The 274,056-nt window shown below is 47.8% G+C and overlaps 7 protein-coding genes across 21 annotated transcripts; all 7 read right to left on the minus strand.

Annotated features, from left to right (window-relative positions):
• Positions 1–564: 564 nt before the first annotated feature.
• KCNQ2 (potassium voltage-gated channel subfamily Q member 2) lies at positions 565–59,679 on the minus strand. 9 transcript variants are annotated; one of them, XM_090151948.1, is made up of 17 exons: positions 59,384–59,679; positions 40,073–40,163; positions 39,474–39,600; positions 38,251–38,426; positions 37,479–37,604; positions 35,051–35,161; positions 34,374–34,469; positions 33,468–33,562; positions 30,862–30,891; positions 27,054–27,122; positions 25,124–25,153; positions 13,335–13,558; positions 12,522–12,630; positions 11,905–12,036; positions 9,478–9,585; positions 3,931–4,054; positions 565–3,234 (listed from the first exon to the last, which is right to left on the minus strand). In XM_090151948.1, the coding sequence occupies exons 1-17, from the start codon at positions 59,677–59,679 to the stop codon at positions 2,515–2,517; spliced, it is 2,664 nt and encodes an 887-aa protein (XP_090008074.1). In that variant the 3' UTR covers positions 565–2,514. The 9 variants fall into 9 exon arrangements, with proteins under 9 accessions (XP_090008074.1, XP_090008075.1, XP_090008068.1 ...); XM_090151949.1 differs by lacking the exon at positions 9,478–9,585 and adding an exon at positions 20,220–20,273; XM_090151942.1 differs by lacking the exons at positions 9,478–9,585; positions 25,124–25,153 and adding an exon at positions 20,220–20,273.
• A 10,196-nt stretch (positions 59,680–69,875) lies between these two features.
• On the minus strand, positions 69,876–82,233 carry EEF1A2 (eukaryotic translation elongation factor 1 alpha 2). Its single transcript, XM_031591365.2, has 8 exons — positions 82,077–82,233; positions 80,549–80,762; positions 76,809–76,988; positions 75,589–75,885; positions 72,817–72,967; positions 71,324–71,580; positions 70,573–70,807; positions 69,876–70,223 (listed from the first exon to the last, which is right to left on the minus strand). Exons 2-8 carry the CDS (start codon positions 80,690–80,692, stop codon positions 70,096–70,098), a joined length of 1,392 nt encoding a protein of 463 aa, XP_031447225.1. The 5' UTR covers positions 80,693–80,762; positions 82,077–82,233; the 3' UTR covers positions 69,876–70,095.
• A 6,824-nt stretch (positions 82,234–89,057) lies between these two features.
• PPDPF (pancreatic progenitor cell differentiation and proliferation factor) lies at positions 89,058–91,371 on the minus strand. Its single transcript, XM_031591347.2, has 5 exons — positions 91,231–91,371; positions 90,504–90,592; positions 89,906–89,983; positions 89,633–89,729; positions 89,058–89,381 (listed from the first exon to the last, which is right to left on the minus strand). Exons 2-5 carry the CDS (start codon positions 90,556–90,558, stop codon positions 89,270–89,272), a joined length of 342 nt encoding a protein of 113 aa, XP_031447207.2. The 5' UTR covers positions 90,559–90,592; positions 91,231–91,371; the 3' UTR covers positions 89,058–89,269.
• Positions 91,372–95,296: 3,925 nt separating this feature from the next.
• SRMS (src-related kinase lacking C-terminal regulatory tyrosine and N-terminal myristylation sites) lies at positions 95,297–101,839 on the minus strand. Its single transcript, XM_090151941.1, has 8 exons — positions 101,358–101,839; positions 99,435–99,556; positions 98,517–98,683; positions 97,453–97,591; positions 96,901–97,059; positions 96,233–96,414; positions 95,934–96,090; positions 95,297–95,619 (listed from the first exon to the last, which is right to left on the minus strand). Exons 1-8 carry the CDS (start codon positions 101,711–101,713, stop codon positions 95,426–95,428), a joined length of 1,476 nt encoding a protein of 491 aa, XP_090008067.1. The 5' UTR covers positions 101,714–101,839; the 3' UTR covers positions 95,297–95,425.
• A 1,398-nt stretch (positions 101,840–103,237) lies between these two features.
• Positions 103,238–148,321, minus strand: LOC116226775 (peroxidasin homolog). The gene is made up of 24 exons (XM_090151907.1): positions 147,619–148,321; positions 145,062–146,931; positions 136,918–136,989; positions 130,057–130,128; positions 129,743–129,814; positions 126,947–127,018; positions 125,507–125,578; positions 123,801–123,970; positions 122,331–122,448; positions 120,613–120,782; positions 119,889–120,161; positions 119,603–119,719; positions 117,916–118,074; positions 116,130–116,242; positions 114,969–115,125; positions 113,555–113,663; positions 112,646–112,803; positions 109,452–110,955; positions 108,798–108,932; positions 108,113–108,321; positions 107,356–107,470; positions 106,900–106,993; positions 106,357–106,476; positions 103,238–105,097 (listed from the first exon to the last, which is right to left on the minus strand). Exons 2-23 carry the CDS (start codon positions 145,223–145,225, stop codon positions 106,381–106,383), a joined length of 4,221 nt encoding a protein of 1,406 aa, XP_090008033.1. The 5' UTR covers positions 145,226–146,931; positions 147,619–148,321; the 3' UTR covers positions 103,238–105,097; positions 106,357–106,380.
• Positions 148,322–148,419: 98 nt separating this feature from the next.
• PCMTD2 (protein-L-isoaspartate (D-aspartate) O-methyltransferase domain containing 2) lies at positions 148,420–160,286 on the minus strand. Of its 2 annotated transcripts, XM_031589724.2 has the most exons (7): positions 160,164–160,279; positions 159,412–159,483; positions 157,509–157,841; positions 156,028–156,130; positions 154,162–154,333; positions 153,097–153,220; positions 148,420–151,734 (listed from the first exon to the last, which is right to left on the minus strand). In XM_031589724.2, exons 3-7 carry the CDS (start codon positions 157,813–157,815, stop codon positions 151,352–151,354), a joined length of 1,089 nt encoding a protein of 362 aa, XP_031445584.1. In that variant the 5' UTR covers positions 157,816–157,841; positions 159,412–159,483; positions 160,164–160,279; the 3' UTR covers positions 148,420–151,351. The 2 variants fall into 2 exon arrangements, with proteins under 2 accessions (XP_031445584.1, XP_031445577.1); XM_031589717.2 differs by lacking the exon at positions 159,412–159,483 and having other exon boundaries at positions 160,164–160,286.
• Positions 160,287–171,146: 10,860 nt separating this feature from the next.
• MYT1 (myelin transcription factor 1) lies at positions 171,147–226,197 on the minus strand. 6 transcript variants are annotated; one of them, XM_090152101.1, is made up of 24 exons: positions 226,110–226,197; positions 207,159–207,259; positions 200,709–200,763; positions 198,887–198,917; positions 195,996–196,058; positions 195,190–195,437; positions 194,377–194,424; positions 193,555–194,304; positions 192,830–192,964; positions 191,304–191,394; positions 190,322–190,435; positions 188,713–188,927; positions 185,991–186,196; positions 185,104–185,373; positions 184,557–184,711; positions 182,879–182,941; positions 182,596–182,664; positions 179,445–179,507; positions 178,773–178,856; positions 175,434–175,655; positions 174,582–174,673; positions 173,688–173,791; positions 173,464–173,607; positions 171,147–171,841 (listed from the first exon to the last, which is right to left on the minus strand). In XM_090152101.1, the coding sequence occupies exons 1-24, from the start codon at positions 226,132–226,134 to the stop codon at positions 171,701–171,703; spliced, it is 3,489 nt and encodes a 1,162-aa protein (XP_090008227.1). In that variant the 5' UTR covers positions 226,135–226,197; the 3' UTR covers positions 171,147–171,700. The 6 variants fall into 6 exon arrangements, with proteins under 6 accessions (XP_090008227.1, XP_090008228.1, XP_090008225.1 ...); XM_090152102.1 differs by having other exon boundaries at positions 185,991–186,115; positions 193,555–194,424; XM_090152099.1 differs by having other exon boundaries at positions 193,555–194,424.
• Between the last annotated feature and the right edge of the window lie 47,859 nt (positions 226,198–274,056).

Raw genomic sequence — 274,056 nt, forward strand, 5'->3', positions numbered from 1 at the left:
AAAATTTGTAGCAGTAAGATACGATCTATGCTGTACAGACATAAAACTTGTTTTCTGTGACTGGGGGACAGAAGTAAAACATTTTAAAGCTACAAGTCAGGAAATCTTTATAGACTTTGGTCTAAGGAGGGGAACACAATTCTTCCTATTGCAGTCCCTAAGGAGGTAAAGGACTAAAATGTGGCAAACTTACAGTGGACACAGTGGAACTATTTCTGCTCAGGACACACTGGCATTACCTGTGTTAGAGGGTATAACATCAGCTGAGCAAGAGAAAGGGGTTTGGCACTGAGAACTGGGAAATGCACATTCAAATCAGAGCCAACAGAGCTTCAAATTTAGGACATGACGAAAATTACATTCCACTTAAATTGTGCCTTGAAGTACTACTGGCTTTGTCACCTACGTCAGGCAAGTATCTCTGCTGCAATAGGACCACACATCATCACCCTCATCCTTATCTGGAACATTCTGTGCCAAATTTCCAGCAGGCCTCAAAAAGTAGTTGCCAAAAAAAAAAAAAATTAATAATAATAATAATAATAAAGATTGCAAATGCTTATTACCTCTGATTTGGTGAAAATCTTGCTCTACCTGAAGGAATCTAACCATGCAACACAGCAGGGCCAAATCTGCACAATCTACAGCCATTTTACACTCATATTACTCCCCCACTCCATGTGGAGCCCTGCATGTTAGTCCGACCACTACCAAAGGGTGGCTTTTCCTCCTGTCTGTAAGCTCACAGATGCACCCACATCTTCCCAAAGGCCAAAACAGTTTGGGTCTCACCTGGCTGATGCCAAGAAAACGGGGAGAGGAAGCCATGACTCTCCCTTCAACCCCAAACAAGCCAATGTTCAACCTCTCAAAGGCCACGCAGAAATTAAGCTGTCACCTAAATATCCTCAGAAGCTGTTGGTACAACATGGGGAGACAGTGGAGAGATGGGATTTAAAATCAGATACAGCCCTGCCTATTGCAAAAAACACAAAGAGGATTTGGGCTGTAGGTACACAGGAGGCATCAGAGGCACAACACTGTTTGTCCTAGGCTTGGAGACGGATCCCAAAACACACTTTGATCCATTCTCTTGCAAAAAAATCTCTCTATCCATGTAAAAGATCACTTTGTGGCTTATTTTTTTTTGGTCCCAAAAGAAACACTGAGCATCACTTTTACCCTCACCTTCCCCCAGCTGAATACACTGCTGGAGTTCCTGATAGCAACACGATGATCCTTCCAAGACAAACAGGAACAACAAAATGGGACAGACTTGGATTGGCACAGCTTGTGAGCACACACAGTCAAGAGGCTTCTGAAAGTTAATGAAGAAACAAAGAAGTACCTCTTAATTCAGCTCAAGAGATCCAAACAAGCCAATGGATGTCCAGAGAGCAGGGGTGTGAGATTCTTGCCAGGGCAGAAGAAGAAAGGGAGGAATTTCATGGGGCATAGTGTGTGCAAAAGTGTTCAGGCACAATGCAAACTGTAAGAAAAGGGCCTGCTCTGACCAACGGGAATCCAAAAGGATGGAGCTCAGCACTTAGCTTGCAGCAGTGCAGGAACTGCAGCGTCTTGCATATCTCCCTTTGGACTGCTGTTGCTGTGACTCCACAACAGCCCTGCTGGCCGTAAGAACAGTTTTACACCATGGCAGCCCTACAGAGGGGTTGCCTTTGGTTTGCCTTTGCTTTCAAAGCACCTCCAGGCCATGTCAATGGAAGGAGAGAGATAAATTAAAGGTAATACATGGTTTAAAATATAAAATTCCAGCCACACAGTCACTTGTGTTTCTCATTTCCTAAGCTGTTGGACAAGGAGAATTTCTAAACCATGCTGGCTCAGAGCATTCCCCTAACCTGTCACACTTGAAAGCCACAACTTCTGTTCATGCAAATATTCTATCCAGTGTCCCACGCCTCCAGGGACATGTACAAAATTTCCATGTATTATTTTGGAACTCTCCCATCTTCCTGATTGTTAATGACGAACCACAGAGTAATATCGCTCCAGCAATTTTCACGCGACCTGAAATCTAAGCTAGAAACTGACACGTGTTCATTCTGTGACTCCAAAATACTGAAAGGTGTAATCACCAGTGCCACGGTACGGCAACTGCCACGCGACACTGCTCACTACCACTTGATGTGACCTCCAAAAGCCCTGGCTGGGTGATTTATTCCTGCCCCACATCTCTGAACATTCCCAAGAAATGCAAATTGCCTATCCTGCACCATGAAAGAATTTCACCTAAGGATCTTAGAAAGAGAGTATGAAAGAAATCCGGACTTCACGGCTCCAGTTCGCTCACCACCGTGACCTCTTCCACTCCCGCAGGCTTGTGCCTGCTCATTGCCCCCCAGAGTAAGCTGCAAGAAAGCATCCGGCAGCTAAGGATGTCCTAGATGGAGGAAACCCTTAGCTGTCCATCTCCTTGAGAAGTTCGACACGAGGACAGCTGGAGCGGGCAGCTGCCGGGACTCGGCCATGGCTTGAGGCTGCTCGGGGCCCTCACTGCCGGGGGGCTGACCAGCCCATGTCACTGAAGGGTCCCTCACCCGTGGCCGACCTGGGAGGAGGGCCACAGGGCGTGCAGAGGTCAGAATCGGTGTCCGATTCCCCTTCCGCAATGTAGGGTCTGATTTTGGCCACGGCTGCATAGCAACCGTTGTTAAGGATGTCCAAATTCTCTTTGGACTGGGAAATACTAAAGCCGCTGAAAGAGCGCTCCAGTTCCTCGTGGTCTACCGAGGGGATGGAGATGGACGTGTCGCTGTCTCTCAGGGCACTCTCATGGTGTTTGGTGGTAATGTCTTCATTCCGCAGGTACTCCGCGCTCGCCCTGTGCCCGCTGCTGTAGGCTGACAGGGAGCGCTCGTGGGAGGGCGGAGGTGGGATGCGGACGAGCGAGCCGGGGTCTCCGACAGGTGAGGAGCTGTGGCTCTGCCGCTGGTAGGGCTGCTGCTGGCACGATGTTGAGGGTGGGCAAGAGTTGGTCGGGGCCGGCGGAGCTGAGAAGTTCTTCTGACCCATGGAGCTGGTGGACCGGATGATCTTGATGATGCAGCCGTTCTTGTCGATGTGCTCCCTGCTGTCCTCGGGGCTGTGGTAGGGAGGGGCTGGGTCTGGTTCTTTAGACCCGAAGTAGGCCTCCGTCTCCGTCGGTGGGATGCCCATTCTCTGCATGTAAATGTTCACCAGGAAGTCCAGCTTCTTCTCCATCGACTGAACCTGCAAAACACCACAGTTCCAGCACTACATCCTGAGGATGAGCAGCTTTCAGTCCACCAAGACACAAACGTGCGCCTGGACTTTACTGCCTACACCAACCTACGCCAAAGTGGAACTTTCAGTACATATTTGTTATATTCTGAAACAACCTTTAATTCTTCTCCTCATTAGCAGGTCTCCATAATCTCCCGATCAACCTGTCATGCATCAAATTCCAGGAAAACTGGAGGACACTTGAATCCTTTCAACATCTTTCAGTTCCTTGCTGCTTCTGGCCCTTCCCTGGGCTCAGGTGCTCAGTGGGATTTCTGGGTCCCACTCTCTGGGAGGATTTCCATGTTCAGCAAGGCTGGCAGCTGCAGCAGCCAGGCTCATGGGCTCGTCTGAAACACGTCTAACAGAGTGGCACCGTGCCATCTTCAAAAATAGACTTCTGGTAGACTCATCAGAAAAGAAACAGAAAGCCTGTAAGAAACAGACTTCCAAGTGCCTGAACCTGTTCTGAGGCTCTGAAGACATTTCATGCCCTTTCATAAAATCCATCGTTTCCTTTGCAAAATATTATTTGCTCTTAATTTTGCTTCCAAATGATTATATCCAACTGGAATCAAACAAACAAACAAACAAACCCAACCCCAAGCAACACCACAATGCAGGTAATACCCACGGACAGGAATCCCTCACACCCCAACATACCTGTTTTTCAACTTTCCCAAGCCTGCCCATCATGCTGGGGTCTTCAGGCAGCTCCCCCTCGGCTGGGCCTTTGGTCCGATCCTTGTCGGTCATGGAGGATCCTCTCCCAACGATCTGGTCAACTCTACCAGGATCAGAAAATCCCCCCATCCCCGGAAAAGGACTGGAGTCAGTCAGGTGAGGGGGCTTTGCTCATCGCGCCTCTGGGGGATAAAGCAGCCTCTCTCCCCACTAGCACTCCAAATTACTCACAGACACGCAGTGGCACTGAAGTGTTAATTCAGATGCAAAATTCAGAGCAGTATTAGCAGAGTTTGAAATTATCCGTTTCTGTTTATACAGATAAAATCTGGCACATTATGCACAGTAAATTTACCCGCTGCAAAGGATCGCTGTAACTGGCTTTCTTCCAAATCAATTAGCTTTTTTATTTGCACTGAGGCTGTATTATTTTGGGGGAAGATCAAGTTTTCTGTCTAGCATATGTTGGTGGGATTTTTTTTTCAGTCTTTGCAGAAGTCTTTTCTCCTCGATGCAAATGTAGGCGTGTAAATCTCACGTCCGTGAAAACGAGCCCCTTGCCCTCAGATCCAAACAAATAGCTGTGGTGCTGTTTTAGTGGAATTATGCTGAATTTGGTCATAACTCACCAAGCAATACCAAATTGCCTCCATCTCAGTGCTCTCTGCAGCTCTCACCTGTATCATTAGATGTTTTCTATTAGCAGGGCTCCATGCTGTTAACATCAGAGGACGTTCTGGCCGTATGTGCAGCTAAAGCTACTGGGCACACTGGTGACAAGTTATTTACACACGTTACATTTGCACTTCCTCCTTCCCAGTCCAAAAATAACTGGGTTCATAAACACATCAGGAAAGAGGAGGGCAGAACCAATTTGGAAGCTGGAAGTCAATTATTTGATCCCTCCAAAGCCAGGGGAGCAATGCAGTTTTGGAATAGGTTCTTAATGGCAGACCGGTTCATAACCCAATTCTACGCCAGGCAAACTTTACTTTTGCATAATGCACCAAAAGTAAGGGTGGCAAAGGAAAAGAAGGGTTAATTAATCTGACTGAAATCAAGTTGAGGTATCTTGAGTGGAAAACTCAAAATGCTTCTTACGCAGTTCTGCTGTGTGGGCCATGGGTCCATGCACCAGGAGGAGGAAAAGGAAGGAGCTGAACACAGACAGACAGGGGAAAATGAACAAACAAAAAACAAGGAAAGGAATGAGATGTGAGGCTATTTCCAACACAAGAGCCATCTGTTTTCTTCACACGTGACAGGGACTTAGTATGTATGTTAGCTGTTGACATAAAGGGACAGATATCAGTGGGTATAGACCAACGCAGCTCCCTTGGGTTATATCAAAGCGACAGCAGTTTGCAGCACCAGAAGATCTGGCTCAAAGGGATGAAGTGGGTGAGCACATCACACCAAAGACAGAAAATACAAGCCAACCATTGTTTTGGAGTTTATCTTTGATCCCAGAACATACTTCATTTGGGCAAGGATGCGACAAAATACCATTCAATTTAAAAAGTCATGTTTGATCCTTTGCTTAGAAACAGGAGTGCAAGGAGCACCAAGTGCTGTAATTACAAGTGTGAGGAATATGCATGCCTTATTTCTCTCTTGTAATGGGAGAAGCAAATTATTGACATGTACAGGAACTCCCCACAAGGGATGCAATTACTGACATGACATACAGCACAAGAAATCCTACAACAATGTTGCTACCATGTAAGCAAAGAGGTATTAAATCAGATACCTCAGGCTACCTTGGTTTGGAATCACAAGTCAAGGCGTAGTACAGCCACTGTACGAACTCCTCTCCTGTATGCACAAGCAAGTAAACTAGTAAAGCAATGAACATGCATTTCAAGAGGCTCAAAGCCTAATTGCTACCGAATACTGGGGAAGGCCAAGAAAAAACAGGGTTCTCTACCACATCTAGCACAATGCTAACACCAAAATGTGTGTACTAGTGAAAATGAGATGTCCTTCAACAGTTGTGGAGTAGAGCAGGGAGGCAGGACAGTAACAGAGAGAAAAACCAAACACTGCCATGTTACTGTACATTGTAATAGCAGAGAGAGTCTCTTGCAACCTTATTTCTAATTTTGCAGAATTTGAGGAAGGACTTCTGCTTTCTTCCACATCTTTAAAAGAAAAGCTATCCAGTAAGTGAGCCTCACAGGACCCATGGGAAGCACAGGTTGGGTGTACTTCACAGATGGAGTGATCAACCACCCCACACAGAGAAGCTGACTTCTTCCACCATCGTCAGGCGAGATACAACTTCCTATAGACCTGCTGTGATTTATAAGCAGAGCTTCACAGAGCTCATCCATAAGGCATTCAGAAGCCCTTGCCCATATATCCTTGATAGCAGAGCCTGACAGAACCCCTGTCAGGATCATTCCCTTCCCAGCTATGCCAGGATCCAGCCTTGACATCTTCTGCAGCCCTGATAAACCAGAGCCTGATGTCACCTTGGTCTCACGGACTTTGGGATGCTGGCAGCTGTGGGACACTGGCTTCAGTGCAGAAGAAGGTGAAGCAAGCCCTTCTCTTGGTGCCTGGGTAGGAGAAACCAGGCTCAAGATCTCTCATTCCTTTGCCCTCATGGCAGAAGCTAGAAACCTGTGGAGAGTGCTCCTACTCTCAGCAAAACATGGAGCTTTCCTTCTGCCTTGTCTGATAAAAGAGGAATTTCCTCTTGAGAACCCAACAGTGCCAAGGCAGTCTCACCTGAGCCATCAGCAAAGGGCCCTTTTAGCCACTCTGAAAGAGTTTGTCTTATCCAAACCGGGCAACAAAGCTCAAAAGATGAAGAATGGATACATTTCACCTTTGCAAGCAGTGAGGAATAGTGTATATTCTTATGGCGTGACAATAAGAGATACCAAATCCCCCTTCTGCACTACGTCTCATGGGCAGCCTTGTGCATTCCCAACGTTAACTTGGCTGTGCTGAAGACACGTGTGCAGAGGGAAGCCCTCAGCTGGGGCTTCAGAAGAGGCAGACCCACACTGTTCCCTTCACAGCAGAAGACAATTCCAAGATTTCTAGCGATGCACGACAAGCTGTGCCATCTGCTGCCTGCAACACACTCTGCTGGGTCTTAGTTCGGGAGGGGGAGAGAAGGGCAGTTGCTCTTTGAAGTGAACTTTGATATCTTTCCTTCTTTCTCATGATATAAAAAAAATGTAAATTCTTGCATCAGCCACAGTGCAGGTTTTCTCATGCTTCATTACGCTTCCATGCTGACAGTACATGCAAAGAGGTGTAATATGTCACCCTCGGGCCAGAAGCAGACATCAAAAGGTCAAACGGCTCAAATGAGATAAAAATGAAGTGTTTGGGAATATATATTCAATTACTTTCTGTTTTCTTTATCTGTTTTAATTAATTTTTTTTTAACACAATCCAGGCATTGAAGCCAAACCCCCTTCATCCATGTCACGTGACTGCTCCTTACCTCCCCATTTTTCAATCAAGTTTGCTCTAGACGTATTTTGACCAATATTCTGTTGCCCTATGAATTCCAACTGAACTGCAACTATTTCAGAACAGGTCTACGTTAAATCAGCCACTGGGAGGAATTAAACCCAATTCTCTGCATGGGCAACATTTGGCTAAAACAGGGATGTGCTGAAAAGGAAGAGCAACAGCTAAGCCTGACCCAGAGTTTGGACCTCCCCCACTTGTGCCCATCTATGTGCAGGGCATCTGTTTCCATGTGGAAATCTTGCCCGGCCCTTCAAGGCTGGCAGCATCTAAAAGGTAAATGGAGCAAAATCCAGTTGAATCCCTATTTTTTAATTTCATATCAAAACGTTGGTCCAGATAAAAGATTTATTTTGTTTTGAAAGATTAGTTTGGGCCTCATCATTTGAGGGAGGGAGAATTGGGGAAAAAATGCTTTTCTGAAAGCATCATTTTTATTTTTATTTTTTTCCCAAGCATGAATTTTGGGGCTTCTGAAAAATTCTCAACTTATTTTATTTAATATTTGAACCTGCTGAGCGGGAAAGGTAAGCTTTCAGTATTCTCTTTACTCACATCCTGCTCGTGAAGATTACTCAGAGCAGCTTAAATAAAATTCAAGAGATTTGTCATGTATTAGCACTTCAGGAGGGCAAGTATATTTAGAAAAAAATACTTGAGGCTTAGCTCGCTGTGCTTGAAAATCACCTACTGTTTGCACATGGAAAATGGCTTTCTAGCAAACATTTCTACCTGCCTTGGGCTCTAGAGGTCTCAATACATGGTGAAAACGCAGATATCTGCTGCCCTGACATGAGAATGCCCCAAAATGAGAGGCTTGGTGGAAAGATGGTCCTCACAGCATCAGCTATGAGCATAGCTCTAACTAATGTGAGAACTTAATAAGGGCAACAAGAAAGTATTTCACTGAGTGGCTATAGTGACTCTTTTTGCAGGCCAGAGCAGGACCTTTTTCTGAATGAGAGTCTTATGGTGGTAACATTGCAACAGAACTTTCACCTCCATGGTCAGTAGAGCTGCATCAGCAAAAAGAGATCGCTCAGCATGAAACGCTTCATTCTTAATTTGCCCACCAAGATCAACTCATTTCACAGTCCAAAGGGCCGCAAACAGAGGCTCCTCCGCTTGTGTGGGGTGTTTGATCTTTCTGAAAGTAGATGGTTTGGGTTGCACTGGCTTTGTGGGTAAATATTCCACCTGTTACATTTGAAAATAGTCTGATAAAATATGAGATTTAAAAAAGCTAAATTTCAGCACCACCTTGGAGAATCATCATAGAATCACAGAATGGCCAGGGTTGGAAGGGACCTCAAGGATGATGAATCTCCAACCCCCTGCCACACGCAGGGCCACCAACCTCCTCATTTCACACCAGCCCAGGCTGCCCAGGGCCCCATCCAACCTGGCCTTGAACACCTCCAGGCACGGGGCATCCACAGCCTCTCTGGGCAGCTGTTCCAGCACCTCACCACTCTCATGGTAAAGAATTTTCCCCAGACATCCAACCTAAATCTTCCCTCCCTCAACTTAAAGCCATTTCCCCCTTGTCCTCCCATTATCTACTTGTAAAGAGTTGACTCCCTGCCTGTTTATAGGCTCCCTCTAGGTACTGGAAGGCTGCAATGAGGTCACCCTGCAGCCTTCTTTTCTCCAGGCTGAACAAGCCCAGCTCCCTCAGCCTGTCTTCATAGGGGAGGTTCTCCAGCCCTCTGATCATCTTTGTGGCCCTCCTCTGGACCCTCTCCAACAGCTCCCTGTCTTTTTTGTGCTGGGAGAAGACTGACAATAGACTAGCTGAAGAAACTGATGGTTATCAATGATGGTAGGAATGTCCTTTTTTTTTTCCTTTGGCTTGCCAAGTGTGAAAGCTCATTACTGCAAGTAAATCAGATCATACCCAGAGTAGCAAGCCATTCTGAGTCACGATTTAGCAAGCTGCTAAGTGATAAATGCCGTCATATAACTGGCATGAAAGGGGTTTGACATTAAGCAAATGAAAAATCCAGAGAAAGCGGCATTTTGGTGAATCCTAACCTAGGCGAGTATTGGGGAGATTCTTTGGAAGAATACATGGGTCCTTTGGTTGGATACTTCTTATGCCGGGGAGTTGAAGGGGGCGGGGGACCCACAATCATATCTATCCTGGCAAAGTAAATAAGAAAAAAGACACCAGCAAAATGCATAATGAAGCAACACGTAGAGAAAAGTTGGTCAGAAAGTTGCAGAAAGAAACAACTGAAAAACAGAACAATAGAAAGAGAGAGAAATTGAAAATATATTCCGCTAGAAACAGAAGTTTCTCTCCTACCGCCTGGTTGTCGGTGAAACCTTACCCACCCTGGGGTAAGATTTGGAGATTTTGGCACCACTGCTGTTTAGGAGAATAACCCCCACCCCCCAGCCACCCCAGATTTAACAGATAACATGCTTTACCCTCTGGAATATATTTGCAGCACTATTCCATCGAGACGGTTGGACATGAAACAACATACATTCATTCTCCTTTCAGTTACACTGCCAGATGATGCACCCTCAGCTAGCTCAGAAATACACGAGCTGTTGGAGTCAGTGAGATACACTGTGGGACTGTGGAACTCAATGAATGGGGGACATCCGTGGTTGGCAAGGGATGAGACACGAGACAGCATGAACACAACATTGAAAAGAGCACGTTACAGACACTACACAGTGACAGAGACATTTGTGATTAAAGAGGAAAGTGCAGGTAAACCCCCCAGAGAAGTGCCTGAATGTGCTTTAATCCCCAGCCCTGGCTGTGGGACAACACAGACAGACCCATGGAGCTGAGCAGGCAGGACAGCACAGCATTTTGCAGGACAGGAGAACAAAAATATAAGTTCTCCAAGCCAACCCAGGACAGCCTCACTGGGCTCCACCTACATTGCATTCCTAGCTCCAGCTTACGTCCCAGCATTGGCCATGGCAACCAAGGCACATGCCCTGGCTACGGGGCGTCCCTTCCAGTTGGACTGGGCAGGTCATAGATAGGGCATCTCTTGGTGTCCTAAGGGGCTCTGCTGCCATCTCTATCACTGATCTAGTTGGTGGGGACAGGGAAACCAGTGAAGCTACTCATCAGAAGTAGATCCCAAATCCAGGTTCTTCACACGTGGCTTTAAAGAAGATTCTGGTCCTCCTGACTTCCCTGCAGTGGGGTGGATGGCAGTCCTAGGGACTGCAGCCTCACTGTCCCACTAGTGCAGTTAAGGGGACAATTCAGTTTCATCTTTAAAAGCTTCAGTTCCTTATCTCATACTCCCTAAAAAACAACCAACCAACAACTTTATCTTGGCAGCACATCGGGGAATGCCAACAGGACTGGTAGGGACAGATGGCACTGTTCTGGGGGCTGAGCACTCAGGTGTCCCACCTGGAGCCAGTAGAGATGCCAACCCAATGGCTCACCCCCCACTGCAGAGGCAGCCCGGAGGTTTCATGTTCCAGCTTATGCAGATTGGGAAATATCAATCCCTTCCTCCTCCTCTTCCCCCTCCAGATTCAGCTGTGCATCTCAGATTCATAATCACTGAATTTGTACTGAGTGGGGGTGAGAGGCTCAGAGAGAGGAAATTCTCTGGGATATTTTAGTTTTAACTGCAAGGGAGAATTTACCTTCTGACAGTAGAGCTGGAAATAGGAAATGCACAGCATGCAGCAACACTGAGAAAGTTAACTCCACTGCGTGAGCATCAGAAATAGCAGAGTTAAAGGGTCTTTGAGAGATTAGGATGAGAAAGATTCCTGTTTTACATAAGACAGATTTCCTATTTCATTCCTGCATACATTATCTAAAAACTTTTTTTTTTTTTTTTGCAGATTTTCATTACCAAAATGGGCTGGAAATTAAAGGAAAATTTCCCCAAGTGGCTTCCAGCAGAAGCTGGGCTGCTACAGTCAACAAGGGAAACACTTTCATTATCCAACTGTTAAAATAAATGGTAAATGACTCTGACCACAGACAGCCCAAGGCCAAACCCAGCCTCCTGCTCTGGGTGTCCTTGTGTTCAGCAGAGCTGTGACCACTTCTGCTGAGCCAACAGAGCTGCCTGGGATAGGGGTCTGATCATTGGCCTGGGGCACAGGGGCCATGGAAGGCTCAAATGGATGAAACTCCTAAAGAAATACCTGCAGGGAGGTGAGCTGTAGATGACATGGATTTTGTGTGTGGGGAAAGAGAGAAATCTAATTCAGAGCTGTCAAAGCTGTCCTGAGGTGGACAAGAGGCAGATTTAATGGCACAACCCCAGTGCTTGCTCTGCATGTGCTCCATCCTGATCATCCCCATGGGTCCCAGCCATATGCAACGATGCTTCCTCTGAACTTTCTCTTAAGGAGGAAAAAGATTAAGGTGTAGCTGCAAGGGAAAGTGTCTCACGTGGCAACATCTGTGTGATGAACAAAAAGCAGGGGCAAAGTGAAGCAAGCAGAGGAGTCTCTTGCCTGGATTGGAGGTTTTTAATCCGGGAGAGCATGTCCAGGTGGCCAGCTGAGTACTGCTCAATGACGTCCATCACGTCGTAGGGCCGAAGGCTCTCCTTAAACTTGCGTTTGGAGACGAGAAATCGCATAATGCTGCAAGAGAGGGAAGGAAAAATAAAGTCCTTGACTTGCCTGGTGGCATCTAAAACCCATAGGGAGCTGGAAGGGAACCGCAGCAAATCCAAACTCTGTGCCCAACATGGCAATAGGAGAAGGAAAGGGGCTGGTGGGGGCTTGCAGCTGAAGTCCTGTAAGCACCAGGGGATACTGATGACCTCTGGACTATCAGCTGGGCACGTCTCCGCTCCACGCTGCTTTTATAAATGTCAGCATTAAATCTCAGAGCGAGTGAGAGCAACTGTTTGGATGCATCCCTGCAGGGGATTTTCCTGTTTCTGCATTTTTAACTTCCCTCAGCAAAAATTCCCTTCCTGACAGAATTTTCTGTGAAGGAGGGCAGGCCACCCATGGGAAAAGCAGCCTGCAACACAGGCATTCCAGCATTTGCTTGGATTTTGTATTTCATTTTATTCTATCACTTATGTTTCCAAACCTCTTTCCCCTTCTCCCTCTCTTACCACACTGCCCTGATGCTGACTTTCAGTCCTGGTGTTAAATCTTCCGTCACAAACTCACAGTTGCAGCTTTTATTCTCATCGGGAATGTCTTCTCCAGGCAGGCTTGCTTCTGCGTTGGGAAAAGCAGGAATTGAAAGCAGTGTGTTAGCATTCTCCAGCCAGGCCAGGCAGGGAAAAGACCACTAAAATCAAGTCCAACTGTTGACCCATTTCCACCAAGTGCCACATCTCCATGTTTCCTGAACACTTCCAGGAATGGTGACCCCACCACCTCCTTGTGCAGCTGTGCCACTGCATCACCACACTTTTGGAGAAGAAATTTTTCCAAATACCCAACCTGGCCCTCCCCTGGTGCAACTTAAGTCCATCACCTCTAGTTCTGTTGCTGTTACCTGGGAGCAGAGGCCAAACCCCAACCTCCTTTCAGTCACTGTAGGGAGCTATGAGGTCTCCCTAAGCCTCCTCTTCTCCAGACTGAACCATCCCAGTTCTCTCAGCCCATTGATCCAGTGTGTCCAGATCCCTCTGTAGGGCCTTCCTACCCTCATACAGTTCAACATTCCCTCCCAACTCAATGTCATCTGCAAGCCTACTGAGGGTGCATTCAATCCCCTCATTCAAATCATCAATGAAGATTAATTAAACCATAGCTGGGCCCAATACCAACCCCTGGGAACACCACTAGCGTCAGGTCACCAGCTGGACTTAACTCTGTTCGCCACCAAATAGGTCTGCTTAACAGGATTGCTTAACCTGGGGTGGAAAAGGAGAGGGATGGGGTTTAGGGGTCCCACAAGCACCCCAAAGCCACACCTTCGGAGTTCTGCCGCGATGCAGCTCCCTTGATGCGGAAAGCCTGCCGGGCTCTGCTGCGGTCTCCAAAACTCCAGCTCTTGGGCACCTTGCTGGGGCTGTCCTCGATGCTCTGGTCAGCACTGGGGGACCTCCGGATGCCCTGAGCCTGTGGAGAGCCTTTCCCTTTGGTGCCAGCACCGCGGGGACTGGAGAAGACACGATCTTTCAAACTGACCTTCTGACTGTTCAGAGAAACACGTTGAAACAAAGACAAAAAGGAGACAGCAGGAGGAGTCATTCTGGAAACCACGCAGTCCTTCCCCACCAGCCATTAGAAACCAAGAGCACTTCCAAGCAGCAGTGAGATGTAGTTTTGCTGTTGGCTTTTTAAAAAATATATATCTTTATTTCGTTATTGCTTTTTTTTTTTTTTTTGGTTAATAAAGCATTGTAGAAATGTTTCCGCTGTAATGAGTGAAATGGGAATGATTTTTAAGAGAGAAAAAATAATGTGGACTTAAACAGAAGCCCCTCGTGGGATGCCAGGGCTGGCGGGACAGAATGACGTTAATGATGAGGTCATGAGTCCTTAAATCACTGATCGGCTCCGATCATGAGCGAGGAAGCTTTTCTTTCACGACTGCCTTTCAAAGCCCTACATCCAGTAAGAGAATACCAAGAAAAAAGCCTTGGCCTTCAGTTGTTTAACTTCACTTAGAAACACTTCATTCCTGGTGCTCAGACCTGCCCCTCCTCCTTCACTAGACTCTGTCTTTCCCCCTTCCAAAAACAGAAGGTGGCCCTTCTATATCTTACAAAGAGTTCATCTTTGCCCAGTCACATATGTAAATACTGAAACATGCAAGTCCTTTATATCCTATGAAGATTCAATCTGCAAGCTAACTATGACCTAGCTACAGGTCTGCTACAGTCACCATCACCAGGAAAACACAACCTCAAAATATGGCACTTAACTGCTGTTCTTCTATCAGAGTCCCATTCTGTTAACAAAGCAAAAAGATCACTCTGGAAGAAGAGATGATCTCACCCAGAAGCAGTCTGCTGAGCCAGCTTTCATTATTTTACACATTCTGAGATCGGTAATTAAAAGCTTCCATCCAAATGAAGAGGAAAAAAATTCTCACACCAAGACTTCAAACCAAAAAGTGAGGATGAATCCTTATGAAAAGGCTTAGAGACAGCCTTGGGGGAGCCAAACTGCAAACAGTTTGGGATGATTTGATATTCTCTGAATAGCAATTGCTTATTCAAGTATACAAATAGAGGTCAGACAACCAGTGCAAGGCATTTGTGCACGGAGCTCATATTTCATAAAGAAGCAGTGCAAAACTGAATAAAACCAAGGACAGCTTTTCCAATACTCTGTACCATTGCAGCAGCCACTTATTGTGCTGCAAACGCTCAGCCTCCGTTTGCAGGCAGAACACTGCTGGAATTTTGATTTTCACACTGGTTTCTAGGGCACCAACCAAAGGTCTGTTTTTCTCCTGTCTCTCCACAGCACCACCTTGAAATTCAGAAGCAAACAGCCCTACTTTGCCTTCACACCTAGCATGAGGCCCTTTAACCAGAGGTTCTATAACCAGAACTTGGCTACTGATGTTTGAAGCAAAGCAAACCCCAGCTCCCTCCCCAGCTGCAGCACAAGACACGTGGCTTTGTCAGAAGAGGAAGATGTGATTTCAAGACACGCAGGGAGCAGATTTGTTGAATAAGAAGGTGCTATTTTTACAAAATCACTTCACATTGTGAGACATGGAACACAGACCTGAGCAGAAAGGTGCTCGGGCAGCAGTGCCCTGTGCAGGATGTGGCTGCAATCTCAGGTTGAGAGATGCAAACAAAACACATTCGTGTCAAGCTTCAAGTAGAAAAGGCAGGATTAACCCAATTAACGATTCATTTTTAATTCAGTGAAACTGCATAGACAGGTACAGGGGAATTCATATCCAGCGTGAGACCCACCAGCAAAGTGCACCTGAAAGCCAGGGGCCCACAGATGCTCAGTGCAGCTGAAAATCAGAGCTACGATCCCTCTGGGAGCAGACATGTGCCCCAACACCTTTCTGTTTGTAAGCCCAGATCCCTGATGCTACCGATATCATCGCACACAGCCAGATGTCAAAAGGCAATTCTGTGTTTTGTGCATGAGAAGCCAGATTGAAACGCTATTTGCCATTCGATCCTAAAAAGGCCAATTGGATTTTTGTTTCTGTATCGTGGTTGATTTTACAGACAAACGTCCCTGGGATCTACTGTGTTCCAGTAGTACCAATGCTTCAAACTACGTGGTCCTTTTTAAAAGAAGTTTTACACACATGAGTCAGAAAAGCACCAGCATTCAGCACTCAAAGCGCCTCACTGAGCCGAGCAGGGCCTCTGCTTTAGGGATCCTCTTCTATACCCATGAAACAACATGAATGATTCACTGAAGTCCTCCTTCTGCCATGCAGTTCCGTGACTGGAACAACCCCTGCCATCTGCATGCAGTCACAGTCTCTGCAGAGCAATAAGAGCCCAGGAGAAACACACCCACACAGAGAGCTGCGAGCTGCCAGCCGGCCCAACATCATCATCTTCAAGCAGAAAGTCATGCACAGTGACACAGTGTCCCAGAGAAGTGCTATTCAGGTGGAACTCAGGCAGATGGTAAATAGCTTCAGTTCAGTGGCCAACGTGACATGAACACGGGGAAGCAGGAATCCAGCCCTACACAACATGAATCAGAGCTTGCAGGGATATGTGAGCACACGGCACTGCTTGTTCCAGGGGGAAGGGAGAGAAAATTGTGGCTTTCTGATCAGGGATTGTGGAAAGCCACAACAGCAGCACAAGCTGTGCTTTAATTCCGGGATCTTCACAGTAACTTTAGGTTGGCATTCATTAAAAGCGTATTCAATGACCAAAAAAAACCAAAACATAAAAAGGTTCCTTTCTATCTTCAGGGAAGGTTTGCAAGACTTTCAGCTTTTGGCTTGAATTAAACAAAATATACAAACGGAATTGACTTTTTCTCTGCTGCCAGATAGAAAAATGAGAGTCCATGCTGGATGAACATGTAAGGACCTACCCCAGAGCCAGGACCCACCGCAGCCCCAGCAGACAACAGGAGGATGCTCACTGCTTTGACAGGCTTTGCATTTAGGCTCAGTTGTGTCCAACATCCTCAGCAAGAAAATGCGTGAGAAGTGACCTTCAGATGAGTTGCCATCCATCCTCCATAGGACGCTGGGGGCAGGAGCTCCTGCCCAAAACCCTCTGCTAGGGGGTTCAATCCACAGTCTTCTATGGTATTAAATCAGTAGCTTTCAAAATGTGGGTTATAACAATAGCAGTAATTTTGGATCAATGTAAATAATCACCTGTAACTTCTTGCCATTGACTTTAAGCTATCCCTGAGCAATTGTTTCATTCTCTTATTCCATTCTGTAGGCAGCAAACACTAGCCAAGCTGAGTTAGGATGCCGTGGGCTCAAATCCATCACTGCATACAAGCTCAACCAGTAACGGGTCTCATTCTCCTGAAGAAGCTATGGCCAGAAGAAAGAGGCCATCTCTTGCTGGGAAATGAGGCTGTTTGTCAACCCACAGCTGAGCTTGTGGTATCTGAAAAGAGTTTGTTAAAAGTAGGCAGCAGAGCCCAGAGTGAATGATAGCCTTTGTGGATCACGGGGGGCTCCAGCAAAGAACACATCTGTGTGTGCAATGCTTGAGCAGAAATACCACAGCAGCAGGCTCAAGCCTGATTCACACCCAGTGATTTCAGAAAAGCCTGGCAAAGGTGAATTCAGCTCCAAGAATGGAATTTCTAGAAGCAGAGCACAAAGAAAATTAAAAAATCAGCCCGTGACCAATGTCATGATGAGTAATAGAATAGAACAGAATCATTAAGGTTGGAAAAGACCTCTAAGGTCACCAACCATCCTCTTACCATCAATATTGCCCACTAAACCATGTTGCTAAGTACAACATCTGCCCTTTCCTAAGGGGCCTCCAAGGACAGTGACTCCGCCACTTCCTGCCACTCTTTCCGAGAAGAAATTCTTCCTAATAGCCAATTTAAACATCCTCTGGCACAACTTGAGGCCATTCCCTCTTGTCCTATCAAAAATAGGACTTAATCCCTCTTCTCTTCCTCATACAAAACCACAGTGTTAGACTCGGGTTGCAGGAGGTCACTGAAATGACAGCTGGAAAGGCTGGAACCACCACAAAGGGACATCAGCTCCAGCCACATGCCATTAACCTTGGTCTTTGGTATTCTGCAGCATCTGCTGTACTGTCACCCCTCTCTTTCTAAAACAAGAAGGATTTTTTCCCAAACTGATGCTGAGCACTGGCAAAAGTCAAACTGCTCATGTCCTGTGCCTTCCAACAATTTGCCAGCTCAGCTGCTTTGCATTTCAGGAGCAGCGCAAAACAGCTAGATTGCATCTTTGAACCTGGCTGATTACTTCTTATATAAGACTTTAAAAAAACACTGCACCAGACCCGCAGTCCAGTCAAGGGCTCTGCAGATTCCTTCCCTTTCCATCACTGCATTTATTGACTAAAGTCATTGGTTCAGCACATTACAATGCCCCTGCTCCTGAGGAGTTTTCTATTAATTTACCTACATTGAATTTCCCATGACTGCATCACCGTTGGCTGTTATTTTGTTATATGTATCTCAGGTTATGTCTCCTTAGCACTCAGCCTTAGATGCACTGAAGTGCTGTGCTGGTGCCTGCCCCTAGCAGTGTGCAGCCCCAGGGCTGAGCAATCCAGACATGAGAATCATTTTTACATCCCTTCAGGGTTAACACATAGTCTTACTAAAGCACAGAGCGCACAATGCTATACTCAGGATGGATGCAGGCAGTGAAGATGCCCTCGTGGCTACTCCAAAATTCAAGAGTCCTTTGGGACTGGAAGAAGCACAGTCTGTAATCCCTCTCTGCAGGGTGTCCAATGGATTGAGAAGATCCTGAGGTAATAATTTGTTTCATCCTCCCTTTCCCTCGCAGAACTCAAGATGGGGGAGATGAAATGAGGACCACAGCAGGAAAGAATTCAGTAGAAAATGGAGAAAAAAACATATATTGGCTTTACCAATTCAAAATTCATGCCTCGAGAGACATGCAAGGAAGACATGAAGATCAGAGTGGCTGATTTTCCAGAAAACAGATTTGGACACAGACAGGTGAGAGGACAGCATTACGAACATCACTGCTTGTTTTAACCATTGCCAAAACCAACCTGAGCACTGAGCAATGGAAGGAGCCTTTCTCTGAGGGCAGTCCCTGCATTATGGTTTGTCCTTCAAGGATAAAGCAACCTTACCTGGCAAATGCAAGCAGCATGGAAGGTAGGGTACATTTTCCAGCTGGACTATTAAGCAAATCTTTGCCTGTTTGTGCATCTGATCATCACCCAGTGATTGAAACCAGTCTTTTCAAGGATAAGCTTCAAGGAGTGCTGAAGTACCAACCAAACACATAGTGAGGCTAACTCAAAGATGCAGGCTATTTACCCAGGAACTGCTACCACGAAACTAAACCATGCCCCCTGACTCTTCATTACCCATTCAGAGATGGGATTTACCATGCTACTTTTGAGCTTCTGGTACACGCAAGGCTCGGGCACGTGCCTCACTTAGCTCTAGTCTGACACACAAGAACAGCCAGCAAGGAAAAAAAAAAAAACCAACAAAAAAAAACCAAAAACAGCAAGGGAAGGAAAAGATACAAGTTGGAACAATTAATGGAGAAAATCAGAGAGACATGTATTTTGGTTTTGTTTCTTTTAACTGTAGTTTGTCGGCTTTCTGAAGGAGACAGAGACTGGTGATTTTGAGAATTAAAACGGACTCCAGAAAAAAGCATGCAAAAATCCAGTTTCACAAACATGCTGCATCACTCAGTGCCACTCCTGGGCTTCCATCTGCCTGGCCTGGGGGGGAAGAGCTGAGGGGGTTCCCCTGCCAGCATTCAAAGCATGCAAACTCTGGGCAATGGTAACTCAAGAAGGTGCACGCTTGTTGCCAAAAGCAGTGTCTGGGGCAGGGAGAGAGACTCCTCCAGTGCAGGTGTGAAAGTAGATCTATTTATACATAAGGAATATAATACAGATATCTGCGTGCCCTCACGGCCGTCAGATGGGTGCACTAAGGGATGCTCACTGGGAATTCTCTGAAGCCGCCTAGAAATTGTCAACTGGATGGAAACGATGAAATCACTGCTTGTATCAAACGCTCTGCTCTAGCTGTCTGTTCCCCACTGGATCGAGAAACCATTCACAAGGTCAACGTCAACACTAAGGAGAACCCGTATCCCTACATCTGGTGGGACAGGCTGAGATTAGTCCTCTAGCTGCGTAGTAGAGGTGCTAGATAGGCAAGCCATGGCTTCCAAAGGCCACATGACTAGGCAGGGTCAATTTGCAGTGTTCAGAAATCCAAAGGAACGGTGATCAGCTGAAGGTGGGAAGCTGGTATTTCTCATGCTACTAACTTCATATTGCCGTTCAGTGCAATGTAATTTGCAAGGATTCTCTGGACCCTGAGGAGGGATGAAGTAGAGGGAGGAAGGGGTCTCAGCACTTTTAAAAATTATTTTTGTTGTTGTTGTTGTTAAACTTCAGTTCCTGGCTTCCTTCATTGCTGAGCAGCCGCTGGCTTGCTAGCCCCGACCAAATTCCCCATCCTCATCTCTTTTTGCTCTGCACAGTAAGCAGACAAGGAAGCCTCTGATTTCTGAGCAATGGGGAGGTTCCTCCACCTTATTTTACTCATCTAGTACCTCTATTAAGCAGAGAAGTGATCAGAACGGGTGGTAGCAGGGTAGAGGGAGAATGAGCCGTGCAGCTTTTGATTAGTTCCGTGCGACGCATTTCCCGTGGTACCTAGAGTTTCCTGAGCAGCATCCGCATAGTGACTCTCTGCACGGTTTGCTTTTACTGGAAATGAGGGGAGAGTAAAAATTAGACCTAGAAGCAAATGCCAGACAGGAAACTTTTGATTACTGACTCTGGGTTTAAAGACAGGTGATCTGAGGGCCAGGTCCATGACAGGATTGTTATGCTTGAGCATTACATTAAAAAAAGACATCAAGGGCATTTCTGAAATTTGTCTTGCTGAGGTCAATAAATGTCATTACCAGACGTGACACATTCTGCATTGAATTGGTGGCATCAGTTCATCTGCGACTGAACGAATCCTGCAGGAAGATCTTTTTCAACTGCATTGGAAACAAAAAGCACTTTCTTCTTCCTCTAAATAGATTTTTAAAAAATACCGTATTTTGATTATCTAAAGTAAGGAGAGCCAAAAATTTAAATGATTTCCCCCAGCAACATCTGAAAGGTTTGAATATATTAGTTTCTTTCTTTTTTTTTTTTTTTTTTTGAAATATACATATATGTATCACCAAGAGCACTAATTAATCTGTGAATTATTTGCACTTCTCATACAGCTAATAGTATAAGCTTAAGCCTGGCATAAAAAAAAAATACACAGATTAAAACAGGGGGCAGTGCAGTCCCTTTTGGGAAAGCATCAGAACATCAGCGCTCAGCACTGAGTTTTGCCCACACCTTGGACATCCCCTATCACTTCTGGGGAGCTCCTGGCTCTGTGGACCCATCCCAGTGCCCACTGATCCCCCCCCTACTACCATAGGGGTATTCATGCCATGGAGCAGCCCTCTGCCTGCGGCAGGTTGACCAGGTGGCCCTGCCAAAGCTGATGTCCCAGCTGAGCTCATGGGCAGGCTGAGGGAGGGAAGGGCACAAAGCCCCACTCTCACATCAGCCTTGAGCTCAGCAGTGGGCACAGAAGGGACATGCAGGAATTCCTCCCGCATCCCGCGCGAGCTCAGCCCTCTCCTTGCTGAGGGCTCACAATAGGACCCCACGTCCCCAGGAGCTCACAATGGGTCAGCATGTCCCCATGGAGTGGTGGTGCCACCGGGGGCTGAGCATCGCGGCACGGCTGTGGGGCGCTGAGCATGCAGAGCCTCAGGGTCCCTATGGAAAGATGCGGTTCCTTCTGTGCAAATAATCCGCTCCCTGAAAGGCAACTGATTATTTTCAGATTACTGTCGATCCCAGCATGAGTCTCTGCCACCTGTTTAACAGGTTAAAGTCAGCAACCCTGGGCTGGCAAGAGCAGGGGTCCCCTGAGTCAACCAAAGGCATCCTCTAGTGCGTCCTAAAGCCTGAATCATAGCCCTGAGCAGAGCTATGGAAGTAGTGTGCATCTCAGACAGACACGTACATACACTGAGAAAGAGAGAGATACACACAGATATACATACACATTACAGAGTGGCCCAGTCCAGCGTTCACTCAATATGATGGCCAAGATCTTGCTGAGTTCATTGTGGCTGGGGATAAACCACCACTGAGGACAACCTTTGAAAGAGGTTCCTCTCATTGCCTACAGAACTTAACTCATGCTGGACAAAGTAATCTGACTTTAAGCTTCCCAGCTCCCAGGAATTTTTCTGTTTCTTTTTCTCTAATATTAACGGGTTATTATGATCATCCAGTTCGTTCATCTTGAGTTTCCTGCCCAACAAATCTGGTCATAGATGCTTTCAGATCCAAATCATTTGGAGCACACCTCTTCCACAAAAGCCTCTGCAGCCTTGGCTAACCACCCGTCTTCCTTTTGAACATTACAGTCAGATGAGAAAATCAACACTGAATTTTCAACCCGACCACTCATGGCAGAGGAGCCATCAAATTCCTCCTTGCACGGCACTGGAGAGCTTGGATTTGTGACCCAGACCCTGTGGACTCAGAGATGCCGTTGGTGCAGAGCCCAGTGGAGGAGGCTCTGTCAGCAGTTTCTTTTATTTTTTTAAATGGAAGGAAAATAAAAATGGCAAAGAAGCCCATGGCATGTAGCAAAAGGCCAGAGCCTGTTCTGTTTCTGGCAGCCCAGCTCTGTGCCAAGGGAGCTGAGCTCCTGTCCCCTGCAGCAGGTCAGCATGCGGCTGCCCTGTGCTCATAGACAGATGCAGAAAAGCTCACAGTGGAGAACAAAACAGATGACAGAGAGAGATCATAACCTGTCTCCCTGATGGCTGTCCCACTGTACGCCAAGACCCAACCAAAGGCCACCAGAATGATTCCAGGCGACCCCAAGTCCCCCCCTCACTAACCTGCTCACATCCCCGCATCCCTCCAGCTCAGGCTGCCGCTCTCCCAGTGCCATCTCAACAGAAATCAGCAAAGCCACAGCAGTACTGGGGGCAGAGGGCAGAACTGTGAGACCCCAGGGACAGGCCAGTCCTGCACAGCACGTTCCCACAAGCTGGGCCAGCATCTCCACTCCAATTTCAAATGCTGGAAGATGCAACACAGCAGAAAAGCCATTTCTGTGCTACTTGCCGTAAGGATGTCCTGATATTCTATTGGTTATGGATATAGGAAATCAGCCACTCCTACAAAGAGCTGCAATAGGAAGAAGATCCAGCTGTGCCCAGATGGGAGACTGGACATTTTGTTACTTCGATGGAAATGGAAAGGGGAAAATGCTTCACTTGCCAAAGCAGTAACAGAGCAGTGCTGGGGTCTGCTAGGAGAAGTGACTCAGCCAGGGAGTTCTCAGTCATGATCACCAATGACAAAGCAGAGCTAGAGATACACCATTGGGTGGAATGGCAGAGGAGATGAGATTATTCCTGTAAGGACAGGATGACACACTAAGAATCAATGGGGCTGCTGGAAATCAAAGCAGGTGGGAGATTTGGGATGTTACTGTGAAAGCCCCAGAGACTTTTACTTGAGAAACAGCTGATTTGGGGTCCCCTGAATATAGGGACTTCTGTGCACCATGCCTTCCTGAGGTCTGAGACGTTTTTTGAAGGAAAAGCAGGAGCAGGGAGAAGTGATATTGTCCTAATAAAACTGAGATGGAAAGAACTTTGACTCCGCCCTGGCAGCTGAACTGAGCAATCTGCAAAGTCCTCTACTGTCACACATATGGCAACCACAGACCCTCAGCTTTAGCATGCCTGGGTTCAAGGTTTAGCATCTTCCATGGAAGAGCAGCATTGTTGCACAAAATGGACACTGGAGCAGGAAAACAGCATTTGGAAATGAGCCTGATGAAGGAGCCATATATAGTAAGAAATACTTTCAATAAGGACAATGAAAGGCTGTTTTTACTTCTTTCTGTGGCATAAGGTTAAGAAAGCATCGTAGAAATTGAACTGGAAAAAAACCTGCAACCTCTACGAAGAAAATATGCTATCATTTAACTTACTGTGCTAAGTGGTGAAAATGAGGGCTGCAAGAGGACAGATGCCTGCAGAAGGAAGACCAATACCCAGGACCACATGAAGGACAGTGGTCCTCACAGTCCTCCAGCTATGGAGCTGCTGGGGTTGAGCAGGGATTTCCTGTGACAATGCAGTCCCTGATCCCAAGGGCAGGTGACCAAGATTTCAGCCTTGCTCTGCTCCCAGAGAGCATTTCCCTGCTTGAATCAAGTTGAATGGAGGCTGCCTTTGTTCTCACTACACCAACTGGGACCCTGAGTGGGAAAAGAGAAATTCTGGCTCGTTGAAACACGATCTTGGTGATTTGATTTATTTGGCAGGGAGTGGATGGAGTGCTATGGAGGTTCTGCTTGCAAAGAAAAAGCTCAAATGAAATACAGAAAAGAAAAAAAAAAGAGGAGCGGGGGGAATAAAGGAAGGATGAAATTTCTTTCCTTTAGTTGGCACTGTATCTGCACAGACATCTTTGGTTGGATTTTGTGCTAGGAGAAAATTAGTTTCTGGCCTCTGATAAGCTAAAAGGCACAGCAGAAAGTTTCATCTGCAAAATGCCAGGCTCTTGTCATACTACTAAAACGCATTTTCCAATATTTGCAATATTTAAGCTAAGTTTTGAGATATGGGATGGAAGACCTGAAAGCCAAGCAGATGATCTCCACAGATCATCAGTTTTGCATCTTGCTCCTTAAGAAAAAAATAAATAAATACGGAGATTCAGTCCCAAAATTACTTCTGTAAGAACCAGGGAAGAAAAAAAAAAAAAAAGAGGAAAAAATCCCAGAATTCAGTAGTTTGAGAAGGACGAAAAGTCTCCCCGAAGCATCCCAAACACCAGCCCTGCTGCTTTCCCTGGGACATATGAAGTGATAGAAACTTTCCTTCAGGTCAGATTTTTGGCTGGCCTTGGAAGGTGCTCACCACGTGCAGAGGGCACCCAGCGGAGCACGCTCTGCACGTGAAGGGAAGCAGGGCAGGGACTGGGCATCACTCAGAGAGCGAGGCAGGGCTGGGCTGTTTCTGCCATGCAGCTCAGTGCTGTGCCAGAGAGCCCCTCCATGCCTGGGAGATGCCACCTTGATGACGTGGCAATGGCTCTGTGCTCCAAGTCACCTCCACGTTGGATGGTGATGGCACAGACAAAGCAACACCACCATTGGCACACCTCAAGCCCCTCTTACACCATTCCAGCTGCAACTCCAGCAACGAAAGGGGGAAAAAAAAAAAAGCAGCATCAACCAAAGCCCTGCTGTCACCCCAAATTAAGTCTGCAGCCCTACCGACTGCTGTCCCTCTGCCCTACAGCCTCACTATCCTCATAGCCACCCAGGCAGACTGCAAGGAGAGATGATTTAAGGTCCAGCATTACACGTAGATACATTGGACTGCCACAGCACAGAAAAAGCACGTTAATACCTAGGATGCTTCCCTCGATGGTGCCACGACATGGTACACATACATACACACACACACAGATCTACAGGTAATGCATGGGGATGGCGTGTTGGCAGTGATACAGACCTTGGCGATGGTTCGGGCTGCTGCTCTTTCCTTTAAACAGAAGCAATAGTACATTAGCATGGTGTCAGGTGGCAACAGATGTTGCTGCTTCACTGTTAAAACATAACGAAAAGACAATACCAAACAGTACAACTAAGTGGAAGTTGTGGACAGAAAAGAGGGAAAGGAGTACTTAATTCCTGGAGTTTCTGTCCTGGACAGGAGATCACTGGAGACTCACACAACCTCAGAGAAGACACATACAATGCACAGGGCTGTAAAACTGCTCCCAACCCATCCTCGTGCCTATGCATGACTCAGACACCCCAGGGCCGTGTGATGTGGGTGAGCAAAGGAGGACATCTGTGTGCTCAGAGAGCAGCTCCTTCCTTTGGAAAAGCATCTCCTCGAGTGATTTCTGCACATACGGATGGACTGGAGTGTCTCCTGTGAGCCTGGGGTACCTGCTTCTCCCTCCTGGCCAATGGGAAAAAACTGGGACTGAGGTACAGACTCCTGGCCCCAGGTCCTCCACCTCAGCCATCCTTTCTGTCATTGGCAAAGGCTCTGTGGAGGGAGTGGGGATCACAGTTCTTGCATGCAGTTTCCCACTGAGATCCCAAACCACTTGGCTGCACTGAAAAAACCATGGACCTTGAGGACAAAGTGAGGTGAACACCTGCAAAAGGATAGGGCACAACATCACAAGCCAATCTATGGCCACACTAAAAAAGTCTCCCTTTTACTGACCAACAGCTTGGTAGCATTTCCCTGCAGTACGAGGAAAACTTGTCCTGCATTCAGCTATTCACACCTTCTTTACACCAGGCTGAAAGAATGCAGCTCCAGAAGAGAGTGAGCAGGCAGTGAATGTCAGCAGTGTAAAGGTCTGCATCCCCTGGTTCCTTCCAAGCACCAGCTGGCTGCTGGGGGTGGGGGGCAAATTGGATTGAAGAGACTAAAAAAATGCCTTCATCCCCCTGCTCTGTGCTCAGCCCAGCCCCAGCCTCACACATTCACACTCAATCTGCAGTCTGACCCATCCATGGGTCTCCAGATCCCTGCACTCTGCAGGGTCACAGCCCAGGCAGGTGCTGTCCCACCCACCACTCACCAGCTCAGCATCTCTTCTCTATCCCCAAGGCTCTGCATTGCCCCTGTCACCAAATGGGGTGGCCTACCTTGCTTAAAATACATGAAACGATCCCTCCTGAGTGCAGACTGAAGCTGCAGGATGCCTGGCCTTCTGGGGCAATCGTTGCTATCTCACCAGAGCAAATTTAGCAGGCATGAAGTCGTGATTCTGACTAACTGATAGCCTCACCCAGAGGATAAGCAGAGCTGTGCTGAGCAGGATGGTTTCCAAACAGCAGGATGCTCACAGCAATGCTGCAAGTCTGACCCACCACTGCCACGTGCTGTGCTCCAGCTCAGCAGGATCTTTGATTTTTGTAACCTGTTTATGGAGCTACGGGAATCTGGGACACGGTGCTTCAGTCAGGGGAGAGAGACCAAGGGAATATCCTCTTGCTTTTTCTCACCACTAAATCCTGCCTGCTCTCAGGGAAAGATGGAGGGTAGGGAATGAATTAGCACATCGTGGGCATGAGAAATCTCCAAGGGCAGTGAGGAACAGGAAGGTCAGAGGCAAACTGAGAACACCACCTTGAGCTGACCCTCTAAAGTACCACTTTGCATTTCCAGCCAAGCGCTGTAACATTACTCCAGAGACAAATTAGGCTGAAGAAATGCATGGGCAAGCGTGGAAGAGGGGTGGGAAGGAGATCGCTGAGCAACCCGTGGGGATCAGCTGCCAACACCTCTCACATCTTCAAGGTTGTCGACACGCAAAAGGCAGGAATGGGGGGGAAAAAAAAAACAAAACAAGAAAAAAAAAAATGCAGTGAAGAAGTGTGAGCTTTCCAAGCTCTCCTAACTCTCTGTTGCTAACCTGAATGTTAGTCCCGACTTGCTCTTCAGGTTCCTCAGGAGTTCCAGCTGGTTCAAAGGTGGGATGAGTCTACAGGGAGAGAAAAAAAGAGTATTAACATTTGGGCAGAGCTGACTCCAGAGCCTCCTCTCCTGGAAGCTTTGCCTGCTGTCCCCTCCTTTCACCACAGCTCAGTGCCACTGACCCATAATGACCCATAGCAGGGTGGTAGGAAGAGACTGGGACAGCAAGAGAGAGAGAAATTGTCTGCTTCACCACACTCCTGACCATCAGAGCCTGGCAGCATTTCTGGGCAGCATGGGAGTGTTGCAGCAGGTTTGCTGGGTGTCAGGTGCAGAGATGCTCCTGTGCTGGAGGCAAATGGGGAAACTCAACCCTGCTGCTCTCAGGATGTGTGAGGTGTATGCAGAGAGCAGCCTGTGGGGAAATTGAGGCAGTGATCCAGGAAAGGCAGAGCGCTACTGGGTGGAGATGCCCAGGTTCCCCACTGCCTGCAGATGATTTTGCCCCTAGAAGAGCCGTAGCCCTGTATGATGGCTTTCTGGATCAGGAAGGAACCAGGGCTTTCTTTCTCAGGCTCACCCTATGGCTTGCTGCAAGCTCTGTTCTGGGCCACCAGCACATGCTGCTGGATGGCTACATATCATGGCTGTGCTATAGGGTGCAAAGCAAACTCAGCAGCTGTCTCCAGTGCTTTCGACAAGGATGGGGCTACAGCCCGAAGAGGCACAGCTCCCAGGAGGAGCCTATTCATTCATACTGGGAAAGGAGCCACAGGGGCTTTGATGGAAGCAGAATCTGCTCAAACTGCCCCAACCTACAGCTGAAGACTGGAAGGAAAGGGGAAGGAATAGGGCTGTTGACAGATTTTAAGCCGTTAAGAGACCAATAGGTTCACAGTTTTCCTCTAACTGAAATAAAAAACAACAAGTGGAAAAGCCTTTCCTCCACATGCTCAAATCCCACACTCAAAAACATGGCTGATCAGCAGAAGAGATTCAGCGCTCACAGAGCTGAGGCAATCAAAAAAAGTTCCAACCTTAAAGATGGAGGAAAGAGTAAAAACAGGGCTGAAAAATTTGGCTCTCCTCCGCAGTGCAGCTCTGCACACTTCCACCCAGAGGAGAGCATGTCCTGAGTAGGTGAATTAATGATCCTCCTCATTTCAGGTGTCAGGAGGAGGCTGGTCTTGGTGCATTGGAGCGGTGTGTAAGTGCTGTCACCTCCGTGCAAACCCACCACAACATTTGCAGATTGATGCCAAGACGGGAGAAGGAGGTGCATAAAAATCAAGCACAAAGCGTATTGCTAAATAAAAAATGTATTCAGCACTTAATGCTGAGTGCACAACTATTCTTCTTTAGAATCGTGGAATATCCCAAGTTGGAAGGGACCTATGAGGACCATCGAGTCCAACTCCTCCTCCTTTATGGAGTTCTCTGCTTCAAAGAGCTCCACAGGGCAACAACCCCAACTTCTCAAGCCAGGATCACAAATGCACGGCTCTGATGCAAGTCACAGAGCTGAAGACTTCATGAGCTCATCGAATGGAAGGATTTGAGGTCCCAGTTCACTGAACAGAAAGATTCAGGATCCCCCTTAACTAAATGGAGGGATTCAGGGTCTCAGGAGGACCCTTCCCCCTTGCATTAGCCCACAACCTGAGGTCTGCACTGTGCAGAATGTGACAACCTTGTGGGTCAGCAGAGATGCTTCCATGCAGAGGTGATGACATAAGCAACCACAGAGACTCACTGCTGCTGCAGTAGGTGTGGGCACGGTGCACACGTGGTGAAGAAAAGAATGCTGAGCTGAAAAGATGATTAACAAAAATGGGCACCAACTCAGTCCCATACAGACCCCAAATATGATCCAAACTGACTGCTCAGCCTAACCTGCCCTTACAAAAGCAGCCTGGGAAACTGCTCTGCATTGCATCACTTCACCAGAACGTCCAAGGGAAGCCTGCTGCCTCAGGGCTCTGTCTGCTTTTCTCTCTCTCCTCCAGGTCCTCCGTGTCACTTGGTTAACAAGGGAAGCGTGTTTTGGTGAAGGGGAGCTGGGTGAGGTCTGCACACCCCAGGAGCACACACAGCCCATACCACCACTGGAACACCCAGCTGCAAACCCATCACCTCCCAGGACCACACATAGAAACACCACACTGACTCCACTCCCCAAGCCAAAGGGAAGGTACAATTGTTTTTCCTGATAGCACAGACAACGTTCAAGCATTTGGGGACAGTGGGGACATCATGCCTCCAGCCAGAACCTCACTGAGACCCCACAACATGAGGAGGGAGGGCAGCAGCACACAGCAGAGCACAGGAGCACACACACAACACACACACAGATGGTGATGATTTGTTTGAACAGCTCCAGGATGAGCAATGAGGGAGGGGGTGATGAGGAGATGGATACCATGATGAGGACTAAAACGAGTCTCCATGCTGTGCTGCAGTTCTACAAGGAGCTTATCACACTCACCATGACTCTGTCTCCAGTTTAAGTCATTCTTCTATAACAGGGAATACTTATGAAATATGTTGTGATAAGAGCTGGAGTGGAAGCATTCTTATTTCACTTCCAGCAGTAGAAAAATACCCAGTTCTTAAAGCAGGCTGCTGTCCCACACAGCACTCAATGAGCACTCAATCACACAATTCCAATCACGGATGCAATTTGCTGTAAATTAACCACACAAAGTGGTAAGTGTGATTTAGTAAGGCAGCAAAACTCGCATCCATGAAAACTGGAACCAGGTTTGCAAATCGGGCACTAAATCACATCTGTGTTAATGCACCTAGTGAGGATTTAAACTGCTCTAAGAACAGAGCTTGGCCCACAGTCTCCAAACGTAAGCCATTAATTCCCCATCTTCAAATATTGACTTTAGTGCACCTTCAGGTACCCACCTCATATAAAATATGCCTATCATCTGAAAACCTGCTCTCTTCTGCAGAACCTGAGATAATATTGTTTGCAATAAATCTCACCCCAGCCACATACACGTCTGTTTGATTGGATTGAAAGGTCAGCTCTCAGAAGGAACAACTGGGACTAATAACTGCTTGGCTCCTGGTCAGTTACAGAAGGCAAAATAACCAAAACGTAATTATCCTGCTGAGATGGGACACTCCTTTTCCAAGCATCACACTGAATTACTGAGGGAAATCGTGAGCGATCACTTTGGCTTAGCACACTGCATTTGATATCCCATTCCCCTTTGAAAAACAGGCACAGCCACTGCTGCAATTTTATTCTGCACCACCACTGATGTGTCCCGTGGTGCCACTAACACCATTCACACCAGCAAGGGCAGCAGACTCAGAGATACCCGGGATGCACAGCTCCCACAGCACTGAGATAATACTGATGGATGGGAAAAGAGGGCTGGGGAAAGGGCAACAAACATGAGTGATGGGAGAGGAGAAATGGAAGCATGAGTGGGGAGTTGTATGATTTGGAGGAGGTTGATAAGACCATCAAGAAATTATCGTTAATAAAGCAAGCTTATCAAGCATTCTCCCATTCTCCTTCCTTAAATCATCATTTTGACACAGTTTCCCAACACTTGTACAAACCAATAGCTAAAACACATATGGAGGCACATGGAGTTAGTCAGCAGGCAGCGGGATGGGCGGTCTGGTTTGGGCTTTCACTCATTCTTTTGGAAAAAAAAAAACTGACCTTCAGAGCTTTCTGGGTTTGTTTTTTTTTTTTTAGTTAAAGGCTTTGTATATTACAGTCCCAAACGAAGAACAAGGAGTGACATGACACACGGTTCAGAGTCACATGCATGTCATACCTGGAGGCACCGTACGTTTGCGTTTGCGTGCTTTTCAAGAGTTTTCACCAAAGAAAACCAAAGGGATAAGAGAAAGGAAAAAAAAAAAAAAAAAAATGGAGGGAGGGAGAAAAGAAACAGAACAAAGAAAATTAGCACATGAACCAAGTGCACTCTGGGAGCAGGCGCGCTGGGACCAGGCTGTGGGTGAGCATCAGTGCAGGCTGAGCTCGCTCCCTGCTCCTCACATCACTGCCACCCATGAGACAGGCTGCTGGCACCTCGTTCCCAAAGCAAACGGGCACCACGGGGCAGGGAAAATGCAGGGAGATTCTGAGAGATCTTCAGTGAGGAATCCACAGCCCTCAGTGCTACCAGCCAGGGGCTCCTTGGACCAGGAGGATGGCTCCAAGGAGCTCCACTATCTACTGAAATGTGACATTTTTAGTGCAAATATATGAACATAGCTGAAAACAATATCCTGTTCTCTTGAGTGATAATAGAGTAATCTGGGGGGTTTTGTTGTTGTTTGGTTTTGGTTGTTGGGTTTTTTGTTGTTGTTGTTTTTTAATATTGGTTTCGTTTTTTATATAGGAGCCAAATGTACATTGCGGATTTGCTTTACCACATCTTGAATTTCAAAATCCAAGCTGAGATGCTCTCAGAGCCCACCCTATTTTCCCCAGCAGAGAGAAACCAGCTCTCCTGCAGTGCTCTGAGTGATGCTCTGGGCACAGGCATGCTCCTCCAAGTCATGGCTACCAATTTTCCCCATCAAACAGCCCCTCTTTTCAAAGGTGCCTTGGGAAGAGACACAAGCTCAAGTCATGGGGCTCCTGCTAGGAGGAACAAGCAGCCCAATGTTGAACAGAAAAGGTGCTAAGGCAGCAGTGACTGCAGCTCACCTCTGGCAGAGGGGATGCTGTGTCCCCCTACCCAGTTCCCAACCACAGCCTGCAGCGAAGCTGCACGCAGCAACCAACACCATGGTGCTGGGCTCAGGGTGCAGCTGTTGGTGCACACCAGCTGGTTTGGAGAAGTGGGTAGGAAGGGTAGATGGGCAGAGTGAGAGATGGAAGCGGCAGCCAGAACATACAGTTATCCCCTTTTTAAATTAGGCGACAAGTATTTTGAGTGATTTCAGTTCAACACATCCAAACCAAACTCAAAAAGAAGTTCACCACTTGCTTGGTAAAAAACAAAGAGCTGAAGCCATCAGGGGTCACCTCTCAGGTGATGGTCAGGTTACCTGTGCACAGACAGCAATTGGAGTTTTAGGGTGAAGCTGAGAGAGAAGAGAGCCCCATGCCCAAGGAAGTGCTGGATGCTCTCATCCTCGTGCCAAAGGGTGCCCCTGTATGTCTGGCTGCATGCTAAGTTTGGGATTTTCAAGAGCAGTACAACCACGGCCAAGCCCACTGAAGCCAATGTTGGCATTGTGTGCTTTGCAGAGGGCTTTGGGCCAGGTCCTGCTCCCCTCAGCAGCTGCTCCCAACCAACGCAGAGGTGGGACAGAGAGTTGGATGAGTGGGTTTTAATGCTATTGGGAAACAGTTTGGTTCTGTTTCACTGAGTTGTTGTTTTGTTTCTTTTTCTTAAAGCACGATCTTGATGTCAGTTCATAGATACCTTTAGGGAACAAACAACCAATCAGGCACACACTGGGAATGAATCCAACGACAACTTACTGACCATGACAACGTGAATTCCAACAGGCTTCTAAGATGGATTAACAGGCTGGCTAACACTTCAAACACGGACTAATGCCCGTCCTGGGAAATGCATTCGAATGGCTAAGAGGGACCAGTAACACAGAAAACACAGAGGGATTTTGCATCAGCATGGCACAACCCAGAGCTGGACAACAGCTCTGCACCACAAGGACTGGGAGCACAAGGAGCCCACCCCATCGTGCCCCAAAAAAACCTCACAAAGCTGCAGGAATATCCAACCAACACCATCCAGAGAGAGCTGGGCAGTCTCAAAACACACCAGAGAGAAATACACAGCACTGCCCAGGCAGGAAAAGGGAAGGGGAAGGAGAAAAGGAGAAAAGGGAAGAGGAAAAGGAAATTGGAACCAAGGCCAAATGCACCTGAGGACAGCGCCAGGGCAGCCCAGAGGGACAGAAGAGTGCTGAAAGGCAGAAGGACCATTAGAGCCTGGTGGAGCAGCATGAATTGCTGCACGCAGGGCAAGGCAGCATTTACCTAGGTCCGGGGCAGCTTGGAGTCTTCACACCTGGGCACGGCACTGTCACAACACAACGCAACTACCCCGGGCGTGGAGAAATAAAGGTGAAAAGAAGAGCACGTACATACACACAGAGATGAAAAGAAAAAAAAAAAATAACAGGGAAATTAAAATTGAGGCCAAAAGAAACACAAAATGAAACATAGCAAAAAAAAAAACCAAAAAAAAAACAACAAATAAACCTTGAAAGAAAAGACATATTCTGGCTTTTAAGAGATGTGGAAATCACTTTTTTGTTTTTTTTTTCTTTTTTAAATTTAAACAAATAAAAAGTTTAAATGAATAACAACTTAAATGAACAATAAAACTCTACATCCAGGTAACAAACATGGAAACATTGGCACCACGAGGCAGGCAGCACAAGGAGGAAGTACCTGTACATGGGGACGGTGACGGTGCGCTCGTAGTACTGCCACGTGGAGTGCAGGTCTGTGCGGGACAGGTTGGTGGCATAGAACCTCCATGCAGCCTGGGAGGAGAAAGGGTGGGTTGAAGATACAGGCTGAGCTTCATAAACTTCTACCAACACCAATGCTCTGCTATCTGTGGGTCTGACTTTTTGCCTTCGCCTTGATATGTGACAGATTTGGGGCGCCACCATGATGCCACCGACCCATTTGGCGTGTGACACATTTGGGGTGCGACCATAGTGCCAACGATTTACTTGACATGTGACACATTTGGGGTGCTACCATCATGCCACCAATCCATCTAGCATGTGATACGTTTGGGGTGTGACCATAGTGCCAATGAGCCATTTGACACATGACACATTTGGGGTGCTACCACGATGCCACTGATCTAAAGATGCTGCAGGTACCAGGCACTCGCTGTCAGGAGCACTACTGCTGTGCATTGGGGAGCCACAAAATTTGGAGAGAAGGGAACAGAGGAGTGTAAAACCACTCTTCAAGCTATCCGCCAAGGCCAGCCTTCTGTGCAGACATCTGTTAGCATGAAGAAAACGCTCCCAATTGTAACTTGGTATCAGTATCAATATTCTCTTCGAAAAAAATATATAATTGGTGAAACAGACTGTCCTAGTGTATTTGTCTCACTGTGCTGGGCTCAGTTTCGTTCCTTTTCTCCCCCAAACTGCCTTTCACATATGCTGCATCCCTATGGCTGCCTTCCTGGCATTTGTTCCCAGAGAAGCCCAGCCACCAGCTGCTGTCTCACACTTCAAACATGCAGCTCTGTTTTTCTCCTCCCCTGCTCCTGGAAGTCCATTTAGACCTCAACATCAGGAGGATGCAGCCCTGAGGCTCCCAGATCCTAACCTGAATCAGGCCTGCTGCTGGGTTGCGTCTCTTCTCAAAGTGCTTTTGCCGATGCTGCTCCTGAACCTTCAGAGCAAAACCCGAACCTAAAATGCCCTGGGGAAAAGAATGAAATTGTGCAGTTAGCGGGTGTTAGACAAGCTTTAAGAGGCTGCAGCCAGCTTTCCTTCCAAAGCTTTGTTCTATCTCATTTTTGCTTCAAATGCATCAGGAAAGGAGCAAGGAGCCCTCAACCAAGGCAGTCCCAGATGTGGGCTTTGCTGGTGCTTGCTGCTTTGGTAAAAGCAGCTGATAAAATACAAAACATCCACATCACACAAGCATGCAGCAAATCATTCCTATGGGGGAAAAAATCAGACCCGTACAACAGTGCAATAGGGAGCAGGGTGATGTACTGAAATGGCACAGCCACCCCTAGGAACAGCAACAGGAATATGATTTCACTCCAATAAACATTTTCCATCTCATTTGTGAATAACTACACCCACATTTGCCATCCTGTTTGCTCATATGCACCATGGCTGTCCACACAGGGTGGATTTTTTTATTTTTTTTTTTTTATTCAGAAGCAGCCACGCAGTTGAAGCCAGGAGTTCTTCAGGCACAAGAAGCCACAGGTTGGCCCTAAGGTAATTACTCAGCTCCCCCACTGCCCACCCAGCCCAGCCCACACTCACGGCAGGGAGAGCAAAGAAGGAAACACCAATGAGTGTGAAGGTTGCAGCCAGCAGTCGCCCATTCCAGGTTTGTGGGTACTTGTCCCCATAGCCGATGGTGGTCAGGGTGATCTGCAAGAGAACCCCAACCCTCAGTCACATAGCTTTCTACTGGAAATCACATGGCTTGAGTTGGAAGAGACCTTAAAGTCCACCCAGCTCCAACCACTACCTTGAACAGGAACACCTCCCATAGACCAGGCTGTACAGGGTCCATTCATGGCTGTGGGCACCTCCAGGGATGGGGCACCCAAAGCTCTCTGGGCAGCAGTGCCAGAGCCACACCACACTCTGTGTAAAGAATCTTCTTCTGCCATTTGATCCAAACCTCCTCTATTCTAGTTTAAAACCATCCCCCCACACCTTGTCCTAACAGTATCTCCCCATGTAAAAACTGCTCTCCATCATTTTTTAATAAGTCCTGAAATAAAATAATAAAACAATAAGTACTAAAATAAAATACTAAAATAATAATAAAATAAAGTAAAGCAATGTCACCAAAATTCCCTTAGCAGATGGTGGGGAGCAGACAAGCTTGGGGGCCATCCTGCTTTCAGCACATCTCAAAAGAAACCAGGGTTATTTGCACACATCAGGAGCTGATGCTGTTTACTGCCCATTTTCCCAGCAGTGCTTATTAGCCAGTCTCCCCTCCTTCTTAAAAACTGCACATTAGCCTGACAGGCTGCTTTGTACAAGCTAATTTAGAGGTATTTTTCCCCTCCTCAGTGTTAATGTAATGCACCAAGAGAGGCTGGCAAGCTGTTCCGTGTGTTTTGGGGAAGGAGCTGAGAGATCCGCTGGAAACAAATAACCACTGAGCTTCAAACTGCAGCAAAAGGTGATTTTTCCTGCTTCTGTCCATGAACCTCACAAATGGAGAACGCTGGGCACTGCATCGAGAATTGAGGAAAAGTTTGGAGAGCCTGGGACACACAGGACAGGGAGGACTGGCACGATGGGGACATCCTCATGGAGCCTTCTGCCCAAAGGACACAAGGTCCCTGACCCACAGCCCCAAGGACAGAGCTGTCTCCAGGGGTGATGGAGCCCTGATATAACTGACATGCTGTTGGAAACCTAACGCCTTCAGCCTGGAGCAAAACTGTTTTAATCAAATGGAAGCCCAATCCCAAAGCACCGTTTAATAGCACCCACTAAAAGCCCTATCAATTAGCTGCCATTTTGACAAAGCATTTAGTAAAATGCGTCTACATGGCTATTCTGTGCTGAAGCAACATTCGCTCCTTAATCACTGCAAGGTTGGGTTATAATTTCTTTACAATTCATGGAGACAACTGCAAGGATTTGGAGCCACTGGGATGAAATCAGGATACAAGCTCCTAAAACCGACAGCTGATTTGTTCTGCTCATTTCTTAGCATGTCTGTACTGGATGTGTGAGCCAGTCAACGACAAGATCTGCTCGTTTTAATGAGGCTGAAATGTCACTGTCAGATGGACAGGAGCAACACCACGTGGTGCAACAACACATCCTGAAATGGGGAATGAGGTGGGAAGCTCTGCATGTGGCTCTCCAGCCTGGGAAGGGATGGCTCTGCCCATGGCTTTCCTCATGCTGAGCTCTGATCTGGGCCGTCAGCTTTCCCCCATTGTTTATTTCCTAGTTATGTCAAATGGGGCTTTGTTTTTATTTTCTGTCATAACCAAGGGGCTTGAAAAGCAATTCACTGCCTTAGCAGCGTTTCATTCCCTTTATTGAAGAAGAGGAGCTGCTTGATCAGCCGATTCCTCCCCAAGCCTGTTATTGGGATTTGATCAGACCTGGGATTTTCATTACATGCTTTGTAATCAAGGCCAAACCAGCGCTGCAGTGCCAGAGCAGAAGAACAATAATGCAAGGAGATTAGAATGTCATTAATTCTCCCTTTGTTAATCAAGTAATCCAATAATTCCCACGCACACACGGAGCAAACTGAAAGTATTGCTCTTTCCTCTTTTGTCAGCAAAGATTTGCAGAGGGAGTGCTTTCAGCACTGAAGTTTTCCTGGTACTTAGAATGCATTAATTATATGAAATATAGTCCGGTGCTTTTAACAGCTCGAGTATGATGATAAATGATGGAAAGGTGGCAATACTTGTCACAGTGATGACCACGGGGCTGTTATTAGGTATGCCACAATGGAGCCAAGTCCCACTGCTGAGCTCCCTCTTGCTGTGCTGCCCCAGATAGCTCAACAAATGCAATCCCATAGCATCTCCTACAAGCCTTATTTAAGAAATCCAGCTAAATGGAATAGCCTGAAGCCATTTAATAAAAATGTTAACTAAGCAGTCTGTAAGCTGATTCCTCAATAAGTGATAGAAGATGGGGGGTTAATGGACATTTTATTTTAATAACCAGCAGCTGCTCTACAAAAATTACTTACCAGACCCCACCAGAGTGCATCTGCGTATGTATCAAAGTGCTCATTTTCTCCTTTCTCGGCCAAGTATACCAGGAAAGAGGCCAGGATGAGGCAGAGGAAGCCAATATACCAGGCAGTAATCAGCTCCTGCAAGATCATTAAGGGACAGAATAGAATAATTGCAATCCTGGTGTGCATCTCCGAAAGCTGAGCCGCTTGCTTGCGGTTGGCCTCAGAGCTGAACTTGCTCTGCATTTGTGCATGTTTAGGCTTTGGGTTTCGGCTGGAGATCAGAAGTGCTGATTTTCAATGCAGTGCAGAGAGGGGACATCTGAGATGGGCCCACGTGTTAGTGATGCCCTGCAGCACTCACAGGATGACCCTCACCCTGCAGAGCACATCACCTTAAACACCTCAGCAAGTGGAAAGGGAGCAGTCATAGCTCCAGTATTTAAAGATGTGGAACAGAAATGAAAACATAATTACTTCTCCAGCCCACACATAAGCTAAAACTGAAACACGAGCCCCCAAATCCGCTGGCTAATTGCAAACTCTATGAAACAAGCTCAGTGTGCAGGTGGTCACTGTGTTCAAGGTATTCCCTGCAAACATCCCAACATCCCTCCCATTTCTGTTCTGCTGGCTGGAGGGCTCCACGGCACCTTGCATTCTACATGTCACCACCCAGCGAGTGCCCCCTCCATCCTCCCAAGCCTGGGAGATGTTTTCGGTGGCGAACCAAACCTAGGCAATGAAAAGAGTGGCTCCACATCCTCTCTTGGGGCTCACTCACCTTGCTGTGCGCGTAAACCACGGAGCCCAACAGCTTCCAGGTGCCACCCCGCCGGTCCATGCGGATCATGCGCAGGATCTGCAGGAAGCGCAAGCTCCTGAGCGCCGAGGTGGCAAAGACGTTGCCCTGGGAGCCCGCTGCCAGCACGGCAATGGACGCGATCAGCACCATGATGTCTGCATGAACAAAGGGCATTGAAAGCTGGAGACGTGCTGCCGGAGCACCACCAAAGGGGTTGGCACTCCCACCGCCACTGGCAGCAGAAGGATGCGTGTGGAAGTGGTATCGTAATACCTGGTGCCAACGGGATACAGCAGAAGACTTAACTGGACAAAAGGAGCAACTACAAACCCGATAGGAATATTTTAGTTTTCTTCTCCACACTCATCGTTCCCAAGAAAATGTGTTTGATATCACCTGACTGCATTCTGATCCAAGGCTAAGTCCTTGCCAGGCCCTTTTTTAGCTGCTGTGACACCGTGCTGCCCAGAGGCGCGAGCTCCCCTGTCTAAACACCAGAGGTTCACCATAACAACTCCAGGGTGCTTGAGGAAAGAGCAAGAGTCTAAGAAAAGAAGTCATATGCTATAAATCCCAAACCCGAGGATCACAGAAGCACAGGTTGGCTTGGGTTGAAAGAGAACTCAAGGACCATCTAGTTCCAGCCCCCTGCCATGGACAGGGTTGCCAAATCAGGCACTAGGTCAGGTTGCCCAGGGCTTCATCCGATCTGGCCTTGAGCACCTTCAGGGATGGGGCAGGAATCCTGAAACCCTCCCTCTTTCTTGTTTTTCTATGCAATTTTTATGAATGATTTTCTGTGCAATAAGCTAAAATCCCATGCGTGACCCTTGCTAGTTTCTGGACACCTGAAATCAGGCTCCATGGGGCACAGCATGGCTCACCTGCCACTCCTGACCCCAAACAAAGCACCCACTGCGCTCGGATGGCCCTCTGCACAACAGGAGCACCGAGTGCTTTACAAGCAGGAATTAAGTCTCACAATCCCCTTGTGATGCAGCTCCTCAGCACCCAGGAAGGCAAAATGAGGCACGGAGTGAGCAAATTGATGGAGAGGTTGGGCAGGGACCTCAGCTCCTCCCTTCCCTTCTCTAGGTGAGTAACAATCCCCAAACTGCAAGCAAGAAATTGCAGCACTGTGCAAGCAGGCTCTTCAATAGCCATCTTAGGTTGGGAAACCCCATGCAGGAGGCAGGTCTTACCGATGACACAGAAAGGCTTGCGGGCAAATTTCAACCTTCCTCTCCAGCCCCGGTACCGACAGCAGCAGCCGGCTGCCCAGATCCGCACAAAATACTCCACCCCAAACACCACGATGGTGACAATTTCCTGGGGGAGACAACATGCCATCAGCCTAGAAGGAAACATGGTGAGCATGCTCCAGAATGAGAGATCAAGTCCAACAGCCTAAACCCTGCTCTCCTACGCAATGCAGAGTTGCGCCACGGGTCCATACGGTGGAAAGCCCTATTCTGAGTGATGCTCAGACCTTTGCTGCTGGGTTTTCCCTTTCCTGGGCAGGGGATGAGAAAGAACAAAGCAAAAACAACGGAAAAAGTTCAGGAAGAAGGTTTAGAATATTACGTCAGAGGAAATATTGTGCTCAGATTACTCCTGAGTGCCCTGATACAGATTTCTCCTTTCCTTATTGTGGGTCACAACAGACACTGACTCACAAGTGATGGTTCATGTTCTTGCCTGAGTTAAATACCCCCAAACTGAGGGGTAGGTGCTTTTCTTGTGTATTTTTAACTTTATTTTGATGTGATATTGCTCACTTCATTTGCAAATCCCAACTCACCAGAATATAAAGGGCCCCTTCAGAGCTGTTCTGATACTCATCGATGGTTGAGAAGACAGACAGCACCAGGCAGGAGAAAACAAGTAGAAAACTACAGGATACAAAAAAATAAAAACAAAAAAAATACAGAGGGACAGAACATCAGTCTTCAGAGCAAGAACTTTTCACACTCGGTCACACGTTCTGACATTTACACACAGGAGCATTCACCACGCTGCTGCTCTAACACTGTCCCTTTACAAGGATACCTCTAACTGGTGATGAGGAGATAAGAAGTGACAGCAACGAGGCCACCAGACCCATGCAATCACACTTGGGATCACTCTGCCGATCAGTCGCAGGGCTCACATTTAACACTGGAGGAGAACCAGCCAGCAAAAGGGAACCTGGATCCCCGATTCTATGAACAGGAAGGGTTGGGTGCAGAAGAACCCACTGGACCGGTCCCAGTTTGGCCAGTGCCAAGACACCTCCATTCCCAGCATGTGGCTGCGACAGCCTCTGAGATCACTTCCATGTTATGTCAGCTCCAACAAACATGGAAACACTCCTTTGCTACATCCTCACTGCCAGAGAAGCTTGGTAACTCTTCAGATTCCATTCCACCAGCTGCTTTCCCAGCATCCCTCGTCCACAGATTACCAAGATTGGGATTTAACAGAGATGGGATTTGGGTTTTGCGTGGTGCTGTGTGAAGCCAAGAGGTGAACACAATGATCCCTATGGGTCCCTTCCAACTTGGGATATTCTACAGTTCTATGATAAAACGCACGCAGAGGCTGTCCCCACCAAGCGTCCCCTCCACATGAGCACTGGGTGCACTAATGCCAATCCAAAGGCACTGATGGGTGGCAGCAGCTCCACTCTCTTCTGATGTTTGATGCCAGCTCTGCAACCGTGGAGGTGTCCTGGCACCTGCTTGTGGCCGGAGAAACCCCCACCAACCTGCCATGCCTGCTGCTTACTCAAACAAAAGAAGGGAAATTAATTTGCTGCAGATCAATTTACTGAAACAATGAAGTAGGCCAGCACGGGGAGGAACTAAAAGCTGCATTCTTTCAAAGCATTAAATAATTCATCTGTCTGGCTTTGTCTCACATTCCTACAAACTGACTTTCAAATATTTATAAGGCACAGTCGGGCTGTAAGGTACAGCTGCTTGGTGCTGTGTAAAGAGAGGCACTGCAGGGCTGTGCCTGCGGCTTCTCAAGGGCCATTAACATCACAGTGCTCAGGTATAGAGGGGGGATTGGCAGTATTTATTCTGACCACAGGCAGTGCTGAGTCTGCTGGAGGGAAGGGACCTTCAGAGCCACTCCACAAGGCCAGCAGCGAGTCCCATTCAGCACAGAACAGCTCAGGACAATCCCCTCATTTCTCCCTTTCTGGTACTCGGGGACCTGGAACAATCCCAAAAAGCAAGGAGTTGCCCCCTGTAATCCCACTCACCATCACTCTCACCTGACGTGGTTTTTGCAGGCTGTGCAGTGAGAGGGAGCTGCAAATGGGTCAGGCAGCCCCGCTCCTGGGGTGGCCCAGATTTTGGTGCACACTCCCACGCCAGAGTGAGAAACAAATGAATAATCGATGAAAGAAGAAAGAGAAGAGGGGGAAAAAATAGATCATGGGAAAGGATGGGGGAAAAAGAAAATCCTACATGTTCTGATTGAAGAAATAGGGCGTGGGTTGTGTTTCTGGGACTGAATATCACAATAAAATGCTCAGACAGGTGCTGAAAGCCAAGTGCTGGCATCAGAGCAGACATGCACACCTTGTTTACTAAGGTGGATGCTTCAGATGGATCCGGAATGAAGCCACGCTGAAACAATGAGTCCTGCTGGGGATGAATGCCAGGAGAAAGAGGAGTCCTGCATGTTACCTCTGTCATTAGAAATGTATTGATAGGGCAAAAAAAAAAAAAAAAAAAAGAAAGGAAGGAAAAGACATTGCTCTATCATTTCAACATGAGCTGAAAGCATTACCCAATAGATAAGGCTCTTTGTACAGATGTGGTCCAACATGCCTTCTGGTGAACATCTTCCTCGTGCCCTTTGCAAGCTGTGGCTGTGCAGGGTGAGCCAGAGCTGCTCCATGGGCAAAACCCCATAGGGCAGCAGCTCCCATCCCTCTGCTCTGTTGCCCCACAGGGATGCTCAGCCAGCAGTTGAGGAATGGTCCTGCCACCGTAGGATGTGGGCACTTCACTAGCATACCAAAATAGTTCCATGGTGATGCACGGCTGCTCTGCTCAAATCCAAGGTTCCCAAACCTCCAGGAGGCTGAAAAGTAGACTCTGAGAATGAAACATTTTTTCCACTGGATTCATGCAGTTCAGCGCAGCTGCTGAAAGGCTCTGAAGGCTCTGCTGCTTCCCTGTTTCCATGGGATGGAAGGTGAAAGCTGAGCCATATCTGTGCCAAGGTGGAGAGCACCCTCTGAGCTCCCATGGAGGGCAGGCAGTGGGAAATTGACTCTGCTTTCATTACATCTAATCCACCCGGACAGTGCAGGACAGGGCTCCAGCTCATAATGGACAGCAAGGGAAAGGGAAACAGGCCAATAAACGGCACAGAGGTTGGGATGAATCTAATTTTTAAAGCTACATATCTAATCAAAGCAAATTATGTCTGCAGCCTGACTCTGGGTAATGTTAATGTGCAATAAGGAACGTTAATTATGTCCCATCTAATGATTTTTACATTAAAGATGCCAATTCTGCTTACAGCTGGGCAGAAGACAATATCCTCCCCCCAGGCAGACAGGAGCTGGGCCCCACGCAGCAGAGCTGGCAACAACCTCCCCAAACTGGGCCAGGATGCAAATGACAGCGAGTGCTGCTGCACCTCCATCCCTTCCACGGGTGACAGCAGGGACAGAGCTGGCAGCAGCCTGCGAGCTGCTGGGGACAGACACTTCTTGAGTTGCTCCCACCTCTGTGCTCAGCCAAGACTCAGCTGTGCAAATCTGATGGCTGCAAACAGCTGAAAAACCCAAAGTCCTCCAAAGTTTGCCTTCCTGTCCAAAGGTTCATAGAATGGCTTGGGTTGGAAGGGATCTCGAGGATTATGAAGCTCCAACCCCCCCACTTCAGGCACGGACTCCAACCTCTGTATCTAATAGCAGACCAGGCTGCCCAGGACCCCATCCAACCTGGCCTCTAACACCTCCAGGGGCATCCACAGCCCCTCTGGGCAGCTGTTCCAGCACCTCACCACTCTCTCAGTTAAGACAAGTTATGTCAACATAAAACACCCATGGCAAGCTTCTTATTCTGGATTATCAATCTTGGCACGAAACCTCCATATCCAGATTTCATCTCCACTGCATTTCATATTAGCAGTAGAAGAAGAAATGAGTGAGCTCCCGCTCCGTTAAACAAATAAGGAAGCAAATAATGAAATAAAACGACTTGAAACGTGAAAGGCATATTTTTTCCCCCTCTGTCTCCTTTTGGTAAAAGTAAATAACAGAATCCTTATAAACCTTTTCAGATTATTAATCTCATTTGCCTTCTAAAAGACACTCCCTTGGAACCTGCACACCCATTTACATGGAGCTCCAATGGGAACAGCAGCAGTGGGATGCCAGGATGTGTCAGGGATGGATGTAATGCAAGGAGGTGGCACGAGGCAATGGGCTCATTCCATGCTTTACTGCCTTCCCATGGAAGTGGGGAAGGAATTAATGATTTGCTTAATTAGAACAAAGCTGAAAAGGAGGGAGCATTTTACTCCAGGCATTTGAGAGCCACACAATAGAAAATAACTCAAAACACTTGCAAATGACTTTGGGGACATAAATAAGGCATTGATAATTGTGCTAAAATAAAACCAAAATGCTTATGGTCAATCCAGCTGTAATCCCAGCAATATCCATTTGCAGTGGTCTCTGTAAGATGTTGGCTTTCAAGTTTCTGAGACTCCGGTGTAAATCAGAGGCCTCGAAATGCAGCAATGACAATAAACCAGGGTGAAAAAAACAACAAACGAGGATAAACAGACTGTAAAAAGCCTTTCAGCACTCAGAACAGGAGTACTTACAGCTAAATTTGAATCTCCACTGAATCAGAAGCAGAACTCTGACCACGCTGTCCAAGGGCTTATGATGATGCACGTTATCCCTGCCCTACCAAGAGCTTCCATCATTGTTTTTCACATAAGGAATCCCACGGCCCAGCTACACATTTACAAGGCTCAACACAAATCTCAATACCCCACTCCAAGTTTCCACATCTCTTACCCTCAGCCAAAACCATCACCCAAGGTGACTTCTATCGCTAGCAAAGCTGTGTGACAGCAATATGGCAAAATAAGAGATGGGTGTTTTCCAGTAGATTGAGGTTTTTTTTACGATCTTCTCCAATATGCCTGCACAGCTACAGCCTGGGGAAATGAGGGCAAATAAGGTTTCCTTTGCAATGGAGATCATTTTCTGTTTTTATAGGCAGATGAAGAACACTGCAAATGTTCTTGTTTGTAATGCAAAGAGCAGGAACGGCCTCATCTGCCTCAACCCCCCAAATCCTTGACTTATGCACAGCAGGAATTTGAGCAGAAAGGGATTTTGCACAGCAACAAGGTTGTATGTATGGATGTATTACAACCAAGATTGACCATAGAATCATACCATCATTAAGGCAGGAAAAGACCACTAAGATCACAGAGTCCAACCATCAACCCATCACACCATGTCCACTAACCACATCTCCACAGTTCTTGTGCACTGAAGAGTTTGAACACATAAGAGCTTTCCCAGATGGAATCCTTAAAGAACAAATGCCAGCTGGAAAAGACCAGCAATAGAGACCAGGAACTGAACGTTTACAGCAGGAGAAAGGGTTACATTCCAGCAATCAGCAGCCTGTTTTATAGACTTGCCTGCCCCTAATTACTTAACTTACTCAAGGCGTCTAAAACTCATCATAAAGCCGCGTTGCTAATAACGAACGCACACCAAGATCGAGCTAAAACGTTCTTTTCTGTCCTCCTCCAGCATGAATCACTGGGAGATGTTTGTCTGTACGTCCTCCCCACGCCGTGCTGCAGCCTCAGAGAGGTCAGAGGCCTGGAGGAGAACCCAAAGCATTCATCCATCAGTGCCCCTGCCCACGGGCTCTGCGCTGCAGGGCTGAGATCTGCTGCAAAAACCAGGTGGGGAGAAATACAGCTCACAGGACAGACCCTAAAGGCCATGGTGCAATTATGGTCCGTTCAGAGGTAAATTAAGAGGATAAGATTTCGGACACTGGAGTAATTCTTAAAATGCTTGTGCAGGCATTTACTCAGGGCACGTTCATTGATCTTAACGCGAGGGAAAGTTGCTGTCTCATGCAATAGCAGTATTATTCAGATTGAAATCTGAGCACTGCCTGTGCTTCATCCCACAGGGTATTCCCCGAAAAGAATCTCTGCTTCCTCTCCACCTCTGAGAAATTATTAGTAGTAAGTACAGGCACACAAGCCTTCCAAATTTAACCTTTATCGGTATACAAAGATCAAGTTCTCTCTCCATCTTAAGAGCAAAGCCCTGCTTTTCAGCAATACCTCCAAGGAAAAAAGAAAAAAAAAGAAATAAATTTAAAAACCTAAGGGCTATGCTGCATGATCTGAGCACGAAGGCATTAAAAAAATCCTCTTGCTGACTTGGGCAAGTCACTTGACCTGACTTAACTGTGCTCTCAAATTGGGTTAAAAGCAAGATGTCCCTGCAAAATGTAATGCTGCATCTCATCTAAACATTCCTCGAGGGAATGGGATATACAGAAATAGGCTCTGGTCTAATTGCAGATAGGAAGATTGTCTTCAAAATGTGCAGGGCTGGTTCCTGCTGCAGACAGGAATAGTAGCCAGCTTTCCAAAGGTCTGTCCCAGAATCAGCTATTCAGCTCGAGCCTGAGGTTCCCTGCACACCAAGGACAAGCCACACTTCTCTGAGCATCCTTAGCTTTGTTTCCCTGTTTCTGCCTTTGCACTGCTTTCATGGCCACAAGAATTAAAGCACCTCAATGCTGAGCATCCTCACAGCCCCACAGGGAGCTGCAGGCACAGCTGCAGGACCAGCTCCACAGCAACATCCCTGTGCAGCCTTTACCATCTCACTTTCACCATGCCCCAAACCCATGGTTTATGCTTTCCCAGAGATGGGACCACAGAGCTGTGCTCTTGGGCTCCCTTTCCAACGTGATCACCAACAACGAAGGACAGGCTAAGATTTCAATGCCTGCTGAGGGCAGGTGGCCCAGGTCTGGCCCCCATTTTGTACACTGATAACGAAGACAAGAGAGCAGGGTCTTGGAGCAAGAGACTCATGGGTAGAGCCAAAGCAGGAAACATGTGCGTTACCAGAGCACTGCTAATTTCACTTGCTCATCAGTTTTAATTAACAGACTTGCACAGTATGTGCAATATGGCTTAGAGCTGGTGATCTCCCCACCTGCTCAATTTGCCTGCCCTCAGCCGGCAGATAGAGGCAGAGGGATCAGAACACCCCTTTTTCCTTAGCATGAAGCCTCCTGTAAAATTTAACCACGCCACACTCTGGCACTTTTACAACCTTCTATGCTCCTGGTTAAGTGTTACAAGGCCAGGTGATATGCATTGCTACCCATGTTCAGCACGAGGGATTCACCAAAACATGCAGCATCAGTGCAATAACAACAGGGCAGCACACCCCCTCCCCATCCCTGCAGTGCAGATGCTTGCAGGCCAGCAATCTGCTTTCATCCCATTTAGGGTCACTCTTCCTGAGCCCTGAGCTCAGCACTCTCTGCTACTCGCATCCCTCCACCAGCCCCAGCACCACCCAGTCGTATGAAAAGAGTTCTCTATTTTTATCCCAGTTCCTAAGGCAATGAGGCTCATGTGATTGCCCTGTCTGGCTGCTCCCCTAATATCTGGCCATGTTGGCCAATTTTCATCCAATTTGCCAAAGCACAGAGAGCCTTCCTCTCTGATGGGCAGCAGCAAGGAGGAGGATGCATGGGCTCAGCAAACCTGCAGAGCCCAGTCCAGCAAATAAGGGGTTTGTTCCCTCTTCTTATTTCCCAGCACCAGTAACACAACAATAAATAGCAAGCTGCAAGAGGCAGATGATCGTGTGGTGAAAGGTAGAAAACATCTAAAAATGATTTAAAGCAGGGAGGAGAACAGGAAGAGAGGACTGCAGATGATGTTCCCCGAGGAGGAGGAGCTCAGCTGGTGGAAGGCAGCAGGAACAGGAGATGTTTTCCTGCCTGCCCTGCAGCTCACTGCTTGGGGTGATGCTCGGGTGCTGCTCCCTGCCTGCACAAGTCTCCAGGATGTGGGGATCCTGCCAGCTCCATTTCAGGATGCTGGAAACAAGTCCAGCACTGCAAGGACCTGACCCAGGGTCTTTAAAGCTCCCAAATAACAGGGATACAGGGCATAGACACATTAAAGCCGAAGAGGATTATCTAGCTGCCATTTCAACACACTGGTAAATCAAAGTCGATGGAAGCCATATGCTCTGCTGGGAAGCATCCATCTCGTTGCCAAGGAAACATCCTTCCCATTTAAAATGGCAGGCAAAGGCTTGTGAAAACCTGCTTTCACCCGTTTCTCTAGGCACGAGCAGATCCCCAGGCAGCTCCTGCAGCACTGTGTGGATGGCTGCTCCTGGGAGCTCAGCAGCTCAGGGATGGTGCAGAGGGAATCAGCCCTGGCCTGACAGCAGTGGGGCCCCATTTCCAACTCATTCCCATCATGTATTCCTTGGGAATAACAGGGAATTGCCTGCCTGGGTCCAATCAAACAGTGCTGCTCAGGGATGCTGCACAGGCAGAGGGGCAAAGCACTGCTCAAACAAGAGAAAAACAAATAAGAGAGAGAGACACGGGCTGGGCTGCTGCAGCTCCAAGCCAACCTCTTCCAAAGCAGTAGGTACCATCCAACTTCCCACAAGCAGCAGGCAAAAATCTGACCCTGGAAAAGATAGAACTCCACAGGCAGTGCTCTCAGAGACAGTGAGAAACCCATACAAGTTGGCTTTGATTGAGACAGAAGATACAGATTAGTTACCAAAGGGACTTTGTGACAGAGAACTGTACATTGTTTTGGAAAGATGGTGCTTCTACACAGCTACTTCCAACCTCAGCCTCTCCAGATGTCTTTTCTGTAAAATGCTCTTCCATTTATTGCAAGTCTCACAAGTAGATGAAGTCAACTCCTAAAGTAGGGAAACAACTATTTTCTCTTCTGATAAATAGCTGCGTTCTAACAAACTTGGAGATGCATAACAGAGACATTATTTAATAATTCAAAGCCAAGGCCTGGCAGAACAAGGATGCACGCTGAAGTCTCCTTGTCTGTGTAGGAAGTGATCGCTGCTGCTGGAGGAGGGAGAGGCCATGGTGACAGCACGGGGTGCTGAGCTCTGCTGCAGGGATCTTGTCTGTGGTGTGGAATTCCTCCACACTTGGGCTCCCAAATGTGGATGATTCTCCCTAGCACACAGCTAAGATTAAGCCCACATGTAAATCCAAACATGCCCGCAGCCTCATAAATCCTCCTGGAGGAGCACAAGGCCAGCACAAAGCACACCAGCATGCAAAGTCCGCACGGATCAGAGCCAACAACAGCATCACACAACAGCTCAAAAGCAGAACAACATCCTGCAGCACGACACCAGGGCACGGCCAACACCATGCAGAGGTGCAAGTCACCCCGTACAATGCCTCCAGGCGTTTGCTACAACGCTCCATCCCCTAAACCCAACAGCTTGTGAGCAGCACACTGCTCCACCATCAGGGCATGCTGCTCCTGCCCGAGCTGGGGATGATTCACCTTCACTTGGTGGCATTGCTGCATGACCATCAGCCAGCCCCAAAACACACTGGGGCCATCTGAGAACTGTGTCACCATCAGTATCAAATGGCCTTTTTGTGGTCCTGGATGCTCCTCCCCTGCTGCCTTGGCTCAGAGCCTCACGAGCGGTCTGTGCTGTGTGTAGAGGACACCAGCAACGATGAAAAGCAATGAATGGATAACAGCCAGGTAGTATTTTGAGTCACAGCCTCATCAGCCTGCTGCAAACAGAGCAGGAGCAGCTCTCCGTCCTGGTTGTGTAACCCAGCCTCGCAGGACGCTCCCCATAATTACAGGGCCTTTCCCTGCAGTCCCACAGGGGCCATATTCAGCATTCATCAGAGGATGCTCAGAGTTTCGCTTCCTCTCTAGTACATTTTTTTCAGTCTTCCCTAGAAACAGGGAAAGGAAGCAGGCAGAAAAAAAAAAAAAAAAAAGATTTAATTAACTTTTATTTAATTTCTGCTGCGCTTTCAGAAATGAAAAATAACGGAGCTGCCCCAGCAGGTCTGAGCTGGGCCAGCACCACGATGGCTGCACCAACCCCCTGGTTTTGTCCCCACCCAAAAGGGCTGAGAGCACAGTGTGGGCTCAGGCTCAACTCCAGCTCTTTCTGACCCACATCACACCAAGATACGGCTGTGGGAAAGATGGGCACTCCTGGCCACGGGTGGAGCTGCCAACCCATTGACTCAATGAGTTTCCCTTGGATGCTTTTAATAATATCCATTCTTGCAGCAAGAGCCAAAAAAGCAAGGTTGGGTAGGAATGCAGCCTGTTTGGGGGGTTCAGCATATTTCAGCTTCTCTGCAGAGAGCTGGGGCTCAGCTTATTTCCACTCTGCAGAGGGTTCACAAAGGAAGGTGGCAAAAATGGCCAACTGGATGAAATGCTTCCCATGTAGCCAAGGTCCTGAGTGAGGATGGATGGAGCCAAGGTAGTGCCAGCTTCCCAGGTTTGGCCATTGCAAAGCACAGAGCAAGAATTTGAGCCTGGGACATGTTTCACCCACTTGTATGTGCCTATGTCCCCATCAATGATCTTAAAGGTCATTTCCAGCCTTAATGATTCTACGAAGCCACTGCTGGCCTACAACCACATCCCAAGCCCTGCATGCTGTTATCTTTCCTGGCTCAGATGCTGCAACTACTGATGTGCAGTGAGCCCAGGGCCACCCAGCATCACTCATGATGCTCCCAGCATCCACCAGTGATCAGAGCTCAGCTCATGGAGGCTTCACATTAGATCTGATTTCTATTGCAGAAGGGAAAAACAGCAGCAACAAAAGCTCAGTGCAGGAATCCTTCTTTCCCCTTATTAGCTGGCATGTTAAGAAAGGAGCAGCCAAATAAGAATTACATTAAAAACATCTAGATTCTAAAGTGAAAAATGTGAAAAGGGAAAAAAAAAAAAAGAGTGCCAAATTCTAAATGGCTGCATATCATGTCTGAGACATGACAGAAAATTTCCCAATCTCTTTCTCTCTACAAAATTTTTCCTTTTTAATAGAAAATGCCACAACTGAAAAAACACCACCAACCAAACAAAAACAGACCAGGAGCCCCCAGGACCAAACCACGATGTCACAATTAACAAAGTTTCTTTAGCAGTAATACAGATTAAATGCATCAGTCCCTCCGGCTACAGAGACAGAGCCCTCCTGAAGTGCCAGCAATTCAGTCAGACAACACAAGGACTGGTCCCTGTGGCTCAGCATGATGCTTAATGGGGTGTGAAGCCAGCCCTGGTCCAATGCTGCCATCAGCTCTCGCTCAGATGGATGCTGCTCCCTGCAGAGCTGCTGGGGAAGGGCTGGTCTGGCATCCAGACAGCCCTCTGCAAGGCCACCAGGACACAGGGGAGGCCTTTCTCCACCCCAGGAAAACAACACAGCGAAGCCCCTCTTGATCTGGCTGTCAGTGTCTTAGAGGAACCCATCCACATTTGCCCGTGGCACTTCCAAGTCTTTGCTCTGATACCAACAGAGAATTACAGCTGCTAGGAAATACCTCACCTCTCTTAAATGGAAAAATAAACCACCCGTTAAAAAGCCAAAAGCATCAACAAATCGACCTGAGGGGTAAGAAGGAATTACAAATCATGCTTCCTGCTTGGTTGTGAGCCGCTGCAGAGCAAGAAGTGCTCCTGGACATCATCATGCAGTGCCCCACGTCCCTACAAGCCATTCTAGCAGCTGAGAGATGTCGAGGAGGACAAATATCCCATGCAAACTCCTATCGGTGTTCAGGACCACCACGCTCCTCCAGTCAAGGACACAGGTCAGCAGCACCCGTCTTCCAAACAGCAGAGCCAGAGTTTTGCTGCTCATTCAAGCCTGGAGCCTTTATATAGAGTCAGGGCAGGATCCAAAAGCGGAAGAGAGACACCCACTCCCATGGAGTGTAACACACACACTGCAATAAATAGCTCCCTGCCTGAGGAGATGACTCAGGAGTCTCACTAGTCCCCCAAGCACAAATCAGTGCTAATAAACCCAGGAAACTTGGAGGAAGGCCCAGCAAGGGGTTTGCTTGGACAACATCCTCATGCTTGCCATGCACAGGACAAGGAGAAGGATGAGCAAACCCAGGTAGAAGCAGCAATCACAGCACAAGGAGTCTGCTCCAGGAGCCACACACAGCCCTGAGCACTGGGAGAGTTTTGTTCTTCACTGTCCCTTCTGGATGGATGTGTTTTGGTTTCATTCCCATATGGATCAGCATGGCAGAAGGCAGCGTGGCCTCACTCTCTATTTGCCCAGCTGTAATACAGAGAGATTTATATTCAACTCTTTTGCTCTCCTCTAAAGTGAAAGATGGAGTGCTCTTACATCTCCTTCTACATTCCTCAGACCTAGTAACGAAGCTCCAAGCAAACATAAACTCAATTAATGGCCACTCTGAGACTCCATGTCGCACAAAATCCCATAAACATGCAGGAGAAAAACTTTCCCAGTGCTGCCATTTCACTGCCACTCACAGCACTCCAACAGAGAAGCTGCTGCAAGCACACAGAAGCCATCCCTACCTCAGCACAGGGAACGTTTCCTGGGGAGATGCTTTCCTCCTCCCAGCACAGATGAACTCTGCTGGGCTCCTGAGTCTGGTGGATTGCCCTGGACAGCCCGTCCTCACCAACACCAACCTGTTTCCTGCCCAAGGAGCAGGAATAGCAACCAACCCATCAACTCAAAAACAAAAAAGCAGCCAGGTAAACACTCTTAAAAAGAAGACTGGAACAAAGCAGTTACCAGCAGTTCCCCAGCACTTACTTTAGGACTAACACCTGCCTTCTGTCCAACACAGAAAGTCACAGAATCACTCAAGCTTTGAGATCCCCAAATCCAACCCCAGCCCACCCCACTGTGCCCACTGCCCAGACCCCTCAGTGCCACCTCTCCACAGCTCTGGAACAACTTCAGAGACAGTGACCCCACCACCCCCTGGGCAGCTGTGTCACTGCATCACTGCTCTTTTGGAAAAAAACTTTTCCTACTATCCAACCTGAAGTCTTTACAGCAGGCATTGAACGTTGGGCTTCACGTATAGAACAGAAGCTCACAGACTTGACTTTCATTAGGGTTGCTTACACGCTGCTACAATATTAACATTGTTTTCCCCTTGGTGTTCACTATAACTACTATTTGAGTGAAGTTTCTCTTTTCTCTTTTGCACAGCTCATTAATTTCCAACCACACCAAACACAAGTTGCAAGAAATGCACGCAGCAGGTGCCCAGACGTGAGCTCCCACACTCACACAGGCGATGGAGAAGAGGTGTGTGTGAGTCACCTTTGAGCCAGGATCTCTGCTAGGTTTAATTCCTGGGCACCACAAGAGCTTTACAGGGAGTGACAGCGTGTCTGCAGGAGCTGTGCGAGGAAAACCCATCCTGCTGCACTCATCCATTGCAACATGTGACAGCAGCTCTGCAATTGCCTCGGACAGATTTTGCTCCCTGGGTTGGTGGAGCTGTAAAGCAGAAGGTGGGACTTGAGGCACATTAGGGTCTGTTTGCAAATGCAGCACCCAGGAACCCCTGAGAAAGTCCATCCTGAAGGCATAACCTTTGCCTCGTGCAATCTCATCCTAGGGAAGCTGAGTGACTGCTGCAATGAATAGACACACACAGACACCATCCTCAGCTCCCACCCAGTGAGGGCAGCTGCTCCCCAACACTCCTCATTCTCTTGTTCCCTTGCCCTGTGCCCCTGCCTGGGATGCAGTCAGTGTCAGAAGGAAGGTTGGCCATCCTGCCAGGCGCTCTGCTCCCAGAGCCCAGACACAACCAGAGCTGCTCTGAACAATAATCAGTGTTAATAAGACTTGATTATACTCTAATTCCCTCTGGGACTTGGGTTGCAGGTCCACGAGATGATTGGGGTTTGCTGTAAAGGTTCCTTTCTCAAAATTGCTTCTTAACAGTTGTTGGCTAAGTGTGGAGCTCAGACTGTGGTCATTCTGCTTTGGATCAGACCCATCTCCCAACTTCACCTGTTGGGACATCCACAGTGCACTTCTGGCTCTGAACACCACAGTTCCTAATGGCTGGGGTGGGAGATGCTTAGCATTGCCTCAGCTCACTCCAGTTTTCAGTTTGCAAATAGATGCCAAGCCCTGTCTTCTCACCTCGTTGTTGGGACTCATCTCATCCAGCTTCCACCCAAGGTTTACAAGGGAACTCAGGTTTCCTTTGTCATAAAAAGAGAAAAGGGCATCTCCAGAAGGCAGACATGCTCTGAGGATCCTATGGACTTTCTGAGAGGAACACAGGACACAGTGCTCCATCCAGCAGGCATCTGAGCATCACCAAGCTCAGTGTCGGAGCACGGTCCACACTAACACAAAGCAGGAAGCTCCTGCTGCACCCAGCACTCCTGGTGCCCCCATCATAGTATAAAGCACACCACTACAGCAGCAAGAGATGTGAGAAGATATCACAGATCTCCCATTCCCTGTGCACTGGGAAAAGCTGCTCTTTGCCCAACACCCAGTCATAGAATCATTCAGGTTGGAAAAGACCACCAAGATCCTCAAGTCCATCCCACCCCACCATGCCCACATCCCTCAGTGCCACATCTCCACAGCTCTGGACCACCTCCAGGGATGGTGATCCCACTGCTCCCTGGGCAGCTGTGCCCCTGCATCCCTGCTCTTTCAGAGAAAAAAAAAAGTGTTCCTAACATCCAACCTGAATCTTCTTGGTGAAGCTTAAGGCCCAGTCCACCCAAAAGAAGTCACCAGATGGACGTTAACCAACACCAGAGCTTTTCACATATTTAAAAAGCACGTTAGAGGTTGGAGTGATATTGCAGACAGATGAGAGATAGGCAGAGGAATGCTCCGGTTTCCCTCATCTATTGGCAGTCAGGAAGCCCAGAGGCTGCAATAAAGCAGCTCTCATCATCCCAGCCAGTGACTTCTGCTCAAGATACTCCCCAGCAGACAGCTCTGCACATAATTAATTCAGTGCTTTAGAACAGATGCACATGACCTCCCCAAACACCTTCAGTCTGTGTCTCAGGGGCTGCTGCATTCACAGCTTGCCCAGAGCAGGGCTGGGAGAAGCGCGTGGGAAGCCGAGGTCACCAGGAGCTCCACCTTGTTCTTTCCATCTGTATGGATGGGCACATCCACCAAAAGCCCAATTTAAATACCTGCAGCATCAGCAGGGCCATCCTCTGCTCTAGATGATGTCAGAGGAGCCCAAGTGCTCTTGGCTTGCAGCCCAGCTAGGAACAGTTTGAACACATGGCAGTGATGGACCAGGTGTCCTCCTGCACGACCTGGTCCTGCTGGCACACACTCACTGCTCAAACCACCTCACAATACATGCATTCATCAAACTCAGCCCAGACCACCTCGATCAGCCAGTTTTTAAATGTAATTAATACCGTTCTGATCACCTGGTGGCTAAAAGCCATTGCATTATCCCATAGCAACGCAAACCACCATGGAAAGAAGGGGCTTATCCAGCTCAATGCTGAAGATCTTGTCTCTGTAGGGGACATCTCACACAAACAGGCTCACACTTCCACAGAAGCATGCTGTAGTTTAATCCTTTGTAGGAACCACCCTCCATCCTATTTTGCTCCCCTGTTTCTCCTTTGCAGGTGAGTACATGGCAGGAACTGCCACTGCAATTTTAAAGAGGAATCAGTCCCTCAAGAGCCCACAGAGAAACCAGCTGTCTGTTTGGGCTACCTTAAACAGGATTATGCAGGGTTGAGCGTTTGCTGCTTAAATCCCAAATGCCACATACAAAACTTCTGTGCTTTTTTATCCCGGTAAGCCTTGCAAAAGCCTGACAAAAGCCTGCCATTCTGCTCTACCGACAGACCACAGATTCTCATCCCACCACGTCCCCCAGATCTGCCGTCAAGCAAAAAAATATCCATTAAAATAAATAATACTGTGGTTTTCACAAATTGCATTTCTTTGTTGATGCGACACCCATCTTCCCTTTAGAAGAGGATCTGGGACTTGCTTTGGGGGTCATTCCTTCTTAAGAAAGATGGAGGCTCGGCTGGTTGAGGTACATTGCATTGCAGAAAGGAAATCACCCAGGGGACCGACTTGTTTTTCCTTTCCTGAATGTCAGTGTGGGGTGAATACAACTGGAACGTGACACATTAAATCAGGTTGCTCCCACCCAGCTCTGACTAAGCAGGAGCTGGTGAGGCATCGCTGCATGGAAGTCCCCAGGGAGGACAAACTGCACGGTGAGGGCATCGGTCTCCAGAGCCCAACAGCTCCATTATGCTCAGCACATGGGATTTGTGTTGGACCTTCACAATAGGATGTGGGGAGGACCCACACTGCCCATCACTGGTGGGTTGGATGAGTCTGGGGTTGTTAAAGGCTCACCTGAGCATGGGGAGGAACACACGAGGGTCAATTTAAATTTTCTCCTAATTAATCAACGCCGTGAAATAGGTACACAAAATTAACTGGGGAGAAAACCAAAGCAAAACACACAAGCTTTCTGACAGCAGAAAAATACCTAAGGGTTCCCGAAGGCATTATATCAAAAGTAAAAGATGATCTGAGAAAGATGATCTGCATGCAATAACCACATTTTTCCCGGTCCCTGAGGGCTGGGAGGAATCACAAAAGAGGCCTCTTCTGCACCAAGAAACCCCACATCTCTAAGGAAGAAATTGCATCAACTCTTCATCTTCCCAATGCTCCATAGCTGCTGCCACAGAGAACAATAAACAGAATCGAAAATTACATTTGCTGTAGATGCACAGCTTCAAAAGTGGCTGAATATAGGTCCCAAACAAGAGCAGCTCACCCAGAGGTCAGGAAATGCACCTGCAGACACAGAAGGCTGTGGGGTGCCCAGTTAGCACAGAGCACAGCATCCCTTCTGGAATAAGATGCATCACAGTACTTCAGGCTCAGCACCACCAAGCATGGGACAAGTGATAATAAGCAAGGTAAGAGGATTAGGAGGGAAAAGATCATCTACACCATTTAAAAAAAAAAGAAAAAAAAAGGAAAACCGAACAATTTTGCAAGCAAAATGCTTCTCTGTGCAGAGAGCTGCCGTGAGATCTAAGAGCTGCCATGTCCCTCAAAAGGCATGGCTTGCTGCTTAGACAGGGCACAACTTTTCAAGTTTCAGCTCAACCTTGAACAGAATGAGGCCATGTGCTGCAGTGCTATGGCTCTGCCAAAAAAGACAAGAAAAAAAAAAAAAAGAAAAAAGAGAGGGAGATGAGAGAAAGAAGAGGAATACCAGGAAAATATGGGAGATAAGATTCAGCTAGAGTCCATCTCCAGCCACACTCCAAGATGGGATCCATGAGACTCAGCCATCCATAGGACTGTGCAGAACATACATACCTATGTGATGTACACACACACACCATGAGTGGGTCACCCACTTGTGTCAGTGTGGGAAGAGCTGTTATGCATAGAAATGAATCACAACACAGCAGTATGAAATAGGGAGCACTGTTTTCACGGAGGGCACAGTGCTGTTACAGAGGCAGTAGCTGGGGTGAGGCTGGAGGGATGGAAGCTGCACTGAATTTCTCCGATTTGTACTGCGTGAAATGGTGCAAAAGGGAAAGAACAACGACAGAAAGAGAAGGAAAACAGATCAATGGATTGGAGCTAGGATGCAGCATGGGAAATACTGCGACTTGCATGGGGATCTCCAGGCAGCTAGTCCACACAAACTTCATGACCTTGAGGCAGTCCCTTCACCCTCACGTCTGTGTAGAAGCAGCCAGCAGGCTTTGTGCTGTCCTTGTTGGACTTTTAGCTACAAAAACCCAGAAAAGCCCCCACCTGCCCCATTCTGATATACACAGAGCTGGACCTGGTGGGGCCAGGTCGACGGGCAGCAAAGGGAGTAGCTGGTGCTGGGCTTTTCCCCAGTGACTTTGTGAGATGTTCATTGTACCCTCCAGCTCTCTAAATAACATATTACTGACCTGCCACAGCCAACCTTATTATATGCATGGTTCAGAAGACTGGCATTCACAAAACATCCCAACGCGCTGCAAAAAATTAATCGCATTACTAATGCTTCACAGACCTCAGTGCAGCTCCCACCTCAGCCCTGAGCACTGCCTCCATTTCCCAGCAGTGTGGGTCAGGGGTGGTTTTGCAGTGTTTCCTATTCAGGCGCAGCTCCTGGCACAACCAGGTGACACGCAGGAAGCACAGCCATGGGCCCAAAGCAAGATGCAGCTGCGGGGCTCTAGAGGGATGCGCTGGAAATGGGGGCTTCAGGAGAAGGTGAACCCCAGGAGGAGGCAGCTTGGGATGCCCTGCTCGTGCCCTGTGATGATTACTGCTCGCCCAAGCCAATGCCAGTGCAGAGAGCAACGTGAATCAGAAGTTAGGACAGCAGCTGAAGAAGCAAAAGAAGCTTATAAAGCCCACCCAGGCAGGGATACCCTTTGCTGGCCATTTGGCTTTCAGCTCCTTTCGCTGCTGCCATTGCCAGCCCAAACTGGGTTTTCACCTGTGTACAGCATGCACTGTGTGCTCTTAAATACAACCACCTCATCCTCACTGTAAAGCCAGATGAGCCCCTCCATGAGATTTTGCAGTACCAAGCACATAGAATTCCTGGCCATGGAGAATGCTCAGGACCTCATTCCAATTACAGCCGCCACTGAGCTCCAAGGATGCTCCCAGGGACACCCAGCTCTCTGCAAGCCCCCAGCCCTCTGCAGTGCAGGGTAAAGCTTTCCCTTCCTCCCAAACAGCATCTCCTCCCAAACAGCATCTCATCACCCGGACGCAACACACCTCCCTGGGAGGCCTCAAGGCACAAAATGGCTGAGGACCATAAAGCACATCCCAACATCTGATCTGAGAATGGCGTTAGCAGCAAAAAGAATGGGGGAAAAAATAACAAAAGGCCCCCAAAATCTTCTTGATTGAGTTGATGAAGGCCCTGGCCATGATGAAGAGCACGCAAACAAAAAAAATCCATCGGCTTTAAGGGAGCAGGAATCCAAACAGGGCTGCGCTGGAGCCCAGGACCGCAGAACAGCCCCGTGGGACTGTGGAAAGTCCCAGAGGGAAGGGAGTAGCAGTAACACAGCGACTTATCCTGACCCTCCCCTTGCAATCCTCCTCCCAACAACGAGCAGCCAGCTGCCCTTCTCCTGCAGCACAACCTGCAGTCAGGAGCATTTTTTCCCCACCCAACGTGGCCATTCCAGCCTAAAATCGAGGCTGCCGAGGGGAAATGCGCACCCCGGGACCGCTCCTTTGTTCCCTCTCCATCCCCCCCCAGGAAGCCCCAGACACGGCTCAGCATTTCTTCGCAGACATTCCCACCCCGCTGCCTCCCAAGGGGGCACAGAAGAACCTCTCGGCCCCACTGCGGATCCGCAACTCCCCAGCCCCACATCCTCCGCAGCAGCCCGCAAAAGATGGGGCCGGAGGAGACGTGGAGGGGAGGGGGATGGGGGGGGGGGAAAGGGGGAAGGGAAAGAAGCCAGTTCCTGAGCAGCGCTTTGTGTTCCTCAGCTCGCAGCATTGCTATGGTGATTTCAAGCAAGACGGAGGAGCGCTCCCTCCCCATCGCTTCCCTGCATGCACCCACCGCAGCCCCTTCCCCCGCAAGCGGGGAGGTAAACGGGGGTGCATAGGGCCGGTGCGTTGCACCTCCCCACCGGAGCCACCCCCAGCTCTGCAGGGACAGCTTCAGTTTCCCCCCCCCCACCACACACACACACCGCACACCCCTTCCCCAGGTGCACCGTGCCCGGACACCGTGGGGCTGCGGCATCTCCGGGGGGAGCTCGCAGCACTCTTAGGTTCCCCAGCGAGCATTTCCAACCCCCCCCCCACCCTCCCCCACTCCCTTCCTTCCCCGCAGCCGTTCTGCAGCTGGAGCATCCCCCACCCACCCCGCACTCCGCGATTGGCGATGGGTGGCAAAGAGAAATTTGGGACTGGGGGTGAAGGGAGGGGGCTGCGCTGTCCCCCCTCTCCCACCACCTTTTTATTACTCACACGTATGCGTGGTAAATGAAAGCCCAGCCCCGCGGTCTCTCCAGCACATTGTAGAGAAAATTCTGCAGCTTGCGGTAAAAAGCATTCCTTTTGGGGGGCTTCCCGCTGCCCGACACCCCCGAACGGGGTTTGCTGAGGATGCTACCCCGCTTGCTGCTCTCGGAGCCGGCGATGAGCAGAGCCCCGTCCCGGCTGGAGTCCGGAGCTCCCGGGTCCAGCCCCACGAAGCCCACCTTCAGCTTCTTCTCGGCGGCGGGCCCCGGGTAAACGCCTCCGTTGCGGGATTTCTGCACCATGGTGGTGGCCGGGGGCGGCGGGGCCGCGGGAGGGGGGGTGGGGGGGGGGAGCTCCACCCGCGCTCCCCTCCGCTGCTCCGCGCCCGGCGCTTGAGACGCCGCAAGAACGGAACGGAACGGAACGGAACCGGCCGCAATGGGCTCCGCCGGGCCGCGCCCCGCCCGCTCCGCCCGCCCCGTTAACCCTCAGCTGTGCGGGGAGCGGCTGCCGAAGTCCCGCAGAGAGCATCCTCCAGAATAGGGGTCTGAGAGATCCCCGTCCTCATAGAAAGGAAAAGGGAAAAAAAAAGAAGAAAAAAAAAAAAAAAAAGAGAGAAAAAATCACACTAAAAAACATACACACATACTAATAGAAACAAGTGCAAAGAAAGCAAGTTCTGGTGGCCCCTCACAAAGCAGGCTTCAGCATCCTCTCAAAAATTCAGGATCGGATATTCTCCCCCCAGAAGCAAGCTCCAGCATCCTCTAAAACCAAGCTCTGGCACCTTCCCCTGGTCTCAAGTCACCTCCAGTGTCTCCCTGCTTTGGCTTCCCCCCCATAAAGTCACTGCAGGTTTTCTCCTGCTGGGAAGGAAGGCCCCACGGTGTGAGCTGTTCTGCTGGGGGTGCCCTGTGGTGGGGTGTCCATCCCTACAGCTCTGCCACAGAATGGGCACAGGCAGTGCTGCGTGGGTCACAGGAGGGAACCAGCTCCATACCCATTCAGCTTCTGGAACCTCACAACAAATCCACTTATGCAAAGCCATTCCCTTTGTCCATGCTTCCTTGAGGTCAAACCTATCCTCTTCAGGCTCACAAACACCTTACATGGTACTGAATCTTCACCGTGATGTGGCTACGAAGCTCCCACTGTAGGAAGCCCTTTTCTAAGCATGCTGACCCAAACCACCTCTTTGTCACAGCCTGTAATTATGACCCAGCATTACCATTTCCCCCCATACATCACATCAGGCTTCTGCCCCAAAGAATATTTCCTCCTGATGGACAATCACAGGACTCAGAAGAACACGCAAAAGCCCGACATAAGATGTACCTTCCTTCACCATTATCCTCCATGGAAAACAGCTCTGCATGTTTTTCATAAGTAGGCAGTACTTTAGGACAAGGCCTGTTGTGTGAAAATAGAACTGGGAGCTTTGTTGAGCTGTTTCTTTCAGCACAGAGCACCTTGCCACAGTGTGGGTATTTGGGAAGCAGCAAAAGATCTGCCCAAAGCTCCATGGTGTGCAGGAACCCGGCAGAGCTGCATTCCATTTCCCTCTCCTGTGCGGGGCAGTAGCTGGAAAACCAACCCCACCACTCTATTTTATGGCTTCCATATTTAAAAGAGAAAATCAGCATAGCCTTCTGGATTGCATTTCCCAAGTTCTGTTTGTTTGTCCTTCTTTTATGCTTCAGGAGAATCCCAGCAGCAACGAACGCACCAGAGACTGACATCACTGCTGCTTGCTCTGCACATCCTATCACATATGTGCTCCAGTATGGAGCAGCCCTATGTCCCAATGAACAGTGAGTTTCCTGTGACCTATACTATCTCTAACACATGACCGAAAGAGGAGATGTCTCTGCAAGGCAGGCAGAGAGCTAAAGCTGGGTTAAATAATGGAAAAACAGATCTGCAAGTATGTCAGTGAATAAATTACTCAATTCAGCGAGGGGCCATTCTATTCATTATTTGTGAACACTTGTAAGATCATTAGTGTTCTTTAATAGGGTAGCCAATTACAAATGTGCCTGGCACTAATGTACAAAGTGCATTATTATAGATCCAGCGACGCAGTCCAAAGGCAGGAAATATCCCCCTCCACCAAAAGGCCAACAACAAACAGAGGAAGCAATTTTCAATTAACAAATTCCAGATTACTAATAGTCTGTGAGCCCTAAAGAAGAATCTAAATTCGTTGCACTCCTCTTTGCCTAATTAGCTGGTCATTTGTGGTGTCACACTGCAGCTCAGCTTTGGGTGCCACGCATCTCTCTGATATCATCAGAAAACAGCAGTGGGCTCAGGGAGGGGATGGGATTTCACCATTCCCAAGCCCAGGGTGTGAGCGAGATGCTGGGGAAGGTGTGGGGTGGAGCTGATGGCTGTCAGGGATTGTGGCTTCATTTGGGAGGGAGATGAAACCTCAAAGGAAGACCAGCAGAGCCCCATAAGCAAGGACAGGTCATCCCAGAATGGCTTAGGTTGCCATTCACTCAATCAGGCTGCCGATGTGATGTCAAAGATCACAGAATCACAGAATGGGCCGGGTTGGAATGGACCTCAAGGATCACGAATCTCCAACCCCCCTGCCACATGCAGGGCCACCAACCTCCACATTTAATACCAGACCCAAGATGAAGGCAGTTGTTGTGGAACAGGAGGACAGACAGCCACTAACACTACGTGAATTAATGAAGTATGTAAAAGCAGTACTGGGAAGGTGCTGTTATCTGATCCAAGGACATTATGTCTCCACAAACAGAATTACTGAGTCAGTTTTTTGCTTTCAACACTACTGATGGCTTTAAACACAAACACCGTGGCAGAGAGCTCAGACCCTGAAGGTAAGAGGAAATCTATTGAGCTCTGTGATGATACAGAAAGTTCATGTTCTGTCCCTTGGCAGTTGGAGTAATAAGAGAAAAAGAAGACTGGTGTGAAATATGTGGAATGACTCCAGATATATGCTTCCATTTGAAACACTGAACCAGAGCCCTTTCTCCTCACCCACCCAACAACCGGTGGTTTGTGTGCCCTGTGCTGCCCATAGCCTGGGTTTTGGCACCCTCAGTTTGCTCCCTGAGCTATTTTCAAATTCCAAAGCAGATGGCTCTATCTCTTCTTGTACAGGGCTTGGCTAACTGATGCTGCACCATCCAAGCAAAGCTAATCCAAGAGCAGAGTGGTGACTGATCTTTCAGCACCCTGAATCCACTCATCTCCCTCTTCTGCTGAACGCCTTTCCTCTTCCAACCCCATCCTCTCCTCCAGGCAGCAACCAGCATCCTAGAGCCCACGTTTATTGATTAGACATGTCTCTTTCTGCTCGGCCAACAGGGGCTCTTCCTAACACCATTTTGGCAAACCTTTTTGAGATTTAAACCACGAGACATGACTTGAGAGTAAGGTTGGTTCGTGCAGATGCAGCCAGCACTACAGCTCGAGCCCATAGGGGAAGACTGCAAGAAAAATTCCTGAAAAGTGGAAAATTCAACAGATTTCCAAAGCAGAAAAAAAATCTGAGTGTGACAAGGGAGAATGTGTACTTCTGGCTCAAACACAAGCCAACATTCAGCAAAGGTTTCATCATTTGGGATAGGAAGATTTGGGCACAAATGCATGATGGAGAAGGAAGCACTAGACAAGGTAATTGGAGGGAGCCTGCTTTTTGCTGTTCTTAATTGAACCATAATGAAATGGGCCTTAAATGAGGGACAAAATGGCTGAATAAGCTTAAATTAGGTTGAAGATTCATGCCCTGTTGATTGGATTGAGGAAGGGATTAATACACTCAATAAACGTGGAGCTGCTACAGACGCAGGATGAGCAGCAGGTGGGGAGGTTTTTTGTTACCAACCTGGAAATCCCATTCAACAGGGTCTGCAAAACCTCCTGCTGCCATGGGAGGGGATGGGGACATCAGCCCTTGGGTCACCAAATGGTGGAGACAATCCAAGTGCTGAGGGACCACCCTGAGAGCAAAGGGGCTTCAATGTGGACATGGGGCAGAGAGCAAAAGCCTTTCCGGGTGCTTGCATCCAACCACAGCACCACCACAGATATTCTTTAACAACCTAAAATGAAGAGACACCAGATGACTGCCCAGTTTCAATCAAATTTGACAGTCATCAGCCTTGAGGCTAATTAAGTTTGTGTCAATTTTCATGAAAGTGAGAAGCCTAGAAAGAGAGAGAGTATCTCTGATGCTTCCTCCTTTCCCATTCAAAGGGAATTCTGGAGTGTGATCTCATCTCTGTTGGACACCAGGAAAGGTACCCATGTGGACATCGCTCCCAACCCCCAAGCCACTGAAATGCTCCAGTCCAAATTTGCAGGCAGTGCATTGATAAAAAGCCAGGCTGCCTTCCATCTGGTGCTGACAGAGCTTCTTGTTTTGTATTACATATTTAGCAGATGCAAAAATTCTGTGCCATCATCCATCTTTCTGTCCTGTTCTTAGACAGCACCTACCTCGTCAGTGCACCTACAGCAGAACCCAGGGAAAGTCGTGTTGAATGAGATGGGCCTGAGCTGCAGCAAGGAGCGCTCGCACGGAGAGAAACCTCTGAGTCGCAATGAAGTGTGTGTGCATTCTTTGCTCAGACAGAATTTCCTTGTTTCTCCTTTCTAAGAGAGATTAAAATTGGTGAAGTTTCAGTATTAGTTTAAGCTGTGCAGGCCTGACTGGAAAGAAAACCAGATTCCAAAGGAACAGCAAGTGGACCAAGTATGTGAGAGGAGAAGCAATGGTGAAAAACAAAATTGGGGTGGATTCTATTGAATTAAATGGGGTTACCTTCAGGACAAGGTAGAAAGCTGAAAGGAAGCAAGTTGGTCACACAGGGATCTGATCACCTCGTTTCCTCCAGCATCTCATGGCCCTACTTGCCCCCCAGCCCTCTCCCCTGGCAAATCCCCCCAGCCCAGTCTCCCTCCCGTCTGCTCTATGCATCTCCTTCATCAGCCTCCAGCTCTGGCTCTTGCCCTACCCTCCTTTGAGACGACACTCAATTCCCTTTCTTCATTTATATTGTTACCTTGAAGGTATTTATAGCCTGTGACCACGTTGCCCCTGAGTCTTCCTTTTCCCAGACTCTGTAAATTTAGCTCTCTGTCATTCCTCATGTCTACCTTGTTCACATCATCCCTCCAAACCTCCTTGGCTTTCTGCCTCCTCTTGCATCCATGAGGCCACACAAACCAAATTGCTGCCACCTCTGTGCTCCAGCACTTATCCCTTGGGATGAGACAGTGCCAGGACCTCATCTCCCCTCCACGGAGCCACCAGCAGCTCCATATGGGGCAGCCCCTTACAGACACGTCTTGGAAGGCATCCCATGGACAACACCTTCCAGTTTCTCCAAACCAACACACCACTCTTTGCAACTTGCAGCTTTATCACAAACAACAGAACTAACCAGCCCTACCAGATCCTGTAAACTTGGGGTCCAGCTCAGGATTGATTGAAGCATCCCCAGGACTGTAACTGAACCTGGGACCACTCCCCCAGGGCCCATGAAGTGCTTTGTTCCCATCCCAGCACCTGCCTCCCACCAACTTCAAAGCTGAATTGAAACCTGCATGAATATTTAGGACCTGGAGGTTGTCATCAGAAAGAAAAATCCCATACTGAAATAGCTGACAACGCTGACACATCTGTCTCATCTCAGATGAGTGGTACAGGAGCATACTAGATTCCTCTTGTGGATTGTTCTGCAGTGATGAAAGAAGGAAAACAACACATCCAGCAAATATAAATAGGCTCCAAACGGTACTGAGTTAAGAGAGGAGGGGCCTTTCTGGTCTCTGCCCCAGCTTGGTGGGCTGCTGAGGGAATGGAAGGGGGCATGGGGGCTGGGAGAGGAGTACTTGCCAGAGCCAAGTGCCATTACTGCAAAGGGGAAAGTTATATAGCTTTTAAAAAAAATATATATATTTTCATTATTGAGAGATAAGAGAACCTCTGAATGCAAAAACCTGCTCTCCAATTTTCTCATCTAACCTTTCCTTTTAAGGGAAAAAAGCATATTGAAAAGCAGAATCTAGCTTTTCTCTTTAATTAAGAGGGTCTCTCTTGATCCAAGTTCCAGGTAGGACATCTGTCCTATAACAGCTTAAAGCCATGAAGCTGCTGAGAAACTCCCGGGCAGAGCTGGCTGTCACAGCACACAGCTGCCTGATGCAGGGACAAACTTACAGGAGCTGAATTCAGGGTCTCTCTGCATTGTGCTGCACTGTGAGCTTCTGCTTCCAGTCTGCATGCTGGGGGAAGCAAGGGAACACGAAGGGATGAGGGCCTGTGATTTATTTAGTTTTAACCCAAGGTCCCAAGGAAAACTGGAATATATGGTTCAGCTCTGGATCTGTCTCTTTAATAACTGTGGGCAATTTTAATCTTAATTTGTTAAAGATGAGTGAGATACTTCAGGTTGCTGCAAGTAAAAATATGTGATAAGAGAGGATACAAATCCTGAAATAACTCTGGTGATGGAGATGGCAACCCAGCCACAGCCCCATTAGGCATCAGAAAATCCAGCCACTCTTTTTCATAACAAACCCAGAGGATATTGGACTCCTTTGGTTCTGCTGCTTGAGAGCTTTTTCTCTGTGGGGCTTTCCTCTGGATGAAGCTGATGCTGCATTTGCAGGATGGCTCCTCCTCGCTCCCAGCCTTATTTACATGCAGTCCCTGTTGTGTTCTTGCAACTTCATCCTGTGCTCTTCGGTCCAAAGGATGTTCCTGTCCTCTGGGCACCAGGCTGTGCATACAAAATGTCTCACTCAGCATCTCCCTGTGCTTGCTGACAGCATGCAGAGCTGGGAGGACTCAGCAACCTGCAGCACTGCTGCTAGTTGGGGCTCATCCTCCTCTCTGTCCTTCTTGCAGATGACCCCAGCATGTCCTGTCCTGCAGGCTGGCTGCTTCCAGGTTCATCAAACCTAAGTGCTCTGCTGGCCAGCACTGCAAAGAGCATTCAGCAGATAGAATGCATGAAAATAGTGCCAGACAAGGGGAGACTGGATATAATATAGACTAAGCAAAAACAGGACAGCCTAAATTTGCAGGCAGGCTGGTACGCGGAAGGACTGCTTGTGAATGAAGCTGAAATAAATTATCTGAAAGTGCTGCAGCTTCTCTGTGTGAAGCAATGAGTTTTGGCTGAATGGTTTCGGAGATCTTGAGGGAGATCACCAAAGGCAGGGGGTGCATGGAAGAAGCTCAGCCACGGGCTGCTCTGCAGCTTGGGTTTCTGCTTCAGGTCAGCAACATCTGTACATGCAGAGAGAGCAGAAGCCAAGAGAAGGACGGGGCATGGTGCAAAGCTCTGTGCCACCCCATCTGCAAAAGCAGCCCAGTCTCACTCTAAAAGCGCAGCTCCAAATGCAGTGGGAGGAGGATGCAGAGGGAGCTGGTTAAAGGAAACGAGTAGAAAATTCTGGAGACATGGGCCCAGAAACGGAGCAGCTGCAGAATTCCAGCTGTACCTGCATCATTCCCATATCTATCAGGGATGGGTCGGCACCGGCAGGCAATGGCAAGACCACTGATGGCTGCTGGAAGCGTAACTTGGCCTCCAAAGGAGGAGGAATGGGATGGAAGATCCACTTGGAGGCCAGCAGCTCCCTGGTATCATCCTGAACCTGCTGGGAAGCTGTGGCTGCTGCTTGAACCCACTGCCAAGTATGGAAGGGCAGCAGGCAGCTTAAATTCACCCAGCTCAGCATCTGCAGCACGGGTTCCACTTGCAGTCTTGCAGCTGCCTCATCAATATTTTAGAACAGCCCAAATGCCTGCTGAGTCAGCCAATCAGCTCCGGCAGCTTAACGAAACTGACTTAAATAATTAACAGCACGCAGCCAGCCTGGTGGTTTCTCAAACATCTGATGGGCTGCACCATGGAAGAGCCAGCCCTGGTGTTCTCTGACTTACTTGCAACCTCCAGTTGTCATTTCCCTCCTGAGCTTGAAGTTTTGGGTAACACAATTGTGTTTGCAAACTCCAGTCCCCAGAGAAACAGCAATAAGCACTTCACAGCTCCCTGCTCTTGCTGCAGATTTGCTGTCAGGCAGGGCTTTGAAGCAGAAGAGCCATTGGTTTGCATCTCCCGTCCCTAATTATCTCTGCAGAAGGATTTCATGTCTGTTTCCACGAGGTGGCATTGCTGAGGCTGGTACGGAGGGAAAGCAAAGAGGACAGTGATAGGAAACACCACCATTTGAAAATAAAATAAAAATAAATAGCTAGGAAAAAAAATCTGAGCTCTCAGTCAGGTCCCAGCACACCTGAGCATGGCAGGGAGGGAAAGCTGGTGTTTTAAAATGCATTTCCCCAGCACAGCTCTGTAACTTCATCATCATCACCACCTGACACAGGCAGCACCACACCTGCCTGCTTTATGCACAGTGCTGATGGCTCACCAATCAACTTCTGTTTGCTGCAGGGCTTGCTGAAAACCATCTGTGGCCCCGTTCAGAGTCGTGTTAGGTTGCTTATTGTTTTGGTAGAAGCCCAAAATGGGTCAGTCCCAGCCCAGAATAAGTGCACCATCCCCCTTGCCTCCTGGGGTTGGGCAGTAATTGACCAGGTCCATGATGAGTCTTTGCACCTGAGGTTTGGGTGGACACAGACTATGGTTTCATTTTGCTCTGAGTCAAGACCCCCCAGAAGTTCAGCATGCCTGATTTTTTCAATCTTCTGCTTTGAAATGGGCCTACATCAGAATATTTCTGTTTATTTTGGCTCTGCAGAGCCCAGCTCAATCCTCCCGAATCAGGCATCTCTCTTCAGGCCCCATATCTTCTTTCAAACCTTACAGATTATCCAGGGTCCCAACTGCACAGAAGTGGAGCTGAAATCTCGAACCTACTGTGAGCCATGAGCAAATCTGAGTTAAACCCTCAAGGTTTTCAAATTTCCCTTTATGCAGCCACACCATTAATTACTGCACTGCTTGTGCATCACTCCCAGAGCATCTTCACAGCTCCCCTGCTGTATTTCTATAGAAACGTACCCGTGGCTTTGTCAAGCTTGTTTTTGCTTTTAAAATAGCTATAGAGGACCAGGTTTGGACCTTGTGTCTGATCATGTCTCTCGTCTGACCCCAAGGTTCCTGCTGCTCCAAGACTGGCTCCTGTTGGATACAGGAGAGCAGGAGGCACTGCACAGCGCAGCAGCGATGTCTCCATGGGAGCTCCTGTCCCCATTACTAAAAGATGGGAGAAAGCTGTGCATGGAGTGAGGTTCTGCCATCCTACTTGGAAACAGCAGCGAGTACAAAGAGGAGCCTTGGTGTATTGTGAGTGCAGTTTTGGGGAAGGCAGCACCGTGAGCTGGCACAAACTGTGGTGGCTTGGGGCTCTGCCTGGGGCACGCAGCACTGCAGAGCATCTGTTATTAACAAGGTGCTCCTGCAACATGAACAGTAATGATCCTTGTGCCTTTGGGGCCCTCCTGGGAAGGAGCTGGCACACTGCCATCCTTCACCTTGCATCCTCTGCCTCTACTCCTAAACACTGCTTTATGAGCACAGGATGATGCCCTGGTGTGCTGCCAGCACCACCTTCAAGGAACAAACCTTGGAGACGTCCTCAGAGCACTATGGCACAGTGTGAGCAGCCCCTCGCATCTCCTCTACCTTTGCACTCAGCATCATAGAATCATAAAGGTTGAAAAGACCTCTAAGACCATTTAGTCCAACCACCAACCCATCCCCACCATGCCCACTAATCCACATCCCACCCTTTGGTCAGTCCTAAGCACCTCCCAGGTGCAGCCTTTGGGTTCAGGCATTCTGTGCTGGGTGAGTACACCTTCTCCTGCTCTACAAGTTTGCAGTGAAGCCAGGACACAATCCTGGGTGGACACCCTGAATTCTGGGGCTCTGGGCAGCCGTTGGGCACCTTTGCTCTCTGCTTATGGCTTTGTTTGGGTGAGAAAGGCTTCTGGGGGATCTGCTGCAGATGAGGAAAGGAAATATATGGAGTAGAGGCAGCTTTGGACACTTCTCCCCAAATTATTAAATAGTATAAAAGTGATATTGCTAGCTTTTCAAGGAGGCATGGGTGTGCTATTTTCTCCCTCTCAGTGGAATTACATTAGGGGGTTAACTCAAGCTTATTCAGCATGGAAAAAATAATAATTAAGGGTCTCGATAAATGATATTAGAGAGTTGAGCAGGTTAAGGAGAATATCAAAACTCCACTGCAAGAGCAGCCCCCACCTTATGCCAGGGAAATGAGCCCATAAACCTGGTCCAGGGGGTGAGAGAGGTGTTGGGTGCCCATGGGTGCTCCCATCCCTGCCTGTGGCCATCCCAACATCTGCCCCAAACAGACCCAGAAAACCAGCCCTTCTCAGTGACACACACACACACGCACACACAGAGCTCCACACCTTTGGGGCTGATTGGTTTTTTTGTTTTGTTTTGTTGGTGGTGGTGATGGTGGTTGGTTTTTTTTTTTGTTTTGTTTGTTATTTTTTTCCACTGTGGATGTTGTACCAGTTTTATTGGTAAAATTAACATGAAGCCTCACAAACGCTGGAACATGCTTTTCCTTTTAAAGAATTTCCACTGGACCTTAATGGTGAGCATCCAGTCGTTGACATATAAACTCTTACAAGCTGATGTGCACACATGCGCCGGGGGGAGACGGTGGCAGCGTCCTGGTGTCAGGGATGGTTTCTGCGCTACACACTGGGTGCCCACGATTCATTTGCCAGCCTTCTGGGCCTTCTGGGCAGACTTGGTGACTTTGCCGGCCCCGCCGCTCTTCTTCTCCACGTTCTTGATGACGCCCACAGCCACGGTCTGCCGCATGTCACGGACAGCAAAGCGGCCTGGGGAATGGAGGGGGATGTGAGTGATGTGGCTTTGCCACCCTGTGAAAGGCTCTGATTCTTCCCCTGAACAGTTTTGTGTCAGGGCAGAGATAGGGAAGCTGAGAAACACTCTTGCACAGTGTTGTGTTGCAGCAATTCCCAGAGAGGAAAACCCAGCCCAGGAGAGAGCCTGTCCCACCCCACTAACCCAGCTCATGTGTGAGATTTCGCAGATGGAACAGCAATGGAACACTTCCCTCTGCCCCCCGTCTGACCAGTGGCAGGTTCAGCATCACCAGCGTGAAGTCTGCGCCCAAGCAGCCTCCATGCTCCCCCCCAGGACACCACATAGGAGCCATTCCCTTACCAAGAGGTGGGTACTGGGAGAAGCTCTCCACACACATCGGCTTGCCAGGAATCATCTCCACGATGGCTGCATCGCCTGATTTCAGGGATTTGGGGTTGTCCTCCAGCTTCTTGCCGGAGCGCCGGTCGATCTTCTCCTTCAGCTCAGCGAACTTGCAGGCGATGTGTGCGGTGTGGCAGTCGATGACAGGTGAGTATCCAGCACTGATCTGCCCGGGGTGGTTCAGGATGATCACCTGTGGGACACAACAAGGTCCAAATGGACTTGGCTATGGGGTCTTGCACAGCTCGGTGCCAGCAAGGACCAGCAAGATTGGGAAATCAACTCCATCTCATGCCGCGCACAGAGAAGAGCTAATTGGCTTTCATGGCAGAATCCTTCCTTTGTTTAAAGCGTTATTTAAGCTATTATTTATTTATTCAGAACACAGAAGGATATGGGTGCAGGTACCTCACTGTGAGAGATTATCTAGTCCTGCTCCTCTCCAGCTGCCAGCTGCATTTGGGAGAGGGAGCGACCACTTTCATGTGCACCAGCATGCAAATTGCAAACCCAAGGCTGAAGCCCCAGGAAACCTCTAAAATGTTCAGCTTTCCCTGGTGGGTACGTTGCTCCCCAGGGTGTTATCTCCTTGATATCAGCTGTGCGAGACTGTGAGCTGTTGGATGTTGGGGACAGAATGGAATGGAATGGAGTGGAATGGAGTAGAGTAGAATAAAAGTGGAATGGAACAGAATTCTAATCTGCTAACCTGAGATGTGAACTGTGCTGCCTCCTGCGGCGGGTCTGACTTGCTGTCCCCACAGACATTCCCACGGCGGATGTCCTTGACGGAGACGTTCTTCACATTGAAGCCAACATTGTCTCCAGGCAGAGCCTCGCTCAGAGCCTCATGGTGCATCTCCACCGACTTCACCTCAGTGGTGATGTTCACAGGTGCAAAGGTGACCACCATGCCAGGTCGCAGGATGCCAGTCTCCACTCGGCCCACAGGAACTGTGCCAATTCCTGCAGGGGCAAGGAGAGATCAGACCAGAATGTCACCCATGAAGCACATGATGGGCAGCAGGGCATCTCCAATGGCTTTTGTTTGTTTCTTGCCAAACCAAAAATCAGTTATTACCTGCAAGATCAACTTTAGGGTCTTCAAAAATATCATTAATCAGCCCTTTCTACTCAATGTTTTGTAAATATATATATATATATGGGGTTGCATCATAGTTTAAAGGCCATGAGCCATTTCCATATTCCTTTGCAGCAGCCATTCCTTGTGCAGAGGACCAGGAACATTGCAGCATGTGTGCAAAACACGCCCTGATGGACTCATCATCCACACTGCATCAGGGGACAGGATGGCTAAATTAGATGAATGGGACATTCTACACCTTGTGTCAACAGGAGATTTGAGGAAAACTCACCTTTAGACTGAGGCGAAGAAACATTAAGAGAAAAAAACCTGCAGAAGGGGCTGGTGGGATCCATCCACTTTTCCACACCAACTCTACTGCCTTCAGTTCCACCCTTCCCACAGTGTCTCTGCTCCCTAAGGACCTGCCTAATCCCATGGCAAAATCCTGTCTTTTCCGCAGCTGAGACAGAGGAGGATGCAGAGCTGCCCACCATCCCTCATCTCTGTTGCAAACAAAAGCTTGCATTAAAATGCTTACTAAAAGTGAGGGAGTATCATTCTACATGGCTGGCTTCTGCAATGCACGTGCTCTTTGGAAAGTATGGAAAAGGCTGGAAATGGCTCTGTGAGGCTGCCCAGTGCTGCCAGCAGGACAGAGAGCAAAGGGATATTTAAAGCCCTGAGAAGTGCCCACGTCACTGTCCATGTTCCCTAAAAGGCTGGTCCCGTGGTGCAGCTGGATACGTGGAGGTGCTGCTGATGGACACCAGCATTTGGGAGCATCAATGACCACAGCCAAGCAGAATCTCATTCTTGGCCGGTCTCCACCTGGTTCTGCCAGCCGTGACCTCTGGGACACCCAGATCTGCAGCCATTTTGGCGTCATGTTCACTGAGGAGAGCTCACTGCTTTCCTCTCATGTCTCTAGGCATCTCTGGCCACGTCTGCCTCCAACCCAAAGTCTCACATGGGATCTCTGCCCTGGAGCAAATACCCTTCTCCCCAGTATTATTTGAAATTCAAGAAGTCCAATCCCTCCAGCTTCCCAACATCATCCCCAAATCCCTGCGGAAGGAAGTCTACAATTAAAAAGAGTCACGCTGATGGTAGCTCACCTCCAATTTTGTAGACATCCTGGAGGGGCAGGCGCAGGGGTTTGTCTGTGGGGCGGGTTGGGGGCAGGATGGTGTCCAGGGCCTCCAGGAGGGACACCCCGCTCGCGTTGCCTTCCTTGCGTTCCACCTTCCAGCCTTTGAACCAAGGCATCTGCAAATAGAATAGCAACAGTATGCGCTGAGCGTGCCTATCCTCAGCACCCTGAGATGGTCCCACTGACGTGTCCCATGAGGACAACTTGTGTGGAGCTGGTTTAGCTGCAGCCTGGATTTATTTGGGTTTGTTAAGGTCTTTGCATTCCACCATCTCTTCATGTTCACCTGCACCCCTTCATCCAGCTCCATCCCCATTCTCTCCTCTCTCCTAGAAACATGTGAAACATCCATGAGCAGAAGAAAAAGGATGAAAGTGGTTAAACCCAGCAAACCTGCAGCCTCCATTCCTAACCCAAAGGTGTTGCCTTCCCATGCCAGCCACATGTATCAAGCCCTCAGCACAGGGACTGTAGAGCCACCGAGTTTCCTCAAAGCTGCTGAGAGGTAGGATTGTTTGTCACAGAGAATTCTGCCCACCATTGGATCCTTGTCACCCAAAGCACACCACTGCATAACAAAACCTTGCTCATGTATGACTCCAAATCCATTTCCCAAGAGCCATAACTATTCCACAGCTCCATGGCAGAAACAAGCTCTGATGTAACACAGTCTGACAGGTTGTGTTGTCAGCCATGGGTGCTGCAAGCTTAAGCTCCCCTCATTAACAGCTGAGCTTTAACTTCTATTGCACTCCAACTTCATTTTATAAAGCAGTCTCATTTCTCCAGTTTTGCCCACTCTGTACCCCATACATCCCAATCTTGCATCACAGATGAGGTGTATTTGGGCTGCTGTACCCCTCAGAGCAAAAGACTCCAAAACCCACCAGTGGCCTCATTCTGTCAGTGCAGCAACAAAAAGCCAGCTGAATGCAAAACTCCACTTGCCAAAAAGCTAGAAAATGTCAAACTGTCATTTTTTCGGTTAGCCTAGCAATTCTGTGCATCAGGGCCATGGGCTACATTCCCCCATGTAGGGCTGGACCACTGCACAAGCATAGAATCATAGAATGCCTTAGGTTGGAGGGGACCTTAAAGATCAATTAGTTCCAACCCCAACCCTGGATGTCCGTCCCCTGATGGATGGACAAGTCACCTGGCTGCCTCTTGCTCTAGTGAAACTCAGCTGGAAATATGCAAGTGAGAACAATCAGAGCTTTTTTGGGGGGTGAGGAGTAGGAAGATGGAGAGATCTGCACTGGATTCCCACCCAAGCTTTCCTAGAAGTAGTGCAATGTGGGGAGGTGGACTCTGTCCCCACAGAAGTGGGAGGGGACCCCGAGGACCACATCATGGGATACAGAATATCCATGCATCCTTTCAGCAGAGCTTCCCTAGACTCCCAGCCCTGCAGCCAGTTCTTCCCCCCTGACACTCCCAGCCTCCCATCTGGGGGACGAAGTCAGTGAGGCCCATCCTGCCCTGTGCCTCCCCTCTGCAGCCTATTAATAGCGAATTGTTCAGGATCATCTTCCCTGCCCAGCAGCTGCTGACATTTGGGGCCCGATTTGGAGGCACCCAGGAACTATGCAGCTGGGCTTGGCATGACCGCAGCTGACCTTATCCCAGCTCCACTCTACAGGGGAAAGGAATCTCCCAAAAACCCACTTGTTGCAAGCTAGCCCCAAGCTTCTCATGAGTTGTCTTTCCTGTGCAAGGCTACATGCCAGGTTGGTGTGAGGTTGCATTGCAGCACTCCTCTAGCTCAGGCTCTCAGTCCCAATCTCCCCTGGCTGTACTTGGACACGTTACCTCCCTCCTTCTGGAGTGCTGACCCCAAATCCACAAGCGAAGTCCTAAATCTCCCTGATGTGTTGAGTTTCCAGTTGGTTTCCCAAGGTACCGCTGTTTCAGCACTGAGCAACTTGCTCGAGGTCACAAGACCTTCTTTAGTCTTTAGAAGACTGAAGCTGAGGGAGCTTTTTCTCCAAAAAGAGATGTGAGTAACAACTGCTATTGGCATCTGGTCTGACAAAGAACCCCCATGCCTCTTCAATCTCTTCTTTCTCCCTTGCCATCACATGAAGAAATAGTGCCCTATCACTTTATCATCAGCACTGATAAAAGGAGAGGCCAATTTGGAATCAGCTGGCCAAGGAGAAACCCCAAATGGATGCTCAAAGAAATCATGGTACCTTCCTATGCAAAAATTGCCCTAAAAATTGGAGTCCCAGCAGCCGAACATGGACGCAGCTGATATGGCACTGGTGCAAAGAAGTGCCCAATATGCAGCATGTGTTAGCCTGGCTGTGCAGTGGGAACTGCTCCAACTCTGCAACCAGATCGTGTTGTTTGCCTGGAAAAACAATGCCCTAAAACCACTCATGTTGTTCCTGCTGAGCATGACAATTGCTGTGGCTGGTTCTAACGTCACCACGGATCTGACGAAGCGAAATTTTTAAATTAGATCCCAGAAGCACGGCCTTACAGATCATGTGAGGATGCTCACGGAGAGCCACTGGGATGTCTGGCCACGGTACAATAAGAAGCATGCACACTGTGCCCATTCATCCCAGTACAATCACAGCGACGTGACAAACATCTACACAGCAACGTGGGCCGTTGCACATGACATGTGCACGAAGCATGCCTGCGGCTTTCGCGGCAGCAAAACCAAGCTCAGCCTGGATGCGGACATTTAGAGTGGGGAAACAGCACAACACAACAACACACTTACATTGGGGGATGGCTCCAGCATGTTGTCCCCGTGCCAGCCCGAGATGGGCACGAAGGGAACCGTGGCTGGGTTGTAGCCAATCTTCTTGATGTAGGCGCTGACCTCCTTGACGATCTCATCATAGCGCTTCTCGCTGTATGCAGGCTCCGTGGAATCCATCTTGTTGATGCCCACGATGAGCTGCTTCACTCCCAAGGTGTAAGCCAGCAGGGCATGCTCACGGGTCTGCCCGTTCTTGGAGATGCCAGCTTCAAACTCACCGACGCCGGCAGCAACAATCAGCACGGCGCAGTCAGCCTGGGAGGAGAGAGATGATGAGCTGCTGCTGTCCCTGAGAATGCTGCTCCTGGGACCTCTGAGTATGTCCCAAAGGGAACATTACTCAGAATGAACATGCCTTAGGCAGATGCCTCGCCAGCTGCTACCCAAAATCCTGCTGATCTACCTCAACCCTGACCCATGTTATTTTATTCTTGCCAACTGTGCATGCTTTCACAATATGTTAGACAACAGGATGGATCTTTCCAAGTTATGTGGATCCAACCAGGACCTCATCTTGACATCCCATGGTTGCAGGGCCAAAGCCTCACCTAAAACCTCACTCAAGTCTTTCCAACAATCTCCATGGTTGATGGAGGAGCTCCCACAGCTTACTCCTGTCCTCAGTGTCAATGACAGAAGCTGTCTGCCTCTGGCAAAAGGCGTGCACTACCCAGCTGGCCTCAAAAGGCATGCAACTCACCCAGTGCCCATGAAGGGCCCTGGGATGCAGAAATACCCTGCAGTGCAGTGCAGGACAGCAGGGAGAAGCTACCTTACCCTGGAGACACAGACCACAGTTTGGCATAGTGGTGTGGTTTATGGAACAAAGATGGCTGTTTTGAGAAAAAGTAAAGAGAAAAGGCCCACTTAGTTTCATCTGGCCAATAAAACCTAACAGTCTGTGGGAAGCTTCTTGTTGTCTGAGGCTAAAATAACATGGGAGACATTCTCACAAAAAGACCTATAGCTCACAACATCCTGTTGCTTCTCAGAGTCCTTATTCCCCAGCTCATACAAGTAAGGGAAGTGCTGCAGCACTCCTTTTTGCCCAAGGAAACCCTTTCCTCAACATCCAGAGAGAGACCTGGTGCCACCTCCTGCATGGACCCTGCTCACCACCACCCACTGGTGCCACCTCAGCCTCCCACATCCAGCAGCTCCTGGCCTCCCGTTCTCACCTGGGATGTGCCTGTGATCATGTTCTTGATGAAGTCCCTGTGGCCAGGCGCATCGATGATGGTGATGTAGTACTTGGTGGTCTCGAATTTCCACAGTGAGATGTCAATGGTGATGCCACGCTCACGCTCAGCCTTCAGCTTGTCCAGCACCCAGGCGTATTTGAAGGACCCTTTCCCCATCTGCTCAAGACAAAGACAAGAGCTGATCAGAACCCCAGACCCAGGACACCCCCACTAATTAATGGAGCACATCCCATTTCCCATAGCCACGAAGGCAAAAGGTCACGTTGCAAACCCCCTAAAGTCAATGCAGCCACAATTTATACGTTAATACACAGAGAGGAAAGGAGATATGGTTCTGAACACATTCCCCAGTAGGATGGAGAAGAGGTTGGAAGCAGAGCTATGAAGAGGATTCATGGTGGGACTAGATAAGAAGCTGGAGCCGGAGACTGGCAACGTCTTCTCCTTGAGATGCCACAACCCTGCAGGGCTGCTGTGAAATCACACTGATACAGAATTACACAGCAGTGCTGGTAAGCTTCTTGCTGCTGTATTTTAATCTTTTAAGTGAATATGAGACAGTTGGATAGAGGGAAAAGCCATTGCTAAGTGAGGGAGCCCCAAACTAACAGGACATAGCGGGGGAATGGGTTAAAAGAAAACGAAATGCGAGAGGGTTGCTAGGAGCTGAACAGAAACATGATTGATTTTTGCCACAGACTGTGCGAATTTGCACGAAAAGCGACTGCGAGCTGCAGTCAGACCAACTGTCACTGCCAAATGGCCAAAATCCCAGCCAACATTATCATGTAGAAAATCACGCTGGGTGAGACGAGCCACTGAAAATCTCTCTGCCCTGCAATAAAGCACACACCCTGCTAAAATCAGGATGCTGCTTCCTTTGGATCAGTGTCCATTGATGCCACCAAGCAGAGCCAGACCTTCCCCAGGCTCTGAACAGGGATCCTGCATAGATGGGGGAGGACAAGCTCAGCCCTGCCCCACTGTGCCCCAGGGCAGCCCAGGTGGACCAGAGGATTAACATGTGTCAATCACCGGATCTTGGTTGGAGAGGCAAGTTTTCTAAGGTGGAAAAGAGAATTCAGCTAGAGAAATAGGTCATTTGCTGATGACGTAATGTGCTGTAACTGCCTCGCAAGGACGGAGGTGCTGTACCATGGTCCCATGTCTGCAGCAGCGATTTCTACTGGAGCATCAGTGCATAAAATTCATAATGGGCCATTATAGATCACCGATCCGGAGGGAAATGCCTCCTGCTGGCAGGCAGCGAGCGCTTCAGTGCTTCTCACCGGGGAGGATGCTGCAGCACCGCGCCCAACGCACCCTGCCTGCACCGGGATGGGATCGCTGTGCCCCACATCCCTCCCGCATCACAGCCCCGTGCCAGAGCAGCACGAGGAATTAACGATGCCAGCCCCTTTATGTAACAGCTGAGCGCTGCGATGACTTTGCAGCTCGCTCGGGGTGGGGGTGGGGGGGGGATTACAGCCAAAATCCTAAAGCCAGAGCAAACCTCCCCTACCTCAGAGAGAGTGCTGGGTGATGCCGCAGCCCCAGTGGGCAGCCCTGAGCTCTGTGCCTGCAGGAGCAGGGGGTGGAAAAATCCAGAATCACATCTTTGCTTCAATATGGCAAAAGATGCAGAGTGGGAGCTGGGAGGTTGACCCTTTCCAGCGTGCATACTCACTCTCTCCCTTGCTGGGGGATATTCAGGGCATCATTAGAGCGTGCTAATTTACTGCCCAAGCCAAGAGGAGGGTTAAGGAAAAAGATTTATTTTGTGCAGTGCATTAATAATGAGGCTCGCTCAGGCAGGAGCTCAACCAGCAGACCTCACAGCCTTTTAACCATCAGCACTATGCTTAGGGCTGGGGAACCCGAGGCACAGAGCAGGCCCCAGGGTGCAGCTGGTTGTGGGAGCACCCAGCTTATCCTAAAACCCTCATAGGAAGCACAGGGATCCATACCCAACCAAAAGCTGTCCATTCTGCGTCCCCCCTCGGAACATGCAGGACATAACCTGAAGACAAGTGAGATCCTTTATTTAGCAAACAGCTCCCCTCCTTCCATAGGGTATATTCAGTTACCCAGAGCTGTTGTTGAAAAAAACAAAAACCATTGCATTATCTAGCATTGCACAATACCTTCACTGTTTGGTGCTAGGACTGCCTGAATTTCCTCCATCAGACCCCAGCAAAGGGACAGCTTTCTATTATCAAATACTGTTGGTTTTCGGTTTGGTTTTTTTTCTTTTTTTTTTGTTTAAGAGGAATTAAAAAATTCCTCTCTTGGAGATACTGTTCCTTTTGCCCTCGAAGTCAAAAAGAAAAATAAAATCTTTTCTCTTAGGAAAAAGAAAATAATAATAAGAAGAAATCAGACTGTGTCCTCTGATAGATTTTTTTGGGTGCACGCAGGCCTCCATTTCCTGAGAATGCCACCTAATGGAAGAAAACCCTTTCCCAGCCCTGCATCAGAAAATGGAGTCGGTAAGCTCAGTCAATAGGCTATTAATAGCAGCTCCAGTCCCGCGTATTCTGGCAAGTCAGGGGAAATGTCTGCTCAATTAACACAGCTGCAATCATGTCCGTGATTACCTCATCGTGCCATACCTGATCTGGAGGTAAGGGGCTGGAAATATACCAAGGGATAGCAGCTGTCATTTTAAAATGAAGGAAAGAGAGATGATTTTATTCTAAGGAAGAGGCTCTGCTCTTAAGGGTGGCAGGAGAAGACTGACAATGAGGCAGGAAAAGGGGTGGTGTAGCTCAGATGCTATTGGCACATTCAAAGGGTTCAAACAGACAGACAGCAAGGTGTACTGTCAGGAATGGCAGCTCTGAAGGCTTCTTTTTTTTATTTCTCCTCTCTCTCTTTTCTTTTAAGAGGTTTTGTCCAGAAAAATGAAGGGATGTCTGCATTAAATATTTATGGAAGGTTCATGACACGATGATGATGAGACATCTTCTGACCAGAGCTGCCCCATGGGTAACACAGCCAGCCTGCTCCTGGCTCACCCACCTCTCTAGAATTTACCATCACTTATTTCCCAGCTCTTCCCATTCACAACGTTCTCTGTCCCCCAGAATATATTTTTCTCTTTGATCTATGCTACATTATAGGCATTGGGTGGTGCTTTGCAGCACGGCAGCCTGAGAAATGCCTGCACTATGACATTGCTACAAATGGCACTATTAGAGAGGCTAAACAAAAGAATTCAGCTTAAATGCCTATACTCCATGCCTGCTTTCCTATCCAGAAGGCTACCAATCAACCCCCATTACAGGGATGGATCTTAAGCCAAGTGGACCAAATTCACATTCCAGCTGATGCTGGCTGCCCCATGATACCGGAAGGACATGTTATAGGGTGAAATTCATGGCCATGCACAGGGCAGGAAGGGATTTATCAGGTTTTCCTCCTCACGCACAACATTTAGGAGGAATTTCACGCCCTGTAGCACTGTGGCTCTCCCAGAATCCTCACTATTACCGCTGGCACCACAATCCATCTTCCAAATCCCCAGGTGGTGGGATCAGCATTGGGGGCAAGCACCCAATGGGCCGCAGGAGCTGGGAAGACTTGGGATGCAGAGGGAAAAAAGTGATGGGAACAAAGGGAGGAAGGTACGAGAATGGCATCACCAGGAGAAGGGTCGTACTGCCTATGGGACATCAGCATGGAGCGGGGGACATGGCGGGGGTCACTCTCCTCACCTCAGCAGCCTCCTTCTCGAATTTCTCAATGGTCCTTTTGTCAATGCCCCCGCATTTGTAGATGAGGTGCCCGGTGGTGGTGGATTTCCCAGAGTCCACATGCCCGATGACGACAATGTTGATGTGCGTCTTCTCCTTCCCCATGCTGGTGGGCTACGTGCGGAGGGCGGGCAGTGGGGGGAGCACTGGGGATGCAGCTGCGTTTATGGAGAGGCTGTAAAGGGGAAAAAAAAAGGCAGCGTCAGCACAGCCCCCACGACAGCACTGCCAGCCCAGACGGGTGCATGGCCGTGGCTCGGTGGCTCTGCTCATGCTGGGTCAGATCCAGCCCGCCCCCAAAGGAGACTGGCCAGGCTATTTCTGGCCAACATGTCCAGCCTCCATCTCTCAGCAAGATACCATGATTTTATCATCTGCCTTCCTGGAGACCCCCAGCTCCCAAGGCTACGTCATCGGTACCTCGAAGGTGCCCTTCCTCCGTGAAAAAAAAAACCACCAACCAACCTTCCGATGGCTCTGCACTGCTTCCTTCTAGGTCTTTCCAAACCCTATTCCATTTCCAAACCCTCCATTTCGGTGGCACCCTGGGAGGAGCCATGGGTGCCCATCCCCACTGGGTGTCTTCACCTCTTGGGTGACAACATGGTGCCCAAAAAACGGGACAGACAAAAATAGCCCTCTCACTCTGCCCTGAGCAGGGCTGCAAAGAGCAGGGCAGGGCAGCACAGCTGAGCCTGCTGTGGGAGATTTTGTGGTATTCTGCTGCCCTGAATTTGGATGAAACAGAGGGAGGAGGCTTAAAACGAAAATCAATAGATCTGTTCTGGCATCTCCCACGGTTACCATGGTGCCGCAGCTGCTACAGAAGCTCTGCACAATTAGGAGCTTTAATTTGACGTCTAATAAAATCCAATTTTATGAAGCTGCCCATAGAAGCAAAGCAGGTCGGGGGCAGTTTTCCGTTAGCACAGCGATTCGGGCGGCCGGTGACAGCCCTGCTGCCCCCGGCCCTCCTCCCTGCCCTTGAACGAGCGCAGGATCCGGCCATGGCGCAGCCCCGCTCAGGTGCCCGGCGTCGGCTGCGCTGCCTTCTGTGCGCCCAGGGCGCAGGGCTGCCGGGGAAGTGGGGGATTCCTTTATTTTCATTTACTGTTTCTTTTCTCTCTCTCTCTTTTTTTTTTTTTTTTTTTTTTTAATTTTCCCCCCCTTTTTCTTCGGGTTTTTTTTTTTTTTTTTTTTTTTTTTCCCTTTCTAATTTATCTTCATTTATTTTCTCTTAATTTCAACGTTAATTTTTTTCCTTTCCTCAAGCTTTCAGGATGCAGGCTGTTTCCCACCTGCGGGCTGAAGAAGCGGCCCAACCCCATCTCCTCCCTCCATCCCAGGGGTCTCCCCCACTCTCGATGCCAGCAGCACCCCATGCACATGCATCGTACCCCCGCCCCAGCAATCCCCCCCCCCCGTTCAGCCAGGTTCCCCCCCCCGTTCCGAGCAGCCTGATCCCGGGGGGGGGGGCTGGAGCTCTTACCGGAGCGGCGGTCGGGGCGGCAGAGGCTGCCAGCTTGGGCTCCGGCGGCTTTATCTCCCCGGGAGGGGCCCACCTATTGACGGCGGCAGCGCAATGCAGCGGCCCCCCCGCACTACGGCAATGCGGTACCGGGCGGGGGAGGAGGAGGCGAGCCAGGGGGAGGGGGGGAGGAGGAGGAGGAGGAGGAGGAGGAGGAGGAAGAGAAGGAGGAGGAGAGAGCAGAGAGAGGCGAAGGGGGAGAACTGGGGATGGAAGGTAGATGGAAGAGGTGGAAGAGTGGGAGATGGAGGGATGGGGAGGAGATGGGGGATAAAGGGATGGGAGGAAGATGGAGGGATGGGAGAAACGGAGGAAAGCTGGAGTAGTGGAAGATGTAGAGATCGGAGGTAAAAGGATGGGAGGAATAGGGGGATAGGGGAAATAGAAGGATGGGAGGAGAGATGGAGGAGCAGTAGACAAATGGGTGGGAGAGGTGGAAATGTGGGAGATGGAGGGATGGGAGGAATAGGGGGATAAGGGATGGGAGAAATGGAGGGAGAGAAAAATGGAGGGTTAGGAAGAGTGGAAGGATAGGAGAAATGGAAGAGAGATGGAGAGGAGGACGCAGACAGAAGGATGAGAGGTAAAGTGAAGGGAAGAAGATGGAGGGAGGGAGGGAGAAATTGAACAGTAAGAGGAAAAGAGGAAAGAGAAACTGAAGAGATGGAGGGATGGGAGGAAGATGGAGGGATGAGAGAAATGGAGGGGTGGCAGAAATGGAGGGATAAGAGGAATAGAGGGATGGGAGGAACAGGAGGGGTGGAAGATGGAGGGATGGGAGGTGAAAGGATGGAGAACAGGTAGGAAGGAGACAGTGGAATGGAAGACAGAGGAACGGGAGGAAGGTGGAGGGATGACAGGTGGAAAGCCAGGAGAGCTGTAGGGATGAAAGATGAAGGTGGGAGAGGGAGGGATGGAGCAGATGGAGAGATCAGGGAGGTGGAGGGCAAGGAGGAAGATGGAGGGGTAGAGGGAAATAGAAGAACATATTTTTTGTAAGTGAGTGGAAATGATGGAGCTCCTCATCCAGGGGGATCAGGGCAGGTGGAGACCAAGAGGGGCTTGGGACCCTCATGGCAGCCTAGGAGTGAAGGGATGAAGTGGGCATGGAGCCCAGGGCTCCCAGCAAGTGAGATGGGGGACAGGTCATTGCAGGGACACACATGTCCCTGGGCACAGTCCTGTGGGCACTGACCCACATTTCTGCCTCAGTGGAAATGCATTAGCCCAGGAGCAAACGGTGAAGGAGCAAATCAAGCACAATATGTTTCTGCACTTGCAATATGTAGGGCTGTTGCTCAAGAATCTGTGGTTTGTGAACATCATTGAATTTAATAGGAGATGTGGTTCAAGTCCTAGAGCAAGGAAACCATGAATAATAACCCGCCCTACCATGATACTTCCTTTGCATTAACAAATATCAGGTAAATATCATATAATATTATATATAAATATCATATTTATACCCATGTCAGCTGTAGTTAGAAGGCAATGCAACATTTTTTGTGTCCCAACACCAAAAACAGGTCAAAGAGAGCGAATTTTGAGTTAATCTATGTCATAATCCAAACCAATTTTGTGGGCTAGACATCTTCCAGTGAGTTTAGGAGCTAAGTCACAAGCTCTCACTTCACAGTCTCAGGGTTAAACACACATCGTGTAGATTAAAATGGTACTAAGCTCTCATTAATGTTTAAAGGGAGACTTTTTTTTTTTTCTGAACGTTATAGTTTGGTGGTATTTTCTTAGAGATGTGATAGGAAGATATCTTTTATGCAGCATTCTCTGTGCAATGCTGAGTACTAGGGGAAAAAAAAAGTAAAACTAGACTTTTAGAAGGAAGGGTTTAAATGGTATTTAAAGGCACTGAGCTCATTTTGGGATGGGAGCAGTGGCAAAACCCCAGGCCTGGATGTGCTGAGGATGGACATCAAGTGTGGCAATGCGTAGAAGAGATGAGTGTACAAGTCCCTTGTTCTTTCTGCCCATTTATCAGTGCTTTGCCAAAAAATAATCTTCCCTTTTAATGCAAGGACAGGCAGGAGGCACAGAAACGGGGCTGCCTGTAGCTGCAGCAGAGCCCGACAGCCCATCACACTATAAATAGTGCAGGACAGGAATAGGAGAGAGCTGCCAGACCTGGCTAATCGGGATGAGGGGCAGCCACCTGACACCCAGCCTCCCAGGGACTTAAAGCCACAGCCATGTGCTGCAGAGCAGGGCTTCCCCAGCGCCTGCATCCTGAGCAGAAGTGCTGCGCTACAATGTTGGACCAAACACCTGGAAATTAGTTCTCATCCACCTTCAATTCTCAGCTCTGGGAAGGAGAAGAGACCCAAGCAGACAAAACGTGCAGTGACTGGGAGTTCAGAGCTTTGTTTTCATCTTTCCAGCTTCAGATTTGGGTTCAGCTGAAACAGCTCCCCTATATCCCATCCTATTTAGGCTTTCCCCAGAAAAGGCATCCACAAACAATTTGGGATCACTCAAGGAAATGGAGACCTCCCCCAGAGGCCATTCAAAGGTGCTGTGATGCAACTGGCAGGATCCTGTACCCCTTTTGTTATCACCTCCATTCCTTCCAGCCCCTCAGTCCCCACGTTAGAATCTGATGCCTTAAACTGTATAAAAATCCCCATTTGCCCAGATGTAATAAGTGAGATTTTTTTCCCAAGAGGCCCTGCATAGTGTGAGAGTGAATAATCTGCAGTGCTGGTAATTTGTATGTATCTGGGATGCTGACACCCCAGGCTGCCTGCCTGGATTTGCCTTGGTACTGAGGAGGGTTCCTTCCCCTGCGTAACACGTTCAGCTCACTGAGCTCCCACAGTTCTCCCTGTGTAATGCATCAGGTCCTCTCTGAAGGAGGGGGTCTGGGTGGTGTCGACAGCAGCCACCAGGGATGCTCACCCCCACGTCACTCCAGACGCCCTCCTCTCACAAGGGCTGGCCACAGGATCAGCAGAGGGGTCACTGTTTTCCTTCTTCACCCCATGCAGAGCAATACTTGCCTTGAAAAGAAGAAATCATGAGCATTGGAGGGGCAGCTGAGAGCATAGGGGAAGCAGCTGAGATCCAATGGACACTTCATGGCAGGGGAGGATGCTGTTAGGGTTCCCTCCTCCTATGGTCAGAGTTCCTTGCATCACAGCAATATACACATAGAGTCAAATCCTCACTTTAGTCAAACCCCAGCTGTGATGGATGGGATTCCCTCCCACATCTCCTGGTGGTTCTGCTCATGCTGCAGATCCAGAGAGGAGCAATGAAGACAGCAGTGTGGGACAGAAAGACAGGGGAAGAAGGAGGAGGGGATCTGAGGTCCTGCAGTCAGCACATGATGCTGATAACTTTAAATTGGAACCAGTGGTATAAAAATAACTTCTGGCAGAAAAAGCAAGATGCCCAAGCCCTCTCACCACCAGCCAGCTGGGGCTGGTGTCTGGTGTCACCCTGATGGGACAGCAGTGCTGGGCTCACACAGGCACTCAACAGTACTGGGATGAGCAATCCGGAGCTTCCTTCAGGTCATCATAACCACCAACTCCTGGGTACTGCAGAGATCTGAGGCAACAATATTGAAGGGTCACAGCTTAAAAGCCTTTTAAAGTGTCCTCAGGGCCATCTGGGGTATGAGTGATGCTCCTCAAGAAACCTCTTCTGCACAAAACGGATAAGTTATGGGGTTGAAACAGGGAAATCAGCATCCCATCCCACAGCTGGCTGCTTGTGGGTATTCATGTCCAAAATTCAGAGGAAGAGGGACTGGAAGCATCCTGGACACCCCCAGTTGAATTAGATTACCTGACCAACAGCACCTTCAGCTGCACATCCTTTGCACCAGTTGCAAAGGCAAAAGAGCTTGTGGGCTCTCAGCCAAAATTCAGCCTTGGAGGGAAAACCATCATAAAATGCCTGATTTTTGCTCACTGAGCTGAGCAGCACCCATGGGTTACAGTGCACATCCCCAGGTCCACTGCAGCAGCTCCTCCCCTAAACTTGAGTTTCTTCTGAAGATTTTAACTCCTTCACTGCTCTTCACCTTCCCCACAACCATCTCAGCATTGCTGCTAAAATACAGCTCCTTCCTTCTCTCTGAGATGCTGACGCATTTTGGCACAACTCCGAGTTTGGAAAAGCCTGCATTCATCCTGAGGACAGCTCTTATTGAACCACAGAGCAAAACCAGCCCCCATCTCCTGCCCACCTCCTACAAAGGGCTGCTGGTGGTACCTGGCTGACAGCAGGAACACTGGCTGCATCCAGAGGGAGAAACGAGGACCGCAATGAGCACATTCAGTGCTGACCCAGCCTCTCTCGAAGCCCCTCTTATATTTAGCAAAGGATTTGTTTCACATTCACTGAATGACAGCAAAATTTTCCCTCGATCCCATGAAGGAGATGCTGTTCCAGCAGTTGCCTGCATCCTGCTGAGCACTGGGATGGTTTCTGCCAAAAAATTACCCCATTTTCCCAGCTTTGGGATCAGTTTGCTGATCATACACCAGCTTGGGGTAATTTCCTTCATGCGTTATCCTCCATACCGACGACTGAGAACGCAACAGGCAGAACAAAAGCAGGGAGTAGCCCGGCCATTCCCAGCACATCCCCACGTTATCACTGCGACCCAAACCCTCGTGGGCAGAGGATGGATCCGTTCCGGTAGGTGGCAGCAGCTGCCCACGCCGGCACGGAGCAACACGATGCTGAAGATGGGAAAAACGGGAGGAGGAGGAGGAGAGGTTCCCCAACTGGTGCCTGGTCCCCATAGAGGCTCCGCTGGAACACAGAGCCCTGAAAGCCAGGTGAATAAATAAGGAGAAAGACAAGCAGAGAATTTGCTCCAAAGCAAAACGCATGGAGAGACTTGGTTACTTGGAGACTGTAATTAGAGGGAAAATTGAAGGAAAAAAGAAAAGGCAATCTATCCAAATTCTGTTGTCCGTTCGCTTTTAAAGTGATTGATTCTTGATCGATACAAACGAAATTTGGCTTACTCTCTTCCATACACATAGCACAGGCTTTGTGCTGGGAAATCAGCCCGATTCTCACCCCACCCCCCTCAATCCCCCACTGCTGCTCTGCCCATCTGTCCGCCTGCCCAGTATCATCCCAGAGCTCCCCCATCACCGCCTGCAGAGCCCACTGTGGTCCCATTGCCCTCCTGTGAACCCACTCCACACCCATCCCATCCCTCCTCACCCAACATGAGGCTCCCCAAGCCCAGCTGCAGGTCCTGCAACCATTTCTCAGATACGTTTTGCTGGAGGCCAAAACCCATCCACACAGAGACCAACTTCTCCTACATTGCTCCATTGTGACCCTGCTGCCACTGTGCTTTATAAAGCAGGCTGAGACACGGGTGTAAGCAGTGCTGTTGCACAAAGGGAAGAGGAAGTGTTTGTGCATCTCTGCTCTATCATTAATTAAAGCTATTATCCCACTCGGGCACGGTGGAATACAAAGCCATTCTGTTCCCACCAGAAAGAATGTAGCCCATTATAGATTGTACTCTGTGTATCAAATACATTTTTATTACTCTATACATTAGAGGGGCATAGGATACAGGAATGCATCTGTCAGGAAGCATTTGAGGAGGATCAGAAATGCCATCAACTTCACTAAAACAGAAGTGACTTCTCAGCCCTGGAGCACCCAGTTTCAGCCTTTCCATCCTCTCTTTTTAAGCCATGTTAACCTCCAGAGCCCATTTCCCAGAGCTCCCTTTGCTTTGCAGCCAATGGGATCAGGAACATTTGCACACAGCAGGGCCAGCCTGGAGGTTCCAGGGACCCCCAGGTCAGCCCCCCTAACAGAGCATGAGGCAGAAAAACAAATCCTGGTGCTGGGCACAAAACCACCACAGGGCTGTTCAAACAGTTGGGATTTGCACAGTCAAAGTCCATCACAGCCTTCAGCAAACTTATTTCCTGGAAAGCACCAAGCCAGCACCATCAGTGGGGGAACTGAGGCAAAGTGGGAGGGACTTAGTCCTGAGCTGCACAACACACATCTCTGCTCTTGGTCCCCAAAACTCTGGGTAGGTTTTCCTCCCCCAGGAACTAGATCTGACCCTCAGTGGTCATGGGGTGGACAAGCAAACAGCAATATTGATTTTGCCTGTGCCTGCAGCACACAGACCCACTGCTCCCAGCCTCACCCTGCTCAGGGGACAAGCAGCAATGCTGGGATTGCACCCAGAGCCGTGCTCGCCCTATTCCCACCTCTACTTGCTTTTAAACAAAAAGGACTTTTTTCCCCCTTTTTTCACCCAGTACACACGTGGTTTCCCACAGACCTTTTGCTAAAAGCAAACTGGAGCAGGACTCCACTTCTTTAAGTTTGCTCCTGCCCTGAAGTTTGTTGGGCTCCTGTCCTGCACACAGGGGCCTGCAGGCTCCTGTTTTTGTAGTGCTCCAGTGAGCAGCACGCCCCAGTAATCAGCTGGTCAGCAGAAGGGTCACAGACTAATTGATGGCAAAACCAGCCAGAGCTCAGCACAAACAGCCAGCTACACAACAACACTGCCCATCTTCATTAACCCCCCCCACTCTCCCTCCTCCCACACTCCTACCCCAAGCACAGCAGCCCTGCACAGCAGCACACCCTGCACGTAACTGCAGCAAATGTGTGCAGCACCAGCAGGGATGTGCTGTGCAGCCACGCAGGGAGAACAGGGTGCAGCAGGCGCCTGCAGAATTGCAGTGGTAAAGCCAGATCCTGCTCACATGCAAAACACCCCTGCACCAGTGAGTCATGCTGGCATGACCACGCTGTCTGGCTCAGAGCTACTCACCTCCTGCAGAAGTCCCTCCCAGCATTATAGCCATGCTGGAAACACTGGACAGAGACTGCATGGCCTCCAGGATCGACCCCATCCACACCCATTGCTTGACCCCAGACTGGCAGACCCCTCACCACAGTGAAGAACAACCCACAGCATTCTAAAAGGCTGCTTGAGTTTATTAGTAGCCATCGTACAAGTACAAAGTCAATAAACGTGCGTTACCGAATCTGCACAGAAAAAGCATAGTTGCATCAAGAAATAGTAAAAGGCTGGTGTACAAATTGCTGGGGGATTGCTGCCTTGTCTTACCCCAAAGCAGCACATACATCTGCAAGCAGCTCTGTGGGGAAGGGAAGGGCCATGCAGCTCAGGATGAGGGCCCGATGCCCGGCTCGCTGGCATGCCGCCTGCGTCCTGCTCCTGCTGCCGGCACCAGCCCACATGCCAGGGGCCCCACGGACACTGGCAGTGCTCCCAAGCTGCAAGAGAAGAAAATGTTGAGTCAGGAAAGCAGCATGGTGCTTTGTGCTCAACCTGCCTTTTTTTCCCCCCACAGTCTAACAGCAGGTGGTGAAGACCCACGAGATGTCACCTATGGGTCAGGATGCGCCATGGGGACGTGGTTCCCAAACACCCAGGTTAGGAGGTACCCTGAGGATGTGGCATGGGCATCCCTGGGTGCTGCACAGCGGTTCTGCCCCCATATCTTTATCCAGGGCAAAGTACTCACCTCTCTGGGGACTCTGACACAGTTGTCATGGCAGGGTGATTTGTCTTCCCGAAGAAGAAGCTGGCCCACCACTGTTCAGGGTCAGATTTGGGCAGACCTGGAGGACAGCAGAGGTCAGTGCATACTGGGCAGCCCCAATGCCATCCCAGAGGAGAGGCTGGGACAGCTCTGGTAAGTGCACAGCTACATGCTGTCCTCAGTGCTTCCATATAGATTTCTAAAGGCAGAATGTTCTCGCTGGGACACGTAGGCGATGTATTCCCATGCACTCACCCGGGTGGTGGGGGATGACCTCCCCAGCATACTCAGAGCTACTGCAAGAGCTGTTGCTGGATGTGGAGCTCAGACGCCCTGCAGAGAAATTGGAGCCATCAGGAAGGAAACACGGAGAGATGGCAAGTTGGCCAACAACATAAAGGTGTTTTGTGTTGGCCAACTTGCCATTTTCTGCAGGAAAACAGTTCCACCCCCAACGACATTATTTAATGGCTTGGCCTTGCAAGGAGCACTTCAGAAGCTTTTACAGATGTCTCAAGGTCAAGAGGATGCTGATTCCTGCACTTAATCTGCACAGCTTTAACCCAACTGCTGTAAGCCTGTTCCTAGTTTGAGCTCAAAAGAAATATTTCAGTTCCCTTGGAGCACAAAGCCACCCCCCAGAGAGGCACCAGTGGCTGCCACGGCCCAGAGAGGCTTTGCAGCTCATTTCCACAGCAGTGCATAATGCCTACAACTCATAACCTTATAACAGGCAGAGGAGCTGGCACAACTGCTCCCCAGCTGGTCGGAGCTGCTAGACACCCTTCTTCCTTGCCAAGGAGCTCCTGTGGGCTCCCAGCAACTCTCCACACCCCACGTGCTCTGCTCTTACTTCGGTGATAGTTGTGTGTGGCCATAAGCGAGCCGCTCGATGGGATGGAGGCCATGGCTCTGGGTCCTGGGTTTGTGCTGATGGAAAACCTGCAAGTAAAGGAACAGCCATGATTGCAGGGGGACCAGACTGCTTATTTTGTAAAAGATTTGACCACACCAGGTACGACACCCAGCAGAGTCCTCCAGTGTGTCAATCTGCAGCTGTAGAGCTCTGGCTCAGAGCTTTGTGCAAAGCCAAAATAATTCCCTTGAAAACAACTGCTTGCACAGCCTCAGTGCAACAACTTCCCGGGGCCCAGCACAGTTGTTTTGCTTCTCTGCAGCAATCCTGCTACCTCCCTTGAGTCAACGCTTCAGAGTTGTGAAATCTCAGTGTGAAGTTGCGTAAGGAACTTGGTGGGGATGCAAGATGAGGCTCTGTGCAGTGGGTGCAGCCCAGCACCCACCGGGGCAACGCACCCATATTGAGCTGCAGTGCTGGGGAAACTGAGGCACGGCACTACCCGGGCTGACCCCCACGCGTCACCCACACGGGATTACAGCAGCCACGGTCAGAGGGCTCAACTCCATCCCCTAAGCCCTCAGGGTGAATCAGACCCATCCAGCCCCTCCCAAAGCAGCCCCCTCCCCACTTCCCCCCCAACACACCGCTGTAACGATGCTCAAAGCTGAGCTAACCCGCCATCCAGCACCCCCAACCCATCCCTGAAGGCTCTGCAGCGCACCTGGCCGGCACTAGGGCCCAGCGGGGTCCGGAGGAGGAAGGGGAGGGTAAAGGGGCCCGGCGGGGCCGCTCGGAGCCCCCGCCGGAGGGAGCGCAACAACCGCTACCGCTCCGCACGGCCTGAGCCGCGGCGCTGCCAGGCCCAACCCCCCCCTACCCCGTTTATATAGCACATGTAGCCACGCCCCTAATCGCACAGCCAATCAGATTGCGGAGAGTTCATGGACACGCCCACTCCGTCCCGAAGGGGGCGGGGCTTGCAGGCGGTGCGCGCTGTTCTGGCGGGGTGGGTCACGGCGGGTTCCGAAGATTTCGGCTGATTTGTGAAGTTTGGTGCGAAGACATTTAAAAAAGGCCAAGCAAAAATACGTTTCCCCCAAGGGAAAAGCTGTCGTTGCTTCTTCACTCTTTAAAACTGTAGCACAAATGCATAAATATCTATTCGAGGGGGTTCTGAACCACTGCACCTGCATCGATTTTGCAGAAGAGTGTTTTAATTTAGGAGAAAAAGCCTTGTACAACCCATACTGAAGCATAACGAACCAGTCGGCGGGGTTCCTCCCCCTTTCACCTGTGATTCTAGTCATTAATCAGTTACTCATTAAGCACAGGGCAAGCAGCCAGCCTGAACCCAGCTCCCCCCACCTGCCCCATGGCAGTGCTCCTGCAGACCCAACAGCCCCAGCAGCTCTAAGAACAGCCTTGGCACCACCTGGCTCGAGGCTCTGCTGTCCCACTATAGGATGCTGCTGCAGGTCCGGGCTGTGCTCCAAGGAGCAGCTTCATCTCCGTGTAGATTTTTTCCATAGAGAGGAATATCACTGCTTTAGCTCACATTTGTTGTGTTTTAATAGCAGTGCTTTAGGGCAGGGCTCCTTGCTTCACTTGGCAGCTGCACGGCCAGGCCACGAGCACGTCCCCATATAACCCTGCAGCAAAGCTTTGCCTGAGTGAGCTGGAGCCTGGCCAACAGCCCCAGCCCTCCCTAAAACAACCTCACACAGGCTGAGCTGTGCCTGACGGTGTTCAGCAGGCATTTGGATAATGCCCTCAATAATTTGCGTTGACTTTTGCTTAGCGCTGAAGTGATTGAGCTGTTGGACTTGATCTTTGAAGGCCCCTTCCAGCTGTTCTAGTCCATTTCATTCCCACCACTAATGATAAGAGGAAACCCAAAACTTTCAGAAGACTTTAGAGCTGCCTCAAGGCTGCACTCAGGTTTTTGGTTTTGCACCCAGGGAGGTGAGAGTGACCCAAGGAGAGGCCAGGTGTCATGGCAGGGTCATGCCAGAGAGCACAGCGCCAGCAGCTTGGTGAACTGGGAATTGCAACTCAGCCCATACCTCCCTTTACTGATGCATTGTGCACCAGACTGGGACAGTGAGAGATTCACTGGGTGACACAGGAGAGAAAAGCAGGGTACCCCATAGCCCTACCTAAAGACCTTCCCCCCTATTTCCACAGGGCTTTCTGTTGGAGGAGCAAATTGGTTTGCTATCAAGTGCCAGCATCCCACCAGGGACCAGCGTCCCCTTCCTCACCTGCTGCCCCATGCTGCTTTCCAAGACTCAGCCTTTTGGCTGTTGATTAACTCACATATTTGGGCAAAAATAACTTGTGCTTTCACCTTGCCCTTGGCCCTCACTACTGCCTTTGTGCCATCCCTTTGCTGTCAGAGGAGCTCCTACAACAGCCCAGTATGAGAAATATTTGCTTTCATTTCCTACATTTTGCCACTTTGGGATTTTTTTTATTTTTTTTTCCTTGCAGAAACTTTGCTTCTCCCTGACCCTTCACAAAGGCTAAAGTGGGATGTTAAAAATAGGAACAAACGACACATGCATTGCCTTAGTCTGGCACTGTTTCCAAATGCCACTTGGACAACTTGGATCCATGAAGAGAACACGTGCCAGGCTGAGACAGAGCAGTGGATGTCTCTAATACGTGTCTGCAGTGCCTACCCTATGGCAATTTGGAAAGGAACAGGGCCCCTGCAGGTAGGGCACAGCCTGGTTCCCCATTGCATCTCCAGCTCTGGTGGGAGATGAGGCTGAGATGCTGTGATAAAAGAAAATGTAAGTGCTGCTCCAGCTATGCATTCATTCCAAAAGCAAATATAGACTCAGAGAAATGCCAGAACCCAGCAGACAAAGCTGGAGACAAACCCAAGCAATGCAGCAGCTGCAGAGGAGGAAGGAGAAGCTGCTGTGAGCACTGCCAGCTTGGCTATGTTCTCATATCCCCGCACCCCCTCTCTGCATTGTGACATTGCTGCTGCATGGTGAGCTGTTGCAGGACAGCTGCATGCAGGATGAGCGCACGCAGGCTCCAACCTGCAACCCTAAACATTCCCAGCACCTTCTGCTTCACTTTTAGCACCACCTCGTGGCAACAAGGCCATCATATCCCAGGACCTTCCTGGCATGCAATAAATCCATCACCTATCGGATGCAGCTTCAGACTCTGGTTTCACATTAGACTGCGCTGTATGAAGTGCTCGATCAGACTGCAAAATGCTTTCAGGATGAAAGTTTCCTCTTGTGCCAAACACCAGTCAGCCCAATGGGTTGCTTTTTCCAGATGGGAACAGTCAAGTCCAGAGCTGCACTTTTCCCTGGACACGGACACAACTTAGGAGCATCACAGCTCCCGAGGTCTCAGGAATTTTCTGGGGGTTCAGAGGAAACGTGCCCCAATCCTGGAGTATTGAACGCCTAAGCTGCATTCCCACCTCCCCTTTTTGCAGGCCCCTGATCACAGAGCCTTGCTCAATTAACACTGGATTCTTTTCCACTATTTTGCACAGCGTGGTTGCTTCTCAGACAAGGAGAGCAGTGCTTAAACTTTTTAATTTCATATACTCCACCCCCGCTGTCCCTGCACCTTGGCACTGCTTCCACTGCTGCTTTTCATTGGGTCTTTTCAGTGCTGCCAGGGACAGTCCAGCCCCAGGGAGTGTGTATGCAATGGGCAAAAGGAACAAACGGTGTCCCTGGGTCCATAAGGAGGAAGTTCAGGAGGCTCCCATGATGCTGCACACCAAGGGACTTTGTGAGCTGATGGGAGCATCTCTTGGCTTTGCCCCAAGAAGAGATCTGTGCATCCTCAGAGCTGCTCCTAAGCAGAAGAGCCACAGCTGTGACCCTAAATCCCAAACTTGACCTGGCTATTTTCCAGCATCTCCACTCCCTTTGCTCACTGAAACATCCCTCATCTCACCATGGTTGTTCTCCCTGCAGCAGTAACACCATGGCCTTGTATTTGCAGGAGCCAGAGGGCCTTAGGAAACCATAGCAATAAGTTAAATGCCTCTACGCTGCAGCAAAACAGGGTGAAGCTGTTCTTACCTGCAGCGCTGCCTCTATTCCAACTGTCAACCCATCCCCACCATGCCCAGGGAGGTGGTGGGATCCCCATACCTGCAGGAGTTCAAGAAACACGGAGATATGGCACTGAGGGACATGGTTATTGGGTATGGTGGGGTGGGTTGGCTTTGGATTGGATGGTCTTGAAGGTCTTTTCCAACCTTCATGATTCTACGGCTCTGTGAGAAGGCAGGAAGGTGACCAAAGCAATGAGTTGGAGAGGAGCAGCCAGGACAGGAGCTGCCTATTTCCACCTGGAGAAACAGAGACCAGAGACACATTTCTGTTTGCACACAAAACGGTTCCATCTGGGTTTGCAAGATTGGGACTGGTTGCAACCCACTGCCTTTTGGCAGGGCAGCATGCAGAAGGCAGCAGGGATGGAGCCACACGCATTTATTGACAAGGACACCAGACACACAGTACAAGAAAACCAAGCAGAGCCACAACTGAAAACAAACTGCAAACCTTCATGTTGGTGTGGGGATGGCAGGAAACTCCCACCCTACTGGCTGAATGGAGCTGTGAACTGGGTGATGTCTTCACAACCACGGGGCTTTCTAAGACTGCTGCACAGCCAAGCTCCAGTAATGAATTCACACTTTCATTGCCTTTTCCCTTGGCCACCTCCCTGCATCCTCACCAAGAGGGTCCAGGGGCTGTTTGTTGGGGTTTTTTTTTTCTGGGGGGGGGGGGGGGGGGAGCACAGGGGGCACAGGGGGATGGGACATGTGCTTTCCTTCAAGTCCTATGGGAGGGCAACCATAAGGAAGGAGACGTTTGGCAAGAGCTGGCCCAAAGGGAGTTTTGCAGGAAGGGTGGGAAGGTCCCTCAGGACACGGTGTTGAGCAGCCGCCTGTAGATGATGCCCAACTTTTCCCGCAGTGCCAGGAAGGTGGGCCGCTCCTCCGTGTTGCCACTCCAGCACTCCAACATGATGCTGTAAATCTCAGGAGGGCAGGAGCTGGGCCGGGGAAGGCGGTAGCCCCTGGTGATTTGTCGTATGGTTTCTTGGTTTGTCATTCCTGCAAGGGAATAGAAGATGCCCTTCACTTTAATGTTTCCAAAGGACGTACTGAGGGTAGACCTGTAATGGGCCAAGAGATCAACCAGTGTTGCTTGGAAACGGCTTCTGCCACAGGTTTGGTTTGAGAGAGATCATTCAGCCCATACCACCTTCCAGATCCCTCCGCAAACACCAAAATTCCCCTGAACAATAACCATATCATGTGCCAGGAGATGCTTCCACTTCCATTGCAGAAGGGATAATACGACAATTCCTGACACATTGACTTTTGAAGAGCATGGGTGAGATACTGGAAGGGACCATCGGCCCTACCTTCATATGGAATCTGCCCATATGTGAAAACTTCATAGAGCAGAATGCCATAGGACCAGACATCGGATTTGAGGGAGTAGGTGCGGTAGTTGGCTGCCTCAGGGGCTGTCCATTTCACTGGGATTTTGGTGCTGCTGCTGGTGGAATAAATGTCATCCTGAAAAACAAAGGGAGACGGTGTTTGAGGGCTTGCAAGATGAGTGCAGCTGCTGCTTTTAGGGCTTTGCCTTGGAGGCCATGGGAAGGGGTCAACAGGTGATGGCTGCAGTGTGGGGCAGCTCAGTGACCCACTGACTGACCTTGAGGAGCCGGGCCAGTCCAAAGTCAGCAATTTTGCAGGTGAGCTCCTCTCCCACCAGGATGTTTCTGGCCGCCAAGTCCCGGTGGACGATGTGCTTCTCCTCCAGGTACCTCATCCCATCTGCAACCTGGCAGGCGATGTTGAGCAGGTGGGAGGTGCTCAGGGACTTCCCTTCAGGACCTGTCAACCCAAATGATCCAGGCATTTGAGGCAAACTAGTAACATTTATTTTAGGGTGTTCAGGGTTGAAAGGAGACCCTGTGCCGGAAGCGTGGGAGAAGATGTTGTGGGAAACATGAAAAACTCAAATCTGAGGTCAGGGCTGTGCTGTGTGGTACATTCATTATGGCCATGTGCTCATCAGGAATGGGACTGCGGTGAGCCTGAGGAGCACCTTGTGCTGCAAGAGCATGCAGATGTCTGCAGCTTGGTCAAAGCTGAAGGTGACCTGCTGCCATGCAAGTCTGCTCCCCATCCATCCTACCTGCAAGCTCCTTCTCCTCCGGCACCAACTGCTGCCAGAGCCCCAGCCCAGAGGTCTGGAGGAGGAGGGATGCACCTGGCAGAAAAACAGGTCTTGGTGGGAGCTGTCGGTCTTGTTTCCCTCAAAGTCTGATTACCAGGTTTGGAAAGGAAATAAAAGCCAAGAAAAATAAACTGACTTACTGTTGAGGTAGCTGTGCAGGTTGCCTTTCCGCATGAGCTCAGTGATGATGTACACAGGCTCATCCAGTGAGCAGACAGCGTGCAGTTGGATCAGCTTCTCATGCCTCAAGCGCTTCAGGTTTTGAATCTCCTTGGTGAAGTCTTCTGCCTTCATGTCAGCTGAGGGAGAAAGCTGCTGTGAGCCCTTTCTCACTCAGACCTTCAGAGCTCTGCACCTCCCATCTGATATAAGGACCTTTATCCTCCCTCATCTCTCAAGCCCCGTATCTGCACACCCTGCATCTCAGGTCCAAATACCCATAAGATGTTTTCCACTGGGCTTTGGATCCCATTTTCATTGTCATTGTTCCATTGAGACTTGACTTATCACAAACCCACTGAGTTGAGCCATGAAGACACAAGCTTGTACAGATCCATACATAGCTACATGCTGGGTCCTACCACTGAGACAGACACGGTGACCAAGAAGACCAGGAAACAAAAGGGCATGAACACTGTGGCAGCAAACAAGACACTCAGTAGGTCACCATTAGCATCTGCCCTTCCACACACCTTTGATGATCTTGATGGCCACGGGCACTGTGTTCCTCCACAGTCCTTCCCACACTTCTCCAAAGTAGCCCTCGCCCAGCTTCCTCCGCAGGGTGAACTCCCAGCGCGGGCGCTCCCAGCCGTCCCTCTCCGGGGGGGTCTGCAGAAGGGGCATGGCATGCTCAGACCCACTGGGACAGCCTGTGCCAGCTGCTGGTCCCGAGCAGGGCAGGGTGCATCAGCCGTGCATCCGGTGTCATGCATCCCTGGAGGTGCCCAAGGCCATGGATGGGACCCTGGGCAACCAGAGCTGGTGGGGGGCAGCCAGTCCTTGGCATAGGGGTTGGGGAGCTGTAAGGTCCCTTCCAACCCAACCGTTCTGTGGTTCTATGATAATGCATAAGTAACTCCTCCTTAGCCCACAAAAATGGCTTTTCTCTATTTCCACCAATAAATAAAAAATGAATAAATTAATATCATTACATATTATGGCTGGTTTAGGCTTCAACTCGTTAAGCATTTATCTCTTAGCCCATTTCACTCTCCAATTATTCACATATTTAATTGTTATTTCTAAGCCATAACTAGCAAATGCAATTCTAATCAGGCAGTGAGCTAGTAATTTGGGATCTGTGCCGTAGCTGGATTTATGAGTGCCACCCTAATTGGCATGAGAACCATAGAAAAAACAAGTGGTCTTATTATTCTCTAGGAAAAATCTGGAAGAGCAGCTATTTCCAGACTCAGTATTGAAGGAATTTGTAACAACGTGGTTTTGAGTCTTTGTCCCAGAGCAAACATTTCAGAAAAGGCTGTGCCTTTTGGCCAGGCCACAAGCTGGGCAAGGCAGCTCTCCATGCACACAAACAACAAGCCCAGCCTTAATACGGCCAATGAATGTGATCTGGAAGTTATACTAACATTATGTTGTAGCTTTTCGTTCAACAAAGCTCAAATCCCAAGTGGATATGTGTTATTTCTGATCTTCCCTATTTAGCTTTTTTCCTTTCTTCCACATCTTTTAGGCTCCAACCCACCCAACCAAGCCCAAAGTGAAAGCATCTGGGGGGCAGCTTCATACGTACCGTGGGGCTGCAGGGCTGCAGCAAGGGGCTCTGGATGACCTTCCAGTTCTCGGTGTAGAAGGCAAGCAGCTCCTCCATGTCGGGGAAGGGGTGACCCCTCTGTATGTACAGGCTGCCTGCGGGGCTCTTGCAGATGCGGAAATGGCTGACTTTGGTGTGGTTGCGCACTGCAGGGGAAGCCCAGGGGGAAAATCTCAGCTCCTTCCCATATCCCCAGTGCCCCCTCCATTGCCTCTCCTGGGATATTTAATTCCGCCTAAAGGAGCCCCGGGGTTCACGCCTCCTTCTGGCATTGCCTGGCTCAGCAGACTGCCAGCTACGGGCGGTGCTGGAGCAGAGAGGCGATGCTTTATGAGAGGAAACCATTCCCATGCAAACGAGCTGCTCAGAGAGCGTCTGAGTTCATCACCGCGTGGGGTCGGTGAATCAGGAGCAGCTGTACCTGCAGAAAGCACGCTGCAGCACAGAGCTATGGCTTGCCAGGAGCTGGAGATGTTTGACTTGGATCAGACCACGCTGCAATGACGCTGCCTGGCCTGAAACTCCCCACGCTCAGCTTGCTGTGCACAGGAGCACACCAGGCCCTGACACCTTACAGACAAACGTCAGACTACAAAAGCCACCAGCATGAAATCCCAGGAGTTAGTGCTGCAAAACCGTCATTAAACTGCTGTAATGTGCTCACAGCTCTCATAGTTCAGATGGAAACGATGCACTTTCCTTTGCCACGGTAACGCAGTGATCCGTACCTACACCTGTTAGCTTTTAGGAAGCAGTTAGCTCCTTTTAACAAGGTGCTGTAGAGCACTCAAAGCATATTTCTACTTTTCTCTCCACATGTTGATTGAGCTGCTCCTGGGGACCAGCCTGACTTCTTTCTCTGTGCTCATTTTCTCAGGATAATTACTCCAAAATTACCTGAGAGAGAGTACTCGCCCCTGCTGCTCTCACTGTCCCGGACAAGGAAGGAGCCATGCTGGTTAGGAGGCGAGAGGAGCAGCTGCTCGGCCTCACTGCGGCTGATCTTGCTGAAATACCACCTGGGGGAGAGCAGAGGGCAGTCAGAGCTGGGGCAGATTCCCAGTAGGGATGGGGCAGTGATTAGGATGGGGCAGAGTGCAGTGGTGCTGTACATGCTGTGCATGGGGCAAGGATGAGCATCATAGCGACTGCACCGGGGCTGCTTTGTTTCACTGCTCTCACAGGCACTCGATGCATTTTATCACAGCTTTCTAACTGCAGATGCTTTCCTTGTGTTTCGTTGGAATGCTCGGCAGAAGGTGCCTTTCATCCCTCTCCAAATAATCTGCTCATAACCACGTGCCCCAAGACCCAAATAATGGGTATTTCCAGTTCATCCTCTGCGTGCACCAGAGCAAGGCTACAGGCTGTTTTATCTTCACACCATGCTCAGAATTAGGAAGTTCTTTCTCTTTTCCCCTCTCGTAGATACAGCTCCAAAGGTGGCTCAGGTGCACCCAATTCCATTTCCAGGGAAAGGATGCACATTGCCCCACCTGGGAAGGAGGGTATGAGACCCCAAATGGATCCCCAATTTGGGAGGTTTCCTCCCACAGCTCTGTGCACTGCAGCTGCCCTTTGCTGCACCGGATGCACTGCTATCAGCAATGCTGAGCCACAAGGGAGTACCCAACCAAACCCTTCTTTCATGCACGAAATCTCCAGCAAGAAAAAGCAGGTTGGTGGCTGGGGCCTGACGCCTGTGTGACGCACAGGAGCCTGGGGAAGAAGCTGCTTCCTTCCAGCTGGGATGCACAAAGCTGGAGGTTTCATCATTAGCCGGGATTGCCAGCATCTGCTGTGTGGGAAATTAACCATGATGGGCTTACTGCAGCAAGGCAAATTAGCACCCAGCTGAGACCTGTGGCTCCGCACAGTCTGTGTGCTCCCAACTCGCTTCGGCTGCCTCTTGGCATCACCCTCACCTCTGCTCTCAGAACACATGTAGATACATAGACACAAACACCCATCCCACTTCAGCGGATGCAATGGGAACACAGCAGGGAGCCAAACCCACCAGGTATGTGCAGGTGTGGTCCCAAATCGAGCCAATTTGCCTCATAGTGTAGGCAGGGTGGGGAGCGAGGGAGGGGCTCTGGTTGCAATCTGTGCCCCTTTATCTCAGCATGGAGGGGCTGCAGGAGCCCTGAGGGAGCACAGGGATCCCACACCCACCCACATCCTGCTCACTGACTCAGTGCTGGGGAGCACCGATGTCTCAGGGCGCTTTACCCAGCATGTCACGACTGGGCTACCTTATGTAAGGATGAGTCCAGGCTTTTCCTGGATGAGAATGGTAACCCAGCTCCACACAGATGGGAGAGGCAACAGCAGGGAGGGGAACCCCATCCTGGATGCACCAGAACAGTGTAGGCATGGCTTGGTCCTAATGAATCCTGACAGCTCTCAACTCAAACACTTCTCTCTATTCTCACAGGCTCTTTGGAGCTGACACAAGCTGGACCTGGTGGTTTCCCCAGCTCCATTCCTCTCCACTTAAAGGGAAAAGGAACCAGAGCAAGCAGGGACCTGTTTTGGTACATTACTGCACTGTGTCCCAGCTGAGCACACCTAGTCCTGTGCTGGAATAATACATACAGGAGGGGCACCAGCATCATTGTTCCCAGCCTGTCCCCAGGCTTTGCTCACCATCCTGAACCCCTCCATCCCACTGCTGTCAGCTCCCTCACAGGGATGCCCAGGGGAAGACAAAACCGCAGCACAGCCCTATGAAGGAAGGCTCCCGTTGCCACTCCTGGGCAGGGTTGTGCTGTTCTAGGGCCACCCCCCACCCTACACACAGACAGGTTGGATACTTACGGTCGGTGAGCAGAGGTGCCCTGGCTGAGGTTGGCCACATACGCAGCAGGGACGTATCCCGTGGCTGGTTCCCCCAGCAGCCTCCTGGCTAAGACATAGTCCCCTTCTTCTCTGAGGACACGCAGTTTGTCCCCTGCGTTTACACTCAGTTCATCTGCACTGCGGGCTGTGAAAGCGTATAAAGCGATAAAGAGAGAGGACTTTGGGATGAAGGAAACGCAGCTGGGCTCCGAGTGCAGTGAAACAGAATCAGAACCAAAGTACCCCAGCGAGCAGCTATCCGGGCCGGAGCGGGGCCACAGCTTGTTCCAGAAAGATGTCAAGAAGGTCAAACGCTTGCGGACAAACTGCTCCATCCCTGGAGGAAGCAGCGCCTGGATGTCACCACTCTCCTATTCTCCGGCGCTTCCCAAAGGCACAACGAGGGGCGGGCGGGGAGCTCATGCCGTCGGCCCCGCACCGCAGCGCCCGGCAGCTCTCCACCTCCGTCCCGACCCGCACGCGTCTGGGCGCTCACTGCCACCAACTTCCTATTTCTGAAAGTGAAACCCGTTGGGCTGGTGGGGTGAGTGTGCGGGCGGGACGCGTCTCTGTGTGGGAGACCTGCGGGCACATCTGGCACAGCTGGAGCCGCCACGCCGGGCAGCGCTCGCAGGAGGAGAAAGGCTTCGCCTTTAATTAGGATTTTAACGTGCGCTCTCACGCTCGTTTCCAGAGTGCTGGTAAACACGGCTCGCTGCTCTTTAAGCAGCTCTTGTGATGAGAGGTGGGCTCTCGTTAATGGTCTCGGTCCCCCGTGTGTTGGAGGGCTTTATTTCTCCTTTTTTTTTGAGAGAGAGGAAAGTAGCACTGGAACAGGCTGCCTGGGGAGGTTGTGGAGTTTCCTTCTATGGAGATATTCAAGACCCACCTGAACACCTACTTGTGCAACCTGGTGTGGGGAACCTGCTTTGGCAGGGGGGTTGGACTCAATGATCTCTGGAGGTCCCTTCCAACCCCTACGATTCTCTGATTAAATTAATCTGGAGGAAGTTTGAAGTTCGGGCATTTGCTGGATAGATATTGCAGGGTTTGTAATGCCAGAACCCTGTTCCATTGGGTGCCATGGCCTCCTGTTATCACCCTGCTGAAGCATTTGCCTCTTCCCATTCATTTCTCTTTCTCAGAGCATCTCTAAGGAATTCACTTCCTGATGCCTCAGGATGGGTCCCCCTGGATCAGCCCCAGGTGCCGCCATGCCCCCCACATTAAGCCCTCATCCCCAGCAAAGGATGAAGACACACACAGTGCACGTGGGATGCATTCCTTCAGTTGTCTGAAAATCCACTCTGCTACAAATCCCACCACCAGCCCCCTCAGCAACCCCTGTGTGGGTTTTGTCACTTAACTGTTCCATCTAATTAGTGGGAGTTCTGTGCCTGGCAGTGCTCGGCGATGGCAGCTCCCCCAGGAACTCAGCTCCCGGCCCTGAGCTTGTTATTTTGATCCTCCCCTGCTGTCATGGCTGGGGGGGGGAGTTCATTCTGGGTGTGGAGATGGGCTTTCAAAGAGGTTCTCTAAAATAAATAAATAAAACAGATTAATTCACTGTAGTGGTCTCACCTGGCTGTACAGAGGGGATGGAGAAAAAAGCAAGCCTTCAGCAAAACATTCTTTGCAAAATAGCACCTGGATATATGGGCAATTCTGCCAGATCTTCCCCGCCCACAGCACACAGCCTTGCTGGTGGGGGCACGCACTGATGTTTAATTTTTGCACGTTTTTCCCACCTCAGCCTGGGGAGAGGAACAGAGGATGGAGCTCAGGGTTTGCAACACGTGGGGAGCAAAGTGGCAGCTGTCCCTGTGACAAGGCTGCACCGCATGTTGTGCTCTGTGGGGAAGGAGATGCCTTGCTCACTTAAGCATTTAGAGAGATTATCTGATTAGATCAAGCACCAACCATTTATGTCTTGCTGCTTTGAATGGGGACTTGGTAAACTTGTGGTTTGCAGAAGGAGACTGGAGACTGATTTACCTTTATTGACCTCTGCCAGATTAGATTCTCTGGTGGTACAAGCAAGAGACTGAGTGCAGCTGATAGAGAACATGCAAGGCTTTGGACCTTGATTTGCACCTAAATGAAAGAGTACTTCAACGTGACAAACATCCCCGAGGACTAAATGCTGCCTCTGAGCTTACCAGACATGCGTAACACACACTCATCACTGCAGCCTCTGTCTGCACAGGACATGCACACATGGCTTGGAGTCCCACGCCAGGAAATTGCTGAGAAATCACCACCTTTTTCTCCTATCTTTTTTATTTTCCTATTAAGTTCCAGGAGCATCTCTGTTGCTTTGAATCCCCTTGGTACTATCACACACCTAAAAAAAAAGGAGGAGAAGACGAGGGAAAGCGCGTTCATAAAAGATGTGGGTCCTTGCACTGGGGAAGGCAGGTGGGAGGACACAGGAAAAGCGAGAAAGATAAGGCACAGCTATCAAACAGATCAAGTATCTTCTCTCAGCCCCTGTGCTTGGCTTACACAGATGGATTAAGAACCAATCTGCCCACAGATATGCGGCTGTGGTGGATGCACAGGGACCTCAGTTCTAGCACCACTAAAAAGCACCTCCAAAGAGCAAGGAAACCAGAAGACCGGCTCAGGAGAGCTGGTAGCACAGTCCTGGTTTCGTTGCAGAGCACCTAGGAGCAATAAACACAAGCAGCACTTCGCATTCATCAGTGTGTCAAATACTGCACATCGTGTTCTCCAGTACTAATTGACAGAAACCAGCAGCTCCCCCTCATTAATGAGAGCGCCCATTACATCTAATTATCAGAGGTTCTGTTCCAGGTCCTGTTACATTTACACTCAAAACACATCTTCCAGTGAAGAGCCATTGGGAGTTTTTTTTTTTTTTAAAAAAAAAGAAAGAGAAACATAAATCCAATTAAACCTCAGAAGGGCAGAACCCTGGAGAATGCAGTTCGTGTCAAGGAAAATGTTTTTGAGCACCAGGCAAGCAACAGGAGGTCACTCATAGGGTCACAGCACTGAGGACGTGCCACCCATTATCAATTAGGTGGCAAAGCACAGCAGCAGGCCTCAGCATGGTGGTCTGCCACAGCCTGACTTGAAGCACCCAAGCAGCTGCAAGACTTCCCCAGGCTCTGAATCCAGTTCGCTGCTGCTGGCATGGACCCAGCCCAGCCCACACAGTGCTTTCCAGGGCCCTCAGGTTCCTTTTGGTCTTTCTGTTAGCATTAGAATATCTCATGCTTGTTCAATTTTCCTTTTTTCAAACCACATACAGATTTTTCCAGATGTTTCCTGGCTTGAACATAGTGCATCTGAGAGAGGCTTTGTCTCATAATGAATTCTTTCAGTTGACATTTCAGACCAGGGTTGAAGATGATGTCAAGGATGGATGGGAAGAGAAGGGCACAATGGTGAATCTAAGGCAGCTTCAATTATCCTCTATTTCTTGAGGACTGTGGAAGAAAGTGGCATCTTGGCACCATCTAGCAGGACAGTGTGGTGGCAGAGCCCATCCCCAGAGGCTGACAAGGGCTGGAACGGTGCAGGGGCTGAGGGGCTGCAGTGCAGGGCTCAATACAGGCAGAAGGACAGCTGTTCTGGGACAAGAGGTGGCACAGGAGGTGGCAGAGCATCGTGGGGGCTCATGGGTTGCTTGGATCCCTTGAAGGATGGGTTGGACTGGCTGACAGAGAGCAAGAGCACAGATCACCAGATACCTGGAACAGCACAGAGAAGAGAAAAACTTTGTGAGAGGCAGAGATCACCATTCGTATTGTGCCTGAGGCACATGTGATTGCAGCACAAGAACAGCAGTAATCCTTTAAAACCACACAAATGTATCTCAGAGACCCTGTAAACCCCCTACAGTGCTCTTCAAGGATCTGCAAATGATGTCAAAGAAAAGCCAATTCTTGTGGGTAACACTGCAGCCTATGGCTGTCAAATTTCTTAATGGGATCAGTATTCAAGTACAAATCCACATACCAAATCAGGCTGGAAAACGGCATGGTCAGTCTACAGGCTTCTCTTTCTGCTTTCCACAGAGATTATCAGCACAGATCAGCCTTGGTGTGCCCTTCCCATTAATCTAACTTCCAGTGGATGCTGCTTCTAGCACAGACTGCCTGGCAGGACAATGCTTCTGCATAACTCCTCTCATCCATGAAGTAGTAATTTGTAACACGTAAAAACTATCAACCACCTGCTCCAGACTGGCAGGTTCCAGTGAGATGTTCAAGGCTGCAGGGATGTCCATGGAAGTGGCAGGAAGGGAGCTCAGCCTGTGCTCACTGTGACCCTGAACACAGGGAACCAGAGGTCTTGCAGGCTTCTGCCACTACTGGCAGTGCTTAGACTGACTTTAGAAATACAACAGCCTTGCTACCTTGGCTGGAGCCGAGCAAATATAGGATTGATGCTTTCAGCACAAAGGTGCACAGTGATTCAGTCAAGGGGGAAATCTCTGTCAATATGTAAGCAAATAATGGATTGCTCCATGTGCCGAGATGTCCTCGTTACCTTGAGGAGAAACCAGTCCATCTGCTCCATCACTGCACTTTGTACTCTCTCTCCCCACAAAGGTCCTCTGGAGGCTGCTGGGTTTGGGGTTGTGGCATTAAGTGCTGCTAGAAGAAACCTACCCACATCCCTGGAGAATAAACCTCAGACACCTCACCCAGTCCACAGAAGTCCTATACTTATGTCTTTCCCCATCTTTGCCAAACCAGTTCTTAAAAGACCTCCAGATATGGATATGCCACAAGGTTTCCAGACAACTCATTCCAGTGAGTCACTAATCATTACTGTTAGAAATGGTGTCTAACCTGCTGCATTTAAGCCTATTACCTCATCCCATTCATCACTGGATTGCTCCATTCCTTACTGCAAGTCTTTTCTGTATATGAAAGCTGCACAGCTGTCCCTCCACAAAGCCTGAGCCACCTGCAGGACCCTGGCCCAGAACAAACACACTGACCTCATATATGAGGAGGCAACACGGTCAACTTTTTCTCCATTTGTCCCCAGTCTTCTTCCCCTGTTCATACATGCTGGTGTTCCTGTGGTGCCACCTCAGCTGGCTCCCTAGTACATGCACCTGGTGGGGATGAAAAGCAGATCTTAGTAGAGCCTGCACTATTGGATAGAATCATAAAATCATTCGAGTTGGAAAAGACTTACAAGATCAAGTCCAACCATCAACCTGACCTACCAAGTCCTACCACTAAACCACATCTTCCAGGGCCAATGCTCTTTAACTTGTCCCAGATGTGAGAAAAAAGTGCTAGCTCAAGTCACTTGCAGTCTCACACTTGTGCTTTCCCTGCAGTTGTCGAGGTCTGAGCTCAAAGAACTCAGAATTCTCTCTTCTCCCAACTCTTTATCTGCTACTAGTTTCCTGTGATCCTAGGCTACTCCCATCCAGTGGTTGCTCCTGGATCTGGAGGGCACAGAAACTACTCAGCAAACAGCTAAATCCTGCTCTCAGGCTGACTATGAATACTGGGGCACACAGTTTTACCTGTTTCCGTAGGGAAGTGACTGCCTTCTCCAGTTCAGCCACAAGGGATTCAAGATTCTCTCTGGAAGAAGAGCTTGGAGAAGGCGCCTCATTGCTGGGGTGAGGGATGAAAAGGGAAAGGAATTACAGAAATGATGACTTCCTGGATTAGAGAATGATTCTGCCTTCTCCAGCATCAGCCACCAAATAACAAGACGGGCGCTGAAGAGCCCAACTACTGTTTTGTCTTCCAAGAGATGTCAGTTAAACAGCCACTCAGTGGTACCCTGATCTGCCCAAATATTTAAAAAGCAGAGTCCTGTTCTCTGCTAAAGTGTTGGATAACTTTGATCAAACTCTGCATTTACTTACTGAAACACTCCTGTGCAAAATGCCAGTGTTGAAGGCATGAATGGACAGAGTAATTAACAACTTATCTTACACTTCTGAACAGAGGTCAAAAGTGTTAATATCCACCTGGGGGAGGCAGGCTTGTGCATGGCAGGGTTTTCTTCAGGGTAGCTGAATCCAGGAGATCTCTTGCTTCGGAACCGCTGAGAAAGAGCCCTGAATTGCCCACGTGTTTGGCAGTCTAGGGAAGGAAACAAACAAGCATCGAGTCATTAAAGTTGGAAAAAACCTCTAAAATCCCCAGGTCCAACTCCAACCCACTTCACCATGCCCACCAGCCATGTCTCTCAGTGCCACATCCCCACAGTTCTTGAACACCTCCAGGGACAGTGACTTATCACCTCCCGGGGCAGGCTGTGCCAATACTTGACCAAGGAAGGGAAAGCTTGTGTTGAAATATAGAGCCATTTGGCTTAAAATGAAACATGAAGAGGGCAGTGCTGCTCTCCTTCACCATTCAGCCTTTACGCATCTCATATGGCAGAATGAAGGATATTAATTGTGTATAGATTCTTATGTGTTTGTAGCCAGAATATCACACAAAGAGACTATGGTAGGATCTTCAGTTTAATGGAGGAGCTTTGCAGACTCTCAAACACAGAAGTTCAGTTATGGGATCACTATGCCCACATTCTGTTCAGTCTCACTCCCTAAGCACCAGCTGCCAGAGAGAGAAGCCCTGAACAGCCTCAATGGTCCTTCGGTCAGATTTGATGCATTGAATTTCATGGTGTACCATAAAACCAGGCTCCTGACCCTTCACATAAAAAGAGATGGCATGTGACAATGCCACCTCACAGCACAGGCACAGCCTCCTCCCTACCCTCACAGCAGTCCTGCCAAAAGCGGAGGTCCACAGCAGGGATCTCCTCGCAGCCCACCATGCCCTGTGGGTACGATGCCACACGGAAGACGTCCCTCTGGAGCTGCTGGATGTGGTCGCTGTTGTCACAGATGACACGAGCCAGGGACGACTGTCTGAGCTGAGTCAGCTGCGCCGGCGTGAAGACTCCTGGGTTCTCATACCAAAACCTGCAGGGCGTTGTAATCACAGCATGAGTAAGGAGAGGAAAATGGCAGAAGAGCTCCTCTACATCTGCATGGCAGCACCCAGACACCCAAAGGAGCTTTTATTCTGCTATCGGGCAGCTGTGAACACAAAATTCAGTACAGTGAAGCCAGGAATCGCTGTGAGCTGCAGAACACGAGCACCCATACATACAGCCCTGTGCAGGGGAATCCCAAGGCACATGCACAAGGAGCAAATTGGGAATCAGAAGGAAGATCCTACAGATATTCTCTTGAGGAGACATTATTGGTGGAAAGGGAATTGCTAAATCATGAATGCACACAACGAAAGTAACTGTGACAAGTCCTGAGCAGAGGAGACCCTTCTTGCTATCGTAAGACAAAGAACAATCAAAAATGACAGGTTCTGTTCCTTCCTTGCTCCTCACAGGGAGCAAATCTCCCCAAACAGAATGTTGAGTTGACTTTGATGATAATACCTATCTCCATCCCTCAGCTTCCTGAACTGTGTTGTTAACAGGCACATCAGCGTTGGTCCAACTCTGGTACCAGGGACAAGATCCTCCACCATCAGGGCTGGAAACAGGTCAATATTTTTGGTAGTTCCATATAAGCTGAAGGATAAATATATATATATATATTAAAAAACAAACAAACAAAAAAAAAACCACACACACAAGCATTTAAAAACTATCAAAAAGTAAAGACAAAAATTTGATCCTATTGTAGGCATGTGTATGACAGGAAGTAATCTAGAACATATTTCTAATTTGGTGTTATCTAAAAGACACTGGGATAAAGGTCTGTCTTGGAAAGAGTAAGCTAATAGCAGCCAGTTCAGGCACTGCAGTTTAGCCTCTCTGGAAAATAGCTCCAAGGCTCAGTCTGCTCCCAAGCTACACTACAGCAGTGCCTGATGACATTTTGCTCACAAACAGCCTGATCACTTGGAGAGACCTTATTTCTCTTACTCCATTCGCAAACCACAGCTACTAACTTAACCCAATATCTGTGGACAGCAATATCTGGTTATTCGATAGGAAGGTTATTTCACTGATGCTCTAGGAGGAGCAAAATCTTTTCACTAGCTGATCTCCAGTGATTGTAATCCCTCTGAGTCCAGGCTACAGTACCTCCTGAGTTTTTCCCTGATCTCCAAGTTCTTTATCTCATTTCTGAGGTCCTCAAACTCCTGTGCAGATGAGAGGTTGCAGAAGACCCTGAAGTCATTGTAAGGTGGGATGCCATGGTCTCGTCCTCTCTGGATATTGATAGCAGCCAAGTCCAGGGAGACAGAGTGTGCCATGGAGAAGAGCTTCTCTGTCAGCTCCATGTTGAGGAGTTCTGAAGGGACCCTCATTTTCCCAGGAACCCCAAAGAGCCCACGGAGGAGTGGATCAATCCCACCCTCCTGCGTGATCCTGAAAGGGGAGAAGAAGGCCTTGTGCAGGGGGACGTGGCCCTGGCGGATGGGCTGGAAGGTTTCATTCAGTCGGTACAGGATGGGGTTGATCAAAGTGTGCCCAAAGCGGAAGGCAGCAGTGGCGAAAGCGTTGAGAATCCCCGCGTTGACGTTGGGGTCATAGCCTTTGTACTCACCCAGCATCTTCATTCCTGCTTCCCCAAGGATCTTGGGGAGCCATTGGGCATAGGTGATGTGCTGCATCTGGGCACCCACGATCTTCCGCGCCTCGTGGTACAGGAGGTCTCCATCCCAGTGGGGATTGAGGACAGACAGTTCAGCAGCAATGCGGTTGTGCTCCCTGAACCACAGCGTGTGCATGGCCGTGAGCCCTAGCTGCTCGTTGGCACGGTGGTCTCCAGCCAGGAAGCATGGCACAGGACTCTCATTCTCATCCCTCATACATTCAGTGGGAGGCCCCACAGCGAAGGGCAGGAGGTGCTTCCCCGAGCTGGGCACCATCCTCCCTCGCTTCAGTAATCCATTCTGGTTGCTCAAATCCCGCAGCTCACGTGATTCCTGCTCGGTGCTGCCATACACATTGGAGGCATCGATGTAAGAGGTCAAGTGATTGATCTGCTCCCTGGCGTAGACAGAGTTCATCAGCAGGGAGGTCATCCCGCTGCCACACACGGGGCTGGAGCGCACAAAGAACATGCAGCGCCCATTCCTGACGCGTGGGTCGTTGGCGGGGATCAGGACAGAGAAGCAGGGTGGGTCATTGCTGCACACCTGGCTGCAGGGTGCTCCATCTGAGAAGCGGGACATGCTGATGGCTGCCACCGTCTGGTCCATGTCATGGTCCAGAAACTGGCCCCACTGCATGAGCATGTGTGTGAACTGCTCGTCTGGGGTAATGGTCTCAGTCCCGACCATGGCAGTGGAGACAAGCCTGGGTAAGGGAAGGGGCAGGTCCCTGGCATCTTCTGCCAAGGAAAACCCCCGGGGGAGGTTAAATCCGTTCTGGTAAGCAGGTTTCAGGAGCCTCTGGAAGGCGGTGAGAGAAGCACCCCACATCGGGTGCTGCAGGTTGTTGCAGGAACCATCGTGGGTCCTGTATTTCTTGTGGAAGCAGATATCGGAGCAGTTGGGTGTGCGGCGGTGAGCAGAACAGCCAGACAGGTTGGCAATCATGTTCAGGTAGTGAGGAGACACCAAATCGTTGTAACGATAGCCTGCAAATGGAACCAACAGGGCAGTGTCAGAGCCAGTGGGCCATCTGATTCCCATGTCAGGGTGCTATTGAAAGCCTGCTTCTGGGATTCCCAGGATGGGCATGGAAAGACTACATCTCTAAGCAATATGTGATTTACAGAACATATGGAAGCATAAGATAACATCAGACCCATAGAAAAGAAAAGAAATGGAAAAGCATTTAAGTGTGAACTGTGCAGAGATGGAAATCAGAACTGCTGAGATTTGCAGACCAAACAGCAAGGCGGTTTGGTTCCCGTTCTGCAGTCAGCACTGGGGTCATTTCACATCTCTCTGGGTTAATGCTGCAACCCTGAGCACCACTGATCACCCAAACTCTACGTGACGAGCAGCAGGGAAGCTGTTGGTGACTTGGTGATGTGCTGAATAATGCTGCGGTGTATGCAGGAACAGGGAGAGGCTGGCAGGGCAATGAGCCCAGACCTGACCTGCAGCTTGCAGGGAGATTCCCTGCAGCCTGGAGTGGATCCAGGCATAAAGTATTTATGGCCCAAACATACATGCCTGCTACACAATGACTAACACACATAGGTAGCAATGTGCAGTGGATGGAAATGTCCAAACACAGGAAGGCTACTGCAGGATGCTTAGATCTCTGCAGGGATCTGTGGGGAGGTTTGGGCTGGATATCAGGGAATGGTTCTGCACCAGAGGGTGTTGGGCATGAAACAGGTTCTCCAGGGCAGTGATCACAGCCCTGAGCTGCCTGAATTCAACGAGCATTTGGACACTGCTCTCAGGCACATGGTCTGATTTTTGGGTGGTCTTGTGCAGAGCCAGGGGTTGGACTCGATGGTCCTTAGGGTGCCTTCTCAGGGTGTTCTACAATTCTGTGATCTCTGGCCAGCACAGCACCGTGGTGTTCCACTTCTGTGGTGCTTATATCTTGTACTAAAAAGAGGAATCTGAGTGGCTGGGACATGTGGGAGTTTGTAGCTAAGAGGTCAAAGTCCTAAAAGACCACACATAGCAAAAATCAGGAGTAAGATCCCCTTTCTCTATTCTGAACCCAAACACACCACAGTTTTCAGTATTTTGCTTGTTGCCACTTGGAAGGCAGGAAGTCAGTATGGATATCAGGAAAAATTTCATATCTGAAACAGCAGTGATGCAGTGGCACAGGGAGGTGGCGGGGTCACCATCCCTGGAGGTGCTCCAGAGCTGTGGAGATGTGGCACTGAGGGATGTGGGCAGTGGGCACAATGGGGTTTGCTGGGGGTTAAACTTGGGGATCTTGGAAGTCTTTTCCAAGCTTCATGATTCTATGAAATGTCTCTGACCAAAAGCCAGACCCACAGAGGCACTCTGATGCTCTGCCCCTCTTTGGAGCTGTGGGAGTAAGACACGTGAGTGTTTATAAGGATCATCAATGCCTTCATAGACAGTCAGGAAATGTTTAGCAAAACTGAACTACTCTCCTGAGCGCTGAGCTGGTTCAGCAGCCACACAACCCTCTGGCTGTTATGACACCTATGAGATCTTAGATAGAACTGCAACCCAGACAACACATTTCTTACCATACCTATAATCGATGGAGACATTTTGGCACAATACTGCACAAGACTTTTTACATTTTCTGCATGCCTACACGCTGTTATTTTAATTTCATTCTACCCACGTCGTTAAGAAGGAAAATAAAATCTCTCTTACCTGTGACATTCATATCCACAATCAAACCTTGCTGCACGTGCTCCTGAATCAGCTGCAAAGTCCTTTCAAAGATCTCACCTGCCCTGGCTGTTTCAATGGTGTAAGGATCCCGTGGGTAGCGGAAGAGGGCCAGCAGGTCGTTGGGTGTCTTGGGGCGTCTGTCCCCAGGAATTAAGAGAGACAGAAGAACATCAAAATAAACACACAGCGCTCAGAGCAATGGGAATCAGGTTCTCAGCCTGCCTTCCTGCTTGACCTCCAAAACCAGTGCACATAAATGCAGCTAACCCACATATTACAGATGATTAAAGAAAGGATATTTTTCCCTAGGAAAGTAAACATATTTAATTTTCCTGGTATTTGTGTTTGTTTGTTTGTTTGTTTTCTTTTCTGTAGCCATTTATTTTTCAGTCACCAAAACCCAGAGGTTTGGGGCTTAACTGTTTATTGTTTCAATAAAAAACATATTTTGGAATGGAAATGGAAGGAATTTTCATTCTCTTCGATGTCATTTTTCATTGAGGAAATGCTAGGAATTGTATCAGCATTTCTCTTGTCCTGCACAAAGTCTGCTGCACTCACAAAACAACTATGCTGATTTACTTTTTTCTGTGTCCTGTCTCTGGGCCAACTCCAGTTGACCAAATGCATGCAGTAGATGTATGTAATGTAAGAAGTGCTATTAATATACCAATTTTTTCCAGGATCCCAAACACCTTCCTGTTATGAAGTTCTAGCCCATCCTTACATCTAGATGGCACAGCTTCAACCTTCAATACCCTGGACAATACAGTAGCTTTCATTTGCAGATTGTCAATGATAAAATGAGATTTCAGAAAGCTTCGTTCAGTGCCTCCTGTCCCCATCTCTCACACTGAGATGTGAGATCCTGACCCCTGACACATGTACCTGCTGAACAGCTCAGTGCGTGTTGAATTGATGGCATGGTCCACACTGCTGATGGCTTCCTGCAGGGATGTGGCTACAAATGTGTCACCACTGCGACCGACGTCCGTGGCTTTCCAAAGCAGAAAGAGAGAATAAACACTGTGCATTTACCTGGATATTAATTTGTCTTCCAAGCTCAAGAAAATTTGTCTGAGGGACAGGCACCAAAGTAACTCTACTGCAAGTCAACCTGCATTTCCATTTGCAACTCAACCACCACTAAACTTTGTTTTTGTTTTTCTATCAGATATTCTAAAGAAGAAATTAAATTAAATTCTGATTTTTAATTTAATTAATTAAATTAAGAAGAAAAAGAGGTGATGTTTCCAGGAGATGGCTGTGCAACACGCATTCAGAGTCTGTTCCTGTACAGCTGTGCAAATGAACGCCTGCTTTGGTTGGTGGTTAAACTGGAAAAAGAACATGTACAAATCTCAGTGGGTGAACTGAAAATAATGCTTTTATTTCCCACAAAGGACATTTCTAGAATTCATGACATTCATCTGAAGGCATCACTTAGATGTTAATTTTCCATTTGTGGGACACTTCTAATTCAACTCGTTAGTGCATCAACACCACCATTTTAAAATAAAAATGAATACTGATGCTTGGATACCTTCAGAAGTAAATGATAAATTCCTAAAAAATGCTTTTTTTTTTTTTTTTTTTTTTTGAGCCAGGGCCTTTTTCACAGCAAAGCAGACCAGTCTTTATTTGAGCACTGGCATACGCATGCAGCAGGCAGTGGGGAAATGAGGAACAAACCAAGAATAAATCACAGAAATTATCTCAGGAATAATTTCAAGTAACAAAGAGTTTTCAGATTATTTTCAGCCCCTTGCATACAGTCCCTGAAAATGATATTAATTTCACCTAATAAGCTGCTCACTATTCCTGCTGGTAATTCCTACGTGCTCAAGTAAAGGTCTCTACTCAGATCGTTAACCTCATTGTTCGCCTTTGCATTTTTGCCCCTCATCAGTTCTTCCTTTCCCTCTATGAGGCACAATGCCACACTTGACCTCTGCTTTGACCAGCAGAGGAGTGCTGCTCTTCTTTATTCATTCCACTTTCCCTAATGCACAGAGCAGTTGCTTGAAAAGCAGAGGCTTATTGCCCAGCCTCTGGGGACAGAGGGAATGTTTAAGCCCCTGCTTTGCACTAAGAGCTGTTCTCCCTTTCCCTTCCTGGTGTGTGAGATTGGGGTCAGACGTGGGAGCGTGCTGGCACATGCTAAGAAGGTTCTCCCCCTCGTGTTTGTGAGCAACCTGCAAAGCTAAAGAAATAAGTTTTCATCCAAAGTACAACCATCAACACTGCGTAAACCTCGCTTTGCATAAGGGCAAAAAGGAGCAGCAGGAGGAGGTAACACTACCGGTGATGGTGAGCTGCATGGCGCTGGAGGTGAAGCCAAAGGGGTTCCGTGCTATGCACTCATATCTGCCCTGGTCAGCCACTCCAAGATCCTGGATGGAGAGGGTCCCGTCCTGGCTCACGTGGAACTTGCCGCTCTCCGTGATCTGAATCCCCTCCTGTTCAAAAAGACAGAAACTGTGTCAGCGTGGGGGAAGCTCCCCTGCATCCCAGCCTTCAGCAAACTGGATGCGATGAGCCAACGTGGCCACCAGATGTTAGCACTGCTCTTCGAAAGAAAGAAAGCAGAAAGCCATCCGAGGACAGCTGCTGCTGCCTGGAGCCACTGCGAGGTGCTCAGCTCCTCCTGCTCTGCCTCCAGCACTCACTGCAGGGCACGGGTGCTGCACCCTTTGCACTGCACTCCGCACAGACAGGGTGGCATAGAAGTTCTGTGCTGCAGGAATAAGTCTAAATAACTTAGAACCAAGGGTTTTTTTCTGGCTTTGGGCTGCACATTGCAGTTTTTGCTGACTCTGAGCAGCACTATGCTCGACCCCACCTCTCAGCCTGGTTGGTGGCTTCAGTTTTATTTCATTCTCCTTTTCCTTAATCTTTTCACTGTCTTGGCCCAATGTAACGCTTCTTCTCTCCTTCTGCTTCACTATTGGAAAGCTGCATGTCACCTGCCAGCAGATCTCCACAGGAGGAATGAGGCTCAAGCTATTTCCCCTGTAATTTGTTGCATGCCTGACTGTGCTTGTAGCCAGGGAAGGTCTGAAGTGCAGTGCTATGGCACAGCAAGAAAAAGCCCAAAGAGCTCCATCTAATGAATTCTTCAAAATTATTCAAAAGAGAAGCCAGGCTGCAGACTGACTGTGAAAAATCATGGCTTTGTTCCATCTAGAGCCAACCAGCACATCCAGCTCCAGCAGTGGGAATCCTGGAAATAAGCAAAACTACTTAGGAAAAGAATAATCAGTTTGCAGTTTTCTCTGGGAATAGTCAGTCAAGCATCCCTAACATCCTGAAAGGTCACTGCCTTTACGTTACTCCTTTGGAAAGAAGAGCAAGAGAAAACAGGAATGTGCACTGCAATGCTTTGAGCTTGATAAATAGCAACGTACCTTTAAACCATTTAAGAACCCAAATCAGTTGAAATGTTGGTCTGGCAGCCCCTTACCTTCACCCAGGTGATGGTGGGCCGTGGGTCCCCCTGGGCAGCGCAGGTGATGGCCACGTCCTGGCCTGTCTCTGCCACCAGGTCTTGTGGGGGGTGAAGGAACACAGGAATCACTGTGCAGCACAGGGGAGAGTCACAGTAAATGCATGAAGGAAAACAAATCCACGTGCAGAGCATCTCACCATTGGGAAAATGGCTCTCTGTGCTGTTGCAAGAGCTCTCCCAACCAAAGTCTGTTCTCTGTCTCTCCACCACATCCTCCATCATTTACATTCATTACTTTCTATTCTTATGCATCTCTATTTGGGGCAATTATATGGGAATGTGCTGGCTTCTCTGTCATTTAAAATCTTCCATTAAATGACTTTCTAGGACAGATGGTAGAATGGCCTGGGTTGAAAAGGACCTCAAAGATCACCCAGTTCCAACCCCCTGCTATGTGCAGGGTCACCAACCAGCAGACCAGGCTGCCAGAGCCACATCCAGCCTGGCCCTGAATGCCTGCAGGGATGGGGCATCCACAGCCTCCTTGGGCAACCTGTTCCAGTGCCTCACCACCCCCTGTGTGAAAAGCTTCCTCCTAATATCCAACCTAAACCACCCCTGGCTCAGTTTAAAACCATTCCCCTTGTCCTATCACTATCCACCCTTGTAAACAGCCATTCCTCCTCCTGTTTATACATTCCCCTCAAGTACTGGAAGGCCACAGTGAGGTCTCCCCAGAGCCTCAACCTTTCTGCATCTTTTCCAAGCTAAACAAGCCCAGTTCCCTCAACCTTTCTGCATAGGAGAGCTGCAGTAGCTGAAGTGATGATTTTGAATTGATTCAGGAGTTACCAAATGAAGGCGTCTGGCAAGTGTGAGGTCACATCAAGTCGTTCTATTGATCTTCCTGCTTTTAAAATATTCTGTGAGCTCTTTTCATTAAGCATTACTAATTTCATCTTTCTAGTTTCCTTCCACCCAGTAAAATTAGTAAAATTCTGTCAAGTCTGTGAAAGAGCATGTGGAAAGATTATTTATATGGGAATAAAAAAGAAAATCAAAACACATTCCTGTGTGTTTTTACAAAGGCTTAATATTCAAGAACACCTAAATCTAGGTTGAACCTATGACCTTGTAAGCTAACGTTGAAGATAAATGTCTCTGGACCCAGAGTTATGCCTTGGTGAGGGGGAACCGGGTGTTTTTCTTTAGAATCTTCAAATATGAAAAATAAAAAAAAAAAAGGAATCTCACAACTTGTTCTATAAGAAGGCCCAAATTAAATAAATAAATATTACTACGAACTCAATTAATACAGCTTGTAAATTTTCCAACAGAAACCTTTGGTTTCCTTTCCTTTACCAAAATCACTCGCTTATTAAAATCTCCAAACAGAGCGAAAGGCCCCATGTCTCACCCAAACTGGTTGGATAACAGAGCTCATCTGATGGCCACTCCTTGGTCACAGAGCCTTGCCTGGTGTCTGTGGGGTGCATACAAGCCCTTCCCCCAACCACGGCCCACCCCAGATGATTTCATTCCCACGGTTACACTCTTTCTTGACAGCTCAATAAATTTCCAAGGAAGGAAAACCAAAGCAGCTCCTTCCAACTCACAAATCTTGGCACTCTGCAAACTTCCTTCAAGTTTCCCACCAGCTGACGGAGCTCTGGTGGCCAGACTTCTACACCCCTGGCAAAAGCAAAATCCCATCCCACAGTTCCCCGATTGCCTTATTCACCATGACATCAACTTAACCAGAGCCATTTGTCAGCCTGAGTTTCCCACCACCCCAGCTTACCCCGTGGGGTCACGGCCAGCTGCACGGGCAGGGTCCTCACACCAATGGCACTGATGGCGTGGCACTCGTACTGCCCTTGGTCATGCAGGGCCACCCTCATCACTCGCAGGGTCCCCGTGGAGAGGATGCTGTGCCTCCGGTCGCTCGGCAGCGGTCCCCCTGCTCCAACAAACAGCTTAATTAGTTCATCACCTCTCAGCTTTCTCCTCCCATCACTGGTGTATCTACAAGTTCAACGTTTCGTGTCATCCCCAACGTGCCATCAGCCACCCTGAAATACAGCCTTCATCTCGCTAAGAGGGGAACAGGACAGATGCTGCTCTTCCCACACCCAGGACGATGATGGAGTTGTCTTGTGTAAGCAATGGGAAGGAGATGGTATGTTTCTGATTTCCTCACAAGCCTTTACTTAGCGAAAACTGCAGGCTCACTGACACCTGATGGATAGCAGCTCTGTGTTCAATTAACCAAACCATGTGGGTTAATCAAATACATGGAAACAGTTAGAACTGTCTCTTTCGTAATTCAGCATTTTGACTTTCTTCAGTTTAGAGACTGTACTGTTCCAATACGTCCTCTACTTAAATTCAAAATAGGTACTTTACTAACTTCCTCAAAAATGTCAGAACTTTGGTGACTTTTTTCTTTAAATATTCACCTTCTTCCAGATAAGGGTTTATTTATATCAAATACCGTGAGGAATCTGAACCCTCCCTATGCTGTCAGAAGTGACTCTGAGGATGAGTTCTGCTCCACCTCATCTTGTCCTCTTATCCTGGCTGTAACACATGAAGGTGCTACAAACCTTGGTTAATTGCTGCACTGCCAAATGACCTTGCAAATCTGGTTACAAAACTGTCTGCTTAATCTTACTTCTTGTCACTTTTCACATCTCTACCAGAGATCTGGGTTAAAGGAGATAGAGAGTGTGGTAGAGAATTTCAGCTGGTCCTTCTTAACCCCGTGTCAGGGCTATTGCTGTGGAAGCTGGAATACAATAGCCATGAATCCTCCACGGCACTAAGCCATTAATTATGGCTTGTGAAGCATAAGGAAAAGTTGGAGGGCCTCTGGGCCAAGCATTATTGGCTTCTGTCCCAGAAAGTGTTAGATGGGATCAGTCTGGTGGAGCCAGCGTTAACAATCATCTGAGACTTTAAAAGCTCACCACCACCTGTTGGCCCAAAGTGCTTTTTGCTGAGCTAAAAGGAAGCTCAGAGCAGTGTCAGCAGTGACCAGCATTCTCCTGCTTTGTGCTCGTCAAGAGGAGCAAAGCAATGGCAATGACACAGAGCTCGTTGATGGTGGTGTCCAGACTCTGCCCTTCCAGAGGAGGTAGAAGACTCAGCAGGATGTTCAAGGCTTTCTGTAGGCTTCATGCTGATGAAAAATGGCACACTCCTTCCTTTCAACATGATGACCTAAGAGAATATGTTCTCACAGAATGGCTTTGGTTGGAAAGGACCTTAAAGATCATCTAGTTCCAACCCCCTGCAGTGGGCAGGTTGTCCCCCATCAGGTCAAGGTTCTGGCCTTGAACACCTCCAGGGATGGGGCATCCACAGCTTTTCTGGGCAGCCTTTCTCAGTGCTTTACATTATCCTTGGTGATCTACAACACAGCTCCTTTCACCTGTACCCTGTGGATGGTGGCAAAGAGAGAAAACCCAAGTCAAGTGAGGCCATACCTGCTCTCGTCCAGGCAATCACAGGTGGGGGGTGACCTTCAGCAGAGCATGGAAAATCCACACTTTGTCCCTCGGTTACTGTCTGATCAGTGGGGACAAGGAGGAACCTGGGAGAATCTGGAAGGGAAAACAGCGACTGAGCAGCAGGCAAAAAAAAACCAAAAAACCAGCACAAGCTCAGATTAATTCTCAGATAGGAGCATGAAAATTAACTAGTTTTGATGCACAGGGGTTAAACACACTCAGCACTTCACCCCAGAAACAGCACCAGCCTGGGGCTCCCCACCTTGCACTATGATCCTCGCCGTCGCCCGGATGGATCCCTCAGTATTGCTGGCATTGCAGTTGTACTGTCCCTGGTCCAAGAAGGTGACGTTCTGGATGAAGAGTCCTCCAGAGCTGGTGATGGTGAAGCGGGGATCCTGTGGTAAAGGAGAGCCTGTGCCAAGTGTCCAGGTGACGCGAGGGTGGGGATGCCCAGAGACCCCACACTCCAAGGTGACGCTTTCCCCAACCAGCACTTCAGTGTTCTGCGGCTGGATCACAAAAGTGGGCTTGGCTGGAAGGAAATGAGTGCTTCAGAAACCAGGAGCCCTGCTGCCTGCTTGCTTATGGACAGAAATTGCTCAGACTCTTCATGCAGCCCAGCTAGCATCCATCTAGCTCTTCCCTGACCTCCAAATCCTCAGCATTGCCCCCAGCCCCTCTTCTTTCACACAACCTCCCCATACCCTGCTGCTGATGTTTCCCCACCCCCGTGTCCCCATCACTTTGTAGAATTCTTCACAGCCTCTAAATTTCCTCTCTGCTCCCAAATCACCTCCAATCTCCAACCTCTCAATTTCCAATTCCCATGAACGAACGAAGATGGCATTATACTATTAGCCACTCTATTCCCCAGCACACCAAAAACTACTTGGCGCATATAAAGTAAGGATTTAGTGATCAGCTCCACTTCTAGCCCCAACCACACTCCCAACCCATCAAAGGGGTACCCAAGGCTCAATTACATGGGGTGCCAAAATAGCGCAGGACGACTTCTTGGGTCTTGACCTCCCCAGCGATGTTCTTGGCCATGCACTGGTAGACACCTTTGTCTGACTCCTTGGTATTCTGGATCATCAGGGTGCCATCTTGCAGCAGGTTCAAGCGATTGTCATCTTTCATGTCAATCTCATTACTGAAAAACAGCCACAGACAGGCAAAGTCGGAAGGGGGAAAGCTGAAGTGTTCTTCCCACAAGATGCCAGGGGGCTTCGCATGAATTAGATTAAATCGGTGTTCCTTGACACTGCTTTGAGACTTCGTGACATTTATAGCAAGGGTTATGATTTAGAGCACTGAACTCCAGCTCTGATTTACTCCCTGGATGGGATGAGCTATTTTCTCTCTCATTGCTGACTATGTGCGACATTTACAGTCCATCAGGAGAGCATGCTGTTCCCACGCAATAGCATCATTGCTACTGCCATGCATCTGAGCTTAGAAAGCTTGCTCCTATTATTTACTAAATGTAAATATAATAACAAATGCATATTGTTACTGTGTGCAGCCATTTCTATTTAAGTGGGCCCAAGAGCCTTAGAGGAGACAAAAAACCTCTGAGAAAGGCACCATGGGGCCCCACCACAGCCTGGATTCCAGTCTGGGATGTAAGAGCTGCAAAGCATCTTTCCTTATTCTGCAGTGGCTCCAGTCCCCAGAGCCCAGCCCGCAGCAGCAGGTCTCACTGCAACACCCCATTTGTCCCAGCATGAAGGAGTCCTGGATGGCTGCAAATGATTGAGAAGAGAGAGGCGACCTCACTCCCACCAGGACAAAGGCTGAATCCACTATGCAAACTAACATGCTTGCTGGGCCTTTATTTAATTCCTCTGATGTCTCTTCACTGTAGTCATACCTCATTTGCTGAACATTTATTATCATTATCCCTCTTACAATGCTATCTTTGGGAGCCTGCCAGCATTTCCCCAACAAAATCTTCCTTCCAGGGGGACTTAACTCAGACGTAAACTTTTGCTCTGTGCTGAAACTTTGCCTAGTGGGGAGTTAACTGAAGGAGCACACATTGATCATTTTTATTAATAACCAGCCCCTTATTGAGACTCCCTCAGACAAGGAGCTCATAAAGCAGCTCAGGAACTTTGCTTCCTCAGTGGGTAACTGCTTGAACACTGAATGTTGTGTAGCACTGCTCAGAAATGTTCTGGCATCTAGCATAGGCATATATTTTTTCAGCATTGCTGTACAGAACATTCATCTATTCACTGCTTTGCAAGGTCTGTCTTTCAGTGGAGCACAGTAATTTTCCCCTCAATAGAAAAGCACACACCCATCACGCTGGTCCTTCAGCGAGAAAAAATCCAGATACAAGAAGCATTTCAGCAGTTAATAAATGGCAAATATGGTGGCTGAGAGCAACATGAAATACTTTTTTTTTTTTTTTTTAATCAGAAGACAATTGCTTTCAGCCTGCAGAGCGTGTTTACAGGAGAGCTATAAACTCTTGGAATTCACTGCAACACACCTGTACGTCTTAAATACAGATAACTTGGGTTACATGCTCATCAGAGAATACCATTAAAAAGAAGGTAAATGCAACCCATGGAATATTGTTCCTGTATCTTTAACACTGCGTGAAACAGCCTTTGTAATCGCAGCAGTCACTGAAAAGTTCAGTGCTTGGTAGGAATGTTTGCTACCCCTGGGCTCACTGTATGGCACTTACTTGTTGTGGAGCCAAATAATCGCAGGCTTTGGGTTGCCTTCTGCCCTGCATGTGAAATAAACCGTGTTTCCCAAGAGGACATCGACGTCGTGGGGCTCTGAGGTGATGCGAGGCCTCTCTGCAAAAGACCATTTTAACACAAGCCAGTAGCACAAAACCACCTCCAGTGCAACCAGCCCCTGGCAGAGCACACCAGCACCCAGCCCAACACCCCGTACCAGCATCAGCAAAACAAACAATGCCAGCAGTGGAACAGCTCCCCAAGCCCAAGTACCATCGAGGATTGGTGTGGCCATTCTGATTGCCAGTGGCTGCCTCCTGCTCAGCCCAGGCACACAGGGCACAAAATCTCCCTGTATGCTGCTTCATCAAGAGTTGGCCCCTGGCTCCCCAGAACAAGCAAAGAGTTGGTGGCATCCTCACACGGGTCGTTTTCATGCCCTTGGCAGCCCACAGCTCCCAGTGACTGCTGGCTCCATCCGAACAGTGCCAGCTCTCTGCAAATCACGCTGCTTCCCTTTTGACAGAATTTCATTCATTATGTCCCTGAATAGAGCCAACCCTATTCAACTGAGGTTTTCACTACGTGCTTCATTTTAAGATGTACTCATGCACTGAGCAAGCCAAACACATTCAAGGGATGTGCTAAAATAGGAAGGAATTTAGGCACGTTGTCTAAAGCACTTGATCTCATTTCAGCAGAATACTTACTTGTGTAATAATCTCTATGCTGACCTGTAATCCAGTGAAAACAGCTGGATTATTCAGAAGATTAAGAGAGAACCTGCCATCTTGCTCAGTGAAAGGCCTGTGCCCTTATTCTTCAGCCTGCAAGTTGGTGACCAACCTCCAGGATGCTGATGTGGGACCAAAAGCGCCGTGACACAAAATGCTGATCCAGTACAAACCTGCACTGCTGGCTGACATCTGCTAAGAAGTGGTGGGTCAGCTTCATGCCAGCAGGCTCCATCCTGACTCAGATATCAGCTCTTTGCATCATTAGGGCTTTATGCTGCATTATGCATCATTTGTCTTCCCTCAGCTGGCACAAAACCAGCGTAATAGCCTAATGCCAGCAAAATGTTCCCACCACAGGTGCTCTGGCTGATTTGACAGGCATCCCACTGTGCGCCCATGCCTAAAGCAGGACAAATTTCCAATAGTGGCAGGAATGGCTCATGGTGCAGCACAGTCCATGGCAGCAGGCCTGTTCCAGCTGCTGTCTCCAGACAGAACAGAACAGAAAAGTTCCTCCCATGCGCTAGAGGTCACGAGCCCATCTGTGCCAATTCAACCCTATGCAAGGCTGCACTTGCTTCTGATACAAGCCAGACCATTGGCCTTCTTGGCCACCTGAGCACACCGCTGGCTCACGGTCAGCCCACCGCTCACCAGCACTTCTGGAGGGACAAAGCAATTCCAAGCTCAGAACCCAGCCCTGGGTCCAAGGGGTTTTTGCATCCCACTCACCACAGTTGAACTCCTGGGCAGTCAGGGTGACGATGGAGCGACCGTGCAGCTCCCGCGGGGCCTCGCAGGTGGCTGCAGTCTGGATGCTGCCCAGCTCGGCGTATTTCTGCAGCAGCTCAGCCAGCCACAGCAGGTCACAGTCACAGAGCAGTGCATTGGAATCCAGCCGCCTGCAAGAGCAGGGGAAAGCGCGTCAGCCCCCAGCTTCCCAATTGCCTGCTCTGCCTGGCATTTGATCGTATCCCAAAGCAGAATCTGAGATAGTTCATTCCCACAACATTTAGATAAGGTGCTCAACCAAGTCAGAGTGATTTAGCTGACAATCTTTCGTCTATCAGCTATCCCAGTTTCAAATGAAAATCATTCTATTTAACCTGATTACGCATAGCGTTGCACACCTAACTGCCCCAGTGCTAAAATCCAATCCTGCAGTTCGTTTGCAGGAGCACAAAGCACAACATGCGTTATAAAGTCCCCCTTTTTTTCACCAACCAGATAGCCTGCAAGATGCAATGCATCCAAGTGAACACATGGGAATAACAGCATCCCCCTGCATAAGCCATTACTGGAATACACCGAAATCAGCAAAAACACCTCCATGATTTCAGTGTGCATGGGATCGATCTTATCCTAGAGGTTGTAGCATTTCTGCAGCGCTGTAAGAACTTTTATTGCTGCAGCACATGTCGAATGGGAGCACTGGTGACCTCCAGCTGCACCCACGCCTTTCCTCCCACTGACCTCATTACGACGTGCAGGGTTACGTGCAAGGATAAAGAGGCTGCTGGGGGATTAGTTTATGTCTCCATCCCCAGACAGTTTTATAGTAGATGGGTCTTAGCCATATAAATACGTGGGGGAAAGACCTAATGTTTTAATGGACAAACATCTGAGAAAGTGAGATTTCACACGAGGCCACGATAGAGCTTTTTATAGACACTACATCTTTTGCTCTGACATGTGCAGACAACATTTCATGAGCTGTTCTCTGTTCAAAAAATGAAGCATTCTACCTGCTTGCAGAAATCACAGAGGGCTGTGGTGAGATAGTGAGAAGCACATTATTTTCTTGCAGTTTAAAATCATGGTAAAACACCGAAATTCTGTGTGTTTCTTGTTGCTTTATTCTCCCTTCCAAAGAAATGCATCTTAGAACTTATTTCCACAGATCATAAAAGACAAACAAATCTAAGTACTAAGGGTTATAAGCAATCAAAATGCAAGATTAAGAGACTGTCAGGTTACATGGGAATAACACAGCAGGGCTTTCCCTCAGGGGATGGGAACCAAGACCTGTGGCACTCCTCTGAGCACGTTTTTTTTTCCTTCCATGTTAGGACAAATGTGAAGACGTGACTGAGATCCCACGTGTGGCCTCGACATCCCACGTTTCTGCAGGATGTTTTATGGGATCAGAGCACGTAGGGCTGCAGAGGGTTGGGATGACTTTTCAGGAATGCTCATTCCTGGGGCATTAGCGAGCTGTAAGATGATTAGAGCTAGACTTTAATTAGACACCAGTGTGAAGTAACTACTAACTGGTTAAATCAGCTCTTGCATCCAACCAAAACTGTTTTATAAACTTAACAGTGGCCTTAGAAGTGCAACAACTGAGAGCTTTGCCAACCAGGCACATTTTTCCTCAGGTCCTGGCCATCTGATCAAAGATAAACAAATGCTCTTTGCAGGCAATGTTTTTCACTTACAGTCGTTTGAGGGATTCCAGTTGAGAGAATGTCCCTGGATGAATCCTGGAAATTTTGTTGTTGTGCAAGAATCTGCAATGGAAGAACCCATGCCAAAACATTATTCAGTATTTGTACTGCAGATGGTAACATCCCGGGTCAAAACTCAGCTTAAGTACAAAGGCTGCTCACCAAGATGGAGCTCACTTTTTACATTTACTGTGTTTGTCTCCATGACCTACAGAGATCTGGTTTGTCTGTGAGTGCAGAGCAGCACACCAAAGCAGAGGGAGGGTGTGTACTGGAAATGGTGACTCAAGGCGTGATGTCACAGATTTAAACTGGAACCTTCAAGTTAATCTGCTTCGTGCTCTGCAAAGGGAGGAGAAAGGGCACAAAATCCCTGTGGATTGGACCCACCCTGTGATTTCTGCACCTGGGTCAGCTCTAGTTTAGAAGAGACCTCCTTCTCCCCCTGCACAAGAGATGGAAGCTGTATGGGGCAGGCACTGGAGCAAGGCTCCAGCAAGAGCAGACAACCTTCAGACTCAGTGTCACTAAGCCAACTCCATGAGCAGATCCAATTCAGACTCTCCAGTTAAAAAAAACAAAACACTGATTGCACTGAAACACAGCAGTGGCAACCAGGATGGAACAATTAACCCTCCTTAAAAGAGAAAATTTAGTTATTCATTACATCTCACATTCACAAAAGACCATCTACAAAAGGTAAAAATTCATTGCAGTAGATGGCGGACCAGAAAAGAAATACAAAAGCAGTGTGCTTGCACACAGCTGTCTGCACACACACGTGCACAGGCACATTCAGTCCAGTTGCCCAGCTTGGATGCTTACAAACCTTCCTCTGAACTTTAAATCCAGAATTTCTGTTGGATCAAACACAGAGGCTGAGATCAGCCATGGCAGATTGATCCAGGTCTGACTTGTCCTGAGGGTGTCTGGATCTCCTAGCTTTGTTTTTCCCCCATGCATGGATGCATGTTTGCATGCAGTAAAGAAGTGTCTGTAGGTTTCACTATGGAGCAGGAATCTGTGTGTGTCCCTTTCCTGATGGCTATACTGTCACTACAAGCAGCACTAGAGAGTAAGAGACACGAGACCTTGATTCCTCACTGCTTTCAAGTAGGATGCATATTTTTCTTGTTAGACTTCCTTGTGACTTTGTCCACACTGCCCAGCAGTGACTAATGCTGACCTTACAGCTGGAATAAAATTGACTTTCTACAGATTTACCCCTACTCAAATGGAAACATAACACAAGGCGAGAAAACCCTTCCCAATCTCATTAACCATCCTACCTTGCAAGTGCATAAAATCTGCATCTTTAAGGATGCTTTTTCCATTTCTCTCCATTTTGGAGATCACCACACTTTGCTTCAAATAAAGGTTTATTTCCCCTTCTCTCCCCGTGCTCACATGAAAGGTCACATCTTTACTTACAGCCTTTCAAGTTTGGGCAGGTCACTGAACGTCTCTGGCTCCAGGGTTTCCAGGTTGTTGAAATGCAGGTAGCTGCCACAGAAAACCACAAAGGACAAGGTTACAGATCTCAATTTAAATGACAGAAGATCTTTCCAAATCACTGCACCAACATCCTCTAATCAGTCACCACACATCTCAGAGCAGATGCTGTTCAGAAGCCAACCTGTTTTTCACTGTCTCTAACTTTCCCATACAAATAACCAGCACTGTATTTCCCCTATACCAAATGATTTACTCCCACTCTTTACAAACTCCAGCAAACACTGAGCAGGTCGGATTTGCCCTTCTGCTACAACCACCACTATGAACCTGTTGCATTGTTAGGTGTGAGGACAAAGCTGCTCCCACAGGCAGCCTGCAGCTCCCCATCCAGCCACCATAACTGCAACTTTGCAACCTTGCCTTATGCCTTCCCCTTGGATTGTTGGGGTGGAATACATTGCCATGTTATAAAGCACTTATCAGCCTTTCTGAGGGGTCATGAGTTTGCTAGAAGGCCCTGAACAACCTGATAAAACTGAAATTGGTCCTGCTTGAAGCTGGAAGACAGACTGAGGACACCCAGAGGTCTCTTCCAGCCCACATTTCTCTGCAATGATAACAGGAGTTCCCAGCAAGTGAGTCTACCCAGTGAGAACAGAAACATCAAGAGAACCTGCTGCCATCAGGCCATGCAGCTTCTGCAGACAGAAAAAAAACAGGGATGCAGTCAGCTGGAACACCATGATTTAAATGGAACATCAATGTAAACAGCCCTGCTCTTGTTAATGAAGGTTAGTATTGCTAGTCCAGCTAAAATCCCAAGCGACCTGCTGCTCCACAGGTGTAGGAGATCTCTTGCACTGTCCCACGTCACCTCCTGCCACCAGGGAAGGAAACCTGAGGTCTGCAGCAACACACCAAGAGAGCCGAGATTCCCTCTTCCCATCTGCTGTGACATTACTCACATAACTGAAATGTTCCTGACCCTTAGAGGCATTTCAGTGCACTCTGAACAATGCCAAAACTCTCCCCCCTGATTTTACACAGGCATAAATTTCACAGTGGAAACTGATTAATCATGGATCTACAAATACTCGTTCTGCTATTGTAGCTGACCGCATTAAGAAATAATTGCCTCAGCCTCCACATGGCTGTTTGATCTGTAATGGAAGGAGTCACAATGCATGGTTTGCTATCAGAGCATGAACCAAGGCACACCGACTCAGATCCTGCGGTGGGGAGCAAGCGTGGGGAGAGGGAAATGCATGTGCTACAGTAAGTTTGAGATATCTGCTGTCATTGCTTTGGACCTTGAGGAAAACACCTGACACTGTCTATCAACTGGGTTATATTCTCTTTGAAAAGCTGGCCTGTAGGGTACAGGAAAATGGAGCAGGATTTGAGCAAAGCTAATTCTTCTGGAACCATGCCTGCCTGAGAGATTGAAAACAGATGGGCCTTTCAGAGGGTTGTTTGTTGGTTTTGTGGTTTTGTTGTTTTTTTTCCTTTTATGCATGACATCAAGTCTGGAACGCCCATTGTTAAAGTATCACTATGGCCAGCACCATCTCTGGAAGCACAGCCCAGCCAGGATCCGCTTCCTATGTTTTGTCCCTGGCATCACTGAAGAGCTGGATGAAGGAAACCCATAAACCCATCCCTTACGCCAGGATGGGAGCACAGCTAGTGTTAAGCTTGCTGGAACTTCCCACTATTCTCCCTCCACTTTTGCTGTCAGCCTGCAGAACAAGCTGAATTCTACTCCTTTTGTAGGAAAATTGCTAGTCACAATTCGAGCCCTACAAACTGTCATCTGGGACAATCCAGGAATTAGTGGTTTCACCTTTGCTGTCTGTTCTCCAATGATGCAAATAATGCCTGCACTTAAAACACCCATGCTTACATTCCTTCCAGCACACACATTTACCTACATGCACGTAACACATCACGACACCTGCATGAAAAACCAAATCCCAGTTTAGTAAGACGCAGAAGAGTCTCAGAACTCAGCCTTTCCATCTCACCTTGAGCATGGAGCACTAACAGTCAAAAAACAAAACTACTTAGAACAAATGATGCAGACTTGCAATAAGCAGAAGGAGAGCAATTAAGGAGTGCAGGAATGTCAGTCTCCAGCTGCCAGCAGAGCACACGAAGCTCCTTTCATCACAGAGTGCTATGTAGCTTGGAGGGAAGGCCATCACTTAGCTTCTTTGCCTCCATCATCTTCTCCCCATTGGAATTTCCACATGCTTTAATGCATGCAGGCATCACCTTCCTGGTGGTTTTCTTAAATACTCCAACCCGAGCTCTCAGCTTGCATTTCACCCATTTGCTTCCAACAAAAGAGAAACACAACCACTGCTCTCAATTGAAGAGAGCAGCCAGACCTTACACTGTGCTCCAGGAGCCACAGCAAACACAGGAGGGCAGCTGCACTCTTTTTCAAGCCACCAAACAGGTCTGTATTTCCCTCCCATTGGAAGGCCCGTGGATGCAGAAGTATTCAGAAGCACAGCTGAGCTCTTCCTATGCTCCAGCAGTCTGGGGCTGGGAGAGAATATATAGGATGTCATAGGAATGTCCTCATATTGCCTTAACCAGATCAACACTGGAACCAGCTGTGCACAGATGCAGTCAGTGCAATGCTGCAAAGCTAAACAACAAAGCTGGACATCCCACTCCTTGCTCAGTGCACCCCACAACTGGAAGTGCAGAATTAGGGTTAGATGAGCCGACAGCTCAGCTCTGACACACATTGTGGATACTTACAGCTGCTCCAGGGAGTGCAGCCCACGGAAGGCACGTTGCTGGATGCTCTGAATTTCGTTTTTATAAAGGTAGCTTTCAAAAGGAGAGAGAGAAATGCATCAGAATGACCACACAGCAGCCATATTTAAAAAGACACAGCTACAAACCTCAATCCAAAGCAGAGCTTTCTGATTGGATTCAAGGGCAGTGTTTTACAGCTACAACATTAACATCCAGAAATTCTGAGTGCACAAAGCACACCCTTCCCTGGAAAACTTTAGAAGTGAGCTGTTAAATTTCAAAGAGGTTAAGAGATTACTGAGCTATCAACTCACAGGTACTTCAGGTTCTCCAGATCTTCAAAGGATCTTCTCACGATATGCTTTATCTGATTATTGTTCAGCAGCCTGTTCAGAGCAAGAAACAAAAATATAGCTGGTGAAATCACAGTGTGAGAGACTCGGTGCATTTCTATCTCTGGGTGGCCACAGAAAAACACATAGAAAAGTGCACAGAATCTAAGATTTAAAAGGGTTTTTAGGCCAAAGCTGGGATGTTCACAGCAGATAACTCAAGAACATCTCTTGCCCAGAGTCGCCCTGTGCTTCTCATATGTACAACACTCAAAGATGCTTCCCTACCTTTCACCACAGTGGTCTTCACCTAGAAGTTCCAATTTAGACTAGGAAAAGGATGAGGGAGACAGACAGCTGGAAGCAGAGGGGAGGTCCAAATTCAATCGTTGCTGCTGTTTCTGTACAGCTGCACAGGTTTTTGGAGTGCACGGTTGTGTGAGTAGAGCCAGGTTTTAACTGTACAAAAGCAGATCAAAATGCCACTGCATGGGTTATAGGATTTGTTAAATGGAAAGCATTGGTTTAATCCCTTTTGTATAGAAATTGGTACGTATGAAAACTAAATAAATATTACAGATCCTGTATCTGCTGCTATGCACAAACAGCCTCTTTCAATCTAGAGAGCCTTGTGCCAGATTTTAATACAAAATCTATGAACAGCATCATGTTGGCAGGCATCTCTGGTTTTTATGTGCAGTTGCCATGACTGTGGATGCAAATGAATGCCAGTGACCAGAAAGGCAGTTCACCCTTGTAACCACCACAACAGCGGTGACCACACAGCTGAATGCTACAGAAACTCTTTCTGCAACCACTGCCAAGCCAAACACCATGAAAAACTCAATAAATCACTTAAAAATAGCTCTTTAATGGACAGGATTTAACTGTACATTGTGGCTGCCTAACTGCACCACCCCTCTGGGTCTTTCCCCATTGTATCAGATCCAGCAAAACTTACTGTGGCCACCAGTGGGTGTCATAGCCTGATGGCTCAGAGGAAGGAATTCACCTTAGTTTTGAAGTTTCTAACTGGAGATGTGGACAAAAAGGAGAGTTGCAACTTCATATTGCAAAGATTTGTTTTTCTGTGTTGAAGGAAAAGCTGCTATTCCCTCTGTAAGCTGTCAGACCTTACGGTATCAGGTTAAATTCAATGCAAGAATGGTTCAGGCTGTCCATGGAGCTTATTTTCCAAGTTGATTCTCTTCCCTTTTTGGAGATAAACATGCCCCTCAGAAGTAATTCACCACCTGACAGCTCATGAAAAGACAGCTCAGTCATTTCCCAGCAGGAAAGCCCAATTTTCTGCTCCTATTTGATGGAGAAATTAGAGTAGAAAGCACATCAGACAGCCTCTGGTACTATAAGCAAAGGTTCCTTCCTGGAAGGAAGGGTTTGTACAGGTAAAAGGAGGAGAGAAGAGATGAAGGAGTGAGGAGAAATGCAAAAAAGCACATTGGTAAAGAAGATGAAGATACAATCAGATGCCCCAGGGATGCAAGATCTCAGAAGCACAGATGTGTTATGGCAGCTTCACAAATTGCCATCTTGAGCCACACCAACCCTCCACCAGCTTGTTTTCAGTGGGGAGTTGCATGAGAGGTCCCAAAAGCACATATGGTACTTGAGCGTAAGCCCCCCTCATCTTTTGGAAGTCAAAGCAGTAAGGTTTCGAAAGAAAACCTCACAGTGGTCTCTCGATGAGTTATTTAGCTACCCTAAACTTGGGTGCCACTGCTAAACTGCACACAGTCAGCACTGTGGATAAGCAACCAGAAGAGGTTAAGGCAGAGACATGCTGGAAAGTTTCTGCACAGCTGGAAGCAATGGCTCTGTACACATGGTTGAGGCTACATGACCCAATTTTGCTCATAAGGATGCAAAAATGATGTCAAGCTCTTGGAACACGCTATCATGCTTTGACAGCCAAATATGCTGCGTGGAAATACAGCCCCTGAAAACCAACCCAGAGGTTTATTTGTTAATTGAACACCCAAGGATTGGAAATAACTGCTCGAGAGCAGCACAGGAGAGGGCTTTTGTCTATTTACCCACAGGACAAAGACAACACAGGCACCAACTGCACACGCTCCCTTTCTTGCTCTCTCAGCACACTTTCATCTGCAGCCAGACAAGAAAGAAGGCAGCTTGTTCCCTGCTATCTGATCCTTGGCCACACTTCTGAGGATGCTGGATGGGCCGATAAGCAGGTGCCAGCTCCAACGTCATTCCCACCTGTCCCCTGCCATACAATCAACACACATTTCACAGGGAACAGGAGGACTGCCAGCACCAGACCCTGTGGACAGACACACTGACGGCCTTGGTTATCCCATGTTCCACCATGGCCTGAGCTCCTCAGCCGACCTTTTAACACAGAGAGCTTAGACCTGGATTGAAATTTATAGATTTAATTGCAGCACATTGGCTGATTGACTTTTGGTGCTGTTGAAAAACATTGATCAAACCCATTTTGTTGTCTCGGGAATAGGACAGTGATCTGAGCCAAATGAGAGCAACTCTGGAAGTTCAAATTGCACACGCTATGCTGACCTCTTATCTCATCGTCTGATACTTAAAAGAATTATTCACTGCCTGATTAAAGGTTAACGAGCGCATGGAAGAAGCAATCTCTGCTTCCTGTCTCAGGATTCCCTATTGTAATAGAAGGATATGTCCTGGAATACACTCAAAACTGACATAATTTATGAAGTCTATCACACTGCATATATTCCAAAGAGCTACTTCCAGGGAAATCCATGGACAAGACAGCACATCTGGAACCCAGAAAGGCTTCAGATGGCCCATAGACAGCTGTCTGTTCCTGGACTCCTGTGCACTTCACTCAGGCAAAGAAGCGTGCAAAATCCTGGCCATGATTTGCATGAGCTGGATATTGATCCCAGCTGCAATCATAGCAAAACGCCCAAACTCCTGGTAACGTTACGGAGAATTGAAAGCAAAGTCCTGCTACTAACCAGATCTGCTGGGAATAAATGCTCTGGCAGACAGAAGCTGGAAAGATCATTATTGATGCACGTCTCAAGCATACCCTGCAGCAAAATAAGCTGAATTAAAGGTATCAGAAGTACATTTCCTGGAGCTTACCAAGACAGCAAAATGATGTGGCACTCCCCTCCGTGACAGCTGGTGAATTTGGCTCAGAATGAATAGATGTACTCAGTCATGCAGGTTTTATTCCTGAAAATTCTTCAGGGAAGCTTGAGATACACAAGCACCAAGCGATCTGGCCTGTATTCACTCTGGGAACATTTCACATTGAGTTTCCTTTAGGTTCTATGTTCTGTCTGTCCCTCCCTCTCCCTTCCCCACCCTGTCTCCAGGTTGCCAAGCACAGGCTTAAGTTGCATTCAATGAGTCATTTTTCTATTTTGAAGCATGTGTTAAATGATGTGACAGTACAGAATTCAGGTTCAGAACATCTACCCTTTCCTCTTTTCATTTGAGGAACCACATGCTGCAGTCATTGTGACACAACAGCTACTTTTTTCCTCCCGCCATTAACAGAAATCATCGTGTACTGTATTTTTAAAGGGGGAGAAAAAGCTAGCTTAACATTGAGCCATACATTCTCCCTTGTTGACGGAATGATCTGGAATAGCCATTTCCCATATTTGAGAATGAAACTTTTATTCCAAGATTCGGCAGCTCTGACATGGGGGCTGCTCACAGGGACTTGTGTTCTCGAGGGAGCCTCAGGTTGGATATTAGGAACAATTTCTTTGAAAAAGCAGTGATGCAGTGGCACAGCTGCCCAGGGGGTGGTGGGGGCACCATCCCTGGAGGTGTTCCAGAGCTGTGGAGATGTGGCACTGAGGAGCACAAACAGCATCTGAAGGAGAGTTGCAGAGCTCACCAAAGCACCTTTTGCTCTCACATGATGCTTCCTAAATAGTCTGAGCACTGATGGAGCTGTGGGTGTCCCCGTTCACTGCTGGGGAGTTGGACCAGAGGGCCTTTAAAAGGTACCTTCCAACTCAAACCATTCTGTGATTCTAAAAAGCAGAAGGAAGGGATGAGAAAACTTACAACTCCAAGAATTTGGGCCCCAAATAATTCCCCCGGTGCCCACAACGCTGCAGACAGCTGACAAGTGAGCTCTCAGCAGGGCAGGATTTCAGATAACTGCTTGTCGTGATGCTGCTGCATCACGAGGCCCCTGCCAGAAGCATGTAATGACTGCAGTTCCTCCACAAACAAACTGCTTTTAATTTCTGTGTTCTGTAATTTATCAAGCCTCCTGCATCAGGGAAAGGAAGGAAGAGAGGGAAAGGTCTGAATTTTACCCAGGATGTTTAAAAAGCCCCATGGGCACTCAGGACAGGATTCTCTTCTGTCAGCTCATCTCCTTGCTCCAGTGCAGGACACAAAGGTTTCCTAATCAGGGCGGTTTACAAACCGTCAAACTTGAATATTCCACAGCCATCCTGCCCGGATGGAGACACAAAACAGAAAATGCACCCAACTGTACTGCCCTTCCTCTGCCAGGACAGAGTGCTGCAGGAAAAGGCTCTTTCAAAAGCCTTATTTTTGCTTAAGGAACATTTAGTTCTGAGAATCCCATGGCAGACAGCTGAGAGCTCCCACAGATGGAACCTGAGCTCCTCTGTCCTCTAAGTCTTGTGCTTCAAGTATTCTGGCCAACCTTACCCAGCACATCTCTTAGGGACCTTTAAAAACTTATCACTTGAAAACCTATATAAATCCTGAGGCAAAAGGTTACCATCTAGGAAACAACAGCAAATTCTTCAGATCTTGTCAGTTTTGATGTGGAATTAGACAGACCAGAGTTCCTCGAGAGAACCTTGCATTAAGAGCACAGGGTCTGACTGTCTCTGTTAACTCTCACAAATAGGGAACTCAGTAACTTCTGAGTGTGAGAATAACTGATTTTCCCCATTAGCTGACCAAAGCAGGAAACAAAACGGAGCATAGGAGCTGCTATCTAAATGGTAAGGTTCCATTTATAAAAACAGCTGATATTCAGAATTGAAATATTAAAATGCCATACTTTGTGAGAGCAGTGTTCTTCAGCTAGCCCAGTATTCTAGCTCTAGTAACAGCTGTAAGACTATTCAGAGAAAGCATGAGAGCCTGTCCACCACCTGCACAAAACACATCCCTCCTATTGCCCAAGCATCCATCATCACAAGATCAGAGTCATGGGGGGTTGAGGGGAAGGTACATTCAATCCTATTTCCTTTTGCATCTGCTCATGGAAGTCTTGTCCTTGAGGTCCCTACCCAGGAGCACATGGAGGCAGAAAGCAAAAAGACACCACTTGGAAGAGCTGGTTTTCTTGACTCAGGAGATCTTCAGAAGTGGAGGAGCAGGATGGGAAATCACCATGCCTCAGAAGAACTTTGTGATAAGGTAAAGCCTTCCAGACCCTGGCCCTATTTTTTCCATTCGATATTTTGGGCTCAGATGGGGTAAGAAATATGGTCATCTTCAATTAGAGAAATACATCAATATTAATTTTCTGGATCTTTCCTATTATTTTTGGTCATTAAGTACCACATGGTGCTGTCTGAGATCCTAATGAGGGCTGTTCATGTACTCTGGCCAAGCAGAGTTCTGGAAATAACATTTTCCACCAGTCTACAAGTTGAGCTCCTCCCCTGTGAGCAGGGGCACAGGCATCCTGCAGCCACGCTGCAGGGTTTGGCCAGTCAATCCCCAGCGTGCAGTGAAACAAACTTTAGCAAGCACTGATTTTTAAAACACAGCAATTAAACAAGTCTCTGTGACAGAGCACTCCTTTATCCTTACTCTTTCTACAGCTTCGTACAGCTGACTGAACTTACTGCCCAGGTATTCCTTCTTTCAGCGCTGCCATCTCTATTGGAGCAGGTTCAAATCTCCCAAAGTCAGACAGAAAAAAACAAATACAGATTTTTTTTCTTGCTGTTTACGACCACAGACATTTGAACCCAGGAAACACAAACGTGTCTGCCATGCAATGCAGATTCCCTAGCTCACTTCACAGAGAGGCTCGAGCTCAAACCTGGAAACCTCATAGCTATTAGCACAGTGTTACAGCTCGAATAATCAGATCTGAGCATTGACAGGCCAATTACATTCAACACAGTTCTGTTTCTAATTTGGGAGCTGGTTTGGATTTAGCTCCTTGGCTGCACGATGCAGATATGTACTCATATCTATCTTCAAACCCTTATGGCAGCAAGAAGCAGCAGAGGCTCCTGTTACTTCCTCTGAGCAGAGGGAGAAACTTGTTAGTAAAGCAGTTAGTAAATCACTGGGGTGTGAGCATGCCTGCTCTGGCTGAGATGCAGAACCAAAGGAACTGCCTTCCCTCTCATCCCCATCTGCAATAAGGTAGGTGCTAGTGTTTATTTTAAGGCACAGCACAGTGACAATCTGGCATTTGGAAGGATGTAGTTTCACTTCAGTACCATCATGCAGAACAGCTGATGTCGTTTATGCGTTTGAAGCACTGTGAAAACGAAGCAGCTCTTAATGCATCCCTCTGTCATTTTGACCCCAGGCCATAACTCTTTTTATGGGCTACTCTAAAGCTATGCATGCTCTACTGCCTGAGGATGTATCAGGAATCATTCCTTTTAAAAGACAGGTTAATTGCCACAATGTAAGTTATTAAATCGCACGTTTGATTCAAAAGGGTGATCACACAATCCAGGGTAGAGCAGAGATGATCACAACACGTTAGTTGGATACGTACAATTTGGCTGAAATAACTAAGTAAAACCCAGGCCACCTTTAAGCCATTACAGCAGTTAGTGCTAACATAAGTCACAAAGAAAAAACCTCACGGCAGGATCACCGAGTGGGACTTACAGCGTGTTGAGGTTCTTCAGCCTCCTGAAGGCCCCAGGTTGTATCTCCCTGATGTGGTTGAAACGTAAATCTCTGAAAGCAGAAAACACAAATCAGTGCATTCGTAACACAGACGAGCAAATAGAAATCAACATCAAAGGGAAGAAGGTTCCTGGGAGAGCCTGCGCCATGCCCACAGCAATGGGAGCAATGGAGACGACAGCAGGGAGGAGGAAGAGTAATGTGGATGATGGCTGTGGGCTACCATCACCTGCAAAGTCAGCCACCAGCCTGCACAGCCCTACACCTACAACATTTATTTTCATCCCATTGAAAACTAAAGGCTGAAAGGACTCCAGTGCTTGTTTCCATGAATTGCAGCCAAGTTCTGCTGCTTATCACCCCAAGTTCACGTACAACGATACATGCTGAATTGTAGAGGAACGAGCATCATCACGTGGAACCACTTTTTAGGACCCCAACAAAATTATCTTTGTCCTAAAATGGTTAAACGTGATCAAATAACCTCATATAATAAGCATTTCACATTTTTCTGTACAGTGCTCCAAGACTTCGAACAGCTTATCGCTGCCTGCATTTCAAATCTGTGCCAACTTCAATTAGAATTAGTGGAGTCCAGGGGATTCTGGCAAATTTCAAGGGCTGTCCATGCAACCGCATTGATTTGGAACCCTAAAACATGTTGTTTTTTGATTGCTAATGAGATAATAAAATAAGAGCTAAGTGGGTTAACCCACTTAAGCAAATAGAAACATTTCTATAGGGAACGTGCATTGATTGGGTGCCTCGCATGGTCCAGCACATTATAACAAATTACAAAAGACTGACAAACACTTCTTGCTGTTAGTTTCTACCAAAGCACAACCATTTTTTTTTTTTTCTGCCTGGATTATCACATTTAGAGAACACACAGCTATTCCTGTGTTTAAGACAGCCTTTTAAGGACACTTATTTGAAGTGGCTCTGAAATGCCATCGTGCTGTTGGTGCTACAGAGCATCTGAAGTCACGTTTTAAAGCAAGAACTCTATGCATTTCTAAAAGCTCAACAATTATTTTTACAATGGGCTTCAACCAGCCTTTATAAAATTAAGATTTGAAAGAGATACGTGCACTGCAGGTAGCTGGAAACCAACTGAGTGAGCCTCCAAAGTATTCAAGAGGAAGATGCACAGCAAGTAAGGCTGATTTTAACTTGAGACGTAACGTTTCTTAATTTCACATTTTACAAAATAGGTTATTTTATGCTTAAAAAAATCCCACTAAGCTTTCTTACATTTTAGGCAGAAAATGTACAGTATTTTTGTCTAACTCAAGTTAAACTGAAATATCAGATCTCTGTCCTGTTACCCCCCTTTTATCACTGAATGGGATAGAATATGTGACAGTGGAAGACTCCTCTTCTGTTATCTTTTCCCCTTTCTGTAACTCTTCAGCTCCAAACAAAGCAACGAGAGAACTGGTTTAGAAAAACTCCTGCCCTTTCCCAGAAATTACCCTTGGCTCATCTGCAGTGTTTTCCTCCAGCCATTGCCTTTGCCTGAAGCTCAGCTGGTGAAAGAACACCATGTAGGGCTGCACCAGGAAATTCCTGGCTTGCACAGTGATTGAGAGCACTCCCTGCAGAGTTCAGCCCTTCGTACACAGAAACTCTTGTTTCTCCCTATTCCCAGGGTGCTCGCTTAGGGAGCTTCACATTTCTTTTAACAAACAAGTGTGCTTTCACAGGGACCCACCGCACAGCTGTTCTGTGCCAGCCCGTCCCAGCTGCTGGGTACGTGGGCAGCTGGGCTCCCTCACTCCCACTTGCATCCCTCCAGCTTGGAATGTGCAAAACATAAAGGGGGGAGGTGGAATTCCCTTCTGATTTAACAATCCTTCATACTTTTAAGGCTGGGAGTCTGGATCTGCGTTGAGGACCCCACATCCTTCACGCATTCGTAGCCTGGGGTCAGCACTCATCAATTCAGAGTGGCTCTACAGAACATCTCCCCAAATCCTCATGACAAAGCACCACAGCACTGCCAGGACACCAGGCAGGGCAATGTGGATAACCTCAGGTTTGCTATTTACCTTTTCTGGCTCAGCCCCATCCCTGAAGCATATCAAGAATGAGAGAATTTGCAAGCAGATTGGGAGATGCAGGTATTCACAGAATGACACTCAAATCCTTCTGATCCTCTCAGCTGTTATCATTGTGTTAACTAATTAACAGCCTATAAAGCAATCAACAGCTTTTACAACAATCTCCCATTTCTGCATAATCCATTTAGGCTTTTAGTGAATCACATCTTACTATCTTAGCTAACCAGATAATTAGCTACAAGAGGTATTTTACTGTAGTTCAGGGGAAATTTGTGTTTGCTTCATTGAAGTGTCTTCTGCGTTCATAACACCGTGCACAGCAATCACTGCTTAACCCAAAGTGCTTGTGGTAAGTGGCAGCCACTCAACCATCACCAACGACACAGAGCAAAGGTTGCCTTACAAACAGGGTTAAGACACTGAAATTCCATCCAGCTTTTCCTGGAGAACAGAGAGTGTGAAAGACGTCCTAAACATGATTTAAGTCAAGTATCCCCCCGTATGAGAAGAGCCAGAACACTTGTCAGAAGAATGCTTGCTTATGTATTAACCACAGAGCATAGCAGTCAGCTCTGCAGGTTCCCCCATCCTGCCAAACAGCCCTGGCAGGAAGGGAGAACAGCCTTGCTGTGATGGGAATGAAGCCTTCCAGACTCGCTGTCATCAGCTACCCAACTCGGAATGTCCTTCTCATACAAGAACCCCCAAACGGCTTTAATAAATGACAGCCTTCATCTCTAAATCCCTACAAGGAGAACTGAGCAGCAAGGGAGAGAAGGAGAACATGGGGGGACTCCAAGTTTCTGCTATTTTGGTTTGTACCAGTTTAAGACACGGAGATATTGACTGTGCAAGAAGTGAAAATATGTGCAGCGTGGAAACAGTGATAGAGAAGAGACTGGGATCACAGATGAAACAAAAGAGCACTTAAATGCAGAGAGCCCCATGCTGCAGAACAGACCGTACAGTGCTTCTGCACTCAAGTCAGAGCAGTGGGCACACCAGATTTTAATTAAGAACTTACCACAGGCGTTACTGAAATCAGATTTTGAAACTTCAACACCCACAGTATTTAAGGACTCCCTCTTTGTCAGCTGGGTCAAGAACCAGTCAGTAATTCACCACTCAGCCTACCACACTGTTCTGAGCACATGCTGAGCACACACACAACTGGTTCCAGGCAGTGGTTTTGGGTGGTTTCTGAAGGCAGTGAAGGGTTGTCTGCTGATACATCCCCTCCTACCACTCAGCATCCCTCCAGCTCTCACCAGTACAGGAGGTGCAACAAACGCTTCCAACTCAAGTGCATGCATCCAGGTTGGAAGATTGCACAGCAAACAGCTGACCTCACCAACCTCAGATAATTCTAACTACTACGTATTAACAGCTGGTTTGGAGATTAAGGTCTGATCCCAATCAAACAAGCTGAATCTATTCTTGGATATTCATGTCAGCAAAGAGCAGGACTCCCTTAACACGATGCATGTTTCCTTTGCACCGTCTATTCGAAATATTGCCCACATCAAATAAAGGCAGCTTGCTCTCTTCCTGAACTGTATTCTCACCCTGAGCCAGAAGCAGTAAAATAAAATTCCAGAGTGTGGAAATACACATACCTTCTTCAGAATGCAGTAGTACCATATCAGCTTAAATGAAATGCTATAGCATTCCTCAATCCAAAGTCTCTCGTAGCATCAGTGTCAGCTTTTCAGCTCCTGAAGAGCACAAACATCAAAGTCTCTATGCAGAATACAGAGACACTCCTTCACTAAAAAATACGGATTGCTCCCATCCAATACTGCAGCCCACCCTGAGGAAGCTGCATTTGAGTGCACAGCAAAAACTCCTGGGGATGAGAAGAAGGATGTGGTGAAGCCAAGGGAAGTGGGGAAAGCAGAAATAGAAATACTCAGGTGAGAGCCAGATGATGGGCATGACTGCTCAGTGAGTTCTAAACACCCGAGGTAACTACAACCCTGAGAGCTAGGCTGGTTTCAGCAAAAAATGCTGCAGTGCTTCTAGGAAGGAAAAAAATCTTTGAAGACCTTCCCTCCCTGCTTTCCTTCTGATGAAGTGACTGCTATAAATAGGACATACAGAAGGCTTAGGTCACCTCAGAAAGGTTTAATGGGAATTAAATACTACAGAAGTAGTCAGCAAGAGATCACACCTGGAACAAGCAGAACGTGTGGGTGTGCATTTAATGACTGCACATAAGACCATCACACACAGAGGAAATGAATAATCCCCTTCTTCATCCCAAAGGCTGAAGGCTCACGATGGACATCACAAAGGGAGCAGCATTTCCAAGAACTCGTTTTCTCAGTGAACCTTCCCCACACAAACGTGCGTTGTTCTCTGTGCAAGAGGAGGAGAAACAAGCAGCCACCAACCACACAACACACAGAGCAACGACAGGAAACTAAACTCATCAAGCTGGCCGTGCTCACAGTGCCCAATTAGCAACCAGGTCTGCGAGCAACTGGGTCACCTCCGGCTCATGCCAGCAATGCATTCAGATGCCAAATACAACGTCGTCTTTGCTGGTGCCCTCAGCTATGTTTCTCTGGAAGCGTTCATTCATTATGTGCTATGCATAATGCAAAAAGGAGAATAACCCACGGATAATTGGATTGCAATCCATTAGCTGCCAGCCAGAGGGGAACTTCTTTCCATAGATCTCTTCTACTCATGCCCACGCATTTCAAAGTTTATTGTTTTAAATGTCACTCTGGAGAACAAACGGCTTTGAAGGTTAAAGACCTATTGAAATTTTTCGGAGTGTGTGTTTCACAGCTGTTCCCCTCTTTGGGCTGCTGGCTAAACAAACGGCGTGAATCCCAGCAGTAACCAGCAGATCACATCTGGAGAATCGTGTTCCAGTTGAACGAACAGCAGCCAAAATACGCTCACAGTTAAAACATCGTGAATTTTTACAGCTTATCTGTACACGTGTAGCCATTCTTGCCGTCCTATTCTTTGCTCAGGATAGAACCAACAGGCACCGTTACCAAAGACAAACAGCCTGTTGCTAAAACCAGACACTGGGCCAGGTCCTCGGCTGCACCCAGCTGGGACTCCGAAGGGAGGAGCAAAATGGCGACGACCAAAGAGGAGCCAGGAACAGCTCATCAATCCCAGAGCTGGGCCCACGCCAACCCCAGCATCGCTCCGGGACGACCACGGGCTGCTCCAAGGGCCGCCAGCTGGCGAGAACCCCTGGGGGCCACCCGCCAGCAGGGCTCGTCGAGGCACAGCGTGTGCTGGCGAGGAGACTTCCCTGCTCCACTAGGAGCACTGCAGAGAGGGTGGCACGGAGTCACGGAAGTCAGAAAGTCTCCAACTACAAAGCAATGCTCGTCTGGAAGCTGCAGCTGCTTTGCGAGGGAACAGAGCTGGAGCCTCTGATCGGGGTTTGAATCCATAGTTACAGCCTTGGTCCTATTCATACCAATGGGCAAATGTGGAAAATATCACGATCCCACATTTTTGACTCGGAATAGCTCCACGATCAGACCATTCTTGCTCTACACTCCGAGTCTTCGAACTGAGAACGAACAGTTCTCCTCCCAGCAGAAAAATTAACATACCAAAAAGCTGGAGCAGTCGGGGGCTTGGCTAAGAAGCATTCTTTAATCCTTCACAATTAAAAAAGGGTAGTTATTCAAATGCTATTTATAACAGATACAATGGGATGCTTGCTGGCAAATGCGTTTACATACATTAAATCCTTAAGACAGCCAAAAAGTCAGCATCTTTGCTGGCTGCACATCATACAAAGGCACACAATCCGCTAACAGCTTGTATCACTCTCTATGGGGATCACTAATTGTCAGTATGGGTTTTACTTATAATTATTCTCTTCTGATTGTCTGCATACGCCAGGTAAACCTCACTCAGAAATACCAGCCCATATCGACAGTAGTCTCATATTGTAACAACAGTACTTCCATATCACACACCTACACCACTTTGTTAATGCTTAAAACCACAGTTCCCCATCCAATGCTATAGTTAGCATGTTAAGCAAAATGAACCAGCTTTCCAAATGGTTAAGTATGCAAATCACAGACCATTTGTAAGCAGTGCACATGCTAACTAGTTAGCAGATGAGAGAGAAGTATGGTGACTGCATACATTGCACTGAAAAAAATCTGTCCACCTGTCCAGGCTGAGTTTTTACAAAAAAAACCTCAATGTCAGCTAAATTGCAAACAGATACTACCCAGTGCTTTTACTAAAGCTGCATGGATAAGCAGTCACATCTTACTCCCTCAGCATAAAAGAATGAAGTTTGTTGTTGTCTGAGATCATTCAGAAATACACCATTCCTGTACTGAAAAAAAGTTGGTGAGCACAGTACATTTCTCTCCCTCTACAGTCGAGGAATCTTCATAGGAAGCACAGCCAGGCTATTCACTGCAACAACAAATGCTGTCTTGTTTGGAATTAAGAATGAAAATAAAGCTTTATCAAGCTTGGAAATAAGTTGCCAAAAAAATAAAACCCACCACCCAATTTTTTCCCCAGTAAGGCATATGTTTAAACAAGCAACAGCAAACTGCTTTGCTAGAAACAAACAGTGTATGCACGCATTAAATACTTAAAGATGCAGAAAAATCTGTAAGGGGAAAAAGTTTGGCAACAATTTGGACAGCCAAAGACTGTAAGTTACTGCAGAGCAGACAGCCACTACCCAAAAAGCATGCAACAAACCATCAAGCAGATACTATCACACTGTGCAGTAACCACAGCATCACCAGCCTGGAGAGAAAGCGAGTCCAGATTCTATTATATATATATATATATATATATATATATATATATATATATATATATATATAATAGAATAGCTTGGGTTGAAAAGAACCATAATGATCATCTTGTTCCAACCCCCCTGCTATGTGCAGGGCTGCCAACCACCAGACCAGGCTGTCCAGAGCCACATCCAGCCTGGCCTTGAATGCCTCGAGGGAATTCTGTTCTGCCCCATGTCATGGTGAGTCCAAGGTGGCAGTTTTGGCAGCTGCAGCAAGTGCAGGCATTTTCTGTGTGCCACTACTGCTAGAACCTCTGTGTTCCCCATCCACCCAAGCAGACCTGGATGCAACAACTATCATGCCCCATCAAGTTGCCAGCAGGTAAACTGCATTAAGAGTATTAGTGCAATGTTTATAGGAGACACGCTGCTATGGATGTTCTGCCTGAGACCAGCTTTGGTTAGGAGCACAGAGACAGGCTTCTTAACCCACCAGGGTTGGATAAGTTTCATAAACAGCAGTGATGTAAGAGAACAAGCATTAATCTTAATGTTTGACAAGTCTTTCCTGCTATTTAAAAAAAGAAAGTCTTTCAACTTTTGTCACGTGGCACTGCACCTTATACACCTTTAAGCATAGGATTTACTACTATACATAGACAGGAAAGTGCTCTCCTGGACCTGGCAGTAAGAAATTCAGAGTCTCCAAGTGTTTTGTGCCTTTTTCCACCATCTGAATGGCCATAACCAGCAGCCCCCTCCACAAAAGGCAGAACCAACTCAACAGGTCTATGTTGTTTCTCAAGAACGTGAGATGCCCCAGTTGTTGCTTTATTGATAAACTTTGCATCTGGTTTGCACAGCTGAGATACAAACTGGAAAGCCAAAACTTAAAAGTCTAGAGAAAAAAGGGTTTTATTTATGAAAAATTAAGGTTTTTTTTTTTTGTGGAGACAAAAGCCTAACCTGCAGTATTTCCTCTCTCCCCTACACCCATATCCCTCTGAAATGTAAGCTGTGTACCTTTCTATAATTCAGTTTTAACATTTGTGACCTCAGATTTCCCAAAACTGCCTTCCAGTGATAGCATGGCATTATTAGTACGCATTTCCCCAACTGACTGCCCCATTAACAATTAATTATGACAAAAGAAGCAGCTTACGTTCTAAAAGCACGAAACAGATTCAAGTGCAGACAACTCTGCAGCAAGGATGAATAAATAAAGGACAAAAGGCATTTTTCATTTTATTTCCCAAACACCGAGCAGATAAGAAAGGCAGTGAAATGAAACAGTTACTCACAGTATGCTGGTCTGAGGTGGGATGTCAGGGATGGTTTCCAACATCAGATGCATGCATCTTACTGTAGTCCTGAAGCACAGGCAGCGAGGAGGACAGGAACAGGAGGAACGAGGCAGGAGGAGAAAGCACCAAAAGCCCAGAAGAGCTGAAGGTTTGATCAGCATGGTGTTTGCTGGAGTGGATTTTCCTCAATTCTGAGCTGCAGGGAGCTGACAAAAAAAAAAAAAAAAAAAAAAAAAAAAAAAAAGCAGTTTCCCAGCCCTGAGGTCCAGGAGGAGGGGACTCATCAGCATGTGTTTGCAATTAAATTAAGGCAGTTTGACAGTCCAACCGCCCACCCTCTCTGCCATTATGTACATCTCTGCAGATCAGGCTGATCCCACCCCTCTTTAATTGCAGTGTTGAAATATTAAGTCTGACTTTTTTTTATTTATTCTTGCCTCGTTACTTATTTTAAACAGCAGGTTAACTCCTTAGGCATCCTTAACTCCACAATGTATCTTTATGGACAACGACCAAAATAATCACTGACAGCCTGGAGTCAAGCTTTTAAGTCAAAATTTCTGCTTTAGCACAGAATGCAAACTAAGGATGGCATCTCATCTGTCAGCCTGTGTCAAACGCAGCACACAGTACGACTCTGGGGACAGTTATTGCATGTATGTGTAACATCTGGGGAAATGCATTTCCCTTCACTTCTGGGAACTTGGGACGCTACTGATAAGAGATTTTAAAAGGGAGACTAACAAAGATAAATAACCTGGGAATAAAGACCAAAAAACCCCCAACTGGATGCGTTTTGTCACGTTATAGGAAATTGATCAGATATTAATCCAAAGGCCTTTTAGTTAATGCAGTTTCATAACACAAAGATGCAACTGAGGGAAATGCTCGGGCTTTGGAAAAACAAAGGGGCAACTGAGGGGTAAAGAGGAAAAGAAACAATCAAAGCAACCATATTTGAACTGCAGTAACTCCTGCAGAAAACACAGACCACAATTTGTTCAGCTCTTTGGAGGCTTAAAAAAAAATGCAAAAAAGGAAGATGTGTGCCCAGTTTAATTTATCACTATAAAGATGCTTAGAATGAAAATAGCTTTAAGTTTACAGTTATCACTGTGTATGTTCTTATGTGTGTATTTCAAACAGACACAAGTGTGAAGCATTAAGGCTCGGTGTGAAGCATCACATCATTCCACATTACCTGTGCATTCAACCCAGAGTTTCCCATAAACTTGCAGATCTGCTTTGTAGTGTACATTGCAACACAGTTAACATGGGGAAATAGTACTTACCCCGGATGGCACTGCAACCTCCCCACTTTGCTCCCCCCCTCAGATACTTTGTCACTTGAGCACTGGGAGCAAAAGTGGTTGGTTTTTTTTGTGTGTGTGGTTTTATGTGGTTATTTTTGCCAGCCTCCCCTCTCAATGACCTTATCAAGGTTTATACAATACCTTCCAGAATGTATTAAGATTATACTTCCCTTCACTCAGGAATCTTCCAGGTATTTAGCCTTGTGTGTCAACAAATATTGGACAAATTACCATTATACAGCAGCTAATCTCTTACAAAGCATCAGGCATGTCAACCTTGGTAAAAGCCATATTTTTTCTAGCCAGGAAAAAGGCATAATGCAGCAAATTTTCTGCACCTAACGCTCAATCAATCCGTTGTTTGTTTGCATTGGCATCACTTGGGAAAGCAGGCAAGTTTGCTCAACACCTCCCCAGCTCCTCTGTGCACCCAACTCATGGTTTTGTGCACACTGTCCTCTAGCGGCCACTCAACCTGCTCCTACCTTCCATGGCACATCTGCACAGCTCAGGGATTGTGCCTTCAGTTATGTGCCACAGCATAAACCAACCACCTGCAAAAAAAAAAAAATAATTCCCTTCCAGGTTTATTTCCATTGCTAACCAGAGAGCTGCACTACTCATCAGTCACGCTTCTACACACAGTCTGCAATCTTTTCTCAGGTTGTCATGCAGTTGGTGGCAGCTTCTGGAATGGACTGATGTGTGCTTATGTATTCTGTGAGATCTGGATAATTAGTAAAGTCAGCAGATTTAACAACAGCCACACGAGCACAATGGGAATGGGAATAACTGGAGTGCAAAAATGCAAGTTCTGCAACCCTGAATCTACTTAGAAGCTGATCTGTGCTTGAAGTTGAGGGATACCTTTCCTGCTTTGTCTATCTCCACACCAACAGTTCCATTACACATCCATTAGTTCATTTTATTTTGTATTAACATGACAAATTGTTTAAAGAGGAGTGTGCAGCTCTGAACAGGAACCAAAAATTAACTCCTAAGTGACTGGAATGAACGTTCTTGTTTGTGCCCCTTGCTCAAGTATTTCTAGCCGGTGCTAGAAAGAATTCCACACTAATATAGCAGAAGTTTGGGGTTTTCTTGTTTTTGAACACCCTTGTGTTGTCTTCATCTACCACTTCTGTCCCAGCAGAAGAATTTCAGAGTAACACCTTCTGAAGATTTCATCACTTCCTAAGGAGCTGAGATGTATATTTTACTATGAAGCAAACAAACATTACCTGTCTTGACAAATTTCATCTACTTGATACCACTGATACAACACATCCGCAGCTTTCCAAAGCAGGAAGGGATTTTTCTTCCTAGCAAGCATCACATGAAGGAAAGCATTAATGCTGTACCATTCCCATTTTATATAGCTTGTAAAAAGACATTATCGTACACGCAGACAACAGGAAGAAACAATCTACAAATAACTATCACATGGAATAAAGGTCAATAGATACACTCTATTAGTAACAGCTGGATTTGCTATTATGAACAGTTCCCTATTACAGCTGAAGCCAAAGCATTATTCTCAACGCTAGTGAAAAGGAAGCCTTGAAACAAGCTCCTAAAATTGGCAATAATTAAGAACTAAATCACAGCACAGGAGGTGAGAGAGCAGTTGCAAAAATGGTGGTAATTGAGAGCACATTAAACAAGGTCTTGACACATTTGGTTTAGAGATCGTGTCTGGAAGCAGAGAAACAGCCTAAGTGAGCTCTTGATACCTCTGCTCTCTATAAACCTATCAGCCAGGTAAGTGAACTCACTCATTAAGTTTCCTATTAAAATCCAGACCAGTGCTGTGTATGCTAATTCCAAAATAGATCTTGCACAACTCCATTACATAAAGGTTTGGAAATCATCAGATGGGCAGGTTTCTTTTGATTATATTCTGAGGAAGTCATCTAAAAAAACTACACACATGCACCATATGATTAAGTGCTCTTAACCAGTGTTTAGTGTCTTAACTTTCCATTATGGAAATAAGTACTTAACTACAAAGTATTCTAATCACAACATGATGCAAAGCCACGTTAAGAAGGCTAAAAAGTCTTTACTGAATTTATTGATACAGAAACACTCATTAAAGAAAGTTTTACCACTTTTGTGTGCCTCAGGCCAATTCAATCCATTCCCATACACAGTTTTTTCAGCTTACATACTGGTGATTAAAGCAGCTTGAAGTCCATTTCTTTTTTGCAAATTTACTGCGCTGTCTAAACCTAAAGGGAGTCACACACAAATAAAGCAAAGACTAAAAAAGAAACAGTCAAAGCAGGTAAAATTCCTAGACAGCTTACAGACCACACACACGAAAAAAAACAGTGATGCCATAATTACTAACAACACATACAAAAACTACAGTACAACTGCTTGCACGGGGAAAATGCATTCACAGTTCCCCTTCCTTTACATACTATAAGCAATGCTATTTCACAATTATAGTACACAGAAAACTGCTACTATGAATTTGTTTGGATCTGGGGGGTTGTTTGTTTGGCAAGGGGACAAGCAAGAACGTATTTTCTGTATCCGTATTTATTTACTCAACCTCATCCAGGAAAAACAGAATACTGCAAAAATTCAGCAGATGTAATACAAAGGCAAAGCTGGTGAAAATCTGATAAAATATCTTTGAGAATTGGGAAATGGGGAATGGTTAAAATAACAACACAGAGCTAAACAAAAGATGTTCTCCCTCAACTGGCCAATGTTAACAGAATCTCAGCCAGGTTCATTAGCATGACCTGAACTTCAGATGCCAATTTTAAAAGTAACTTCTTTATGACACCCATGAACAGATCTGCCATTAATAAACCGAAGGATGACCTGCCAGCCAGAGGTAAAATGCACCCTGTATATGCAGAGGCATGGAAATTGTGCCACCACACAGGAAGGTGCATACCTGGTATGACAGTGATTGTAAAGAAACAGCTAACAAACACAGAGATGACAGCCTTTGAGGAAGCGCAAGAAAAACTTTATGCAGATTTTATTATGCCTCCATTTTTCATCATACACAGAATTCTCACCTGCAGAAAGAAATTCCCTGTGGTTGCCAGATGTTTGAGATGGGTGCTTGAAGTTTACAGGAAGCCATCAGCTCAGTGAGCACAGAACCACCCCACTCAAAATAAACCAAAAAAACCCAAAGGAGCAAGAAAGATGATTCAATAGCTTAGGGGCACTGCAGGCAAAATACAGCCTACAACTGGTTCACACCATGTGGCCACCTGCCACACCACACCTACCAGATAATAATAAAGACAAAAAAAAAAGCCCAATAAACAAAGAAAAATTCTCCAACTTGGGTTGAGATAACTAAGAGAGATCTGTGTATTTTTCATGCTGCGCAGAACTCTGAAACTCTACTTATCATTACATTCTGCAACTCAGTACCACTAAATGAGTAACCAGCATTTTTTTGGCAAGAGTGTCTTATTCATTCCTCCTCAGGAATTGAGGAGACAGCTTAAAATAGATATCAAAGTGATACCAACGTAAGTGCTTTTGATGGGGTAACATCCTTCATAACTTCATTACCTACTAAGGGTTTTTCTGTCACCATTCTTTTTGGTTTTACCCTCAGTTATAGGAGTACTACACATCAGTATGAGCTCGAGGGTTTCTTTTCAGACTATGCTGGTCTATACAGGTTTCTCAAATAGGCCAAAGCAAATCAACTTTCCCTTCCACACATGGAATCTCCTCCTATCAGCATTACAGGAAGACTTAGGAATAAAAATTAGAAGTCCACACCCATAAAAGTGCACTGATCTTCTGTCCATCGATGCAAGTCTGTTAAAGCATCTATTTCTTTGTTGCAGTAATAAATCACCAAGACAACCTCATTCCACTTAGTGCACGTGGACTACGTGCACACAAGCTGCATTCCAACCACCCTGCTATGACAAGGGTGCACACAGGAACACCTAAGTTAGAATCGCATCAATTTGGTGTTCCAGACTTTCCACATATCCTCCACAGAACTCTTTGGCTCATTTCCCAGGATATAAACCATGCCCAGGCTAGAGCTCTGCACCCCACTCCAGTCAAGCAGATTTTAGTTCACATATCACTGCAAAACCTGCAGGTTCTGCTTTCACAGCCAGTATTCACCACCTCTGCTGCTCATCTCCTCCCTACCCTCATCCCCTTTCAGGATTACTCTGTAAACACTTCTGGAGACAGCAGTCACAACTTTGAAACTTGAGCATCCTGTCAAAGCTCATCAGCTTCACTACTCCTCACCTGACTCCACTGCTTTAAAAAAAAAAACAAAACTTCACATGTAATACTCTAAAACAGGTGTTCCCCATCAAGAAAACCAATAATCTGTAGAACATTTCTACCTTTTACTGAAAATCAGTATGCAATTTAAAAGCAAAGCTGGGACCAACCAAAGGGGAGCTGATGCCTTCCTTCCGCATTCAAAATCTGGACATCTCAAGAGTAACACCAGAACTTCTTTTCTGTAAAAGTTGTGCTTTTTTCACATTTCTGGAAGAAAAAGATTTGCCAGGTCAGCTTTTACTAATAATCTTCATCCTCCAGTGAACACACACCATGGTACACACATGGCAGGTAGAGTGGGAGAGAGCACAGACAGCAAAGGTCTTTGGGGAACTGCTTAAGAATCTAAGAACATTTAAAAACTGCAATTCAGTAGAGGAGCCATCTCTGTGCAGTTAGTTTCAGGGAATTAAATCCTCCATTCTGTAAGCAGTCAAGCACTTCACCAACTTGCTACCTAAGGAATTCCTGCTGTAGAATAAAACTATAGCACACAACCAAGAAGAAAGAGGAAACTTAAAAAAGCTATAATGTTTAAGTATACAGCAGCCACATTCCCCAATCAGCCTACTGCCTTGGGTGGTCATATTAGCAGGCAAGCAAGTGGTATACGTTTGTCAAGCCCTAAGTAGTATTTTATTTTCTGCCTACTTCCCATATCCTAGAAGGAAATTACTTCTCCCTGTAATAAAGCAGGTAATATTTCAAGGGATCGGGCAAAGGCAGACTCAAGACCTTTTCTCTCAAAAAGTTTACAGGGGGATCTGGCTTTAGTTCAGAGGGTTTCGTTTCTTCCTCTTCTCGTCTCTCATCCTCGGTCTCCTCACAGTTGTTGTTATCATCCGACGGGTTGGAGATCCGACTGGCGAAGACCTCTTTGTCCAAGAAAACAATAGTTTCCATGCGACGGCGACGCACACGTCTACGTTTAAATCTAGGGGGGTTCTTCAGGCCATTTCCATTTTTGCTCATTGTTTCTTGATGTATAATTTTTTTAATGGTTCCTCGGATGGCTATGCGAGCCAGATCCTGCAGGCTGCGAACTGCCACAGGGGCTAAAACAAAATGGAAATCGTGAACAGATACGGAGAAACTCTCCTCAAGAGCACTCTCAGGAAAAGCTGCATTTGCTCAAATTAAATCAGGCCACTTGAATTCCCTGCTGCGATTACAGAAACAGCTCTATTCAATTCCTGTCAACTCCGGTAAACTGTATTGTAGCTTTCCAAACAAAATTTAATTATGCATTTCTCTCATTAACTGGAGAGAAAGAATGGGATGAAAAAAGAGTTTCGTATGTTGATGTCAAGTCCTCACAATTATTTTAAGCTATGCATTTTGGAGACTAGAAGAACAGAGACTTAGTTACTGATACTGCGACTATTTAATAACCCAGATATTTTCCTACTGTAGTTATCTAGGCCTGAAGTCTATTCAATTCATCCACAAGTGATTTGCCTATTGTGAATTTATTTCAGCTTTGCCAAGTTCTTTATTTATAAAACATAAGTACTATTTATGTTCATCAAAAACTGTTTCAGACTTAGCGGGAGAAGACTGGCTGGAAACCATTTGGTAAAAGTAATTTTAGAAACATACAATAACTTACTGTGTTTAAAAAAAAACCCTCCCACACTAATAGTTTGGAAGACTTCATTTTTCTATGTTATTTGCTGCCAGCATGTAAATTCACAACACAACTCATATAGCATCAATACATGTCTGCCTACAAAGGCACCATACAAAGCACGCTCAAATGCAGACTTAAGGGACTTTATGGTGCTGTACAGACTGCTTACTGAGCTGCTTTTTGTCACACAAAGACACCTTTCCAGAATAAGACCAAAGCCTGACTAATCTCTTTATGAGTATCTTTGTCTTTGCGTGTTCTTAAGAGGCCGCTTTACACCAAAGTCTTAATCTGGAGATTGGGGCCATGGCATACAACTGCACTTCAACCAGCTAACCAAAAATTGTACAATTCAGATTCCTCAACTGTTCCAGGCTGAGGATAATTCTGACTTGTTTTGGGTAAGATAACATTTGTGCACAGTTACCATTTATGTACCACCACAGCACAGTGCTCAAGAACCATGAAAGCAGGTGATCTGGGATTGGAACTGATGTCTGTAATGACCAAACATTTCCAGTAAGCTTGGGTATAATTTTTTTTTAAAAAACATTAATATTTAGAATTTATTCTACATGATTCTGAGTCTACCTCTGCTAGGATCAAAGACAGGATTCATGTGTTGGAACCCAATCTAAATGGACAACTGCACCAAGAAGGAAACCAGCTGGAATTTTTATTTTCATAAAGATATCCATAGCAATGTCACAACTAAGGAACCAAGGAACATCTCATAACCAACCAGCAGATGAAATCCCCCCCATAGCCAAGAATGGTTTGTACTCACGCAAGTGAACAAGCCTTGACTTTCCTGAATCTGTGTGGTTGGGCTGAATCAAAGGAGCAAAAGAAACAGCAAGAATCTTCTTGGTTTCCCAGGCAGAAGGACCAGTGCGAGTTATCTTAGTTAACTAAACCAAAACAAGGAGATCATTGTCCTTTGTGTGAAATACAGTAAGATTTCTAAATAGAAATGAACAAGCAACTCCTCCGCCTCTACCAGTGGCTACAGTAGAAATTACTACAGTAAGAAGTCAGGTAATACTATGAATCACTTGTTTTCCTCCAGAAAATTCAGACCTCCTGATGGAATTAGCCCCAGGTAGCTTTGCCCAATGCAACAATACATGCACTGGCAGCTTGGGTCACCCTGCTTTCCAGTCCTTCCCCAGTTCTGAATCAGAACAGCCACTTCCAACCAGTAAGAATAAACATCGGTCTCAGATGAACATCCACTTTTGAAGGAAGACTGCAACTCAATGAATATCTGTTACAGCTTAAATCATTCACTAATGCATCTTAATGAAAAGCAGCTCTGCGCTGTTGACCCCAGCTACCTTGCAGGAAGTAGGACATCAGATACCTAACACCTTGACATTCAAGCTTATTAAATAACCCAACTTTACACCAAAATTGACCACCTGAATTACCACACTGAGTTTGCAGACAGGGCAGTAACTCACATTTTACTAAAAACCATTAACACTTGTAAATAGGGACAACTTACAAGCTCTTTCATAAGCCAGTTAGAGTATAAAGCCTTCTAAAAAGCAATTTTGTACTTCGTCATAAGTACAGTGCTAGATTATACAACTTGAACAAAGCCTTCTCACACTGTCCTGCAGCAATAAACAACAAAAGATCAGCACGTGCTATGAGTATTAAGGTAGAACTTAAACGCTACAAAGTGGGCAGAGTACTGCTTGCATTCTGAATGGAAACTGGTGCACCTTATGCTTCCTGCAATTTGCCAAATCGCTGCTGAAAGAAGTGCAGACTAAAGAAAAGAGTTATTGACTACGCTGAGATCAGAATTAAAAATAACTGACAAATAGGTAGAAAGGTACTCAACCTTCTCTTCAAGGGGCATGACGAGAATTCCCCCAACTTTCAAGAGGTTCTTCATGTAGTCTTCATGTTCCTTCTGAACTCCAGCACCGCAGTAAACGCGGTCATACTGAGTGCAGTCCGGGGAAATCTCTAAACAGTTTCCAGTAACAAAAGATGGCTCACAAAATTCAAATCTAAAAAAAAACAACACACCATGAAAACGCGTATCACACAAGAATATCACAATTTAGCAAATGAATTACTTTTGTGGTTCTGAAAGAATGAAGAGAATGAAAAATACTTAAGAAATACTTCATGGTGTTTCTCCTCCCAAGCTTTTGTATTCTAGAGATGATCAAAACAGCACAGCTGAAGTTTCAAAACCACAAAAACAATGAGGTGAGAACTCTCAGATGAACACTTCCGGAGGGTATCAATGCATAATTTCATATAAGTTCTGAAGTTTTAAGTTACCTACTGCTCTTTCACTTATAATATCCAAATATAAGCATTAGACCTGCAATTCTAGAAGTAGAGACCTGAGGACTGCTGCACCAGGTTCCTCAACATTTTCAGAAGCTCTTAAATGTTTCTCAGATGCTCTGGGGAGGTCTGATGCTTCAGCAACACGTGCTGAACACAATGGGAGTTTTGTCATTCACTTCCAAATAGCCATGATTTCACTCTTCTTAGAGCACAATCCTTGTCTGTTTCATTTTTTATTTAGTTTACAATCAAATTGAGTAATTTTACAATGCTTCTGTTTTCTGTACATACTCCAAAATCCACATTAGCTTTAAGGCCTACATTTTAGAGTTGATACAACATATATTCTTCTACCAGCACCTCAGTACAGTACCTACTTAATCCTAAACACCTCCTCAAGCTTCTGGCTTTTGCAACCATGCTAGACTCCACAGCAGCTGGCTAACAGCCCCCACACGTGGTGATGTAACAGTCTGATAACCCAGCAGCCGTTATCTATCAGCAATGCCAGTTTTCTAGTCATACTGATTTCTGAATTCTTTATAACTATCTGCCCAGAGAGAGAAGAAAAGCCTTCCCTAAAACCCCTGTTCAAACAATAGCAACGTGACTCTGGGAAGCAGGGAGTCATCTGTGTGCAAGCACCTTCCAGGCAGAAAAATTTCAGTCTGCTGCCAGCATCAAGAAAAGATGGCTCTTATCAGCAGCTTTCCAGTACTGCAGTAACAGCACAAAACTGAGTAGTTTGAATTCCATCACTCAAGACTTTAATTTTCTTCCTCCCACAACAGGACGACTTTCAGGTAGCCAGAGATGCTTTCCTTTCATGTTTGAACAAACTGTGAGACAGAGCCAAAAATGAGACAGCTACAACTTTTATTGCTGAGGTTGCTTTTGGCAATGGTTACCCTGCTAGAAAGTTATTAATTTTGACAGCAGCAGAATAGATGTTGTAAGGGAGAACATAAATCAATTCCCAAGCAGCTTTAGTACTAACTTAATCATTATAAAAATACCCTCTTGTTTTAAGATACCATTTTTCTTCTTCTGAGACTAAACATATTAGGTCACTACCAACATCAGTTCATTTTCTTCTGATAACTCACAGATCACAAGCATAATTATTACTGTCACTTGCACTTTCTAAGTTGCTATCTGTAATTGCATTGTAAAATAAGTAACTGTTTTCAGCTTCTTTCAGGCTCTGTCACATCAGAACTGCTGACAGGAACACTACAACAATTTCTAAAACTCCTCCACAACACATATGAGCTTAGAAGGTCACACACTGCAGCTCAACAATCCTAAGGAGCCAGAATCCTCAGATTACCCTGAATGCAGAGTTGCCACAACTAAAGCCAAGCACATAAGGTGGAACTAAATGGCCATTCCAAAATCTTACTTGTCAAAGCTGTCACTTGTTTTGATGAAGAAGTCCAATTTCTGCTTTGCATATTCAATCACATCAGAATGAAGCTCCACACCATGGTTAACACCAAAAGGACCTGAAAATTGAAAAGAACAGGCACCAGGTAATGCTAACAGGCAACACAAAATGCAGCAGAACTAACACAGTTTTGGTTACTTCCTGTACCACATTATTCCCCAAGTGGCAGCCAGTCAGTGATTGTGTAGAGTCAGGTATCTTACTAACACCATGGGAAGTACAACCCTACACTCAATCTCTGACAGTAAATAAAGGTGTTTTGCACCATCCACTTTGAATCAGCAGTCTTAACTATACAAAGTCCACTGCAGGAGGGAAACACTGACAGTGAAGAAACACTGTTGATCTGAAGCTGATCACGTGGGGAAAACTCTAAGGTGTAGAGCAATAGAAAGCATATTTTAATAAATCCTTCTGAAATCTTTACATTATTTTATACCCCTTTCTGATATGCTAAAAGTCTCCTCAAAGAAATTAGGACCAATGACCTCAGTTGTACCTCAATTAACAACAACAATAAATTAGAAAGATACAGATGTTATCCAGCACTCATGCTTTTCATATTCTGATTGAGAACCTTTCCAGGAGGAAGACTCAACTCCCAGACGTACTGGGAGTATGGCATATTGGCCACCAAGTAATCTAACAAACCTAGCAGAAAACCACAAATGTGACTGCATAAAAGGCCCTGGGATGTAGGAGTGGAGCTCTATCCTGACAAGAAACATTCCAGCAGCTAAAATTCCTGACACCCCCACAAGAGGATAGAACATACCCCATAGCCATTTATTTATCCTGGCAGCCAGAAGCAACACAAACACTGACTTCAGAAATGCTTGAGGGCAGACTACTATTACACAATATTACTTTGATGCTTTGCATCTACTGCAGATGTGGTCACAAAGCCAGTTTTGATGCATGAACTATGCTTCCACAGATTCTACTCCCCACCTATATACTCATAAGAACCAAAACTAGATGTCACATGTGTTACAGTCTAGATAGGACAGCACACAAAAAAGCAAGGCACTGAGCAGCTACAGTCAGAGGTTTCTCTGAGCGTGCTCAAACCTAGTTTAAACAACAGCATTCCTGCTCCTGAAGTCTTGAATTGGGCTCTTGCTTAAGCAGCAACAAACCAAAGTCTGTGCCCAGTCCTGCAGGAATCCACAAGAGTAACCTGTGTAACTGCACTGTTGCCTGCTCCAACTTGCCACATTAATCTGGACACCATCCAGATCCAGAAAGAAAGCTGTATGAAATCCTGATAAATCGGCCAGCTGAATCAATGCATTCTTTACTTTGCTAGATATCATTTTGTTTCATTATTTGAGGAATGCATCTTTCCTAATTTCAAGGCTTTCTTAAAAAGAAAAAAAAATATCACACAACAAAAGCCTAATGAAAATAGTTAGCACGATTGAAAAGTTATTTACCCAAGATGAGTCCAACCATAGAACTCAGATAGCCAGTGCCACTGCCAAGATTCAAAAATGACAGCCCTGGCTGCAGATCCAAAGCTTCCATCACCTCAGAGTAAATGCAGGGTGCTGAAAGATGAATATTTCCATGCTTCCACGCCAAGTCCTTGTAGGCATTGTCTTTGAACTCCTCCAAGTAGTAGTCAGCTCGATCAATGGCACGGAATGCCTGCTCCACCAGCTCTGTCCGGATATATTGTGCCTCCTTCAGGTTATCAATTAACTCGTCGTTGTCTTCTCCTGCACTTACTGCACCTCCCATCTCCAACCTTTGCGTAAGCACTAAAACTGAAGAAGAATAAAGAGAAGATGAGGTACAGAGAATGCATCTAAGCTAAGTTATGCTGCTGCATATTCTTTGTGAGAGACTGGATGTAACTGAAGGTCAACAAGCAGCAAATAATAAACAAACCAAACAAGCATTACTACCATCCCAGCCAAATAGAGCAGATCTGGTATCCAGTACCTGACACCAGTAGGGAAAATTAAAACAGATAACTTAAATGATTGTTTTCAAACAGTACTGACATAATACCAGCGTGTCAACTGTTTCACTGAGTCCTTTTACATAGGGGATTACTTTAGATGTTATGCTCCTAGGTCATTCTTCATTGCAAATCCAAGCAATAAGCTTGCCAGTCAGAGCTCTTGCTACATGTAGACTATTTCTAATGTATCAAGATGAAATTAAAAGACAGGTCGAGAGAATCAGAAAGCCTCAAGCTGCACGTTCAGAGAAAACATGAGGACTGGGGGTTTGCAGAGGTTACAATCTCTGATCTAAATATAGGTACAGCTTGCTTTCCTTAGCAAATGCACTTTCACACAGCTCATCAGAGCACAGGCCGTCACCAGTGAAGGACCACAACACAGACTGCAACTGCTGAGATCATTTTCACTGAATCCAATGGAATTTCTTGGGTACTCCTAAGTGAGCTAAGCCCTGTTTGAAAACACTTCAGTGACACAGAGTTTAAGAATTACAAATACTTCTGATTTTACTGTGATCAGCAGCAACAAACCCAGGTGTGGGCAAAAGAGAAGTGAGCTGTGTCCTCGACTGTGCAAGAGTCCACATGTGACTTCTACATGCTTCAGGAAGACACCTGCAGGTTATTAAGAGGAAAATATAGGGGGACAAGAACATAGAACTGATAACCCCAAATTATTCCAACCTTCTGTTCCTCATCCCCCACTTAAAAAAAAAAGGGGGGGGGGGAGGGGAGAAGAGCAGCACTTTTAAAAAGAAACAACAACTTCTTTTTTTTAATGATTTATTTACAATGCCTTTCTCTGCTCACAATGACAACCACAGAAGCAGCTTTAGAATTCATTCCTGGGATCAGAAGGTCTGCCTACAGCTAAATTGTTGGGGTTTGTTACATTCAGCAAAGTGAAAGTTGCACACTTTGACTTTCAGAGGAAACAAAAAACCTGCAAGAGCCCAAGAAAGTTTCACAATTACCCAAGTGACATACCAGCCCCATCACCTACAGAGAGACAGAAAATGAGACGTACTTATGCAAGGAATTCAAGCCAGTTTTTAATCCATTCTTTTAATACAGCCTCAAACACACCAACCCAACATCAGACCACTAGCAAGCCTTGAAGAAAACCAGCCCTTTCCTTTCTATAGGAACTCCTTCAGCTTCTCTACACACACACACACACACACCACACCAAGCCTATGGTGCTGTACCAATTTCACAGCAAATTTAAGACTCAGCTGGGCTCATCAGCCAATGCAATTCTTCCTTCTCTTCTCACAAACACTGACCTGCTGCAGCCACACCTGCAGGGCTGGGCCTGTCTGCGTGCAGCACACTTGCTGTAGCACTCTGCATTGAAATACTCTTACCTGAAGGTATTCCCCTGACTTCTTCTGTTGCTTAACACATTAAGCACTTGTTTCCGCTTTTGGTATTAAAACCTGCATTTTTTAAAGCATAAAAATAAAGCCTTTAACAGTGCTGCACTTTGGATCCCAAACCAATTCTTCCCCATGCATGCAATCCCCACTGGGACAACAGGTCTGACCTGCTATCAGCTCAGCCTTCTGAGCAGCAGCCTGTAAGGATCCCAAAGGACACACAGCTCCCTACAGGTGCCACCAAAGCATTACTTTCCCTGAGCGCTCACCGACCTCCAACAGAACAAGTGTTTTATTACAGATGGTGGTTTACCCACTTCGGGTAATTCCACATTCGTATTCTTTTCCTGCCTTTCTCCACTTGGAAGGTGGAACACACAGCATGGGCAGGCGTTACCTTTAACAAACCTTTCCAATTCGGTTTCCTTGCACCCCCCAGCTGCACTTTGCACACTTGGGTGCCAGTAAAACACAAAGCACGAGATGACAACACGGGCACGGCACCAAGCATCCTTCCAGCACCACAGCAGCCCTGTGCCACCCTCCCCACCACCCCACAGAACGCCCTCCATCGCACGCCTCGAACAGAGCAGCAAAAAACAAAGCCACTACGTTACAACGCAATCAGGGCACAAGAACAACACGCTAAAGCGCAGTTCTTCGCCTCCACGGGCAGCCTGACATCACTCCCTCCGACATTACGTGCCGCATAAAGAGATCCTCGTCCCACTGAGCCGTACCTGGGAGACAGCGCGGCCCGGTTCCGCCCGCTCGCTCCCAACCCGGCTCTGCCCGCAGCTGTAAACACTGCCCCGCCGAGCGCCGGCCGCGCACTGCGCATGCGCGGAACGCACCATCGCGTCGGGAAGGTGGGGGGGGGGAGAGGGGAAAGAATCGCTGAGTGCTACGGGCTGCCTGGGCGGTACCACTGAGAGCTGCGGGGGAGGGGGGGGGAGGAGGGCTGGTTGGCTGAGCGCAGGCTGGGGCTTTATGGGGGCCTGACTGTGTGGGGCTTACAGAGCAGGCCGTCAGATCGGAGCTGAGGGTTATGGCTGAGCAGGAGTACGTGTAGAGTGTGTCTAAACAGAGCTGAGGTTAGCAGGCTGGTAGGGCCAGCAGAGCAGGGGTAAGATCAGGACGAAGTGCAGAGCGGGTGTACACAGGGACTGGGACAACACACCGCGCCAGCAGACTAAGTGTGCACCAGGTTGAAATACAGACACACTTTTTTTCCACTCTGTCCCTTTGCACAGCCCGTGGGCACATCTCACAGGCCTTACTGGAGACATCATTGCTCCCTACAGATCCTTAAGGGGGTTGGAGCCAGGTGAGGGTTGGCCTCTGCACCCTGATAGCAGCGGCAGGATGAGAGCTGATGGCTTTAAGTTGCTCCAGGGGAGGGTCAGGTTGGATATCAGGTGAATTTTTTTCTTGGAATGGGTCCCCAGGGCACAGCTTGGTGTGGGGAGTGGCAATGTGGGGTTATGCCCGTCCCCAGCTGGTACATGTGGTCCTTGTGTCATCTCTGAGCCTCCTGCACAAAGCCTGGCTGACGTGAGATGTCCTGCTGTCATCTGCCAGACTTGGGAAAATATCATGGGAACCTGGAAGAAAGCATTACTCTAATTGATGTTTGCACTGATGCTGATTGATGTTCTGCATTTTGAGCCTATGAACATTCAGCATGCATGGAACTGTGTATGCATTTCGGCAGTCATAAATGCCAAAAAGAAATTCCCTATGAAAATAAGTGAAGAGCTTATTCACTTGACTCCAGGGGCTGGAGAGAACCACGGAGTGTCATCACAAGGCTGCCACATAGCTGACTCACTGTTTGTGCAGTAGAGAGATCCCTGTTCCCTAACATCATCTTCCTCAGCATCAGACACCTGATTTGGATTATATGCAGCCAAGCAGGCTCTTTCAGTGGTTGTAACCAGTATGGCAAGGTCCGAGAAGACACTGAGTGAAGGTGGTTCCTATCACCCACCTCAGGATAAGACAAATTATCCTCTAATATTGTGTGCCTCTTCATCTACAAGTGGCCCATACAGTGTCAGCTGAGGCTATGGGATGTGTGACCTCTAAGGCTGCCTTGGTCTTTGATCCAGGATTTGGTCCTGTGTATGTCTGCAAAACAATAAGGGTTAACCACATCTAGACAGGAGATTTCTTATGTTTTTTAAAGATTATCTGGGGGGGGGGAGAAAAAAAAGAGAAAAAAAAAAGAAAAAAAAAGCCATCCTTCCAGACACAACAAGACTACAGTGGGGAAAAAAAGAGATTGCCCTGGTAAATGAGACTCAAATAGGAAGAAAGTGAATCAGCATCAGAGATGTATTTATGCATTAAGGTGATTATCTGGGCTCCCTTCATTAACATGATAACAGCAGGCTCCATGCTAACAGGCACCGGGTAATACTGTAGATGTCTGCACTTTCATTTCGCAGAAGACAGCTGCCTGGGAGAATGGGATTATTTGTGGAGAGTGAGCACTGAAACTCCTCCTTGCTGATTCAACCAAAACAGGACACGTTGATTGTGCTTGCCTCGTCTTGTTTAATAAGAAAAGCACTCAAGCATAATGGCAACGCGGGTTGAAATCTGCAAATGCAGAACAGACAAACTCTATACACATATGATTCCAGGGTTTCCATTCAGCATCTGCTCCTCATCCCAGCAGAGCTGCTTGAAAAACAGCAGCTTGTTTCTTTTTTTTTTCTTTTTTTTTTCTTTTTTTTTTTTTTCACCAAAAAATATTAAAAGCTGGGTAAAAATGGCTATGGGGAGCCTGTTTGAGAGCCCTGACCCTCTCCTGATGCAACTCCTTGTGTCCTTCATGACTTAACATGTCTGCTGCGATTCCTGATGTCTTGTGCTACTCCTTTTCCTATGCTTTGTTAAGACCTTCCCTCTATCCCTACGCCTCACTGGGGGCTTTGCTGTCCAACCCCCGGCTTGCACAGCTCTGGATGCTTCTGAGAGCAGGCAAATCCAAGTGGGATGAGGAAGGCAGGGCCTGGGGACGCAGGGCCGGCGCACACAGCATCTGCCAGCCTCGCACCGCCAGGTGTCCCCAGCAGAACGGGCAGGGCTGCGAGCCTCGCCAGTGGGATCGGTGATTTAACTTTCGGAATTCCACCTTGGTGATGATCGGTTAAAATGGGATGTTTTTATCGAACAATAAAAATGACTTTTAGCACGCAAGCCAGGGCCGTCAGGCTGAGCTCCAGCGGCACTGACCTGCAGCTTTGCAATGCAGATTGCTATTTAAATCAGTGGGATAATTTGTGAGTGATGGGATGAGTTCCATAAATTAAGGGTTGGAGCTTTAAATCATAGGGTTATATTTTCATCATTTCCTTTTTTTTCTTTTTTAATTTTGCAAACTATGTTCTGTTGCCTTTTCTAGACACCTTGGCACTGTACCACGTTCAGAAGATTATCCATATATATGCATACACACATGCATATGCATACATGTAAATACATGGAGACATACGAATTTACACCACTATTACTATGAGCACAGCAGCAGCTGATCACCCTGGATCCTTCTGCCAGTGCAGCAAGTATATGTGTGTGTGTCCTGAAGCTTCCCTCTATCCTCACTTCATCAAAGGGCTGTGTGAGTAATTGCTGAACCAAGAGGAAGAACATATGTCTTGATTTCCACTGAATTGCCCTGTGCATAACCACTGCCTCTTGGAAAAAGGACTCATAAAGACCTGGATTCATCTCACTTAGCTGAAATGTCAGAATTGAAAGCAGGAGAGCTGCTATGTAGTCCTGCACGGTCAAAGGAAAGAGAGCAGCCAGCAGCCTCCTGGCTGGACCATCTTTGATGGTGAAAATGCATCACTAAATTCCCTGCAGCTGGGGACACAGAGCAGAGAATTGCTTGATCCCTTACAAACCTTGGGGGTTGCCCAGCTGTCTGACCTTCCCCAGATCTTCCTCCCTCTTCCAGCAATAGGAAAACATCTTCATATTTCTGATGGGAATTTATTCCCAGCCAAGGTGCACCTTATTTGATCTCCCACTAGCATTATCCTCTTACTTAAATCATTCCCCTTCTTCCCACCCTGAATGCATTTATGAAGAGTAATCATATCCCCTCTTAGCCTTTGTTTTGCTAGGCTAAACAAGCCAAGCTCTTTCAATCTCCTCTCCTAAGACAGGTTCTCTGTTCTACTAATCACCCTGCCAGTCTTTCCCTGCACCTGTTCAAGGATAAATACATTGTTTGTTTTCCCAAAGACAGGTCCCAGAACTGCCCACAGTGTCCCACACATAGTCCTAATGGCACCACATATAGATGTGTCTTCAGAACAAATGGCTTGAAAGTTGCATGAGTCCTTTTGCACAGCAAAGGGAAAGCAGATACAAATCCATGAACCCATAACCATAACACAATCGTACTCTAGAAGATTTAACATGGAAGGGCATTGTGCTCCTCTAATCTGGTGCTAAGCAGGCAGCTATCAGTGGTTTTGTGTTTTCCATTTCCACTGGATGAGCATCAGTCTCAGCTTCTTGCTCCCTGCCTTTGGACCAGCAAAATTCCCTTTGAAATCACGGGTGAGGGTTTGAACTACGAAGATGCAGAGTTAAATGATGAAAACCATTTTGCATTCATCTCTTTTCAAAATGATTTTCCAGTTTTATTTGGGGTTTAATTAAATTTCTGTGACCCAGGCAGGGAGTTCAGCCTTTCTTGATTAATGTTCTTTTAGGTGGCTCTGATAAGAATTTAGCATTAACAATTGAGCTAACAAGCCCCAGCAAGCAGTTTGTAGGAGACTAATTCTATCAGTGCTTTGCAATGTCAGGACTCCACTTTGAGCTAGAAGCTGGGAGGAAGGGTAAGGAGCAAATGCAAAATTTAGCAACTAACTCACTCCAATGCAGCTTCTTTGTGGGCAGAGCTCATCTGGAAACTATTTTAGCTGACAACATCAGAATTTCACCTGTTCTTTTTTCCTCCTGGCTGAAGCTGTGAGCTTTCTTGGCTCACTGTGATAACGGCTGACAATAAGGAGCGGAACTGAATGGTGGCATTGATAAGAGAAATGAAAGGGAAATGGGATGATATGATCCTGGGGCAGGGTGTCTGCATTTGCCCAGCCTGTGTAGGATGTGGACCAGAGTATAGGATGGTCAGGACAAAGGTGCCTTTGCTGACAGCTTCAAATTAGTCTCTTGTGGGGAGAAAACTGAGATTAGCACTCTGCAGAAGTGTTCCTGTTACTTTTTTTGGTGATATTGGGAATATCTTACGGATCTGTCCTGCTGTTCAGCACTACGGCAGCCTGTCTGATGCACAAACCTTTTCCTTCTCTCTGTCCCTATCCCTTCCTGCTTCAGGTACTACTAAAAACACACTCAGTGCTAAAGCACAGCCTGATGTCACTCAGCCATAGCATAACATCCATCCAGAGCTTCCCATCTGCAGTGCCTTGAGACTGAGTTTTGGACCCAAGCTGCCCACAAACCTCGAGTGAGCAGCTCCTCTGTGGAGAAGCCAAAACATTTATTTCAGGGATGTTATTTTTTTTTTTTCTCCTCTGGATGATCAGCAAGGATAATTTGAGTCAACCAGATTACCTGCAAATGACCTGAAAACAAGGCTACTTGGTCCTAGCAGAAAAATGGTCACACCAAATGGTGCAAGCTGAAAGTAAGCATCCATCACTGCTGGTCTGCAGGTGCTTGTCATTGCTCTGGAACACGTGGATGCCTTTCACTATCATTTCCCTTTAGCACTGGATCCCATCTCCTCCAGTTGACCTCTCATTCTTCTTTGAGCTGCTCAGGGCTCCCACTTGTTTCTGCTTTGGCAATGTTGTGCCTGGGACAGAGCTGGCCAGGAGCCCTGCAGCACCCTGTTGTGGCTTCTGCCTCCCACAGTGACAAGGACAGGGATGGGAACCCAGTCCTGCTGGAGCCGGTCTTCCCAAGGAGGCTGCAGCTGGACTGGGTGCCTGCCCCCATATCTCTGTGTGCGCAAAGCCTCTGTTCTGCATCCCATGCTCATGGAACATGCCTGTTTGTATTTTATTTGTTGTCCAAAGCAGGCTTATGATTCGATTAAGTTATGTAGGCGATTCGGTTACCTCCGCAGCCAGCAAAGGAGCATTAGCAGCTGGCAGCAGCATCGCACCCTGCGTTCCCCCAGGCTCTGCATGGAGATGAAAGCTCTTTGCTTTTTCCCCAGTGAAACGATGACAAATTCTGCCAGGAATGAACCAACAGGTGCCTTCCCTCAGCCTTCGCCTGACTTTCGCTGCAGCATCCCGTGAATTGCAGTTGTCAGTGGGGGAGCAAGCTCATCAGAGGGCTCCATCCATAATCACTCTAAAGAGGATGCTGATGTTCAAGTTCTGGAAGCTCCCCAATATCAGAACTCAGCAGGGACCAAAATAATGCTCTTGTTCCCTCTCCTGAAAAAGCGAAGACCCACTGAGAAATCAGAGGGAATGGAGGCACTGACATTGCTGTTGGTGTCACAGGATCTCAGGCAGCAAAGCTTTGGTGCTCGAAGGCATCACTACTGTTAGCGACAGCCAAGATCTTCCTGCCTTCATCTCTACAGCTGTTGGAATTGGCCCAGCACACAAAGGGCAGCGTCCTCATTAAATTTCGTGGAGGGTTGCCATGTGGCCAGCAGAAATTTGGTTTTGTTTTAGTTCTCTGAGCGGCACAGTAATATATTCACCACCTCCAAACGTAATGGGGTGACAGATGGGAGCTGGGCTCTGGCTTTCATGGGAAAGCCTCCTCTCGGCAGGAGGCAGTGAGTTTCTCACCTAATCTTCTATAACCTCCAGACTGCTAACAACTGTAAGAAGAAAGCAACATGTAGTTATTAAATTAATGACTTCATCTCCAAGCCAGTAATAAATGTTTTACTGTTTTCTCTCTCCACACTGCAGACTGCTCTAGACAGCCTAGACTGTTTATTAATCTAGCTTCTGGATTTATGTTATCTAATTGCTAAACACTCTCAGCATGGTTGGGCTGGATTATTAAATGCTGAAGCCCAAGAAGGAGTCCTCTGGCAAATGGCAAAATCTAAGGAGCTGATCCTTGGGCTTCTGCTGGATGAGTCTTAGGCCAAAATCCCCTGAGGCCAGTGCCATTGACCTGGAGCAAAGTCCAGGTTAGCGCCTGTTTAAGTCTGTGGTTGGTCATTACTTATGTTAGTTGGGGTGGATCCCAGGGCTCACTGTGAGTAGAAAGACGAAGAGAAAAGCTTTGGCACATCCTGGCTTCCATATGGGCTGTGGGGTCAGACATCAAACATCAGTGTGGCCAGGCTCTTCCTGGTGTGCTCTGAGCCTTGGTGCTGGCCTTGGAGCTCAAGCAGATTCACATGTCCTTCCTCTGTCCCTTTATGACTCAGTGTTCTGCAGAGCATCCCAGATTACCACTGACATTCAAACAAAAGAGTGTTGCAGTTATATAAATGAATGCAGACTTTAATGGTTGTTATACTTCCTGGTTGACAGGGATGAAAACGTCTTTAAATCTGATACTACCATTTTTACAACAATTGGTGATTTATTCATCCCATTGAAAGAAGGGGATGAAGGCATCTGGAATAACGAGAGCTATTTGTCTGAAGAATGCAGCCCTGGTCCCACGAGCCCTTCTGCACAAAGTGGGAGGTCGTTTCAGGATATATCTTCTCATAAAAGTGTAGGAGAAACAAGTACATTGACAAGTGCAGGGCAGAGCCCTTCCTACTACCTCCCCAGCACACTGAGTTTCTGCCTGATCTCATCTCCATCTTCTAGGGCCCGAGGAGTGAATTCAGTGCCAAATGGCAGCTCTGTAGACCACGGTTGCTTTCTGCCCCCAGTAAAGAACCAAATGGAGAAGGAGGTATCCCCACAGCGAGAGTGACCCAGCCCTGAGACATCACCCACAGGAGCACTATGAGAAGGAGGAAGACAATCAGGAAGAAAGAACAAGGCTGGCAAAGAAACCCCTCTCTGCTCCCACCTGCAAACTCTCATTGCAGCCTATGGCTCTCCAAGAGCAGCTGAGTGAATGCTGGCAAATGGAAGGCACCACTTGAGCAGAAGAATGGAGGGACAGGTCATTAGCAGCTTTTAACAATTAATAGTGGTATCCAGCAAGGCCAAATGACACACACGTTGGTCAATGATTTATACAACAACCAATGATTTATAGAAATAACCAAACACAAGTATCTTTCCTCTCGCATCCTTGAAGTGAAAGTCCTGCTCTCCTCTGCCTCCCAGCTCTCACTTTCCACTTGCTGGAGGAGGCTGAAGAGCTCTCCTAAGCACACCTATAAACTTACAGTGTACCATCTTAAACCCATTCAATTCCCTTCCCTGCAATAAAGGACGCCAGTTCAGAGAAGATAACATCTCACAGTGATGGCTCCCAAAGCTGCAATTTAACATGAATCTAACCGCTCTATTATGCAGCACAGCCAATTCGTTAGGAAAGGACAAGTGAGCGTGCCTGTTAGCTCCATCATCATAATCAAATATTGGCACAATGAACTGTTCGGTGGTGCAAAGTCTATCAACTCCCCCCTCCCCCCCCTCCCAATGATGTGCCCTTCATAAATAAACCACGCCAGTCAGTTTGGATGAACCATCTCCCGAGTCTGCGTGTTTCCCCCATTTAAGATATGCAGCCATTTGTGAAGGGGATAGGATCCCATAAGCTACAGGAGGTGTCCAGCAAAACCTCAAAGACACCTTGCCCTTGGGAAGCATGCTCTAACTCTGCCCCTTGCAGAGTTAATTGCTATTAACCCACGAGCTCTGTCCCATGCCCTGCAAAGCTCCGGGAAGGACATCCTCTCCTCTAGCACCCTATAAATCCACCAGCGTGGATCCCTGCAGCTCCAGAGGACGTGTCCACTCCTCCACCATCCCCATGAGCCTGTACTAAGCTCTCACAGTCATTCAGCCCTAGAAAGGGACCTTCAGAGCCTGCAGCTTACAGACATTCATCAGAGAGAAAAAAAACCTGCCAGCAAACACCCGTGGCTGTGTATGTGTTGAAGGAAAGACTTTCAAGAATCCTCTTTGATCCCAGAAGTTCACTCTGAGGGTTTCTGGCTGCGGCTCTCATCCTTCTGCCCCCATTTTACTCCACCTTTTTATCTCTGTGCCATGGCATCAAGGCCACCTCCTCCCCCATGACCTGCAGCATCTACGTAAAATTCCCATTTAACCCATCTCCCTCAGCTCCAAATGGCCTTTGTGTGAGTTACCTTATTTCACCTTGGAAGCTTCAGCTCTAGCAAAGCTAAACCAGAATGCCATCTCCAGCAAAGCGAGCGGTGATGAATTCCCTCCATTGCTACAGCTTCAGAAGAAAACTCTTCCTGCAGTGAAGAAGCTCTGCAATTTGAGCAGGACGACCTGAGAGCATTGCAGCCAGGAAAACAAACATGAGGGAATCATGTTGGAAAAGGCCTCTAAGACCACCAAGTCCAACCACCAACCATCCCCACCGTGCCTGCTAAACCCAGTCAGAAAAAGAACCACTTCCCAGCATCTTTCCCAGCTAAATCTCCAAGATTAACGTTTGCAATTTGTTTAGTAAATCCAGAAGGTGAAAGCGTGCGTGCTGCCCTGCCAATGGCAGCTCCTTGCTTTGCACCATAGCTCCGCGTGGTGACATGTTGGGGACATGGGCAGCAGCTCGAAGAAAGACCATAGGAACTAAAGTCACAAACAGAACTGGGTTTTATTATGAAACAACCCTGCCAGTACATAAGGAAGTTCTGTCTGCAAAATACATTTCCTGAGGAAAGTAGATCACAGTATTCGTTTTCACAGAATAACATGTAGCCTGCTATAACTTTCAATTGACTCTTTATTATTTAAATATTAACAGTATTCCTTCACATAAACAAGTACTCAGTCATCACGTAACCGACACACAAACAACAAAATAAATATACAACAAGAGCACAGTTCGTTTTTCCCACCCGCCCCCCTCCCCCCCGACTTAAATATTAAATAAATAATAAATACAGAATTCTCATTTCCTGTTATCAGTGCCTGAAACAATAGGAACGAAAAAGAAAAGAAAAACCGACAAAGTCTCTCTTCCCCTGGTGCCCCATCCCCAGCAAAAAAACAAACCAAAAAATTATCAAAATGTCTCAGTTATAAAATATCTTTAAAAAAATTCCCATCGTTAAAAGAATAAATAACAAAATATATAAAAAATAACTTGGTTGCATCAAAATTACAAGTAGGAGTTGTAGATAGAGGTTTCTCTCTCTTCTTTTTTTTTTCTTCTTTTTTTTTTTAATTTTTTGGGGGAATGTCCTTTTTTATGGTCAAAAGTTTTAATTTTTGCTTCTTTTATCTTTGTTTTTTTTTTTTTTTTCAATGGTGCGGTGTCCAGTTTAAAGTAAGTATAAAATTAATAAATAAAAAAGTTAAATAAATAGAAAAAGTTAACATAAGGTGTTGTAAATATAAATTACATACATCTTGCCAAAATTAAATAATTTACAGGATAATTAAACTAACTACTTTTTTTTTTTTTTTCCTCTCTTTCTTCCAGGAAGTGCAATTTCTCTACTTTTAAATACTAAGTGAATTGCAGTCACAATCAATTTGGACTCTATTTACATGTTAAGAACATTGTGTTTTTAACACCTCAAATTATCATTTTATTTTATTTTTTTCCCTTTCTTTTGTATTTTTGCACTTGGAATGGGTTCTAAAATGGGTGAACTCATGGAGCCTGATCCTGCCAATGGCTCAGCATGGCACTTCCCAACAGGAACCAACCCGCGCCACGCTGCTCCCGGTCCAATGCCTGCTGTAGTCAATGGGAAACTCCCCACTGACCTCCAAATCGTGGATTATACCCTAAATATCTGCAGAATTGGGCTCAAAATGACACCACATCTTTGCCTTTAGCATCGGCCACCCAAATCCTCCCCACTGCTGCCAGGAGCCACGCAGGAAGCGAACACACCTATGTTGGGACCCCAGAGGGGTTTCTTCCCTTCATTTCCTTGGGTCACCTTCACTCCACCAGGAGGTTTGTGTGTACCAAGCTTACAGAATGCTTCTTTGGAAGAATATCCAATACCTGAACAATTTTTTACTTTCTTTTTTTCCTCCAGAATGGTGCTTGTGCTGTGATTTTGCACAAAACGTAGAACGCCAAACCAAGAAAAACCCATCACCCTGTGGATATCTGCAAGAAATCAACCACTGATTCGTGTTAGGTAAGCACTTTGCTGGCCATCAATTAGCATCTCTTTTTTGTTGGTTTTTTGTTTGTTTGTTTTTTAGTTCATCGCAATCTCAAACGTTCTCTGGCATTGATGTATGATCTCTGGACTGGCAGTACTGCGCCACTGTAAGGATGATCACAATAATGAAAAGAACCAGAACTGTCATCAAACAGACTTCCAAAAAATCATAAACACCGGACCATGACACATTAAGAATTCTTCCGTATGAAATATCTGGTATTGGCCTATTCATAATAGCTATTCTCATATTTAAGACAGACAAAGGAATACTGTAGTTGCAAACTCCAAAAGCTTCCCTGAGAACCTTTTTTCCATTGCGCTTTCCACTGGAGATCCAGAACTGCTCTTCAGATTTCTTTCAGAAAATAAAAATAAGCTACTTTATAATACTTAAAGAGTTCCCATGCCCAGTGGATATCTGAAAACCTGGGGTTGGGAGGCCCAGCACAGGTTCAGATTTACAGGTAGCTTGCAGCTCCAGCACTTATAGCAACATATAACATAACTCATGGGTGAGTAGGTAATCTGGACATACGACCATAGACAACATGAGGGTTTAAGCCAGTCATACGCTAGTCTTGGATCAGACAAAACCCTGTTCTTGTAACATTTTAACCCTTGGATCAAGTCTGCAAAAGCATGGCAACTCATGAGAGACGCCTGCTCTTCACCAGCTGCCAAGCCCCACAGCCCATGGAGAATTTGACCTTCCATCCTGGTCTACCTCATGGTCCAGGTAGAAAAATCCCACTTTTCTCAAGAAGGTCCAAAGTTAAGTAAACGAGAACACTGAGTTCGATCAGTTCCACGTCTCAGAAATGGCCTCTTGGTTACATTTTGGTCCTTGTGTGTTTTTTTTGTTTTTTTTTTTTTTAGTTTGTTTTGCTTTGCTTTTTGTTTTTCATTCATTAAACAAGTTTTATAACTTGTAAACCTGAATACTTGGAGGGAAAGTTCCATCTTACAGTCTCATCGCCCACCCATCCCCATCGCAGGGCACTAAACTTGGATGCCCTTGACGGCTTGCTTGATGCTCTCCAGCAGGTCCTTGTTCTCTGGGTTCTGGTAGCACTCCTGGTTGGTGTACATGTCAGTCAGCGTGTTCACGTATGCATCGAAGTTCTGCTCACTAATGGGCTCCTGCAGTCAGAAAAGCAAACAGAAGAGTTAGTAGTAGAGCAGGGTGGCTTTGATCAATCATAGGATGGCTTTGATTGAAAGGGACCTTAAAGATCATCTAGTTCCAATGCCCTGCCGTGGGCTGCTGGCCTCCCACCAGATCAGGCTGCCCAGGTCTCCATCCAACCTGGCCTTGAATGCCTCCAGGATGGGGCATCCACAGCTTCTCTGTGCAGCCTGTGCCAGTGCCTCACTGCTCTCTGAGATGTTTTTTTTTCCAATTAATTGTGCCAATAGCCAAAGGTCTCAACATCAGAGGTTCTTTGTGCGTGGCGTTGTACATAAAGAATCTCACTGAGCAACCTTCATCCTGCAGAATCTTCACTGGTTGCTTGATTTTATGCGTTGGCCACATGGGATTATCAACAGCATCAGGTTAAGCATGTGCAGGCAGTTTGACTGGAGGGTGGACTGAGGCGTGGAAATGAAAGGTTGGAGGACAAGAGGAGGCAGGGAGTGCTGGAGCATCACGAGGGAAATGAAAGGAGAGGGTAGAGCAGGAGCCAGAACCTCAGGCTCAGGTCTGCACTCTGCTTTGGAGGGGCATGATTGAAACCTAGCAAACTCTATCTCAGAGTTAGCAGGGAAAAAGGAAACAAGGAGGAAGAAGAAAAAGAGCAGGATAAAATGAGCATACAAGTCTCATGGGCCTTATTTAATTGGAGTTGCCTGAAACCTTGAAAAAATATTTGCTGAACAATTTATTTGACCTTTATGCGTCAAATACTTTACAAAAAAAAAACAAAAAAACACTCAGTGAGCAGTTTTGTGCCAGTCAAGCAGCTGGGTGAATAGTGTCCAAAACTGCTCTGCTGGAGCATGGCACATCTCCAACCAGCCTGAATTTAAATACCAACCCCAATGAAAAGGATGCCCAAAAAAAAAATGACAGCAGAAAAAAAGAAATCAAAAGCTTGTTCCTCTTGATCATCGTGATGGTCGCTATTACTTGTAAGAGGACAGCTTCCAAACCAGCACGCAGCCCCCCTGCACACACCTGTTTTTGACAACAGTAATTACATTCCTGGGAATAGAGAGAAGGTAATTAATAGCCTTTTGTGGTTTTACTATTTTAATGCAGCCTTTTCATTTTGCAGTAACTCTATGGTAACATGCTGTGGGCTGTTAGACCTTGTTAAATTAAACAAAATACACTCTCTTTAAGAATGCTATTCTTTGGCTGCCAGCTATTCAAAACTGAATTGAAACTACCTGCATAATAATGGGAGCTGTAAGATCTTTCTGACGTTGAAATCCAATCCCTCCTGATCTCTGCTTGTGCTGTCTTAGCCTAAAAGGCACTGGGTGCCCTTGATAAAGTTTCCTATTTTGTGATAATCCTCCCAGATGTAATGAGACAGAATAATAGATACAAAGGGAGATCAGCAGAAAACGACAACAAAAGGGAGATAACAATGCGAGCTTCGAGATAAGGCAAAAGCACTGATTTTAAAAAGGACAGGTAGGTGCGTATAGAGAAATTCTCCTGCTCTTTAATTGTATGTGAGCCTTATCACGAGCCAGATCTTGCGCGGCTCCCCTGATGGCACCAAGTGGGGCTGAGCACTGCCCAAGTTTCTTACCATGTGCGGAAGGCGGATATTGGCAAGACTTTGGATTAGAGCCTGGCTCAACCCTGAGAGCTCCAGGAACAGGGCTTCGTTTTGCTCCTCTATGATCTTGTTTTCCTCCTCAATGTTCTTCAGGTTCTTCTCCATGCTGGAGATCTGCAGAGCAAAGAACACGTGGGGTTACAAACCCATCAGCACTCTGCTGGGAGCTTGGGCACGTGTCCAAACGCACAAACCTGCGACTGGAGCTTCACCATGGCTGCTTCCATCTCCGAGTTGGACTCGTTCAGCTCGCTGATCTCCTTGTTCAGCTGCTTGATCTCCTCATCGTTCTCTAGAACTGTGGGAGGGAAAGTGGCAGGCGGTCAGCCTCTGCTTTTGGGTAAGCATGGCAGCCCACCAAGTCCTCGCCTTTGCTTTCGCATCCTCAATACAGAATGCACATCTTGCTTTCTTTTTAATGTTGTTTTTTGTTTTTTTGTTTGTTTGTTTTTTGTTTTTTTTAAAATTTAACTATAATTATACTTTGTAGGTCAATTTGTAAATGCAAAAGTGAACAAGAGCCCAGCAGTTGGAGCCCAGAGCATTCGTGCGCCCTGCAAGGTTGACCACCCTAATAACTCAAGTTTGCTCTGTTTGGTCGCAAGTTGGGAAGACATCATAAAAAAAAATAAAAGCATATCTTCATTAGAAGTTACAGTGCTAATAAAATAAGGGAACATTTCTAGAAAAGCACAGGCATTTATATCTTCCAAACTATTAAGTATTCAGCTAAAATGCGTGAATCATGTCAAATATCAAAATCTTTCAGTGTTAGCACTAGAAAGTGCCATCACTAACCCAACTCCAGATCCAGAAATATCTTTGGGATTAGAAGTCTTGAATAGATGAAAATAACTGAATGACTGAAAGGGATTTGCGAAAATGCCAGAGAATATTTGAGGGAAAAAAATAAGACCAACACTCAAATTTCAGTGCTATTTCACTATTTCAATACTCAGGCAATCAAAAAAACGGGTGCTTGTAGCACAGGATTTGCTAGTAGGTCCAAAGATTTCAGTCTATGAAGAGATGCCAGTGGGCTCAATACCCCAACACACATGCCAAATAAAATGAGTGAAAATCCTTACCATCACTGGTCTTGAACTTTGTGTTGAGAATTTCATCCCCTGAGAGTTTTCCTTTCTTCCCAGCAAAAGTAGCTCTTGGGCACCCTGACAAACTGAAAAACAAGTAAAAATGGGTTTCATAAACTCTCTGTATTTATAGGTGCTTATGTTCCCAACAAGAGCGCGTACCATTTGGTGGAGTTCATGCTGTGAGACAGTTCTTCTAAAAGCTTTTTATGGTGCAGAGGAAATTGCTTTATGAATAATGCCACAAAGGTCCTCATTTATAAAGCAAGAGCAATTTTCTCTGAGCAAAGATTAAAAAAGAAAAAGTGTTATTTTCTAAAAGAGAGGGCATGACAGGCGAGGAAGGTGAAATGAGTCTGGATGGATTGGGCATCAAACTCCCATTTTGGCTGCTGAAGAACTGCTCTGGCGTGCTAATGGAAGGACACTACATTACTGCTTTTCATGATTTTGTCCAATTCACATTTCGCTACTGCAAAGTTAAAACATCTAAGTGTTTTTATCCCATGCAGAAAACACAGCCCTTCGAGCAACCTGACTGAGGGCAGCATTAAAAGCACCAGTTACCCAGCTTTCATCGAGTGGAATGATGCTCAGAGTAGATTCACTCCAAAACTGCCACACTTAGGTTGATCCCAAGGTTGAATATTAGGAAAAACTTCTCTGAAAGAGCAGTGATGTGTTGGCACAGGCTATCCAGGGAGGTGGTGGGGTCACCATCCCTGGAGATGCTCAAGCACAGTGAAGAAGTGGCACTGAGGGACACGGTTAGAGGGTATGTTGGTGATGGGTCAATGGTTGAGCTTGGAGATCTTTTCAAGCCTTAATGATTCTGTAATTATTTACCTCCTGTGAGTGAGGAAGCTCCCATTGGCATGGCCGGAACCATCACAGCCTGGGGTAGGGCAGGTTGGGCCTTCATTTTTCAGTGATTTCCAGGAAAATGAGGAGCCATTGAGGGATCCTTCCTTCTGCCTTCGAGCAGCCAGGGGGCAGCCCGATGCACTGCGGTGGGAGGCGTATTTACCACTGATGTGCCCAAGACCAACGCAGCCAGGAACCGGACACCTACGCACAAGGAATACAAGAAATTATAGGAGTGAAAAGGGATGGAATGATGAGCAGGAAAGAGGAAGGCAGGAAAGCAAGCATTCATAATTGGGGATGCCATCCAGACTTCAGTCTGGAAAAAAGGATACTCATGTGAGACTATATTGTTCCCAACAGCTCCCTGAATGCAGATTGCGGTGAGGGTGGGGGTCAGCCTCTGTGACCAGGTAACAGCAATAGGATGAAAGGTGATGGCCTTAATGTCGCACCAGAGGAGGTTCAGATTGTATATTAGGAAATGTTTTTTCTCTGGAAGAACAGTGATGGCACAAACTTTGGCACAAACTGCCCAGGGAGGTGATGGGGGTCACTTTCCCCAGAGGTACTCAAGAATTGTGGAGATGTGGCACTGAGGGATGTGGTCAGTGGGCACAGTGGGATGGGCTGAGGCTGGCCTTGGGAATCTTAGGTATCTTCCATCCTTAATGGTTCTATGACTTCGTTTGGTGGATGTTTCACTGATGGAGGTCACACCACTTTGCATCAGCTGGGACATCTCCTCGCACAGGTTTTAAGAGTCTGCGGGACTCATTGATCTCTATGTTATTCTTGTGACTAGAGAGCATGAATGGCAGTGAAACAATGGCAATGGGCTCTGTCACAGCTGGGGCTCAGCACTCTGGGCTGAGCTGCTCAGTGCCATCCCACACACACTGGTGCTATGGGGTAGGAGCTGCATGGTGCACAAGGAGAGGTTCTTTCAAGTCAAACACCAGCAGGCAGGGATAGAGGTATTTAGTTACTTCTAACAAATATGTAATGGAAAAAGCTCCTCAGGGAATAGAAGTGCTGTTTTTGCAGCAATGGATATGGGAAGCAGATGGGAAATTAAGAGCTAAGCCATTCTCCTAAAAAGAACCAAAGACAACCAGCGGGCATCACACCACTGCCACACTCACAGCACAACACCCAAAAAGCAGCTGCTATGATGTCCCCAAGCCTTAAGACAGACAGTAAAAAACTGTGGTTTTGGGCATCCTGGCAGCACCCCAAGGACGATCCACTTGCACCAAACACATTGGCAGCAAACCGTGTGCTCACGGTTGGGCAGCAGCAGGAATTGCTGCCCGTCCCATGCATCCAGTGCCAAATGGGACCAGGAAAATGGTGCTGGAGGTGTTGGGGCAGCGCTGACACGAGCAGTGTTAATTGGCACAGCTCACTTGCTAACTTCCCACTTAACGGCACGCTGAGTGAATTCGGCCATTCAGCAGAGTCTTGACTGTCTACTACAGTTTCTGCTGTGTCTTGCACTTGTTTAAAGATGCTAGTCAATTATAAATACACTTAAAAGTTTATTACTCGAGGGAGGTTACCCTATAAAAGGGTAAGAAATGGAAAAAATAACCCCTTGTCCTCAGCTTGAAAGCAATTAGGGACTTTGAGTTACCCCAGCAAAATATCCATTGAGCCACTCCTGGAAATCACAAGCTCTGTTTCACCACAGCAATGATTCCCCTCATTGTTTATATTTCGTGCAAAAAGGAGCTGACAGCAGAAGGGGGAGCCGCACACCCATTATTTTCCCAAGATAATTTGAAAAATGCTGATCTCGATTTTAATCAGCTGCAAATGCAGCACAATTCACTTATAATATCCCTGCCAGCAGGATCCTCAGTAAATTCATAACATCATTGCTTTTATATGATCACGAGCAAATTACTGAATCCTCAGGAGGAAAAGGAGAGGAAAAAATAAAAGAGAGGGAGAGAGAGAGAAACAAACCCCAGCATTTAGCATGTAGCCATTATGGCCCTACCGTTCCATATTTTACACTGTTAATTTAACTTGCATTACACTTTCATTGTTAAAAAATAAACCAGAGCCTTATTGTGCAAAACAGCTGGCTCGGACATTTTTAAAATTTTTTATTTTTATTATTATTATTTAACAGAAGCAGCAGCAGCACTTGATCAATTAGGGAAGTGCAGATGCCTCCACTTGGTGCCAGGGCTGGGCTGAAGGTTGAGGTGCTCTGTTCTACCACATCTATAGCAAATTACTGGAAGGATGAGCAGCCAAACAATGGGGACTGAATGCCATTCTCCTTGGAGGCAATGTGCAAAACTCAGATGGGTTTCAAGTGCCACTCGGAGCAGAGAAATGGATCCTTGCAGGGATGTGCGCGGTGCACACCTTGCTGCTGGAGACAAAGCACCTGCTTGCTATAAACTGATGGGCAGCAAAGGAATCTGAGTTGTTTTGCACATCTCAGAGGAGCTGCTGCTCATTCTGGGACTAGCAGAAGACCGTGGGCTGCTGCTTGTTCTGCAGCACATCAGGGGCTGCTTTCAGACCTCGTGAATCCCTCTGCAAGCAGAGGAGCAGAACCACAGTGAGGCCATTCGGGTCATTCTGAGATTCAAAAATCCCATCCCTGGTGATGCTCCAGCACATTCCTTCCTGTTGTAAGCTTTCAAGCATCGAGCACAGCCCCAAGCACTGGAAAGAACATCGGTTTTGTGGGAAGCATTCTTGTGCAAGCACTAGCTGCACTGTAGCAAGAGAATCCTGTAAGAGCTCCTTTGCACTGGGAAGTGATCACTTGCAAAGCAGGAGGAGCTGCTTGGTACACCCTCAACCTTCAGTGCAAAAGCCCAGCAGCCAACAGTTGCACTGCTGCACTCACTGCTTTTTCTTTCCTTTACTGTGTCACAAAATGGCATCGCAACCCCATCAGCAATTCAGGACTATCTGAGTCCAAAAGGTTTTTTTTTTTTCCTGCAGATTCTCAAGTAGGTCGCTTAATTTTTAATAAACTCTGCTAACTCCTGCTAATTATCACACAGTTCATTTAGCTCGGAAGCTTTCCTTCCTGGAGACAGAGGAGTGAGAACAGAGCAGATGGCTCAAATATCATCCGCTTCTCAAAGCTCCTTTCTCCAGCTCGGAATATTCAGCAGTAGCCAAGGCTGTACGAAGCACATTTAATGCAGGGCAACCATGCCCTGACCCTATCCGTGCCAGCACCCTTCGTGTGCCCACTGCCACCCTGAAAGCCTCCAGCATTTCACCCAACTGTGGGTTTTTACCCTCATTTACAACACCGGTGATTTTCTCTTCATCCACACTTACTTCATCAGCTCCGGGTCTTCTTTATCGTCCTTGGTCGGGGTTATCTTGATCCCACTTTTCTTGGCACGAGGGCAGCCTGACAGACTGTGTTTGAAAAGAGAAGAAAGGGCTGTCTGACTGGCAGGGCCCCCACCTCATCAGCTTCCCCCGAATTTCGCACGCGGTTTTGATCTCTCTCGTTTTGCAGCTTCACATCACGAGGAGAAGTCAGGAGAAAAAAATATGTGTATTTGAGGAGATGGACAGTAATTAACGGTGCCTAGATAAGACGATATCTGCTAACAGCCTGCAATGTTTAATGGAATTGTTGAAACAGAAGGCTCAGATCTCCGCTATTAATGCTATAAAGTGATAATAGAAGTCATAAATAGGTAGCGTTATTAACAGGAACATTGCATCAGCTAAAATCTGACCCTTTGTCTTTTATTCTATTGAAGGGAGCTTCTAATCAGAGGCTGGAAACATCAAAAAAAGGAAAAAAGTCAGATTAAAGAGATGAAAATAGGCTTCAGTTGTCAGTAACATTAATGTTTTATTCAGAACTTTACAACTCTGCCCACTGCAGGGGGAGGAAAAAGAAAAAGACAGAAAGAAATTAAAAAAGGGGAAAAAAAAGAAAAAAAAACCCACAGAAAGAAAATAAAGAGAAAATAATTTAAGAGAAGATCTTACCTTCTGTGTGATGCATAATTTCCTGTTATGTGACCAGAGCCGTCACAGCCAGGAGTAGGGCACCTGTGGATGAAAGGAGGCTGCCGTGAGCTGGGGGGGCACCCACAGAGTGCCCCAAAGCAGGGTTCCTCCCTGCCCCTCTTCTCCCTCCACAGGAACAGCAGCTGTGCTGCAGTGGCCACAGCACTGCTGTCCCTGTGCTGAGGGGTGTGGGCATCAGTAGTGAAGAGTGGAGAGGAATGAGGATGTGGGGAGGGATGTGAATCCTGGACGTGTCCCCATCTTGAAGAGCAATGATAATAAGGGAGGCAAGAAAAGGCCTCCAGGGCAATGCCCATCTTCTCGAGAAAGATGTAGGGAGATGATCAATGCCATCCTGTGCCATTGAGCTGGATATGAGCATAGGCAAAATACCCCAAAATACCCCAAAAATCCTACAACCATGAATAGCCTGGCCACAGAGGTGTCTTCCCCAAGGTCACTTTGGGTTTGGGTGATGTGGGGAGGTAAAGCTCTCTGAGGGCACCCCAGGAGGGACCTCAGAGCCTCAACCTCACCAGTGATGGAAAGCAACATAGGAAAAAGAAAAAAAAAGGTGACCATAACCTCACTGTGACACTGTGGGTTAGGGATGGGGGCTCTGAAGGGGACCTCAGGTCCCTTCCCATCCACTGCCTCCACAATCATGGGTTTGGAAGTAAGCATCCGGTGCTCAGCAACATGAATGAAGGCCAAGCCTGGAAGAATGCTTCTGTGATCACACAGCCCAGCACAAAAGCTGGCACACCGCAGAGCAGGAGCGAAGATAATGGTGTGAGCTGAGCACTGCATCATTACAGCCACGGAAGCGAGGAAGGTGAGGGGCTCTGAAGTGCCACAAGCACAAAGACCCGCTCCAAATGCTGTAGGTGAGGCATAAAAGTTGTCATGGGGACCTGCAAGAGAAGCAGGGAGTCCTCGCTGGAGCCACAGTGCCAGGCTGCCAATTAGCCAGCTCTGCTCCAGTCAAACCCATAGATCTGGAGGGGCGGGGGGGGGGTTGAGCTGCTGCCTCGAGCTTGCAAAGGTCCCTTGTTCTTGGGGGGATGTTTTGTGCCCTCACTTTCTTGATTCCCAATTATAAGGCTGCCTCTGCCTGGCTTGGCAGCACTGGTTGGAAGATGTTCAGTGCTTCTGGGCATCGGAGACCTGATGGGCAGTGGGGTGGCAGCACAGCAGCCTGCAAGGCCAGTGCATGTGGGAAAGGTAACGTGCTCAATGCTTGACCCAGGCAACAGCACGAGGGGCTATGAGAGACTGCTCAGAGCCAGGTCTGGTGCAGAAACAGCAGGATGTACATCCAGCAGGATGAGGGTGAAAGCCCCCTAACTCATCTGAAAATCAGAGAGGAGAGTGTGTTCATGGCATTTCCCTGTTATATACAAGTAGAGAAAGAATCAAAATGATTCTTTGCTGTTCTAGCTTCGGGGTGGGATGAAATGATGAAAACACAAACACCAACTTCCTTTTGCCTTTCAGGACTTTTTAAAAAGGTGGGGAAAAAAAAAAAAAAAAGGGATTTGATTTTTATTTTAATTATCAGGAGACAAATCATTCCGATAGAGACCTCTTATTGCATGTTTCAGCCTGGAGCTTTTTTTCAGTTTTTTTGTTTGTTTGTTTTTAACCAGGGATATTAACCCCTGGAATAGAACTTACAATAAAAATGGTGAACGTGGCCTTATCTGAAATTGTGGAAAAGCTCTGAGGGTGATATCTGCAGTATCTCCAAATCCCATTCCCTTTCTCTTGCTCTGTGCCTCCGTCCTCACCAGGATAAAGAAAGAGAACAATACTTGAAAAATAACACTGAAAAGCTTTGTTCTGGCCAGGAGTTGCCTGATTTATACAGTATTTTGGTAGCAAAACACTACTATCACGTGCCCAAGGGCACAGGGAGATGCATCATTCTGGACACAGTTTAATTTCAGTGCCACCCACTGCATACAGGACACAGAGTTAGTTTGTCTATGCTAAGCCCGTGCCATTTGAAGCCCCTCATGAGCTTTTGCTCCCAGTAGAGTTCTACTCAATTATGGTTATGAATATCTCACCATTGAAATAATCCTAAATTTGGATTCAGCAAAGCAGGAAGCAAAGAGGAAAACCAGCCTACAAAGACAGGCTGCTTGTGTGGCAGGGATGCTGAAAAAACACTCACTTTTGCCCCAGAGATGTGGGTTGGGTGGAGAAAGCTCAGGTCCCCCCATTGATTTTTAATACAATTCCTAGTAAAGCATTCTTAAGGGAAGGCAAACTAAGGGAGCAGTTGGGAAACTCCCCTGGGTAGCCGGGAAGCTCCTGAAAACGAGGAGCATTGGAAATAAAGCTGAAAACAGGATTAGCAGAAACACATCTGAATGTCAGCTCCAAGCATGGATTGCTCCCTTCCAGAGCAGAACTGGCAACAAGAACATTCAGGTGTCCGTGAGCCTTTTGCTATCCATTAACAGACATGCACATAGCTCTTCCCATTTCCGTCTGCTCCGGATCCTGCCTCATCAAGCACCGTGTGCTTGTTCCACTGCCCTGCCAATCATACTCCCATGGCAATGAATGGAAATCTCTGCCACTGGATCCCCATCAGCCCTTACAGCATAGCATAAAACTAGCACACCATGTTCTTTGAAAAAATTGGCTTATTTTTGCAATGATCTGGCATTATTTTCCCACCTGTGTCTGTACCCAGTAATAAAGCGTGTGCCTTTACCCTGGCTTTGGATTATTTGAGAGTCATACAAAAATGATGAATAGAAAGGATGATGGCACAAATTTAGGGAACAAGAGCTGGGCAAAAGACACCAAATGAAAAATAATTTGGCTTATTTTTATCCAACGGAGCCTGCCAGGGGTCTGGGTTATTTCTGAGTAACCCTGTGATACCCTCTCCCCAAAATACCCCTTCCCACGTGCCACCAACATGACAGCTGGGCTCCACCACAGCTCCTCATAGCCAGACTCTGATCAGTTTTGAAAGGAGAAAGGAGGGGATAAAAAAGCAAAAGCAGAGCACAAAGGGGGAACAGGGAAGGTAGAGAGAGGAAAAAAAAAAAAAATAAGGGGGAGGGAGAGGAAAGCAAAAAAAGGAGTTCCAAGTTGAGCGCAAACATACTTGAGGTCAGCAGAGTGGGCAGCCATGAGGTTTCTGAGGCTCTTGTCAGCAAGAGGACAACCAGAAAGGCTGAAAGAGAAGAGATGGAATATCTGGATAAGCCAAAAAAAAAAAAAAGGAAAGAAAAGAAAAGAAAAAAAGAAAAAGGGCTGGGGCGTGGGGATGGAGAAGGGTAACAGAAGGTGGGGAGGAAACAGAACCAAATTGTCCACGTGGTCAAACAATATACTAAAAACTAAAGTTGTATTTAGAGTTTGAACAGTGGAAAAAAAGGTGAACCCACCTGCGGTGAGAGGCATAGTTTCCCGTGATGTGTCCACTGCCATCACAGCCTGGGGTAGGGCAACTGGGCAACAACAACAACACAAGTGTTAGTGCTGGAAAAGGATTAATTCACCCCAGAATGCGAGCCCTCCTTGGTATCTGCATTGGAAGGTCCTTGCCTTTGGCCCTGTTCACAGGCAAATACACCAGCTCTTCCCCTTTTTTGTTCCCAGAAGTTCACGATTCTTCACAATTTTAACAGAAAAAAAATTGTGGTAAATGTGAAGAAAGTGTTTGAAAACTTGGGTTCTCAGTGCTGTTGGTACCCACTCTTTGCCAACAGGAGGGCTGAGAGATGGCAACTTCACAACCCCGCCAGGAATGGCATAAGACACCGAGCATCAATCAGACACAGACAGCTCCTGGCTTAACTACAGACCATTCGTTACAGCTCTCGGGCCAGAGAGGAGCAATGGTACTAAATGAGGAGAGACAGCTCGAGGTTGGCCATGACACCATTTATTTATTCCAGGGAAGAAATTTCTTGCCCTTCATAACGCAATTAAAGCACTGCAGGTCTTCAAGGTTCTACCTCAAGAATTGCTATTCACATCACTGCTGAGTTTCCAAAAAGCCTTGAGAGTTTTGCATAGGACAGCTGGTTTGTGCTTTGCTAATTTAGGGAAGCGACTGCTTTGCCCCTGTGGACTTCTTCCTTGCCTGGCCACACTCTTCCATCAGCCTCCTGCTTGCATAGCCAAGTAACGAGCAGCATTGTATAAGGTCAGCAAAATGAGGCTCACCAGCTCTCCCCTGTTTAGCATATAGGAAGGTCAGGCCGGAAAGAGGCCCAGGCATAGCAGATCCACTGGGAGGGGAGAACTCAGCTCCACAGCCTCCAGACTGATCCCAACAGCCACGAGAACAGGGACACATCCACACTGCAGCTCTAAACATGCACCGTGACTGTGGGGGATCAGCAGGGATGCAGAGCATCGTGTCATCTAATAAAGACCAAGGTCTATTTTCTCCCCACCCAAAGCCATGAATACACAGACAGTAATTTAGGTAAGACCTCTCCAATCTATAACGCAGCATGACAGCAAGCCTGCTGTAGCTAGAGTTCACATTTCGTGGCCCTGCAGTATCATGGTGATGTGACCCATTGCTCTACATTAATTACCCAACAAGCCCTGCCTTCCCAACGAGGCACCTGGAAGGACAGTGCCTGCACTGGGAAGGTGCTGAGCTCTTTTGGATGCTTTTAGCTTCACAGTATCACTCAGTGTCCCAAAACAAGAGGTTGGGACCTTGGAAAGGCTCTACTGCTGTGCCAGAAACACTCCTAGAGGAAAATACCATGGAAAACAGGCCCTGCAAAGCAGTTTGCACAGCTGTAGCTGTGAATCCTGAGAACACAGAACTCCTTAGGAACTGCCCTTCAGCACTGCAGTCTCAGGACCACAGGGGAATGGATTTTATCTCAAGGATCAGAAGTTGTATGAAAGTAGGGTTTCCCTTTAAGCTTTCATTTGAAGCCCTAAGATGAAATCAGAACAATCACAGCAAGAAAGGCAGCTACACTTCTAATTCTTACAATGTATTTGTTGACAAATTTTGTCTGCTACCAGCCTGGCTGTTACTGAGGATGTGTTTTTATACACATAGGAAAAAAAAGACAAGAAGGCAGGGCTTACGTGAGCAGCTCTTTCTTGATGTCCTTGGAGAGGAATTTAAGCTTGAAGTTAGTTAAGGTAACTTCCCCTGGATATTTTCGTTCTTCAAAGTTTTCCTCGGACACTTCTTGCTCATCAGCTTCCGAGGAGGCAAAAGAGTGGGCTGCAGGCTCTGACTGCAAGAGAACAGCCAGAAGTGATTGCAGTGGTGCCCGTTGCTGCTGAGCTGCAGTGGGAAAGGACCCCGGGTTCATCCCAGCTCAGAGTTAAGGCAGCACTGCCAGCACTCCTGAGGCCTGCAAGCACCTTGGGGATCAAGACAGTAATTTCCCCTTTTTATAGGAGAAATGTTCAAAGTGTATATCTGTACAGGGCTTACACTCGGCTTTACCAAGGCCTTGCAGATGGACTCAGACTTATCCCCAGCAGGACCTGCCATCTGCACCCCAGCCAAGAGGCTAAATGACAAAGTAGGGGTGCTGGGAGAAACAGGACAACAGTACAAGCAAATATGAAATTCATCCCTGCACAGAGATTTGTAATTTAAACATCCAGAGCCACCTCTCACCTCTTCTGGCTCTTCTTCCCGCTGACGGTTTGGTTTAGTGTAGTCAATGGGTCCATCCCATTCATCCTGGCGGGAGGTCTGGCTGGACTGGGGGGAGGTCATGGTGCTGCTCGTGGCACTGGTGCTGTTTTGGCGCTGGGACACATCTGGGGACTTCACGCTGGGACTACTGCTGCAGCTGCTGCTGCTGGGAAATGTGCTCTCCCGCTTGCGGTTCTTGTTCATACTCAAGTCCAGAGTCCCATTTTCATCCACCTCAATGTCCATGGACTGAAAAGTTGGAAATGTGCCCAACGTTAGCAGCTGCCAGAAATTCCCTAAGGGGATCTTGCCCCCATTTGTCACGGGGGAGCTAGGGAGCAGGTTATTCATGTCCTGTCTTTTCTGCAGTCACTTAGAAGGAACTGAATGGGAAGAGATGCTCCTTCATACAGATTTTCAGAAACGTGCCACGCAGACACACCCCTCTCCTAAAAGCAACGAAGCATTTTGTCTCAGTTGCCTGAACACAGGCATCTAGAGCCATTTAAGATGTCCCATGGCATCCAAGACATCTGCCCAAGGCTGGGCATGGGACACAGGACATCAGGAAAACCCCTGATGCAACTGGGAAATCTAAAATGACATCAGATATTGAGCAGTGAGCAACTGAAACCCATCTTAGATGGATAATTTGAACCACGATGCATCTCCTGAACATCCTAAGAGCTACGATTAACTCCTCCAGAGAGGAGCACGTCAGAAGGGAAAAGGCAGTATGTGATAACATCCTCCTTTCCTCTCTATTTAAAGGTCAAAATGAAAGGGGGGGATAAAAAATAATAATAATAATAATTTAAAAAAAGGTATTTCTCCCATCTAAAGCTTCCAGTTCCAACCCTGCTCACCTTGCCGGGTGCCTCTTGCTGCTTGGTGCTGAGATTCTCCGGCATTTCCCAACAGCGCGTGGAGAGGTTGAGGATGGCGGTGGCAGCCATGTGAGCAGCCTCAGCATCGTGGGAATAGTCGAAGCCTGTGGAGGAAGATGAAGTGCTCTTCACGTAACTGCTGGAGGGGCTGTGGCTGGGGGAAGAGGCCTTTGGAAAAGGTTTGGCTGGAATAAAAAGAGAAGGAAGAACAGAAAGCTAATGTAGGTCTGGCACGGGCAGAGCGAGGTGTTAAGTCAGACTGATGAAGCGAAGATGTCAGCAGTTCCAGTGGCAAACTGCGTTTATTACCAATCCATGGGCTATTTAATTGTTAGGGAGGTGCTGGCTGTGGCCAGGATCTTGTGTGAAGGTTCTCAGTGGGAAAAGTCAATTCATTAAGTAGATCTGCCATCAAGTCCCACAGAACTCAGCACTTTTCTTCATTAAAGCTACCCCTCGGTGGAAAGTGTCAAAGGAGAAAGCTCAGAGAAGCTTCCTGGCTCTCTGTCTGTTCATAACTTATCCACAGAGATGACTTGCAGCAGATTTCTTGTAGCACATTTGAACACTTTAGGATAAAAAATTACATTTATAGCAAAACCGTGGCCATGAAATATGAGCTTCTGATGATGACAGCAGTGAAATACGGAATTCCCGACAGCTGACTTGTCATTTAAATATGTCTGAATAACAGGATTTATTGCTCCTCTGCACATGGTCACTACCCCACACCAGTGCTGTATATCACAGCACACAGCAGTGCGATCCAGGAGGTGCAACGCTCTCTTCATGCTTGATGGCTAATCCACACTAAAACTTGCCTAAGGTTAATCCACACTAAAACCTGCCCTCATCTTGAAACTGTGCCCGTTTGGAAGGGCTGTGAGCCAGCCTGAGTCCCTCAGAAGTCAGCAGCTTCAGTAGGTGCAAATGGGATTTTTGTCTGATTTTGACCCATCACAGGGCCATATTCCAACTCAATCAGCAACATTTTAAAATTCTTAATTAATTTCACCAGGCACGTTTAGAGGGGAAAACACGCAGCCCCTTCAGCAAGACTCGTATGGTTCATCCCAGCAGGGACGAAGCTGCAGGACAAGCTTGGCAAAGCAGAGCAACTTCATGATTGTCACCACAAACCCGGAATATAAGGCATGATAAAATGCTAATCTGCCAGGGACCTCTCCCTTCCTCATTGTGCGCGTACATAATGCGTATTGACATTAATGGGAGTTATGCACACACATGCAGGGGAGTATAAATCCCTCTGGATGAAGATCTCTTTAAAATAAGTACTCAGTGAAAGGAACAGACTTCCCTGCTATGATTGGCAATCATATTCATCTTGTCGCTTTGATTAACTCATTGGAAACTTGCCCGAATGGTTATTCTTGTGTAGGGCTGCTTGTTTTTCAGTCCTGTTTAATCCATGTCTTTACGGTGGGGTGCGGGGTTTGTCAGCCCGACCCCACAATATCCAGGATTGGGAGATGCCAATTTCAATTTCACACCGTAGGCTCAGTGATGCTTTTCCATTTCATAAGTATTTCTACCGCTAATAGACTCGCAATCAGCAAATTAGTAAAATAAGTGATGAGAAAAAATAGGAAGGATTATCCTAGTGGGTCTGCTGGAATTATTTTTGTCAGTACAATTACCCTGAAAATTCTTCGCTAATATTGCAAATAACACAATCTATTCAGCAAGAGAATCACTTGCTCTGGGAAACAAATTACTTTTCCATCAGACCTAACCCAGGATGACAGTGGCAGTTGTGCTCTCTGGCCTCCATCCAATTTCATTGTCTGATCCTTTACAGATTTAGTACTGTAATAAAGGCAGCTTCCATTGTAGTGCAACAACCGGGATGCTTTCAAGTACGAGCACTTTTTAGAGAGCAGCTGCATCAGGATTAAACAGGATTGTGGAAGTGGGATTAGCCAGACAGAAAGCTCTCTGGAGGCTGCTGACTTCTGCAAACCGAGCTCCTAAATCTTTATTTTTTTTTTTTCTTCCCCAGGAAGATGCCTTCAGGAGCACATTTGGAGTCAGAGGGAGGGGGAAATTAAACACGGGTCTGACAGAACAGGGCTGGGGCAGTCTGGCTCCTGGTGCTGCTCTCCTGCTCCTGGGAACCCCAGGCTCAGACCATTGCATTTTCACCCGCCCTCCCATTGCCCAGCGCTGTGAGCAGCACGAGGAGCTCAGTGAGGAGCAGGTGATCGATCGGGGAGCAGAACACGGCCAGGAAGACAAATGGGTGGAATGGGTCATACAGAAGATGGAAGAGAGGAAAACTATAATCCATTTAGCGAGATGAGAAAAGACAGATCAATAGATATGAACTGCAAAGCAGTGGGGACAGACTGAGGACAACTGTGTAACTTATCCCACCTACAGACGTGGCTCAGATTAATGTTCCCACTGCTCAACGTGATTCTTCCCAAAGCTGAATCTCAGAATTACAGGGGTTGGAAGGGACCTCAAGACATCACCAAATCCAACACCCAAGCTCTCCCCAAGGCCAAGCTCTCCATGTGCCCCTCTCCCCATCAAAGGGATATGTCATGGGGGCCCATTTCTCCTCCCGTTCAGGCTCAGCCCTTCCTCCCCAAAGTGATGCACCCATCACCCCATGGCATGTGGCATGCCAAGAAAGACAGAGAACACAAAACCCAGCCCTTCCCTGTGCCCAACTTACATTTAAAGGCTTTAGGTGAGGTTTCGCTAGTCTGAATCTTTGGGGCAAGCATGCGTTTGCCAAAAACCTGAGCATCAAAACTTGCATAATCGAAGGTGACCTTGGAGTACTTCTCCAGCTCCTTGGCCAGGTTGGCCCGGGGGGTGGCTGGGACCATGTTGGGCCGGTAGCTTCCGTACTGAGGGATCTCCAGCTGCTTCACAAAGCACATAGGCCTGAGGACAAAACAACGAGCACCAATGATTTCTCTTTTTCTTGGGAGCCCACAGCAGGGGCTGCTGGGAGGGAACTGATGTGATGGAGATGTGCAGCTGCACCTTGTCCCCAAGGGCTGTTAGAGAAGAGGTGACAATGACTTTTGCTCTCCCTCAGCAAGTCTGCACCTGCTTTGGGTCTCTTGGATTCCTTTTTCATTTTTTTCCTTCTTTCCCCCCCCCCCCCCCACACACACTCTTTTAAACTTCTTTTTAAACCAAGAGCTAAGGTGTCCATCTCGTGCAAAATATTCTTGCAGGTTGCTGCAGTGTGGCAGTGCTTTTCCAGTGGCATCACGCTCAGGTACCACTCTCCTATGGGTGCCATGACAAAGGACAGCAACACAGAGGTGCAGGGATTCAGTTTGGCTCTGATAACCCTACAGATCTGCAGAGCGGTGAGCTCAATGCGTGGCCACACCGAGCAAAACTCTCCTTGGCTGCAGAGTCCCTCTTCAAGCCCTGCTTCTGCTGGGTTGCCTATCATGAATCAATTTGTCTTGCATATAAATTGTATATAAATGGCCCATTGTTATTCTCCTTCCCGTGACCTCTTTCCACCAGTGAGTCCCTGGAGCGGGAGCTCCTTGGAGCATGGAGCATCCTCGTGTCGTGCTCAGAGCATGCTGTGCCCATCGCGGGCTTTGCTGCAAATAAATAAGTAATCACCCTAAATGGCCTTCCTTTGCAAAGCACCAAGCTCTGTGCACCGGGGTGTTCAGCAGTCCTGGGGAGCAAATAAATAAATTAATCACACCTCGGTGCCTCGGTGGGAGTGCTGCCGTTCCTCTCCTCCTGCTCTGATTGCAAAATAACTAACCATATTACAATCCATCTGTAGCCTCATGAATCACATTGGCTACAAAAGCAGGAATCTATCAGGGACATCCTTACTGCAAGACAGCCCTTTCTCCCAGGAAGAGAAAGATGGGCGAAATAACAAAATAGATGTGAGCGCTTTGGCAGTGAGCACAGGCTAAGGAAGGAAAGCGGATGGGCTTGCACAAAACGGTGATTGAGTGATTTATATGTAGCCTAAATCTCCTCCTCCCCCTCCTCGAGCCCACCCTACTTATAATGCTAATATAATAGCCATAATTCTCCTGCAGTTTGCATTGCGGTGCTATCGGCACAAATGCCTTCTGCTGCAATGCTAAAACCCTTTGGCCTGTAGCCTCAGCATTAATTGATGCTACAGAAGCAATTCATTGTCCTCAGTGCCCTCCCTGGGATCATCAATTAAATATCTCCCCACCTTGGCGAGACCTATGATCATAATAACAGGACTCAGCAGTATCAGGATACAGCAAGAGCAAGCTGGCTGCTGCTGCAGTTCTGCTTCCCACCCCACATACCTGAGGATCCGGTCAGAGTTGGAGCTGGGCTTCGAAGGATCACCAGACTGGGTTTGTTGCTTTTCATGTGATTTGGCTAATTTTTCAGCAGCAGCAATGGGGCACCCAGATAAACTGTGAGTTAAAAGAAAAAGAGAGAAAAAAGTAGAGTATGAAGGATGTACGTGGAAATCTTCACTCGTTCCAGAATCTTAGAGCTACACTGAACCCATGAGAAAAATGTTTGCCTTTAAGGTTTTCCTTGTTAGTATTATCCTAACTTACCATCAGTTTTGGCCAGCAGCAAAGCAGCCAAACATTAAGTGCCCAACCTGTCCCCTCCTGACCCCATCTAAGCTGAAATCCCACAGCAGCAGCACCTAAACTCCCACATCACCTGCACTGCAGACTAATGGCAACCTAAATATTGTGGAAATCCCCAGAAAGCCTTCAAACTGCCACAGCACCAAACACACGCATCACTGGGCACGGGTACCCTCTGCTCCACATCTCCTCCTTGAGCCCCCACCTGCACCCACAGCATTACTTTGCCCCACTGCCCAATCATAGAATCATTAAGGTTGGAAAGGCCACTAAGATCATCTAGCCCAACCATCAATTCATCACCACCATATCACTAAACCATGTCACTCAATGCAACATCTACTCTCGTTTTGAACACCCACAGGGACAGCAACTCCACCACTTCCCTGGGCAGCCTGTGTCAATGCCTGGCTATTTTTTCTAAGAACAATTTTTTTCCTGACATCCAACCTGAAATCACTGCTCCATCCTGCTGTCCTGCATTATTCTTTGCCTTATCACAGAACCATTAAAGTTGGACAAGACCATTACGGCCATCTAGTCCATTAGGATCATCCCTTCTTCACTCACTCTGCTTACAGCACCTCCAAAAGTGAGAGCTGTAAAGTAGGAATAAACCTGGTGACCCTGGGGCTGTGCCCTGCTGGCTCGACCACTATGCAGCAATGGAAGGTGGTACCTCCTGTGCGTGTTGCGGTTGCTGTTGACGTGACCCTGTCCTGTGCAGCCTGGCGTGGGGCATTTCAACACGTTCTCGTGCATCGCCAAGACTTTGGAGCAAGCAAGGGAAGGGAAGGAGGAGTGGGAGGCAAAAAACGATAAAAATCAGAGAGAAGAAAAAAACAAACAAACAAAAAAAAACACAAAAACCAACCCAAGTCATCAAGTCTTGGCTTCCTAGAAATCAGAAAACGTGAAACCCCGCAACTAGAATCTGTCTGTGTGGAGAGAAGTAGATTTACAAGGCAACATTGCTCAGGTCAGTGCTAGATTAGCATCTGGGCACACAGCTGGGGCTGCCTCCCTGTTTGCTGATTGCAGTGCAGTTCCCCCAGCCAGCCCCCACTGCCCGCTGCTGTTCTGGAGCTAAGTCTCCCAGTTTCAGGTAGTTTTAAAGTGATTGAAGCTGCATCTCCGCTTTTATCCTGAGGACTAGCCTCTGTTTGATTTTTGAACGTTTTAATCTTCAGGATTATTGCTTCCTGCAGTGCTGACCTTAAAAGTAAAGAAAATAATTTGATTTGCAAGCCCTTCTGAAGCACGCGCCTTGTGTTGTTTATTTATTAATATTTTTTCTTGCATACTAGCCTGTGTGAAGATAGCTGCTCTTCCTCCTTGTTTCCTGCAGCTCTCTGTTTATGGCAGGTCTGCAACATTTGAAACTACTGATAAAGAAGGGCGCTTTTTTTTTTTCTTTCTATTTTTTGGCCTATTATACCATTATCATAAACATAAAACATTTATTTTTATGTCTATGCGCAAGGAAAACTATTTAGGATGCTGGTAGAGAGGTTGAAATAAACTCTCCCTACATATCTGCATATAAAAATCTGTTATGTTGATGATTAAGATTTTCTGCAGAAGAGAAGAATCTCAGTACGGTGCTTTGTGAATTTTACAGCAATGAGAGCAGAGGAAACTCAGCTGTGCTCCACATCCTGAGCACTTTCTCTCCTTTACCGTATGGCAACACCACCATGCTTGGATGCCAGGAAAGAGTGCTTTCTCCTTCTCCTCATTGTAAAAACCCAAATAGAGAAAAACACAAGAAATTCAGTGTAAAGATGGGAACTGTTAGCACACCTCTGGAGGTGGGCAGCAGTCGATTTTAAAGCACCTTTGATTTTCAGAGAAGGGACCTCACTCTCCACAGGATGGTGCTAAAATCTTTAAGAAGGGTCTGACTTTCCTATAATCACCATAGCATTTCCTGTTAAGATTACTACCACTTTGATGGGGAAAAGCATACCAGAACGGTTTGAAAAGGCACTATGCCATGCCAGAGATTCAGTTACACCCCAAGAATTAATGTCAGACCTCTGCTGGGGTCTCAGCCACAACATTTACACCATTTGGGACTACTTGGAGCGCCTTTTGCCCTACAGTTGGCTCTACCCACCAGATGTGAAATTCTCCCCTCAGAAATAAGGTTCCAGTCTAATTCCAGCAAACTGTTATCCACTGGGCACCCAACCATGTACTTACTCTCAGGGGGGATCCTGTCTTTGTGCGGACAGCCAGAAAGGCTGCGGTGGTGAGGGTAGAGCCCTGTGACATGGCCAGTCCCATCACAGCCAGGCGTTGGACATTTGATTTCTCGCTTCTCAGGTCTTGAGGGATCTAAGGGTTTTAGAGAAAGCATGGTGGTAAGCAAGTTAGCAGTTTTGGAAGGGAAAAGGTGAGAAGGTTGGGAACGTTTATTTGAAAAATGGTCCTGGATGCTTCCCACCACTCTTCCAGTGTATGAGGGAGATACCTTTGGGTTTGGAGACTTTTTTTTGAAAGTGCAACTGTAACACTTGGACAAATTGGAAAAGCAATTTGAGCAACTACTCAGCTGGGATATGGAGTCACTCACCCTACCGAGCCTGTACTCAGCTGCACATCAAGCACATGCCAACCCCTCGCTGGCTGTGGCTGGATTCCTGCCCTTGCTCCATCTGCATTTTATACCGACCCTATGGTTCAGACTAAGATTTTCAAGGCCAATAGGCAATTTAACCTCATGATTCCCCTGCTGAGACTCAGAGTCCTCCATCATTTTGCACATTCACTGTTGCCCTCTATCTACGTCCTAATTTCTCTGGGCATAGAGAATTTGTGTGTTGTGAACTCTTCCAGCAGCCTACTTATCCTGAAGGTCAGGTGAGCAGGTCTGCCCCTGGCAATAGGAAGAAGAACAGTCATGGAGACTCATCCCCATACCCCACCTTTGCCATAGTAGCTCTTTCGGATGCTGTCCAATGGTTTGCTCTGCTTCTCATCGACCTGGAAGTGCTTTACGTGCTCTCCTGGCAGCCGGCTGGGCTCCCTCACAATTTTCACCTGCTCAGCCTTCAGCGCAATGGCTTGTTCCAGAAGCCCCAGGTTCCCCCTCGTCATCATGTCATACATTTCTGACTCGTCGGTCACCGCTGACTTCTGGGAGTGGGCATCATCATCTTTGTCATCATCTGACCGGACCTCCACGATGACAGAGTACTCGGGCTTAGGGCTGAACTGCCCTTCACAGTGACTTTTCTGTGTGTCCTGAGAAGCATGAGGAGCTTCTTCACAGATCACTTCGGGAGCCATTTCTTCCTCCTCTTCCTCCTCTTCTTCCTCCTCCTCCTCCTCTTCTTCTTCTTCCTCCTCCTCTTCTTCATCTTCATCCTCATCTTCATCCTCCTCATCCTCTTCCTCTGCTTCAGCTTGCATGGCCTTCTGCAGCTTGCAGGACTCTTCACAGTTCATGTCGTCCTGGTGCTCCGGACACAACTCGCTGCTACGTTCACTAGTGACCTCGATGACTTCCTCTGCATCCTCAGTCTGGATGATAATCTCCTTGTCACACTCCTCCACGATCTCCTCTCCTGCATCCTCATGAACCAGGTGCACAACGTTGGATGGAGGCTTGGACACCTGTAGCTCAGCTTCAGGCAGCTGCCCTTCAATGGCGAGGGTTTCCTCTGCTATTTGGCCTAGGTTTAGGAGAGAGTTGGCGATTATTTCTTGGTAGTTGCTATAGTTGGCCTTGCTGGGTCCAGACGTACTTGTTGCTGGTTTTTGTCCATAATGGGCTGATTTTGCTGGGCTTCTCTCTGAGAAGGTTGAGGGAAGAAGACAAAGAAAGAAGGGAGGGAAAAAAGAAGGGAAGAAAGGAAAGAGGAAAGGAAAAAAAGCAAAAGCAAAAAAAAAAAAAAAAAAAAGTAATGATATACACTTATAAACATCTCTTTGTCTTTTTTAAGCTTAATTGAAACTAGAGCCTTGCTGTTATACACCTGGTGCAGTCTAATTTATTGAACTGGGGAATGGCAGATAAAAAGCAGATTTCCTCATGAGAGCTTTTGTGGTGCTCAGATATGAGCTGTTTCCCAGAACCCAACCATCATCAGCTGCCTGTCTTTCATTCTCAGTGCTCCCCAAACAGGGGATCTGCATTGTGGGGTGATGCCATGCCAGGACCCTGGCGGACATCTGGCTTGTTTGCTTGTTGCTCCTGCCTCTGGAGAGCGGATGGATGTACAGCTCCTGCTCCAGGGAGCCCAGCTAAGCCCACTGGCACCAAAGGAGGACTGTAGCTGCCATCCCCATCATGCAGAGAGCTCCTTTGAGCTTTCCAGGAGTCATTCCCCAGGGAGCATTCCTGATGGAAGAGCTCTCACTTCGAAGACTCCAAGACAATCTGTGCGTAAGCCATCACAGCTTAACCAGAGCTCCGCTGCTTTGCTTCCACCAAACATAATAACTGCAGGACCCATCATCGTACATGATTCAGAGGAGCTATAACTCTTGGTTATTAACACTCACTGCCCTTTATTCATCTACAGAACACAGCTCTGCAATCAATAATGACAAAGCACCTTCTGCCGGCTCGGGGCTGTGGGTCTCCTCCTGCTCCACCACCTCCGCCTCATCCTCCTCCAGCGTTCCCTCTGACTCCTCGGAGCCAGACTCCTCCTTCACCTCGGCCTCCTCGCTGCCGTCACTGTCGACGTTGTAGCCTTCATCCAAGGCCAGTTTGAGCGGGTGGGATTTGCGCTTCGACACCAGGTGCTCGGCCTCCGCATCTTGAAGTTTCCTCTTCTTTGCTAGAGGGCAGCTCTGCAGACTGCCGGCGGGATTAAGGAGCAGAGAGGGGGCATTGCCCCGGTGAGAAAGGCATGTCTAGGGCATCTCAACCAGACAGGCAAAGGCAAGGAGGGTAAATACCGGAATATTAAAAAATATATAGTTTTGTTTTTTTTTTTAACTATTTTTAATCTTTTGTAGCCAGAAAGTCTGCTATCAAGCATTGATTTTGTGCAACACTGTGCATACTAGCTTTGCAGAAGGCAGTGCAAACTTGCCAGACTCACACCACCAGCCTGGCCTGTGGACAGCTGTTGTCCAGGGAGCAGGAGGACCAACAGCACAGCACCACTGCTGGTAACAGCCTCCAGTGTCACCACAGAACCTGGCAGAGGACACAGAACCAGCCCCTGAGTCAGGTGCTGCTGCCTTGGTTTGGGGTCTGCATGAAGGCTGCTGATAGCCTGGCGAAGGAGATGCCCCAACACCCACCCAGACTGATGAACCAACAGCAAGCACCATCCAGACCAGGATACACGTGTCTTTGGCTTGCTTGCTGGCATTTTTCTACCCCCCATTTCCCCTGACCCAGCCTTACCTTCTGTGTCTTGCATACTTTCCATGGATGTGTCCTGAGCCGTTACAGCCTGGGGTTGGACAGCTTGAGAAGGAAGCAAGAAAACATCAAGAACAGCAAAAGGGCTGGGAGAATTCACTTTCAATCAGAAGTGTATAAACTGGTCAGTTAAACAGGTTCTGTGCACGAGAAACAAAATAGCCACAAAAGGGGAGATAATTTCCCTCAAACGCTGCAGCTTGTCCCTTTGAAATCCAAGTGAAGAGGGCAGGAGAACAGCTTTGCAGTTTGCTAAAAATTAATGAAATGACTCACCCCATTTAATTAGATGAATGGTTCATTATAGTTTTATGAGTATGTTTAATTAAGGATTTGCATGTGTAAGAGCAAGCTTTTAAAAAGCAGACAACTACTGCTCTCTGCTTCCCCACCTGCACCCCGTGGCCTTTTGCACCAAATGCGGTGCTCTCACTTGGTGAAGAAAGGGGGTCCTGGCACAAAGACATCGGGGTCCTCTGGAGAAGTAAAGGCTGAAATAGGTTGAGGATGCTCAGCTTTTAGCCACGTTGCCACCAGGAGGCATTGCCCCAGAGCATCCACAGCCTCACTTCTGAGGGAACGGATGGGATGGAGGTGTCCAGATCTCCCAAATCACTGCACTTGTTCCTACTGCTCAGCAGAATAGGACTTGTTAAAGACTTCCCTGGCTCTCTGGGCTAGTATCCCTCGGCACGGGGCCACATGCTTGCCCTGCAGAGGTAATTAATCCCAGCTCCAGAAGCAAGAAGGGCCTCAGATAAGAAGCATTAAAGCAAATATTTTCTGGCAAAACCAGATTACGGCATTGATTATAGGATGCCCAAGTGACTTGCCTGATGTCTGAGGGATTCTGGAGACGTGTAGGATTAATAACCTCATTTAGCACCGTATCACCCTTGGCTCAGGAAGCTGGAAGCACTAATGAAATCTCTTGTGACAGCACAAGGGGAGAAGGCACTGCCAGCCCAGAGGGATCCGGCCAGCCTGTTAGGTTAGGAGTAAAAGACACGGGATGACACTAAATAGCATGAGGTCAGGCTTTGGGGATGCAGAATCTCTGCTCTCAGCAAAACCCAGCCCTTACAAAAAGCTTGGCATCAGGTGGATGGGAGCTCACTGATGAAGCAGTAGTGCTCCATGCACTGGCAGGTTGGGTTGTTAATGGGTTGGCCCTACACAACACCACGCACAGCCCAAATAGTTGCATTTGAAGACAATTTACCCCAAAACCGGGACATGCACGACTGGCAGCTTCCCTTTCTGCAGATGATCTCCAAGTCTATTTCATTTTAATTGCCCTCAGGCCCAACTGAGGCTGCTCTGTGCCCCAGACATACGTTGAAGTGAGCGCAGGCAGAGGACAGAGCAGTGTTTATGGCACCAGCGATGTGCCCGAAAAAGGCTTCATTCAGCAGGAAACAAGGACGGCTCTGATGAAGATGTTACTGGCTCTTAGAAGCTTTCCTGAATCAATTAAAGCTGATTTCCCCCACCTCATTTTTAATGTGGTGAAATGAAGCCTGTAGTAAATAATAAAAAAGAACAAGTCGGGCGGCTCAGATCGGGGTTTTCCGTAGCAGGTGGCAATTTGGGATGTCTCCAGTGTGTTCATTTAATCCCTTAAAAAGTTGCAGCACAGAGGTGATGCTCTGGGCCGGGGCTTCCCCATCCCCACACCTCTGTCCCCTGTGGGGTTTCGTGCATCTTGGCAGGAATCCCAAAACCAGAAAGGGGCTTCGGAGGTCTATTGAAGCCACTCTCCTTCCCTGCCACAGCCACTGCCCGACCTGCTCTCCCCCTCCTGAAGCCTTCATGTGCTTGACAAAGGGGCCGCTTATTGTTATGCAGACCATGCCCTGCTTCCAATTAGTCGATTAATCGTCCAGTTAATCAGGCAATTAGGTGACAGCTGCAGAGATGGCTTTGTGGAGCACTCTGTCCTGCCCCTTATATATGTCACCTGCTCCAATTACCACCTCCGCTCAAGTGTTCAGCAATAAAAGTTGGAGAAGTGGTGTGCCCGCCGCTTGCTCCCTAGCTCTCCAGAGTCATCGGGGAGTGGAGGAGCAGAAATGCTCTGAAATTGGGTTGGTTAAGGTCCAATTACTCTTTGACACGCGCAGCTTTCTAACGGAGCTGCTAGGCAAGGCAGCCCCTGCTATTAGTGCCTGCTCAGGTTAAAGACTCCTACCTCTCACAGAGCCCCTGCGCAAGGTTTAAAGGCAGCAGAGGGGCCGGGGAGGCTGTTATTTATAATGAGAAGCTCTGTAGGCCACAAAGACTCCAGTTTTTTTGGCTGGTGCTGTATGCACGCCAGCGCTGCTAAGTGAGTGACAATGGGACCTCAGTGGCTCAAAAAGGGACACAGGGCCAAAGGAGGAGCATCTGGCCTGAGAAGTGATGTTGCATACAGTTGTTTGGGGGCAAAATACACAAAAAGGTTCTGCTCTATCCCTAAGATCCTGTAACACTAAGCATGGACATCAGGCCTCGCTGGGGTAGATGGAGGTTCTTCAGTCTAATGCAACACACCCAGAGCTTGTGTTTAGAATCATGGAATCACTCAGGTTGGAAAAGACCTTAAAGATCATGGAGTCCAACCACAACCTAACCATACTACCCTAACTCTAACAACCCTTTTCATCTCTTTAGCCCCTGTGGTTCCTCCAGCATGTGTTGACCAAGCGATGCCCCAAAGATTTGGGCTGCAGCGACGTGCCCACCCATACGAGCCATGCAGCAAGACCTCCACCCATCAGCCCCACAGGTTCGTTCCCCACACCAGGTCCCAGCCTGGTCAGCAGCAGTGGGAGCCCAGCACAGGGTTCTCCATCCCTCCCACCAGCACCAAGGAGGAGGAGCAGTGTTCTTACCTCACCTCCTGGCTGATGAGCTCCGTGGGCACTGGGTGTAGGGCAGGAGACAGCAAGGGAAACAAAGACACGGTCACAAACCTGCATGGTACCCAAGTCCCTGCAGGGCACCTCCCTTGGCAGGGGATGCTCTCCTAGATCTACTGCCTCTGTAGGCCTCTCATTTGGGAAAGAAAAGACAAATCTCTGCCATCATTTCTTGCATGCCAGCCTGCTGGAAATCATAAACTTGCCTTGGAAATGCTCATGCCTGCTTTTAAGCACATGAACATGTGTTTGGAGCATCAGGGGTTACCTCTCTCTTTAAATGACAACTTTAAAGTCAGTAGTGCTGTACTGATTTACATGCACAGGACTCAAATACCTGCAAGCAAGGACTGTTTTCTCACAGCTTGTTTGCCTGTAGAATAGGTTCCTTACTTTTTGCACAGTTCACTGCTAATTTCCTGTGGTGACCACTTTTACTTCTGTCACATCACCAGGCACATTTTTCTCCCTTATCACACATACATGGCTTGTAGGGCAGACAATATCTTGCAGGGGTGTTGGGGATTATCCCTCGTTGTCAATAGGAGGACATCCCACTGCTTACAACAACAACATACAACATCACATTGTTGCTGTAAGCTTCCCATCCAGCCAAGAATCCAAACAATCAGGAGGGGAAAAAAAAAAACTCACAACATGAGCTAAATTTGCCCAGGCTGAAAAACTATCACACACTTGCTCAATTTGTTTGAGCTAATTGGGTTTCCTGGGATCCAGCTCCCAGTGGGATGACTCACAAGCTTCAACAAACTGGAGGCATGGGCAAGTCCCACGGTGCATTCAGTAAATTACCTTTTCACATCTAGAAACCCAGATCTGGGTTGGAGTGCGGTGATGGCAGGTTGTGAGAAAATAAATAGAATCAGGCCACTCTGATCAGCAAACTGAGCAAGGGCTTTTATGGAGGTGCAACAAAACAATGAGACCCACATAATCCATCCTGATTCAGCACAAGTGGGTTTTGCTTTAATTTTTAAAAGATGCTGAAGGATGCAGGGAGAAATATGGGCCAGGATAAAGTGGTCTGGCGCAGCCACACAGGTGAAGCTGCAGCAGCCTCCCCGTCCATATAGGTCAGCCCCATTCATCCTTCCCCTCTGACCACCTTTGCAATTAATCAAATCCACATCCATAAAAAGGAATAAAAGCTGCAAGGGTGCTGTGCAGCCACCGTGTGAGGCTGTGGGGCCACCCAGGCAATGCGCCACGCTCTGCATCACAGCACCTCACCTCCTCCCCGAGAGAAAGCACAGGATGAGAGAGCTGCACATATTTTAACACTGGAAAATAACAAGCAATCAAGCTTTGCATTAACAAGTTCTCTGTCCTCACGTCCCTGCCGGCAGACAGCCCTGTTTGCTTCTGCAGCATGCACTACTTCTGCCAGGCACGCTCAGATGTGCAACTTCAAAGCTGCTGGCAGAGTGTGCATGATGAAAGCCCTGGGAGCTGATCTGAAGCTACAGCGATTGCCATCCCATAAAGCAACGCATGCAAAAGGGTTTTTGCTTTTTGCCTTTTTTTTCTTTTTTTTCTTTTTTTTTCCCCCCTTAGGTGCAGGAGATGATGGAAACAGGGAAGGAGGGTTAAATATTACGAGGAGCCATACACGTTTGTGGCTAAGAGTTTTTCAAGGCTTGTAGACAAAGCTCATCAGAAGCTGAGGGAGGCATAGGTGGTGATTTAAAGAGACCCACCCAGCATGGATCTGGCAAAGCAAAGCCCTTTGGGGACAAGCAAAGTGCAGGGAGCTCGGGGATAGCCAGCTGCTTACCTCTGACGGACTTCGATCGCGTGCGTGCTCTCTTATCATCATTTTCTAAACTCATCTGGAATGGAAAGAGAAGGTAATCGTGTAAAGATAACATGAAAATTATCACCAGAAGCAATTATCGCGCGTGGTTGTAGCTCTGCGTAAATAGCTGAAACAGCCCTTTCTTGCATTGCTTGTAGTGTTGAAGCCAAAGTTATTCATTTTAAAGGTGCAAGGAACGAATTGAACTCCCAGTATTAGCAACTTGATGCTAATTTCCACGTCCTAGGACACAGGAAGGACTCTCTGCTGGTAAGGAGCACACAGTTGGAGCAGCCCCATCAAAGACAGCCATGGGGTCCAAGAGCCTCTTGCTAAGATCAAACAGATTTCTCAGGATTCACACCAAAACAAGTGACCCGAAACCTCCACGAGCAGCCAGCAAATTTCAACATTCAGACTTCCCTGAATTTTTGGTGGAGCTGATCCTGTGCCTGGGTAGGGTGACCCTTCATGTAACGCGCTAAAGAGCAACCTCTCCTCTGTGCTCAGATTTGACACGGAGGGTGCATCAAAATAACCCCTGCACAACGTGGACATCAAACAGGAGGGTCTGCAGGGAACACGGGCATGAATAAGTAACACTGCGGACTTCAAAGCACTTGCTATTAATTAAACATCACAGCGTGCCACGAGGAAGGCTGAAATGCAGCCAGCGCTGGGCTGCAGCATGGTCCCCATGCCATGGTGTGGGTGGGAGAGCTGAAATTAGTCACAACCAGAGCTGGTAGTAAAGGGTGTCCAGGCAAGGGGACACGATGTGGCCAGGATAGCAGAAATAGGATGCATTTCACTTGTGAAGTTGCCAAAGGGATTAGGGAGCTGATTTAATGCATCACTCCTATCCTACCCAGGGGGATTGTGGCTGCTTGGAAGAAGGTTGCCCAAATCTCATCGTGCAGCCATCCAGCAGGGATAGGGCCCTGAGCAGCCTTACCTGCTGGGTAGCACCCAACCCACAGCTGGGAGGTTGGAACTAGATGATCTTTAACGTCCCTTCCAACCCAGCCATTCTATGATTTTATGTTCTACAACAAAGGTCTCACAATCACAACATCTGAGTCAAACACCAACGGGGCAGGCAGAATGGCAACATGAAGGGCAGTGAACGGAAACCTAACAGGTTGGGAAGGAGGTGATTTTGGCTTTAATGCAGAACATGACACTCTGGGACATTTTCTCCTGGGAAAGAGAGAGAGAAAGAGGGAAGAGGACTGCTTCCAAGGGGGATTTGACATAACAATCACAAATGCTCTTCAGCACATGCTCTTTGGAGCATCCTCTACAAGTCCAAGCTGGATCCAACCAGCTCCTATGCCATCTCCAAATGAGGAAGTTTGAAAGCAAACTCAAGTGAAGGAGAGACATGAAAGGAAGGGACACATGGAGAGCATGTGCTGCCCCACAGATCTCCCACATGCATCTCAAAACTCTTCCTGGCTGGTTGCTGGGCAAGCAGGGGAAGGTGACAGTAGTCCCAGCCAATGGGACAGCATGGCTGGAAGCCCCTCACTGTAAGCACCCCTCAGCCAGAGCCCTCCAGCAACACGCACCAGCACAGCGATTTATGTGATTTACTGGATAGAAGATTGGAGGGAGAAAAAAATCCTAAAAAAAACTAAAAAAGAAAAAAAAAAATCAAAACCTGAAGTAATTTATGCATCCTGTCAGCATTCAGCTCCTGGCACCGTGGTGTAATGCTCCATGTTTATTACAATCTTCCCAATAACACAGCAGCCAATTACCATAATTTCTATTTTTAAAGCCCCAACTCCCCAAAGACCAGTGGCTCATGCTTAAAGTGAGGAGAGGAGCAGGTGTCAAAGGGACTTCATTACATTTATGAGCCTTTCAGAGCCGCCCAGTACTCAGCATCTCGCCAGCGCCATGCACAGACAGTGCTACGTGTGACTGCTGGGAGCTCGTGCTATACCAAAGCGAATTTCAGAGAGGAATGTTTCTTTGGTGGTTGTATTTCCTTTTTTGACAGCATTCCCAGGGATTGGCATGCCTTCAGCTGGTGCCTTGGCAATATGGGTTTCCTGATGATAAATTATTTAGAGTCACTACAGGGCAAGCTGAGGGCAACCGAGCCGGTTCACACATCGTCATGAAAACAGCCCAGAGGAAGGGACCAAAGGGAAAGCATTGAAGCTCAGGTTCTCAGGATCAGGTGCAGGAGGTTGCAGGAAGCCACTGCCCTGTGGTGTTCTCTTTGAGAAGCCCTATGGACAGAGCACTGCGGGGTGAAGCTTCAGGTCATACAGCGTGTGTTTGCAGACTTGGAGACCACTGGGGCAGTTACACGTGTTCTCTCTCTTGCTCACCTAACAGCCAGGTTGAGAAACTCTCTGGATTTCATTATTTTTATCTCTTAATGGAAAGCAAGCAATTAGAAAGGAAATCTGGAAAGAAATGATTGCTACCAGATGCTGGCCCCTGTGTACATGAGTTCAGCTAGGACAAGGCAGGTCTGTACAGCTCCTCACTTTTAGAAGCCTCCGGTAAGTCTCCCAACCCTCTTCCATGGGACCAAGCAGACAACAGACTCCACACGGGATCAGGATGCTCACACTATGGCTCAACCAAGTCACCCCTCCATCCCTGGTGCCTTTCCTCCTGCCCTATTCTCTCAGAAGGTCCTTTGGTGCACGGACTGTTTCTGTGCCCTGCACAAAGGATCTTCCTGGCATAACACAAGCAATACTGATGGCATCCCGATGCCGCCTATCAACAGGGCTCAGAGAGAGATACTCAAAAGCCAGTTTAACCCAAGCGCTGTGCGAATTTTAAGAGCCTCCTCACACAGTTGCAGTCCTGCTCTGCTCCCAGGATCACAGCAACGCAGTGCGGGAGCAGCACAGCAGAGCTGACGTATAATTTTTACAGACTATCTACAGAGTTGATATTTTCATCTTCCCTTATCTTAATACACATTTATTTTCAGAAGGAAGACCACAGCAGTAGCATAAAACCTCTGGAGCCTCCTGAGCTCGGCCGCCCAGGTGCACTGCGCTCCGGCAGCTCTATGCAAATACCCCATTAAAGGCCATGCTGAAATTCCCCAAGGTCAGCAGTAATACTTTATATGTATTCAAGAGCAGCACGGAGCTCAGAGAAAATAAACATGCTGAAAAAGCCCTCAGCCGGACAAAGGGAGGTGAGGATTCAGCAGGAATATTTATTTTACTCTGAAAGCAGCAGAGCCGCCATCGGTGCTTATTTGCGGATATTGCAGAATGCCATTTGCAAGAAGCTGTGTCTGAGGGACAGGCAGAGGGAGCTTCTATTTTAAGTTTAAAAAAAAAAAACACCAAAGCTAGATTTTCTCAGCAGCAGGTAGAGCAGGAGGAGGAAAGTGACAGAAGAAATGATGTTTTTCCTACATAAAGGTCGAAAAGTGGTTTTCTACTTGGTCTTCCTCTCTTCCAGTTCCAAAGAGCCCCTTCTCCAGTTCAAGGGAAGCACCCTTTGGGTGCTGACCACCCAACCCAAACGGACCTCTCCTTCATTGCAGGAAAACAGTCCAGCTCTCACAGCCCTATTTTACAGCTGGGTTCAAAGCCAGGGTGAGCTAAGGGAAGGGAGAAGGACGGTGCATGGAAACCTCCACCATCTCCAGCCTTGTCCCAGCAGTCAAGCTCCTTCAGGCTCTCAACGGGGAAGATCAGTTCGCTGATTTGAACTCTCTTCCCAGCCAAGGACTGGCTCACAAGCCCAAACAAACCCAAAGAGTAAAGGGTGTGACACCAAGGTCTGGCTAGATGACTGCACAGAGGACTATGGGGGAAATTTGGGGCACCAAAACTACCCCTCAGCACCCACCCAACAGTAAGGATGGATTTGAATGGCTTGGCCTGATTTCTCTTCCCTTTGCCTTTTAGTTTTCAGAAAGGGCTACTGGAGGCTGCACATTGATGGAGACACTTGGACCTGGGTGACCAAATGTCCCCTCACTCCCTGCAAAGTACCACAGCATCAGCACTCACTGCAGGAAATGCAGAGACCATCCTGCTGCACTTTCTCCAGCTTCTAATCTTTAAAAAAAAAAAAAAAAAGAGAAGAGAAGAGACAGAGGAAGGAACACTGCTGTCTCAAAAGCCTCCCTCTGCTTTCACAGGGGGCTGAATGTTGCTGAAAGCTTCCACACCAGCCCAGGAGCTTCCAGCTGCTATTTTATAACCGTACTCTGAAGCAGAGTTTTTCCCTGTGCTGCTTGATTTAAATCCTCCTGACGTCCCACCTATTGTAATCCCCATTCTCAGCTGAACAAAATGCTGTCTGCCTGAGAAAGGACACCCTGCTCATTGCTCTCAGCCAGGAGAGGATGTTGCCTTGACATCTTCAAGTGAAAGAAAAACACAGCTTGCACCCCCCTCAAATGAAAAGATCGCGGCCACATTGCAAACATACTCCTGAAGTTGTGCTGTCATTTTTCAGTCACAAAAAGGGCCCGATCCCATACACGTACCAAAAATGAAAAAAAAAAGAAAAAACACCAAAAAACCTCTGCAAATTAAACATTTACAGAGTGCTAATGCTCTGTCGCTGTAGCAGCAGCATCCTTTGCACGAGTGAAGCGGAGCAGAAGAGATGCTTCCGAGCATCACACTTGACACAGCCCCAGCTGCACCATGTGCTGCACAGCGCTGGCATTCAGGCTGATTTCATATGCAGCAGTTTAAGCCGACATACACTTTGCTCTTGACTGTTTGAAAGTGCTACGACAGGCAATCCAAATGCCATTTCACGTGCGGAGGGACCTAAGTGGCTCAGGACGTGCAAACTGCTCTTATGCCAAAAGAGGAGAGATAGGGGAGGAAAAAGAAAGAAAAAAAAATATCACAACTTCTCAATCCCATTGTTTTCAGACACAGGAATAAGTTGTCATTTTCATAAAATTATCCCCCAAAAGGCAGTTGCTAAAGCGAGATGGTGAGCACATCTCCAAAGAGGACTCTGGCAGCCCCTGTCCTAGCACCACCAGCCTTAACTGCACCAGGGAGCTCGTTCAGGAAAATTGGGATTTGGGAGGAAAACACTCATTTCCCTGCCAGCCACTGGGGCCAGGATGAGTGCAAGCATGCCAGGTGCAGTTGGGTACATGCACGGAGCATCCCCCCCAACACCCTTAGAGATCCTATTTCAGACCTGGCAAGAGAAGTGCTATCCTGTGCCTGGAATTCTTGAGAAGCAGAAATAAGTAAATGCACCCCGTATCCCACTGTCCTTGTCCTGCACATCCTGTATACGAGCCATAGCTGGCATGGGAAGCTACAAATAAATATCTATTTATCTGGTGGTCCTACAAAAGCCAACTTGTGCCAAGACCAACACCTGCAGGTGCCTGGTCCCCAGCATTCCCAGATGCTGTTCCCATTTCTGATGCCCACTCCCATTTACACCGTGTTGAAGTACAGCTGAGCAGAACACAGGGCTGCAAGAAATGGTTAACATTAGCAACGTGCTTGGCAAAGGCAGTGCACTAGATGAGCACCAGGTACTGGGCACATTACCTTTTGTAATCATCACTTTATTAACATACAACAATCTTATTAAATCTCATCTAAGTGCTTATCTGGCAGGTTCAATAGAAAAGCCTTAATTGAGCCGGTTTTAAATATAGCAACAACTGCTTACGCTGCTTTCTAAGAAGGTGCAAGCATTCCTGGCGACACCTGCACGCAGCTGACAGCTTGTTAGCCATGAAGGATGTGTGCACTTTCTGCTGATTTCTGCTGCTTTGGGATTTTCCCCATGGCTTGGTTTGTTATCCCTCTTCTTCCTACACCCCCAAACATCAGTCACCCAAGGAGGGCATCCTCCACCACCCAGATGGGTCTGTCTGTCCTGAATGCTGCGCCTTGCTACCCAGGAACTAAATGGGGCAGGAAGCGCCATTTGCGTAATGAGCAGCCCCGTTCTGTGCTTAATTAAAGCTTCCTCATCTGCTGGCAGCAGTTCTGTGCGAGGTTTGACAGCGCTGCCTGGACCTCTTTCATCAGCCACAGCTGCAGCTGGCAGTGGGCGGTGGGATGAATGCCCCACTTGTCCCTGTGGCTTCACCTGGCCTGCGCGAGGCTTCTTCCAACCAAACTGCAGAAAGAGCTCATTTTTATAGCCCTGGGACCAACCTCAATATCCTGCTCTGAGCTGTCCTTGAAGGATGAGACCAGGGAGGAAGGGAAAATGCAAATATCTGGCCTCGACGCCAAATCTTGACAGCTGGAAGCCCCTCTGTCTGCACAACCCATGCAGGAGATTCAACTCAAACAAGGACTTGCAGATCCTTCCCTTCCTGGGAGTGAAGCTGCATTCCTCCCCCAGCCCAGCTGGTCCAAGAGGGCTGGAGCAGCACTTGGCCCTCATCCTGCTGCCACCGTCCCAAAAAAGGATGCTCATGGGGCTCACCTTGATGCACGTGCCGTGCAGGCTGGTGGCTCCCTCGCAGCTGCTGATCTTCTCTCCACAGGTCCACCTCTGGTTCAGCAGCTCACCCCGAAACTCATTTTCTGGGGAGGGGAAGAAGAATATGGGGTCAGGAGGATGGAAAAACGAGGGTACCCAAGTTACTGCTCCCAGAGGCACAGCAGGGAAACACTATGGGAAGCACATACTTTACAAACAGACTCTTGGCACCTTCTCTTCTTCTTCAAACACACCCAAAGGGTAGGTGCCAGTCCTGCAGCACACAGGTGGCCCCACAGCTGCGAGGCTTCCCTTCTGCTTGCAGTAACAAGATGGAAAGCATTTGCCCCAGGTCTGTAAGACCCCAGCATCACAGCTCACCTGGGGAAACAAGGGTCACTTTGGGTGCCACCAGCCCCAGCCTTTCCCTTCAATCTGTAATTGCAGCTCCCCATGGCACTGAGCAGTGAATAATGTGCTGCCTGCTCTCCAAGCCCTGCTCCATTCATCTTCTGCCGGCAAAGCAAAGGAGAAGAGTGCATCCCCAGCAGTAGCTGCACTTTGCAGGCTGCAGAAGAGCTCAGGGCTCTGTGTCTGCTGCCTCAACAGGCTCCCATGCTTCCCCGATGTTTCTATTATTTGGGTGATCTCAAAGCAAAAGCAGGGAGAAGGCCAACATGCACTGAAAGAAATCTGAAAAATGTTTCCAGCAATGGATAAGTATCACGGATAAGTTGCTGTGTTTAAGACATCCCCTGAGCAGCTTCATAGAGTCACAGAATGGTTTGGGTTGGAAGGGACCTTAAAGATCATCCAGCTCCATCGCTCTGCCATGGACAGGGCTGCCAACCACAAGATCAGGCTGCCCAGGCTCCCTTCCAACCTGGCCTTGGGCACCTCCAGGGATGGGGCATCTACATCTTCAGAGCTGCCCTTCCACCAGGAAGTTTGTAGGAGAACACACAACAAACACTGAGGAAAACACCCAACCCCACCTGGGTCTGTTCTCTATCTACAGGACACTGAGGAACAACCATATCTCACAGTGCTTTTTAGGATGAGCACGCTAAAGGACTGGGATAACTCAGTCCCACAGTGACATCCAGCCCAAGGTAGTGCCTGAGAGAGATGACGGTGAAAGTCACCGTTCTGCATTAATTGTAAAACCCTTCTAAAGCCAGAAGAGAAGTTGAGAGGACTTTTCTAGGTTTCGTGGGAAAAACACCTGGGTTGGAAACCCTCCTCCAAACCCTGTCTGAAGCACTGGGCCTCCACAAAGGGCACAGGGCTTGGAAGCAAAACGCAAGAGCTGCTGAAAGATTGTTCTGCTTTGGAGAAGCTCTGAGGGAAGGAAGCAGGGAGGCACAGATGGCCAGGCAGAAGATGACAAATGAAGGAAGACATGGAAAGAAGCAAGAAAAGGACAGAGGGAAGGAGAACAGAGGATGAAAAAAAAAAAAAAAAAAGTATATTTCAGTAAGAAAAAGAGAGGTTTCTATAACACATACATGGAACATTACAGCCTGTCTGCTTATCTGAAGGGAGACATTTCCGTAAGCTGTAGGCTAAGAATGAGCCAGACTGATGGCACGCTGGCTCCCAGCCTGCTCAGCATCCTCCAGCCCCACTCCCGTCCCTCATCCCAGCCCGGCTCAGGTGGCTGCGGCAGCTCCATCACACACGAATCAGATTTCCCCTGCTCTGTGCTGCTTACATGCATCTGGTCTCCAGAGGGGATCAGCTTGCACGCACTGTGCCCTTTCCCCTCGCCTCCGGACGTGGATTCAGCAGAAACACAGCTCACTTACATGAAGGATGCTTCTGTTAACCCCTGCCTGGACCACCCAGAGGGAGATGCAGGACATCACCTTCAGAACTCTATTTTCCTCGTGGGAAGCAGATCCCTGAGGGATCCACGCATTCTGCGGTCCCCTCCTGGGAGCTGGGACAGCCAATGTTCCCAGCAAGGAGCACTTGCATCCAGTTCCCCTTGACAAACAACCCTAGGTGCTCTGCTGTCTGACAGATCCCTGTCTGATGTTCACATCCAGCCTTCCCCTGCTCTCTCCATTCTCTGTCCAGGACAGGCTGTCTTACTGGTTCCCTCATTAAAAAGCTCATTTTCCCAAAAATATTTACAACGGCCCACTCCAAAACATCACCACATCCTCTTCTGAAACAGGTTCTTTTTCAATCCCTGAGCCCGTTTGTCCCCTCCTCTCCTTCAGCGACAGCCACTGGGGAAGGTCAGTTGTGAACCAAAGCATCGTGAATTGGGCAAAATCTGTAAAACCTTTGGGTCAGTGCCATCAACTCCAAATGAGAGCTGGATACTTTGAAGGGAGAACACATGCAGTTCAGCACTGATCAGAGTTGAGTGCATTTCACTTTCCAAGGAGAGTAAGAGTTGATGCGCCACAAAAATAACAAAGCCCCACAAAGAACAGCAGAAATCCCCCTCAAAAATAAACCCACATGAAACTCAGGAGTGCAGAAGAGGAGCAGAAGATGGGGCTGTGGGAGGAGGCTGCTGGGTGGCCCCATCCCCAGCATTGTGGGCAGCATACCTGGCCCCAAGTCTGTGCCAAGGGTACGGCTGCTGCAGCAGAGCAATGGGGTGAGAGACTGGGTACTGGGGAACAGATGGGGAAAGGGCTTCACTGCCTCGTATCTGCATCACTGCATATTTAAACTGAAAGGCCAGAAGAAAAACATATCAGTCTTCGTTTGCTCCCCCAAGTGCAAGAAAAGAGAAATGAAGAGAGTAGGAATTTTTCTTCATCTTCATTCAAGCGTATTTTTCCTGAGAAAAGTGAACCCTGAGCTGACAAGGCAGCAGCACACTGCATCTTTCAGTGGGGGTGCTCAGCACCCTGCCAGCTGACGTGGGCTCGCAGCTCAGGGCCAACACAACAGCAGTCCCTTTTGAACCCCTTCTTTCACATGAATTAAGGAAAAAAAAAAAAAACAAACCTACCAAAAACCAAGCCTCAAATCCAAATTTTTCATCATCTCTGTGAAAGTCACCAGTGGGTGCCCCTACCATCCCCAGCACCCTGCACTGCTTGCAGCACATCACGCCTACCCATCGCGCTCTGCACACGGAGCTGTACTGAAGTTGCAGTTTACACGTGCTGCTGCTGAAGGGAATGCGTGGTCTCAGCCAGATGCTGAGAAATATTGGCTCTCTCACCAGGTTTACAAAGAAATAAGGGAGTTTTCTATTTAATCACAGGGCACTTGAAAGTCTCTGCAGGTTCCTCTGCAGCTGCAGCGAGGAACAGCGATGGCATGGGGTGAAATAACACCCGCATCCCTCTGTGGAGGCAGCTGAACACACACTTCTGCTTTTGCTGCCATTACACACAACGACAGCACGGCATAAAGGCAAGGAGCTCTCAGCAGTGCCAAGCAGCCTGCTGCAGGGCTGCATTTTCATCAGGAAAACCCTTGAGTTCGTAATTGCCCTTCCCAATATTTCTAAGAAGTCTTGAATGCCCTCCCGCAGCACAGAAATACCATCCACCCAATGCAATTGTCACTATTACTGTAGCACAGCTATGTTCAGTGCTTCAAATTTAACCTCCCAAACATGCTTTTAATTTAAGACTTAATACCGGGTGTTAATTGTATACTGCATAGTAAACGACTGATCATTAAAACATATTAATTGAGGTTTAACAGCTGTATAATAGATACTACATCTCACGCTTATCAGCAAATATGATTTAATAATCAATTAGAAGAACGTATGGATGGGAGGTGAAGCAGGGCCAGGCAGATTGCAGGCTGATCTCTTGTTTGCTGGTTGACCTCGAGATGCTTTTCCTTAGCAGGTTGGGAAGAGAGCTTGGCAATTGTCAAACAGATGTTGAGCTTGGGCACTGTCATCTGGGGAGCTCTCCTGGACAAACCCAAAGAGTTCATTACCCATAACGTATGGAGCATTGGACATTTTACAGACTCCTGCTGCTCCCATCCACGGCTCCATCACCACATTGGCCCAACACCTCTCACTCTCACAGCACAACACTCACTGTCCCTTGTCACCATGTCACAGCCACACAGGGCTGGGCAGTGCCTCACTGCACCTTATGCAGAGACCCAACCCCTCACTGAGCACCTGAGGTTGCCATCCCACCCACCATTGGCTTAGCATGCTGTGCTACCAAACTACACCTACAGTGCAAAGAAAGCAAACAAGACTACAGCCTCTTCTCATTAAGAGCAATATTCATGCTCCAGTGTGCACGGTCAGTTCATAAAGCTTTTTGTTCATCTTTTCCCCCCCCCCCCACTTTCTTTTTCTCTCAACAGGCAGAAGTACAATGCACAGTGCTGCCAAAGACATAGATGGTGTATTTCACCTTCAATCCTTGCATCCCTCATGTACTCTTCAAAAGAGGAAGAAATGCTGCACACCCCCACTAACACTGCTATTCATGCATTGCTCCTTACACATATTGCTCAGAAAGAATAAAAAGAGTGAGTGTTCTTCAGCATCCCACCTTCCCCAAACTCCTCGGCTTGTTCCTTGACTTGTGCCTTCCTCATAATGGGTGTTGGCATCCCCTCCTCTGCCATGCTCACCCACAACAGGATTGCTCCTTCCAGCACCTTCCTCTCCTCCTTTTGTGCAGAGGGAGCCCTGCACAGACACACTCATGCACTCATGCCCAACATACGTGCACACAGGCGTGTAACACATCAAGCAGGCAGAGAGCACCTCAGAGAAGCAAAGCACAGGATGCTGCTTTCTTCTCGCACATTTTCCTTGTTATTTTGTTCTCATTTGGCTTTCCCAGTACTTTCCCTATTCAATAAAAGCCAAATGCAAACCGCGTCCGTTAATCGCCCAAACAGCCGCTCACTGCTGAGAAAATAATATAGATGTAACTTCCAGCATCACACACTTTCTTTTCCATTTATATGCAAATGCCGACCTTTCACCCAAGCTGTCTCAAAGAAGTATTTCCTTAAAAATGCAAATAGCATGTTGCAAGCAGTTACTCTAGCTGAGTCTTTCTCATATTATTATTATTATTTCTTTTAACCTCACCAGTGCTGCAAAAAACAACTGCTAAACTGCACCCCGGTAATAATTACTTTTCATACCAAATCGAAAGCCTCCTTGGAGCCAATGTGTCGAAACACCAGCGGGAGAATTCATCGCAGATGGATTTGTAGAGATGGTTTTGGATCGCCGTGTCTTGGGCCAGGGGGAAGGAAGCAGCTCCAAGCTGAGCTCTGAGAGCCGCCCAACCACCTCCCAAGAGTGGAAAGCAGGCAGCCAGCCAGCATAGGTGGACGGCAAGCAGATTGAGTTGGGTGCACAGCCAATTTGGGTGTGCAATCCCTTGTGATCAAGCCACTCCATCATCAGTTGGGATATCAAGAGAAGTGGACAGGCGAGCCTGAGCATCGTATCTGCTGGAGGGCATACTGGCAGCATGTTAGGGGAAGCCAAATGCTTGAAGCAAAGGTAATGAAAGGGGTTTTCACATACGGAAGTGTCAAGTGAAGAAAAGCTAGTGACAGACAGCCTTCTGGGACAGGTCACATCATCATGCCTTTTTTGGAGTAGCAAATATATATCTCTTATTAGGGAAAGCGTTGAAGGAACTGGTGAGCTCTGAACCAACCTCTTCTCCATCGCCTCTCTGCCGGACTGAGGTGCCAAAGACTTTCTAGTACGTTGAGTTCCAAGCTTCCAGAAACACCCCAGTGAGTTTGTCACCAGGTGGACTTAATCTGCCCTGGGACTTTACCCTTCAACCTCAACATTTCTAAACAAAACCGAAATGAATAGAACAAAACTCTGCTACTGCCCAAACGTGGCTCATCACTGACAGCACAGAGGTGTCTGAGGGAGCCTCCTGTCCCCAGTGCAGGGCTGTGTTTGCTGCATAGGGATTTCAGCACCAGTTCAGGTACAAAAGGGAAAAGCCGCCTCGAGGAGCCAAGGAAGATGCTGGCAGTGCCTCTGACGCACAGTTCGATGACTAAGTGGGCTACTTCCCAGCTGCCAGCTTGTCTTTATGATATTAAGCCTTTCCTCTCCGCTGTCATATCAGAAGTGAAAACTTGACACGTAAGCGTGTGTCACACGGAGCCCAACAGACAGCAGCAATAAGGCAGGAGTGGAGGTGTGCTCATTGTACTCACAGCTCCCTGGAGGACAAGCAGCCCTGCTCACAGCCCCCCCCCAGCACGCTCAGCCCACAGCCATCCCCACACTGCCCACCTCACACCAGCATCATCTTATCAACCTGAGAGCCTCTGCTGCTGGAACGCCATGGCCTGCCAGGATGATCACTTGCTTGAGATTAAGCAAAATCATCAAATATGCAAAGTTTATAGCCCTGCTGGCACCGCTCTCAGCACTCCTACAGACCCCATGTAATTGAAATTAAATAGAGGCAGAGCGATTCCTCGCTGTCTTTCCTATAGAGTCAGACCTTCAGCACTTGGTGGTGAACATGAAGCAGGGAGAATGGCACACCTTGGGAGGGGACAGGGCAGCAGCGAGTGCTCTCCAAGCATCTCAGCTGAGCCCATCCACAACTGCCCCAGGAAAACCCCCTGGGAGGGACATGCAGAGCCATTGCCCGACCCCAACCACAGCCAGAGGTCAGCGCAGCCCTCGGCGAGTTCCTACCTCCCCCAACCCTCCTCTCACAGCCCAGAGGCAGGACCTGATGGTGCCACTGGAGGATGCCAGAAGTTTCCAGGGCACGCACAAGAGGAGATGACAACTCTGCTTTGCTGAGATGCTGCAGGCAAAGTTAACTGTTTTGACTGTCCTTTTGTTTTTCAAAGCAACAGCATGGCTCCCAGGCACCTTTATTTCTTCTTTAAACCAGAGCATCTCCCTCCAAAGGCCATTAATCCTCTCCTGTCACTCGTGTTCTTGGAGAGAGCATTTCTTTGGGCAAACACAGCTACTCGCTCGCTGACTAATTACATAAAAAATATTGAGGGCAACAAACAAACACTTAACTCCACTTGATGGAAGCTTGCTTAGTGCAAAGCTTCAAGCTTTGGAGGAGAAAGTTGTGCATCAGCAGTAGAAGCTGGAGCTCACAACCATGACACAGGCACAAACTTTCCATCCTCTTTGCTGGAGCTGGGCTAACTTTGCCCAAGAACATCCCACACACAAGGCTTTGAGTTCATACACATAACTATTTTTTGCATTTATCAGGCAATGCAATTAATAGGACATGGTCAGTGGGCACAGTGGGGTGAGCTGGGGTTGGACTTGGGGATCTTAAAGGTCTTTTCCAACCTCACAATTCCATGATTCCACCAGACACAGCCAGCAGGCGCTGGGCTTTGACTTCATTTCCTCCTATCACACTGCTTTGACCACACAGCCCACACCATCTTCACCACTACTTAGCTCAGCTAAACGTATTTCTCTTTCTTCCAAACCCCAGCATTTCTGCTGCTCTTTTCCAAGTTCTCAGTGCATTCATGTGTTTCCCACAGCACGCAAAACACAGACAGGTAACAGCGCGCTGAGAGACACTGCATAAAGCAAACCCCTTGGCACAGCTTTCCTGGAGCTGTATTTTCAGACATCTGTTCACAACTGGCCCCAAAGAAACATCAGCCCTGAACACTCCTTTGGAACCACACTCTGGCGTGCCAGGCCTGGATTTGTATTTTAATTCCCCCTACTGGGGAGGTGCCTTGGCACTTTGTGTGCAGATGATTTGGTGCTCGTCACAAAACTTAACCAGCTACGTTCAGGGATCCTGGCGACAAGCACAAAGCAGAGTTACTCAGCACCAAAATGTCAGTTTTGAGGGTTTGCTTAAGAAAAAAAAGGAGGAAAAAAAAAAGAAATTCAGAAGTATTCAGAGCATCACCTACAGAGTTCGCCGGCAACACCTTGTTTTTAAATACTAGATGCATGAAAGCTCCCCCAGAGACATCTCTCATACCTTATAATAACATTCACCAGGGGATCCTCCTAATGCGGGGTTTGAATTCATTCCTGTTCAATACACCTCACCCCTCTGCTCTCAGAGCACAGCCAACAGCACTGGTGAGGCTGAGGCCCAAAGAGACGATCGCAGCGCCGCGTTTCGCTCCCCATGTTGAGCAGAAAGGTCACAGTGTGACCTCCAGGAGGGAACACCTCAAAACCATCCCGACTTGCAGATGCTGTCCCACGCAAAGCCACGTGTTCTGCCAAATGGTTTCAAGCAAAGGAACGAAAGAGAAGAAACCCGAATCTCTGCTGCAGTTTATATTTAATTAGAGCAAAGGCAGCTTATGCAGCAGTTTCGGAAACGTATTGTCTTACAGCATATTGGATATTTGTATCCTAACAGCTCAACATCGATTTCTTTTATGTGAAGGAAGAGAGGGAAGAGAACTGCATGCCCTAAGTTGTGTTAGCTCCGAAGAGACTCCTGTACCACTTGGACTAATGTTTAGAGTAATCAAAGGCGTGAACTCATGTATTATGTATGGGAACGAGAGTTTTCAGTCTTCTGCAAAAAGGAATCTCCAACGTTTGGTATTTTGTTCGCATGCTGGCACCATATGGCTCTCCCCTGCTGATATTCTTTCACACCAGAACTTTATGTTCAGATGCTTTAGTTAATATTTTACCCAGCAAGCATAAACAAGATGCAAAGATTGCAGTCGACAGCAACCTTCCCTTACACCGTATCCCTGTGCTAATGGTGAAGGGCTCTTTCAGCAAGTCGTTTACCGAACACATGTCTGGCATTTTTCCCCCTCCTTAGGGGTCCAAGCTGGGCCATTTACTTTAACTGCATTAGCATCAAACAAAACAAGCAGCAAACCCAAGGAGGACGTTCTCGCTCCTTTCTTCCTACTCAGGCTTCCTGCTGGTCCAAGGCAGCACTGGATGCCCACAGTGCTGCACACAAGTGCTGTACAAACATGACCTGTAAGGCTGCAGCTCTGTTTGCCATTCCTAATTGGATTTTACCTCAGGACAGCAGAGCTGTCCCTCCTCCATCAACCATCAAACCACACCAGCACATCCAAGCTGTGCTTCTCCATCAACCACACCAACACACCCGAGCTGAAAGCCTTCTCCAAGCCTTGCTTTTCCCCCACCCTGCCCCAAGTCGGGCACAGCACCACTTCAGAAAGCTCCAGCTTAGACATTTGGCTCAAAACACTGCATTTAGATTTCCTCCACCTCCCCCCAATATTCTTATTATTCTTTAATATTCTTAAAACAAACAGGACCTAACAGATGTCTTTCAGCCTGCACTCTTATTAATGAGAATATTGTAAGAATGGAAATCAGGTCACAAATGTTTAATACTTCGTTTAAAAAGTCTTCAGCTTCTTTAAAGAGTTCCGCTAATCCCAACATGACAGATGTACAAGGCAGTTTTGCTTGGGGCAGATTAAAGTTCTCGCTCTGATTTGCTCTTTCATTTGGTCTGATTAAAATAACATTGCATTTTTTATGTGCTGACTTCAAAATAAGAAATTAAAAAAGAAAAAGCAAAGAATTAAAAAAAAAAAAAGAAGAAGAAGAGAGAATGACCAGTAAGGGCCAGATCACAACAGAAGCAGTTTATTGTTGTTAAGATGAAAAAAAAGCAAGACAAAAGGAACAGAGGACAGAAGCCCATACCCAGGTTAGTGTTAGAGCTCAGCAATGGAGATAAAAGGGGGATCTCTCCAAACTATGTGTTGTTTTTTTTTTCTATTTGAAAGTGTTTATTAATCTATTCTCTCTGAAGCAAAAGTTCAATGAAAGATGGATCAAAAGTATTTTAAATCAGGTGAAAATTGTATTTAAAAAAAAAAAAAAAAAAAAAAGAAGCCAAAATGAAAAGCAGATACTTCTGAGTGTGTCACTGTGTTGTTCTGTGCTCAGAGCTGCTGGTAACAGCCTGGCTGTTGATCCAGACCTTCCTGGCCCAGAACCCTTCTCTGCCCCAGCATCTCCACTGCAAAACCACAGCAATCCCTCTGGCTGGACCACCAGCCTCCACATTACAGCTGTGCCGTGTACACAGACTTTTTCCTTCAAACTCCAGCTCATTCTACCCTCAAAAAAATCCCACAAAGTGTTTCAAGTTCCCAAAGGGTTGCCCAATTTGCTCCAAGGTGCCCCCCCCACGGTGCCCACTTCGCAGGGCAGGGACAGCCTCCCTCAGCACAAAGCCTTGTGATGGAGCAGCTCTGGGATGCTCAGGGATCCTACAGCACACGCAGGGAAAACGCAGCAGCTCTGCATGCAGGACACCCTTGACTTTGTCCTTTACCTTCAGTGTCTCAGCCTTATCCCAAAGGGCCAAACCACCACTGGGAGCAGCTCCTTGCTCCTTAGCAAATATAGTAGAGGAGAGTAAGGTGGGGGGGGGGAAGAACAGGTTTCCCTCCTATTTCTGAAGGGCAGCCCCGCTCTCTTGCATTGCTCATGACCCATCTAAAACCTCTTATGAATTCATTTCACCAGCAGCAAGGTGCACTGGGGCATCTCACCTACGGCAAAGCTTTTCACTGCTCGTACTTGTCACCATGCCATCACAGCACCGACTCCTAAGGACTTGCTGCTGGATCAGGTTTCTATTTTGCAACGGTAAACAGCCTCAGGAGCCATACAGAATGATTTAGGATAGGAGGTTTCACTCAAGGCAGCCATCAGCAATGCCAACCAGTGTGCACCAGGGGACTGTGCAGCACATATCCAGGGAGACCAGTGCCCAGAAACCAGCAAAACGTGGAAAAGAAAACGAGGAAGAGTGAAGCTTCCCGACAGCAACTTCCACCCTATCAGAACTCCAAAAATACCCAGGAACTGAGAGGATGAGTGGGAGCGAATCCCTGCCAGACTCTTTCAAAGCACAGCTGTAGGGCTGCTTCCCCCCAGAAAAGGGAAATCTGGGGTCTGGGGCTGCCTTGCCACTCTCCTGGGTGTCTGTATTCCCATGTGAGCAGCCATGGGTAGAACAGCGTCAGCACAACGAACTCAAGATGGGAAGGAGAGCAGCACGCAGTGGGGTATTGGGGTATCCCTGTAACTGTGCAGCATGGATCTTCAACACTCAGCTCTCAGGTACGAGGAAGAAAAGGCAACAGCTACAAAGTGACAAGAGACGTCCCTTGTCATTAAGGAAAGAGCTCTAGCAGCTAAGCCATACAGTTTATGGCTCTAAAAATAAGTCCCTGCTCTTCACCAACCACCACGTGCACACACACACATGCACACAAAGCAAAGGGGAAGACCAGCTCTTGCTTTTCCACTTTGCCATCAAACTCTGGCATCTGCCTTCCCAGAGGCTAAGTGATGTTCCCCCTCTCCCTCCCCTTCCCACAGCTTCTGGGAAGCCCGGCCCCAGTGCAGCGATTTCCCCCACATGCTCAGGCCCTTACTGTAAAGCTGCCACTTCCCCTTCATCGCTCTGCTCTTGGGGGGGGGGGGCAGAGGTCCCCCCCCAAACTCTCAAGCAGGGCAGATGCAAGCACCTCTCACCAAACTGACACCCTCAGGGCGCAAGAGGAAAGTATCTGCCAGAAAGGGAGATAAGGACCTCACTGCATCACATTGATGAGGCTTTCGGGCTCAGGAATATCAGCTCACCTGCCCCCCACCCCGCCCCTTTCAAATCTCAACGGAGAAGATGTGGAACTTAAGAGAAGAAACGTGTTTATGTTCCTGAGCCTTAAAGCTTGTTCAGGGTGCGTTGCTGACTTAGGGTGCGCTATTCTACACACACACAAAGAAAAAAAAAAGAGAGAGAAAGAAAGAAAGAGGAGGAGCACGCCCCATCCCCAGCAAGAAGCCAACTTCGGAGGCAGCACCCCTAAGCTAAATTACGGAGCGGGGGGAGGGGGAGGAACTTTAGCAACGTCTGCTAAAATGGCAGCTGCTCTGACGCCGATCTACGTCTTGCATTCAGCCCTGCCCTCATCATCTGACTACCAGGAACCGGGGCCGGCCCGCTCTCGGCACCGCCTCCCCCCCCAAACCCCCCTTCGCGCTGTTCCCGAACCCCAGAAGCGGAGCTCGGCCAGCCCAGGTCCGCACTTCGCCACTTGGGCTCGTTGCAGAAGTCCCGGCTCAGCTGCATTACTCGCCATCCTAATGACTTTCCCCGCTGCCCCCCTCCGGGCTGGAAGGCACCTGGGATCGTTGTGCCCCCCCTCCTTCCCCAGCCCCAGCCCGGGGCGATTAACCAGCACAGGAAACAAAAGCCGGTGGAGGTGGAGGGGCTCCCGGCTCCGTGGGACGCTTTGGGGATGACGGTGGCAAAGTGTGAGCAGCTCCGCAGCCCCCTCCCACGGCATTCAGCCATAGGGACAAGGGAGAGGTGTCCCCATCTCCAGCACAGGGCTCGGCCAAAGAGTAGCGGGCACCCCTAATCCCAACGCCACACTTCACATTGACACTGAGCATTGCCTGGTGTTTTCCCCCCCCACAACAGTACTGGGGGCAGAGCCAGGCTGCGAGGACCTTGCAGGAGCTCACATTTAAGGATGCGGCATTTCTGCCTTTCCCACACTCCGATACACCCCCTCTCCTCTCCCTGAGGGCTGCCATGCACCGGCAGCAGCGAAGGGATTCTCGGGGCTGAGCAGGTACCGAGCACACACACCGCACACCCCGACGGGACCCCCGCATAAGCGGCCGCCTCCCCCTACCTCCCCATCCAGGAGGACGGCGTGCCCGACCGGAGCCGGACCCACAGCACCCGGACCCCAGCTCTGCCGAGACACGAAGAACAACTCCCACATACTGTCAGGAAAGGAATAAACCCAACTTCGGGGGAGTTTTCCTACTCTTTTTCACCATTGTGCGGTGAGGATCCCACAGATCGCTAAACCGCTTTAATAATAATTAATAATGAGTTCTCTTCGGCCTTTCCGCAGCAGAAGAAGGAGGGGAAGGACAGGGAGAGGGCAGACAGCTTTGAGAGAGCGGGAGCTGAAGGGAACAAGTTGTGCGATGGGAGCCCTCGGGCCGCAGCAGGCGCTGCTCTGTGCCTTGCAACACGCGCCTGCTCCAATCTGCGCCGCTCGGGAACAATAAACAGGATCATACAAAGAAGTGGAAAGGCGGCATCTTTGCTTCTGGTTTCTATGACAGCATCAGAGACAAACCAACTATAAACTCTAATTCCTGGATTCCTCCCCCCCCCCCGCAACCCCCTTTTGTCTGCCATTAATTAAAGTGGCCATATGGAAAAGGCTGATAATAACAGCAGATGAGGCAACGAGAGGGAGAAGGAAAGAAAAAAAGAAAGAACTAAAAGTAACGTTGGAGCAATTGGATTTAGCCTGGGCTTTTTGCACTTGTTTTTAGCGGCTGCTCGGAGCGAGGGGGCTCAACAATAGCAGCAGGAGAGCAGAGAAATGGGGGCCACTTTACAGCTGCCCCACACTGCTGGGCAGGTCGCAGTTCTCCAAGGTCTGGGGAGCAAAGGGCAACCAACCAACCCAACCTGTCCCAGCAGCCCGGCTCTGGGGGGGTCTGCATGCTCCAGGCCTCCTGTACCGGGGGGGGGGTGATCCCTGCAAGCTGCTCCTTTTGCATGGGGAAGTCGCCTCTGGGGGTACTGAGCACCCCTAGGGGACGCCTCCCCGGGGAGGATCGGCTCTGCCCGCTGGCAAACTGCGTCCTGAACTCAACCAAACTCGCCGGGGTTGATTGCAGCGGCAGCGCTTCCTCAGGCACCAACCCCTTCCCTTCACCCTCCAAGCAAATTACCCTCGAAACAACTAAAAAAAGGAACAAACAAACAAAGAGAAACCAAGCCCACAACTTTGCTGAAATTGATAAAGAGATTAGCCAAGCAAAGCCTCTTCCAAGACAGCTAAAAATAAGAACCCGCAGATTTCTGCCACGGTCAACATACAGCGAGAAATCCACAAACATGGCACACTTCCCTTGTTCCTCGCTGCTATAAATAGAGAAGTCTCAAGTAGTCAATATCGGGGGAGAGGAAAAGGAGGGAATATTAAAAAAAAAAAAAAAAAAAAAAAGTCTGCTCGCGGCAAGAGCGAGCGCAGGGCAGGAGCCTCGAGCGTGCAAGCGCAACCCCCACGGCACACACATATACACACACACACACGCACACGCACGCACCCCTCGGTACCGGCGGCGAGCAGCGCGCTGCCTCCCCGGAGCGGGGCTGGAGGAGGCCGGCAGGGGGTCGGGGAGCCCCTCGGGGCAGCGCGGAGCCGCGATCAGCACCTCAGAGAGCTCCGCGGAGCGCGGCGGCTGAGCGAGCCCGTCCCGGCGCCCGGAGCGTCTTCTGCTAACACCGAGCACGCTTCCCTCCGGATAAACATCCGCCGAGCTGTCGGTCTGTAAACCCGGCAAGCATCCTCTTATCCTCTTCCAGAAATATTCAGAAAGTTTCCCGACTGAAGGCGATGTTATGCCCTTTTTTTTTTTTTAAATATCTCCTCCTTCCTCGCCTTATTCAACCTCTTTTCAGTCAGAAGCAGAACATGTCCACTAGCATCTCGCAGCCGGCGAGAGAGCGAGCGAGCAAAGATGGACCTAGGAGCATGATGATAAAATCCCCTCGGTTCTCCAGTGCAGTTTTCAAAACAACAACCCAGCCTTCGTGCTCTAAAGGCGAAACGCCTGCGTCTGTTTACATCAACTGTGTGCTCCGAAAGCCTTTCCTCTCTCCTTCAATCCAAGGGAGGAAAAAAGAAAAAAAAAAAAAAAAAAAAAGAAAAAAAAAAGAAAGAAAAAAAGAAGAGGAAAAGAAAAGAAAAAAAGCCAGCATTATCTGCCTTTGTCAGCGAAAGAACATAATATTGACTTACCTTTCCCCACAGCTATTGTCTGCCCCTTTGCAAAATGACATCACGGAAACCAATCATGAAATTTGCATGGGGGAGGTTGTGGGGGGAGAGTTCTTGGAGGGCAGCCCACTTCCCTACACCAGTAACACGCGTGTAAGACGGGTTGTTGGTTTCAATTAAATATCTGATACTCCTTAGTGTGTGAACTCTTAAGCCTGCTAAAGGCAATGTCTCATTTACTTAATGACCGCTCTCATTAATGGAAATGGCACAGAGGGGGCTTGCTGCGCCTTCCCTTTGTAAATACACTACCCATGAACCCTTGGGGTTGCAATATATCTGTTTACTCTCTGAGGTGAAATAAATTTACAGTATAGCATCAAAAAGAGAGAGAGAGATGGAGCTGCTGACTTGAGTGCACGGAGAGTTGGGGCTCTCCCCGCCTCACCAGCCCCTCTCGACTCACGCTCCCCTCCCCGAGACCCAGCAGAAGGTGAGTGATTTCGCCTGAACTGATTCATAATTAATATGCACGAGGCTCGGGGCTCCTTTGATGGCAGCAACACAAAAGGACGGCGAGCGCGACAAGCGCCGTGCCATTCCCCCCCCCCCGCCCCCCCGCGCATCCCGACGCATGGTACGGCCCAATAATTCCTAATAGCAGCAAGCAGCGAGTGACAGATGCCCTGGGTTAGCACAGCTCCAGCGAAAGTACTTTACAATATTTATTGGTGGTTAGGAAGATGACCTATCACCATAAAGAACAGACTGGGAAATTTATCGCCTCTATGAACCTGGAAGTATTGCTTATTAGCTGATATACATATTCAAAAGCGAGTGCTTAAAAGGTATATAAATATTTTTTTTTCTTCTCCTCTTAAATAAATACATAAATGATACAACATATTCCCAGCAGACATCACCTCGCCCCAGGAAGGACAGATCACATCTCGAACAGGGTTACACTTTGGACTTTGTGACAGGAAGAAAAATGTCACAAAAAAAAAAAACTCTTAAAAGAAAACAGCAACTAGAACAGTTCAGGAATTGTTTCCAAGTGAGAAAAGTGTGCATTTTTCCACGAGTCATTTTCCTTCACAAATGCCTCTGTTTGGTGGGGACCTGGACGCCAGCAGCACCAGACATCCCCCTTCCCTCCCCCCACCCCATCGCCGCCTCAAGTCGAAAGGCATCAGCACGCTACAGGGAGCATTAGTGCTGTGATCACAACTTTTCAGAAATAGAAGGAGAAACAGAGGCACGCTGCACCCGCCTGAGGTGTGGGAAGTAGGAGGGTCGCCTTCCAGCCCAGCGCTTTTTCCTGCCCCCCCCCCCCCCCGCTCTATCCCCAGCACCACCGAGATGATTAAGACTTGACTGTCAACTTAATGAAGATTTTCGAAAACATGAGGGAGCTCACAAATGGACGGAAACCCCAGGAGCCTACAGAGAGATGAGACAGAGCAGAGGCAGCGCCTGGCAGGGGGAGCAGCGTGCTGCTGGGGGCCAGTCCTGCCCTCCCCTGCAGGCAGCCTGAGCCCCGACACTGGGCAGAGCGGCAGCACCCGGCCCCACACGTTACAAACTCTGCCAGCCCCCTACCTGACACTGAGGACTTAAAGGATCACCAGATGCAGCACCGTCCCACCCACAGAGCAGGGTGAGGATACTGACGGAATTCTCCATTTCAGGAGTTTTGTGGAGAAGAGGGTGACAAAAATATTGATGATTTTAAACTGTAGAGGATGCTTTAGAAATCCTTATGGTGCCCGTTTCCATGGCTTGCAAGCCTGGTGTGCTCCTAAAACCATAAATATAAAGGAAGTATTCGGCAGAGAGTACTCCTGAAAAGCTGTTTTCTATCTCCTTTGGACACACCACGAAGACAGAGATATTTTACATCCTAAACCTTTGGCATTCAGAAATTCTATTAAACTCTTATCTGCAGGCAGCAGGCCTGGTGCTACACTGCATCTCCATTGTTCTGCACCCATGATAGAATCAAAGGGAGGGACAGGAGGGCTCAGCTCCTCTCCCCACAGTGCTGTGTGGTGCTCTCCACTACTATTTCATTTAGAGATGCAATTCTAAAACTTGAGAAACAAAAGCATAATAAATAGGGTGGCAGGCCGAAGGGGAGAGGGGGAGGAGTTTTCTTTTATGTGTTTCCACATAAATCTGTACACACACCACATATATACAAATGAACATATGTGCAAACATACCTGTGTATTAATACATAGACACTTTATTACTGCTATCGTGGCGTTTATTGACAGGATACACACAAGAGTCCTAAGGTAGATCAAGCTCTCCGATTTGGTACCATTTTATTAAGCTCTGGGTTACTAGAGGGTGTTTGGAAACAAAGAGGAGCCAAACTTGCCAGACTTCACCTTCCCCTCCTCTCAAAACCCACCCGAGCAGCGCAACCAACCACCACCTTATCCAGAGTTTCCAGCCACCACCAAACAAAAAAAAAAATCCACTCAGCTCCCAAAATCCTCCCCTATCACCCAACATCTCGGAGTCAAACCTGCCAACATCCTTCCACCGTTGGGAAGGCGATGTGTCCGGGGGGGGCTGCAGCCGGGCCGAGCCGCACCGGGCGTCGGATCAGCACCACAGCTGCGGACAGCTCCGGCGCCCCCGCCCCGCCCGTTCCGGCTCTCAAAGCCTCCCCGACCCCAGCGCGCCTTTCCCGGCTCTCCGGAGTCACTTTGCAGTCGTTTGAAGGCAGCAGATAATTACTGTGCTTTCCTCGGCCGCCGCATCCCTGAAGGGAGCCGTGCAGCAGGAAGGTATAAAATGAAATATTCAAATATTTTCGCCTCCAGAGCGTTGTTTGAGATGAGCGTGCTGAGAAACCGACCGCACGTAGCCTGCAGAAATGAACGCCAAAAGGGTTTTTATTTCTTTTTTTTTTTTTTTTTTTAAAGTGGATTCCCCTCGCCGCTGTCCTCACAGCAGTTTTTTTTATTATTGTTCTCTTACGCTCGTGTATTCAGATCGAGCATTTCAACTTTCAGATTATTTAAAATAAAACTGCAATTGCTTGTGTAAATACGCACATAAAAACACTGCACTGCATTTTGCTCGCTTCGTTGAGAATGTTTCAAAGTAATTTAGCTCTCAAACTTTATGCATTTGTAATTGGCACCAACTTCTCCGGTTACCAGCTGGGGGTGGAAGATTTTTTCCTTGTTTCTTTCTGAAAGCTTCTATGCAGATGGGCTGGCTGCCTTAATGCCTCAGACTACAATTAGTGCTGTTGTATGCCGAATAGAAATGGCCAGCATTAATATTGTATATGGAACAGCTGAAGGGTTGCGAAAAAACCTGCCCACTACAGGCCCCTGGCAGATGGAACAACATGCACAGGCACAAAAAAAAAAAAAAAACTTTTAATAACCCTTTGCTCGCTCTCGGGCGCGCCCCTTCTCCCCGATTTGGTCGGTTCCTTCCCAAAGAGGCAATGCCTTTGTTTGACCCACATCTAGAGCCTTTTACTTCCCTAACGAGCAACAATTGGAGCAATCACCGCCGTTTGTGGAGAGCACCTGCGTTATCCCAGAACTTTCTCTTTAAGCCTCGGTTAATGCGGGCGCTGAAACACATCCAACCAACTTTATATTTGGTAACACCCCACCCTCACCCCTTCATTGCGGAGCATAAAGCAAACAAACAAAGCAGAAAACCAACCAAAAAAAAGAATCTGAACAGAAGTGGCAGACAAGAGGATTTTTTCCCCTCACCCTCCGATCCCTTCCCTCCTCACCCTTTGTAACTAGCCGAAATACGCGGTAGCGGGACAAAGCCCCGGGGCCGCACATAACCCACGCACCCACAGCCCTTCGGGGTTGAGCCCGATGCAAAACGAACGGAGAGGGAGCCCAAGGCTTCGCCCGCTGAACTCGAGGACAGGAAACCCGCGCTCTGAAACAGGCGTTCCACTGTGCCATTAGCAGGGGAAAAAAGCCCCCCAGAACAAGGGCAGCAGGGTAGTTTGCGAAGCCACCACCCCCCCAGCTCACCGAACCCCTTTGCCGAGGCGTGGCTTGGGCAGAACGAGGCTGCTCGAGTGTTTCGGAAGGGAAACAGGAGAAACTCAGCAAACACCCCCTTAGGCTCACTCCTCCCAACCCCCCCCCCCCCCCCCGCATCCACCGCCAGACGGTTACGAACCGAGGAAAGTCCCGCAGAGCTTCATCGTTGCCGTGGAGCGATGTCTGACTTCGCCGGGAAAGCGAGAAAGGGGAGCGGCAGGGTCCGATTTACTCCATCCCTGAGAAAAGTTGCCGTCCGGAGCAAAAACTTATCCGTGCCGGCGGCCAATGGGACCTCGCCGCAAAATCACTGCAGCGCACTCGGCGGCCAATCCGCGGGGTCGGGCGCCGCGGGGCCCCGTACAATGGATCTGCCTTTCTCCCCCCCCCCCCCCCCACCCCATCCCCGCCCACCCCTCCCGGCTGTGCAAAGGGTAAAGGGGGAGAAGCTGGGGAAGGGGAGCCGTTCCTTGTTTGTGCTTTTAATTAGGAGAAGACAATGTGATAATATGCGTAATAACTCAGTGAAGGGGTGTAATCCCCTCCACCCCTTGAGTGATCCCAAAGGATCATCCAGTTCTCTGTGTCTATGACATAGAGACCCCAGGAGATCTCATCTGTGTTTGGAGAGTGAAATCTCCTCCAGGTCACCCTGGAGGTGAGCAGATTGACCATGCTCACAGCTACGCCCCGGGCAGTTGAACCTCTTGCATGCCTGTGTCTGTTTGGGAGTGCATGAGTCCAATCATGGCTACGCACAGCTTTCTGGATGCTTTGGTCAAAGGTGGGGGGAGGGAGAATGGAATCGCTTCTGGGAGAGATCCGAAATGGAAAAGGACACCCCTCTGCCTCCAAGGACAGATGGCAACATTGGACTGAACTGATCCCAGCTGGAGAAAATTGGCTACAGGCCAGCCAGGAACACTTACTGACATCCCTGATGGAAAAAAACAAAACAAAACAAAACAAACAAACAAACAAAAAACAACAACAACCAAAAAACAAACAAAAAACCCCCATAAATATAGTTATCCAATAATAATAATATAATAAAAGGAAAATTAACCAGGATTGTGATTAGAATGGATGACAGCACTGAACTTTGTTACTCTGCTGCCTCAGAGGGCAAAGTGTCTTCTGTAGGTGGAGTGGCCTGCTGCACTCTGCTCATCACCCTCAATAAAAACATGGCCAGCTCCTTCCGTGGGTCAGCCCTGGCGTGCTAAGAGGAGAAAGTGCCATTTCTGAAAGTGGGAGAGGGGAGGGATTGCCTGGCGAAAAGCCTGATTGTCAGGAAGAAAACTCTGCACTCTGACATGTGTGGGTAAATAAGTGCATTTGCAGGGAGAGGGCAAGCCCACCCAAGCCTCAGCTCAAGTAATTTGGGGAAAGGAAAGAGGAAAAGCCTGTGGTTGGAGAGACAGGTGGCACCAGTAATAAGGAGCCCTGGACAAAGCTGATATTAGCTGAAGGAGTGTTGAATGCAATCTATCTCAGCGGGGCATGCCTGTATATTTGGGTAATTTTTTATTTTATAAACATAAGAGGGGGTGCAGCTGGAATAAAGGTCAGCAAAGAATGTAGAACAAGAGGCTAATTCGCTCTTTGGTACGAAATCCTGGGCTGAACTCTTTGCTGAATGCATCTAACTCCTTAATTCAAATTTCTTTGAAGGCAAAGAGCTGGAAGGGGGAGCGGGGAGGGATGGCTTTGTTGGGTTGGGCAGAGGGGGGTGAATATCTAAGTGCACCTTTTCTCCTGCACATCCATCATGGTCTTTCGCTAGAGAAGGCTAAGAAATTAATAATAGTATTAATCATTAACATAATCACTGTATTGAATTGAAGGTCAGGAGTTTCATTCAAATGTAAACTGTAACTGTTGAATATGCAGACTTCTTTGATATTCTTGCTCTTAGAAGGGCTGGAAAAAGCCATAGTCAGCTCAGCCAGAACGCTCACCCAGGTTGGATACGGCTTGGGAAAGGAGCTGGGAATGGTTCCCCAGTGTAGGTGCACCCGAGCTGCACAGATCTCCCAGAAGAAGGCGGTGGCAGACAGCCTGTTTGGGGACTGACACCTCTTCTGTCTTTGTATTAGCAGCTCTGTCTTTGCAGAATATTCTGTGCTTTTTTGTTTCTTCTATCCCCACCTTGGAAGATGAGAGGTGACATTGCGGGGAGCTCCGCGCTTGGAAAATGACTTTCAGAATTACATTCTGGCAATTTGAAACTTTCACTCTCTCATCTTCAGCCTCTTGGGGCTTTAATGGGAGACTGCAAAGTGCCTCTTCCTCCTCCCCTCTCTTCTTTTCCTTCCTTGTTCTCCTGCAGCTGCAGCGGTCGGGATTCAGCAAGATCACTTAACTCCATTGCTTCCTGCATGCAGGAGATCTCAAATTAAGGTGTGCTGGGAGAAGCCTGTTGAGATGAAATAGCCCTTACTCAGCTCCAGCAAGCAAGGAAATGAAACCAATTCACAGTGAATCCAGAATAGCCCTCCTTCCCCATGCATTAGCTGGGGGAAAAGGTGAAGATTCAGAGGACAGAAAAGCACAGCAGCATTAGTTCATCCCTGAGCTGGAAGATGCTCTCTTCTGTCTAGCAGAGAAACCCTACAATATTATACACAGGTCTTGTGCCTGTAGCTGCCTTTCTGACTCCCTTTTGGTGTTGTTTTAGTTGTTTTGGTGGGTTTTTTTTTCAGACACTTCATTGTCATCCTTATATTCCCCCAAACTCCATCTGCTGCCTCCTTTCTGCTTCCCCTTCCCAGTGAGACAGGGCTGGCCCAGCTCCCTCCATCCCCTGGCCTCTGAGCCAGCACCAAGCAATGGGAGCTCAGCCATTTGCCTCTGGGCTCGCAAGTGGTGTGCTCCTCAATAGGAGAAGAATTAAACCCTGGAGGTAAAGAGTATAAATGAGAATAGGGAGAAATCACAGAAATTCTACCGACACCTGAATGGTTCCCTGCTGTGCATCCAGGGAAGCCATGTGTCTCCCATGGAAAAAGAGCAAAAGAAATTCTGTCCTTTTGTGGTCTGATTTCTGCTGATGCACTGCCAGACCGGGGGGATTTAATTGCTCTATGTATGTAGTTTTGCATCTGAAAAAAATAAAAATAAAAATTGCCAATTCACCCCATCCCCATATTACCAACAGCCTGCACTGGGCATCGTTCCCCTAGTCCACAAAACCCCAAAGTGTCACAAAGGCAGGGAGTGTTCCAGTTGTTTGGTGACTGTTTCCTTCTGCCTGCAGTCACTGCCTCCACCGCCTCACTGATGGCTGTGGTATGCAGATATTGTCAAGCTCAACTTGATATCTACTGTCAAAACTGCCAGAGTGTGGTGACAATAAACGTTTTAGCTGGCTAACAATTTGCTGCAAAAAGGGTTGACCCTGAAATCAAGTTCTGCCATAATGAACACTTTGTCTCCAAATATTTGCATTTTTTGCTGACAAGGTTCACTCTTTCCAGGAGATTTCCTGAGCCCGTGAGCAATCTGCCTGTGGATGAGATGCTGGGTGGGTGGGTGAGCCAGTTCATAACCCAGCTGCAGCGTGCAGAGGTGGGCAGGTGTGTGCCTGAAAGAAGCAGAGCCACTGGGATTGGACTTTCTGACCTCTGGAATGATGCTCACCCAAGTGCTGAGCCCCTTTCTATCAGATTCTGCACGGCAGTGCAACGCCAACCACACAAATGGGATGATAAGCCTCACTGAACAGATGGGGAAACTGAGGCACGTGGTGTATCTGCATTGTGTAGTGCAAAATGCCTCTTAGCCAGGGTTGCCTCAAAGCTGGTGCTCCCAGCATGTTGCTTCGGTGCTGTGGCTGTTCTACACCTGCAAGCAGAGCGAGCTGGAGTTACTCACACTTGGAAACTTCCAAACTGGGTCTTCTTCTACCCTCCTCAAAATGCCAAATGATTTGGCCAATGTTGCACACAGCTGCTGGCAGAGCTGACAGCTGTCATCCTATTCCTTGGTCCAGAGTCCCAAAAACCCAGGTGGCTCCACTGTAGCATTGAGGATGCTCGAGTTCCCTTGTTGCAGAGGCAGAGATGCATTGCTGTTCGTGAGGATGAGGTTTCTCAGGGTAGGGATGATGGCCAACGTGGTGGGTATATTATGAACTGCTCCCATTAGTGCTGGGCAAATGAGCTCTGCCTAATTCCACATGCAGTTTGTCAGAGCTCCAGGCATGAGGCAGAGCAGCAGGAAGGGCAGGGTGCTGGCTTCCAATTTGGGAATTCAGTATCACAGCCACATTGCTACATTTACTCCTTGTCCTCCCCAGGAGGACAGTTTGTCCAAGGGCCGAGGAGGCAGAGATCTGGATTTGATTCCCACTTTTGCCACTGATTTCTGAGGGCGACCATGGGAAAGTCTCCTCACCCACTTTCCCTCTGTCTTGGCTATTCCATTTAGAGTAAAATCTGCTCAGAGCATTCCCTGCCTCTTACTACACCTATCAGCATTTCTTGCCAGACTGGGCTGTGATTTGAGATCCCTAAATTCCTAGTCAAATGCACAATGAATTGTAGTAAGATTTCTCATTGCTAAAGGGACCTAAAGGGAAAAAACAAAACAAACAAACAACAACAACAACAAACATAAAGGTTTGCAAAGAGGACATAAATGGAAGACAAGCACAGCTTATTTCATTTTTATCTCCCTTGCCCCTCTTTGCTCTAATGAAAGGCAGTTTTCACTAGCAATGTGTTGTCACTTTGCTGGAGAAAAATTCACCATTTTAACCAGAGAGTGTTTTGTGCTTTTTTTTTTTTTTTTTTCCTTTAGCATGGCCAAAAGCTGTGGATTTCTGGCAGTGGTGGCAGTGCTGCACTTTGGCTCTGTATCCTGCAGTTCCTCTGCCCTGGGTTCCCTTGGGAATTGCTGGATCTCCAGGTGACATCAGATGGGCAGCACAGGTGGGATGAGGGTCCCAAAGAAGCAGCCCTGGCTGCACAGTCGTGGTGCATTTCTGGCATAGAAGCAGAGCAAGCTTTTGCTACAACACCAGGAGGTGCCTGCTGGTGTGAGGCTAAATGCAGAGTATTGCATTTAAAATGCTTGGCGAGACGCAGTGCTTTAAATGAATATGAATCACTTTTACAGACCCTGGAACTCAGGACCAAATAAGGCAGCAAATCACAGTGAGATAAGTAAAGGAAAGCTGCTTCAACCGCAGCTGGTCAGGAAATGTTGGTGACTCCCTTATAGCAGCAAACCCACTGTGTTGCCCCATGCAGCACAAAGGAACATACAGTGCAGCCACAGCCTCGAAATCTCCCTCTGTGGGCCTCTGTTGGGATTCTTCTCATGTATATTGATGATACAGAGGAGTTACCTAACACTAGCAAACATCATCATCATCCTCATAGACCTCCTGAGCTTCCCCATCTCCTGGTGATGTCCTAAGGTTATTTCTATTTCCCTTATAAACTCTGGGAAGAAAGCACCTTGGTTAAAGGCCACAAGCCATGTTCTCCAAGTCCTCATCTACCCCAAAGAGACAGTTTTCTCCTTCCTCTTCCCCCCTCTCCCCCCTCCCTGGCACAGGACAATTACCACAGCCCTGGACTTCCACCATGAGCCCTTTGCCAGCTGAGTCGTTTCACCCTGCCCTCATTGTGAGCTATGCTGGAAAGCCTGTAAAGCACCAGGGAGGGATAATTACAAGTCCCAGCACTGTGATGGTAATTAATACTCTGCTAAAAGATGTGCTTGTCAGGTCAGGGAGCAGAGGAAGGGAGGGGAAAAGAAACAGGCAAAATTTAAACCTGAGCAAGAATTTAGCAGGAAAATGCTGCAGCCAGGCACAACCTAAGCCAACCTGGGCAGGAGTGTGTTTGTCCCACTGGGGAGGCGAAAGGCTTTTCCCAAGAGTGCACACCTTGCTGTGTGATTCCTTCTCTCCTGTTGCTCACTTTTAACTTGAAAACCTCTTCCTAGGCAAACCAGATCTATTTTTCCTTCATTAAAAAAAAAAAAAAAAAGTCCTTTATTTAGCAAACAATTCTGACCCGTGTGTCAAACCTGCTCCATCTCTGCACGACATCAGGCAGACAGTGCAGTCAAACAAGCGGGAGCGTGTGCTCATCTCCCTCCTGCACAGAAGCCCCTCGACCCCCAGTTACAGCTCTCCCCACTGAATTCAGGACTGGCTTCACCATTTTGGAGGATATGGTTTAGTGGACGCAGTGGTGATGGGTTGACGGTTGCACTTAGAGGTCTTTTCCAATCTTAATAATTCAATGGTTCTGTGATTTGGGGGACATCAGCATCCACCTTTAAACTGAAGTTGTAAAAGAAAATGTAGGAGAAACACAAATAACTCCACGGTAGCAATGTGCATCTTTCAGCCTAAACTCCATAAATCTGAACTCCATAAATCTGAGCAAGGCAAAGCAGAAGAGGAAGGAAGATGACAGCCAAGGAAATGTGGGCTTGGGGCTTCCTCTCTGCAAAGGGTTGGATGGTGCTGGGGGAATGGGTTTGTGCTTCTCTGCCTCAGCCTCATCCCCTGAGCAATCAGCCAAATGCTTCTGCAGAGGCTGCTTATCAGCCCCATCCAACAAGGGAGATAAAACAAAAAAGACAACAAACCAGCACCCATGGTAAAGGGTGAGAGAAACAGAGAAGCGCTGGCAAGGGAGAACAATATGTTTTCAGACAAGATTTAGAAGGAAATGTTATGTTAATACCAGTTTGGCGTCATACTGTCATAACACCATCAAGATGACATGCTGTCACCACTAATATGACTGTTTAGGGAATATGCAACACGAACAAAAAAGCAATTCGCTCAGAAACAACCAGGATGAGTCTACATTGTAGGAAAACAGAAAGATGCTGCAATCTGAGGGAGCACCATGTGAACGCTCAGTGCTGGCTGAGGGCAGCAGGCAGGCACAGGGAGCACTGAGCAGAACTTGTTCCATGCTGCACATGGCCTCTGAGACTTCACTGGGATAATCAGCTCATAAGAGAGAAACAGTTTAAGGATGGCTGTTCTGGTGTTAATTAAAAAGCCCTACAGTTCTTTCCTAATAAAACCACTTTTCTTCTAAGATCTTCCTCGATTTGTTTTAATACCTGTCCCTAATTAAGTCCAGTGAGGGGAATTCACTACTTCAAATGAGTTAAAAACGGCTGTTCTCAAGGCACCTGCATCTGAAGGAATTTATTTTGAAGTCCCTGAATTAAATTAGGAAGGGACATTTCCAAACTGATGGCTCCCTTTTGATTAGCGCAAGCGAGCTGCCATTGGTGCTGGGTTAAAAATCATAGTGCTTGCTTTTCTGTGTGATTTGGAGAGAGTTCAGCTGGTCGGGTGGTAAATGGTCACCAGGTTGGATGGGGCACTGGGCAGCATGGGTGGCAGCCCTGTCCATGGCAGGAGATTGGAACTGGATGATCTTTAAAGTCCCTTCCAACCCAACCACTCTGTGACTCTATGATTCCACGATTCTATGATTCTGTGAATCTATGATGCTATTAAAGACTCCAGACTGTGTGCTGGAGTTCTTTGGACTCAGCATCACGTCACCTGGTGATGCCCCACCATGCTGACAGCCCCTTGTTGGCCAACAGGGTCCTGGCACGAGCCCTGTGCACATCCCATGAGAGCTGGGCTGACAGCGTGGCAGCTGCTACACATGGAGCATTTGAGGAGAAGCGGGCATAAAAATATCCCTGCAGAAACCCACTAAAAAAAAATTAAAATAGGAAATTTGTGAGGAAATGAAGCTGTGTGTGCAATAGATACTATAGAAATATAGTTTATAACTATAGTCTCCCCCAAATTTCCCTGCACTTTACAACCGACTCTTCCATAGCACACGCAATATGTTGTCATATTTTGCCTGAAAATGTCAAATGCCCTCCTTCTTTTTAACTCTTCATCAAAATTGTGAGCTGATGGGCCTCAGAACCAAGCTGGATTCCTGGTGCCCAGCAGTGTCCCAGGTGTGACCTTGCCTTGCCCATCAGCACTCCCCTCCCTGCCCTCCGTTCAGCTCAGCCAGCTCCATCAGCTGCAGAATTAGACAAGGGGACGCGGGGGGAGATGCTTGTTGCCCCACTCCTCTCAATATGGTGTAAATCTGACCAGAAAATGACTTAAAGCATTTCTGAGGGGCTTCTTAAATGATAATTTCATACCTCTCTTGTCAGAGCCTGCAGAAAAGGCGATCAATCAATGCTGGGTGATGTGCTGGGATGGAGCGTAAGCTGCTCGAAAGCCACCCCATCTCCAGCTGAGCCTCGGGTGAGCTAAATTCATTCCCGGTGTCAGTCCAGTGAAGCACACAATTATGCAGGAAAGATTTCAGTCTGTGCTGTCTAGTTACGTTAGGCCACCGCACCAGGAGCTGGAAAGATTGTGGCCAAGAATTTGCTTCTGGAAGAATGATAAAGTGCCCTGTTCAATCTCTTCCTTCCCACCTGCTGGGTTTTCTCTTTTAAAACCTGAAAAATAAGGCAGCACGATTTGCTGCGAGAGCTTTGACCCATGAGTTGGTTTTCTCATGTTGCTCACAGCCAAGTATTTCAAAAACAAGCCCAGCCATCTCCACCCAGGATGGATGCCATGTTCCAACATATCCGCACAGTGGTAGGCTCATTCCTGCTGGAGCTGGGCATCTGCCATGCTTTCCTAGAAAAGCTCTCTGCAACATTAATTCTGAACAACAGAGATGGAATGAAATGTACTTTTGAAAGCAAGCCACGAGGCAGAAAGCAATATTTAGCTTTCCTATCCCAGCAGTCTCACCTATGTTGGCACTGGTTTAAAGATGTTAGAATGGGATTAAGGGGCTGAATCAGATATTTTATTAGTTACAAGAGCCCATTTTCCTTGCTAAATAATTGAATGCTTGTGCTTAAGGCAAAAGTCAAAGCTAGCTGGTGGAAAGGAGTCCCTGAAACTGTGGGCTGAGAGTCACAGAGGATCAGATTTAGTGTGCAGCATCAGTCCACCTGGCGAGGACATCTGGTTGTCCTTTCATCTGGAGTGGGCACCTCACATTAATATGCATCTCCATTTGGAGGCATTTCTGACAAGGATCAACGTAAGGAGATAAAAGGAGCTGAAATTTCTTCAGAGGAAATCCTTTATTTTTTCCTCCAGATGAGGAAACAGGAGCTGAACTTGTGTCTTCTGGAGGTTTTTACTGAGTCTGTGCACAGGCCAAATCTCCAACAGGGTCATGAAATATAAGGCCTCTTTAGGTTCAGCTCTCCATGTGATAACAAGCAGAAAAAGAAGAGGCTGAGAAAGTTGCATCAAAGCAGTCCTTAGGAAATGTTCAGCTGTTCTACAGATTTAATATATTTAAGCACTTCTACAAATACCCTGAAACTTATTCATAAAACTTGGCATTTTATCATCTCTAATGGAGCTACAGAAAAAAACAACCCCACGTTATTATGGATTTTGTGGTAAATCTCACAATTTATCAACCAAAAAACGTTCCAAAGCTTCAGAGGCTTCTTCTGTAAGTTAATGTCATGTGATTTGATGGTTCAATGGTTGGACTTGGTGATCTTGCAGGTCTTTCCCAACCTTAATGATTCTACGATTATCACCTGGGGTTTGCTGAGTTTACATTCCTGATCAAAGACTTGACAGCTTGGGCTAGTGGACACTTCAATATCCATGCAAGCAAGTGATCTGCACAGCTTCAGCTTCCAGGTGGGGACACTGCACGCCTTGGTCACCAGAACTTCTTGTGTATTTGCAATTGCCTTGAGGCATTGCCCAGAGGCATGCACCAACAGTAACCATGAATTCCTCACCCAAGCAATCGTCACTGACATACCTCAGGACTCAATCAATGAGGGAATTCTTCCCAGTTTCCAGGGGGTATAATTTCATTCTGGGGCTACAGCACAGATGAGTGTTCTGTGCAGGCAGCCACCACATCCCCTCCTCAGCTGTGCCCAGGCTCTGGCCATCTTCCACACTGTCTGCAGAGGTAGCTGCTTTCTCTCTAGGTAAATGGTGACAGCACGTCCAGAGTGTTATGGGCACCGGGAGGCTTAACATCACTAAATGAATGTAATGAATATATATGATTTCATTTTGCCTCCCAGCCGCATTTCTACACTTTCATTTGATCTCGTCGACGCTCCGCAACCTCTCTGCCTGTGATGTATGTGCACACCCCATGTCACAGATTGGAGCCAGGGATCTTGGCAGGTAGGAGCTGCAGGCAAAAGAGACCCCAACACTGCATATGCACGAGTGGGGAGCTGGCAACAGCGTACATCACACTGCATGCCAGCCCCAGCAGCTAAAGGGGCCGTGGCTTCCCATCCCATCCCATCCCATCCCATCCCATCCCATCCCATCCCATCCCATCCCATCCCATCCCATCCCATCCCATCCCATCCCACCCATTTGCATCCGCAGCCTTGACACCTCTGTGCACACAGCTCACACGGTCACACTGGGTGGTTGATACACACTGCATGGATGCAGACATAAAAGCTTTTTGCAGAAGTATTTCTGACTCTCAGAAGGGTCAGGGATGCTCAGAGATACTCAGGAGGGACAGGGATGCTTAGTACATACTTAGGCAATGGCTCCACCTCAGGAAAGAAAACTCATCATTCACCCCATGATGGATTTGCTCCTGTGACCCAGCAAGCAGAGGTCAGAATACCCAGACAGGAAACCAATGCAAAAGGGCATCCTTCAGAAATTCCTGCAGCAATGTCCTCCCCATCAGCTGTGGAGGGGCTGGACACAGGAATGCCCTCACAGCCTGGGTGCTGCTGGAACAACTCCCTGGGAGCTCCATCTCATCCCACCTACAGCCTAAGAGTTCTCAGGATTTACACTGCAGGACAACAGCTCATCCAGCCACTTATCAGCATCCCCATTGCCCCTGCTTTGGGCAGCTCCTAACAGCTCCCTGCAAGCACTGACATGTCTGAAATAAAACAAATGCACTGAAAACGACTTTGTCCAGAAGAAGCACAACAGTGCAACTTTGCACGCTCTTGTACATATCCTTCTGTCAAAGCCCACATCTTCCTCTGTCCCTTTTGGGGATGCACTTGAGGCCACACATCTCACATCTCCCCATCCCAGGTGCGTGGGATCAAAGCCAATCCTCTTCCTAACTCCTCCCATCTCCTTTCTAAGATGTTCCCATGTGCAGGGAGCGAGCACATTTAGGGACATGGTAATTTATGGTATCATTTATGACGAGGACCGTGCATCATCACTCAGAAAGCAGGGAAATAAATGAATGAGCTGGGCAAGTCTTCTTCACCACTTAATTGTTCCAGCGAGGCCGTGTTCTGGGGAGGGCGATGAATCATTGTTTATCAAATACTTCATCCAAGAAGATGATTTGAAAAAATACATTTATAATTTATTGCAACCTTTTGCTTTCTTTGGGAACAGCAGCCAAAGGAGGAAAGTTCCTCCCTCCCCGGCTGCCTTCCCTCAGTTCATTATCACTATCATCTTATCTCCCGTACCCTCTCCTCACCCTTTGAATATTACATCTCCTGCTTGTGCGTGGAGGTGTAGCCGTGGGGGGGGGGAGGGAAAGGGGGGAGAACTGGGAAAAATCGTCACATATTTCAGGCTGGCTCTATTTAAATGAGTTTGGGATTGTGCTTCTCTGGAGCAGATGGCCCTGGAGATAATGATGCCTGAGCAGCGGAGGCTGGAGCCCCTCTCTCCTGTTGCCATGGCAGGCCACGGGGCTGAAATGGATTCTGCTTATTAAATTTGCGAGCTCTTGTGTACTCAGGATGAATGGCGTTCAGTCATAAAGAGGCCCAACCTCCCAACGTCGCTGGATAGTTTTATCTTGGAAAGCCAGGCACTCCAGCTCAGCCAGACGAAGGGCTCATTAACCTATTAACAGAGCTGTGCAGGAGTGCATCCCATGGGGGCTCCTGCCCTGCAGCCCCGCGAGGTCGATGCACGCATCCGACATGTTTGTGTTGGACCTGACACCACAGAGCCCCACTGTGGGCACTGAAAAGAGTTTGGGGCTCATGGAGGACAATGAGGTTTGTGGGGGTGAGAGTCCCGTGTCCCGCTGGCAGCATCACCTCGCTGTTTTGCATCAAGATTATGTAGAAATACGTGTGATATTGTGCTGGGGCCATGGGGGGAACAAGGCAGAGATTGTGTCTCTCAGTAGGAAGGAGGAGAAAATGGGAAGATCTGAGATTTAGAGGACAAATATCTGAAAAAATAATCAAGGAAAATATTGGAGTGTCTCTCTATTCTGGTTTTCCTGTAGGACCAGCTGATGCTCAGACACTAACACTCCTCTTATAGACTCAAAGTATTTCTGATTAAATAGAGCAGAATGACAAGCTGTACTTGAAAACTTCCTTTCTTTCTACAGAAATTGGCTTTTTGATGAAAGAAAATATTTCTATATCTGCTCCAGACAAGGCAAACAAACCCATCCTTCTCCAGTGTTGGCAATGGGTGTTTCCCAGCCCTTTCAGCACGGTTTGCTCTGAATGACACGGTGACACTTCAAGAACTAAAACTTTTTCCTACTATTCTTTTTTAATTGGGAGAAAAGCAAGTGATTCAAGGGGTTGCACCACTGGGATTTTGTTGTCTGACGTTTGCAGAGCCACGTTTCACAAACACAGAAATGGTTTGGAAGAATGGAAATTTGATAGGCAGTGAGACAACACACGCTACATTATAATGCAGTTAACTTTGATTAACCAGAGGTTGGCAAAACAGCACCGCACTATATTTAGTTCCATGTCACATTTTTTTACATGCTATTATGCAAATGTTTTTTTGCACGAGCCTTATTTCAAATGCAACCCAACTCTATTTTCTCCCTGGCTTGGTGGGAGTCTTCATTCCTGCTTGGCCCCCAGCAGCCCACCAGGAGAAGGCAGACATGTCGATGGGCCGTGGCTGTAAAGTTGGTGGGACATCTCCTAAAGGAATTTAATTACTTTTTAATTATTAAGGGAAGCATTCGTGGACCAGAAATACACGACCCAGATGTTCCCTCCTCCATGGGAGGGAAACTGGGCCCCGGCTCCTTTGAACCCATAAGCATCTGGGCAGGTAACTGCAGAAACACACTAGAGCTAGAAATGACCTCAAACCTCCTCGTCACCTTCCAAGCCACTCATCACAACTGCCTAGAAGTTTCTCATTGCATGGGGCTGACACAAATAATCACAGGAGCATGGGAAGCCCATCCTTGCCCCTGCAAACGAATCATGGAACTCACAGCCAAATGCTTTGGCAGTTGAGTTTCCCAAATTCAGGCCAGATGATGAAATTAATGCATCTAATGGCAAAGGGACGTTCACCAGAAATTTGTTCACATGGCCAAGCCAACTGGATCTTTTGATGTAACACTCCAATTCATTTTGGTGAGTGCTGAGAATCTATGCCCTGCAGTTGGCTTTGAAAACCACGGCCTCATCCAGGGCCTCCAAACATCTCCCATCAGCTGCTTGGACACACAGCAACTTCTGCAGCTTGCTCAGCATTAGCTGAGCTGCAGTGAAACCTAACCCTCAGTCTACATCAGCTATCTGAGGGCTCTGCAGAGCAGAGGAGCAGAAACACGTGCCCAGGTTCTCACAGCTCTCTCATCATACAGCCCCAGCAGCAGCAACTGCAATTTTCAGAAGCTGGTTGGGTGCCACAGGGAGGTGCTTATGGTTTGCTCGTGCCCAGCCATGTTCCTCAGCAGCAATCCTGACTGAATTGAAGGCAACAGAAGGTACAGGGGCTGCAGAGGCAGCTCTGAACCCGTGTGGATGTCACCTGTGACCCTACCCAGGTGGGGCTGTGTGACAGCAAAGTGCCACAGCTCTGTGCACACCAGGTTGGTGCCTCCAACCTGACCCACCACACACTCTGTTCCAGAGCCCCTAAACAGAGAGAGGATGGACAGCCTGCTCCTGGGGCAGCTGCCTGTGAGCCTGGCCATAGAAAAGGGATTAGCTCCATCTGCAGCATGCAAATCCCCTCTCACACACTGCCCTCACAGGCACTCCTGCAGCACTTTGCCTGCTTGGAACATACAGCTTTTACACAGTCCTGAGCTTGCCAACTTAATGTCAGGCGTGTGCACACTGGTGAATTAAAACAGAGCCTACAAATGAAGATAGTGGATTAGTGGATATTAGAAGGACACTGAGATGAAGAGGCCGCAGTGATGGAGAAAGGCTCCTGTTCCCCACCTTGGTCTGTACTGTCAGCAGCAGGATCCAGAGGAGCAAGCAGGGGATGCTCAGGTTGGTGACAAAAGCCACCACGTATCTCCTGAGACAATCACTTTTATGAAGCAAAAAAGGAAAGGCTCTTTAGACACACTGGCAAAAGGAAGTTGAAAATATGAGAGAAAGATAGGTCTTTTCCTTCTCTTTGTTACTAAACAATCCATTTGGAGCATGCGACCTTCTTGCTTGTGAATGCTCCTTGTGTCTTCCCAAAGTGGGATGTACCCACCAGCAATCTGATGAACTGAAGACAAACACTTCACAGGGGAAACAAGAACAGCATTAACCCGGCGTTCTTGAAGTAGCACTTTAGTTTCTCTGTTAAAAAAAAAAAAACAACAAATTACTATGGAAGGAAGAAAGGAATCACTTTGCTGTGATAATTGCAAAGCGCACACCAAAAAAAAAAAGGTAATTTTTTGCCTGACTTACATTTAGAAAATGTCTCAGTTTTTACCAAACAGCCTTGGTTACCAATAGAAAGCAAGCACTCAAATATGTAATATACAAAGCAGAGAGCAAATCCTTGGAGAAGAAGCAAAGAGGACGAGGAAGGAGTGCTTGAAAGCTTGCACTGTTTGTAAAATGGTTGATGGGCACTTCTGGTGTTGTTCTGTAAGGGACTCCAACTGTAAATGGGGAATGCTGAGGCTTACAGAGCAACCCAGGCAGGCTGCAAGCCTGACAGAGGCAGAAGGAGATGCTGTTGCTGCGTTTCCCCTTGTCCTGTCCCCACAGAAGGCTGAAAAGAGGTTGGCCATGTCCCTTTGACTCCCACACTTAAGATATTTATAAGCATTAATAAGATCACATAAGTCTTCTTTTCTCTAGGCTGAACAGACCCAGTTGCTCAGCTTTTCCTCATAGGGGAGATGCTCCAGGCCCTTTATCATCAGCAGTTCCTACAGGAAGCAGTTCCTATAGGGCATATGGCTCCTATATGAAGTAGTTCTTATAGGGCATGGTTCCTACATGAAGTAGTTCCTATAGGGCATATTTCCTATAAAGCTCAGCTCCTACAGGGCACAGTTTCTATACATGCAGTTCCTATAGGGGCATATTTCCTATAGGATCATAGAATTGCTCAGGTTGGAAAACACCTTAAAGATCAAGTCCAACCACAACCTAGCCATACTGCCCTAACTCTAACAACCCTCCTCTAAATCACGTCCCTGAGCACCACATCCAAACGGTTTTTAAACACATCCAGGGATGGCGACTCAACCACCTCCCTGGGGAGCCTTTTCCAGTGCTTAACAACCCTTTCTGTATAGAACTTTTTCCTGATATCCAACCTAAACCTCCCCCGGCTCAACTTAAGGCCATTTCCCCTCGTCCTGTCACCTGTCACCGGTGAGATACAGAGCACAGTTCCTATAGGGGGCGGTTTCTATAAGGCGCAGTTCCTATAGGGCGCAGTTTCTATAGGCTGCGGTTCCTATAGGGCGCAGCTCCCATGGATACGCCCGGCCCTGCATCCTGAGTGCCCGAGGGGCCGCTTCTGCTGGCGGCACGCGTGTGCGTGCATGCATGCAGCCCCAGGCGTTGGATGCATTTCCATCCCCGCATGCTGACACGGCCTCGCTTTTGTTTGCTGAGTAAATAGAAGAGCCGCGGTGGCAGGAAGGAGAAAGGCACGGCAGCGCCCGGCGAGCAGCGCCTGTTTACAATGACAAAGGGCTCTGCCACACTTCGGGGAGGAAATTTTCCTTCCAGACTTCAGGGCTCATTAAGTGAGTGGGCGCAGCTAATAGGCTTTGTGTGCGAACGGCCCCAGCCTTGCAAGATCCAGCTGTCACCGGGGCGAATGTCAAAACTAACAGCGGGCCCAGCCATTCTCCACCCCGCTCCGGCTTTAAAATTTATCCTTAAAAGGGGGAGGAGCAGGCAGGGAAAAGTAGCGAGCAATTAACGGGAGACAAAAGCAAACGGACCCGCCGGCCTGATTGGGGGGGGGGAGGGAGTGAAGGAGCCCCAAAATTGCCTATAGGTTTGGTGGGGAAAGGAGAAAAAAGCTGGCAAGGAGCAAGCCATTGCGGCACTAAATGTGAGGGTGCTCAGGAATCGAGGGTTGATGCGATCCCACCTTACCGAGCAGCCCCGTTCCCCAAAAAGCCACACGCAGATGGTGACTGCACGGCTCTGCAGGGTCGGGCTCTGCTGAAGTTTCGTCTCTCGCTGCCAGCAGCAAGCTGACAAAAATATGCAGAAATAAATATGCTGCTATGTTTAACTTTTCTCTGTCACCCCATCCAATCTCAGCTTGCCCTGAAATAATATTTGCATGCGTTTGCTTTATCCCCCTGTCAGCTCCGTCTGGAGGGAGACGCGCAAATGGCTCGTTTGAGGGTATTTGTGATTCATGTGATACATCAATGGAAGAAAGGATTTTAAAGCTCCAGAACTTTTAATAGCTTAGTAGGTCTTGGCACCCACATTCCCCCAGAACGTGCCTGGTGTATTTTTAGCTAACCTCGAGCTGACTTTGATTTCAGGCAGCAGCATCGTGTGCCGTTGTCGCTTTGTTTTGCAGGATGGGTCCCAGCTCCACACCCTATTGCCCACATTCTTCCGGAGACATCCCCTCACTTTACTGCTGGAGATGATTTTTTTCCGTGTGCTTTTGTCTCTGCGTCAATGAGGGTTTTGCCTGATGAGTCTCAATCCATGACATTTACACAGCACTTTGCTGCTGCCGGGCAGAGGACGCGAGGTACAAACAGTGCAAGCTGTACGCCAGACAAACTTACGAGCCGAACGACCTCTGGTTTCCACACGGAGAAGTGCTGTGTTTGTGCAAATCCTCTGTCTGAAAATGGGGTCCCTGAAACAAAGTTGCTTGTGAGGGTCTGCCCTTCCACAAGGGCTTAGCTGGAGCCTAGCAGCATCAATCGGATGCCCTGGGATGATTCTGGCCTCAGGGAACAGCGGTGCATCTTCCAGCACCCCTCTGCATTGCTATCTTCTCGTGTGCAAATATGTTGGGTTAAAACACGAGGAAAGCTCACAGGGGGAAGTTTTGGGTTAGTTGAAGGCTCAGCATACAGCACGCCTGGAAGCTCTCGAGGGTCCCTGAAAACAGCACGGAAATTTTTGCCTGAATGAGTCACGCTGGTGAGAGCTGGAGCTCTCAAAAGACGCAACAATACACCTTGATGGGAAGGAAGCGAGGAGAGAGAGCCTACTCCAAACACATCTGCTCAGATCCAGGGTTCAGCTTGTTGCACTTGTACGAGGAAATCTGTGCAAACAAACAGTTATTGAGTGGGTCAACTGAGCAGAGCGGCTGAAGGAGTCGAACAATGCCGTGGTTTATTCACTTAATGTATGCCAAGGCCATTCACCAGGCAAGCACCTCTTAAGCAGCCACGTGATAAGCAGCCTCGATTTGTCGTTTGCCGAGGTCATGCATTTGGGATGCTGGGTGTGATGTTGGCAAATGGGAGCAACAAGGATAGCGAGGGAGCTGTGACACTTCCAGCACATCGTATCTCTGGGTTTTCATTCTCTTTAATTTCACGTGGGGATGAAAAGGGGCTGCTGAGCCCCGGACCGAGGCATGGTGTTGGTGCTCTGTGTTTCACTTCTTTGAGCACATTTTGAAGTTCTGGGAGTCAATGGGTCAGCTTGGGTCCCTCTGCTGTCAGCCCTGTGCTCAATGAGCCTTGGCAGCAAAAAGTAGGGAATGAATTTGGTATTTCCTCCACGTGCAACTCCAGCTTGCAAGAAGTTCAGGGGTCTCACTGAACAACCGGTGGGTTTGGCAAATTCATCCTCTCCTCTGCTCAAGGACACTCACAGCTTCCCATGTTCTGCTGTTCAAGTGTGTTTCATGGATAGCTCTTCTCCACAATAAAGCCAACGGCCTGCTTATGGCCCACACCAGGCTGCCAATGGAGTTCCTTTACTGAGTGTGGTGAATGCATCACCAGAGGCTGCTTTTCTCTCCTTACTGCTGATTTACTCAACCCTCCTTACCTTGTAAAATCTTCTGCTTTTGGAGCATTTGAGGGTTTTGTGCCACTGGCCTGGCTGGGTGAGTGGTGCTCTGAACTGGGGAACACCCAATGCTGTCAGACAGGAGGTGAGAAGGGTTGAAACATCATTGCAAAGCATTACCCAGGATCTTAAAGGAATAGCAGCAGGACAGGAAAAGCAGAACAGGTTATGAAGAGAGCAAGAGGAGAAACTAGAGAAGCAGAGAAAAGGCAGATAGAGAGAGACAGGTCCTGTACCCACAAACTGTACTGTGTGCTATGGGGACAGCCCTACTGATGGCCTTTGTTTGGCCACCTGTCTCCTTCCCCAGCTTGGAGATTTGGGGATCTGCACACTGGCTGCCCTCACCCCCTCACACACTCCATTGCATCCTTCCCCATCAATTCCAGGGCCCACCAGGATTCCCTACATCTGTATGCAAATGGGAGCTGCCAGCACTGATAGGGGCACTTTGTTTGGAGCAGCCCTGGCACAGCTGCGGAGCTTCCCAGGGTTGGGCTGGAAGCAGCCCCTCCATTGCCCACACCGAGCGTTGGGCATGGTGATGTGTCAATGACAGCATCGTGTGAATGCAGGGAAAGACCCTGAGAGCTGCCCATCCCATGGTCACCTCCTGTCCTGAGCCCTGCTTGTGTCCCCACACACTGAGATGTCCTGGGTACGGACAAGAAAAAATGCAATCTGTTTTGATACAGCACTGGAGAACGAAAGACAGGGAAGGCCTGGTGCTGGAGAACAGACTCAGACACATTCTGGGCTGATGCTGCTCCTCACATCCAGCTGCATTTGCACACAGGTGAGCAGGCAAATACTTGCTAAAGAGACCTGGTTGCAGGGCTGTGCAACAGCCAAGGACACACAGCCCTGCTCCCAAATAGGATACCTTGAAAAACCAGTTTATTTTCAGCACTAAGCATTTACAAGGTGCTAGTGATTTCCCAGCTGTTTGCCTCTGCAAACAGAGACCCGAAGCACTTAAGGAGGTGATTTTCCAACCTTCCAAGCCCAGAACTCTCGACCTGGGTGCAGATCAGTGCCCTGGTCCTGGGCACACACTGCTCTGGGGGAGCACAGGGGGTCCCCTTTTCCACTGAATTTGTCATTTGCAACTCAAATGGCCGCTGCCTCGGGGGATCTGTTTGTTTCTTCTTTCTGCTGGACGAGATTCTCTGGCTCAACATTTTATAAAAGCAGATTTTATTTTTCCCTTCATCCCATGTGACACAGATGCAAATGGGGAACAGTGGGATGCCAGCTTATCTTTTATTTGTGCTTTTAGGTTATAATTGCAGTCTGAATCACTGACTTTTAAGTTACACTACGTTCTGCCTCAGCAGAGAAAGGGAGAGGAGCGGAAACAGGGAACGATCCCTTGAAGTTCAGTAACACCAAGCAGCTTTGCCTTCAGACAAAAAGGCATTTGCAAATGTTCCTCCCATTCGTTAAAGGCACAAACAATTTCCGTGATGAAATAATAAAGGGACTTAATTGAGATGGAAGGAAAAAAAAAGAAAATCAAAGAAGAAAGGCTGCTTTGGTTCCTGTGACCAAGATACTTATGTCTATGATGCCCATTTTCTAACAGCGATTTGAGGAGTTTGGAGCACTTCACCACACTCCCAAAAGCAGTGTTTTGGAGGATTAGTAGTGGAAAGGGTTTTCCACTCAACACAGAGCCCAGCTGCCCTTTGGAGGCTGTCCATGTTTGATTAGCCAACCTCAGCACCCTCACAGCATCAGGGCTGGGTAGTTAAAGACCTCATGTTAATGAGTAAACTATGAGTCTAATTGACTCTTCCAAAGCCAAGCCAGCTGCCAGAGCTGGACCCACAGCACAGGGCTCCCAACTTAACACATTAAATCCTTCCTGTTAATAAGACTTCTCACCTCTATTCCCAGCTTGGGGAGACGTCCAGCACTGGGACACAGGGGTACATGGGGCTGGGATGGATGCTGCAAGGTTCAACAGCCTGTGAAATGCAAAAGATGGCAATGGATGCTGCAAGATGCATGGAATGGATTCCACGAGATCCAAGGGGCTGTGAAATGCAAAGTGTGAGGATAGGTGCTGAGAAATGCAGTGGCTGGGGATGGGTGATGCAAAAGGCTGCGATGGATGCTGCCTGCCTTTCTCCCCAGCTAAAAGCTCATCCGGCAGCTTCCAAGCAGACAATAACATCACAGGCTGCCCCACGTGCCCCCAGCAGTGACCCCGGAGGACCACCCTCCTTGGAGGTGAAGGGCAGGGCAGCCACCCCACTAAATCAGCCCTCTCAATCTTCCCCAGACAAAGGCTATCTTGGGGCAGCAGGTCCTGGGGGGTCCAGGGCAGGTCTGGCTGGTGGGAAGCAGAGTGGCTGGGCTGGGGACACTGCCCCCATCCCGTGGGGTCATGGGCAGATAGATTTGGAGGAGGAGCAGGGCTGCAGAGGGGGAAGAGCTCGCTCCACTTGGCCTTTGCTTCTCTGTCCTGTTGCTGCCCCTCCTCCCCTGTCTGGCCCTGGAAACGGGGAAACCTCAGCACAATTCATGGAGTATTTCACCCTAGGATAATTTACAGATATAGCATCTGCCAGACAGTATATTTAATCTCAGCTTTCATGTCCACTAGCCTCTTCCCCAGTGAGTTTGGGAGGTTGCCAAAAAGAACCCCCAAAAGCACTATGAGGATCTCTCTGCCCGTTTCCAATCTTGGGTAGACCCAGCTCATCCAAGCAAAGTCAGTGCTAAGAGTTTGCCTCGTCCCACTGAACTTCAGCCTTGACTGGGGCAATGGAAATACCAAACCTCCCTTAGTTCCTCTCCTCTGCACACAGTGAGGGCTGAAACATGTCTCATCACATAAAGCCTTCCTTAAATTAGGTTGATATTGTAGATTTAAGCCTCTGCTGGTGACAGGATCGACACAGACAGAGGGACTGATAATAGAGGTGGAGGTGGAAGACAGCAAGCAGCGAGGGCTTTGAAATACCCCACACCACCCAGCTTTGTGAGAGACATCTCTGTGGCTTTGCCTTTATGCAGAGCAACATCAGAAGATGGAGGTGGGAAGTGGATGTTTCCTTCATGTCAAAACAAAAAAGACAAAACGTACCCCCAACACTATCACCCCCATGGCAGTTGCCAACCAAATTTCTCATCCACACAGAGCCCACATCTCATGGTGACAATTAATTGTGAAGCACAGCAGTTATTTACACGTCTTGATGCCCAGATCAGTGCCACGTTGCTTTGGGCTGCATGCCCACACTGTGTCCCTTCTCCCCATCCCTGTGTGTCCCCGAGGTGTCCCTTGTCCCAGGGCAGGCCTGCTGCAGACTAGATGCATACAACCATATGAGCCTTACTAATGGCCTTTCAGGTACAGCATGATTATTTTCCTCTAATGGCGTGCTTTTCTCTCTTTCTTCCTCCTAGCTCATAAAAGGCACATCATAACTACAGAGGGAGGGGAAAAAAAAAAATAAAAAAGGCAAAAGCATTGCAAATTACAGCAATCAGAGAGCCTGAACCATTAGGAGCATCTGGGACTGCATTTTACATAACAGTGGACACTTTCTTTGAAACAATTACAGCTAATAATGAATTAGGATTGACTGGGCTGTAAACGTTTCCAATTGCAATTCAGAAACTGTCATCCCCCCTCATCCCTTCTCCCTGGAAAAAGCCCTCACCATGCTCAGTGTGTGTGGGGCTGGTGATGCTTCAGCACTTGAGCAGTCGGGTCCTGCTTCATGGGCTCTGCCTATGCTCTGCCAGAGCAGGGATGCCATCTCCAACTGTCCTGACTCCAAATACATCTATTTGCAGTATAAATTAAAGTAATCCATTTTCACCTGTTTCTTCTAAGATCTGTTCAGGGATGTTGTTTTTCTCCAGGGACTGTATTTCCAATGAATTAAGGGGTGGCCCTAAGTCTGCTGGGGAGATGCTGTATTTAGGGTCCTATCCCTGGCTGGCCCTGAACCCCCTTGATGCCTCCAGCTCAGTTTTCGTCCCATGCTATGGGATCCACAGCTGGGACCATTTCCCATTGCTGTGACACTTTCTCCCCAGTTTGGGGCAGTGAGACCTGCAGCTTTAAGAATGCAAATTTAATAAAAAAAATAGAAATATCAGTGCTCATCTCCTTGCCTTACAGCTGATGATGGCACCAGCCCCTGCAATGCCATTTCTGGGCATGTGGCACTGGCATGTCTTGAACTCCCCAAAGCCCCAACAACCCCCCCTGAGAACACCACCAGGAGCCATCTCACAGCTGCCACGTCCCCATATCTCCCCCCAAAAGAGCCAGGATGAGATCCCCACAGCTCAGCTCCCTGCACAAAGCCCAGCAGCGGGTGGTCACATCCCACTCCAGCTGCCCCAGGTAGTGAGAGACAGCACTCCCTTCACTTCCATCAGAACAGAACCCTTCTTTAGGGAGGTGGTGAAGATAGAGAAAGAGATTGAGCAGAGGGAACGCATGTTGCTGCTCTGCTGGGCGTGCAGATGTGCTGCAATGGGTCAGTCTCTGCCCTCTGAAAGCACCCTTCTCTCCTGACTTGGCACACCCTAAAAGGCTGCTTGTTGGCAAGCTGGCTGCTCTTGGGCATCACCTTGGGCTTCAAAGAGCGGCCACGCTGGCCGCCCATCATCCCACTTTGGCTCCCTTTCCCAAGACAGTCATCAAACAGCAGGCATCAAGACCCCTGCATCTCAGCCCTTCTGAGGGAAAAGTCAAGACTTCAGCACAAGGGGAGGTAAATTCAACCCGAACCAAAGCAAAAAATCATCAAAAGCCATTCTGATACATCTTGAGAACTTTTTGATATCTAGCCCTTGGTGATCTCTCATTGAGATGCTCCACTGATGTGAACTCACAGAGCACAGCCAACTTCCCTTCCACTCTACTCAGACAGCAGCAGCTCTCTCCCGACTTCAGGCAAGCTGAGGCTTTGCAATAGGCATGCATGGGAAATAGCTCCTATTTCACAGAGAAAGCTCACACCAGCTTCAAGGTTCTAATTATAGAAGAATAACAAGGCTCTGAAGCTCAGAAGCACTTAGATATTATTTCAAGCCAACCAACAAGGAAGTTACAGCTGCTGTAATTAAACATGACACGGAGAAGTCAAGCATTAAACGCAGGTTCATTAAGAAAGCGCAGGGATTCGGTGATCCATAAAGGCAGGACCTCATAGTTTGGGGCCAGTCAGGAGAGGCACAGCGAGGGGAAGTGTCATCTACCAGCCATGAGGATGCCACAGCACACCCAGCAGCATTCTGCCTATGCTGCAAGTGAAGACAAATAAATACAGAAGCGACCCCCCAAAAAGGAATATGTTGATATTTAGATGCTACACCGCCAGCTGGTACCTTGTGCTGCCCAAATTGTTCGCATGGAGCATAGGGCAGGATTGAGCATGCTGATGCTAAGGTTCCCTGCAGGAGCCTGGCATGGGGCAGGGCTGCTGCCTCCTGCTTTGGGCAATCTCAAGGTGATTTCACAGGGCAGGAGGGTGCATACAGCCCCAGCTTCCCACAGAGCATCCCAGCACAGGAGGAGCTGCAGGGCCATCACCCATTGCCACCCCACAAGACCACCGAGGAGAAAAAAAAAACCACAAAAAGCACTCAAATCTCTGCAGGAATAAATCACCACATACCACAGAAATAACAACAACAACAAAACAAACAAGAGAACCCCTCAACCCCATCCGAGATTATCATCTATTTACGTATTTACAGAGATAAAAGCAAAAAGATGCAGAAGACGGGACAGCAGCAGCGAAGAATAGAAGAAAGGGGGGATGAACAGCATGACCCCCCCCCCCCCTCCACCCCCCGCCCCTCCATCAACCCCAGCATGCAGGCCCAGCTTTGTGCATGCCCCTTCCCCCCCAGCTCCTGCATGCACAATCAGGGCAGCTGCCTGGAACAGGGCCGGCTGCCGCGCGGGAGAGGGCACAGGGGGCAGAGAGTAATTTATTTACTCCTTACAATGTGCTGTTTGAACAGGCTCCTAAAGAAAACGGAGGAGGAAGCAACACTCTGCCAGGAGGAGGAGGAGGAGAGTAGGGGGAGACGGTCCTAAATGGATTAGAAATTTACCCTGCAACTGTGGGCCTTTAATTGATACACGGGGAAAAGGGGGGGGTGGGGGGAGCGGTAAAATTTCCCTCTAATTGTATTAAAGATACACTAATTAGGTTGATTAAAAACAGAGAGGCTGTTTCTTTCTTTCCCCAGAAGGCCTAAGGGATGGCAGCGGGGAGGGGGGGGGGGAAGAAGTGCAAACAGATTGGAGTTTAAAAAAAAATAATAAAAGGAGTGAAAGGAGAAGAGCTGAGCCCTGCAAGAGGACCACAGCACAGAACCCCGGGCACCACGGGATGGGTAAAGCTTTGCTTTCTCCTTGGGACTGGGCATCCCAATGTACCAGCTTCTACCCAGCCAAAGTGCTCTGAATCAGGTTGTGCAGATGCTTTGTCCCTGGTTGGTGGACTTGTGATCAGCAGCGCTTGCTCAGATGCCTGCGTTGTGCATCTTGATATAAAGATGTGCACAGGTGTTATAAAGCTTTGAAATAAAGACCGTACTTTTGCCCCACTTAGAATAAGCATAAGGGAATGGCCTCACAGCTGCTCAGGCCTCTCTTGAGCAATCCCAACTATTGGAGGGTGGTTATGGGGATGTGCATGGTCACCTCAGCCCCCACACCTCTTGTTGGGTGAGCTGCTTCCCTCTCCTCTGCAGCTCTGATGATACAGCCCCAGCCCTGCAGCCTGCTGGATTCCCCTGCTATAACCCTAATTTCTTGCCTACTGATGCAGAGCCTCAGCACCACCAATGAGGGGACAGCAGGACAAGTACCTGCCACAGCCTTCCACGTGCCCAGAAAGTGTCTCCTTCCATCATTTGTCAGCTTTTTACCCAGGAATTCCTGCTTTGAGCAACAACAAGCCTTCCCACGAGAAGGACAGAAAAGTACTTTTCAGCCTGGGTAAAAGTTTCCCCATAAAAGGTTGTTTTTTCTTCACGTATAGGGCAGCTGCTAATTGATCTTTGAAATGGGCAGGATGTAGAATGGGAATGGCAAATAAAGAGCTGTGACTTTAAGGGAAATGAACAAGATTGCATTCTTTTTTCCCCCCCCCTTCCTCTTCCAAATGACCATTTTCTCCTTAGCCTGAAACCACGGGATGAAGGGCAAACTCAAATTGAGGAAGGAAGCGCAATGATTTCTGATGCTTCCATTACTGCATAATCAGGGACTGAAACTGCAATCAACGGAGCCGCCTGTGCAGCCCAGCAGCTTTCAAAAAAACTCCAGTGAAAGGAAGATAATTTTCTTTGTGGGACTTTACGTTCCTGAACCACCACCTCCCTTCCGCCTTTTATTTCTTAATGTTTGTTTAGGAAGGAGCTGTGGCAGCGCCAGGGAGTCGGGGCAGAGCGATGCAAAGCTAAAAAGGTGGCTGTTATTGCTCACAAAGTGCACACACCCAAAGAATGAGGAGAACAGAGGTGGTTTGCCCCCTTTTCCTTCAAGCAAATTCAACTTTCAGGCTGCATCTGTCACAGAATCACAGAAACACCAAGGTTGGAAACGACCTACAAGATCATCCAGCCCAACCATCCACCTGTCACCAAAAGCTCTCATTAAATGACCCTCAACACAAAATCCAACCGTGCCTTGAACACCTCTGGGGTTGGTGACTCCACCATATCCCTTAGCAGCCCATTCCAGTGTCTGACCACTCTTTCAGAAAAGTAGTATTTCCTAACATCCAGCCTAAATCTCCCCCTGGAGCAAGAGATTTAGGTCGCACCTGAGTTTGCACTTGTAAAACACACCAGGTTCTCATCTCCAGCAGGGTTTCAGCAGGGACCACTGTTGCCAACTGGTGAACTCAGTACAAGGAGAACCCAACGCTCGCTGGGAAAACTCAGCGTTCAGTGAGTTGGCATCATCCAAATCAGAAGTGCAGGGCGTTTTCATTGACATCTGTGATCCTGACACCTAAATCCACTCCCAACATGTGGGAATTTAACACGCAGCTGCAGAGAAAAGGAGGAAAAATAGTGTTTTTTCATAGCAAAAAAAGAGGTCTGCTATTTGCCCAGATGGAGCTGCAAGCAGCCAGCCTTGGGAGGAGGTCCTTGGCTGCTGCTCTGCCAGCCTGGTCCCAGCAATGCCAACGCAGAGAGCACTCTCAAAGCAGCTCTCAAAGCAGCCACAGCATTCCCAGCCTTCCAGCCACAGGCATGGGGGTTTGCATGAAGATAACTAGCTTATCTGGATTAAAACCAACTGGATCTTTCATTAGCAGATTAGATTTAGCGTTGATATTTTTCATAGTGCCGAGGCAGCCTCCGGGACTTCCTAAAGTCCTGGGACAGCCTGCAAATGTGACAACCAACCACCTTGAGCTTTGGTAGGCGACTATCACACGCTGCCACGAGCTGCATGCCCTGCGAGCTATTCCCTCTGCTGTGCAAAGAGCAATGCTTTAAAGGCAGCCAATTGATGGCCAATAATTGAGGAGCTTGTGAGCATCAATAGCTTGCTTGGGCTGGGGCAGAGCATAACCAGGGTCACCCCACTCTGCTGCACTGTGCAATGGGGGAATTCTTGACGACACAACTTTTAATGAATAAAAAGTGAATGAAGGCTTTTCGCTCTGCCCTACCACAACTGCACATCCTTTTGTACCATGGAAATGACAATTGAGGTTGTAAAACAGCGGCACCATCGGTTGTCCAGGTTTCCCATTGCTCACCACTAACAAAACACACAAGGCAGCCATTAATTTAGCGTTTAACTACTGATATGTTTGCTGGAAAATTATATTTCGAAAGGACTAAAAATATTAACAAATTTAGGTTGGAAAAAAATGGGGGGAGGTGGAGAGCGGATCTAAAAAATGTCAAAACACTCAGATGTAGCATTTTTAATGAAATGTTTCACTTCAGAAATGCCAAAACATTTTGTTTTGACATTTTCAAAATGAAACTTAATGATATTTTTCTTAGAAACAGCATGGATTGCTTTGTAATAACCCAAGTTAAGGAAGAAGGAAAGAAGAGAAAAGCACAAAGGCTTGATGGCCACCAAAACAAGGCAAAGTTTTCACTATCTTTCCAGCAATGTGTTGACACGGAAAGAGCATCTCTTTCCCTCCTTCTGCCACTTTGCCAACAAATTCAAGCATTTTTCTGTTTCACTTCACATCGCACTAATGAGTTCCCCTGCTTTTCTGCATTGCAAACACTCTCGTCTTCGCCTGCCTTCCAAGATGCTCCTTTCTGGAGTGACTCTTCCCAACCTTGGCCTCGTCTCCCAAAGAAGGGGGAAATCCTTTTGCCCATGGGCACACTCAACCTTCTCCTATCCCAAAAAAGGTTTAAATTCAAGCAGCAATTGCTTGCTCCTCTTTGGGAAAGGAGCTTCTCGCTCTAGTTCTGGTGGAGAAAGGAAAACTTTGCAGCATTTCCCATGTCAGAAACAATCACGGAATCATTAAGGTTGGAAAAGACCACAGAGATCATCAAGCTCAACTAGCAACTCATCCCCATTAATCATGTCACTCAATGTTACCTCTACCTTTTTCTTGAACACCTCCAGGGACAGCAACTCCACCACCTCCCTGGGCAGCCCATTCCAATGCCTGACCATTCTTTCTGAGAGAACTCTTTTCTAATATCCAACCTGATCCTCCCTGGCACAATGTGAGGCCATTACAGCTCATCCTATTGCTGTAACATGGGAGCAGAGACTGACTCCCACCTCACCACAACCTGCTTTTACAGAGCTGTGGTGTCTGATGAGATCTGCCCTGAACCTCCTCTTCTCCAGACTGAACAACCCCAATTCCTTCAGATGCTCCCCGTAAGACTGGTCTTTGTCTTTAATCTCCTGCCCCATGAGGACCTGGGGCGGGGAGCTCACCAGCACATGGGGCAGGATGGCACCCAGTCTCTGGCAGGGCAGCATCCCCCTTCCCAAGCCCTCTGCGTGCACAGTGATAAAAATGGACCATGAAAGTTTATCAGCCATGAACCAAACGGCTGTTTACGTCTGTTTATTATGCAGTTATTTGTGAATTGCAACTCTGTGTGGTTCATAGCAATGAACCCTGCACTAAGCCCCATGGAGAGACACTGAGCACAGCAGGCTTGGGGAGGGGTAGGGCATTACAGAATGGGGACAGCTGCTCTCAGTGGCTTTTCTTTCCCTTTGGACTGGGTGGGAATCTGGTATTTCATGTGGTTAACATGGAGCCAGGCAGCACCTCTATGCCTTCTCAATGACACGTGCAGGCATTCATCAGGAACAACTTCTATTCCACCTTTCTCTTTCCCATGCTCGTCTCCCTGCTCACCTTCCATGCTGGCTGTTGGAACTCCCCCATCCTTTCTCCATCCCACTGCCTGGACCCAGAAACAAAGCTGCAGACACCAAACGGTGCAGACTTGGCTTCACAGTGAGAGCCGAGCAAGGAAACCTGAGGGAGAGAGCAGAAACAAGGCAATGAAAAGGGAGCAAGGAACCAAAAATCCCTTTGGTGCCTTGAGAAGTTGAGAGAGGGGGGGATTTCCTTCTGCCAGGTTATCTGCTGATTCCTTTCTCGCAGGGAACAGCAGAAGCCAATGTAACAGGAGCTCTGCTGGGCACTTCAGGTCCCAGCTTAGGAGAAAGCAAGCAAAGCCCACAGCTGCCTTTTATCATAGAGGCTGAGATGCCTGTGCTCCACTGTGGGATTTTTCACTTTGCTCTGTGCAGAGAGATCAAAATAATTAATTGCCTGCACAACCCCTGCACACGCAGCCCTGTATTTACATATGGAAATTAAAGGATTGAGTATGCAAAGCCAAGCACATCCAATGGATTTGCATCAGGCTCCTCACAGAGGATTGCTTGCAAGTATCTCCATAGGGCCAATGGCAGAGAGACAGGGATGAGGCTGCTGGTGACCATCACTGCAGTCACCTCCACACTGAGGGCAGCCCTGTGCACCTCTGGGGGAGATAGAGCACAGCACCACGTCTGCAAACAAGAGACCCACAGCTCATTTAAAGGACAGCGCTGCCCATTAGCCAGTTTTGCTTTTTCTAATTGAAATTATGCAGAATACCCGGGTTTGTGCTTGCAGCAGAGCCTCACACTCAGATTGAGGAGGAGAGGTTCTAACAGCCATCCTCTGCAGGAAGAGGCAGCACAAAAGTAAAGGGAGAGAGCTACAAAGCCCCAAATGTGAACTGTCCCTTTAATTTCTGTCAGGGCTAAAACCCACAGACTACAAAAACAACATTTTAATTTAAATTCCGATTCCACATTCATTCATGGGAGCTGGCTCTGAGCGGGGATTTCATTAAAGGCTTTAATAGATTTTATAGGACTTGTCAGATCCGGAAAGGTTATGGAGCAAATGCATTTTCTCTGCTTCCAGAATTTCAACAACGGCTCGGTAAACAAATTTACCATGAAAATGCAGAGTCCAGCCTTGTACAGACAAGGAGAAATGAACTTCATCCAGCAACTTAAAGGCATCACGATGCATTGTCTGCTCCCTACCCAGCTCAGTTCTCACTGCTCCTCTGCCTCTGTGTGCCGTGCAACTTAGGAGATGTTTCTTTTCTGATGGAAAAGCAGACAAGGAAAAGCATCTTCTTCCATTGATCGGGTTGAATTTGGAGGCATTTATGAAGGTTGGCAGCCTCAGCAGCAGTGCACGGTACAGCTCGTCTGCTCAGGGTGGTGGATTTTGAAGCTACCAATGATCTTGTTAGAAAATCCAGTGCATTTCAGCTGGATATACAGCAATTAGAGAAACTGAGGTAGAAAACAAGCAGAACAGACAAAAACAACCTCAGCTTTGCTCCCAGCACCACATCATCCTTTTTCCAGGGACTTCTTGACCAGTTCTTCCAGTTCATCACATAGAGCAGCAATGATTATGGCAGAAGAGCCACATAGGCACATTTGCTGACAAAACACCATTTTGTACCACTCTTTTCCATTTTTTTGCCTGTGATAAATCAAGATTAAGGCAAGTTTGAACACTGGGCCCAGCCAGGAGCTTTTCAAGGCTTGATGGTGGAGTTGGGACTCCATCACAGGGGTTGCCTCCATTGGGTTCACCATGTTACTCAGCTGTGGGCTCAGCACAGGGACACAGTCAGGAGGGCTCAGGCATCACTGGTTGGAGCCAAACCTCAGCAGTCAAAGGCAGGTGGGTGCCTTGGCAACCGAGTCGTGGTGATGCTGAATAAAGTGAAGAAAAGGCCTCTTGTTTTTGGATGAGCTCTGTAAACAGAGATGAATGTCAGAGGAGATTTTGCCTGAGTATCGCTTACGGGCTGCATAGTGGCATCACAGGGAGAAATCAGCTTGGAGAAAATTATAACTGGTGCAAACCTCCAACCAAAACCTTTTTACTGTTGGAGGGCGAGACAAGTTGACGGCTTTATTATTATTATTAATACGATGATTATTTTCCCTCCTTATGACTTTGCAGTTTGAGATTGACAGGTCCCAGCACAGCTGCTCTGGATCCTTTCCCAGCTCCACAAAGGCAGCGCGGTGCAAAGAGCACCCAAGGGGTTTGAGAGTTGCAGCCCCAGAGATGCAGGGCCCTATGCCCAGAGGTGCCCAACATCTGGGATGCCCTTTCAGCAGAAAGAGGCCCTGCAGGTGGCTCAGGATGTGCTGGGAGCTGCGCTGTAATTACAGGAAGCTGGGGAGAAAGACGGATTTAAATCAAGTGGCTACTGAGTTAAAGACTAAATATTCCCCCCATGAGATTTATGGCATGTTAAATAGCCTAAATATTCTGTCCCCATGAGTTACTTTAATAGCTCTTATTTTGAGGAAGCTTTTTCACCTCAAGCTTATTTTTTTCTCTTCATAGCCAGCAGGTATTACATCAAAATACCCTCCTCTGCTGTGTAATGTATACTTAAAATGACATACGTCCCTTAGGACATCAGCTTGCTGAACTCCCATCAGATCAAACAAAAGGGATGCTTTAAACCAAATCACCAAGGAGAGCCTCAGAAAAGCCTCAGTGTGGCTGGATCTAGGAGATACTCAAGGCGGTGGCTTCGGGGTCCTGCTAACACATCTGGGACACCGTGATGGTTACTCAGAAGGTGGCAAAGAGCCTGGAGAGTGCTTCAGAAGACTCATCCACCCCATCTCAGAAGCAGCAACAGATTCCACAGACCACTAAGATCATCTAGTCCAACCACGCAAATGGCTAAACCAAAGGAAACCCTGTTACATTGATCCAGATGGGCACAATTAGCACGTGATAGGGATCCAGCTGCTGAGTACAGGAAGACTCTGGAGGTCCCTGGTTGGACTCTGAGTATGGCTGAGCTCTGTGTTGCTCAAGAACACCCAAGCCTCCTTCAGACAAGTTCTGGAAGACCGTAGGGATGAAGGAACCACAAACTTTCAGCCAGCACAGCCACTCTTCAGGCAGCACTCACTTCTCTCTCCCAGCCATAATGCATCAGTTGTACCAAAACTTTTGGACAGCTCTGATGGGAAGCATCTCCCCCCCCTCAGCTCCCTGCAGGCACCCGCAGCCATCTCCACGCTGGAGGACGCACAAAGCTCTGCGATGTTTTCTGCTCTGAAGTCAGGGCAGAAGCACAAACAGCGAGCGGCCATTAGCAGAAAAAAAAATATGCTATCCAGAGCAGGAATCACAAAGAAACGGGATAGTCTTTATCCTGCTGCCATCTACAGTTTGGATTGGGTTGTAAAGAAAAAAAAAAAAAAAAAAAAGGAGGAAAAGCATGGAAGAGAAAAGCAGAGGTGCAGCCATCCTCCGCTCCGCTGAGAGCAGCGGTCGGGCAGCTGCTGCCACCTACTGATGTCACGGACATGGACCGGTAAAGGGATGCCCGGCAGCGGCCCAGCAGTAAGGTTGGAAATCATTTCATCGTTCACAGAGCAGCTTCTGAACACCTGATTGAGCCCGCAGGGAGGTTTTACTTCCAGTTCGGGATCGCACTGGCTTTTAAAGGCTATAAGTCTTCTCCCTGTCCTTGCACTGCATCACAGAGTCTGTGTGCTCCTCCACATCCCCAGCTGTTTTCCCCAAAGCCCTGGTGGAAAAGTGCTCTGCCATCCTTCATACAAACCCTGTTCCTGGGCTACCTGAGGGCAAATGGACGGATCCCTGTTCCTGTGCCTCCTTGGGCACACTGCAGAGCTGTTACAGGACTTTGTGTTGCCTCAGTGCTGTCCATTCTGTGCATCTTTGACTTCTTCTGCATGGTTAAGTTGCACCTATCAACCCCACAGCCCAAGGGTTTTTAGGCTTGCTCCCAGATAAGGACAGCAACAAAGCCATCTGCAGGGGATGGGCTGAGTGCTGAGGGGCTACAGGCACGGTGCTCAGAAAAAGAGCCAAAGGATAGCTGGGGAGAACAATAATAAATGACTCCAATGTTAATTTGAAGCTGGTTTGTTCTCTGAGCACATGAGGAAAGAAAGCAGCACAGAGCTTGCATGAGAGAGCGCTGTGAGGTACTTGTTCAAACAAATGTGGGAGCGATAACGTCTCTGCATTAACAAGGCAGAGAGGATACACACTGCTGTGTGCCGAGGGGAAATGAGGCCAGGCCCTGTGAATGAATCCCTTAGAAAGCAAAGACAACCCCATAGCACCTCAGATTTGCTTGGGAAGGTTTCCAAGGACAGAAGAGACCGTCTCAGCGCAGACCTCCCTCAATGCAGGCTTTGTGGTGCTCCCTTGACAAGGACAGGCAATATCCCCTCCTACTCCATGTTCCTCCCAGCCAGGGCAGTAACAGAGCCAGGTTTGTCAGAAGGCACAAAGAGACCTCACAGCATCTCCCTCAGATGCAGCTCTCCCTGTCCATCCGCACAGCCCCTTCCACTCCTCTCTGATCTCAGCACAAAGCACTGTGTGCCCACCTCCAGCCCACAGAACAGCTCAGCATCACCTGGCAGCCAGCAACACGCATTCTCTGAGCCCAAAGCCATGTCCTGGTGCACCCTCCACGCTGTCATCCCAGCATCATTGCTGTTTCCATTGTAGGAACAGGCTGCCATCCTCTCGGTGACAGCAGAGCAGAGGGCTGTGCGTGTTGCCACTGCCAACCCTGCCAGTCAGATTTTGCTGAGCAAAACCAATTCTCTCCAAGAAACAGCTAAGCAAGGAACAGGACAGCATAACTCCTCCAAGAGCCATAAAAATGCTTTTTTCCAGGGTAAATGTCTCTCTCATCTATGAGCAGGTTGATGAAGCACTCTGCAAGGCTTTCCCAGTGCTGCAAACTAAATTATCACATTTGACATTTCTTCCCCCCCTCCAAAAAAAAAGGCCAAAATAATTCCTTTGCTCTGGATAAAGACCAGTTGGCAAACAAGATTTCAGGCACAATTATTTTGCCCTGGGAGGATTCTGCAGCTGCTCCTCTTTCTCCTGAGATCAATACCTAGAGGATAATCCTGCAGATTATCCCACAGTTTGGTAGTGTCAGCTCAAGCTCTCTTGTTTTCTTGATTTCCTTCATGAATTACAAGGAATTTTCTGGTTAGATGCAGGGGAGAAAAGTGTTATTTTATTCTACACTGTCAGAAATTATATTTGCTACAACAAACTGCCTGCAGTTGGATGGTAATTAATGTTGTTGACTTTTTAGTCAAATTGGAACAGTTTCTGAGAACACAGTGACTCCAGGTGTGACTCATCCCTTTCCAAAAGAGCAGAGCAAACAATAGCAACCACCTAAACAAAAACCAGAGCACGTTTCTTTCCTCCAATACGAACTGCTCTATTCTTTTAAGGAAAATCAGATCTGCAGGAGTTTATTCTTCTGCAAGTCTCGTAGGCGAGCGAGTCAGCAGAGATCAGAAACTAGGTCTTAGATATGAGGGGTTATTTTTATTTGTTTTTAACCTGTCACACAGTTCTGAAACCAACCACGTGCATCCAGAATAGCAGCTCATGACTATTTATTGCTGAAAAGCTTCCCAGGTGGCAAACTTGAAGAAAAGCAAAAATAGTTCTGTCTCTCCCAAGGCAGCCAGGCTGCTGCTGGAGTAAAGTTTTATCTCCGAATAATTGCAACAGAGCGCTTGGCTGCTGCCCAATAGATCAGATCCATAAATCTCCCCGTCAGACCCTCAAAAAGGGCTGTGTTGGATAAAAGAGTCTTCAAAGCCTGAGGGAGTGCTGCAATCAGGGCATTTCTGAAAATCCCCTTGCGGCACAGATACGCACACAGGGAGTTCCAGCTCACCTCTCTCCATCAGCCTGCTGTGGGGACACATTCTGCACGCTCACTGGAAATGGAAGGCTTTTCTGGCCCCGATTTAGGTAATGCAAATGCAATTTTAAATATTTGCATATATTCTTCTGGAAAAGACTAGAGGTGGCTTCAGGGAAGAGTTCTCCTGCTTTCCTAAATGTGGCTTTTATGATGCATAACTATCCTGGATGCTCTCAGAGCCACCCTTCTTAAAGCCAACTGTTTGAGCAGATGTTCAGTGCTAAGCAACTTTAGAGAAAAGCATTTATACATCAAGCCCAAAGGCAAACCACACCGGAGTTACCAGCAGTTGGACATCCTTCCAATTCCTACCCAGGATCCTCTCACCTTCCAGCACCAGGAGATCAGTCCCACCTGTTAAGCACAGGCTCAAAAAGGAAGACCTTGAAACACAACTTTCTTGTACCCGCACTGCACATTAGCCCAGCTCTGACAGCTTCATCCTCCGACACATGGCTCAGTGCACTCCTTCACAGGATCACAGCACCGTTGCTCAGTGCTAGCAGTGATGGAGAGCTCACAACGTGTGTGCAACTGAGAGCCAGAAGCACATTCATGTAAAGGAACACTGCAAATCACTGAGCACAGGGCTGAGCACACATGGACACGCGTCTCCTGCCACTTGACAATTCAATTACACTGCGTTCAAAGCGCTGCTGATCTGTAAGTGAGCAGACGTGTGAGGGAAGGAAGTGCCAATTAGCGAGTCTCAGCAGCCCTACTCGTTCTTTCCCCTTTATTTGACTTCTCAAGGCTCAAAAAGACTAACCATTTATTAATGCTAATTGGGGCTCACAGGCAGAGCTGCCCTGCAGCAGCCCTGGGGCTGCATGGTGGCAGAGCCCTTCTACCCTACAGTGCTACAGGAGGCAACCAGACCTGGATTCCAGCCCCCCCAGCAGCCAGAGCCATGCAAGCATCCTCCCCAGCACCTTCATTTCATAGAATATCTTGAGTTGGAAGGGACCCATCAAATCCAGCTCCTGGTAGGACCACCCCCCCCCCCAAAAAAAAACAAACCCAGACCATACGAGTCACAGAAATGCTCTGAGAGATGGAATAGGAGCCCTCCCTACGAGGACAGGCTGAGGGCTGGGATTGTGCAGCTTGGAGAAGAGAAGGCTCCAGGGAAACCTGAGAGTGGCCTGTCAGTATCTAAAAGGGCTTTAAGAAAAAAGGGGGGAGAATCTGCAGTGGAGTCTGTTGTAATAGGACAAAGGGAGATAGTTTCAAACTAAAAGAGGGGAGGTTTATGTTGGATATAAGGAAGAAGGTTTTGTGGTGGTGAGGCACTGGCACAGGTTGCCCAGAGGGGTGGTGGTGACCCAACTCTGAAGACACTCAGGGTCAGGCTGGATGGGCTCTGAGCACCTGATCAATCTGATGTAGATGTCCCTGTTCATTGCAGGGGAGTTGGATCAGATGGCATTTTAGGGTCCCTTCTGACTCAAACAATTCTATGGTTCTACGGCTGGGTAAGCCCACAGCATTGGACTCCTCATTCCCTCTCTCTTTCATAAAGCCACAGAATATAGTTTTCCATCCTCACACTTAGACATTTACCTCCCACACCTTCTCCCACTTGTGTTTCAGCATCTCCAAGGCAGGATCATGCTGGGACGCAGCAGCACTCACCACCATCTGCATCCCCAAGAAGGGCAGTGCTTCACAGCAAAGACCCCTTAGGCATTCTTCTCTCCTCAGCGGAGCAGCAGCAGAGGGAGATGGAAACAGGGACATTATGCACCTGCTGGTCCCACTCCCTCCTGCATCCTGAGAGCTTGTGCACTGCACATACCAAAAAGCCATTGAGGAAGAGCATTGGAGGCAAAAAGAACTCATTCCTTCCAAGAGGCTGCACTGCAATCGCAGCTTTTCAGAGCCAGGCACATTCCCTGGATGAGCCAGGAAAGGACTTTTAGCAGTGATTTTCGTTACATCCCATCTTTTTAGAAGTTTCCCTGCGTTTTATCTCGGCAGGAAGGCACAGGAGCTCTGCGGTGCCGATCCCACCAGGGGGCAGCGCGCACCGCGCAGTGCACGGAGGAAAGACTTTGTTGTTGCTGTCGGTCACAGAATCACACAGAATCGCCAGGGTTGGAAGGGACCTCAAGGATGATGAATCTCCAACCCACCTGCCACACGCAGTGCCACCAACCTCCTCATTTAATACCAGACCAGGCTGCCCAGGGCCCCATCCAACCTGGCCAGGATGGACAGGGCATCCACCCTCTCTGGGCAGCTGTTCCAGCACCTCACCACTCTCTCTGTAAAGAATTTCCTCCTGACATCCAACCTAAATCTCCCCTCCCTCAACTTAAAACCATTTCCCCTCGTCCTGCAGTTACCTGCCCTTTCAAAGAGTTGATTTCCCTCCTGTTTATAGGCTCCCTTTAGGTATTGGTCCTTGCTCAGGTTAGTGGGAAGTTCTGCTGGAAGGAGTTAAGATGTTCTTAACCCATTCAAGGAAATTTTAAACTGGGCAAAAAAAAATGCAATGCCTTAGGTGGGCAAGAATAGTTGTAATCAACTGTAAGCTTTGCTGAACAAAGAAGTGTTTCCACTGGGATTCCAGCCCTGAGGACGAGTAATTAATGCTGTGTCAGAGAGGAGCTGCTGAGTGAAATGGGCTCATCCCTGCACCCCTTTCTACTCAGGTCACTGAGTTTTGATCATCCATAGAAGCAGGGAGGGGCTGGGGAGAGCTCCTTCTGGTCGAGGAGTAAAGGAGAGAGCCAGAGTTGGATGCTCCTCTTTTCAGCATGCAGCATTAGGTTGTCAGATCCTTCTCTAAGCTGATCAGATGCACAACTTGCTCCTCACTGTAGCTGTCCTACCTCAGCTCAGTTAAAAGGCTGCAGCACTTACAAAGGATGCCCCCTGAAGCAATGGGATGCTGCAGCAGGAATTTTCCAGTGGAGGAAATTATACTCAAAGGAACAGGCTACTTTGGAGAGGCAAAATTAAACCTTCTCTCATCCGAACACCTAAACTGACAGCTTGACAAAACAGTTACCATAGCAACCGGAGGGAAAAAGTTATCAAAAACTCTGATCTTTTTTTTTCCTGTTGAATAGAGAAAATCAACTTTTGATTGCAGCAAGCTTCACTGCAGTGCTGGTGATAAGGTGGCTGCAAAGGGGCTGGCTGTGGCTCACAGCGTGGGACAGCACAGCTCCCTGTGGTGCCTGGCCCAAGTTGCTCCTGCAAACCCTTCTTCCTCCAGACCTAGAAACACTGGGAAACCCCAATGGACTTGGGAGAGGATTGGTTCCCCTGCTTTCTGGGAGAAGAACAAAACCTTGAGGGGAGTCACAGTGCCAACACCCTAGGAAAGGAAAAGAGGCTGAAAACTCAAATTGTGTTTTACTCCCATCCAGGCTGACAACCAGCAGTTTATTTCCAATGAGTTTCCCCCAAACACTATTTAACACTCACTTTGTTATCTCCGGTGCAGTGCGATGCTGATGCCAATCATACAGCGGCCAAAAACCAGAAGTACCCCAAAAACCCATGAATTTCAGCCTCCCCAGTGTCACCTCAAGCTCTTTGCTGTTGTACCTCAGCACAACCCTCTCATTCTCCAGCCAAAGCATCACCCCCCTCCCTTGGAGCTCTGAGCCCCAAGGAGACAGGCTGCAATACAAGCGTGTTTGTTGTCGGTCTCAAAAACAGCACAGGCACAACCTCTGCAAACACCTCAGCTCTCCAAGGAGGCCTCAGACAAACCTGGCAGTGCCCTGCTTTTAATAAAAGGAGGCTTAGCCCAGTCCAAGAGGCAATTATTTGCTGCAAAATGTTCCATTGGACCACTTTAGAGTATTTTTATTTTGCTGATAGAAAACACAGCCTGCACCAGCAGAGCAGAGGTTGCCCATCAACCCCTGTCTGACCACAGGGCTCAGCCACAAACCTCTCCCATACTGTGAGCAGCCTCTCCTGCCCAGCCCTGTACTCCCCCTTTGCCTTTTCCTTAAGGAAGCAGCTTTCAATTCCAGTGTGATGCTTCCAGTTCTGAGAAACAACATGGATAGGACATTGCAGACCCCTTAGGTTTATATAAACGTGGTCTGTTTATTATCTTAGCAGTCACTGTCTGAGCTGAAATGCTAGCATTTAGAGGGGAAAAAACAGGAGAAATTGGATCTTTCTTTTGCTGTGCTTGCATGAGGCTGTAAACAGGGCTTGGGCAGTCCTGTTTAAGAAGGTCAGTGGTGCCCTTATTAATGGAAGCATTTTTTAAATGGCTCAGAATACACTCTTTGGTGACTTGTTTTCCTCTCCCTATGCTCTCCACTCCCTCCAGCCGTCACAGCCAAGCTGACAACCCCACGGCACCCAAACTGCAGGCATCCAACCATGGGTGCTCCTCCCAGTCTGCCCCAGGGGAGGGAGACCCCAAGAGCACAGGGTGAGAGGCAATACAGAATCCAGCACTTCCCCCTTTTCCTTCATACTCCTTTACCAATCCATCAAACAAACAGGTTTTTCATGTTGTTGTTTTGCAAAACTATCATTTCCAGCCCATGACTCCAGATAATTTATAACAAGGCAACGACGAGCAACAATGAATTATAGAGGAAGATTATGGGAAGGTCTGACACCGATCACGTTTGGAGGAATAAATGGGAGCAGACTGTTAAATATGATTATTCTTGTTAGTGCCTGTCTTTCCTTAGGGTGCCTATCACCAGAGCACAAGTGCCACGTGCATTAATTAATTGAAACAACACATTTACATAATTAGGGATTAACTCCTGTACTTCTCCTCTGGCTAATTAGTGTATCTATAGATCTATTTAGAAAGAAAATACACTCGGAAGGCCCCTACCTCCCCCAAGGTATTCATGTGAACTAGCTGTCAAATGCAGGGATTAGAAAAATGCTTGCTTCTCCCTTCCCTCCCATGGCACCTCATCTTTGCTTATTTCTCTTGTCTCCTATGCAGCCACTGCACTGAGTTTTACCATGCAAACACTACTGTTTGGGTTTTTCTCTCCCAGGTTTCCTGTTGGCTGTCATCATCAGACTGCTCACAGGAAATATGCCCAGGTGGAAAAGAAGATTTTACAACAGGGATTTCAGTCTGGTGGCTTAATTAGTTTCTCCTGTGCAGGACACAGCTTAAATCTCAGCTCACAGGGAGGAAAAAGCTGTAACTTTGATGTGAGTACCATTGCAAGCACAGCTGTAGGCACTCTACCCAGCCTCAGTTTTGGATGCAGCAAATCTGTTCATACCCCAAACCCAGCTGCTGGTTTTCATAGCAAATAACTGGGATTGCCCAGCTTCCTTATGGGCTCTACACAAACTTTTGGCACCCAGCTTGCTTCCTACCTTACCAACATCTCTCCCAGTTCCCAAATGATATTTGCATTTGTGGTTTTTGTTCTGTACCCTGGAGGTGTGCTGGGAGTGCATCCATAGACGCTGCTTTTCTTTCCCAAGTGCAACGGGTGCAGTTGGCCTCATCACCCCATCAGCTGCTCTGCAGCCCATAAGGGGCTCTAGGACATTCACTGAGCTGCTCTGCAGGGCTGCTGAAGCAAAGGCTTTTAGAAAAGTCAAGGAGCACAGCAGAGTTGTGTAGGGGCACAAAGTCTGAGAGAATTAAACATCGTCACTATTGGAAAAATGCACAATCCATCAAATCAGGTTTTAGGAAGCAAAGATATTTACACTGAAAAAACCAAGAGATAAATTCCCTATGAAGTTCAGTGTGACAAACTTTTTCTGCTTGCTTTCAGGGGAGATCCCTCCCCTCCAGCTGCACCTCAATACAAAACACAAAGAAACTGCTCTGTATTTTCTTAGGAGGAAGAAAATGCAATAACAAGAACTCTGCTCCTTCAGAGGTACTCACTTAAAGAAGGTCTGGCTAAAATCCTTAATTATCTTCATCCCCAGCTCCTCTAGAAGAAGCATCTGATCCATCACTGGCCTCTATTTGTAGGCTGGGGAGAAAGAGGAGGAGGAAGGCAGAGTTAATTCATTAATTACCTGCAGCTGTGGCCAAGCTTACTGTCTTTCCTAGCTCCCACACTGCAGGTTTCCACACACATCCCCTATGGAAGAGCACAGCCAACCCCAATGATTAATTTCCTTCCTCACCCTTTTATAGAGCTTACACTTGAGGATGGCAGAAGCAGCTTGCTGGGGTTTCTATGCAGCAGAAATATGTTGTTGTGGCACTGTTACTGCAAGTCTTTATCTTTCCCTAATGTACCTGCATGAGCACCAGTACTTCTGTGTGCTTACACTGTAGTACTGCAGTAAGCTGTGCACATCCCAACAGCTGCATGCAAGTAGCTGTGAGCTCCTTTGCAGCACAGATGCAGGGAGTCCCATTGCTCTTGTTCTGCATCTGCCCCCAGGATCTCACCTGAGGGTGCTTGCAGACCAGAGCCATCATGCATTGCAAAAAGGTGTCCTAATCTGAACAACCACTGGGTTGCTAAACAGAAATATGAGCATAACCACTGCTGGCTGAGATAACGTGGAAACACCTGTGGCTGGAAATCCCTAAGGATGGAATGTAAAACCTCTTCAAATGGCTTTTGGGAGAACCCTTGCAATGCTGATCCGTTGACATCGTGCCACAAATCTCTTCTCTGGAGCTGAGCAAATGGCATTTCAGGGAGCAGCATAAAGCAACCTGCAGCAGATCTCATGAACTTGGTGGCTGTGAATCAAATTTAAGAGGCTTTTTGCAAGGACCTCATTCCCACATCTTCCAGCAGCAGTAGGAAAAGCAATAAGACAGAGCCTTACTGCTGCTCTGTTTGCAAGTGGCCACTGAGGGAAAATGCTATTTCAAAGTTTCTCACAGCCCATGAGCGACTTCTCCAACGGAGGCTCATCAGCACATATTACATCTTAATGATTCACACCATTTCTGTTACCAAAGACTTACTTACAAACTCATTTTGGAAACCCAGGAAGAAAGAGCGAGGCTCGCTGCTGTGAGAAATGCTTTTTTTCTGACTGAAAAGAAACCCAGCCGCTACTGCAAAGTGAAATCCCAAATGGGCTTTTTAATTCACTGTCACACAATGATCCTTACGATCCTCTGGTGCTTAAACATACAGAAGATACCTACAAGATGGAGCTTGCAAGCTAATGCAAAGCCCAAACTGAAGTGCCTGTGCTGCAAAGTGACTGCAAAAGCAGGAATGTCTTCTTGCGTGGGTACAGATCTGCTAAAAAAACATTCAGCCCTATTTTCCATTATTTTTGTAACATCTTGGGCTCCTTGACTACCTGGAATAAAGGATTCCCACATAACAACATATCAAGCCTATACGAATGCATGCTGATTTTTAGGCTCCAATTCTCATCTTCTGTTCTCCTCCACCACTGAAGCCCAAATGGATCGTTCTGGTTTACTCACATTGACTCTCACAGAAGCAACTGAAATTAAAATGAGTTAAATGGTTCTTCATCTTCCTTAAAGCTGTCTCGAATTTCAGGCTCTGCTCACTAAGATTTGATTGTTGAAGCCATTTAAAGCAGCACTTCGGGTTAAAGGGAAACATCACCTAATTGATCATTAAAATTATTATTTGTTCTTCCCGATTGTGACAGGTTTTTAACAGATAAGCTTAAAATGGGGAAGTTTGAGATGCACACTTCTATGTTTTTCTGTTTTCAGAAAGGGAAAAAGAAAAAAAAAAAGCTGCAACAGAAGTGTTTTTCTTGGCAGTCCAGGAGCAGTTGGCCTTTCACTGTGCTTTAATTAGCAGCAACAGAATGCTGTTCTGCTAATTGGCCATGGCCACGCATTCTGCTAAACATCCTTCCTCTAGTCCAGAGCTGTTTGTATATTTGCACTGACCCTGCTAACAAAGTTGGTCCTTGAGATGCATGGAGCAGACATCTCCACCAACTGAGAGGTGAGGAACATTTCCCTGTTTGGTAGCCATGGGGTGACTCATAGAGATAAAATTAGACAGGTGCCATACGTGGCTGGAGGACTGAGGTGGTAAAAAAGGCTCTGCTAACAGGAGTGACTCACAGCAGATATAGGCCATCTGGAATGCGTTTTGGAGAAGGAGGGTATGGTTGGAGGGTGGGGAACTCACAACTGGAGTGCAGGAGGAGCTTTGTAGTAGAGAAACATTTAGCAGGCATGGTGGGGATGGGTTGGGGTTGGTGATCTTAGTGGTCTTTTCCAACTTAATGATCCTAAGTGGGAAATCAACCAGCCGTGTGTTAGCGGTGCCAGGATGAGGTTTTTCTACTTTTAGTGATTGCCTTTGATTTCCCCTGCCCGAGTCAGGCAGTTCAAGCAATTGACACGTGTTCATTTCTGTGAGACCTCCTCATTACCCATAATGTTGATTGCAGCTCCCTGTGCTGAGACTGGCAGCGGCTTTGTATCCACAAATTGACATTAGAAATGAACACACTGCTGATTTTCATGATGAGAGAGAGAAAACAAGTGAGGAGGACAGCAGCTCCTGATGAGCTCCGATGGAGAACTCTCCAGCCCCAAACAGTGTCACAGAATTGCTCGGGTTGGAAAGGACCTTAAAGATCATCAAGTCCAACCACAACCTAACCATACTATCCTTACTCTAACAACCCTCCTCTAAATCATGTCCCTGAGCACCACATGCAAACAGTTTTTAAACACATCCAGGGATGGCAACTCAACCACCTCCCTGGGAAGCCTTTTCCAGTGCTTAACAACCCTTTCTGTATAGAACTTTTTCCTGATATCCAACCTAAACCTCCCCATTTCCCCTCATCCTGTCATGCTCCATCCTCCTGGGCTGGAAGACTCAATTAACAGCAAGGACTGTTAGCAGCACTGCAAACAGGCCTGTAAAAAGGGAGAAGCACTGCATGCACATGGGGACACGGCCTTATTTCTGAAGGAAATAGAACAGATTTACTTTGGAGGAAAAAAAAACCCACAAGCCTAAATATGCACATGATAGCCCAGTTCCTCTACCTGAAGACAGCTGGTGCTGAGACAATGGGGAGAACTGGTACACACATGGGGGGAAGGGAGGAACGTGCAAAGCAAAATAAACCCTCCAATAAAGTTCAATTTCTGCACAGAAAGCTCTCCCAGCAAGGCTTGGCGTAATCGAAAATTTCATTCCCTTCATCAAATAAATAAATAAGGAGTACAGGTGGAAAGCATTAATCCTTTGACTACCCTAAGATTCACAGCACGCTGCTGTCGTGGCAGCTGCAAAGCTATTCAGCTGCCTGCCTGCTTCATTGCAATGCTGCACACAGCAGGGAGGGCTGGACAAAACCCAGTTCTCCCAGTGGCAGGAGGAGAGGTGTCACCCCCTTACTGAAGGCAGCACAGGGGATGGGAGCAGGCTGGATGCTGGTTGGCACCTCCAACCCAAACTGTGGCTGCTTTCTAGAAGGAGTTTCTCTTAGTTTGGAAGTTTTTTAAAGAAGATGGATTGCATTCTGCCTAAAAGTTAAATATTATAATTGATGCAGTCGAGGTTGGGTTGTAAATTAGGTTCTCTTGATTTCTTTATTTCCTTTTGGAAGAAAATAAGATGGCTTAGCTTGAACTGTTGCTGCACTACCTGCATCTTTACTGAATGTGTTTAAGCACTGAAAATAAGCTGAGCAATGATCTTAGACTTGGAGAGCAGCTCTGAAAACCCTCACTGAGCTGCAGGTGTCCCTGTTCGCTGTAGGGGAGCTGAACCAGGTGATCTTGAAGGGTCCCTTCCAACTCAATTCTATGATTCTAAACTTGTTCCTCTTTTTTTTTTTTTTTTTTTTGTAAGTAAAGATCCCAGAGGACGATCCTGAAAGCAACAGTGGGTTAAAAACTTCTTGTTTATTCCCCTCTTCCCCAGGACTGGGACTACTCTGCACCTCTAAGATGTTTAAACCACTTTGCTTATGCCCCTGAGATAGAACCCAGCCTGCTTCAGGAGCCTCATCCAAAACTATCCTGGGTCTACAGATGTGCAAAGAGGGGTTTGGTGGTTTTGCAACCACGAGGGTGGATAAGACAAGGAGGAGCAGAGCAGGGGTGGATTTACAATCACCTGCCAGCATCTGCTTGGAGCCTGAGCTATAGAGAGAGCTCAGCGCCTTGAAGTGCCGATGCATCACCAGCACAATGTTACCACTGCATCACCTCAAGTCAGACACTGAGGCACAAGGCATCGTCTCCAGCTGGCTCTAATCACACCCCTGCACTGCACACAGCCAAAGTTTTGTCTCCTTCTATCATTTCCCATGGTTTTGTGGGATTTGGAACAGCGCAAGAGGAAAGAAGCCCCATCAGCTCTTCTTCCTGGGGATAACACCTCCTGCTTGAATTGATGCAGCCAATAAGCACTCCCTTGTGTAAAGCAAAGCTGTCATCACAAATAAATAAGATTCTTGAGCCAGCATGACGAGACTGAAATAACTCCTGGCTGCTAAAAGCGTGTTGCTTCAGTGTCCTTAAAGGATTGCACTGCTCCAAAGACTCCCTGACTCCATAATCTCAACTGACTGCTGTGATTTTTGCCCCTGCAAATGTTGGGGTTCCACTTTTCCCTGGGCAGAATGCGGTGAAACATCATATGGCACAGGGTTAGGACACAGCAGCCCTCATTGCCTTATAGGATGTGCAGGGTCTCAGAGGAAAAGAGGATACCGAACTCAAGCCTTAGCACCTACTAAACAATTTCCATCTAACAAAGTAATAGAAGCCATAATCATTACTAGAGCTGACTGCATATGGCTACAAATCCTCCAGCAGAAGCTGTCCATTTGTAGGCATTATGAGGTGCTCATGCATGGGAGAGAAGTTCTGAGAGATACAGACAGAGAGATGGGGTTTAAGACAAAGCCAAGCAATACAATCTTTAACTTCCTTAAGCCGAACAGAACTTTGGTGCATCAAAAGTCTATCACTATTTCTGCTTTTTGGTAATAACTAATCCTTTGGCAGCATGAATTCAAAGAGAAAAATAATCACGCATAAAATATCATTCTTCTCTTGGAAAAATCTATGATCCTAATCTCCATATGCCTCATCTGCCTGTTAGGCTCCAACAAGCTTTCAGACAGGCTACACTGGAAGAAAAAAAACCCTATCTGTGGCTTGTTCACTCTTTTCACCCCATAAGAAAAGCTTAGGATGAGTTTTGTCCCCCTGACCTCACGCAGGCCCAGGCAATGGCTCACCTCACCCCAATGCTCCATGTGGCTTCCTCAGCACAGCTCCAAGGGCCCCAACACAGGGGGGAGAGGAGCAAACACCTTCAGGGCTGAGGAAAGCAAGAACCCAGAAGCTTGGCAACCAGTATGTAACCACGCACCCAGACAGCTGGGAAAAGAACATCGTGGCCAGACTTGCACATGGCAGCACTTACTTACCCAAGTGAAGCAGCTCTGATGGCCAACGAGTGATGCCCAGCAAACCCGGATGCTGGGGCTGAGGGAGCCTGTCCTTTGTTACCAGTGACAGGAAGCAGATTTCTCTGAGCAGGGAGGGAGGGGGCTTCCATCTGGGGGATTTTCAAAAGGAAAGATTTTTTAAAAAAAAAGAAAAAGTGAAGTCCTTCATTTCTTTGGTTAAATCATGGTAACCTTGGGCTTCATGGAGAGATCATTGTATTTTATACCAGCTTAACGTTACTGAGTGGACACAGAGATGGATTAGTGTTTGCTTTTGCAGCTGTAATATATGACTTATAAAGAAGCCTTAGAGAAGAATAATGCTTCTGTACTTTGTGACGAAGGACTTAGAGCTGTTTTCACTTTTATTTGTACAAGAAACTGTCCAAGTGGTGCTGGTTTTGAACAGCTGAACATAAAGCAAAGTCATCGTGAGGAAGCACCAGATCAGACCCTTACCCATGGCTCTCCCTGGGCAATTAAGTGGGCTCATATTAGTTCTCAAAGTACATGAAATCATTGCATTGTTTTCCTACCTATCAATTACCATCTGTAAACATTCCCTTGCTGGGCTTTTGTCTCCGAATCCTTGCATTAATTGAATTGTCAGCACTACTCTCCACCATTGTAACCAGACTTCTTGACCTCCTGTAGCACCAGAGGAGAAGTGGGCGCATTGCTGACCACTGCACACATCTGTGTTTGCTAGAGATGGAAATAATCACTGCAGCACTTGGGGGCCAATTTGGAAGAAGAGGAGCAGAGGCCACACCACGGTGTGAAAATAGCCATTCTTGTTGCAGATGTCCATGGGAAAATTACCCCTCAGCTTTTGGGATAGAGGTCAGAATGTTATTCTTGGTGAGGTGGTGATGTCTCGGGTCCCTCTGTACCAGCTGGGGCTGTACCAGGCTTCATAGAGGAGGGATGGTCAATCAGACTGGACCCAGGCAGCCCTGCCCTGCTGCAGCAGGCATCACACAGGACCAGTCAGCATCACCAGCGTCTCATCAGTGCCTGTTGCACGGGATGCCAACTCATGTACTGCATTCTAATTAGCAGTGCAAAGCCTGTGCCAGTGTTTATCTCATTTCCCAGAACATGGAAAGCTGAGTCAAGCAAAGCACAGCCTCTCAGTAACTCAGCACATGACTTAAAGCTCACCAAAGCTCCCAGACAGCAGCATCCTACACAGAGAGCAGCAGCTGGGGGGGCAGGATGCTCGAGGGGCTGAGCTTCTGTAGCGTGGAACTTGGCACAGGGTACCAGTTCCCCGTTGCAGCAGGATTAGGGCATGAAGGGCTGGCTAGCATCAGCACACAGAGCTGAAAGGGGAGAAATATTCTGTGATGAACCCCAGACAGAAGTCTCAGCCCTTCCAAATGAGCAAAGACCCAGGAAAGTGATGTATCTCCCGGTGCTGAAACTCTCAAGGTGATGATGAACCAGGAATATCTGAGAGTCTTCTCCTCTTCATCCTTGGAGACATTCAAGGCCAGGCTGGTCAAAGCTCTGAGCAACCTGATCGAGCTGTAGGTGCCCCTGTTCATTTCAGGGGAGTTAGACTAGATGGCCTTTTAGGGTCCCTTCTGACTCAATTCTATGATTCTAACCACAAACATGGAAATGAAGCAGTTCATCACCCAGCTGGCGATTTTACCACCTATTAGGAAAGTCCCAGCCTTGCCCATGGTGCCATCCTTAGCAAGGAGAGCAAAGGCAGCATTCCTCTGTGACCAGTGACTGGTGCAGGTTGCAGAGGGGTCCCTGCTGAGCAGAGCCTGAGCAGCTGCTTGCCTCAGCAGAAGGAAGAGAGAAAGAATGACTGAGCTTCTCTTCAATTTTTTTTTAATGAAGGATGCCGATAAATAACCAGTTTCCTTCTGAAAAATCTGTCAAAAATGACATTTCACTCCCTAATATCACAATCCAATGTTGTGAGTCTTTTTTTTTCCCCCATAAATCATTATTTTGTTTCAAATAATCCTGCCTTGCAAAATAGTTGCATGCTGATAGGAGAGGCATTTTCAGTAATGTGCCCAGCTGTTCCACTGCAAAATGCTGACGAGCTCCAATCAAACAGCATTCACATCTCTGGGTGGGATTTATCTGTGGCACCAGTTGTGGATGAATCTGTCCTTGCACTTAAAGAGTCT

The sequence above is a fragment of the Phasianus colchicus genome, chromosome 17 (assembly GCF_987193195.1).
Source record: "Phasianus colchicus chromosome 17, bPhaCol1.hap1.1, whole genome shotgun sequence".
NCBI lineage: Eukaryota > Metazoa > Chordata > Aves > Galliformes > Phasianidae > Phasianus > Phasianus colchicus.

Bases quoted from the DNA above. Each gene is read 5' to 3' on its own strand.
- PPDPF (XM_031591347.2), bottom strand. From the start codon at position 90,558: ATGGCCTCCATCCCATCGAGCGGCTCGCTTATGGCCACACACAACTAT. The intron at 89,730-89,905 runs GTGAGTGCATGG...GCTGTCCTCCAG, and splicing joins GGTCATCCCCCACCACCCGG to GTCTGCCCAAATCTGACCCT. The intron at 89,382-89,632 runs GTGAGTACTTTG...CTTCTCTTGCAG, and splicing joins GTGTCAGAGTCCCCAGAGAG to CTTGGGAGCACTGCCAGTGT.
- LOC116226775 (XM_090151907.1), bottom strand. From the start codon at position 145,225: ATGCTGATCAAACCTTCAGCTCTTCTGGGCTTTTGGTGCTTTCTCCTC. The intron at 116,243-117,915 runs GTAAGCTGGGGT...TGTGCTGCACAG, and splicing joins GCTGGCCGTGACCCCACGGG to TGATTCCTGTGTTCCTTCAC. The intron at 107,471-108,112 runs GTAGGGAGGAGG...TTCCTTCCCTAG, and splicing joins TTGGCAGGACTGCTGTGAGG to ACTGCCAAACACGTGGGCAA.
- PCMTD2 (XM_031589717.2), bottom strand. From the start codon at position 157,815: ATGGGAGGTGCAGTAAGTGCAGGAGAAGACAACGACGAGTTAATTGAT. The intron at 153,221-154,161 runs GTTGAGTACCTT...GTTTTGGTTTAG, and splicing joins TCATGCCCCTTGAAGAGAAG to TTAACTAAGATAACTCGCAC. The intron at 151,735-153,096 runs GTGAGTACAAAC...ATTTTGTTTTAG, and splicing joins GTCAAGGCTTGTTCACTTGC to CCCCTGTGGCAGTTCGCAGC.
- KCNQ2 (XM_090151948.1), bottom strand. From the start codon at position 59,679: ATGGTGCAGAAATCCCGCAACGGAGGCGTTTACCCGGGGCCCGCCGCC. The intron at 38,427-39,473 runs GTAAGACCTGCC...TTGTTCATGCAG, and splicing joins CAAGCCTTTCTGTGTCATCG to ACATCATGGTGCTGATCGCG. The intron at 30,892-33,467 runs GTACTTCCTCCT...ACTCTTGAAAAG, and splicing joins GTCACCGTCCCCATGTACAG to CACGCAAACGCAAACGTACG.
- EEF1A2 (XM_031591365.2), bottom strand. From the start codon at position 80,692: ATGGGGAAGGAGAAGACGCACATCAACATTGTCGTCATCGGGCATGTG. The intron at 72,968-75,588 runs GTAAGTGTGTTG...TTCTATTTGCAG, and splicing joins TGCTGGAGCCATCCCCCAAT to ATGCCTTGGTTCAAAGGCTG. The intron at 71,581-72,816 runs GTGAGCTACCAT...TTGCCCCTGCAG, and splicing joins GGATGTCTACAAAATTGGAG to GAATTGGCACAGTTCCTGTG.
- MYT1 (XM_090152099.1), bottom strand. From the start codon at position 226,134: ATGAAGCTCTGCGGGACTTTCCTCG. The intron at 191,395-192,829 runs GTAAGTACATGG...CTTGCTCCAAAG, and splicing joins AGACAGGATCCCCCCTGAGA to TCTTGGCGATGCACGAGAAC. The intron at 190,436-191,303 runs GTACCACCTTCC...TTTAACTCACAG, and splicing joins AACCGCAACACGCACAGGAG to TTTATCTGGGTGCCCCATTG.
- SRMS (XM_090151941.1), bottom strand. From the start codon at position 101,713: ATGGAGCAGTTTGTCCGCAAGCGTTTGACCTTCTTGACATCTTTCTGG. The intron at 98,684-99,434 runs GTAATTTTGGAG...CTTCCCCTGCAG, and splicing joins GGGCGAGTACTCTCTCTCAG to TGCGCAACCACACCAAAGTC. The intron at 96,415-96,900 runs GTAAGTCAGTTT...TTGGGTTGACAG, and splicing joins CCTGCACAGCTACCTCAACA to GTCCTGAAGGGAAGTCCCTG.